The following is a 287769-nucleotide window of genomic DNA, read 5'->3' on the forward strand; positions in this document are numbered from 1 at the left end:
AGTATTTATAGAGAGAATATACAAATGATTACCTAAGAATATAACTGAGAAATCTATTACAAATGACTTTGCTAAAGAAAATGTGTGGAATCATTTTTGGACCATGAGAAATATGTTGGTATCTTTGCCTTTTTTTTTTTTAAATCATTGAATTCATTGAAGCTTTTTAAAATGCAATTATATTTAAGGTAAAATAAAATCAAGCTCTGTGGACATTATGCTTACTGCGTGTTCTTGTCAAGAGTCTCATACGTGGCCTGCTTCGTGTCCCGGGTACTGCGCGCACACAGGCACAATGCGGCTTCTCATTAGGGTGAGATGTATGTGTGTTCAGAAGAGTATGCACCTTATGGCCATGGTTATTTCTTATTGTTCCTGTTAGTAGTATCAGAGAACTTAAGCTGTTAACATCGCTGGTCCTGTCCTAATTTGTAACTGCCGGCACTGTTTGGTCTAACCTCTCTGACATTATTACAGATGGTTTTAGGGTAGCTTTGCCTCTTGCTCACCCCCTTCTGACTGCATTCAGTATGTTACTGGGTGAGGAGTAGCTCAGTGGGAGATAAACCGCGTTGCTGAGATGGGAAAGAGATACCATTAATGTAAGTACGGTCTCGCTCTGTTATGTCCGAAGTTCTTTACACTTCTTGGCCAGATTATTATGATCTCTGAATGCGTAATAATCTGGCCACTCAGTGTGTGTGTGTGTGTGTGTGTGTGTGTGTGTATTAGAGGCCCGGTGCATGAATTCGTGCATGGGTGAGGTCTGGCCAGCCTGGCCAGAGGGAGGGGACATGGGCGGTTGGCCGGCCTGCCTGCTGGTCGAACTCCTGGTCAAGGGGACAATTTGCATATTAGCCTTTTATTATATAGGATATACACTGAGTGGCCAGATTATTATGCGTTCAGAGATCATAATAATCTGGCCACTCAGTGTGTGTCTCCAAATGAAACAGCGATCCACCAGCTGAGCCCAGGAAGCAAAGGGTGTGAGGACCTACGCATTCAGGGACTTCTCCCGGTGTGTGACTCAAACACAGAGACAAGTAGTTCCAAAATGGGACTATTTGTGAACATGGGACTTTTGTAACCCACTCCCTCCCATACTTTCTGGGTTGGTATGATGCACATATTCTTAAATGATAGTACGATCTTATAATCCAGGATTTTCACAGGCATGTGAGTTGTTTCCTTCACACTCCATCCTGATACTTCATGGACTCACTGATTCCATGCCGTATATTTTCTTCCAAGCTTAACTTAAAGGACAAGTGAATTCAACTTTTTACAAGTAGGGATTTAAACATCTGAATGACAACTCATCGCATTTCTTTTGTAACTGGAAGATCTCTTAATTACATGTATGATACAACACACTTCTCTCTTATTTTCCCTATTTGCTGCATCAAGGAAAATTCAAAAGCAGCTTCTGTTATGACCTAAAATTACCCAGAGGAATTATGTCGCCTCCCCAACCACCACCACTGAGGACAAACAAGCAGCCTTGGAAAACATATGTCCACACCTCACATGGTGGAAGTCTTAGGGATAAATAATGGGAAATTATCTAGAAAATTAAAGTATTATTCATTTGAATAATTCAAGGATAAATTAAGATTTTGAATTATAAATCCATTTTCCTTCACAAAGAGGCCAAGTTCTGTTTTCCTAGGAGTTTTCCTGTGAGTATGTGCAGAGAGCAAGAAACACGGACACTCCCTTGACATTTTCTCTTCATACTGCCTTCGTGTTTTGTTTGGGGCTTTCTGTTTTGCTTTGTTAGTGAGTTTTCCTCACAGCGTTAGGTGCAGGCTGCTCAGCTGACGCCGGCTTAAAATGCTGGGTTTGGGATCACTGTGAACAGGCCTGTGCCAGGCGGTTCCTGTAACTCAGGCGCGGGGGGGGGGGGGGGGGGGGGACACTCCGGTGTTCCCTGTACAGGTGGACTGTTCGGTGATGTGACATCGGTCTGTAGACACAGGTGCTGAGTGAGAAGTCGAGCCGCCTGTGACTCCCCCGGAAAGGACTAGAGCATCACTGGCGCGTGTGCAGAGGGGAGCATCACTCAGGGCAGCCAGTCCAGAAGCTGCGCAGCAGCGGGGAGAGGCCGGCAGAGACGGGGAAGGTCCTCAACCCCCAGCATCTCACAGCCTGTGGCTGCACTCAGCTCACGGATTTTCAGTTAGGAGCCACAGGCCATTTTGGAAAATGAACGTTATCAATAAATATTGGTAAATGGTTAGCTTTACCTGAGGAACTCCGAACATTTTTCGGCAGCTCAGAACCTCTCATAGGGTGCTGCAAACATTAACCTCAGGGTTAACTCCTGGCCTGTGGGAGGCCTGCCTTCTCTCTGTTCTCATGTGCATGGCCGTCTTCCCCAGAACTGAGCTCCTGGCTTGGTGTTGCTGGCTTTTTCTCTTGTCTGTTTTGACCTTGATCCTGCCACTTTTGCCAACAGTTTTTGCTGGAGAATAGAATGAGAACAAGCACCCTTGTGCTGCCGTTTTATGAGCTGAGAATCAGCGCTGTTTCCTGTTTCACCGCACACATTGCTCAGTCACATCACACTGTTTTATTGTGAATGTCACGTGTGTCGGGTTCCTGCTCGCGCTGCAGGAACAGTTGTGTCACCAATGGGCAGGCTGGGCGCCCTGGGAACTGCTGAGAGCTCTCCCTTTCCAGGCACAGAAACCCTGTAACACCCTGGGAGAGCGGCGGGGGAGGGGGGGCGGTGAGGGGGGTAGGGGAGCTGGCTGGAGAGTGTGCACACTAGCGGCCGGCTGGTTAGCTCTGCTCATCAACAGAACCAACCTAAAAGCAAGGGCATATTACAGCTCACCTCCCGCGTATAGAGCAAGCGCATCAAACAAAAGAGGTCTGCACCAGGGACATTTAATGATAAAAATGAGAAAAATATGTGTTAAATCCTCCTATAACATTCCTGACTTAATTCAATAGATGATGGATGGATAGATGGATGGATGGGTGGGTGGGTGATAGATGGGTAGGTGGATGGATAATGAATAGAGAGATGATAGGTGTATAGATGGTGATGGATGGATTGATGATGGGTGGATGGATAGAAGATAAGTGATGGATGGATGATGAATGGATGGTGGATGTGTAGATGGATGATGGATGGATGGGTAGGTAGATGATAGATAGATAGACAGAGAGACAGATAGATAGGTAGGTAGATAGATACTGTCTTCCGCATGACACAAGGCGCCCAGGGCCCTTACACCCGTTTCCCCCCAGGCCCTTCCTCTATCAGTTAAGTTTGCATTTGACTGCAAATAACATAAACGCCATCTAAAACCTTAAGTAGAGGCTTATTTCCCGTGTAACCAGGCATAGGTAGTTGCTGGGGATGACTCGGTTGCCCCTCGACGCCACCAGAGGCATTCATGTGCTGGCTTGTCCTCATGCTGCTCCCTCACGACCACAGGGTGGCTGCTGCAGTCCAGACCTGTCATCCACGCTCCGCTCGGAAAGAAAGAGAAGAGCAGAGGGTGTGAGGCCTGAAATCAGCTCTCCATCTCTTTATCAGAAAAGAGAAACTTTGTCAGGATCCCCGCCAGAGGTCCACTCTCTGCCACCCGGGGAGCCAAGCTGCTGAGTGGTTAGGGCGCTGATTCTTGACGAGCAAGGGCTTCGCGGTCAGAGGCCAAAGCTTGAATTCCAGCGCTGACGCTCACAATCGGTGCCTCATGCTCTCGGGATCTTAAACCCAGGGCTTGTGCAACGGGGCTCGGGGCACTGCCTCGCCGGGCTTCCGTGACGGAGCTCCCAGCACAGCAGCCGTCACCGGGAAGCTCCCTCCATCCAGGATGCCTGTCCCTGGCTCTTCCCAGGACAGCTCACTCATGTCTTCAAGACCCGTCCCTCCTGAAGAGGGGCCACCAGCCGTGTACGAGCAGAGCAACCACGGACTTGCCATCCGGCAGCCTTGGGAAAGCTGCAGCGAAGCCAGGCTGAGGTGCCGCACCAGGCTAGGCACAGCTGCTGCTCTCTGCACCAGCAGCTTCCACCGTGACTAGCTGACAGTGAGCGTGGCAGGCGTGGGGGACAGACTCGGGGATCGTGCATCTGGAAATCTGGGGTGAGGCTCCGTGTACAAAAGGGGTAGGGAAAGAGTCTCCGGAGGGTTAGGTTTATTAACAGGGGTGCGGCGTCAAGGGACCCACACACTGAGCTCTGACACCAAGTGAAAGCAGATAGAAGCAGGCAGCTGGCCCATGCTGGCACTGAGCGTGCTGGCCAAGTCCATGCGGGTGGGAATCACACATGTCCCTCCCTCCCGGTTACAATCAGGTCATCACCTTCCAGCTGATTCCAGCTACTCCTCCTCTCACTCAGGTCTGCAAGAGTGTCTTAGCGGGCTTGGTGTCCACAGCAGAGGGGTCCTTGGGTCCCACTGCTAGCGAGTCACAGCTGTACTGTGAGCCCTGCATGTGAGAGGATTACCCTGCAGAGGGTGTCAGCTGAGCACTAGTCCTGCATCCACGGGAGTGCTCCTTACCTCGGCTGTCACCATCACAGAGCCACGGAGCCAGCCCGAAACCGCGGGCCTCGTCCATGTCCAGCAAATGTGTGACAACGGGCCGAGACTGGTGTTACATGTGCAGAAACGTCCTCGGCACTTTTAAAGAAGTTGGAGAAGACAAGGGGTAAGCCAGTTGACCAAAGGACTCTGCTATCTTCTACGTCTCCCCTTCCTGTGTTTCAGTAGTGATTGTTGACAGGGTGCTGCGTGGCTTTTGTACAGTACCTCTCTGTGTTCACCTTGATGATTGAGGATACAGGGCACTGCAGATGGAGGTGAGGAGAACGTGAAAAGAAAGGGGTATGACGGTAAATATGCTGGATGCCTTGCAAATTTGAGAGGATAAATTGAAATTTTACAGCACTAATGAGTTTTTGAAGACTGCTAGCCAGGCTTGTCCAAAGAGTTCTCTCCCTATTTAAGGTTTTCTACATTAGAAACTCAAATTTCAGGAGCTCTTTTGGTCCTGGAATGAGTAAACAGCCAAAGCAGATGGCACGTTTCCACGTATTAAACTTACATTGTATCTTGCTTCCATTGTAACCATGGCAAGTAGAGCACTTGAGCCAAAACTTAGATACTTTGTAACCATCACTAGGCTCAGCTGTCAAAAAAAGAAGTGAATTCCAGGTGTTTGCATTTAACTTTTTGTGTACTGAGGGGTCCTGAAAGTTTTCACATAAGCCTAAAATTAAAATTTGAGGTTAATAACTATATTTTTGAAATTGTCCTTGGTTCAAATAATTTATAGGCCAGCTGTTGTTAGCAACTTGAAGTTAATTCCCGAGCTGAAGTCTTCATGCAGGATTTGAATCTGCACCATCAATGACACTGTTGTGGGCCCAGAGCCACATTCAGGTATTAGAACTCAGAAGGGCCCGGCTGGCATGGTTCAGTGGTTGAGCATTGACCTATGATCCAGGAGTTCACGGTTCGATTCCCAGTCAGGGCACATGCCCGGGTTGCGGCCTCGATCCCCAGTGTGGGGTATGCAGAAGGCAGCTGATCAATGAGTCTCTCTTATTATTGATGATTATCTCTCTCTCCCTCTCCCTTTCTCTCTGAAATATATATACTTTTTTTTTTTTTTTTTTTTTACGAACCCAGAAGGTTTGCTGTTAGGGGCAAACCTTTCACACACTTGAACTGGGAACGTAACCTTGAGTCAGTACAGAGACCAAAGAGTTCCTCTGACCTCACTGTCAATTGGTCTAAATATTATTTGCCTCCATGTATTTACTTTATTTCCCAGGGAAGGATCCCATTCATCAGTGGAGACCCATATTTATTTTGCATTTAAATACTACCATTATGGAACATTACGTATTTGAATGTGAGGAATATGCTACATGTTCTTCAATATAATTTTCTTCCCATGCAGATCATATCAGGTTATGTTTTTGCAATACATATACGTATATATGCATACATATGTATATGTGTATACATGTAAAATATTTTATTTTCATTGCCTAGAAATATTCCTAAATGTAATACAAATAAATCAAAGACCAAGTTGCTCAATATTTAAACTGACAATAACTTGAGGAATAATTATAAATTCTAAGTTGTAGGGTTTTGTTTATTGTTTGTGTGTTTATCTGTTGCCCCTATCAAAAATATAACAGAGGTGTTTTGTTAACCTGTTAGGATTCTTCCAGACCTCAATTTAATCTTTGCCATTGTTTCATATTGACTTCAATGCTGGAATCATTGATTCTGACATTTTTATCTGTCATCGTCCGCATTAGCAGTTTGTACAGATGTCTCCCCTTTTTACCTGAAACTGGTACTCATTCTGTTACCTTTGTGTTAAAAAAAAGACTTAAGGATTTCCACCTGAGCAGTAGTTTTCAATGTGTGAGTTGCAACCATTTATGGGTCATGAAATCAATTCAGTGGCTCTAAACTACCTTTTCTTAATGAAAGAAAATAGACTAGAAAATGTAAGATTGCACAGCACTTTGAAACAGTGAGTCCCGCTTTATATCCATCTATGTGTGTGGACAGAATTTCCATGTGAGGTGGTCAGGTCAAAAGTGTGAAAACCACTGTGGTATAGCCTATATATATAGGCCATATACGTATATAGCCTATACCCGTGGTCGGCAAACTGCGGCTCGCGAGCCACATGCGGCTCTTTGGCCCCTTGAGTGTGGCTCTTCCACAAAATACCACGGCCTGGGCGAGTCTATTTTGAAGAAGTGGCGTTAGAAGAAGTTTAAGTTTAAAAAATTTGGCTCTCAAAAGAAATTTCAATTGTTGTACTGTTGATATTTGGCTCTGTTGACTAATGAGTTTGCCAACCACTGGCCTATACTATAGAGAGACGTCCTTTCCTTTGTTTCTCTTTGTTTTCTTCCTCCCTCCCTCCCTCCCTCCCTCCCTCCCTCCCTCCCTCCCTCCATTCCTTCTTTTCTTCCTTCCTACCTTCCTTCCTTTCTTCCTGCCTTCCTTCTTTCCTCCATCCCTCCATCCCTCCATCCCCGACCCTTCCTTTCTTCCTTCCTCCTTTCTTTGAGTCATTACTTAATAAGGATTAAAGGCTGAGACTACAGGTGGGCTCTGTAGCTTACTGGTGCGATCGTGGGCAGGTGCTCCACCATCATGCTCAGTTTCCTCACCTGGAACACGGGTGTGACCAGCACCTGCTTCATGGCTCCTTGAAAGCTCCAGGAGCTCCTGTGGGGGGGGGGGGGGGGGACGTGCTGCACTGGGGGGTGCCGTGCAGTGAGGTGGGTGCAGTGAGGTAAGCACCATAGAACTGGAATTCAGCTCTTGTGTGAGCTTCTGCTACGATGTTTATGAAGTTGCTTATCTCATTGTTACTACTTTGACCATTTCTACATCCCTTAATTGTACATTATTCTCAACATTTTATGCTTTGGGTTTGGCTTCTAAACAAAGATGTATATCCTTTCATATTAGAATTGTTTATATGTAATTAAGATTGTCTGCAGCTCTGGATACAGGAACCTTATCAGAGATTACAATGAATGATTCCTATTTGAATTGAAACATGTTGAAATAAACCTAGTGAGGTTTTTCAGTGATGGGAACTGTCACCAAATGCGTGCATTACTGGGGTAACGGGGATGGGCTGTATCATTGGTTTTGGATTATGCATATACATGGGGAAAGGTAATAGCTACTTGGTAACAAAATGGTGAAACGCAGCCATTTTTAAGGTGAGACCAATAAGAAATAAGTACTAGGATCTTTTCCTGAGGTCTTGAAAGATTATTTATGAATCATATAGGAAACTAACAAGAAGGTCTAGCTATACCCCAAAAATGGAAGGACAGGATATACCTGTCCACCAGCACTGGTGCAAGATGCAGAAGTAAATGGCAGATTTTAAGAAAGCTGAAATAAAAGAAGATTGTTATTGACAACAGTTCTGTCTTGCAAAAGTGTTTGGACTTTAAGTAGATAGAAACCATCAGAACCTTAATCTGGGGGCTTTAACTAAACTAGATACTGGAAGACTGCACATAATATAAGCGAGGATTCTGTCCTAATAAATTATATCTTTCTAGACATGTAGAGGGAGGTAGCATAACTCAGTGACCAAAGAATTATAAACCCAAAACTCAAAAGGAGCTATAAACTTGATTAATTGCCTTAACTATACAAGCCATAGCCCCGAACTAAACAATTGTCTGAACAAATACACACTTTTTATATTTTCCGAGGATCCAGGAGAAACACTGGCTTTTTGTGAATTATGAAAAGATGTGTGTGCTGATTGCCTTTGCAAATGGAAATCTCTACCCAAGGCTTTCTTTCCTTTGGTGCTGTAAATCTAGCCCAACAGTGAAAAAGTCACCTACGCCATCTAAAAATCTATCTTCGGCAGAATGGGCACAATCAGTCGCTGAGAACAATATATAATGAGCTTTGTAAACATTCACATCCTCTGCATTAGAGAAAAAACCTTTCTAAAGGGTTTTTGTTTGGTTTTTGTTTTAATATATTTTTATTGATTTCAGAGAGGAAGGGAGAGGGAGAGAGAGATAGAAACATCAATGATGAGAGAGAATCATTGATCGGCTGCCTCCTGCACGCCCCCTACTGGGGATTAAGCCTGCAACCTGGGCAATTGCCCTTGACCGGAATTGAACCTGGGACCCTTCAAGTCCGCAGGCCGACGCTCTATCCCCTGAGCCAAACCAGCGAGGGCAGGTGCAATCTGTTTTATATCCAGAAGCTCGTGGGCGTGGTCTCATCGCCCAGCAAAGGTGCATCTTCCTGGGCAGTGGGACTTGCTGCGGAACATGACAGGGCACTGGGGGAGGCGTTCAGACAGGGGGAACACAATGATGGGTATTTAAACCGGGATTTCTAACACTGTCACATGGTTTTTTACATAGAAACTCTGACGTGTGGGGTAGAAAGGTCCAGGGCCTTCCACGTGAACATCTGAATAAGGGCCCAGATTTGCGCCGCCTCTCCAGAGCGTGGGGCCCATGTGATCCTCGGGTCCATTTTCTCCTTTTGATTTTCTGTCATGAAACATAACAGAGACAATAAAACACAACAAAAACCATGCAGTCACCTTCATATTGTGGCGAGATTGGCTAACGCTGATATAATGATGGCATTAAATGTATTTCTCACAATTGCCATTGCCTAATTCACCTTCTCGGAATGACATTGATGGAAAATTCCGTTCAGATGGATGACTTTTTATGCGGAATCAATTTGGCTCCTAAGGAAAAGAAATGAAAGCCGACAGCTGGATGGAGCAGGAGAGCGTTTCCAATAGTGTCACTATTTAGAAAACGTTTCTTTCTACTGCTCTCATTCCTATTATTAAGAAAAATTTCTGCACAGAGATGTGTTCCTTGGTGAGTCGTGGCGACTGTATAAATCATAGGAGAAACCGCCGTGATGCGGCAGACGCATTCACAGTGCGTGTGAGCCGAGCGGCCACCCACCTGGCTGCCCTCCCCCGGGTGGTCTCCGCTCCTGGCACAGGGCCCAGCGCCCACCAGCGCCCTGCTGTCCTGGCCGTTCTCCGTCCTCTGCGCTCCAGCCCCTTACCTGCCACCCGTGGAGGGAACCTGCCGACACCCCACCCACCGGAGCTGCCCTGAGACGTGAAGGCGGGGATCCCAAGCAAAGGTACCGCGGTTTCACCCATCCTGGGTATTTCTTGCTGGAATTGTCACCTAGCACAGTTAGGGTCTTCACGGTCCCCACCAAATGACATGATTAAGTGGTTAATTATCTAGCTGTTTTGGCCAGAAACAAATGTGGATGATTGGGCGTGCACATTTTAACCCAACGTGTGGGTGAGGCCCCGTGAACACCTGCATGCAAGTGCTTGGGAAGGCGGGCCAGACCAGGTCCCCGGCGGTCCCCGGCGGTCCCCGGCATCCCTGTGTCTCCACCCTCCAGGAGGCCGGTGTGCAGTGGGTCTGGTCTCGGGCTCCGGTACAGATTTGCACGTGATTCTTACATAAGATGGGGACAGAGGAGGCCTCTCCTTTACAGAGACACTGAGGGAAGGATCTAAGGCAGCTGGTCAGAGGCTGAAGCCAGACCGCCCTTTGCCGGAGCTCTGGGGACACAGAGTTCAAAGGTGTCCGCCGTCCTGGAGGGACGAGGAATCAGCACAAACTCCTGCAGCGGGAATGCCGGACACTCGGGCTCTGCCGCTTCATGATCCAATCGGAGCTTTTGAATCCCAGCCACCGCTGGATCCTCACTGGGAAATACACACACGCAGGGGCGGCTTTGCTGTGTTGACAGTTCAGTGCTGCGCCGTTCCTCTCCAGCGTTCTTGACCCCCGGACCCACGTTCTGTGTCATCGTTTCTCTGAGAAGGTCCACCTTCCTCAGAACTGCCTGGGTTCGTTTTTGAGCGGAGATTCTGCACACTGACCCCAGATCTAACTACCTGGGATCTTTGCGGGAGGAGGTCAGAATGCCTGAAACTGGAGTGTTTTCTGGGGGTGGGAGGTGGGGGAGGGAGGGGCAGTTCTGGGGTCTCCTCATAGGAGGGCTCCAGCCAGGTCACAGAGCTGGTAAGAAGGCAGAAGGCCCATCACCACGTGCTTTACATAGAAACTCTGTCCCGTATTTACTCGAATCACATGTCAATTTGAGGTGGCCCCAGCCCTTGGTCACTCCCATGGGAGTTCTAGCTCAAGAATTGAGCTGGGGAGTCCTTAAGCCTCCTTAAGAAGTCGACGTTGTGAGGAGGGGAAGACTCCCCCGGAGTCCCCACTTTAATGGCTTTTCCCAGGGCCAGGAGTCTGAGCCCACATGAGTCAGCGGCCGTGGCTGCCCACACCCTACAGGGACGCCCATGCAGGGAGGAACAGGGGACCCACTCAGCTCCAGGTTCCCGAGTCCCTGAGGGAGCAGTAGAATGAGTGCCCAGGGGTCCCCACTGTGCACTCGGTTACTCTGACAGCAGAGTGACGCCCGCCAGGGGACACCCTCGAGGGTGATAAGTAACACATGGCTCGGAGTCATTCCCCCCCACCTGTTTGCAAAGACCTCACGTGCTGCGGGCACTGTGTGGGGCATGGAGACGCACCCATGCCGTCCTATGGTGGTGTTTACGAACCTTTCAGTGGGAGTGGTAAAAAATGAAATGGGTTTGGCTCTTTAGAAGCCACCAGACTACCCCCCAGGTCCAGTGCGTGAACAACGGAGACGTGAGAGCAGAGATGTTGGGAACAAGTGTGGGCAGCCTGGGGAGCTCCCACTGATGTGTCCCAACAGGAGGCTCAGGTCTGAAAGGTCACCTTTTTTAATATATATATATATATATATATATATATATATATATATATATATATTGATTGATTTCAGAAAGGGAGAGGGAGAGAGAGAGAGAAACATCAGTGATGATAGAGAGTCATCGATTGGCTGCCTCCTGCACACCCCACACTGGGGACGAGCCCTCAACCCGGGCATGTGATGTGTCCTTGACTGGAACTGAACCTGGGACCCTTCAGTTCGCAGGCCGATGCTCTATCCACTGAGCTAAACCAGATAAGGCTGAAAGGTCACCTTTTGCACTAAGTTCTCATTGGCCAGCGCCAGGGTTGTGGGTACAGTCACATGACCCAGCCCAGGTCCGGTGTGTTCCCCAAAAGGTTCTGCTAAGGAAGACCAGCTGCCTGTCTCCCTTGGTGCTAGGCTGTTGGCTTCTAGAACTGTCACTATGAGAAATAAAATACGTAGGGCCTCCCGAGCTGCTTTTAATTAAATCGCCAAGCTTCCCATTGGGGGTTATCTGCCAATTATGCTGCTTTCTTTTTTATGTGAAATGAGCATTGTTCAGTGGGAAGCGCCGTGAAATCCAGGACTCCGTACGAGCCTGCCTGGGATGACATGGACGCGTGAATCACTGTAATGCCGGCCACGGGGATTCTGCGCCTGCGACCGCATGGACAGGCCACCAAGCAACAGGGTCCGCTGTCGTCAGGGTGACTAGGCTCTGCAGGACAGAATGCTGTGACGTGGTCACCGTGGCATAGGGAGGCAGAGGCAGCCCTTCCTCACGCAGGACTGCACCCACTGTCAGGAAACGGGAGAGGCTTTGAAAACTAGGGGCACTTCCGTAATTCATCTGATGATAAACCTGGCCTGAACCAAAGCGAAGTTTGTTACAGGACATAACGTGTCGGCGTGCATTCATATGTCTGTGTATGCACCACCCACCCCCCTGTATGGCCTCCGGTGTGACTCTCATGTCACTGCAGACATACGTGACTGACACCCCCAGATGCCATTGGGCGTGTGTAGTGCGTGCTGTGTGCAGGGTTACTTTTCTGAAGTCCAAAGCCCCCTGAATCTCAGAGTGAAGGGTCTCAGTGAATGGGATGGCCCATGTCTGTGGAGGGTCAAGATGCTGTTTCTCTCAAATGGACGCATGGATTCAGGGCAATCCACTCAAACTGAGCAGGCGCTGCATCAGATTCTCATGTGTGCGTGGGAAGGCACACCTGTGCCGACCACCAGGTGCCTGACTCGCCGTGCGAGGGGATGCAGGTTGACACAGGCACAGATTGCATACTTGTGAACAAGTATCATGTTCTGATCAGATCGACATGATCAAGATGGCCAACCCTGGTGTCATTGTCACTTGTTTAAAATCTTTATATTCTAACCTGTGTGCAGGTAACCCAGTAAAAAATAGGATGAACACACAGGACTAATCCCGTGTTTCCCTTGTGGTCCAAAATTTCCATTCTGGCCACAGGTTTGACACAGGTCAACATTTCTGTGTCGGGCAAATCCACCTTCTATGAACATGTGCCCCAGCTCCGGCCTCAGCACTGGATGGTGATGCTGGTCCCCACTTTCCATGCGGCCCCGTCCTCCACCAAGGGCCCCTCCTTCTTTCCTCACTATGTGGTCTCACCAAGGGGAGCTTTATAGTTAGTGTATTTCCTCACAAGCATTTCTGAATTTTAAATTTTATTAATGGTGTAATTAAAAAAGTAAAAATCTGCTCAATGAAATTTCATTAAAATGTTTTTTCTTTCAATGTTTTATAACAGTTCATAATAAATATGTATAGAAAGGGAATTCACCCCAACTCCCATTACCATTGATGGTTTATGCTAACATCTCAGATATGTCCTTGCTGTCATCTGGAGTATGTACAGCACACATACACACACACACACAGGAATGAGCATGGTCTGGTGCTAGACCTGTAGTTTTGTACCTCTAGCTTTGAAAATGTGAGTTTGGCCTGGCTGGTGTGGCTCAATGGTTGAGTGTCAACCCATGAACTAGGTCATGGTTCAATTCCTGGTCAGGGCACATGACCGGCTTTCGGGCTCGATCCCCAATGCAGGAGGCAGCCAATAAATGATTTTCTCTCATCATTGATGTTTCTATCTCTCCCTTTCCTTTCCTCTCTGAAATAAAAAAAAAAAATTTTTTTTAAAGAAAGAGACTGTGGGTTTGCTGCCTGGTCATATAGATGGTAATTGTTTCTGTGGGATCTTTTGAGGCACATATATCAGGGACCAAGATGCTCCCCAAGATCCTGTGGTCACCATGAAGGTCCTGGTTTCTATGGGTTCCATGATGAGGTGACTCTACCATAGAAGTTAAAAATATGCTGGCATGGCTCCCACAGGGCTGGCCAGAAAAGATAAAATAAAATGGAGTGCGTTGGTTTGAGGAGCTTCCTTGAATGTCCTTGTCATGTCCTACTCTTTGAGGGGAAAATACTGTGATTCTAATATTTAATAGGAAACTGAATCTATGTACCAGTACATAGGTACATTTTTTCAACTTTTATAAATATGTTTAATAATAGTTGTTCTGTCCACAGGTGTTTGAGTCGATTCTTGCAGACATAGGCTATAATGTACACGTCTTGTGTTTTAATTATAAGGGAAAACATTCGGAACAGTATGGCCTCTCCCAACACACGCTATTAGTGCACCTTTCCCAGGGCTTGTGGTTTTATTTTGTTTATCCTGACCTTTTCACACCATCATTGTTTTTCTCGTGGACGGAAATAATTGTGAAGATGTGATGGTATGTTTTACATTACACTGGAAGATAATCTGGGTGCCCCTCCATCCCCCTCAATCATCCTGGTTGAGACTGAGAACTGGTGAGCGCCTACCAGAGGCTAATGGACAGGACAAGCTCACCTGGGCAGGGCGGGAACCCGGCTGGGAGCTGCAGCCTCTGTTCTGGCCCACGCCCCCTGTTTAATGGAGCGGTCCTTTATACGTCTCAGTGGACAGAATCAAAGGCTGATGTGGATTTGTTCCAGGCAATTGGTCCCTTTGTTTTTCTTAATTCATGAGTATTAATATTCTTTAATGAGGATTTTTTTATTGTTTATTTTTTTAAGGGAGCTCTGCTTTCCTGCTTTCTGGAGTTCCAAGCATTCGTGAGTTCTAAGTCACGGAATATTCACAGAGTGTACTAGCAACTCTTTATAAAGGCAAGAGGAGGGAAAGGCTTGGTGAGGCCTCTCATCATACAGGGTATGCCTATAATTCTAAGGGTCTGTGAATGTCAACATAGTCCAGTGACTATAACGTCGGTTTGATGTCCTGTCTCACACTCTCTGTCTCTTCTAAGGCAGACCTGATGTGCGGCACAATTCTCAGCTTCAAGCACCTGAGCTAAAGGAAGGAAAGACAAGAGGAGCCACTGGCAACAATGCTGAATCAACATGGAAAGTCCTTGTTATTACCCCTGCACTAAGTACTTGTAGGGTTCTCTGTCTTGACTCTCACATAAATCTTTTGTTTTAATATGTTTTATTGCTTTTTTACAGAGAGGAAGGAAGAGGAATGGAGAGTTAGAAACATCGATGAGAGAGAAACATCAATCAGCTGCCTCCTGCACACTCCCTACTGGGGATGTGCCTGCAACCAAGGTACATGCCCTTGACCGGAATCGAACCTGGGACCCTTGAGTCCACAGGCCGATGCTCTATCCACTGAGCCAAACCAGTTAGGGCCACATAAATCTTTTGAGGCTCATACTATTGTTATTCTCATTCTTTAGCAAGGAAATGGACTCTCAGGGTTGAGAACTTGCTGAAGTACATAGGTAGGTGAGGGAGAGAAGACATTAAAACCCAGATGGCCTGTATTCGCTCCTACAATTTAATGAAGGCATCACTGCACTTTAACAAACTTCGGAAAATAAATTTGTCATACTCTGGTGGGAGTTACGTTTCTACAGTCAAAAATTTTCAGAAGGAAGAGGTATTAATAATAATAAAAAATACACCAAATGTGATAATAACGATGAACTTCTGTCCAGTATGCTTTTGCAAAAACGCGAAATTACTGGAAAAGTTGGAGTTACTGGAGCTTCTTCTAGCAAGGAGGGCAGGGGAGGAAGAAGGACAAGCCTGCAGGGTTTGAAGGGCTTGTCACCAAGCAGAGAACTTTGGACACACCCTGGGCACCACACAGAGACTTTCAAACTGGAAGAGGCCTGCTCAGCTTTGCTCTTTCGAAGACCACCCTGGTCACGGTGCTGACAATACCGACGACCACAGGCTGTAGACAAGCAGGGCGTGGACCATGACCATGACTCTGGACCTGAGCAAGTGCTGGTCCCCAAGACAGCCCACCTGCCACCCGAGGCGAAGCTTCTTGCTCACCCTCTGGGTTCCAGGCTCTGGCTATGTCACTGTGCACAGCCTGACTGTAACGGGAGAGTTGGGTTGCAAAGGGCCTTGAGAAGATTCACAACTAAGAGACAGAAGGCGGGACAGAGCCGCAATGTGTTGTTTGAAACTGTAGCCTGCATTTTCTTATGTTAACATTGTAGAATCAGACAACATCTGGAACAAGTAAACGTTACATTTTCTCGTGAAATATCCAAATGCGACACACCGAACCTTTTAGTTCTGAGACATGAAAGCCAATGAAACATTTTTGCATTTTGACATGAAGGAAATGTTAATGTATCTGTGTATTCTTGTACACAATTAATACTAGCATTTAATGTCTCCCGTAAACTTGCTCAGAGGTAAACAAACAACCCGTCAGAGATTGCAGCAAATACTCGGCTCGCTGACTGGCCGCTGCAGTAAATAATGACATCAGAGGAAACCAGAGCCCGCAGATGGTGGACAGAAGGAAGGTTTGTTCCCATCTTCACCGAGGGATAAATTACACACCAAAGAATTCGCTCATTTAAAGTATACAATTCAGTGGTTTTAATATATTCACAGAGTCGGGCAGCATTACCACAGTCTAATTTTAGAAGATTTTTTTCAACCCCCAAGAAAGCCCTTGCCCATCAGCACCCCCACCCCAGTCTTGGGCCACCACTGTTCTACTTGTCATGTCCACAGAACTGCTAACTCTGGATGTTTCACATAAATGGAAGTGTATAACATGTGGTCTAAGAAAGATTCTTTTTTCATTGAAATTTTAATAGCTATGTACTCATAATGAGAACTTTTTTATACTGTTATTTAAATTGCTATTCCCAAAAAGGAGCAATGGAGAAGAAGCCCCATTAGCCGTATCAAGATGCCTAAACAAAGGTCTGTGAGAAGTTCCTGTGGCTGTGTAGCTAAAGCATCCCAGGTCCCGTGTCAGCATGCTTCAGGCACCTCCCCGACCCTCACTGGCCACCTCCTTTCTGTTGCCCATACATACTTGAGGGGAAAATCAAGAAAATTATTCTGATCAGCTTACAATTTTCATTTGCTGTTAATTTCAATTAGCAGTTTTTATTTTATATATGTTTTGGTGGTCATTTCACTTTTGCTGGCCTACTGAATTCCTCTATATCTACTAATGCAACAATAATCACAGAATATTCAGCATGTTCTCTCTTCTCACAGTAGAAACCAAGATGAGCGATTTCCCATAAAGGTCACTTTATCCACGGCCAATCCCTTTGTCAACCATATGGAGCATCTTTATATTATAGCAACAGTTAACCTCGTTGATAACACATCTCCACCATTACTTACACTGCAATTCTGTCTGTAAGTCCATCAACTCTAGGTCTAGACTCAGTTACATGGGTAATATACTAACTTGTCACTCATCCAACTTGGAACTTTTTTTTTTTTAAGAAGTAATTTATACCCTATCACTGAAAACATCTTGAAGACTGTTGAATCCCAATTATCATGGTACTAAGTAGGCAAATGAAAGGGTAAAAGGATAATAGCATAAATCTGTAATAAACCAGGATCCATAGGGCTGGAATACCAGATGTCCATTACATTTTTTAATCTCCCTATCACCCCGAAGAGCTTAGAAATGTCTAAGAACACTCTACAACGACTGTGTCACACCGGACCCACCCGAGCTCGTTTGTGCCATTGGGACTGGGTCACCTTTCTCCTCGGCTTTCCCACAGTTCCCAGCCCTGTGGCGGCTAACCAAGGAGACACTCTACTTTGAATGTCTCCGTATTCTTGCTCTGTGTCATATCCTGAATAGCTACAGGAGGTCACTGCTACATTTCCCAACGATCATTCTTGGGTGATGGGGGACTTTTTGCTTTTTGATAATTACACAAAGATAATAATAGCCCCACCTTAAAATTGCTTATTTTATATCAGGCACTAAGCTAAATGCTCAAAATAGGTGATCTCATGAACTCTTCATGAGGCTCGGTGGGGTGGGCGCTACTATTCCTATTGAACCAAAGAGGACACTAGACAAGGAAGGTCCACGAGCAGCTTGGGATTCGCGCCAGATTGAGGGTGAGGACTCACGTCTAAGCCCACGCCGTCCACCACTCCATCATTCTGTCTCAACAAACATGTACGATTCTCATGACACAAGGAAATTTTCCTTCTTTTTTTAAATATATTTTATTGATTTCTTACAGGGAGGAAGAGAGAGGGATAGAGAGTTAGAAACATCGATGAGAGAGAAACATCGATCAGCTGCCTCTTGCACACCACCTACTGGGGATGTGCCCACAACCAAGGTACATGCCCTTGACCGGAATCGAACCTGGGACCCTTGAGTCTGCAGGCCGACGCTCTATCCACTGAGCCAAACCGGTTTCAGCGGAAATTTTCCTTCTTAAAAAAAAAAAGAAAAAAACACTGACAAGTGCTTTTTTGGGGGTTTGCCCTCAAATTTTATGCTTCTTTTCCATGGAGAGTGTATACCAGCCACATTTTATAAAGCTAAAATAACATTTAGAAGTAAATTCCTGCCCTTCCAGGCCCTCCTGTCCGCACAGATGCAGAGCCAGGCGGCTGTGTTGGGCCTGTGTCCTCGTCACGGCACCGCCAGCCAGGCAGAGGCTGGGAGCCCTGCAAATGACTGGGCCCCGGAAGCCCTGGCTTTTCTGCTGGAAAACATTCATGGACATGGGTAAGCACATTTCTGTGCCCATTGTTTAAAGATGTCCAATCCTTTTGGTCTCAACTTAAACGGAGATTTTTCACAATATAAAACTTCCATGGAATTAATGGCCTTCAGCAAAACAAGTACAAGTAATTTACCTGATAAAAGAATGTCAACAGCAACTACAAAATAATTCGTGCGATACAAATTGTACACATCCTTCCCAGGAAGAAAGGGACTGCTGTGCATGAGTGGATGGGGGCAGGGTCAAGGACAAGCACTTGTGTTTAATGTGTGGCTCCCAGAATATCTCTCTGTCCTAGCAAAAGGTAGATGCAAATTACACCTAATAAAGTTGTTATGAATAATTGCTACTGCTCAGCTCCTGCATATCTGATGAGTTTGGGTGAGAGAAAAGGCAGTTAGGAACACAAGACACCTACAAATTCTGAGTCAGCTCGGGCAATCTCCACTCAAGCCAGTGATTGTTTTCAGAGTAGTGACATTGTTTATGAGCTCGGAGGTGCAGTCGACTCTGAGATCGAGCTGGGAAGGACAAGCCATGCAGCCTTCAGCACGCCTGCAAGGTCCTCAGAGCACACCTCACACATGAGTGTAGCACAGACAGCGATGAGTGCTTTCACAGGATAACGGCTGGGAAGTATAGGAGACCTTAGGTTTATGAAGGGGAAAATAAGTTGTCTAAAGTATGGTGGGTACAGTAGCTCATAATTGAGGATCATTCATTCTGACAGTATTTGTTGAGAGCTCAACTTGTGTCCACACAACTGAGACCCTGGCAGTTCATTGCTCATGACCAAGATCAGGCGGCAAGCAGGAAACGGAGGGAGGAAAGGGCCAGGAACAGCCTAGGAGACACGACCAGGTGAGGAAGCCTTGTTTTAGGAGAGGGTGCCAGTTTGTGTGTTGAAACCACTGGCCCGATGTCCAGCTGAAAGCTGGCTCCCAGATGCTGTTACAAAGTTGTTGAATGACTTTGAATTGTTACAATTTTAGTTTTTGAGTGAGGAGGATCTGCCCTATAATGTCAGCTGCTGCAATGAGTCTGAGTAGGGGAAAGAATGAGTACAGTTCATTTAGCAGTTAGGAGATCACTGAGTGACACCAGTGTCCATGGAGTGGCCTGTATTCAAGCCACATAAAAAGTGTCTCATTATCAAAATGACAATCAGAAAGTGGGAGCAACAATTTACAAAAATTATTTTACTGAGTAATTTTTAAATTAAAAAAAAGTGGTATATTAAGATCTTTGAACACACTGCTTCAAACACATAGCCATAATAGGTATATAAATTATACAAATAGAAAATTTAAAACAGGCATAGCTGGGTTTAAAAACAACAAAGCTACCGGACCAGAAACAGAAAGGTGAGAGTGACTTCAGTCTGTCGATTCCCAGGTCTGGAGTAGACCATGGAAGTGGGAGTTGGGCTCACTCCAGGGGCTTGGGTTGGTTGGGCTGTCATACTTGGGGTAGGGTAAACCAACCAACCAACCAACCAACCAACCAACCAACCAACCAACCAACAAAACCCTGTAGATGCAGCTGTTTAGAGCTGCAGATACTACTGACAGTCTTTGGTTGATTGAAGGGGGCAAGCAAGCATTCCAAACAATCGTGTTAGGGGTAGCAGCTGTTGTGTGGCCAGCTGCTTCCTAGAACAAGTGGCGGTTGCTAGGGGCTTTTAGAGTGAGTGTCCTCAGGAGACATGACTGCATGACAAGCAGTGTCTCAAAACAGGCCACACTTCTTTCCAAGTCCCCATGGGACAATAGGAAAATGACCAGCCACTGGGGGTGCAATGGCAGGAAGACTCATGAGCACTATTGGACCTGTGGCATTTTGGATCTCAGAATATAAAACCTATTCTCCGAACATATAGTTTAGAAATCTGACCACATATCTGGCCAGGAAGAAAACCTCAAATTAAAAATATATATATATATATATATATATATATATATATATATATATATATATATATATATATATTGAGTTCAGACCAAATTCCAGAGCTATAAATCAATAACATTTTTCTAAATTAACATCATGGTAGCAAAATTTGGAACTCTGAAGACTAGCCCCCTCTTTGGAGGCAATTTAGGGGAGTAATGCAATCTTAAATAAAATCTAGAGAAATTTTTTAAGTACAGGAGAAACATGAACATATTTACATGTAGAAGACTGAGGAAGTAGGAATTAAAACTACCTGAAATTGAAAGTATGGTGAAGCAAGGACTACATAGGAATTAGCCTTGGAGATTGCTTCACGGTCTGAGGTGGGGGTTAGGAGGATCCAGGTGCCCAGGAAGGAAGGACTCGGTCCCTGAGAGGAAAGTGTGAGCTATCCGACACCATTATAAAAAATGAAATAAATGCATGTGTGCAGCAGCTTTGCAGGACTACACGGATCACAGCGCACACTCGGGGCGAGGTCAAGACTTTCTTGGGCAGTTGCGGGGGGGCGGGGGGGGGGGGGCCCAGAACAGCTAGGGGCGCAGAAGGGCGGCTGTCTTCGCCCAGCAAGCGGGAGGGGTCAGCATCCTGAAGCTCTGCAGGTTGCTGTGGGCTTCTTCAAACTCGGTTTTTTCACCTACACAAACTCTGACTGTAGAACCCAGCATGGATGCCAGTACAAAAGCGCGAAGCTAGGCGCCTGCGGTTCGGCCTCTACCTCCAGCAGACGGGTCGCCCAGGTGAGCGGGAGCCCCGCGTGGGGCCTTCCACCGGCTTTCAGGGGTCTTGGGAGCAGGAGCCCACGGCCCAGTGGGACCAGACGGGACTCCACAGCGACCCAGGCAAGCCGAACCGGGGCACCTGCACAGCCCCCCTATATCGCCTCCACTGACACTCTCGCAACGTGGTGACGTAATTTGCCTGATAAGTAGGGGGCGGAGCCTCAAAACGCCGCCGCCAACCACTAGCGCTCTGGCCGCGTGGTGTCGTCATCAGTCCCCGACGTGCGGTGACGCCATCGGGCCCGGACTTGCCGGCGGCTGGAAGGGCCTGCGGGCCGCGCCTCAGCCGGCTTGGAACTGAATGCTTAGGCCGGGAAAGGCGGCGAACTGAGGGGGAGCGGGAAGGGGCGGGGAGGTGGTGGCCGGAACATGGCGGACCAGATCCCTCTGTACCCGGTGCGCAGCGCGGCCGCGGCGGCCGTGGCCAACCGCAAACGCGCGGCCTACTACAGCGCCGTGGGGCCCGGGCCGGGGGCCGAGCGGCCCAGCAGGTAACGACGGCCCGTTCCTCTTTCCGCCCTGGAGCCCCTCCCTCCCGCCCGCCCGCCCTGCTCCGGTGGGTCTGCCCTGGTGGGCCCGCCGCTGGCCTCGCAGTGTGACTAGGTCGTGGTACGCCCTCACCGGGAGGGCGCCCCCCGCTCCGCAAGCGCTCAGGGGCGTCCGGGCCAGGCGGGCCCCCAGCTCTGACCCCCGGCGGTGCCCCGGCCACCAGGTCCAAAGGGAGAGGTGACTGCGCCCGACCCGGGGGTGCTGGTGCTGCTCTCTCGTGCGACGCGCACGAGAGGCCCGAAAGCTGGTCACGCAGGCTGTTAGTGTCCGAAATTCACAAATTGTGACGACGACCGAAACCACTTTTACTGACGGAGAGTCACCTATTTTCACAAATGTGGAGAGCAAGTGAAGACGTTTCACTCTACGAAGTACACTGCTGAACATGCATTTACAAAGTACTTCCTGTCGACAACCGTGTTTGCTTTTAGGAATGAGAAACTGACCCAGAAGGGTTAAGCTGTTTAATGGGGCCACAGTTAGTTAGAATTAAAACGTACAGACCTTTGATTTAAAATGGAAGTCTCATACCCTAGTTGGTTTTAACTCATATTTATTCCTCACCCAAAGAGAAGAATACTACATTTAACAGATGATACAGTAGTTAGAAACAGAAACTTATCAAAAGGGGAAAATACTGCCTTTTGTAGTTACTAAAATTGTATTCCCTAGGAATTATAGAAGCAATTGGCCTTTAAAACACAGACGGAAAAACTACAGATTTCAATAACCATTTGCTTTAGGATTCGATTTTAGAATATGTTTTTGTTTAGGAGAAGGGTATTACAGTGTTATACAGTTTCATCAAATCTTTGTTCATTTACTTACTAACTGATCTCAGACACCTTATTTTAAAATGAGCCCTGATTTCCTCAGAGGTAAATGGGGAATGATATTTTTTTCATGGTATTATAGAGGATTATGGAAGAACCTAGAAAGGTGCCCTGTTTAGTGTTGGACCAAAAGTACCATTTCTCCCTCCTCTGTTATCTATACAAGTGAGTGCGTTAGTGATAATCCAAGTGGTTGGTTTTTGGAGATCATTATCTAGAAATATGCTACCTGTTTCACTATAAGTTACCACAACAGTTTGGGTCTGTCAGTCTTTGCTTCCTATTTTTGAGGCTCTATCATTTGGTGTGTACACATTTAGGACCCTTTTGTCTTCTAGGAGGGTTTCTTTTATTGTGCAAAGTTCCCCTTTGTCTCTGGTAATTTTCTAGATACTAATTTATCCACTCCTGCTTCTTATGGATTGATGTTTTCATGGTGTTAGCTTTCAGCCTGCCTACATTGTTGAATTTGAAGTGAATTTATGGTTGAATTGTGTTTTTCCATTATTGCATCCATCATTCTCTGTCTTTAGATTGGTGTATTTAGATCATTTAAGGTTATTATCTGTACATTAGAGTGTAAATGTGCCATTTTATTATGTTTTCTGTTCTATGCTTTTTAAATTTGTTTTTCTGATTCTCGTTCCTCTGTTTCTCTTCTTGCCTTCCTTTGGGTTACTTGAACTTCTTTTGTTATCTCGACAGTGTTTTTGAGTGTAGGTCTTTGAATACTTTTTATAGTGTTTGCTCTAAGCATTGCAATATACATGTTCCTTATCACTGTGGTGGATTAGTATCAGTATTTTCCTGAATGGAGTGAAGTGTGGAAACCTGACTTTCATTCTGGTCCCTTTCCCCACCTTCTTCCCCCCAACACCTTAAAATTATGTCCTGAGTGCCCGGCCGGCCTGGCTCAGTGGTTGATTGTTGACCTATGAACCAGGAGGTCACTGTTCAATTCCCTGCAGGGGCACACGCCCAGGTTGTGGGCTTAATCCCCAGTAGGGGGCGTGCAGGAGACAGCCGATCAATGAATCTCTCTCATCATTGATATTTCTATCTCTCTTTCCCTCTCCCCTCCTCTCTCTGAAATCAATAAAAATCTTTTAAAAGTATGTCCTGATTATCAGATGGTGTAACCCTTATTGTTTAAATCACCAAATGTGACTTTAAGTCCATTGTATGTACCCATACTTTTGCTCTTTCTGTTATCCTTCCTTCCTGATGTTTCAGGATTCTCTTTTTATTTCCTTTCCATGGGGAGAACTTCCTATAGCCAATCTTTAAATTTCTTTTATTTCATTCCAGAAGGATAGTTTTATTGGATATAGAATTCCTGGTTGACAATTCTTAGCTCTTAAAAAACTTGTTTCACTTTCTCCCATCCTTCATGGTTCTGATTAGAAGTCTGCTGTCATTCAAATTGGTGTTCTCCTGTAGGTAATGTGTCCTCTCTTTCTTTGGTGCTTTCAAGCTTTTTCTTTGTCTTTAGTTTTCAGAAATTTAATTACGATATATCTCGGTGTGGATTTCTTTAGGTTGATGTTGTTTGGCAGTCCTTAAGCTTCTTGAACCTGTTGGTTTTTTGTTTCACCAAATTTAGGGAGTTTTTAGCCATCATTTCTTCAAGTATTCCTTCATTTCCACTGTTAATCCTCTCCTTTCAGAATTCCAGTGCTATAAAAGTTGGATCTTTTGTTAGTGTTTCATAATTCCCTTAGGCTTTTTCCCCCAGTCTCTTTTCTCTGTATTGTTCAGATTGTGTAAATTCTGTTTATTTGTTCTCAAGTTCCTTAATTCATTCCCTGTCATCTTCACTCTACTGTTGATTCCACCCAGTGATGTTTACTTTTTAGTATTGTATTTTTCAGTTTTATAATTTCTGTTTGTTTCAAAAGAATCTGTAATTGATTGTTAAAGCACTTCTATGTTTTCAACTTAAAATGCTTGTAACAGAATTTCATTGTCTAAGTTAATCTTATTTTTTGGCATCAGTTGATTGTCTTTTCTGATTCACATTGTGAGTGTTTTGGTTCTTGGTATGACTGATGGTTTTCAATTGTATCCTGGATATTTTGTCAATAATGTTAGGAGAATGTGGGTCCTATTTATATCTTTTCTAATGGGATTCCTTTGTAGTCAAAGAACATATTTCATGTGATTTCACTTATAAATATGGTGCAGTTTGTTTTGTGACCCAGGATATGGTCTAAATTGATAAGAATTCAAAAGCCCTTGGAAAGAAAGTGCTTTATGTTGTTGTTTGGTGAAATATTCTGAAATATTGATTAGGTCCTGTTAGTTAATGGCGTTGAGTTCTTCTGTCTTACTGGTTTACTGTCTGGTTGCTTTATCAGTTGTTTAGAGTGGGATGTTGAGGTCTCTTAATTGTAATTGTGAATTTGTCTATTTCTCCTTTTAGTTTATCAGTTTTTGCTTCACTTGTTTTGCAGGTCTATCATTTGGTACATACATATTTGGGATTGCTTTGTGTTCTTGATGGACTGACAAGTTTGTCATCACATAATTTCCCTGTCTGCCTCTAGTAATTATTTTGCTCTGAAGTTTATATTTTCTGACATTGTTATAACCATTCCTGCTTTTTTTTTTTTATTAATGTTTGCCTGGCATATAATTTTCTACCTTTTTACTCATAATCTACTTATCTTAAAAGTGAGTTTTTTGTAGTTGTGGTATGGTTGGTTTATATTTTTTATCCCTCTCCCTTTCTCTAAAAATCAATAAAAAAACATATTAAAAAGGAGATCATTTTCTATTAGGTATGTGAGGCATTAGTTTCTCTTTTGCATTATGATGGCATGAGTTAAATGTAAGGTATTTGTTAATTTGATTTTTTTTATTCCAGTCTTTTTTATGGTGCCTGTGTCATTCAAATTATCTTGCATGTGTGACTGATAATCAAATTATCTTGCATGTGTGACACTGGACATGATTTTGTTTGCCAGTGTCTGTTGCACCTTTCCTTGCTTCCCTTTGTAGTGTGGCTCTTGGCCCTGCCTAGAGGTATTTGCAGTGTTATAATAGTTAAACTTTAGTATTTAAAAGAGATTCATGCTGAGAACAGATGTCTGGTTATCTCTAAAATATTTCTTGGTAGAGAAAACACATTTTTAAGTGCTAGTTTTCTTATTCTGAGGGTCTACACACAATTTTCTTGATAATTTTTATAACTATGATGAGGATCTAAAAATATCTTATTAGTTGTAAAGGTGAAACTTTTCTTCTGCTCTGATGGTATACCATTGAAAAGCTTTTCTAAAGTACTGAATGATTTTTAAGACAGTGTTCATCAAAGTGCCCAGGCCCAGGATTCCTCAAAATTAGAGACATATCCTAAGATTTATAAAATTTCCTTTAAGGTGGGTCTTTAGTTCACTCAAGTTTATGACATTGTTTAGGCCTGCCAGAATAGAAATGTTTCACTTTTTTCTACTACTGACAGTGTGCTCACATGGATAGAGTTGGTAATTGGGAACATCAGAGTTTTAGGCAACTGTCTTGTGCTAACTGGCCCAAGTGTCTTAAAATTTCTGGATTGGCATAACATTAGATATTGCACCATTAACTCTAGTTTAGAGGTTTGCCTCAATGAAATTGGTATTTAAGTTTCTTACAGAATATTTTTGAAGAGGAGGCAATAGCTCCAAGGTTACTGTGTACACAATTCACATGGCAACCCCTCTCAGCTTGAGGGGCTGACTGACTTGTTCTTGTTGATTTCTCTACTAAGGTCAAGCCCTGTTTTTCAGGCAGTTCCTTCCTTTCTTTACCTACTCTTCAACTGTTTAGCTTCTCTGCTGCTATGGGAGGGAGAGTTCCAGTTTCTCTGGTAGTTCATATGGTTTTGCTACTTATTCATGACTCATCAGTGACATAATTGAACTTGGAAGCCATATTTGATAAAGAAAACAAACTCATTTCTTTATAGCACTTTTGTTTTTTACTTTACTAACATGCAGGCAAATGGGGAATTGTTTATTTTTCTTAAAGAAAACTTAAGCATTAGACATATTTTAAATGTATCTTCCCTTATATATCAGTTTACTTCTCAGAAATGTTTCTCGTCAAAATGGAAACAAAGTTGTTAGATATTTAAGATAAAAATGTGACTTTAAGCTAGTTATTATATTGACCTACTTACACTTAGATACATGTGAATTATACGCCTCCCAGTACTTCAGTGTTTTGTTAACAATTCTTAAATTTTTTAAAACCTTTGCCAGCAGTTAGGATAGCTGTCTTCATTTCTTATATAGCAGTACTCTTGGGTTTGGTATCATTCATTCTGTCGTCTTTGTTCACATTGTTTTTGTCTTAAAATGTTTCCAGAATTATACTTAATTGCTGGAAAGGTTGATTTTTCTTGAGTGACAAACCAATTAAGTGTGTATGACACCAGGCAACAAAGACACTTAAGATTCTCTGCTTAGCCTGTCTATGAAAAAATACATTATTCACATCTTATTGTTTTTAAATACTGAAGTAAAATCTTCGATACAATAGGAAAATTGCTTTGGGAATGGGATAAAGTGCTGGTCAGTTGAAAGGCTCTGTTTCTGAAGTCCAGGTTACTAACCGCGATGTTGCTCATACTCAGCATCTTTCAGACACACTGGGCTGCTTTTCAGCATGGAGGTGAATAAGATTGTGACTTTCCCTAATGCAACACAGTAATCGGAAGAAGTTAATGAAAAAGACTAAAAGTCTCATATATATATATATATATACTAGAAGCCCAGTGCATGATTTAATCATGCATGTGTAAGCTGTCTGTCCGCTGGTCGGCAGCTCTGAAGTCCCTGGGCCCCTAGGGCGAGGCGGGGCGGGGGTGTGGTCCTCCTGCGGCCGGAGCCCAGGCAGGGGTCTTGCCTTCGCCTCCCGCCCAGGAAGGCTGGGGCCGCCGCCACGTGCTCCTGCGGCCCAACTGCCGCCAGACTCCTCCCCGGGGAGCCGCGCCGCCCGCCCACCGCCCGCCGCCTGCAAACCTCCAAAACGCCGGCTCGGCTCGGCTCGCTGCCCCAGAGGCCTGTCTGTGCCGCAGCACAGCCATGGCGCAGACGCTGAGCTCGCGTCGCCGCTGGCAACGCGAGCTCAGCGTCCTGCCGGCCCAATCACCACCCCAGCCACCCCGAGTCCCGCCCCCTGTGTCACCCGCTGGCCCAATCATGGGCGTAGCGGAGTGATGGTAATTTAAATATTACCTTTTTATTGTGTAAGATATATATATATTACCAGAGGCCTGGTGCACAAATTCATGCACAGGTGGGGTCCCTCTGGGTGGCCTGCAGGGATCGGGCCAAAACCCTCAGTCCAACACCGCCTGCAGCTCCTACCTGCCGCTTCCACTCATCCTAGCCCCACTGTGCCTGCTGTGGGCTCGCGCCCAATCAGTCCCGATCGGGAGAGGCTCGTGCTGCCACAGCAGTGCTTGCCAGCCATGAGCCCTGCGTCTGGCACCCTCCCAAGAGGAGTGGCCTGTGGGATCGGGCTGAAACCGACTCTCTGACATCCCTCAAGGGGTCCCGGATTGCAAGAGAGTGCAGGCCAGGCTAAGGGACTCCACCGGTGCACGATTGGGCCAAGGAGGGATCGCAGGAGGGCTCCAGGGCGTGTCCGGCCCATCTTGCTCAGTCCCAATTGGCCAGGCTCCAGCAGCAAGCTAACCTACCAGTCGGAGCATCTGCCCCCTGCTGGTCAGTGCACATCATAGTGACTGGTCGACCAGTTGACTGTCTGCCCCCTGGTGGTCAGTGCACATCATAGCGAGTGGTTGAGCAGCCTTAGCATATTGCATTTTGATTGGTTGTTTGGTTGTTCTGCCGTTTGGTCTATTTGCATATTGCCCTTTTATTATAGAAAGCTTAAGGAATGCCAAACAACAGCGTGTGACTCAACACGGTTAGCAGTAGAATAAAGGAATCAAAAAAAGCAAGCGAGTGCAAAGGGTTAAGTGGTGTTTTGAACTTTATATTTTGTACAAATATTCATTTCCTCATTGAGTGTTTTTAAAGAAGTCATGTTATACAGAGAATAAGAAAAAAGGAATTTTTAAAAGGAAACATTAATTCTGTTTTAGGCCTGTACACAGATCATATAACTTTTTGCCTAAATTATCTAAAATGACTACTACTGTGGTCAAGCCATTCTGTAATGGGATTGGTAGTAACTGGAGTTATTTGTGGAGAATTGTGTGGAGAGACCAGAATGGGGTTCATTTTGATTGGTGCATTGAGGTGTTCAAAGGAGGAGTGCAAATAAGTGACTGCAATGTTTCCTAACAAACTTGTTTTCAGCAAAAGGTCTTCTACTTTATTGTTTTTAGTGATAATATGGTATCAAGTCTAATCATCAATATTAGTTTTCCCATGCTTTTTTGGGTATACTTTTAAACAGCACAACTTGGAGATGATCATCTTTGTAGATGAATCTTATATACATTTAAAGTTTTTATGGGATAGTCAGAATTGATGGTTAAAGTTTATTTACATTACTAAAAAAAGAAAGGTTTTTTATGCATCCTCACAAATTCTTCTCTGGTCTGTTCTTATCTTTAACCAGGTACCAGCTGGAAGATGAGTCTGCCCATTTGGATGAAATGCCACTAATGATGTCTGAAGAAGGCTTTGAGAATGACGAGAGTGATTACCACACTTTGCCACGGGCCAGGGCCATGCGGAGAAGACGAGGGCTGGGGTGGTTCGTCTGTGGCGGGTGGAAGTTCCTCTGCACCAGGTGTGTGGCCCCTGGCACCTAATTTTCTGTGCACCAAGCTGCATTGTTACTTTACACATAAGCTTAGCTTTTACCATTCTTATTTATTTTTAAGCTAGAGGCCTGGTGCATGGATTTGTGCACTGGTGCGGGGCATGGCCTGCAGGGATCGGCCCGCTGTGGGAGCACTGCTCATCCTGGTCAGCCGAGCAGTGCTTCCATTGTGGGAGTGCACTGACCACCAGGAGGCAGCTCCTGCATTGAGCGTCTGCCCCCTGGTGGTCAGTGAGCATCATAGTGACTGGTTGACCAGTCGTTCTGGTTGTTCTGCCGTTTGGTCACTGGGCTCTTATGTATATAGATATGTTTTTATTGATTTCAGAGAGAGAAAGGGAGATGGAGAGAGGGATAGAAATATCAATGATGAGAAAGAATCATTGATCAGCTGCCTACTGCATGCCCCACACTGGGAATTGAGCCCACTGCCAGGGTATGTGCCCTGACTAGAAATTGAACCACAGCCTCCTAGTTCATGCGTCAACACTCAACCACTGAGCCATACTGGCCATACTTATTTTTTTATCAAATTAAGGAAGTTGCTCTCTAAATGGTGTCATGGAGAGTATTAGTACATTAGTCAGAACCAAGCAGTAATGATCTGAAAGACATGGAAAGCCAAGTTCACTTTTTTCTTGTGAGATTATTATTTTTTTTTTAGCAATTAAAAAATTGTTTTCAATTACAGTTTACATTCAATATTATTATGTATTAGTTTCAAGTGTACAGCATAGTGGTTAGAAAATGATGTACTTTACAGATGTTTTAATCTTTAAAAGAGAAGAAAATTTGTGATTTTGTAATTAATACGTAGTACAATTAGTTCTATTCCTATATTGACATTTACAAACTGTGTTCCTTTCTCTTCTAGCTGTAATTGTACTCCCATTCCAAAAGATAGACATGGATCTATAAAATGCAATTTAATTACATGGTAGCTATGCATATTACTTGACTTAAATGCTTTGACTTGAAATAAGGGTTTTCTGTTCATTTAAACCAGAAAGAAATTAAGATAAGAACTTCTATATTTTAAACAAGTCCACTGGTGGCTGAGGGAAACCGATGTTGTGTGTGACCTGTATGAAATCTGTTCACCTTTGACTGTAGAGTTTGGTATGTGAAAGTACCTTGTATGTCTTTGCCACTTTGCCACTGACTGTACTGCGCACCCCTGGGACAGGCAGGGCAGGATCTCAGAGACCATGCTGTCATGACTTGGGTGGAATGTTTCAGATAAGTTACAGCTTTTACTCTCTTTCTGCTGTTCAAGGTTTGCAGTCAGTGCCTTTATTATGATCATTAACTTACATCTCTTTGCCCATAAAAGGGATGTAAATAATTGTAGAAACATCTTGTTCATCCTCCTCCTCCTCATTATCCTGTTAGATGTGTTCAAACAAATGTTTTTATATCTAATTTGATTTCTGGGTCACTCATGAAGTGGTATTCAAACTGTATTCTGTGGAATCCCAAGGACTGAGGAATCCCTCAGGGATCAGAACCAGGAGGTGTGGCTGAGCAGGGTTTAGGTTCCTCACCAGCTTCTAGTTAAAATAGGCCCTATCTTCATCTTTCCTATATGTTGTATGCTTTTCAGGTGAAGAGGAAATTTCATGGCTAAACAGTGTTTTAGAAATTGCTGACTTGTGATACTAATCTATATATATAAAGAGGTAATGTGCAAATTTGTCCAGGATGCCTTTACAGTCACGACTGGCTCCAAGCCTTAACAGTCACAACCGGTGCAGCTCAGAGCACGCCCCCAGCCCAGCAGACACACACAGGGTTGGGGGCCTGCTCCCCGCGGCTGCGGCCAAGCCCAGCGGACACACACAGGGGGGCCTCTGCGCGTGAGCTGCAGAGGAAACACCTTTTCTGAACACTCATTGGCTAAGCTCCCTGTACGCCGCCACTTGCAGTGTTCTTGGTAACTTGGGTAATAAGAATCCAAGAAGGTAATCTAGGGTTTTTCCACCTCCTGGAGGAAAAAACGAAGGTCCGCTGCTGGAGGGGCTAAGAAATGTCAGAACCTGCCCTAGCTGGTTTGGCTCAGTGGATAGAGCCTTGGCTTGCCGACCGCAGGGTCTGGGTTCAATTCTGATCAAGGGCATGTACCTAGGTTGCAGGCTCCTCCCTGGCCGGGGCCCAGGTCAGGGCTCATGCAGGAGGCAACCAATCGAAGTATCCCTCTCACATTGATGTTTCTCTCTGTCTTTTCTTCTCCCACGCTCTCTAAAAATCAATGGAAACATATCCTCAGGTAAGGATAAAAAAAAAGAAAGAAATGTCACATCCTATGAAAGACACATCTTGAAAATGCCTAAAGAAAGTTGTCATTTTTTCATGGTGAAGGGACTGGAGTCCTTGTTGATGTAAACACCTTGGTGGCTGTGGCCGCTGGCAGTGGAAGCAGCAGGGGGGTCATGGGGGTGGCGCCTTCCCCTGATCAGCCCGGTCACCTCCCGCAGAGGGAGGCCTAAGCCGTCAGTAGGACATCCCCTGAGGTCTCCCAGACTGTGAGAGGGGGCAGGCTGGGCTGAGGGACACCCCCACCCCAGTCCACGAATTTTGTGCACCGGGCCTCTAGTTTAATAAGTTTCTATGGCTTAAAAAAAAGCCCAAAACATTTTCTAAGTTAAATAGCCAGTATTCCAGGAATGTTCTTTGTGGATACATACTCATTTCTAGGGTTAATCTCTCTAACAGATGTAGAACTGGGCAGATTTTTTTGTTTAGTTGTTCTGTGTCAATTGTGATGTTTGGTGCTTTTCAAGTGGTTTATCTATTTTCAAATTTGTATTTAAATTCCTCTGATCTAGTTAATTCATGAGGCTCTGCAGGGATGTCACCTTTTTTATTCCTGATATTAGTAATTTGTCTTTCTCCCTTTTTTCCATTAATCTTGATAAGAGATTGTCAGTTTTATTCTTTTCAAAGAACCAAATTTTTTGTGTTGTCTTTGCTTTTGAAATTTTATCTTGAAATAAATTCAAAGTAAAGTCAGTGCTGCTTTTTGTACTCACATACTCCCCACACACAATCCCCAACCCTTACCCTTAATTGGAACATGGGCTCATTTGAGTGAGGAGGTGATGGGCCCAGATGAGGACTAACAAAATGGGGAAATTGGTCATGCTTTGGTAGAGATCATCAATAATTAACAAAAGAAAATCACTAACCATGCATTTGTATTGAACCCAGCATAATTTTATTACTGTTTGTCCATCAGCAGAGACCCTGAGCACTCACAGAGCTGGCTGTCAAGAGGTGGGGGTGGGTGGGGCAGTGTTGGGCAGGTTGCAGTGGTACTTCCCATACTGCTTAATAGTTGCCAAGAATTACAGACTTTTAATGTTTTCGGTCTTCACAGCGCTGAGTACACTTAAAGTTATTTTTGTTTTTTTATAGGATTTGTTTTTACCAAATGGAACATATCCAAATTTTGGATTTTGTTGGTGCCACATTTCTTTTTTTAAGGCAAATATTAAGAGCATATTTGAAAATGTAAATTTTAGCAGCAGAAAAACTCATGTACTAGTCTTAATCTTAATAGATTTGATCATGCGGAAGAGCTAACTGCACCATCTTAGCAGGTGTTAGTCTAAATCAGCGGTTGCCAACCAGTGGTCTGCGGACCACCGGTGGTCCGTGAGGTCTAAAAGGTTGGCGACTGCTGATCTAAATGGCACGATGACCAGAGATGTTGTCACACTCTTCATGTTCAGTAGGCATCTGTTGTACTGAGAAACTGTTAAGAAATTAAAAACTGCATCTTACAGAACAAATTGTACATTTAGCAACTTAGATAGGTCTTATTTTCTTTATTATAAATTTTCAGTTTTCAATATTTGCTGCTTCTTAATATCCTAAATACCAGGCATGATGAAATTTGATGTTACTAATATTATTAGGTGATGGATCAAAGAGTAGAAGATACATGAAATTATTTAGTTTAATTGTAGGAGGGAATATGGGTGAACATTGCAATAAGGTAGATAGCAAATAATTAATGAGTTGTAAATATTTCAGGTAGATTGCAACTAATATTAATGAGTCGTAAGTATTTCAGTGTATCTCTGTAGATTCTGCAGGTAGTAAAACTTACTTTAGAATTCTTCAGGGAATGAGTAGGCTTATTATTTGGCAAAAATTCCAACTCTGCCACATTGAAATACTTTTTATGTTGTCTGTCTTCAGAAACTCTGACTGTCCTTCCTGTGCAAAATTGTGAAGCACACACGGACATGTGTGGTTCAGGAGAATATGGGGGCTTTCTCACGAGATTTCCATTCCACTCTTATCAAAAATCACTTCATCCCTAAGAAAGTGGAGTCCTGAATGGCGTTTTCATGTGAAGGGAGGGGATATCAAGTGCTGGGATTATTCCTAGTTCTAAATGGCCTCCACATGCTCTATTAATCTGCCACACATTTGGGGTGCAGAAGCATAGGCATGGGAAAATGTGGATCTTTTAAGAAGACCTGAGTACTGTGTTGCTTTTGGATTGGTAACCAAAGGGATCTGCTGGATATAGTAATTGCCTAATTATTTCTTTTTTAAGGAGGCTCTCAATTTTGGGAGTTATTATGGCTAGTTAAAATTTTAGAAACAGGATATATATATATATATATATATATATATATATATATACACACACACACACACATTCATATATATATGCTTTATTTAATATTTGAGTGCCACTTTGATGATGGAGGGAGGCATTTGTGAAAAACTATATTCCTAAAATATTATAAGGAAAAAACATAATTTATGCACTATTGGATTTAAGTTCAATTATATAAGGTGATTTATATATAAATGGGAAAGTGTCTTCTAAATCATTGATAATTTAGAAACTATTTAGCAGCATAAAAATATTATTACGTAAAGTTCCTGGTTATTTTCTTCCAAGGACTTATCTTTTTTCTCCCTCTCATTTATTAGTATTTGGCAACGTATTTTATTCACATTACTTTGCCCCTATTACCCTGTTTCAAAACCGCAAGCCTGTGTATTTAATTTCTTGAAGTAGTGTGGGATTTGATTGTGGCTCCCTGACCATCACTTGATTCTGTCTTTATATAAGGAAATAATTAGAAATAACATTTTTACTTGTTAATAGTTATTAGTAGCAAAGTGTTATGAATAATTGAGTTATATTTTAGAAGTCTAAGAATCTTAGTTTATTCTATATAGGGTTATGGAGGAAAAAATTAATGAACTGTTGAATGTATGTGTTTTTAGCCCTTGGTATTTAATTTAGAGTTTGAGACGTTAGGAGTTAGCAGGGGAGGAGCGTGGGGGGATGGAGGGGGGGGGGGCGCGGTAGGTCAGTTTCCTTTGCTACTGAAGGTGGTTTTACAGAGCTTACTGCCTATAGAAGAATATGTTAACACCAGCACAAACTCTGTAAAATCTGCATTTCCTAACTTTTATATTTTTTCAAACATATATTTTGCTTGTCTTCTATATCATCTTATGTTTGTCTGATTTTTGTACATTAAACAATTAAATTAGGTAATTATGTGTTTCAGAACAAACATTTATATCTAACACATTCCTGGACGAGTTTTGCTGTTTTGAAGTGCTTAGGGAAGCGTGTATCTCGTGTTGTACCTGCCTGCTCAGTAGCTCTCCCTGTGACGATGGGAATAATCTAGACCTGAGATGTCCAGTATGATGGCCACTACCCCAGGTGGCTGTTGAGCACTTGAAATGTGGCTCAGGTGACTGAGGAACTGGACTTTTTATTTTACTTAATTTTATGTCCCATTAAAATGCCACATGTGTTAATGGCTGCTTTCTGGGAAGAGTAGGAATGTATGCTGTTGTTGCAGAGTTGGTGTTTTAAGGTTGGAGACCGTTGACTGTGACACTGGAGGCAGGACAGCGGCAGCAGAGCTGCGGAGTGCTGAGGGTGGCAGCTGTGCCAGGGTTTCCCAGTGTGCAGCTCTCCCCTCGCCAGTGCCTCTGAGACGAGGAAACAAACAGACCAGGATCTCCGTAGTTAAATGTCCAGTGAGTCTTGTTCCCACTTATAAATTGTTCATTTATTTTTGTCATCTGTTGACTGGCTGCTGTTCTGTCTGAGGCTGAGGACAGCAGCCTATGAATGAGCAGAAGCCGCCCAACTGTCATTAGGGGGCAGGGAGAACACAGCTCTGGGGTCAGCTCTGCCACCACTTGGTGCTGGTCTTTGATGAATCGTGTCCCTTTGGCCTCCAGTTTTTTCCTATGTAAGATGTGGGAGTCTGGCATCTATGCAGTGTATGGGCAGCTTGTCTGAGACTCTGATTCAGTCCACAGTTTAAGAAAAAGTCCCGTCATAACCTGGGTAACTCGGATGTGCCACGTGTGTAATGTAACTGTGGGGTTTTGTACACAGAAGCATGCATGTAACTGGGTCCGAGATTGCAGTGTGGAGTTGCTGCTGACGAGCTGGGAAGGAGCCCTCCTGAGCACTTAGCTGTAGGGTCATCACTCAGGAGAGACCTCTAGTGAGCAGCAGGGTGCATGGTGTTGGGAAGGTGGGTGGAGTTAGAACGGTGAGAAATAGTAGTTGGAAGCTTATTTCATTTTATTTGAAGTCTTTTTAAATTTTTGTTTAATTCAAGCATGGATAAGATCAATATTACCAGCATTTTACCACAATGTACTTGACTAGCGCCCTCCCACCCAAAACCAGTAAAGGTGGGAATACTGTTTTGACAACCTTCAATCACTTTACTCATACCCTGATGTATACTGTTGGTGATTTGAACTTACATAGTATGTGTGGAGATGCCATCTGTTGTGATTTATTTTTAAAGTGATAGCAGAAAATGGTAAGAAATTTCTGTCCTTGCAGAGTTGGGTTTTTCCTTACCTGATCCAGTTGAAGCAGGAGGTGGGTGAGAAGCAGGGGTGTTTCCGAGCAAACTCCTTGGCTGGGCCACGAGATAACCAAGATAGCCATGCTCCAATCCCTCTTCTTCAGACTGAAGATTTTCTGAGCACAGTTAAGAACTGGGCAGATAGAAGAGTAGGGAGGTACTGATTTCAGTTTAAACACATGGATGTTCCCTACTATAGGATGCCACCATGGGTGATGATAAACACATCTGTTCTCAGCCTCTGCGATCCTAAAAATGATATGGGTGTGACTGAAGTGACTGAGCTCCGCCACATGTGCCCCGCCACGAAGGCCCTGCAGTGACTTCAGGCTATGCTTACCTCACAATTTGCCAACCTCATTTTATAGCCACACCTTCTAAGGCTGTCATTGTCACACATATTTCACATTAGCTTTCGATCTTCGTTGTCACAAAGTTAAGAATTCCTGTCTTATATACTGGTTTACAGTTCTAATCCTGACTACATCTAAAAGATGAAGTTCTGGAAATTTGAATTAAACTGCACTGTTACTACTGACATTTAAATTCACAATTATTTCATTCATTAAGAGATGAATTTGTTACTTTTCATCATTTTCTGAAGTATTTTTAAAAGGTTATCCACTGGAAACTTTATACTCTCCCTAAAAATAACGGTTGTGTGTCCAGGCAGGGGAAGTGCTCATGCTCCCAGAACCCTGACATTGGAATGAGAACTGATTTAGAATTAAAGTGTTTTTTGCTGAGATGAAGATACCTGCATGAAAATATAGTCAAGCTTTCATTATCATTAAACCATATCAGTAATTTTAAATACTGAATTGAGCCATAGTGTTCATTTTACATTAATGCTAATAGAAAAGTCATCTTTTAAGAGAGGAAAAAATTGATTACATGGAGAGGGGTTCACATAGAACCACTGAGTAGTGTACTGAGTCACCAGTAACAGCGAACCTTTCCTTAGCACTCGAGGTATGGGCCACTTCAGAACGTTAATAGTTTTATTTGGCCAAGAGCGGGTCTAAACATGGAAGATAATTTCCGTGAGGTTCTAGAAGTCACTACACAGTTACACAAGTCTCTCTCAGTATTTTATATCAAACTAGAGGCCCAGTGCATAAAATTCATGCACTCGTTGGGGGGGGGGGGGTCCCTCAGCCCGACCTGCACCCTCTCTCAGTCTGGGAGCCCTCAGAGGATGTCTGACTGATGGCTTAGGCCCGGGAGTGGGCCTAAGCCAGCAGTCAGACATTCTTAGTGCTGCCACAGAGGCAGAAGAGGCTCCCGCCAACGCTGCTGCGCTCACCAGCCGTGAGCCCGGCTCAAAGCTTCTGGCTGAGCTGCACTCCTCCTGTGGGAGCGCACTGATCACCAGGGGGCAGCTCCTGCATTTAGCATCTGCCCCCTGGTGGTCAGTGCGTGTCATAGTGACCGGTCGTTCTGCTGTTCGGTCGATTTGCATATTAGCCTTTTATTATATAGGATGTGAATTAGTCTGACCTATTTTAAGAAAACCCCTACAGATTAGCATTAGATATGCTATCAGTGCCTGGTAAATATGGAAGCAGTCATTATTGGCTGTAAATATGTAGAATAAATTTTAAAAAGCATACACAATATCTTTTGTTTCATGTAGTTGCTGCGATTGGCTGATAAATGTTTGTCAGAGAAAGAGAGAGCTGAGAGCTCGCACTGTGTGGCTTGGACATCCTGAGAAGTGTGAAGAAAAACATCCCAGAAATTCCATCAAAAATCAAAAATACAATGTCTTTACCTTTCTACCTGGGGTAAGACTATTAATTCTTGAAACTGGGTTGCATATCAGAGATTGCTAGCTTCCTTTGTTTTCATTGTTTTTCTTTTAAAAAAATTTTTGTTTTTAATTGTGTCATATCTTTTTGTTTTTCAACTGTGTTCAAATTGTTAAATAATTCATATGCATTTTTAATGGATACATCATAGAGTTCAACTGAAGAAAATTTATAGTTTGATTATTGACTTCAGTTCTAGATAAACATTTAATTGTAGAATTAATCCAGTAAAGCTAAGTAAAATTATCAGAAAATAAGTCATAAATTTTGTTTAGATGGGAATTTGTTTGGAGGGAAAGTGGAATGTAGTGTTTAAAGCCTGCCAAGGAACTTCACAGTTAAAGTAACATGATTCAAGTACATAACTCAGTAACAAAATGCTTATTTATGGCTACTTTCTTCACATTATAAGTTTCACACCTTGTTCTATTGTTATAGCATTAGTTATCTTTAATTAGGTGTTAATCTTAATTTTAAATACTGAACTTTAAATATTTTATTATTTTTATTAAATTACAATACTGAGTTTATGTATGTTTAGAATACTAAATAGTTGAATACTTTTTGTTTTGGTGCATCATTCCCTATTTTAATGACAGATTTATTTAAGTCAAAGGAGGCTGGTACTGATTATATTTTTATATCAAAGTTTTTGACAAGTTCTAGGTATTACCTCTCTTGCTATTTTGCAAGCAGATCACTTGATTAAGTGACATGAGGACTGCTTTGTCTTTCATGTTTTCATTTAAATTATCATGCTGATTTCATGTGGGCATTGATTGCCCCACCACCACCCATCTACCCATCCATTCAGTGGTTGGCAAGAGCTTGATAATGACTGTGATCATTTATTAAAACTCACAAAACTAATGGCTCCAATTAAATGACTGATCTCTGTCAGGACACTAAAAGGCAAAGTATTTTTCAGACAGGTACATATTCTCATCTTTAATGAAGCTACTGTTTTCTCTTTAGGGTTAAGTTATTAAATACTCATAGATTGGCTAAGCATTGTATATATTCTTAAGGGTCACCAGATTCAGTCAGTAGATATACAGGTATTGATTACTTTGGTTTAAAGCCAACAGTGCAGCTTACCTTTTACCAATAAATCCACACAGCCTGCCTGGACGCTGTGTCCCAAAGGTACCTGTTGATGGGTCTGCACAACTATTACTCTATGAATGATTTTTTTCTTAGGTTGTCTCTTAAATTAGTCTTTTCATCTAAAACGTAGTATTTTAGAAACATTTGATAATTGCACAGTAGGAATTCTATTCCATTTTTAGCATGAATGGCAATTTCTGAATTGCTAAAAGGTATAATTTATGCTAACAGATTTTAAAGAAACCACTGAGGAGAAAAAGGGCTTTCTGTCCTGCTGAGATTAATTTATGAAATGATTCCAAACATTTTGAGACAGCAATTGAACATGATTATGAACAAAATGTGTTATCAATGTAGCCGATTTTTCAGTCACGCTCGTCTGTGTGATGATGCAGATAACTCCATTATTCTTTAAATCAACAATAAGTGCTTACCTTATGGCTCTGCTCTGTTAAAATTTCCATACCTTCCAAGGTGCATAACTAATGGTATCCAAGGAGATTTGGATTTGCAAGTTGCAAGTTTGTGATAAGTTTCGTTGTAATTGTAGTGTGATATGGGAATTATTCTCATCTATAAACATGATTTTTGTTCCACTTGATTTTCATTTTAAATATTATTTTGAGAATTTGCAGATAGAAATCTATTAATATACTAGATCTTGTTTATCTTCCTTAAACAAGGAATTTGAATTAAGCAAAAACAAAAAGTTGCAGGATTTGCATTCCTAAAATTTTATTGAATGATGGTATTTATTTTATATTTGAAAGTACTGTTGACAACTCCCGGGGACTGTAAGAATATATAGGTAGCTGTCTCCCTGAAAATTGGCCTGTGATTTTCATAGCTTTCTATTTCATCATTTCTTTATACTTAAGGGATGTAATACTTTCAGGAGATTAGGGGAGTTTGGGGGGAAAGTCACACCTGTGTATGCTTGCTTGTTCACTCAATCTTTGTAAAGTTACCCAGATATCCACATTCATATTTCTTTTTTTTTTTTTTACCACTTCATAAATCTAAGGTTAACAGGACTTTTCCATTCTAATACTTTCTGATTTGTTATCAAGATACACATTTGTATGTGTGTATTTGCTGACTTACTAACATTGGGAAGGCTTTGCTCTCTCATTTGCTTTGTTGTGCATATAAAGAGTCACAGAACAGAAGAGGAGTGGAAAACTGGAAAATTGCACACAGGAATCAAAAGGTTTTTGAGGACACTTTTAACATAGTTGAATGTTCTAAAGGTCTTTTTATCAGTTTGTTTTAAATATAATTTGTGGATAACGTTACTTTTTTTTTTTTTATATATGATTTAGTTATTGGAAAGCTAATGTCAAAATCATTAAATTTACTGTGACCCAAGGAATGTATTTACTGTTTGATGGAAATGTAGTCAGGTATTGTGCTGATTTTAATTATTTAATGAGATATTAAAGATTTTCCTTGAAGAGACTGTTAATTTTTTCTTTTCCTTTTTAGGTTTTGTATGAACAATTCAAGTTTTTCTTGAATCTCTATTTTCTGGTAGTCTCCTGCTCCCAGTTTGTACCAGCATTGAAAATAGGCTATCTCTACACCTACTGGGCTCCTCTGGTAAAAGAAAAGATTTTTGAAATTAAGTTAAATTATTAACTAGAATATAGTTTTAAGAGTTGAAATGGTTAATAGATAAATAGATCAGATTTTCAAAAACCTGATATTGTTGCTAATTATCATTGAACTTTACAGAGTTCTGTTCTTAAGTCCTTCACAGCTGTGTCCTCCGCAGGAGATGTTCCAGAGCTGGTTGTGGAGCAAGGCTTCTACTGGGCCTTGTTTATCTTCCCGGGGACAGCAGGCCTGTCCCCCTGCCTAACTCTCTTTTGTGCTGAGCTATTAGAAATGACATGTGAGGTCTACTCAGTAATTCCTGATGTCCTGACAGATGGGCAGTGTTTACCTTTGTCTGATAATGACAATTCTCAAGTATCTCGATGGAGTCCAGACAATTTCTGGTTGGCAGCTCAGTGCATAAAAATGTTTGAAAGGCAAATAATACTTAACGGATATTCTCATTTCAAACATATACTGTTTTGATAATTTAATGCTATTTGCTGATCGTTTTTCAGCTTATTTAGACAAATGTATAACTTCTTTCTTCCTTTCACCTAGAAAAATGCACTGTTTTTATTTGCTCTCTTTGGGGCAGACGCCCAGTGTCATACTGGCAAGGAAACATGGTGGGGGAGAGTATTCCTTCAGGGAAAGAACAGACCAGGGCTCAGGTTTCCCACCACAGCACTGCTGCCCTCAGAACTGGAATCTGAGCAGAGTGCTCATGGTTATTTGCTCTGGTCTGCGGAGCCCACGCCTCACAGAGAGAATCTGGAAGATGGATGGGTTCTGGTTTATGGGACATGCTGAGCCAAGCCCCACTCTGCTGCTGCCACAGGGACTAGGTGGATGAGAGCAATGAAAGTCACTGTTTAGGTAACATAAATGCAGAATTACAGGATAGATCTTTTCCACTGACTAAATTGGTGAGATTGAAGGCAATGTCAGTGCTGACAGTGAAGACGTTGATCTATATAATTTGGTAATAACACCAGAGGCCTTAAAGATGAATGCAGCATTTTTATTTGAGGGATTTATCCCAAAGAAATAATGATCAGTCACAAAGTCTAAAGAATGTCTGTGATTTTTTAAAAATTTCTTTATTGATTAAGGTATTACATATGTGTCCTTATCCCCTCATTAGCACTCCCCCATGTCTGTGATTATTTTTGATGAAAAAGTTATTTAAAAAGTCATATTCTAACAATGGACTCTTCAACTCTGCTGTGTGCCATGAGTATGTTGGAATACTGTGTTACTGTGTAGCTAACATTAAAGGTACATACATTAGAATAAACGGGAAAGAATGGGTTAATACATGGATAGTATAAATACACAATTTTTTGATCAGCCAATAGTGAATTTGTTTATGTCCAGCACTAGTCTCAGCACTGTTGGTACAATAGATCTTGCTTATCTGCTTCCTGACAGAGCTTAGATCTGGGGAAAACGACACTTTAAATCAATACATAATGCTAGGTAGTAGCCATACAGCTATGAAGAAGAAAATATAAGGGAGAATGATGAGATTATTTTAATAGGGTGGTCAAGGCAGGCCCCTCTGAGGGGGTGATAGGAGAGAGCAGGTGGGCCATGCACAGAACAGGGAAAAGAGAATGCAGGCAGAGGAAACAGCAGTTGTGAAAGGTCTTAGGGCTACAGGATGCTTGTTCCTGTGGGAGGGAGGTTGTGGACTGTTAGAGGGTGTGGACCTGGGACTGTGGTTGGAAAGGAGATAGGGGCAGGCCGGGGGGAGGGGACCCCCCGGGAAGGTCAGCTCCTCCAGGTGCTCAGATTTTATCCTGAGTGAGCAGGGAGCTGTCAGAGTATACGCTGCACGTGCCCAGGAAGAAGAACACTTACACTTACACCACAGTTTTAAAAGCTGGTATTGAAGCCAAGTAGCCAGTAGGAGGAAGTTTTATTCATCCTTTTCTCTACCTTTCTTCCCACTGAAATTAACCGCTATTCTGAACTTGAGATTATTCTTGCTATATATCTCTTTACTTTTAGCACTTACATTTCTATCATTAAACAATATGTAATATTGTTTAGCGTGCTTTAATAATTTTATATATAGTTTATCTTATTCTGTATACCTTTTCGTAACATGTTTTTTAGTTTAACATTGGTTTAGAAAATTGATCCATACCAACACAAATCTAGCTCATTCATTTTTCTTCCTCTAAAGTATGTCAACATATGAGTCTATCATAAGTGTTTGTTCATCCTCCTGGGAAAAGAGGCTTTTAGTTGTTTCTAATTTTCCACAGTTACAGACTTTGCTGTAGTGATCATTCCACTTGTACATTATTCCTGATGCACATTTCAGTCTCATTGAAAAAGTACTGTTTATTTTTTTGAACAAATGAAGTATGTGTCTTCACAGGGATGTCTTCATAAGCTCCTGAGTTCTTGCTCTTTCGTTACCTGTGTATTGTAATTGGTGTCTGTGGTCTGGGGTAGCATGTGGTCTTATATGTGTATGAAAGGTTGTACATCTTTTCTCTTCCTGCTCCAAGCTTCTGTAAGCTTACTCACATAAAAGGAATCAGTTAGCATTTCCATATTTCTCCTAGGCAAGAACCCACCAGAGAAGCATAAAGCATCTTATAGCTGGAGGTTATAAAATCTTATGTCTGACGTCCACTAATTTTACAGGGAGCCAGTTACTTCAGACAATCCCTCTGCTCTCTAACTGATGTTGGGATGTTTCTGAAATACTGGTAATCTAATTAATAATCTTTCTTTTCCAATTACTCCTGGCAGTAATATTTACTAGTTTTTGCTCTGAACTAATTCTATTGTATTTTCCCATACAATAGAAAAATTAACTGAAAGCATTACCTTCAGTGGGGGCATTAAATGAAAGTGACTTCATTATACTATTGAGTCAGAATGAAGATTACCTTTCATATTGTTCAGCTTTCAGAACAATTCTTCTAAACAAAGCTAGTGTAATCAGAGTAACGAAGCATATTATAATACTTCTACCAAAATAATAAGGTGGGTAAGAGTTGCCCATGAAAAGATTTTTAGGTGGAGAAAGTATGGATTGATTTTTAACTGCATCTTCCATATACAGCATAGTATCCTCCTGGTACTTCGTTAGTACCTAATGGCAGCCAGACAGGCTGTGTAGGTGACAGCCCTGCATGAGGACTCTGATTTCCAGTCTGACTTGAAGGTCTTCCTTGTCCACCCTTTCTCACAAGTCTGTGCATTGGAGGAATGGGCGGATCATGTAAAGGAAACAGAATCAACCCCTCACAGTCCCACGTCCAAACACTTGGCAACAAATGGTGCTGAGACAGCTGGACAGCTATATGCAAAAGAATAAAGTTGGACCCCTACTTCATGTCATACACAAAAAGTAATTCAAAATGTATCCTAGAGCTATACGAAAGAGCTAAAACTATAAGACTCCTAGAAGAAAACATAGAGCTATATCTTTGTGTTCTTGTGCACTAAAGCCCAAGTGCCAAATGAAAAAAGTAAGTTGGACTGTATCAAAATTAAAACTTGTATGCATAAGAGAACACCATCAAGAAAGTACAGTGAATGGGAGAAAACATTTATAACATCGTGTTTGTAAATTACATGACTGACAAAGTCTTTGTATCCAGAATAATATAAACACTCTTAAACCTTAACAACGAAAAGACAGATGACTAGTTAAAAAGTGGATGTAGGATCTGAATAAACGTTTCTCTAAAGAAGATGTGCAAGTGACCAATAAGTGCATGAACAGTAGTGCAACTTTTGAAACCAGTTTGGCACTTCATAGAAAATGCTAAACGTACGGTTACCATATCACCCAGAAGAGGCATATCCATAGAGACAGGAAATAGATTAGTGGTTGCCAGGCTGGGAGCAGGGAAGAATGGTGGTGATTGCTATTGGGTTTTTTGGGGGGTGATGAAAATATTCTAAAATTAGATGGTGGAATAACTCTGAATTACTAAAAATGTGAATTGTATACTTTAAAGGAGTTAGTTTTATGGCAGGTGAGGGTCAAACTCTGCTAATCAGTCATTACCTTCAGTGGGGGCTATTCAGATTTGTGCTGCACACTGTGCCCGCCTCCCTCTGTGCAGATGGGGCATGTCCCCAACTGTTTGGCTCTCTCCTCAGTGATTGCAAAAGTGACATTAGAATACTTTTCAAAACAGTGCTTTTTGTAACCACTTGAAATATCCCGGCAAAGACCAGCTGGGATACATGAAGGTGTTTCAGGAGACTACTGACAGTTCTCTGGTGTTGGAGGAGAAGGCAGCATGAAGAGGGTGATGAGGCTAGAGAGCTGTCCATTCTTAAGGTTGTACTTTAGTAAATGGAGCATGAACAATGGGAGCTGTCAAAGGTTTGGGGCAGTGAATTGCTGAGAGGAGGCCAAGAGGAGGATTTGGCCACACATTTGCCAAACTTATATTGTAGAAGACACTTTGGTAATGTGGGGAAGGATGATTTGGAGAGAAATGAGACTGGAGGCGGGAGACTGATGCTGTGGGTGAGACCAGAGGAGGGTCCGAGCCAGGCCCATATGTCTCGGAGGCATGACATGCGCTTGGTGATAAGTGATGGATGAGTGCAGGAGAGGAGTCATGGCATTATTTATAGGTGATGGCTATACCTTGAAGATTCAGACTGTGATGGCTCATGGGTGAGTGGAGCATTGGGCCACGAGGACTGAGGTTGGAGCCCCCCATCAGCATTCAGGGTGACTGCATAAAGAGGGGTGCAGTTCAGTAAATACCAGAAACATAAGTACATAAAAGTTTTACTTAGCATCAGGTTAATCTATTCAGGTTTTTACGTAAAAAATGAAAGCACTGACCGTACCTGTGCTCTCCAATGCCATTGCACGATGTTGGTCTAGGTGAGGAAATTGATCATGATAAGTGCCATACCTGGGAATTGTTTTGTTTTCTGAAATGCTTTTATTCTATCAGAAATAATATTTAAGTGCAGAAATTATAAGAGTTTTCTGTCAGTCTTTGTTAATTTGGTATTTGAATGCTTGAATGTTCCAAATCTAATTTCATAGATTTATTAAAGATTGTTTTTTTTCTTTGGGTTTCTACATATTATGATGTGAATTTTAAAAATTGTCTTAGAGATAGTATGAATTGTAAATCTATTACTATGTATTATATTCCTTTTATAGTATTTTATTGTTACTTTTTTCTGTTTTCATTTATTTTATATTTTAGAAGTAATATACAGTTGACCCCTGAACAACACAGAGGTTAGGTCTCCACATAGTCAAAAATCTGTAACTTTTGACTCCCCCAAACTTAGTTGTCCCTTGACATCCACCAGGGATCTGTTCCATAACCCTCAATAGATATTAAAATGCATGACTGCTCAAGACCCCTCTGTAGAATGGCATAGAACAATGCATGTGGTCGTCAGGCCCTCCCCCTCCCCCTCCCCCACCCTCATCTACACTTCCCAACCACAGATCAGAAACAGTACAGATGTTTACTGAGAAAAATCTGTGCATAAGTGGACCCACATAGGTCACACTCGTGTTGTTCAAGGGTCAACTATAAATCGAGGGGAAAGAAAAACCAAATAGTAAAAAATAATTTTCCTTTACTTTTTTGTTTTGTAGGGATTTGTCTTGGCTGTTACTATCATGAGGGAAGCAATGGATGAATTTCGGCGTTTTCAGCGAGACAAGGAAGTGAATTCACAACTATACAGCAAGCTCACAGTAAGAGGTTAGCGAGACACCTTTAATCCAGGTCACCATTTGTCCGATGTAATCATCATTTTAGAGTGAACATAAATGAAAGAAAACATGTCTTAATTCTGTTATTGAAAATAGTATTATGTGATTGCATATGATATCTAATTTCTTTGAATAGTTAGAGCATTCACAAGTGCCTTGTTTACTTGGGAAATTTGAAAGCCACTTTCAAAGCTGGAACTGGACACATGCTCAGAAAAGACCTGAGAAGGTCTTTTGCCTCTGGCCAATGTCTAGGCTCAGTGCAAGCAGAGGTGCAGCCTAAGGCCAAGTTATAAACAGCCTGGCTAAGTGCTGGAGTCCTCAGCACAGAGCCTATCTGCACAGATACTCCCTCCCTCGCTGCTTCCCTCTCTCTCTTCCTTTCCTCCTTCCTTCCCCTTCCCCCTCTTTATATCTCTTTCTCTCTCTCTTTCCCTCTCCCCCCCACTGTACCCCTCTACCTCCCCCCCTTTTCTTATATGCAAGGAAATCTCAGAAACCACATATGACAGAGAATACACACTTTACAAAAATGAGTTTAGCAAAGTCACTAAACATACAGCTACAGCATTTGACAAGAAACAAAGTGTAGCCCGTTCACAGAAGACATTAAGAAAAATTATTTCCAAGGATTTACTAGATAAGGACTAAATCAGTTGCCTTAAATATGCTCAAGGAGCTAAAGCAAATGAATTGCTAAAAGGTATTAGGAGAATGATGTATTAACAATTACAGAATGTCAATAAAAGTATAGAATGATTGAAAAAGAAGCGAAAGGAAAATTCTGGAGCTGAAAAGTACAATTAATTAAAAGAAAAAAATCACAAGCGAGTTTTAGTAGCAGATTAGAGTAGTCAGAAGAAACTATCAATGAACTTGAACCTGGGTCCTATGAAGTGTCCAGTCTGAGGAGCAGAAGGAAGAATTAGAAAAATAAATAAATCTTAGGAGACTTATGGGATGGCAGCAAGTGTGCTAATGTACACATAATGGGATCTTAGGAGCAGAGGAGAGAGAAAGGGTAGAAAAATATTTGAAGGAATAATGATCATTAACTTCCCAAACTTGATAAAGGACATGAATCTACAGATTCAGAAAGTTTAATGAAACCCTGGAAAGGCAAATGCATGGAGAGCCGCACTGGGACACGTTGTAGTCAGACTAGGTTGAAACCCAATGACCAAGAGGACACAGAGCAGCCACTTGTCACATAAAAGAGGAGGGGTCCCCAGTAAGAAGATGAAAAATCAGCAGGTGGAACATGGCGATATTTTTAAAATAGTAAAAGAAAAAACTGCCCATCAAGAATTCTGTATTGAGTAAAATTATTCAAAAACGAGGGAGAAATTAAGGCATTCTCAGATAAACTTAGAATTGGAAATGGGAACTCAAGAAAATTCACACATGCCCATGTTCACTGCAGCACTATTTACAGTTGCCAAAGGGTGCTAACAAACCACATGTCCATCAGTGGATGAATGGATAAACAAAATTTTGGTGTATTTGTGCACCTGAATGTTATTAAACCAGCACAAATGAGATATGATAGAACATGGTTGAACTTTGAGAATACCTGGCTGTATGAAAGAAACTAGACACAAAAAGTCACACATTGTATGTTTCATTCACAGAAATGTACATGGGGATAGCAAGCAGATCGTGTTTGTCGTGCCTGGGGAGGTAGGGGAGTGGTGTGAAGGTCCCTTCAGTGGTGATGAATGTTTTGGAACCTGATGGAGTTGGTTGTGGGATACTGAATGTACTGAGGGCCACTGAAATATCCATGTTGAAATGGCTGATTTTTTTTATATCAGTTTCACCTAAAAATGGAACATAATGCTGAGAAAGACATACTAATATTATGTCTTTCACACTTCTGAGATGTTTGAAGTAAAAATACGTTAGAAACATTTTTTAGTAGAATTATTTTAAGTACTCTAGGAAATACATCTTTTAAAAAATTGGTCATCGATACTGGTGATCCATGAATTTGACATTTTTCATGCAGTTAATGATAATTTTTGCTATTTTTGACTTTCTTGTATGTGTCAGATAACATTCATAATATGCATTCGCATAACCACCATCCAAGGGAGGTTGGTATTACCTCCAGGTTACAGATGAGAAACCTGAGGCACATGCTGAACGAGCTGCCCTGTTAGGTGCTTGATAGAGCTCAGATTTGAAACTGGACCATTCTGACTCTAAGCCTGGTGTTCTTTCAACTGCAGTGCATTGCTTGGTGGCTGGTTATTTTGATGCAAGTGATTGACAAGTAAAGTCTAGAATGTGAAAAAATACAGAGTTATGCTTATAGGGCATAATTTAACATTTATTTTGTTGTCAAGAATGTTTGCCTCTCAGCTTCTTAATTTCTAATATTTCACAGTTATCTATTCTCTGAATGGCATTGATGATTACTCTCTTGTGTAATTGACTGGTTTGTTGTATCATATTTACAACATTTGAACTTTTTATATTAGGAGTTCTTAAGCACACTCTTGTAGAACTACACTGGGAAAACGTCCTGTAATTTGCTTTTTGTTTTTTAAAGGAAAGCTACTTCTATTTCAAGTCTGTTACTGTCTTAAAGGTGCTTTGTTTGGAAGCAGAGACTACTTTGACTGATAGATGATCTAAATGAATACTGGAATACTTTAGTTAGCCCTTTGTTTTATTGCCCGAGAAGCTGCTTTTCTTGTGTGGGAATTTTCCATGTCTGCCACTGCTCTTTTCCTTCCTTCTCCTTGTTTATGACTGCGTTTATTATTCACTGTCTTCTAATAGACAGCGTCAGAGGCAGAGGCAGGGAGGAGAGCATGAAACAGGTGCTCCTGGGTGTTGGCAGTTTTTGCAAAGTTCCTGATGAAGAGGAGTATAAATTGTGCGGCCATTCTATTTTCACATTCTTGGAATCAATGCAATATTTTTTCCTACTTACAGGGAGAGGTGTATAAATTGAATGCCTTGGTAATTATCCAGTTGGCTAGTTCACAATTCAATTCCACAAATATTTACTAAGTACTCACTATGTCTTAGGCACTGTGATAACCTCATGGGATTCAAACATGAATAAGTCCTGAACTGTGCTTCTTAAAGAGCTCATGCAGTATTCTAGCAGACAGGACAAACTTGGAGGTCTTTGTGTATTTGTATTTATTTTAATCAGCTCCCAAATCTCAGCAGGGTTCAGTCATATCAACCACTATCTGTGTATTTTCCAATGTTATACCTAAAGCTAACATGAATTAATATATTTAGGAATGGAGTTTATTAGAAATGGGATTACTCTGTTCTGTGTTTTGTTTTGTTTTTGTGATGGTTGTTTCCCAGTATACCTTAAGTCTTTCTTTTAATAGGGAAGAAAGTCTGCTGTCTTTGAACCTTATGTAAATTGTGTGTGTGAGAGAATGTGGAAGGACATGTCCATATTTACATGTTTCTTGTGTTCCAGTCTCCTTCCAAAAGAAGCCTTGTTCACGGGGAGTACAAAAAGGGACTGTTCTCTGTTCCTCTATGGTTGCATGGCTTGGAACCCTATCATCAGTACTGTGTTGTTGCTACTTGTAAAACTCTTACTCTGTTCTTTTATAGTTAAAAAATTTATAAAATGTCTCTCTGAAATTTTGTGATCTTTTAGTAAAATTTACTTCATTTGTGAGTTATAATTATCCCTTTAAAAATCAAGAGATTTTTAAATCCCTCTTTAGTGCCTCTTACATATTGTTTATGCATTATACACACTTTCATGGGGGAAATCATAAATGTAACTGATTTTATGAGTTACTATATTTTCTACTTGGCAAGAAGGATTTCGTTTTGTGACAGTCATATCTGAAGATAGTTTTTTTTTAATAGTATACTCAAGTGTCAGCTGAATTTCCCCATCAGAAAGTGCTTAGCAGCTGATGCACTTGGAAGTAATCAGAGTTGATTGCTGCGATCCGTATGCAGAGAAGCAGTGATGACTCTTCGCACGTTATTGATGTGCTGTCATCTCTTGTTCGTCCACTCTTGTGACAGCACAGATGAAATACAGCCCTGGATACTGGGGAGTCATTTGTGGATGTTTTATTTTATGTAGTCAAAGCAGTGCTTTGGTGCACATGCTCAGCTTTTCACATATTCATCTCATATCCTCCCTTTTGTGAAGTAGATTTAAGTCATTTTTCTTGTCTGGGGTCTGAGCAGCATTTGAAAAGAATCGATTCCAGTATTTTTCAAGAATATTTAGCAAACATTATTGTGTTTTTACTATACAGTGATATTTATTGCCTGCTATATATGTCAGGCACAAGCAGACACTTAGGATTTACTATTTCATTTGTTTAGGACCGGATATGTATACTCAGGACTAGGTACATGTATGCAGGAGTAGATGTATATACCCATTACCACATGACCAGTATGTTTTTCCAGCTCACCCTAAGAGGATCTATGAATTAATTTCTTCATGATACTCATACATTGGTTTTTATTACATCATTTGGGGATGAGGGTCTGGAACACCTGAAATATGACTAAAATCACTTGCTGACTAACACAGAGCCTCTTCTCACACATGTAAGGGCTGTGTGTGTATGTCTGGTGGCATCTGGTATTTCCTTTTGGTGACTGGTGTTGCTTTGATCATGCTGTTGGTCATTGGTCTCTCAGCTCCGTGTGCACAACTGCTGTTACCTCAAGGCTAAGAAGAGTAATTGGCACATGTAGGCACTCAGTACGTGCAATATTAAGTAAATGAGGAACTTCCAGGTCAGATATGAAAAGTTGTCATCCTGATAGATATTGTCAGAGAGCTGCCGGTAAGGCTGCAACAGTCTGTGCGGCATGCCCATGTGGGTCAGCCGGCCCGTGCACCCCTCACCTGCTGTCCTGGCCCACTTGAGATAGAATGCTCTTTAACCCACCGGCTTGATTGGTGAAAAAGGTTCTCATTTTGCTTGCTACTTACCTTTTAGCATTTCATTGTTCGTTTTTAATCTTTTATACAAATTTATTAATCTTTTTTCCTATTTCCACTTTTTTGCCTTGTTATAATTTCTTTATAAGAGAAGTTTATGACATGGCAAATATATTTATCTTGTTTGACTAATTTTTAATATCTTTTTTTAGATGTAGGTAAATTTATAATTTTTATGGATGCAAACCTTTTTTATTTTTTTATTTTTTACTTTAACCTTAGATAGTTCTTTTAACCCCAATATAGTGTAGATATTTTTATTTTCTAACAGTGTTGCAATTTTACATTTAAAGTATGTATTACATTGGGACGGGATCTAACTTTTCTTTTTCCCAAATGGTCAGTTAAGTTGTTTTAAAACCAGTTATTAAGTTATTTTCTCAGACCTTTGAGAAATATGTAGATTCATTCGGGCCCTTTCCTCTGCTTTCTGTTCTGCTTTACTGATTCTTCCAGATCTCCATGCCAGTTTTAAGAAATGTTCCTTCATGGAACATTCTAGTAGCTTGGGAAACCTCCCTCCTTACCTCCTTCCTTTACTGGTTATTTTTTTTTTCTTTCATTTTTTTTCTTATTTTCTTTGAGTAACATGAGACACTATAAATGTAAGATTATTGGGACATTTTCTTCCTGCTCCTGTATTCAACCAATGACATGGAACCCTTAACAGGAGCCTGACGCAGTCCTGCTATCTCCATCTATTGATTTTCTCCTTCTCCCACCAGGGCTCATACCAATCTCCACACTCAGGAGTAATTGAGAAGGAAGCCATCACCGTATAGATTATTGAACATAGAGGAAATAGGGACTACGGACAATTTCAAACTAAGGCTGGCTTGTATTCCTCTCGATGCTGGTGTAACCACACAGACTCACATAGGAGGACATTGATGGAAGTGTGCATTTGTAGGCCCATGAGAGAGGGAGACCGCTGCATTGTACATCTTCTGATTTTAGTCCCGAGAGTCTTAGAGCCATTTATATTAACAGTCCTGACCTTTGGTAGATATTTAAGAGACCTGTCTAGCTGCAGAAAATAGAGATTACAAACTTCCCTTAGGCAGATAGTGGTGGGCTTGACCAAGACTTTGAGGGGTGTCTCTATCGTCTAATACCATATAATGTTCATTTGTACCTGTTAGTTGATAAAACAGTTAATGTTGAGGTACTTATTAAATTTTTCAAATTGTATACTTTTCTACCAAATATTTATCTGGTTAATGTAGTGGATTGCTACTGGTACTTATTTCAGTGTTTAGTTCTGCATATCGCTTTAGTTCTGCACATTGGTAGGTAACAGAGTCTGTGTGGGTAGCCTCTGCGGGCAGCTTCTGGACTCTGCTGGTCATTACACGGTGGTGTGGACTGTTTTAGCAAGTGAGACTAGAGGGGAAGTGGTTGGCTAGCACAGCTGATCCAGTGAATAACAGTGTTTTATCTTTAAATGTTTCTTAAAATACTGTAATATATTATTACTAGAGGTCCGGTGCATGAAATTCATGCACGGGAGGGGTGTTCCTCAGCCCAGCCTGCACCCTCTCCAGTCTGGGACATCCCTCTCACAATCCACGACTGTTGGCTCCCAGCTACCCTGCCCTGCAGGCCTGATCCCCCCCAACTGCCCTCTCCTGCTGGCCTGGTCCCCACCCAACTGCCCTCCCCTGCAGGCCTGGTCCCCACCCAACTGCCCTCCCCTGCAGGCCTGGTCCCCCACAACTGCCCTCCCCTGCAGGCCTGGTCCCCCCCAACTGCCCTCCCCTGCTGACCTGGTCTCCCCCAACTGCCCTCCTCTGCTGGCCCGTTCACCTCTAACTGCCCTCCCTGCTTGCCTGATCACCCACAACTGCCCTCCCCTGCTGACCTGGTCCCCCCCGCAACTGCCCTCCCCTGCAGGCCTGGTCCCCCCCAACTGCCCTCCCCTGCAGGCCTGGGTCCCCCCAAACTGCCCTCCCCTGCAGGCCTGGGTGCCCCCCTAACTGCCCTCCCTTGCTGGCCTGGTCTCCCCCAGCTGCCCTCCTCTGCCAGCCTGGTCACCCCCAAATGCCCTCCTCTGCTGGCTTGGTCACCCCTAACTTCCCACAACTGCCCTTCCCTGCTGGCCATCTTGTGGCGGCCATCTTGTGTCCACTTGGGGGCAGCCATCTTTGACCTCATGGGGGCGGCCATCTTGTGTCTTGGTGTGACGGTCAATTTGCATATTACTCTTTTATTAGATAGGATTTCAGTGTTCTTCCTAAAGTTAATTATTTTCTTACAATAGAATAGGAGAAAGAATTGATTCTGTTGAATTTGAGTATTTTAATTTTTTTGTTATTGCTAAAGAATGTTTTTAAAAACTTCTTTAATTGCCCTTGCCAGTGGTTCAGTGGTTAGAGTGCCAATCCTTGGACTAAAGGGTCTCAGGTTTGAATCTTTGTCAAGGGCATGGACCTGGATTGCAAGTTCGATCCCTGTCCCCTGTTGGGGTGCATGTGGGAGGCAGCCAATCGATATGTCTCTCACATCCACGTTTTTTTTTCTCTCTCTCTTGCATGTGGATGTCCCTCCTTCCCTCCCTCCCTCTCTCTTTCTCTCTCTCTCTGTTTTTCTTTCTCTCCTGCATGAGGATACGACTTTGCCCATTTCATTCCCACTTTTATCCCCAGCAAGTCCTGGGGAAGAGGGCCTGAGCTCTGAGTGACGTTAAGCAGAAGCCTGTGCAGCTGCCCAGCTTCAGCAGGGTTGGTCTCAGCCTGAGAGCAGTCTGGGCCTGTGTGTCCCAGGACTAGCATCATGTGACTTGGTCTGTGTACTCATCACTGAACTTATGGAGCCTCAGATGTTCATCTTGTGCATTGTAATTACTGTGAGCATCCTCTCTCTGCCCCTTGCCCTTCTCACTGCGCCTCAGGATTCAGGTTCCTTCCTCATCCACGCCTTTTATTTCCAGACTCCTTACTGAGAATGGCTCACCTCTGAGGGTCTTGTTTCCTCTGCAGTGGCTGTGCTTCTCCATAGCCTTGGGGCCACTTGACCTGGAGGCGGGGTCTCTTCCTGTCTCTACAGCTTATTCTCTTTGGACCTGACTCCAGTTGTTTCAGACACCAGTCCATTGATCTTATACCTTAGCACTTTCTTGCCCCTTTGATGTTCTAGTCCAGTGGTCGGCAAGCTCATTAGTCAACAGAGCAGTAAACCGCGGCTCGCGAGCCGCAGTTTGCCGACCACTGTTCTAGTCAATTAAGTCCAGTTTATCCTTTTTTTTTTAAACGAAGGCTTGTGGTATCCTAAGAACTATTTACCCAACTCAAAGATTTTCTGTTATATTTCTCCTATGTTTCTTCTTATTATTTTTTTTTTCAGTTTTAGGCTTTACGTTATATATATCCATGTTGTGTAAATTTTTATGTCAGTGCAGTGTACAGGTCTGAGTACTTTTCTTGGATGTGGATATCCCTTGTTTCTAGCACCGTTTGGGGAAATAGTAATTCTTTCCCACTGCATTGCCAAGCACTTTTGTCAAAAATAAGTTGTCCTTCAAGTGTGGGTTTTTTTCTCCTTTCACTCCATTGATATATTTGTCTATCTTTATGCTAATTCCATGCTCTTTTGATTACTATTGCTTTATAATAATTCTTGAAATCAGAGATTGTTTGCCCTCCAACATGGTTTTCTAATTCCACAGTTGTTTTGGCTAGTGTATGTTCTTTGGATTTTCATATGACTTAGAATCCATTTTCATGAAAAAGCCTGCTGGGATTTTGATTGGGATTACTTTGAATCTATAGATAAATTGGGGGAGAGTTGATATCTTAATAATATTAAGTCTTCTGACCCATGAATGAGATATATTCCTCCCTTGATTTAGGTCTTTTAAATATTTCTCAGCAATGTTTTGTGTGTTTTTTCAAAGTATAGATCTCTTTTAAATAGCTTATATTATCATGTGAAGGAATAATAAGTTTCTCAGGAATGTAAAATCTTGATTAAGAAGTCAAAAAGGGCTATGTTTTCTATGTTTTAAAATATTTAAAAATTATTTCCTGCATTTATTGCATCTTTTATGTATGCAGCTGTTCATCTCTCTCCTCTTTGTGTCTGTTACAGAGAGGGTGAAAGTAGAAGGAAGGGGAAGAGGAGTGTGTAGTAGGAGTAAAAAGAAAAGTGAAATATAGGTCATGGTTTGGGGTTCTGCTGAGGTCAATGAGGGATATTCACTGCCTGGGGCTTAGCTATAAAAACAGAACAGTGGGAGTACAGACAGGTAGCTTGAAGTGACCGAGGGAAAAATAATTGAAATAGACATTCTTTTGTGGCTATTGTTTTGGCTAATAATAGACATATACTTATCACTTGTAGAGACATCTTATAAGATTTGTTGCATATGTAATTCTAAAGAACATTGCTATTTTATGGTATGAATACAAATAGGCTCCACCCCCAAAAAATAGCTCCAGCCTTATGTGTTTATTATATAATTGAGGAACATGAAAAATATAGCAACATTTACAAAGCTTATTGATATCCTTCAGACAAATCGTTAGGAACTAGTTTATTATTATTGAAACGCAGCTGCTTGAAGAGGTATTTAGGAAATAAGGTTTTATAATAAGTTGAATGTGGTCTAAAAGTCAGGGGAATGGTCAGTAATACTAGGTTTTGATAATGCAATATGAACTTTCCTCTGTTCTATTAGCTTTCAGAATAAACTGAATGTAAAAGAAAAGGACCTTTCTTCATATTAAAACGTAAAAGTTGTTGCTGGTCCTAAAAGGGAAACAGACAGGGCGAAGGAGACTGCCAAGCCAGGGAGGGGAGTGAGAAACAGAGATGGAGGAAGGGATGGAGGCTGGGCCCAGAGACACAGGAAGTGAAAGAACTTGGTGTTTCAAAATGCCTCTATAATGTTTTATCTACTCTATGTGATATGAACATTGTGGTGTAGATGTTATATATTAACTGTTATACATGATTAGCACACACTAGCTATCATGTAGGTATTTTAAGAATTTGCACAATATAGCATGGAGAAAAACCACTTTTCATAATAAATCTGTGGTCCTGACCTGTGTCTGTAAAAGCTTCTGGTGAAGGGTGATATTCTCTCTGATCTTCTCTGTTCCTTCTTTTCTGTTAGTCATGTGCCAGTCAATACCATTCCCGGGTTGTACAATAAGAACTGTACATATCCATCTGACTCAATTTCTGTCACCACATTATTTTATTTAGTGATATTTCTGATCATCCTATCTTGACTCACACCTGAAATAATGGTAGATTGGGTAAGAACCTTCCACATGGAATCCTCTTCCACATTCCCACAAGGTTTTTATTGGGGGTGGTTAAATTGTACTTGGGAGTTAACTAAGAGAAGTTAATTTTTAGTGACTGTGTCTATCTGAAATATTTATTTTGAAAGTATAAGTAGAGATACATTATATAAAGTTATTCCCCCAAAAGTTATTTCTAAAGTATTACTTATCAATTGAAAGTTTAACTCTGGTGTGCTATTGTTTCCTTGAGTTGATTATACTTCTTCTTTTTTTCAAGGTAAAGTGCAAGTTCAGAGTTCAGACATACAAGTTGGAGACCTCATCATAGTGGAAAAGGTTGATGCATTTTCAATATATTTCAGACATGTCTATACCACTTATTAACATTTAGCCTGATTGCAAGTAACTTTCGAATATAAAGAAAATTGAGACATTTATTTTCAATCTTAACATCATTGTGTAAGATTTGCTATACATGAAGAAACATCTAGATTTTTTTGTATAGTCTGTTTTGTTAAAGTACATTTCAGTGTGCATAGATGACGTCATATTTTGTCTAAAATAAGACATGTTAACTGCTTAATGTTACATTATCAGTATTATTTCATGTGACCAAAGAATTTCAGCTTCTAGAACTTACTATTACAGATAGATATACAGGCAGTCCTCGGGTTACGTCGGACTCGATGTATGTCGTTCCATGGTTATGTCACCATCTCCCATTTATTTATAAAAAAAAGTTCCGTCATTTCGACGTATGTACATATGTGCTTTATGTTTTTTATTATTTATTTACCACAAGTAAAGGTCAGGAATTGTTATCTTTCTTTTAAATTTTTTTTACTGTTTCACTTTATTACTGCTGTGTATGTACTCCATGTGAGTGATGTAGGTGCTTATGTAGATGGATTCCGATTTACGGCAAAAATTGCGTTACGTCTCACCGTAGGAACGGCTCTCCGACGTAACCCGAGGACTTACTGTATTACACATAATTATTGGATATTAATTCTTATGGTTAATAAGAATTCTTATGGTTAATAAAACTTAAAGAAGGAAAGGTAAATGGAAGCAAAAGAGGATTAGAAAGAAAAAGTTTAGGTCTGTGTAGGAAGAGACGATTAAAAAAACCCACATTGGTCAGAGGTAGAAATCACTGGGCTGCTGGTGGCCTGGGGTGTAACCCATGGGCTGACCGCATGGTGGTAGTTGTTTCTCATGCACAGTCTTCCCTGAGGAACAGTGACTCAATGGACAGTCTTTATTTTTATTTTATTTTTTTAATTAAGGCTCAAGAACAACTTTTAAAAATATGTTAAGTAAGTTTTTGAAAAGCCTCTTACAGAGTAGTGTGAGCCCTTAGTGCCAGTTGATGTGCAGGCCACATAGGAGCATAGCAGCCTGAGTCATCTGTGCAAGATACTTAGTACAAGAAAGTCGTCCTCCTCAAGACACTGCTACATTAATCTGTACCAAGAATGATCGGGGTGTGTTTGATTTGACAAAACTAGATGAAATTAAACAGACTGATTTGCAACTCATTTACAATAGTATTCATTTATATGGATACTATAAGTCACTAATTTTTTATCCATTCTTAGATTTTCAGGTGGTTCCTATTGTAAAGTGCTACAGTGAACATTCTTGTACATTATATCTTTGCACATTTCTATAAGACAAATGGTAGTCATATAAATTTTGATGCAGTTCTTTAAAACATCAACATTGCCTCACAGTTTTTGTGGTCAGGAATCTGGGTGCAGCTTAGCTAGGTCTTCTGGTTCCAGGTCCCTCTCAAGGCTGCAGTCAAGGATCCATCAGGTGGCTGTCACCTTCAGGGCCCACTGGGCCTGTTGGCAGAACTTGGTGCTGTGTCGGACTTAGAACCTCAGTTCCAGGGACTTTGGTTCGAGGCCTTTCCCATTTCTGGCCAGATGGACCTCTCTACAGGCAGCTCACGGCCAGCTGCCAGGGAGCAGGTGACAGAGGGCTTGAGGGTGCTGGCTGCATGGACTCCTGGCTGTGAGACCTTGTCCCATCGCCTTCAGTTTTCTTTTGATTTTAAGAGTCTGCCTTGTGTTGTGGGGTTGAAAATTGGGGTAGAATCTGTGAATCCTCTCTTATTTTCAGTACCATCCATGATAGGAATGGAGGGAATCACCTTATTCTTGTAAAAATCATCTGTAAAAGCCTATAGCTGGCATCACCCTCAGTGCATGTCAGATGCCTTTCTTCTGAGACTGGGCACAGGGCAGGTGTTTGCTCCTATCACGCTTACTCAGCTCGCATTTGTAGCCACTGAATAAGGCAAGTAAAGGAAACAGAAGGAATTCAGATTGGAAGGGAAGAAGTAAAAGTGCCCCTATTTACTGATGACGTGATTGTGTATGTAGAAAATCCCATGCGATTTCTAAAAAAAAACCTCTCAGAACTAAAGAGTTCAATAAGGTGGCAAATTATAAGATGCACATTCAAATGCCAGTGCCATTTTTATATACTGACAATGAACATGTGGAAACTGAAACTAAAAGTGCAGTGCTCTTAGTCACTTCTGTGAAAACACAATCTTAGCTATGCCGGAGATAACGTGTGTTCAGGAAAGTGATCAAAGGTCTGAGTAAAGAGGTACATTATAGTCTTGGACTGGAACATTCCACAGTTTCTCCAAAATTGATCTGTAAGTTCACGGTAATATACTTCCTATCAAAATCTTAACAAGGTTTTGTTTGTTTGTTTTTTAAACAAAATAAGCTTATTTCTAAAACTAATTTGGCAAGGTCCAGGCCCTAAAGTGGCTAAAATAGTCTTGGCAAGGAGAGTAAAGGGAGAAGAATCACTCTTCCCGAAGTTAAGGCTTCCTACCTAGACACATTAATAGCATGGTGTGGAAGAAGGAGAGAACCAAGATTAATGAAACATTAGAACCCAGAAATGCTCAAGGGTGTTTGACAGAGTGCAAAGCAGCTAAAGTGGAGAAAAGCCAGCCTCCCGGGTGAATGAGGCTGGAGCTGTTTGGGCATCTGTGGGTAAAAAAGAACCTTACTCTAAGTGTCACACTTTATACCAATATTAAGTCAAAATGGATCATGGATTTCAATGTAAACTAGAACTGTAAAAATTTAGAAAAACATAGGAAAAATATTCAGAATCCAGGGCAGGAAAGTAGCTCTTAGACTGGACATCAAAAGCACAATGCAGCAAAGATAAAAACATTGATAAATTGCATCTCATTAAAATGAAAAACTGTGCTTAGTGAAAACACAAGTCAATATGATGAAAAAACAACCTACAAACTAGGAGAAAATATTTGTAAACCACATCTGACAAGGATTTGTACTTAGATTATGTAAAAGCTGTTAAAAGCCAACAGGTAAAAAAAAATCAAATTAGAAAATGAACAAAAATATATAAAGAGAAATTCACCAAAGAAGATATATAGGTAGAAAATAAGTACATGAGAAGATACTCTGTATCATTGATCACCTAGGACTGCAAATTAAAGCAATGAACTATCACTACACATGTAGCAGAATGGATACAATGAAAATGGTGCCAGCACCAAATACTACAATGATGTGAAAAGTGGATTACTTATATATTTCCTGTGGGAATATCAGACATTATAGTTATTCTGGAAAATCATTAAGTCTCTTAAAAAGCTAAATATGCAAATATTATATAACCCAGCAATTGAACTGTTGAACCTTTATCACAGAGAAATGTTAATTTAAGTTGGCACAAAAGCCTATCTATGAATGTTTATACCTTCATCCTACCTAATAATAGACAAATATGCAAATTGACCATACCTCCCCTACGCCCACCAGCCCAAGCCACGCCCACCAGCCAATCAGGGTGAGTATGCAAATAAACCGAACCAAGATGGCTACAGCCACCGAGAGCAAGGTTTCCCAGGCAACAGAGGGAAACAAGCTTTCCGCCTGCCCTTGCCAGGCCTAAGCCTCCACTCAAGCTACAAAGTTTCAATTATAGAAGGTAAACAAATTCAAACAGAATGGCGGCAGCCACGGAGCTGGAGAGACCAGGCCAGGGTTGCCCGCGGTAATGGAGAAAGTAAAGCTTTCCGCACACCCTGGCTGGGCTCAGGCCTCTGCTTAAGGCTACAAAGTTTCAATTATAGAAGGTGAATTAACTCAAACAGAAATGGCTGCCGGTGGAGCATGCAGGAGGCTTGGCTCCGCTCCGGGCTACGAAGTTTCAATTGTAGAAGGTAAATAAATTCCAGATACCAGTGCCTCTGCTTGAGTCGCCAGGGGGTGTGGCTGGCCTGCAAACCACCACAGGCCCCTTGCTCAGGCTGCCCCACACCCCAAAGGAACCCCACCCTGATCAGGGACACCCTTCAGGGCAAACCAGCTGGCCCCCACTCCTGCACCAGGCCTCTATCCTATCTAATAAAAGAGTAATATGCAGATTGACCACCACTCCAACACACAATATGTCTGCCCCCATGTGGTCAAAGATCCTGCCCCCATGTGGACACAAGATGGCCACCACAAGATGGCCAGCAGGGGAGGGCAGTTTGGAAGCACCCGGCCTGCAAGGGAGGGAAGTTGGAGGCGATCAACCCTGCAGGGGAGGGCAGTTAGGGGTGACCGGGCTGGCAGAGGAGGGAAATTGGGGGCAAACAGGCTGGCAGGGGAGCAATTAGGCATCAATCAGGCTGGCAGCGGAGTGGTTAGGGGGTGATCAGGCTGGCAGGCAGAAGCGGTTAGGGGCAATCAGGAAGGCAGGCAGGCAAGCAGTTGGGAGCCAGCAGTCCTGGATTGTGAGAGGGATAACCAACTGCCCATTTAGGCCCGATCCCACTGGGATCGGGCCTAAATGGGCAGTCGGACATCCCTCGAGGGGTCCCAGATTGGAGAGGGTATAGGCTGGGCTGAGGGACACCCCCCCCCCTCCGTGCACGAATTTCGTACACCGGGCCTCTAGTTATTCATAATAGCCAAAAACCTAAAACAGTCCCCATATCCCGACTGGGGGTGATCAGAGAAACTGTTGTCCATCGGATCATCCTGCATCGCGTGAAGGAGGCAGAGGTCCTGCTCTCATGGTGCTCATAGTCTTGAGGGGAGGGAAAGATAAAAAGTACCTAATAAGCATTTGGAGTTATCAAGTTTATTTATGAGTGACTCATGGAAAATGAAACATGATAAGGGAATAAAGAGTAATGGTTTGGAAATGCAATTAAATAAAGAATTTCATTAACAGTAACATAAAAAATAAAATACTTATAAATAAAATAAAATTATTTTTCAAGAATAAACAAAAGAAGTACAAAACATATTTGAAAGCTATAAAAAATTGTGGAAGCATATTAATAGATCTAAGCACATGGAAAGACATCCCATGTTTGTGGATTAGAAGTATTAATATTGTTAAAATGGCAACACTCCCTAAGTTGACCTATAAGTTCAGGGCTATCCCTTTCAACTTTCCAGCTGACTTCTTTGCAGAAAATGACAAGCTGATTCTTAAATTTATATGGAAATGCAAAGTTCCCAGACTAGCCAATATAATTTTTAAAAATTGAACAAAATTGGAGTAGTAGCACTTTTTCATTTCAAAACCTTATACAAAGTTATGGTAATCAAGACAGTGAGGGCCTGGCAGAAATTCAGAGTTGAGAGTCCAGAAATAAAGCTGTAAATTTATGGTTAATTGATTTTTGACAAGGGTGCCTAAAAATATTCAATGGGATTGGGGTGTGATTGGGTGGGTGCTTTTTTTTTTTGGCCCAGTACAATTAATGAGATTCTTCCATTTTGCTGTGTGTAGCTGTAATTCATTTGCTTTGTTGTTACATTGTATGCCTTTTGACCATTCTGCTGTTGATGACTATTTCAGTTTTGTCTATTGGGTCTTTGGTTTCTGTGGTGCCTTGCCTGGGCTCACCTGTGCTGCTGCATTTGTGCCTGGGCTGGAATTGTTGGATGTTGGGGTATGCGTATGTTCCACTTTAGTAGATACTGCAAATGGTTTGCAAAGTGATGTTTCAAATTATACTGGAATCAGCAATGTGTAAGACTTCCCATTGCTCTACATGTTTGCCAACACTTGGCATCATCAGTCTTTTTAATTTAGCATTTCCAATATGTATCTAGCAGTTGTGGTTTTAATGTGCATTTCTTGGAAGACTAATAAAGTTGGACACCTTCTTGTGTGATTTTGGATGTCTTTCTTATTTGGAAAGAGCCTGTTAACATCTTTTGCCATTTTCCTTCTCTCTTTCTCTCTCTCTCTATTTTTTTAAATAAATCTTTATTGTTGAAAGTATTACATATCTCTCCTTCCCGCCCCCCCCCCCCATTGCCCTCTCTTCCTCCCTCCAACCCCCCAAGCCTTCACCACCCACTGTCTGTGTCCTTGGGTTATGCATATACTCATATGAGTTTCTTGATTAGAGGGAAGAGATCAACCAATCAGCCATTTTCCTTCTGAGTTAGCCCTTCTTTTCTCATCCCTTTATGGTCTTTATGTATTCTGGATGTGAGTCCTTTATGTTGCAAATATCCTTTCCTTCCTGGTGTGCTTTGTTGAAAAAAAAAAATCCTTAATTTTAATGAAGTCTACTTCATTAATCTTTGGATTTATAGGTGTGTGGTTTTGTAAAAAAAATTTTGGTGTTGGGGAAGGAGTCTTCTTCCCTTCCAAAGCATTGTGAAAATATCCTTTATATTATTGTTTAGGAGTCTTATTGTTTGGACTTTGACATTGAGAAATATAATACATTTGGAATTGATTTGTGTTTTGATTGAAGTAGAGATCAGGCATTCTCCCCCCTCCCTGTGGGTATCTAATTTTCTCAACACTATTTCTTGAAAAGACCATCATGTCCTAATAGGTCTGCAGTTTTATCTTCCTCCTAAATCTGGAGTCTTTCCATGTTTGGGATTCCTTCTGGAGCCTGCACTTTACATTGGTGTAATTATCTCTCTGTTAAATGCTACCTTGCCCTCATGATTCTACTTTAATATTTTCGTTTTGCTGTATTGTAAACTCAACTCTCTATGTTTCTGACATTTGTCTTGGTTGTTCTTTTTGCATTTCTTGTAAATATTAGCAATACCTTGTTAATTCCCACCAAAAACCATGGCAAGATGTTGGTTTGGGTTTGTGTTGAATATATAGGTCAATTTATGAACACTTGACATCTTTGCAATACTATACATTCTAGTTTTGAAACCTGATACATTGTATTATTTTAGGTTTTATTTAATTTTAGTAATATTTAATAGGTTTTTTATAGAGCTTGCCAATCTTTTATTAGTTTATTTTTATTAGTGTTTTCTTATTACTGAAATGGGAATATTTGAAAAATACTTATTTTCTTGCTGTTTGTTACTGATATATATGAATATATGTATGTAGGTGTATATACATATATTTGTTTTCTGTGTCATTAATTTTTATTCCTATATTTGTTTACATCCTTGTACTTTCTCTGTGGCTCATTGGCTGTTTTTTTGTTTGTTTTTTCTGCTTTCAAATGGACATTTAGCTCTTTGACCCTGTGTTTTTAACCTCTCTGTTTTATTGTGTGCATTTACATGTATACATTTTCCTCTTCACACTTTCCTGACTTTGGCTGTGTTCCACATGTTTTGATGTGTTGAGATTTTATTACTCTTCAATTAAAAATATTTTCTAATTTCCATTGTGATTTCTTCCTTGACCTAGGAGCTCTTTAGATATTAATAATTGCCCTTCTTTCTTCATGTTAGAAAGAAGTAGCTCTATTCTACAACATATTTTTTTCTGTTTTAACAACTTTTATTTGTTTTTATTGCCTGCTGACTGACAAATAATCCATTTCTTATATCCTGTGTAGGAAAATCTTTATGAGGTCTCAAAAAATATAAATAATTCATGAAATTATGAGAAGTATTCTTACATTTTTTCTTTAGCTTTATTGAGTTATTAGTAATAATGATTAAATTATGATTAATAACTTATAAAAGTTTTTATGTGCCATACAGTATGTTTGAGTTATTTTTCCTTTTCTGCTTTATAAAAGAACACCTCTTCAAATTTGTGGAATTTATTTTTGGTTATTCAGTTTTACATTTATTCATTCATTTAAAACAGTGGTTCTCAACCTTTCTAATGCCGTGACCCTTTAATACAGTTCCTCATGTTGTGGTGACCCCCAACCATAAAATTATTTTTGTTGCTACTTCATAACTGTAATTTTGCTACTGTTAATAAATCATAATGTAAATATCCATGTTTTCCGATGGTCTTAGGTGACCCTGCTAGCGGTTCTCAACCTGTGGGTCGCAACAGTTATGAAGTAGCAACGAAAATAGTTTTATGGTTGGGGGTCACCACAACATGAGGAACTGTATTAAAGGGTCGCAGCATTAGAAAGGTTGAGAACCACTGATTTAAAATTTATTAAGTGTTTTATTTATGATATGCTCTGTTTTGTATGAGGCATTGTAAGAATGTTATCCCCGCTTTCTTGGGTCATTTACTCTAATAGGGAAGATATAATTTTTTTATAAGGTAATAACTTCTGTATTATGAGTTAAGGTACAACAGAGGCCACAGAAATGGCAATATTTAACATTTCTCAGAAATGGAGCAGTTTTTGAGCCATCACTAATACCATTTACATGGTACATTAATGGGGGGAAAAATCTTGAAAGTCCAACTAAAAGATGAATCAAAATATTCACTTTTTAAGTACAAATTTAAATGTGAATTGCTTCAACATAAATTTTAATTTAACCTTTTTCGTTATTTTACTAGCTATTTCTGTTTTGGAATGGAGTTGTGTTAATTTATAAACTGCATATAGATAATTAACATTTTATATTACTCTCTACAGAATCAAAGAATTCCATCCGACATGGTATTTCTTAGGACTTCAGAAAAAGCAGGTATTTTTATTTACATTGTTGATGATTTGATATTTTGGCAGTTTAATTTCCATTTTAAAAGGAAAAATATAACAATTTTTCTTTGAATGATAAATCATTTAATTCATTAATTTCTAAATTATATTTAACTGTTGATATTTAACACAATGATTTTACTGTATAATATGTTTGTTTAAAAAATATAATCCTTTCAGAATCTATATATCAAATGAGTGCTGTCATTCATATCCATATTGGTATCTAAATAATTAGATGATGTTATTGGAAATTTTATTGCTGTTCTTCATTTGCAATTTTATTAATTAATTCAGCAAACATTTACTTACCACTTACTATGTTCCAGGCACTATGTGGTGCTTAGGATATAAAAGAGAGCAAAACCAAATTGCTCCCCTTAGAACTCATGATCTGTGTATTTTTGGCAGTATACACATTGACAGTAGTAATTCTCTGTTTTGTGTAGATACTGTAAGAGTGAAAAGACATGTGGGGGGATGGAGTTGAGTGAGACCAGACCATTTGCCTAGCTGAGTTGAAGTGGGCTTCCCAGAAAAAAAAAAAGATATTTGCATGACTTAACCTTTCAAGTTAGAAGGATGGAAAAGGGGTACTGAGAGGTAATGATATGGAAGCCTCATATGGTCAAGAAAACTGTTATTGGGAATCAGGAAACCTAAAATGTAGTCTGCTTTGGTCAGTTTCTAATTATATGACCTAGCCACGAGGGAAATACATTTTCATCATCTGTAAAGTCATGGGAGGTTTATCAACTAATATCCAAAGTTCTTTCTGCCTTACATCTCTCACTTTGTTGAATAAATGAACAATACTTTTATAGGAAGCTCAGCATATTATTTTTTTTTGTAAGCTCAGCACATGTATTATTCTATGCAGCACAAAAACTCTAGAAAGGACATAGTTACATTTTAGAGTTGCTGATTTTATTTTTTCCATTTACAAACAGCATTTTTTTTAAAGTGTCATTTTAAGTCATGAGAAAGAGGAAAAATTTTTTCTCCTTTTATCAACTGTAGCTATGTTACTCATATTGCAAGGTGAGGCTGTCATTAATAGCTCAGCTACACCTAATAATCAAGCAAACTCTGTACACTTGGCACATTTACTTTATTGTGTGAGATTTAGTGGGAGGTTTTGTTTTCCCAATGGGGTAGAGACTAGAAAGCTACATTTCCAGTCCATTTTCCTTTCCTCTTGGAAATATAGCTGGACTCCTTTTCCTGTCCAGTTAGGTGGGGTCATGTCCTAAGGGTTGGCCTTGCCTTTTACCTCTTGTAGCCACCTGCTCTTCTCCTCCCTGCACGACTGGGCCCACAATAGTGCATGACTAGGATAACCTTAGAAGCTGCCTGTTGAAACGGCAGAGCATTCCTCAGCTTAGGTTCCTGAATGACTGTGGAACAGAGCCCACTCTCCTTCCATTACCAGATGGACTCTGTGCGAGAGAAATATTCTTCAAGTTCCCATGTTCAGGGTTTATCTTGAAAAATAGCTAGTGTTCTCTTAACACCTGCAGTGCTGTAGCAGGCAGGTCACAGCTTTGCCTTTCCCTTCACTTCTTGTTTTTTATAGAGCCTCCAGCTCAGCCATGAGAGATGAGGGCCTCTTAGGCTTTCCGGGCATGCGGGCAGCCTTGCCTGGGAAGATGGCCTTCTAGGCTCCCAGGAATGTGTTAGAGCTTTTCAAAGCCCCTTTCCATCATCTGATTTTCTAACTTTTTAAAAAAGATTTTTGTTCAGCTTGTTACCCCTGTTTTATGACCACCTGAGGCAGCAATGATATTAAGCAGTTGCCACTGATTGTTTTTTCAAACATCCCAGGGAAAACACTGTTTTCAATAAATGACCTCTGCATCAGGTCAGTTCCTGTCAGGTGGTCACAGTTTTCTGGCCATGGGGTTTAGGGAGCCCTGAGTTGGGTTTGGGCCACTCAGTGGCTGCTAGACTATTGGTTTTCTCAGTACTGTGGAGCAATGGGGGTGGGGCAGAGTGTTGGGAACAGGGCAAGTCAAAACACAGCTCACTCTTAGCTAGATTTACTTGTGTTTCTTGAATAAATGCACCTGAGATTGTTGCAATTTTTTAAATTATATTCCAGAGTTCTGAATAAGTTACTTTTAACAGTTTTTGCTAATGTTCTCATATAGTTGTAGAGAAATGGATTTTCAGAGATTTTTTTTACACTGCCATCCCTGCTGACATCACCTATTTATTTATGATTTGTCTTTGTTTCTAAATATATTCATTATAATGAATAACAAAAATATTTCCATTTGGAAGATGCTTTTTAATTAATTGTTCTTTTAATTACTGTGTTGGAATTATATGTAAGATTAAGAATATTATCCTAAATATGGAAATTGTTTTAGATGATCAACTTAAGAGAAGTACATTATATAGATTGTGTTAGAAGATAAAAAATGAAGAAAATTCAGCATTTTATAACTGGAAAATAGAAATGTCCATTTTTCAGAGGAGGAATCTGAGGGAGAACATAAATTCTTCACTAAAGATTATATGACTAATAGCAGTTATGAAAATTCTTCTTAGGCATCTTAATAATCTTTTTACCATGTCATAGTTATGCAGTAGTAAGACAGCAAGACAGAAATAGAAATAGCACATTGGGCAAGTGAGATACTCCACTGTGTTAATTCCAGATTAATAGCATTCTGTCCAAATGGATGATATTTCAAAGATGTCTTCTTTTATTTTTCTTTAATTTTGTGTTATATTTCATGGTATAGGGAGAGTTACTGTGTAGTGTAAGGATACTTAATATTATGGAGGTCAAGGATCTCTTTGAGTATTCTTTTTTTTAAAATTATTGATTTCAGAGAAGAAGGGAGAAGGAGAGAGAGATAGAAACATCAATGATGAGAGAGAATCATTTATCAACTGCCTCCTGCACGCCCCCTACTGGGGATCGAGCTCGCAACCCAGGCATGTGCCCTTGGCCGGAATCGAACCTGTGACCCTTCAGTCCGCAGGCCGACGCTCTATCCACTGAGCCAAGCCAGCTAGGGCTCTTTGAGTATCTTAAGAATTATTTCCTTGTGCCACACAAAAATGTACATAATATACATGTATGCTAATTTTTTATTGTTTTATACATTTTTGGAAGGTTATTAATGGACCTTACTTGTTTTAGCCTATGATTCTATTATATTCCTCAGTTTTATTCTTTCTTTATCTCACATTACAAAAATAATTACTAATTATTCATATGCAAACTTTCAAATGTCAGATATCTGTTTCATGCTAGTTTTCTTTACTTTGTAAAATGGACCAAAAGCTTCCCTGCTGTATAGAATTTGTATAAAACTTGCTTTCAGTAAAGGATTTTTAGCTTTTGGAATTCTGTTTATATGACTCTAAGTAATTGTTTTGAGTGTCTTGATTGCCTAATTTTCAAAAGTACACATATTTAGAATTTTGTGTGTGTGTACTATCACTGCTAATATTATTTTATTACTTTTCAGTTTTTGTTCAGAAAAACCTGATAATACATTGTCTGTTATAATAGAAATCTTTAAGCCCAAGCCAACATGAAAGTCCTAAATCTATGCAGCTCTTCGAGCCTGGACAATAGCCATGGGGCGTTTGTCAATACAGCTCCACAAGTCTCTTCGTGGCATCATATTGACTGTGTATTAATACAGGGTATTCTATTGGGCCGTCAGCTGATTGTTTAGAATGTAAATGAAGCTGTTGATGGATCTGGTGACTGATGGCTTAAATTCCAATTAATCAATTGCTTCATCCGTTTCTTAATTCAGATCAAATATCTCCTGAATGCACACAGTTCTTTTAGTGGTATTAAGAGAAATTAATGCTTGAGAACTAATTTTCATCAATCTCTTATAAATGCCAATATCTTTTTCACTTGTCTCCTAAGTGATGACATTATAGTTTAAGTGCTGGGGACATATTACAATAGCTCAGCTGTCACTTGTTGTGGGGTGAGGGGCAGGTAAATGACACTGTACTCATCCATGTTCTCTCAGTGGTGCTATTCATCTTGCCACCAGCTTAAAAATTTCATGCAGAGTCATTAAGTCATATAAATGATTTAGAAATTAAGTTTGATGGCAAACGATCTGCTATTATATATGCAAAGTCAATGTCTATTTTTCTTTTGTTGGGCACATACTGTAGCCCATTTCTTTCAGAGCTATTGGATTCATGAATTGTTGCAGGTAGTCTGCTGATATTACAGGGTGACTTGTACAGAATATTACATATTTGTACTGCTTCTCACTGAGTCGCAGCAGTTCCTTTGTCACCACCTGGTGTGGCTCTCCTATGTGACACATATACTGGTAGATCTCAATTTTATTGTCATCAGACCTGTCCTTTCCTGTCAACTCTTGTCAATTATACAAAATAAAATCAAGCATTCATAATAAGACTGCAATAGGATATAAGCAGACTAATTTAATAATTGATTTTTGCTGAGCCTTAACTGGCATCAGTTGAAGCTTATGCTTGCTGTTAAAAAAATTAGTAGATACAGTTCATGTAAGACAAGTCCAGTTGGCCATACTTATGCAGCTCCTTCTCTCTTTAAATCATATCAGTTACTTCAGCATTAGTAATGTTTACTGTAACTGAAAATAAATGTCAATTTCCTGTAAAATTGTAAAATAGCACATAGTTATTTAACATGAAGCAAAGAAAGGCAACTGTATTGTTTCCAGTGTTTCATAAGTTATAGCAATCTAGTTAGAAAAGTTTTCACCTTTAGAAACACAGAATGTTTAAAATTTAAGAAACTCTACAGAGTCTCACCTTTTCTTATTTTATGTATTAGAAAAAAAACCTGGAGCAGAACTCTGGCACTGACATTTCAAAGTATCAGTCAGACTCTGGAATCCAGTCCCTTTCACTTTACTTTTATGTTTTATATCAGATCACACACACAGGCTATGAGATAATCATGCAAATATTCAGATGATGGTTTTGTAGATACTAGTATATCTTCAGTTGATAAACTGGGCAATTGGAAAATCAATCCTGTTGTACCTGAGAAAGGTAAGCTGTTCTCTGTGACTCTCTGGGATTCATGCTGGCAATGGTGATGCCCCTGGCATAGGGTGGTTAAAGGGTAAAAATTAATGGTGCAGGGACCTCTAGGGGCACACTTTTGGCACTGAATTGCTGGTGGTCGTGATTAGCAGAAAGAACATTGGCTGGCGTCTAGTATTTTTGCCGCATGAGAGAGCAGAGAATGCCCATGGTGTGCAGGGGCCCTTTCTTCTGCAGTTCAAGTGAACACAAAGCTGGTATGTTTGGGGTTGGCACAGTTCCATGTTAGTTTTAGAATGTGTGTTAAGGTGTAGTGAACTAAGCTATGTGAAGATATGTTCTTATTTCTCTACCTTAAATAGTTCCCCAAATTCGAGAAATAACATCACATGATTGTCATCTGTGTATGTCATTCTGTGCATACAAATTGTGCTATTCTGTCTTAGGGTGGGTTCTGAGAAATGGTGTGATAGCATGGTCAAAGGGTAAATGGATTGTTGAAATTTAATATTTTTTCATGTTTAAACTTTGATAGAGTTATCGGTATGACAGTAGGTCTGGCCAGAGTTTTGGCATTTTAACTGTGCCTTTATGATGAGGAATGTGTGTTTTCTGATGGTACCTCAGACATTTTATTATCAAAGTCAAATCACACATTCTTGGATATTTTTGAGTATTATTGTTTAGTTATCAGAACATGAATCAAAGGTAGAAATGATCAGTGTGGTCTTTCTAAAATAAAGTGCAATTAATCTTAAACCTTAATAAGCCAAGAATATCAAATAGGAGATAAGGATCAAATAGTTAATCACCTGTATCTTTTCAGCAAACTCCTTTTGTGAATCAAATAAAGAATTTCTAGGTATATTGTTTTTGATCTGACTGTGTTGTGGAATTTTAGTTTTTAAAGTATCTGTAACTCAGAAATTTTTCTTTTCTAATTCCAAGGTTCATGTTTTATTCGAACGGATCAACTAGATGGCGAAACTGACTGGAAGCTGAGAGTGGCCGTAAGCTGCACACAGAGGCTGCCAGCTCTGGGGGTGAGTACCACTGCAGTACCCCATCATTTATGTTTAGTAAATTTCTGTTTGTACCAACTAATGTATCGAATGCATCAATAATTTTAAAAAATAATATTTACTACTAATGAAGGATCATTGAAAACTAAGCCAAAATAATTTCTGTGTATCTTAGCACATAACCTGTCGAGGTATAGTTTTGAATGTTCCTACTGACTTGACACTGAGGTTGTTTTTCTTTCTCACCTTTTTTGTTTTTATTTTTATACCCTCTCTGTCCAGTAATCTTTGAAATGGAGAGCTTTGGTGAGGTTTCAGTGGGTCCATTGAAATAAAATCACAGTTTTGGTGCCCTGGCTAGTGCGGCTCAGTTGGTTGGAGCATCATCCATTATACCGAAAGGTGGCTGGTTAGATTCCTGCATAGGGCACATACCTCGGTTTCGGGTTTGGTCCCTGGTGTGTGTGTGTGTGTGTGTGTGTGTGTGTGTGTGTGTGTGTGTGTGTGTGTCTTCCCCCCCCCCCCCCTTCTTTCTAAAAAAAATCAATTAAAAACACAGTTGTGGCCATTTGGTGCTTACTTTGTGTTATTTGTAGTATTTATCTGATTGAGAGAAGTTTCATTTTATATGATTTGCTGATATTCAATGGACAATGAAGAAAGATTGAGAATCTCTGAGGTAGGAGTGGGAAACCTTTTTTCTGCCAAGGGCTGTTTGGATATTTATAACATCATTCTCGGGCCATAGAAAATTATCAACTTAAAAGTTAGCCTGCTATATTTGGTCAAACATTTAATGAACTCACCCCTAATGCCTTGGTGGAGCCAGACAAAATGATTTCACAGGCCTTATGTCCCCCTCCCCTGCTCTAAAGGGAGAGAATTGGATACCATAGATTTGGTCCCTTTCCTTAGGTTTGTTGGCTTTGGATGGAAAAACCTACTTGTGCCGCATCCAGTTAACAGTTCATCACCATGTGCAGCATGAACCTTCTTCATTCCCCTATGTCCTGGACTGTTATGTTCACACTAGAGGCCCGGTGCACGAAATTCGTGCACGGAGGGGGGTTGTCTCTCAGCCCAGCCTGTACCCTCGCCAATATGGGACCCCTCAAGGGATGTCCGACTGCCCGTTTAGGCCCGATCCCCTCTCACAATCCAGGACTCCTGGCTCCCAACTGCTTGCCTGCCTGCCTTCCTGATTGCCCCTAACTGCTTCTTCCTGCCAGCCTGATCACCCCCTAACCACTCTGCTGCCAGCCTGTTTGCCCCCAACTTCCCTCCTCTGCCGGCCTGGTCACCCCTAACTGCCCTCTCCTGCAGGGTTGATCACCTCCAACTGCCCTCCCTTGTAGGCTTGGTCCCTCTCAACTGCCCTCCCTTGCAGGCCGGGTGCCTCCCAACTGCCCTCTCCTGCTGGCCATCTTGTGGTGGCCATCTTGTGTCCACATGGGGGCAGGATCTTTGACCACATGGGGGCAGCTATATTGTGTGTTGCAGTGATGATCAATCTGCAGATTACTCTTTTATTAGATAGGATATAGGCCTGGTACAGGGGTGGGGGCCAGCTGGTTTGCCCTGAAGGGTGTCCCGGATCAGGTGGGGGTTCCCTTGGGGTGTGGGGCGGCCTGAGCGAGGGGCCTGTGGTGGTTTGCAGGCCGGCCACGCCCCCTGGCAACCCAAGCAGAGGCCCTGGTATCTGGAATTTATTTTCCTTCTAAAATTGAAACTTTGTAGCCTGGAGCGGAGCCAAGCCTGGGGTTCCCTCCGAGGCCCGCAGCCATTTGTGTTGGGGTTATAATTGAAACTTCGTTGCCTTAAGCGGGTGGGCCTGGCCAGGGTGTGCAGAAAGCTTTGCTTCCCCTGTTGCCGGCGGCAACCCTGGCCTGCTCTCTCAAGCTCCATTCTGCCGCCATTTGTTTGAATTTGTTTACCTTCTATAATTGAAACTTTGTAGCTTGAGTGGAGGCTTAGGCCTGGCCAGGGCAGGCAGAAAGCTTGGCTTCCTCTGTTACCTAGGAAACCTTGCTCTCTGTGGCTGTAGCCATCTTGGGTTAATTTGCATACTTGCTCTGATTGGATGGTGGGTGTGGCTTGTGGGTGTGTCGGAGGTATGGTCAATTTGCATATTTGTCTATTATTAGATAGGCTGTTTAAGACTCAGGAATAGTTTATTCTGTGGGTGTTTTCAGTTGCCTATATGTTAGGTGGTCCCTCCATTGAAATTCATTTGATCATGCTCAGTGTCCTTTTTATATATTGCAGTATTTGATTTGCTGATATTTTATGAAGGATTTTTTTTTATGCCTATGTTCATGAGGGATATTTGTCTGTGTTGCATTTGTTGTAATGTTTTTGCTTTGATATCTAGGGGTACGCTGGCCTCATTAAATGAGTTAGGAAGTCTTTTTGCCTCCAGTATTTTTTTGAAGTACTTGTATAAGAGTATTGTTATTTCTTTTTAAAATATTGAACAAATTCACCATTGAAACTCTTTGGGCTCGGAGCGTACTTTGTGGGAAAGTATTTAATTGTGGATTAACTTTCTGAATTAGATAATAGAGTTCATCAAATTTTCTGTTCATTGGAAATTTGTATTTTTTAATTAATTTATTTGTTTCATATAAGTTGCCAAATTTAATGGCATAAAATTCGTAATATTTGATAATTGTTTTTAGTAGTTGTTGGTCTCAAGACCTCGTTCATTCTCAATATTGGTAATTCACATCTCTTTTTTCTTGGTCAATCTAGCCAGAAGTTCATCAATTTTATTTTTTATTTTTTAATATGTTTTATTGATTTTAGAGAGGAAGGAAGAGGGAGAGAGAGATAGAAACATCAATGATGAGAATCATTGATTGGCTGCCTCCTGCACGCCCCCTACTGGGGATCAAGCCCGCAACCCAGGCATGTGCCCTGGGCCGGAATCGAACCTGGGACCCTTCAATCTGCAGGCTGACACTCTCTCCATTGAGCCAAACCAGCTAGGACGAAGTTCATCAATTTTAGCGATCATTTCAAAGAACTTGCTTTTGGTTTGATTGATTATTGTCTGTTTATTTTCAGTGTTACTGATTTCTGTTAACTTTATTTTCTTCATTCTACTTAGTTTGTGTTTAATTTTCTTACTTAACTTTTTAAAGAATTTTAGACTCTTGATTTTATACCTTTGTCTTTTCTGGCAGAAACATTTAGAGCTATAGATCTCCTAAGTATTACCTAGCCTGTGTCACACAGATTTTTATAGACTGCACTTTCATTATCATTTAGTTTTAAATGTTTCTAATTTCTTTATGATTTCTTCTTTCACCCCTCATTTACTTGAAAGGATATTGTTTATTTTCCAAATATTAGGGGATTTTCTTAATGTCTGATAATTTATTTGTTATTTAATTCTATTGTGTTCACAGAATGTATTCAGTTCTATCTCAGTCCTTTTATATGTATTGACTTGTGATTTTGTCCCACAGTTGGTCTCTGGGCCAGTGTTCCATGTGTGCTTAAAAATTTTTCCCATGTGCCATCACCTTACTACTTAAGTATCTAGCTTACAGTTCTCATACTATTTGCTAAAATGAATTGGTTCTTGTCATTAGACATTCTTGCAGCCTGCTGATTTTCTATAGAATTGAGCCAGTTGGGGTGGTGCTATTTTGCTCAGTTGCAGAGTATTTCCTCTTTGTGTCCTATCTTCTTTTTTCTAGCAAGCATCCTCAAGTAATCTTGCCAGGGTTAAAGGGGAAAGAAAGATCATGAATCCTTAAATGACTGGAAGAATTTCAATTGGCTGTCATTCTTGGACAGCAGCCCCACTTCCAAGAATTCTAGAGTCACTGGAGTGGATACTTGGAAAGAGTTGTACTAAATAATAATTTGTAGTAGATTTAAGAGTGGTAGAAGAGAAAGTGCAGGGTTAAAACACTGTATTAGAAAAAAATTTTGTTTGAAAGAAAGCCAAACATAAGCTAAGCAAACAAAAGCATGTAGGGTGTGGTTGCATTATTAAGAATTCTAGGGAAGTGGGGCGGTGGTGATGGAGGCTGGGAACGGGGCAGAGAGGCCTGCAGAGGGGAGATAGAACTGTCCCACAGCTTGGGTGATGGAGGCTGGGAGCAGGGCAGGGAGGCCTGACCAGGGGGATAGAAATGACCCATAGTTTGATGGTGATGATGTCATAGGCATATATATATATATATGTGTGTGTGTGTGTTAAAATGCATAAAGTTGTACACTTCAAACATGCACAATTTATTGCATGTAAATTATATCTTAAGAAAGTAGTTAAACTTACACTGTTATTATCTGTATTTTTTAGTATTCTCATGATGACAGGAACTGACATTTTATCAGATTCAGTATTATAAAGATTTTTTCATTTTTGTTACTGACAAAAACGTATAAATTTCAAAATATTTACTATAGTATGCAAGTCATGTGCTAATTAAAAATTTTTATGGTTGATATACTTTGATAGGGACTGGCATTGAGCATTTGGATTGAGCAACTGTGTAGTAAATGAAAAAGTTTTAAGATATTACTGCAAAACCAAAAAGCATTATATTTTAAAAAAGGAAATTTAACGGAATTTCTGACTCATCAATCAAATTAAATGTGTAGCTTTATATAATTTGGTAGATTATGTATAGAAACTTTATTCATAGAAAAGAAAGCTGTAATTTTATTATGGATACAGACAAGGCAATTTGGTCTTTCATTTAATAGCTTACACTGCCCATAACTGTCACTCATTTTGACTTTTCTGTTTCTAATGTAATGGATTTCGGGAATATTTGGTGTTCTTCGCTATTTGTCACATCATCAGTTGAGCATGTGTCCATCGTGACACAAGGAATAAGTGAACCTACAGATCTTAGAGCTTTTCTTAATGAACTGAGGACACCATCAAGAATAACCTCTCTAATTTAGTTGCATTCCCAGAGCACCTAATGTGATCAGAGAATTAAAATTTTGACAAGCCCTTTAATACAGCTGTGCTGCAGTTCCTGCAGTGCTGGCTCCGTGTCTTGGTACTACACAGGCGCCTGTCTAGGAGGTACACATTCCAGGCACCCTAGACATTCGGGAAATATGTTTCTAGCTTTTGTGATCCCCAGGCAAATTTATTAACAACAATGAGGTCATAGTAATTTTCAATAAATCATGACTTGCTGATTTATTTCAAAGGATCCATATAGCAGTAAACAATACCATTTACATTTAATGAGTTTTATTGAACGAAAGGCAATTTTATTTGTAATGAACCACATGTTATGATTAAGGATGTATTTTAATGACCTTTAAGTAATGCGAACAAATGTTGCCCTTGACCTAATAGCAGAGGCTTTCCTACATGATTGAAAACTTCAGAATGGTTTTTAAATTATCATGAAAAGCTTCGAATGGCATTCTCATTATTGTGCCATCATTCAGTCATTTGATGTCTAATATACTAGATGAAATGCATTCCCCTAAATGTTCATGCACATGTCGAAGTGAGGATGGTTGCTAGCTTGTTCTTTATTTCCATGTCTCCAAAGGTAATCTGTTATATGAACGTTTTATTTTTTTGAAAATTACTATGACAGTATAATACTTAACTGATGAATGATTCTCAAACTGGCCTTATCCTAGGAATCATTGGCTGCTTGTTAAACATTCTAGTCATGTTTTCATAAGTCTAAAATTACTATACAATGTATTTCTTCTTGTGTAAACTAGCTTGACTTAATTAGCTTGAAAATAAATTTTTATTAGTTAATATATATAGTCTCTGCTGCAGTCGCAGACCCACAGTGTTGAGCTGCTGTACTCCCCCTTCAGCTGGTGTAGCATCTCTGCTCCAAGGTCTCCTGGAGGGTGTGTGAGGAGCTTTCCCAGAGAGTGTGTACCGTAAGTCAGGGACGGGGATGCGTTAGCTTTCTGCCTGTTGGCGGTTCTCTGCGGCAGGGTTGCTGTGTATTGAACTTGATAGTGACAACAGTGTTTTCCATGGAGAATCATTTTGGTAACATTCTGTGAGTAATTTTTGGAGGTTAGTCATGGTCCTCTTTCCTCCTCTGATTTTATGTATTCAATCCCGTTGTGCTCTGAGGTGTGGTTTCTGTTTCCTATATTGATCCACCTCAAGTCAAGAGAGAAGTTTTTCTCCTTCACCAACATCCCAGAGGTCAGTGGTCCCAGGCTGAGGAGACAGCTCTGTCATCCTCCTTTTGTGACTTTCCACTGTCCCAAATGTCTGCTCCCAGCCGGCTCAGCCAGCAGGAGGGGAAGTGCGTGGGAGAGCACTCTAATCCCAGGCACTTGGCACTTCTCATCACATCTCATCACTAGAATGAGCCACTTGGTGAGAACTAGCTGTGTGTGTTCTTTATAGGGGCCATGCACCCATCTGAAGCTCGAAGCTCTGCCTTTAAAGGCCATGGCAGAGTGGTGGACAGTGATCTTCATCTCACTGTCCCTCATTTGCCATCACACTTCTCACTGGGTGAGGCATTGAGACTCCAGTCGTTAGGGTCCTCAGAACAGATGCTCCCATTAGAATCTTGTCAGGATTACCATCTGTACTATAATCAGTTACTTCACAGTTGTTCTCAGGAACTCTAAGCAACTTGAAAATGTGTATATCCCTCTCTCACCTAGATTAAAGGAGGAAATGAAATGCAAACAGCAAAATAGTACATGGCTCCTGAAGAGACCATATCATTTTTAGGCCATTGCCTGTTTTCTGCAAGTGGTGACATACAGCCAGCAGCCAGGCTCCTGCTCATAGAGCAGCCCTGACGGGAGGCTGTGCACACAGCAGGGAGCCCTCCATGTTCTGCCTCCCTGGCCACAGGGACCCTGAATACATGTTTAGAAGTAGCAGGAATGGAAAGGCCACGTGCATTGCAAAACCATTCCAGGAGTAGGAGAGCATCATGCAAATCTCTGGTGTGTTCTGAGAAATCTCAGAGGACACTGCAGTCTGAAAGAAGCCACGAAGAAGGATCAAGTGGAGATGAGACCTCATTGAAGGACATGATCGTGGAAATAAGAACACGGCATGGGGCTGGAGAAGAATTGTTCTGCAGCTCCCAGAACAGAGGCCGGAGTGTGGTTTTGATCGCTGTTCCCAGTGGACACACTGAGTCCTGTCAGCAGCAGGTGGTGAGGATGCATATGAAGTGCTGCCTGCGAGGGGAAGGGTGTCCCTTGGCACCTCGGCTTGCCCAGAAGAAAAGCAGGTGTTCGGGTAAACATGTTGCTGGAATAAACAGTTTAGGCCCAGTGAGTCTTTCTTCTCTGGGAATGCTGGGAACCCTCTTGAAATCCACATTTCCAGACACTGGCCAAGGCATCTTTACAGGGCATGTATATTGTTATTCTAGGTCCTTGCCCAGCTGGGTGGGACCAGCCTGCCCTATTGGTCTCAGGTGTGTCCTGTATGGGTCCTGGATGCAGCCATTTGAAATGGCACCCATTCACCCTAAAGTCCACCTGAGAAAACCCAGCTGTCCATTTGAATTTCAATCTCTAAACCCGGGAGAAGCTCCCTCAGGCAGCAGGAGGGGAGAGCATGTGGACAGTTCTGCCAGACTAGGGATGAGCTCCTTCCTGTGCCCTGCCAGTATTCTCTGGCAGCGTCATTGGGTATCAGGCAGCAATCCTAACTCCCTATCTTTTCAGTCATCCCCTCCATTTACCTTGGGAGTGGCCCAGAACAGATCTTTCCCTCTCTGGGACAGCAGCACTCAGTAATAAAGCTGCCTTACTAAGGCCTGTGAAAAGAAGGAAAGTGAGAGAAGCAGGTTAGGCTCATGATCAACTGCTTCGAGCTGCAGTTGATCTAGAGTGCCAGCCACAGGTGACAGCAGTGACACCTTGGAAGATGGGCCTCCCACTTGCAGCTGTGAGCAGGGGTCACATGTTGGGGCAACAGTGGCTCAATTTCAGATGGCCCCATCAGGGCCCAAGCCCTTGGTTATGGTCAGCTCAGAGGGCCCAGCCAGCATCCAGTTTTCACGGTTTATGTCCCTCCCAGGGGTTCAAATTCTGCACTAGTCCCAGGTCCCAGGTATCTCCATAAGGCCATTCCTACACTCAGTTTGGCATTGCTCGGGTCATGGTCAAAACACTCCTGGCAGACAGTGAGAGTTCAGTACTGGCATCTGGGGTCTGTGAGTCCAGGGTTCCGAGTGATGAGACTTCCAGGCTGTACCCTGAGAGCTCTGGCTCAGATATGGCATCAGCCTCACACCAAGGAGAGTCCCAGAGCTGTTTAGACGGGAGCACAGTCTGTGTCCAGCACACTGGAGTGTTGAGGGCATGGCACTGGTGCCACTCAGGGCAGACCAGAATGCTGCCCCCTCCCCCCTCCCTTGGCCCCCGTTCAGGAATCAGAGCTCAGCTGGAGAGCTGCAGAGTTGTCTGTCCCCCAAGCAGCTTTGACCTGGTTGTGCAGCTTGAGTGGTTAGTTTTCTTTTCATTAATCTTTTTAATAGTCACTAGATTGTTCTGTCAAACCTGTAGTCCTATTACAGAATTTTCCTGTAATTTAAGTCTCTTTTTTATTCTCCTGAACTTTTTCAGTTATCTTCAGGTTACCTTACATCTGCTGATAACTCTCACAGTACTAATAAAAGGGAAAAGGAATCCCGGTCCTCCTGAGAGGACACAGAGGACCTGCAGATAGGAGCAAGCCGAGGCCAGGGCACTATCTGTCCTGTGCAGCCCATAGGCAGCAGCGCCAACAGGAGCATGAGACAAGGACAGATTTGAACTCCTTACTCTTCACATTTATGGACCAATGTCAACATCCCAGTCAAATTCAGCCCTTCAGTAAAAGACCAATATTTTTAAACTTCTGTATTGAACTTGTCCAGTTTTCTGTAGCCAATTAGAAATATTTAAAAAAGCAACACTAAAATATCAATAATTAAAAGACTGTTGAAACTTTATCTTAAGAAAAGCACAAGTACAAGTAATCTCTATTAGTGGCTGTAATTTACGCATTATTGTTGGGGTCCACGTGATCAGTTTGAAAAATGCACCAGTGTGTTTGGGTCATCACAGACTTATTTGGTCACTCTCCACCCACACTATCACTTGCCTGCCCCTGTCTGAATTCAGGTGTGCTTCACATCTGCATGCTTGGAGCTTTGCCTTACAGGCGGTCAGAATCCCATGTGGGGTATGAATTTGTCCAAATCCAGACAGATGAGGATCTTTCCATGTTGTAAATTCCTGGTGATCTGGTAAAAATCATTGTGCATCATTAAAAAACTGAAATTTATTTTAGATACATTGCTAACGGTAATATAACTCCTGTTGTTTTAATAAAATTAACCAAACTTTCTTTACCTTACCAGCATCTCCCAAGTGCTTTGGACACACACCTGTCATCAGGTAGCAGTGATTTGTTAGAATCAAGAGAACTGCCAAGCCTCCCTTGAGCTTAGAAATTGTTTCTTTTAGTTATCTTCCATCCTAATTCATAATGTTGGCACAAAAAAATATAAGAAAATCATCCATCACTTTTGGTAAATAATATAGAAAAATAATAATTGGTAGCTGAAAATTTTAAAGAAACTTTGTTTAATTTTAATGTTACTAATTTAGATACTCTGTATTCCAGGACCTGTTTTCCATCAGTGCTTATGTCCATGCTCAGAAGCCACAGCTGGATATTCACAGCTTTGAAGGCACATTTACCAGGGTGAGTTAAATCTTCCGTTAAATCAAATATACTCATTGTGTATGTAAGTTAAATATAACAAACCTTTATTTAAAAGAGTTTTATCAGGCAGATTCTGCCCTGTAGTTGTTCAAATGGGGAGAAATTCCTGGTGCTTCCTGCTCCGCCATACCAGAATCCTGTCTCAATTCCTTTTTTCCATCTTATTTTGCAGTGCCTTTTCACTGCTGGTCAACTGGATCCAGCTGTGGACTTCTTTTTAATGCTGTAGATATCTGAAGTGTGAGTAATGCAAATATTGGTAATTTAGTATTGTTTTCCTTTTCTTTTCCTGAACAGGAAGACAGTGATCCACCCATTCATGAGAGTCTCAGCATAGAAAATACATTGTGGGCAAGCACAGTTGTTGCATCAGGTAAGAAATAAGCTCCATTTTTATAGTTAATTCTCACATAATAGGTGGTGCTTTGTGTTTTTGAGTGGCTCCAAACAAGTGTTTCTCAAGATGCCTGGCATAACATGGAAACTTTACTAAACATACACTCCAGTTCAGTGAGTGTCAGACAGGCCTGAGAGTCTGCATCTCAGACAAGCGCAGGGCCACGGCTGACAGTGATTGTGATAAATACAGAAAATGAGAGGAAACATTTGGAAATTTTTATAGCAACTGATGAAGTAATTTAATGTTAGAAAAATTGTGGCGTATATTTTCTTGTTTTTATAATTGTTTCTTTTGTTACTTTATTGTTGTGGTATTTTACAGAACTAGTCCTCACAACATATTAATAATTTAAAAATAAAACCTGGCCCTTTATCATTCATTGTTTGTGGGGCCCCTGCTCTAGAAATAGGTTACTCTGTCTAGGGATAAGGTAGCTGGAGAAGCTGCTCCATGAGGACAGCCCCAGAGGGACAGCCCCGAGCTCTGGGACAGGGACAAACCAGCTTCTGGCTGAGCATACAGGGGAAGTGAGGACAGCAAAGAACCCACTGCAGCATGGGGTACATCATCCACAACAGGGATGGGAGTTGCTGCTTCTCAAACCTTCTGTCTCATGGGCAAGTGTAGAGGATGGGAGGTAGGTGGAGAAAATGGGCAGAAAGTGTTGCTCTGATGTCTTCCCCAAACGTGCACGGTTGCCAGAGCCCAGATCTGGTGCAGGTCCCATCTGACACTCTGTGTCCCTGCCTCATCTCTTTGTGTAGCTTTTCTCAGGCTGATTTATTGGTTTCATTGGGGCATGTGGGTATATCTGGCAGGTGTGTAGTGGTCACTGGTTCACTGTCACCACTGTGTCTCCACTGCTGCTTGGTGCTTCTTCCCCCCCCCCCCCTCACCCTTCCCCCCCAACACACAGGGATGCTCAAGCAGCTTGTACGTGAGGTTTTGTTGAGACTGGCTCCAGGAAAGCATCTGTAAATTGTAGCCAATCCCCAAGGCTGCCATAGGGGCCTCAGTTTTCTTACTGTGTGTAGCAGGTTCTGGGTATATGATTGGGTACAAGAAAGACTTTGGTTGCTTGATCTTTCTCTCAGTCTGTATGTCTGTTTGTTTTTCCCCTACATCTTGTCTTTCTTATATGCAATCTTTCCTTAAGTCTGACAAATGTATTATATCTTGTTGCCCCCTCACGTCTCATTTTTAAATTAACAGGTAACCCCTTCCCCATCTTTCTTTGATTTGCCATGTATACAGGTTTACTCATTCTTTTAGGCTATAAATATATACCTTTTGTCAAAGAGAATGGAGGATATTTCAAATATGCTGTTCTGACTAGTAATTTTAGTAATTAAAATGCATGGGAGACTCAGTAAAAATGCATTATTCTGACTCCAGCAAGTACTCATTTTTAGTAAGAATTAAATGAGATAATACATGAGTCTTTACCAAACTTTAATAGATTAAGTACATAAAATTGCACGAGGAATTCTGTCAAATTCTTATATAAAATTCTTGTGTATGTTATATTTAACATGCAAATACTGATTTTAGTCTTTGTCTGTCTGAATGCAGTGTTTCTTGTTGGTCTTGTCATTTCGCAGACTTCATCTGGGACACTTTAAAGTGTAGTGCCAGCCTGGAGTCAACATCACTAGTCACCTACCTACACATTAGGGCAGTGGTTGCTAGCTTGATTAACTTTCAAGCCTTTTCTGAGACTTGTTTTTTATAAATTAATGTTTTTTATAAATTAATTAGAAAGAAATTAATTTTGTAATTTTCCTTGTTCTGTTTTTATGCTTACTTTACATTAGTGACACTTATATTTTCATTAAGTTAAACTTAATTGGCAAATTAGGAAAGTTTTAAAGTATTATATCATTGTGAATTTAATATTTTTCTATATATATGCTAACAGACAGAATATCTAAGAAGTTTATTGAATAATAATATATAAAGATAGCATTTGTGCGGTTTGGAGTTCACTCTGCTTTTAAGAACACAGCTTCCCCAGTGACACACCTTTTTAAAAGGTGTGTGTGGGAGGGTGTTTATTCTAAAACAGAAAAATAGGTGTCTCCTCTACAGATTTCACTACTTAGCAGTACTCTAGTGCTCTCTTCCTGAATGCCCTGTGGAGGAGGCAGTTTGTCCTGTGACTTGTGGAACATGAGCTGTCATTGTGCTTTATGTCCAGGAGATCCTGTGATCGCACTTACTCAGAGGGTCCTGCCTAATGACTCACTAAATACCACACCTTCACTTAATGTGACATCAGAGCTTAATTATAGTAAATTCTACAATGGTTGTTGACTGTCTTTCTTACTTTAATCATATTTCTTACCTTCAAATTTTTCAAAGTTAGGATTTTAAATTATGCACAGCTGCAGTTCTAGAAACAGACATCCATGGTTTCAACTTGACATTTCAGAGATGCCTGCCTCTGTACATCTTTTGCAGTCTATAGGTTGTTCTGGGGTACTTTATGATTCTTTTGTCTTAAATTTGATGGAACACAAATTTATCATTTTTTCTTGACATACAATTAGAAAACCAAACTTTCAGGAGATGAATAAAAGAGACTAATAATATCTAAATTGAATATCAAATATTTTTATAATATTTCTCTTATTGTTTTAATTGTATATGTGCCAAGATATCAGCAGAGGCTCTTATATTAGGGCTTTAATCTTTACAGTGAAATATACTCCTAGACTCTTGTTCACAGAAACTGGTTCAGTTGGTACCATCGTGGTTTTAAAAGGTCACATGATGACTTTGACCAGTTAAGAATGTGGCCTCTCTTCATTTAACTTCAGTGTTAGAGTTACCATCTTAGTAGGCAATAATGAATGAACAATGTCACTCTGTTTTCAAAGAATATTAGTACATATTCTAATGTAATCTGTAGGTAAATTTGTGTTGCTTAAGAAATCATTTGAATTTTTCAAAGTTTATTTTAAAAGTTAAGATTAGGTTTTCTTGAACAAATCCAATCAAATGTGCTGTTGGATACATTTATATAAAATTAAATGGTGTAATAATATTTCCAATCAAATGATTTAATTAGAAAATATTATCTCTGTGCTTACCATTTAAAGTATCTCTGTAAGGACCACTTTCGTGTTTTTGCAGGTACTGTAATAGGTGTTGTCATTTATACTGGAAAAGAGACTCGAAGTGTAATGAACACATCCAATCCAAAAAATAAGGTAGGCTAGATTAAGGAGCAACTGCTTTAATGAACTTGCTTTTTCCTTTCAGTAAGAAAGTACATGTAGTTCTGAATAGCCCATTCATTTTAGCTTAATACGTAACGTAAAATTACTTTCCAAAAGGTTGGTGATTTAGGATAAGAATTCTCTGTATTTATGTAACAACATGCGCATACAGAAGAATTTCCAAAAGTATATTTTCTTGGTTAATCAGTTTTATATGTCTCTTAAATTTTCATTACTGGATATATAATTTACCCATAATTTGACAGTTAATTGTGGGTCTCTTAATGTCTCTTCAATCTATTTACTTTACAATTGGCACTCTTTATTTTTATGTTAATGATTCGTTTTAAAATAAAGGAATCTGCATTATTTTTAGAGTACTTAATTTCATAGTGTTATATTTTTAAACTAGTTTTATGTAAATTATTGCCATTTTAGAAGAGATATATTAAAAACTAGATTTTAGTTTTAAAAACTGCTTGATTCTATTTCTAAACTAATTATATTCCTAAAATTGTTATTTATCCACTCAACATGTATGCATGGTAAATCATCCAAAGTTATATAGATGACCTTTCTTAAGTTTATGACCTCCGGTAAGAACTCGAACCCTGGCTTATAGTCTGGGCATTGCCACTAACCAGCTCTTTGACTCTGGACATGTGGCTTAATTCTGTGTCTTACTACTCAATAAAGGTTACCTATCATTATTATCTTCCTGTGAAATGAAATGTGAAGTGTTAACGAATGCCATAGATTTTGAACCCAACCCTCAATGTCAGTCAAGAAGTCTTTACTAAGTGGTTATGCGCAGTTCTGGGTTCCCCGCATCCCTCCGCCGACCCGACCCTGGAAAGCCCCGTCCGCTGACCCTCTGCACTCACTCCTCCACACTCTCTTCCTCTCCCACACCCTTTTAAAAAAGACCCTTCTAGATTTCCCTGGTGTTAGCAGTATGTACCTTATAATAGGAAGGCACCTTTGGAGTTTCCCACATTGGATTTAAATTGTCACTTTGCCTCTTGACAGCCTCACACGTAAAGCAAATGTGCTCTTCCAGTGGCAGGCCCCTTCCTGGTGCTCAGTCCATGTTCCGTGCCCTCCCCAACGGAAGTCGTGGGGGCAGTGACAGCTAAGGCAAGGCAGAGTGCTGCCCATGCATGCACGCACACTCACAAACATGGGCACACATGTGCACAGGCATGCACGGTGCTGAGCACTTATTTGCACTAGGTCACTAGTCTGCACCACACCCTCCGCCAAGCGCTGTGCTTCGGTCGCAGAGCAGGGAGATCGTAGAGCAGGAGGCTGGGGCTTGTCAGCCCATGTTCGTTTCTCCTTGAAGGCACTATGCACAGAGCTCCAACTACATATGGAAGCATTTGTGTAAATTAAGGAATAATCTTAGGAGAGAAATAAAGTCTCTAAATTTGCATATGCCATTAAATCTTTCTAAGTGTTAAATGTCAGATTTAAAAGGAAAATTTCAGGAAAAGGTTACAGGCTACAATGGACAGCAAGTAACAGATGTAATTTATCCAGGGAAGTATTGACATATGCTGGGTGAAAAGAGTGTGTGATATGTAAGTCCCTAAGTAGAGAAGGGAAGACAGATTATTATTCACTGTTCGTACGACATTATCGTCTGCAGTCTGCAGCTCACTGTTCTGACATAGCTTAGTAACCAACAAACTTTTGGACTTCAAAGAGCACTAGTAGGAATAAAAAGTAAACATTTAATAGGGAAATCAAATCATTTACCCAGGTTTCACTGGACTTCTTCAGGGAAGCAAAACTGTTCCTAACCTCAATTCTGAGAGCTATGTGCATGGAGTGTAGCTGGGGACCTTAACTGATGTGATCAGATAAGATTTTGTGGTGGAGTCCGTTGGCAGCCATCATTTGGGGTGAGAATACCGATTTATGAGAGTCATGTCTCTGTCCAGCTATTCCACGGGCTGCCCTGAAACCATAGTAGCTACTACAACACAGGTTTCTTCTCCTCACTGCACACGTCTGACAAGTTGGCAGTTGCTCTGCTTATCATGGCCTCTCAGTGCCTTTGGAAACTCATTTCTATGACCACTAGGTCAGAGGAAGTGGCTGAGTCCATACTGACCTCACGGCTTCTGCCAAGGAGCCATGCAGGTCCCCTTTCCTCAGCCAGAGCAATTCAGTGGCCTTGTGTAAGTTGAAGGACTCAGGGTAGTACGGCTCTACCTTTCGTGCAGAATTGAGAGCTGACTACCCACTGCGTGCTCATGGTTAGAGTCTCTAGTAAAAAAAGAGGGACCTCATAGAACCCCCCATGCCAGGAGTTAGGGTGGTGAGCAGGAGAGCAGCCAAGAAGGACAGTGGGAGAAGAAGGCATTTCCAGAGGCCAGCACACTGGTGCTGTGGAGGCAAGGGGGACAGAGTCAGTGAAGAGAGGGCCATGGGAGGTGCAGGTAGGAAACATCGCAGAAGTGACAGTCATTGCCATAGATCTGTTGGTGTGCAATTCAGATGGACAGGTGGGAGCGCTCTTTCAAGGTCAGCGGTGTCAGGCAGGGTGTGTGTGGGGGCGGTGGGAGAGTGTATCAGAGCACTGGCACCAGAGAGGGAAGACTGAACAGGCTTGGGGCGGGGAGTGGGTAGCCCCGGCACTGGAGACCCAGTGGAGGAAAAAAACTGTACCACGCGAATAGGGTTTTATTTATTGATTTTGTTTGTTTCCGGTGAGAAAATCAATATTACAAAACTATGAATGCTTTCAATAAAAGAAGAGAGGGTCTTAGTTTTTAAAGAACTAAAAATATTCTACAGAAGAATAAGTCTTGTGGGCATTCAGGAGGAGTAACTTAAATATGTAAACATAAGGTTACTTAAAAGGAAGTTACATATTGTTATATAGAGAGTAGCTGCCATATAAACATGGCTTCTTTGATTTATATAAAATATTTACAATCATCAGTCAGTCAGTCCCTCCCTCCCTCCTCCTTTCTCACACTCTGTTTCATTTATTTGCTATTTTCATTATTAGTGTGTATAAGAGGAACATGAAAATTTGGGAAATTGCCTGAAGTTCCTAGGATAAAAAACACTGCAGTAAAAACAGTGCTGATTTAAGGGGGAAAAAGTTAATGCACAGGATTTGAGGTAATGAACTTGATGCAGAACATGGTAAGGGTTTGAGGCCCCTTCTGATACACAGAGGACCATAGCCTCACAGTTGAGGCTTGTGAATTTCTGAGCAATCTATGGACCCAACTAGTGCAGGGATTTTCGGTTTGTAGCAGAGCTGGTAGCAGGTGTGTGGTTTCCTGAGGCTGATTTTCAAGAGCCCCAAAGTGGAAGCAAAGTAGTGGCTAGTCTAAAGTGGCAGGTGGTTGGGTAGACATGTCAGGGGATTAGAGGTAGCATGCATGCCTGCAGATCAGTGGAATCAGTGACATCAGAAGGCCCTATGGTTAGGATAGTAGACATCATAGCACTTCCAGCACCCACTCTCCCAAGGCTGTGACCAGGAATGCTGTCTCTGTCTGGGAATGCCACCAGCCTTTCTTGCTCATGGGGGCATGTGTGTGTGCAACTCCCCACTGGCATGGGGACTTCTTGAGGATGAGCATTTGTACTTTTTAAACTGTTCTCCCAGATGGATGTTGGGTTTTTAACCAGTATTGTCGGTTGTTTCATAAAACATTTTAAAACTTAACATTCTACTTGACTGATGTCCCAAGCCTTATTTTGGCTAATTCTCTTTTTTGTCTTCATTTCGTTCTCCTCTAGCTTCCTTTTAAAAGAAGGATGATTCTTCATATACCTAAAACCTAGCGTTAACAGATATCATACTACTTTATTCTAAGTGTGCATTTTAAAAAAATAGAAATGAAGATTCTTCCTCTAGGTGCTGCCTTAATCATCTTACTTTGTAAGACCTAGCCCTCACTGCCTCATCTCATGCCCTAGGTGAGTGGTCGGCAAACTCATTATTCAACAGAGCGGCAAACCGTGGCTGCGGCTCGCGAGCCGCAGTTTGCTGACCACTTCCCTAGGTGAGTGGCTCTGGGCTGCTGACATCAGCTTCACATCAACCTACACAGCCCAGCTGAGTCAGTGATTGGGTGTGGGGGTTCTGACGCCACTGTCCCCTTAGGTCATGGCAACTAAGATGCACAAAGAATTCATACATGGGTTCATTAAGCTATAACCAATTTTAGTGACTCTGACACATGACCACTTGAATTAGCCTTGGGATTGGTCTTTGAAATTGGATCTTGAAATCTAACTTGATGATTTTATATAATGAGAACATAGCTTTATACTTATTGCTTAAGTTTATTAAAATACTTCTTTTAAGTGCAGCATGTTTTATCCAGACGTGGGGATTAAGAATAAATCCTACAGTGTTGTTAGATGGAGGAACACTCTGCAGTAAAAAAGAAGTTCTTAGAGCTCCTTTTCAGGGTGAGAATGTTTTCCCTCCTCTGTCACCAATACAGACAGAAAGCAGGGAGATGAGTCCATACAAGCTTGACGATTTTATTTGAAAACTTTGAACAAATCAAAAGTCTTTATTACTAAGCAATTACTTTTATGATAATATTTGGTGAACGTTTAAATTATAAGGAGTGCAACTTGATGGACTGCTTTATAAAACTGAGCTTGAGATATATTTAATAAGATGACACTTGATTACATTTAAGAGGAAAAAATTTCTTACAGAAGGTTAAGAAAAATCAATTGTGACAGGTTGCCATTTTCACGCCATTCATAAGAATAAGTTGCTCCTAGCAAGAGCGTCAGGATGAAATGATAATACAAATTGCTTCAAGTGGCTATTGTCATCCCTTGGGCATATTGATTTGTGTTCCTAATAAAAAGATGCTTTCAGACGTCTCACTGACAGACAGGTGATATGTGCCATTATGGGAATTAAAGCACTATGCTCCTTGAATTGTTGCAGAGGCGTTTCAGATAATAGAGCAAAATAGAATCAGCTATGGTGGACTTTGCAAGTTAAATTATCAAGGCTGTTTTGGAGAATAGCTTCTTATTTTTAAAAGGACAATTAATATTTTAAAGTTCTGTTGATTTATATTAAAATATTACAATGGGATAACTTATTTTTCTCTTTCCTTGTGGTTGCATGCAGGCACAGCACCCTTAATTTTTTTAATAGTTGCCTTCTTGAATAATAAAATAGTTTCTGATTTACATACTGGTTTAAAAATGTGATCATGTACTTCCTCAAAGAACTGTATGTTGTAGAATGTAGTATTGCAGGCAGTCCACGTAGGTAAAAGGGCTTTTGGAATGCTTGCTTTGGTTACTGTTATTAATATAACAAATCCTAGTGTTTCAAGCCTCACCAAGAGAAGACTAACTAGACGGAGAAGCAGACCTGAACTCAGGTGACTCAGGAGCATGTGACAGGACAGGGTGGCTCTGGGTGATGACACACCCAGCTCACAGCACTCGCATAGCCGCATCTGTGTGCCACCGCTGCTCACAGTTCAGAGTTGTGTTTATCAGCATTGTGAACAGAAGTAAACTCATCATTTCAGGAAAGCAGTAAAGAGAAAAAATATGCTAAGTGTTGCGAAGGCAGTCCTGACATCGGGAACATAATGCTTGTCAGAGGGAGCAGCCAGTATCCAAACTGGAAAATGGAGTCAGTCCCTGAAGGCCTCTTAAGTATGAATTTTATCACAAAGCAGGGGTTCTACATAGGAAACACAAGCATATTTATTATTATTTCAAGTCGGTACCTTGTATTTCACTAAAAAGTTTATATAAATTTCTGAATAAGGGCTTACTAATCATTTCTTGTGTAGTAAATAAGAACTATTTGGTAGCATTTCATCAACTCTGTTCAGTACAGCTAAATTCTCTATAATCAAAATTCTTAACAGCAAAGTATAATTTATTCATGAAGCAAATAAGCATTTCAATAATGGTTTTTGTTTTTTTAAATCCTATGTTCTTTACCCTGAGGCCATAAAAATTGTTAGAAATTTGTGGAACTTGTGATAACTTATTTATCATGACATCTTAATCTTAATTTATAAGCTCACAAAACTGAGTTCATTGAGACACTTTTTTTTCCTGGATGAGGAGAACGTGCTGGTAGCATTTTGTTTTAAGGATGAAAGACCAGATAGATAAGTACAGTGAGATGCTGATGTGGGATGGAGGAAGCTGGTAGCACCCAGTCACCTGTGTTAACTGGCTCTTTTACTCCCTTAAAACTTCTAAATTTCTAAACAAGCAAGCATGCAACACAATGTTATAGAACTGTAATATACAGTCCTTTTTGGTTTATTTTTACCTTTTGAAACAAGATCTAGTCGGTTACAAAAATTTATGCTTCCAAACAGTTAAAGAAGAGGAATTACTTATATTAAAAGTTTATAAATGTATAAGGTTTCACCCTAGCACTTTTAAGGATTTAAAATGATGTTTTATACAGACCCATAAAAATGTTCATAGAACATTGAGAATGCAGTCACTGCCTAAGTGGCCAGTCACTTTTTCATAGTGGTTTCTTTGGCAGGAACTAGGATCTTAAAAACAGGTGCATTTAAAATATCCATTTGCATAAACATTTGCTACACAAGTGGCCAGCACCCCTGGGTGCTGTTTCCTGGAGCACCTGGCTCCGGTGGTCCTCACCGGCCACACTGCAGGGTGTCGGGGCTGGTCGCTTCACTTCTCTTCTACACAGAGTGTTCACCTACACCCTCGCTGGTGACCAGCTTCCTTGTCCCATAGGATTCAGCAAACACGATGACCAGCATCCACACGTGTCCCCAGCTCTCTCAGGCCTTGCTTGGCTGTCTCTTCCATTGAGACCCTTTTTCTGACCTGGTTTTCCACAGTCAGGATGGTTACTTGTTTGCAATTCCACCGTCATGGTCAGGGCTTCTCCCGTCTGTCACAGCACTGACCATTACGTCTCTCAGATCCACCTACCTCCTCTGTCCACAGCCTCCATCTGGCTGACATTCCCACACAGGCAGCACCAACAGCTGCTCTCCCCCAGCTCCCTCTGTCCCGCATTCTCTGCATCATCCCCTGTGCCACGTTTACAAAACAGTGCATAGGTTACTTCAGGGATTCCTTCCGCTCTCATGGCAAACACCGAAAGACCAAGCCTCTGCTGTCACCTGCTCCAGGTGTGCATCCTGGGTCGCACACCCCTTACTCCATGCTTCGCCCCACAGGCTTGCCTCTGCTTCTCGGCACCGGGCTTCATGATCCCATTTGGTCAACCCTCTTGTGGCAGCCCCAGCACACCTTGTGCTCTTCCTGAACACTGAAGGGAGGTGTAACTAGATAATTGGTGGTCTGTCTCTTCCTCTAAAATGTAAGCTTTTTACCATAAAGATTATCCATCTCAGTGTTATCTGAGTAAACCCAGGATAACTGCTCGTTTATCTGTCTGCCTCTCCTGCAAGCTTTTAAACTCTCTGGAGGCAGGAGCTATGCCTTATTCATCCCTGTGTCCCAGCTCCTCAGACACAGGAGATGTTGGACAGTTTAAATTGGGAACTAACAGAGGGTATAAGTGATCCTTATTCACATATAAACTATGTGTAGTTCTTTGTCAAGGAGATGGTTATGTCTGTAATAAAAATTGAATGAGAGATGTTGTCCTGGATACTATGGGTGCTCTGGTGTCTAGTGGTGTAGAACATGGGGTGGGGACACGGCAAGGAGCACATTGATTGAGCACTTGCTGCTCTACATGCTACAGGCACTTCCTGCATTGTCACGTGTGTGACTTGAGGTTTTCTGTTTGTTCACAGGGTTATTATGTTGATTGATGCTCGTATTGGCCCTTCTTTGGCCTGTGGGAGTCCCTTCAACCTGGAAGTTGTGTCCCATTGTTGTAAATCCATCATTTAAAAATATTTTTTTCTATCTCTGTCACAACAAGATGTTCTAGACTCATCTTGTATTCTTTGCCCCAGCCCTGGGATCAACCCTGTGTTCCTTTAATCAGCAGAGCATGGTATTTAGAAGTCAGGATCTGGGAGCTGGGTGTGCTCATTGATGTTCAGGTATGTTCCCAAGCCACACAGTGGACAGACTGAGGGAATAGATGGATGGGTGGTTGGATGCATGGATGAATAGGTAGATGGGTAGGTGGATGGATGGATGGGTGGGTGGGTGGATGGATGGATGGATGGATGGATGGATGGATGGATGGATGGATGGATGGAAGAATGAATGGAAGGAATGGATGGGTGTGTGAGAGGGTGGGTGGATGGATGGGTAGATGGACAGACAGACAGAGGGGTCGGTGAGTTGAAGGAATGGATGGATGGATGGGTGGGTGATTGGTTGGATGGATATGCATACACATCTTTTAGGTCTATATTTATTTTTATATTTATGTGTATTGGACACCATGAGTTCAGACACACTTCCACTTACAATTCACATCCATGGCATTTCTTCTAGTCTTGTAGTCTTTCCGTGTTGTTGTAATTCTCTTCCCTGACAGTGAGAAACATGGTTACCATTACCCTTATTGTCTTTACTCGACCGATCCCTGCACGTACCAGCCTGCACCTCCTTCCTCCTGAGCTCCAGCACCTGGGCCAGACCACCCTGGCCTGTTTTCTTCCTCACTGGACTTGGCTCCACTGTCCCCCTTTCCCCACCTAGGCTGTGCCCTCTTTGATGCCTGGACCACTCTGCTCAGGCACATATGTGTATACTGTGTTTAGACAGAAAGATGTGGACACATTCAACAAATAATTCTCTCGTGATTTTATTTTTATTTCACTTCTTGAGGGCTAAAGCCATGTGTTTGTTCATTTTGTAGATTTCATCCAAAGCTTATAGTGTTAAGGCAAACATTAGGAGTGCAGTAAATGCTGATTTAGTGAACCAGATGAGTCAGTCATTGAGAGACCAATGAAAGACACATTAACTATGTAAATCAGCACCCTGAAAGAGCCTTGAGATGAGTATTTGTCTTTAATTGATTTAGGAGAAAGTATGACCAAAAGAGCTCCGAATCTCCTTGAGTGCAGAGCATAACATTCTACCTGCAAGCAGTGTGTTTCATTTTTTCCACATCTGTGGTCTCAGACGACTGTGTCAGCATAGCAGGTGTGCTTGCCAAGGGACCCTTGTCTTTCCAGAAAGCTCTGGACAGATGGAAGTGCCTAGGGTTCATTCCACATGGGGACACCATCTCCCTCCAGTGACCCTGTGTCTCCGCCCTCTCAGTCTGCCTCATAATCACAGTGAACCTGCCTGAGTGTCAGTGCCTGTCGCCTCCTCTGCTGCTCAGGGAGCAGAAGTAAACACTGTCACCAAAGAGATTATAATCAACAGGGGCGTTCCTCACAGACATACTGTCGTCTTTCTATTCCCTTACGTTTGCACATACCAAATCCATAATAAGTAATGATTTATCTTAGGTTTGACTTGCTCTGCTGGCAATAAAGATAGTGTTGTTGTTTTTTAATGTTCCAAATTAAGTGACTTCAGAGCTAATGAACAGATTTAGGAAACTAGGCCCAGAACTCAAATCATGTCTTCTAAGCTGCACAGCTAGACTTCAGTGAATGCTGTTGTTGGCACTGATGTGAAATCAAAAGTGTTCTTCTTCACTGCGGTAATGTTGATCACTGACGCTGTTACCTGAAGCATGGAATTGCCCAGCTGCATTGTGGACACTCCCTCCATCACCAAATACATACATAAAAATCAGAGCTAGAAAAAGACAAATGTAACATTTCCACATAAAGTTCATTAACCTGTGGAAATGAGCACCTTCTCTACGCAACAATTTAGAGAAGGATTTATTTTGTTTGGGTTGGGTATTTAGTCATTCAAGCAACAATTTTCTTAAGTTAAAGTCAATAATTTGTTTTTTTATTACAATTACAAAAATTGTTTCATAGCCTTAAGATACAGACATGGTCTGAAACACATAATATAGAGAACAGAATTTTCATAATGGATCAATTTAATACGTTTTTAATTCCAAACAATATAAAGAAAAATGACTGTTCCCAAGGTTTAATTTCACTCTCAGATGATGCATTTGCCCTCGCTCTGGATAAATGTGACGGCATTGCAGCGGCCTCAGTTCAGGAGGGTGGGGGTGCAGTCAGCTGGTTAGCAGTCAGCTCAGGCTGCTGTGGAATATATTCCAGATTTAAGAAGAAAATCAAATGCAGACTTTCCTCACAGTTTTTTTAATTATTAATAAATCCTTATTTGAGATATACTCTGAAACTACGGCTTTTGGGGTAAAGAATCCTAACAATTTTAAAAATAATTTATGGTTGCTAATTTAACTAAAAAAATAAATGGGTTCTTGGACATTTTGAAGTATCCATGTTATTTGCACTAGTTCATTTAATACACATTGAATGGTTTTAAGGCTGTATAATGTGCAGGGTTGTAGACACAGGTTGTTTCCCAGTGAACACTGAGGGTACATTGGCTCGTGATCACACACGATTTTTTTAAAGTGAGACATGCGTTGCTCAGGGAAGACATTCTGTGTCTAAGTTTTAAGAGTAAATAAAGCAGTTTAATTATTTTTCCCCTTAAAATGAGCATAAGTAGTTCATGAAGTATAGAGTGTGCATTTTGTAATTTTGTTAATGCTACAGTAGTAGATTTTCAGGATCCAGTGGGGTGTTTGTTGGCCATCCTTTTGTCACCTCTGCTCTTGGCCCTGCCTGCTTCTCTTCACTGTCTGTCTAACGTCCTGGTTAATCTGGTTGTTAATGCAGGTTGAGTTATTAATGCAGAGTGGTTTTTCTGTTTCTAACTTTTGATATCAGCTTCCACATAGTTACGTTTCATACTGATGGACTGAGTATAAGTTCATCCTTCGCTTCTCCGGAGAAGAACCTGGGTGCTGAAGTGATAGATACTCTTTCACCCATTTGATGAACATGGATTTCCTGCATGTGGTTCAGCACAATGAAGACACAGATGATGGCGGGAGAAGAGGAGTACAGAGGGTAGTGAAGGGCTGGTGGGGAAAAGGTTGAGATGGTTGGTCTTGAACCCAGTGGGTGAGGGAGAGTGCCAGGCAAGAGCAGGGCAGATTTTGATTAGACTTGGGGTAGGGCTGGGTTAAAGGGTCAGCAAGAGTCTTCCAGGATCCATAAATGAAAGGAACAACCTCTGGGTTTAGCATATCCCAGTAATTTAGAAATTTAGAGGGTGAAATTCAACCTTTGCTTTGTTCTCAGTCCCCCTCCCAGAAGACAACAGAAACAGTGAGGGGTGTGCTGCATGCAGACAACTACTGCCAGACCTTTTTCTTTGTGTCACTTGTCTGCCACTGTGCAGGTGTTTTTCTGGGTACTTGACATCTCCCAGTGGAACGGCTCATGGGATCTCCTACCTGCTACATCACTGGTCTCTTCTATGGACTTGAGCAGCTCGGGTGACGTCCTCAGCTGACACAGATGAAAATGTGTAGGATTTCCTCAGTTTAACATCTATAAACATTTTTTATCATAGGTTATCGTGTATATTATTTAATCGGCTTCTCATTTCTGAAGTCTCAGAAATGCCCTTTATTGAGTAGCTTTTAAGACTTCTTATCCAATTTTATATGTACTCAGTTTTCCTCTAGAATAATCTTCCTCCTCATATCATGTTGCTAACACTGTATGTGGAGCCACAGAGCAGTATGAGCCATGCTCCTATTCAACTAGGGAGCTTTTGGTCAGTTCTTGAATTTTGCTTAAGAACAAGAATAATACCTTTTTTTTTTTTTTAATGTTTTGCTTACTTTGCACACTTACACAAAGTGCACAGCACAGCCAGTCATCACAAAGTGAGCACAACTCGGGGTCTTGCCTGGTCAGAACACAGCTTTCCCAGCTCCCCACAACCCTCCCTGACCACCCACCTGCAGGGAGCCACTGTCTCCATAGCGGACCAGGAAGTTCACACAAATACACTTATGTAATACGTATTCTTTAGCATTTGGCTTGTTTTGTGCAGTAGTCTGCATGTGTGACGTTGTTCTCGTTGCGAGTCATGGTACTTTGTTCATTTTCATGTCTGTGCACTGTTCCATCGAGTGGATCAACCTCACTTGTGTGAGGCAGTCACTCTACAGTGGACAGGTCTCTGGGTCCTTGCCAGCTTCTTGCTGTTACGGGTTGTCTGCTCTGTATAATGTCAAACAGGCACGCACTTCCATCACCTGTGTACCCAGCAGGGGAATGCTGGGTCATGTGATACGTTTATAGCCATTTATATCATCCCAGTGTTCACTCTTCCCAGTGGTATAAGAGAATTCAACTTCCTCTGTGACCTTGTCCACACTGGTGGTGTTGGTTGTTTGAAAAGCATTAACATCTGAGTGGTGCTACTGTTTTCACCTCCTGACCACCGCTGGGGTCAGGTTTCCTTCCCATGTCATTGGCTGCCTGGGCCTTGGTCTGAGCACTGCCTGCCTGTATCTGTTGCCCATTTTCCTACTGGACCATGAGTCCTTTTCTTACTGTTCTGTAGGAGTCTTTGCAGATCCTAACATGAGCACTTTTTGGTACATGAGTATTACTTCCCACACTCTGTTGCTGGCTTCTTACTGTCTTCATGTGTCTTGGTGAATAGCAGTTCTTAGGTCTAATATAATTCAGTTTATCTTTTCTTTTTCTGATTTGAGAAATATTTCTATCCCCTAGGTCATGGCGATACTCTCTTATCTTATAGAAGTTTTATTATTTACCTTTCCCAGTAGCTCTCTATGAAAATATGTAGGATTTCCTCAATTGAACATCTATAAACATTTCTTATTATAATCATAGATGGGTTTTGTGTTTGATGTGAAGTTGGGACAGTTTCCAGTTTTCCCTCTGTGGATACCCAGTAGCCCATAGCAGCGTTGAAAGCCCATCCTTGCCCTGCAGGATGGCTTCATCCATGAGTCTTGTCCACACACAGGTGTGCATCTAAACCTTCGTCTTCAATTGTCTGGAAAGCCCTTTCTGTGCTAATAATATGTACTTATCAGAGGAGCTGGATTGGGGTTGCATCTGCAGCTGGATGCGTTTCCCAAGGGCTTTGCTCAGACTTGAATGTAGGTAAGAACAAAAAGTAAAGGTAGAAACCAGATCGGAGGAGAAGTACCTATGTTTTTATCACACCAGTGACAAGAATGATAGCAAGAGGCATTTAAATGAGCAGTTACTGTGTGTCAGTGGTGAGCGTAGCTCAGGAAGGTCTAGGTGGCTTGTGAGCCCACCCTGAGTCGTCAACACAGGGCCAGAGGGAAAGGGAAATGGGAAATGCATCCCACAGTCTAGTTGTGGGAACGAAAATAGATATTGTCCAGGACACATTAGTGGGGCTGCGTGGGCCAGGAGGTCAGGCTGCAGCGGGAGGCAGAAGCTAGGAGGGCAGGCCTTGGGGTGGCAACATGACACACAGGTCCAGTAATAGAAGTCATACAGATGCACTTTGTAAAGTATGAAGGCATTGGGGTTGATGTTGCTAGGTCATAGGGGGTCAGGAATGAATCAGTTATAACAATTTAAACCAAAAATGAAGCCGTTTTATGTGAGTTATTAGTGAAAGAGAATTTGTTATACTTTTATTTCTGTTTGTCTGAAGCATTTTCCTGGCAGATGAACAACATTTATCCAGGGGTAGAACCTGTTGAGTGTATTTTGCCATAAGACAGTTCCCTAATTACTAGGATTTTAGCTCTTTTAGTTTAGGGCAACCTTTGTGCCATTCTGTGGCATGCTCCTTTTCTCAGCCAGCATGTGTAATTACATTTGGAATAAGTGCCCTCCAAGTGCTTTAACAGCGTTTTGATATTAGTGTTGTGACCCAGCAGTTGTCTTCTGGTGGCTGAATAATTAATTTGTGTCTAAGAGCTTTTGAGTGTGATAGCTGCCTAACACAGGGTTTCCTTGTGGAAGGTTTGCTAGCTTCCAATGACCCTTAGCTGCCATCTGGTGCAGATTCAGTGCTTCTGTCATCTGCTGCTAATTGCTGTCACCTGCATATCCAGTCTCTCCTCAGTGAGACGACATGAGCAGCTCGCATGCTGCCTTGTGAGTGGGTCCTCGTGCCTGCATGTGTGTACCCCAGAAAAGGAAACGGTTGCTGAGGGCTTCTCAGTAGAAGCATTTTAAGTTTATTTGTGTTTTAATAAACATGGTATGAAAGATGGTGACTGTTTGTGAAGGTTAATAATTCACTAAATCCAAGTATTTTGTCTGCTCTATGATTTGTTTTAATGGTTCCAGCACTCAGTGGCCCATTTAGGCTGGAAGGTCGTCTCTGCACGATGTTACAGACGATTTCGTAAGCAGATCAGCTTTAGTCGGGCACTAGCCTATAGCACCATATTAATGTATTTTACTTGTAATTTAGAGAACAAGAAGAATACCCTGATTTGAGGCTAAACTGTCCCCTGTGGCACTGGCACAGCTGATAATCGCGAACTAGAAAGATGTGTATATCAAATAGTTTACAAAATGAAGCCAGCTGTGTTTCCCTACATACTGTGGCTTCCTGACATGCATCATTAAACCTTATTAGCTACTTCCTTTTACAAAGATTCTTGTAGTCTTGAACATTGCATATTAACATTTTCTGCCCCTCCAACTGGAAATGATTTGCTTTATTGCAGAGTGTCAACTTGCTCTAGTTTCTGATGCGTTCTAATTGGTACTTCAGAGTATAATCATCGGGAGATACCACGCCACGCATTTCTTTATTTGGAAATTAATATAGACCTTTTCACTTTATCTGTCAATCTGTGCAACTTTTTAAGCAAATCCCAACTCTTGGGATTGCTTACAAGCCATTAAGTATGAAATGGTTCATAAAATGACTTTGAAGACATAAAGTAACACAAAAATTTTAGATGGTTTAAAATAGTGTTACACTTTGCCATGATACCAGTAATAAACCTCTTAATAGATAGTTTTAATAATAAAAAGCAAGATGAAAAGTTTATTCAACCCTATTGCACTTATCATTTAAATTTTTCAGGAAAGTTGCTAAATTTCAGTTTTGTTTGAAAACAAAAGCATGCAAACCATGAGAACCATGGATTTTAAACACTAACATTGATTCAAAGTTTCCTTTATCCTCTTTTCTGCCATTCTGCTCGCTGCCTTAAATGTTTAAATGTTTATTGCAATTACCTTTGGTCAGCAGCTGGTTGTGCTAACACATGGGTGGGACAGCAAAATGGACAGGACCGTGTCACTTTGTTCAAGATAACAGTAATTCTGAGGTGTTCTAAACCCTGGTCAGCATTTGTGGATGTCCACATGCTTCTAATATAATCAGAAATAGATAATGTACATTTCATTACAAGGGAATTTCACGACTTCAGTGACTAGTGACTGAGATGTGGATTCTGGTGAATATCTTAGTAATAGATCTTGTCAAGTCAGCTAATGACTCTTGATTTAAAAACACTATCGAGTGGTTTTATGTAGTGATAGGTGCCAGATATTGGGAGATTGGGGTGAAGACCTTAAATGGTCCATAAATTCCCACATATTTACTCAATAAGGCATGAAATGCTGAAAGAGATGGTGACACATTACTGCATACCAGCATAGCCTTTGTGACACGTAGAGGGTGGGGGTAGGGGCGGCTTCTGGGTCCAGTGCAGTTTGGGGGGTGAGGGAGCTACCTGCAGGAAATAGGGATGTGAGAACATGCGTAACTAAACCCACCATACTAGGGCATTTATGCGTTGTGGAATTTTCCTGCTAATTGTCACCACCCCATCCCACCCCAAGATACCATGACTTAGAATTAGCGGCTTCATGATGCTATGTTTAATATTTGACTCAAGTAGTCCTTAATAAAACCAGGCTTTCTGGCATCTATTACATAAAAACAATGTTAGCTACTCCTGAGTAAATTCCATAAACCATTAAATAAATACCTTATATTTGTTGGTATGCCAAAGTTATAATTTAGATGGTGGCATTTTGAAATTAATCACCGAACAGATTTCTGACTATTATAGAAATTCATCTGTATCATGACCTCTTACGAAAAGAATCTAAGGCTGGAAATTAAAGTTACATTGTAAATTAATTATGTTTACTAATAAAAACTTAGCCATTCATTCATTCCCTTTTCCAAAATTTTATGAGGGAATTAACTAAGCAGGTGGAAAGGTGGTACCCTTGTTCCATGCAATTTCCCTGTTAAAAACAGCAGTTTCTGTGCCATGTCCCAGGAGGCTCTGGGCAGAGGGCCAGGCTGGCGCCTGGCTGCTCCAACCGTGTCCTCTGCCTCTCCTGTGGTGGCGATGGCCACACACTCGCTTTTTGTAGGAAAGAGTGTTCCTCTTCCATGTCCCACCCTCTCCCATCATCTGTGCTGCAACTGTTCTAAGTCACGCACAAGACTAATTCCTTCAGAACCTCACTTTCTAGATAGCAAAAAATAGGGGATACTTTTTTAGCTCTTTGAAAAGAGTCAGAGGATTCCCTGGAGTCCCTCTGCCCCAGAATTCCAGGATGGATGGCATTCAAAGCCCTGGCTGTGTAGTTAGTAATTTCCTTAACAAGTATTAACAGACCCCAAATTTTAGTAGTAGTATTACTAATGTATTTAAAAATACAAGATTGTTTTCCATTCGATAATATATTTTGTTTTCATTAAATGAATATTTTAGGAGTATATTTTAAGGGTGTTTCTAAAACACTCACACACAATATTTAAAATAAGAGACTTGCTACATTCAGGAGAAAATAGAGAGGCACATACCTCCCAGAAGAAAAGTGTGCTCGCTAGTGCAGTCTCTGCTGTGTGGACACTGAAACAACTAGGAAATGAGAGGTGACACGGCCCGTCCGCCAGCGATTGCACAGGAAGTATGGTCTTCCCTTTCTTACTGTGTCTGTTAAAAATGTTAAGACTCCTAATAAAAGCCTTTCTTTAAAAATATCAGTACCACTTAAAGGAATTATTAGGAAAAGCTATTTTTCATGTCCTGTGGCTATGAGAGTCCCCAGAGTCTGGAGCAGCACGAAGCAGTCTGATCTCTGGCTGCACTGGGGCAGAGGCGTGCTGCCGTCCACGTACCATAGCAAGGGCATTTTACGTAGTAAGGACTCAAGATCTGTTCAAATAAATATAAAGTTCCCAAAATAAATTGCTTATGTAATTGGATTAAATTGAAATCCAAATGTCTGGCTTCAAATTTCACTTATATGAATGATGTTGAATGTTGAGGTTTCTGGTGTCAGTGGATAGCTTAGATTAGTGAAGTAATTATTTTAAATTAGTGGGTGGTCTTGGCAAAACCATTTAAAATGGATAGCTTCCTACATTGTTGTTAAGACAATAAGGTAGATATTAGTATATGCAAGATCTTAAAACTTTAAGAGAAGCTATTGTTACAGTTTTATCAACTTCAAAAGTCTTCAGAGAGCCTTAGCACTATGTAACTGTGCTGACTGCCTACAGTATTTTGGATGTCAAATCTTTAAATATGCTTCCTTATATCCACCATACATAATCCACCATATTAAAGGCTAAAAGTTCTGTCTTGAATTCTGCATGACAAAATAGATATTTAGGGTTACTCCTTTAAAAACAAACAAACAAAACATGTGTTAACCATACTGAATTGGTGGAATTAGATCTAAGTTCTGCTTTCACCAAAAGCACATTTTCAGAATTCAGAAAAAAGAAGCATCAAACTTGAGCACCCTCTGCTGGCTAAGCCGCAGCATACTAACCCTTTGCCTTGGCTCTCCCTCCCACCCAAGAAATGTTACTGTAATAACGGCAACAAAATACCAACAAGAAACACGACAGTTAGTAGTGTACACAAATTGTATTCACTGTGGTGTTGGAATTATAATGATTTGTATGGTTTGGTCTCCTTTATATCCCTGATTTTCAAGTAAGTTGTGTACTTTCGTAAAATAAGATCAAGTGTACTATACATTAGAAAATCATGGGATTTTCTTAATAGTAAGTGCTGGGTTTTAATGTAATTTGTGTACATAGAGTACAAATTAAATTTCCAAATAGTTTCCAAACTTTTTTTTATATCTGTGCATACTTATTTTTGTTTTGTTTAGACACATTTAAATATGGCTTTGATGTGTCACAGTTGAGAATATTTGAAATAATAATAATTACTAAAAAATTGCCTTAAATTGGATGACTTTTTATATATTGGTTGTACTTTAATAAAGGTTCTAACATGACAGAGGATCTGTCAGACAGTAACTGGCATGACAGATTGCCCTTCATGGACATAAAAAGTAAGCCTGCGTTTGTAAAAGCAGATCTGAGATGTGTGTATGTGTGTAGACATATTTTCATAGAAATGTCTATTTTATGGCATTTTTGACAATTATGGGAAGTATTTTGTTGAGTGGATATGTGTCATAGGAAATGCGAAGGTCAGTATTGAAATTTCTCAAATGATCTAGAACAGTGTTTTGAGAAGATAGCCTCATTCTGCATTCATGAAGCCCCCTTCAAACTTAGCAAGTAGTATGTTTGGATTTGGGGAGTAACTTCACCCTTTGACATCATGTTTATTGTAGACCAGCTGACCAAGTGGTCTGACAATAGTTATTGTCCTAAATAAGGTTGGAGTTGATCAGCTCCACATTTGTGTCAAGTAGGCCAGGACTTTACTTTGAGTTTCCTGTCTCCTCTTTAAGTTTCTCACATTGATATGGAAAGTAGTTTTACTTCCTGTTGAGTAGCTAAGCCTTGCAGTAATACCTTTTGTTTATATAAAAATATAACAACTCCATTTTTTAAAAATGTTAATTAAATGTTTAAGGAAAAACATTTTAAGTAATAACTATGTAGTAAGCAAGGGAAAAACCATAAATGTTGAATGTAGAATAGTCTGGCAAAATTTGTTGGTAATTAAAAATGTAGGATAAGAAATATTCTTTCAAAATAGACTTTAAAATGTTTATTGTGTAAATATAGATTTCTGTTTTAAAAAATTAAGGTGATATATTGTAACGTTAAGAATTGTCATACTGATATTTACTTAGGGAGCTTTTAAAGCACAGATTATTGAGCCAATAGACTAGAATGGCTCAAAGAAATGCTTCTTATTTCGCAGATCACTGAGGCGGTAAACGGTAATAGCTCAGACACATCTACAGTGTGGACCGGCCTGCAGGTGCCACAGCACTTGACACTTAGTATTTCATATCCAAAAAGAAAGAAATAAGTAAACTCCAGAAGTAAAAAAAGAATACTTTTCATTTAAACTGCAAAATGGAAAAAATGATTACTACAAGATTTAGTGTATGAGTTTCTGTTGTTTGGCAGTTGAAGTACAAAAGAAGGTCTGCAAATTATTTTCTTGTTGTTTCTTAAGATTCTACTAAAAGTGGAAAATATAGGGCTGATTTGCTTCAAAGGTATTTGAAAGGGGTGTGCTTTTTATTAGGAATTTTAGTTAGGTCGTAGTGTAGCCCTATGTCACTCTTGGAATCACAGTCCAAATTCTGCACAACAGGAGCCAATGGGCTGGCTGAGAATCGCTCACCTGCTGAAAGATTGCAGCCTTAGCAACGGTGTTATTTTCCCCAGTCATCTTTCATTATAAAGCTGTCCTTCTATCTGTGTGCGGTCGTCTTGAGTGAGTTAACTATGAGACTGGAGGCTTTTCTATTTTTCAAATTATATTGCATTTACAGGAATAATATAAGACAAAGTAATATTTACCTTTCTACAAGAGTTGCACTTGGCTTTTTGACATTTTGCATCTTATTTTTTGCTATTCTAAAATATTTCCATGTAACAAATAAGTGTGAGTTTTAAGAGAATGGTAAAAGTATGTGATATTCACATGTTAATGTGTGTGATATTAATACCATATGATCAGCAGCTAGTGGTATGTATGCCTTTGTTCTTAGATAGGAGTTTGGGGAAGTTTTTATCACATGAGACTTGGTTCTGGTTTGGTATGCATATTGATTTCTTAGGGATTGGTAGCAGGATGAGGTTCAACGCCAAGATGGATTGGAGTAGTGCTGTGTCATAGAGATAAGGTGGTTTCTCATTCGTCCACACGTGCATTAAAAAACGGGCTGATCTTTACTTGATTAAGCAGGAGAATACCGTATTTATCCTTTATTGTTGGTATAAACCATTATTTTCCTGAGCACCATTAGCTGTTTAAAACTTGGTACATAAATTAAAGAGGAGCTAAGTGGATTTGTGATCGCTGCCATTAGCGGCATTTTAGATTATACAGGCAATTATTGTGTTCATTATCCTAGAACAGCCCCTTCGCAGAACCATTGTGGTCTCTTAGACATTATGCACAAATTTTCCCTTAGAGATTAAAATTTCCAGTAGCGTATTTAATTTTGTTATCACAGTTGTTTCAAATAAAACAAATATTATGACAAGTAGAAGAAAATTTGCTTTACTAATATAGGAAGTTATAATAAATATTGAAAATTACTTTCCAGTGAACTTACTTTACCTTTTCTTACACAGTCATAATTACTTCAAGAGTTATTAATGTATTTCATGGGTGAAAAGTCTTTACAGTCATAGCAAAAGGTATCTGGTGTGTTCCATGTCCCAGGAAATTTTTTACAGTCACATGAAAACCCACATCATCACCTTTTTTACAGAATCTATAACTTTATGTTAACTAGTTTATATTGAATAGTTTCTAAGAGTCCAGGTTGCATTTTAGAGTTGAAGAAACTTTTAAAGGTGTTTAGAGGAGTATAAAAAATTAACTATTAATTGAAAATGGACTTTAAAAAAAATGAGTTGAAACGTATCTTTTCTTCTCACCATTGTTAGAATTGGCAAGAAAAGCCAAGCACACGCAATATGCTGTAGCTTGGTTGCAGTTATTTGCCAGGAAGAATCACCACAGTTCAGAACAGCCTGCCAGTGGGAAGCGGGGTTTTGCTCTGCGGAACTTACTGCTTCCCTTCAAGGTGGCTGGTGGAAGAGGACACACTGGCGCCCCGTCACTGAGAAAGGTGTTCACTCTGGAGTTTCTGCATGTCGGCTTGCAGTGGCCCGCTTTCAGACTCATCCTGTGTGTGCGCTTTCAGAGGAAACTGGCCCATTCCTGACTGTTTTGTCCCTGCTTTTCCAGTCTTCTTGAAAGTGTGAGGTAGTGCGTATACATTTTGCAAGACAGAGATTCTTTATTTTATTACAAAAAAGACCAACTCTGGAAGGCCAGATTAAATCATTCCTTTCACTTTTTAATGGGATTTGGATGAATAGAGTAAAATATGCACTTTGCATTCATTGATAGCATCTTTAGGTTGAGGTAATTGAGTCTTTTTTCCCTGACTGAATGAATAATGACTTCATCTGACCCTCAGCAAGCCTGAGACTTAGGCCGCCTTTGTCACAGCTAAAGGAGCTGGGCTTTGAAACATGCTCTACTTCCCTGGCTTAATTTTTCTTCATTTTAATCCCAAACCCTATTTTTCTCAATAATTCAAGCATAAACTATGTAGTAGTTGAAGCAGCGGAAATTGCAAGGTATTTGTCCTCGTTGTGCTGCTTTTTAAATGGAGCTGATAAATCAGGCAGGTCCTCAGCTGCCTGGTTCTCAAGGGAAGCACAGCCATGGCAGCCCTGCGGGAAGCCCCAGCCCAGAGCCTGCAGGTCCCTCCAGCCACTGGTCCCAGGGAGAAGGCAGGCCTGGTGGCTCTGTAGCTGCGCCTGGAGGTGCTGAGCAGGTGACCCAAGGAGCAGTGTGCTTTTCTGCAGGACACTGGACACTTGGAAACTGATGGGAGAATGGCCTCATCTCCTGTCACACGCAGATGCCGTAGATACTCCATATAGAACTGGCAGCTAGGTTTTCTTCCGCCTCCTGAATTAGCAGTCTGTATATTAAGTGACCAGATGAGACCACATTTCACAGGCCTTGGGCTTTTTTCCTGCTTCTGGAGCAGTTGGGGCCTGCAGCAGGATGGGGCCTTGCAGGGGCGGGGCCTGCATACTCCAAACCCACCTTGCAGAGGTTCCAGCTGCACCCAGCCCTCCCTGCAGACCCTGCAGTGGAAGAAGAACCTATACTGTGGACAAACGTCATTCATATCCGGGTCCCAGTTGTCATTTTCATTGTTTCTACCCCTTTTTAAAAGGCCATGGAGTGCTAACCAACAGCAGTGCTGGCTGTGAGCTATAAGAAGTGAATCTATAAGCTTGGTTAGAGAAGAAAGCTTTCTATTTTGTAATTCTCTTTTATAGTATTTATTACAGGTGTTCATCTTATTTTTCCTACTAGATTGGCTGTTTCTTGTGGGTAAAATCTTAACAGTTTACTCATTTTTCATGACCTTAGAGTTTAGCAAAAAAATATAGTAGACATTTCCATTTATTTTTGTAATGAATTTTCTTCACAGCTACACTTAATGGATTTTCTGACAAAGTTTTGTGTTTTCTCTCTAACTACAGGTTTAATGTTCTCATGAGAGTTTGTGGCAAATATTAATTCAAAACAGATATAAACTAAATACATAAAATGTAGGAAAAGCTAGCTTTTTATTGGCCACAGTTGTGGATTTCAAAAAGTGCTACAAAATAAAACAAGTTAACAATTAGCCCATTGAGAATTACAGTATTTAATTTATTTTATAAAAGTTTTGGCAATCATGTTTTCTTTTTTAATTATTCTCTTTCAAAATTTGTACCAGATTCAAGAGAAACAGCCTGGTACGAATTCAGTTTCTGTTCAAGTCATACATGGTCTGAGAGAGCACAGAGCCGTGCCAGAAGCCCCCATGCTGGGCTTCTCCAGGTAGTACATACGTAGCACCAGTTTAGAGACAAGGAAAATGGGGCTTCAAGAATGTAAGCACATTTCCCAAGATCACACAATTAGTAAGCAGAGATTCAAATCCAAGTTTTTAATAATAACAACAATGAGAGTATAATAACATGTATGTAGGCTTACCCTCTAACCAGGAGCTGTTCATGGTCTCGTGTAAACCCAAGTCCTGATAGGAAGACACTGTGATAACCCCATTTTACAGCTTGCCCAAGGTTAGCCAGCCAGGTGGCAGAGCCAGCATTGGAGTCAGCCTCTACTAGGCGTCCTGAGGAATCCCTTCTCCCTCTGCCTGGTTCTCAAGCCTTTCTCAAACGCCCAGTACTATAGGCCAATGCAAAGGAAAATTTATGGATATCAGGAGTGTCATGTATTAAGATGTGTAATGTTAGGAGCATTATGTTTATGTCTTAATTCCATGTTTTTCTTTCAGGTTGGTTTGTTGGACCTTGAGCTCAATCAGCTGACCAAAGCGCTGTTTTTGGCGTTGGTTGCTCTCTCGGTTGTTATGGTAACCTTACAAGGCTTTGTAGGCCCATGGTACCGCAATCTTTTTCGGTTCCTCCTCCTCTTTTCCTACATCATTCCCATCAGGTAGGTTGAAGAATTAAGGTAAAACAAATGTCTAGTTTCATTGAATATGAGTTTATTAACATCTGTCTCTCATTGTGAAAGAAATTGCTCACACAAAGCTCAGGAACTCTGGTGAATCCTGAAGAATTCTGTAGGAAGTCATACGGGGAGGGGGCAAAGTCAGTTTTGTTAGAATAGTCTAGAAATCTGATATTTTATCTTATATAAATGTATTGATAATATAATCTTCAACAATTGGGTGATATAAACATAAAACATAAATCTGAATCCAACAAAATAGTATTTGCTTATTGCTGGTAGACTTTTTATTTCCAGTGCTCTTCGGTCCAGTGCAGTCATTGACATTTTAAAGTTATCTATATTTCAGAGACCATTTAATATACCTGTCAAGTTAGATAAAATACTGAGTAAGGCAGTCTTCTAATATGAACAATTTTTCAAGATGATAACCCATCTAACTCGAGATTGGGATATAAATAGTTAATATTAGATGTCTTTAATTTAAAGACTAATATTTATAACAAATGTAGATAAGTCCATTTAAAAATATTTCCACAAAGAATATTTTTAATAGATATCCTAAATATATATGATTGAAAATTTCATATGAATGAGCAATTAAGCCCTAATAAATCATGCATAAAGTATGAACCCAGAATAGCTGTCTTCTGTATCAAAGAGTGAACTAAAATGTGTACCAGTATTAGGCACAACATACAAGGATTTGGAGAGAAAGGCATATCTTTATTTATAGACTGGTATCTCTAAAAGTTTGTCTACAGGAATGTCTCTTTCATTGACTTATATCATAGCAGTAGAGCTGTAGTTTGTCCCTGGGGCTCTGTACACAGAGCTGTTAACCCCCCCCCCCACACACACACACACACACACACTTACACTCTCCTCCAACTGGCAGCATCTCCTGCACTCATCCCTGGAGCAAACTGCTTTTCTTGGGAATTCCCAGGTGTTTTTTATTCTTTCATTAATCTTGTTTCTCTTCATTGATGCTGCTTGTATCTGTTTTGCAATGTTATGTGATGTCTGTCACTTCTGTCTGAAGCAGAAGGCCCAGGGAAAACTCTGTCCTGCTCTTGTCTGCGCCTCTCCCTTCACTGGTAGAAGCCATTGGAAGAAATGTTTTATTTCTATGGGCTGTCTCCAATTTTTTTCTTCAGTAAAATAATAAAGAGACTTGGCACTTTCTCCTTTATCAAATTAACAGGGAAAAAATGATTCGAGTTTTGAAAATACATAAGCATTTTAAAACTAAAACTAATTTTTATTGTTTTTTATATTTTGAGTATATATATTTATAGTAAAAAATTAGACAATACCTAATACTAGGAGAAGGAAATAAGTACTATCTCACTAACTGTTGCTAAATTCTGTAAAAGCTTACAGATGTGTATATGCACAGTCTTATAGTTATGAGGGTGCAGGTTACACACATAGACACACCAGCACTCACACACACACCCTTTCTTTAGTCTCTGCATCCTCTTTGGAAGTCTGCTTACGAAATGGGGACGGTACCAGGCTTCTGTAAGTCTGTCTTGTTCTAGTGTTTCAGTGTGCAGTTTAATATTTAACACGTTCAGTCGAGCTTAGAGAGACTTACTAGACAGAATTGTAGTTGCACCTCTGTTTGGCTCCGAAACATCTTTCAGGTACTTTAACCTGAAACTTCTGTCCTTCAGTCTGAAGGCACAGCTGGACAGACTCGGCAGAAGGGATTAAAGCCGGGAAGTGTGGACAGTGTAGCACACTCCTTTAGGGAGTGAAGGTTTACATTTGATTCAACCAAGGTTATTTTCCTTTGCAAAATTTCCATAAACTATGACTCATAATACCTTTTAGTCTTTGCTAAATATGCTTTCAATTTAATAAAGGATCAATTTTTAATTTTTTTTGTTTTGCAAAGTGCATGGTTCTGGAAAGTGGTTTTTGTTTTTGTTTTTGTTTTTGTTTTCCTCTACTGACCTAACACTCCTAAAAGGTTTTTCCAATTTAAGAAAGTGAGACTGTTTTATAGACATTCTTCTTTGGAGAATAAAATATGTTTGAGTCACCTGATATAATTTACTTTGTCTTTCAATGGAAATATTACAAGATCTGACTCTTTACTTTCAGAATTAAAATGCATATACATTCCCTGGATTGTGTATCACTCACAAACAGCAGACCAGCCATCCCATTTCTTTACAGGACATTTAGTTCCATTGGGTCAGGGACGTGCAGTTCCTCACCTCGTTGGTTATCACCCCTTTGCCTGCATGCGCTGGCGTGCATTAACGTCCTAGTTGAGAGCACTGTCTCATGGGGCAGAGCGCTTCCCTCTCACATGCGGCCCCAGGGCAATGGGCGCAGTGGGGACTGTCCATGCGGCATCTCTGTCTGATGGTATCAGCGCCTCAGGAGGCAGGGTTCTCCCCTCTTTAACACAGTCGGGCGCGCCAGCAGGATGCCCACATGCTCATTTTGCCAACCAGCCCACCGCCTAAAGGACTACCTATCACGTGCTCTGCTCAGAGCTGTGCTCATCCACATACTGAGTGGATTATCAAAAATGTCAGATGACACACGTACAAAACTTGCTTCAGAATTTAACTTCACTGAAGTTTTTTGTTGTTGTTTTCTGAACAGGTTTTATTACACAGACTGAGCTCAGTCCTTGGCTGCTGCCTTCCTCCTGGCTGCAAGGACATTGCTCAGCTCCTCTCTCTTCCTTTTGGCGCCGATGTGTATCCCCACCCTTTTCTTGATGAATTTCAGGGCCCTCTTGTCCTTAGAGACCTTGAGCAGCTCCATGGCTCGCCGCTCATACGGGCAAAGCCACACACCTCTCCGATCATGTCCCACACGAACTTGGTGTGCTTGGTGAGGCGCCCGCGGCAGTGGCTGTGCCTTGGCTTGCACACGTTCTTGGTCACCTTGTGGCCCTTGTTGAGGCCCATGGCCATGGGGTAGCGCAGAGCCATGGCTGCTGCTCCTCAATGGCTGCCCTCCCTGAAGTTTTATTGCAAGAAAATTCTTAGGAGCTTATTATCAGCTTACAGTTCATTGGTATTTTAAAATGTGTATTAACCTACTCGACACCTTTAGTCCTCATTTTCCAGGTTGAATGCTTGCAGAAGAGTGTTTTCAACCTTACGTAGACCTAGGGATAATACTTAGGTATTGATGGTCCGGGAAATATGTGGCCTGTAGAGATTGCTAAAGACACTGATATTAGAAGTTTCGTTGTTTGAAAAGTGTGCCCGGGAGAGGAGGCTGAGGATGTGCTTGACAGCCTTTGCCGAAGAGATTAGGCATGTGACTCGTCTCAGCAGAGGCCAGGACTGGATGGAATTATCCAGGAGAAATCTATAGAGGAGCCTCTCTTGTCTGACAGTTGGACCCTGGGCACACACAGGAGACTCAGAAAGGTTTTGAGATTGTCCTAAGGGCAGAAACACCGCCAGCGTAGACTGAAAGGAACGGGGACAAGACATGATGAGAGAAGCCTGTCGGACTCCCCAAATCTGCAGGCTCAAAATGAACTGCTAGAGCTACCTGGCTGCAAATGTGTGCTGACTGCAGGAAAAAGGAGGAGCGACTGAGGCCAGTGCCTCACGGGTCATGCACAGGGCTGTGGCACTATGTAGTTATTTATATGCTCTGCATGTTAGTTCTCCTTCAGTGTGTTTCTCTGATACTCTTTCTTGATCTGTGACTTGAAGTTTTATTCACCCAGTGGTGAAATTACAAAAAGAAGTCATCCATTTCACAGTCACATATATGAATGTTTCTGTGGGTAGTAGTCACTCTGTATTGTTTAAGGAATCCTCTAGTCCAGGTGTGAGCCTCCTCCTGCGTTAACTCCTAAACGCTAACCGGTCTTGTCTCTGATCCCAGCAAGGTGTTTTTTTAATGGTGTGAAGTAGATTTTCACATTATTTTTTTCCGTACCAATTGTCTTAGCACCTCTTACAGAAAAGACTTGTTCCCTCTGTCATGTACCAGGTATTCATTTATGCGCAGGTCTATGTGGGTCCCTACCCTCTTCCTTTGGCCTGCTTGTAGATTCCTAATCAGATAACAGACTGCCTTGTTTACACACTGTGATAGTAAGTTACTAATTGATAGGACAGCCCTTCCTCCTTGTGTTCTTTAAGATTTTCTTTGCTCTCCCTGGCCATTTGCATTAATATTAAATCTGCCAAATCATGAATTGGCATATTAATATAAGAAGTTTTGTTAAAACTATTCTTAGATATTTGATATTTTTTAAATGCTATTATAAATACTAGTTTTAAACTATTTTGTATGTATTGGTTGCTGGTTATAGACGAATAAAATTGATTTTTATAAAATGATTAAATCCATCAATTTTTGTAAACTATCGATTAATTATTAATCTGAGTCTATTGGATTTTCTGTATAGATAATCACATCATCAGTAAATAATGACAGCTTTGTTTCTTTGGATTCCTTGCACCATTTATTTCTTTTCCTTGTCTCTATAGCAGAGATTTCCAGTATAACATTAAGTAGAAATAATTCCAGTATAACATTAAGTACAAATAAATAGCAAAGGACATTCTTCCTTTGTTTCCAATGAGAAAGGTAGAACTTTTTACATTTTATCATTAAACATGCTATACGTTTTCATAGAAACCCTTTCATATGTTAAGGAAGTATTTTCTTATTTTGCTTAAATTTGTTTTTAAATCATGAGTATAATTTTAAGACTATTTTCATCTTTAAATTTTTATTTTTTATTAATATGATAAACTTATTGACTTTCTAATGACATACCTACTTGTATTTTGGGGGAGAAAATGCAACTTGATCATGGTACAATACTCTGTCTTATATTATTAGATTCTGTCTACTTGTGCTTTTTGTGAAATTCTTGCATTGTTTACATGAGTGAGGTTGACTTATACCTTTCCTTCTCATGACATTCCTTTGTGTTTAGTGTCAAGATTTTGCCAGTCTCATAAAATACACTGATGAGTCTTCTCTTACTTTCTCTTCGCTAACATATTTTATTTAGAATTATAAGTATTTATTCTTTGAACATTTATACATTGGGAGGCCATGTGAGCCTGAGCTTTTTGATGTGGAAAGATGTTTGACAGAGTTGATTTCTTTAATAGTTTAAATATATTTTTTAAATAGTTGACTTTAAAGAGTTACAAAACTTGATTTCAAGGTTTTTTTTATTTCTTTTCGAGTCAGTTTTACTAAGTTATGGCTTTCAAGAAACATGTCAACTGTACCTAAGTATTCTAATTTATTCACAAAAGCTCATAGAGGATATTTTTCTTTCCTGATACTTAGTTATCTTTCCTTTTTTCTTTCAGTCTTCCAATAGCTTTGTCAGCTTTAGTAGTTTTAGAAAAACCTTCCCTATGCTATCTGATTTTTTTTATTTTATTGGTATTACCATACTTTATTTCTTTCCTCCTACCTTCTTTGGTTTTTATTATCCTTACTTCTTATGATAGACAAGTAGCCCATTTGCAGGAAGAATCCTGCAAGCGGCTGCTGCTGCCGTTGGGGCTGCTGCGCCTGCACCTGCGCGCTGCTGCCACCCGCCCCACCCCGCCCCGCCCCGCCCCGCCCGGGCTTTCCCTCTGGCAGCCACCTTGCTTTCCGTTTTTCCTCCCTCTTCTAAGTTGTCTTCAGTCTTCACTCCTCCCTCCCTCAGCGTATGCAAATTAACCCTCATCTTTGTTGGGTAATTTGCATACTCGCCCTGATTGGCTGGTGGGTGTGGCTTTGGCTGGTGGGCGTGGCTTGGGCGTAGCAAAGGTGCGGTCAATTTGCATATTATTATTTTATTAGGTAGGATGCTTAATTCACTAGTTTTCAGCACTTTTTCTTTTTTGAATACATGCAGTAGAAGCTATGAATTTCTTTCTATAGGAGTACTGCTTTGGCTGCATCCCACAAGTTTTCATATTTTGACAGAATAACTTTTAATTTTCATGGTGATTTCTTCTTTGATCCATGGTTATCACAAAGTTATTTCTTCTTTTACTAGGTGTACCAGTTAATAATGTGGAATTTTTTTCAATAGGTGGAGTTACACATATGTTGATACATATGCGATTTAATATGTATGCCATTTTGTTGTATTGACAGCAAGCTTCTAAACTTCATATGTCAAATTTGCTGAAGGTGTTAACATCATAGATATTTTTACGTTTAAAAATGTCAAATTTCGTGCCAAAAAAAAGAGCATTTGCAGGAAATTTTAATTCATTTATTTTGAGGAAAAAGTTATCATATACTTCGGGAAGCTTATGGTGAACATGCTCCGTCAGTGCATGGGAGCGGCAGTGGCAGTAGCAGGGCTGCCGGCAGACAGGGGACCAGGGGCCGTGGCAGGAGGGGCCAGGCGGGGGCGCGGAGGATGGGCCGAGACCCGCCCCTGTGCCCACCGCAGCCTTGTGGCCCACAGTTCCTTTCAAGGTGCACGAGTTCATGCACTGGGCCCCTAGTTGTTAATAATGCTCATGGCATCCTCTTTTTATTGATGATTTTCTTCCCAATATCAGAGTGCTGTTTCTCCAGACACTACCTCTTTGATCAAATGGATCAGGCAGTTGTAACAGCTTTTAAGGCCTACTCCCTGAAGATGACTTTTGCCCAGGTTTTTGCTGCAATTGAGGAAGACACTGAGAAGTCATTGATGCAATTCTAGAAGGAACTCAACATCTGTGACTCCATCAGAAATCTTGCTCAGTATTGGTATAATGCCACCAAGGAATGTAGATTCTTGTTATAAAACAAGACCCATTTCAAATATTCCCAGTGGGACACTCCCTGGCACCCTGCCTGCCCAAGGCACTTAAAACAGCCCATCTTTTTCTTTCCCATCCAATGTCACAGACCACGCTGGAGGACAGCATGAGTAACTACTTCACTGTCACCTGTAGGCATGTCCTGGGGTGTAGAAAGGTTTGCTGACTTAAAAGACAATAAGTTCACCTATTGCAAAGTCTAAAATTCAATGTTACTTATTTCATGTAAAGTTAAAAATAATGTGTATAAATAAATAAATTTATATGGAAATCATGAGCATGTTAGTATTCACAGGTCTGGGTCACACTAACCATGTGATGATTTTATTTGGCAGTTTGCGTGTGAACTTGGACATGGGCAAAGCAGCATATGGGTGGATGATGATGAGGGATGAGAACATTCCTGGCACAGTTGTTCGGACCAGCACCATCCCAGAGGAACTGGGCCGCCTCGTGTACCTGCTGACGGATAAGACAGGTACCACTTGTGTGTGTGTGTGTGTGTGTGCACCTCAAGTAGACCTGGTGTGTATATGTCCACATGGGTTTATGGTGTCTGTATGTATTGAGTCATATTTAGAGTTTCTCAGACTCTGCTCTTGAAAACTGACACACAACTATACACAGTATCATCAGAATTAGCAAAATATTAAATTCTCAGAGATTGAAATGACATTTCTATATTTTTAATTTTTTACAGCCTTACAGATTTTTTGGTCTTATTTTAACTGCTTTTATTACACTTCTCTAGTGGCTTTTTAAGAGCAAAAATTGCTTGTTTATTATAGAATAACACATGAGCTAGTAGAAGAAAATAACAATAAGATGGATAAATTTGGTGTTTTAACAATGACCTTTTCCTAAAGAGCATTACCACAAACAATTTATCTCACCTTGAGGTTTCATGCCCAAAATTCTATTTGTTTTTATTTTGTTTCTTTTATTCATCAAAGAATTCATCAATCCATAACATATTAGAGAAAAAACAAATTGAATGCAGCAGTATAATAAAAACCAGATCTAAAGGTTCAGTCCCTCCTTGATTTATTGGTTTATGATTTCCAAATAATTATTAGTGAACTAGAAATAAAATAATATTTGTATAAATGGTAAAGAAAATATGTCTCAAATAAAATTTAGCATTTTAAATAAAATATTAGAAAAGTTCTCACTATAATCAGGAAGAAGAAAGAGAAATCTGCTAACAACACTGCTGTTTAATAATTATTATTCTAGCCATTGCAGCAAGACAAGAAGTAGAAATAAAGTAAACAACAAAAAGAAAAAACAAATGTTTGCAGACTAACGATTAACCAAGCAAATCACTGGTGGAAACAAGCGATCAGTAGAGTGAGTGGCGGGTTCCAGATAAAAGTAGCACAGTAGCCCTTTACGGGTAGAATAGACTGGAGAATAGCACCCTTCCCACTAGCCTAAGTCCACGCAGAGCATGCACGCTGGAACCTGATAGCCTAAGTCCACATCGAGCACACATGCTGGGATGTGAGGATGGCAGAGGGCACATTTGTAGAACATCCAGCCATCACAGAGAAATGGAAAAGAAGACAAACACATCCCAAATGTGAAATCCTCTTTACAGAGATGGCAGCCTCACAACCAAGTCATACATTTGATCACTGCAGTGCTGTTAGATCCCGTGTTGGACTGTTTGGGTTTCCTTTGGGCCTGTCTTTGATGGATGTTGAGTACTGGCCAGGCAGGCGATGCTCAGGAATCAAGAGTAACTCAGAAATAACAGCATGAGGGGCTCGGGTTCAAGCAGGTCAGCAGAGGAAGAACCTTCAGAGTTTCCCTTACTAGCTGTGTTGAGCTGACAGGAAGAAGTTTAAAGAATGATCCTGTAACAACATAGAAAGCAAGTAAAATGGCATCAGAGGATCCAGAAATGGAGTTGTTGCTGGAAATTGAGAGAGCAGCCAGAGAAAAGCACATCTGAACTTGGAATTACTCTGACGCATAAGAAGGGGAATACTGAACGTAGAGACAACAGGTGCACAGGGCAAGGCATTCACAGAAGAAACCACCCTGCTTACCAACCAATCAGCCTGGACTTCATTGACAAATATAACCAGAAACCAAGAATCACCTACAGAAATCAAAGTGCCAACATGAACAAGTGAGCCGTTCCCAAAGAAAAATTCAGTGGCTTTTACAAAGAAATCTAAAAGAACCATCAGGGAAATGTTTAGAATTATAAGAAAGCTTAGTTACACATATAAACCCAATGTCAAAGTTAAACTACATTTCTGTGTATCCACAACAATTGGGACACTTAATGTAAACATGCCGATTAGAATGGCAAGTAAACATATAAAGCAGTCTATATATATAAAGAGCCAGGTTCGTAACATTCAAAACAACCGAAGGCTCGACCAAACACCAGTCTGCGCGCACAGCAGGCGAGCAGGCTGAACTGCTGACCTTTCGGAGAGAGAGAGGGGCAGGGCTGATCAGCAGCAATAGATTTCTGTTCATTGGAAAGTCACAGCCAGATTCCAGAAAGTCCTCTGTGCCCCTGAAACAGGCGCATTTCTGGTGTTTACTCATGTGCCTGTGCTTTCCAGGAACTTAAGTAATAGGCTCTATTTCTATTCCTCACTTTGGTCATGTAAAATATTCAGGTCTTAGGGTCACCGTAATGGCCTCCATCACCCTGCAGCAGCAGGCCTGACAGGGGGTAGTTGTCAGGTGGAACTCTTGGTGTCAGGGAGGGTGGGAAGCAATTTGCAGACATCTTCCAAGGAGCCTGAGCTCTGGCTGGAATGAAGAGCTCTGAGGAGCCCCACGTTGCTACATAACTATGAGATGGGGCTTCACAGGACTGCAAATTGGGTTTGTGCTTCATCAAGAAGCTTTTTGACAAGAGGTCTCCCTAAGTGCCACTGTCCTTGGCCGGAGCAGAGTGGAAGAGGCAGGGAGATGCAGCACCCCAATAATCGAATTACAGTTTCCTTGTGGACAAGAAAGCAGAGTGGTATAATTAGGTTTGATTGGAGTGCACGTTTCCGGTAAGATCTGAAATTAATGATGTTGCTATAGTGACACATCTGTGGCCACCAGTGCGTGAGACATAAAGTAATTCATTCGGCAGGAGTTGGCATCTGTGAGCTGCCAGGATGTGGAGCATATTGACACTGACCAGAGATACAGCCGCTACGTGATGAACAGTGCTGCCGCTGGAGCTGCACCTTGTCAATCTGCTGGACCTTCCTCTCCAGTGCCTTTGGTGGTGCCACTGGTTTAGAACAAAGCTGCAGAGGAGTCGTAGGTTTTAAAACGTGTGGACTCAGCCTGTTAAAGCCACACACCAATTTGTTTGTTAGGGAGTTTTTATCTTCGTGTAGAACAAAGCCATTACTGAAAACATTCACTAAAACAACAGGTTTCTTAGGACTCACAAATTAACTTAAATCCATTACCCAAAATGCCATGTTGCTTGGACTTGAATGACACACACGTTTCCCAGTGCAGAGCCATCTGTGCTGAGCCATGCTGCTATCACAGTGTGCAGAGTGCCTGCGAGCCACACTCTCATGCGGGGTGAGCAGTGTTCTGTCCGGAGATGGTGACAGGGTCTTCATTTGGGGCATTTGTAAGCAGTCCTGCTGGCACAGTCACTACAGTGTGGGTTTGGGTGTGAGTTCATATCTTGGGGCGTTTGGACACTCCGCAGTTGAACAAATCCTACAGTGCTGGGGATGTGATCTTGAGAAAGCCCATGGACAGCAAGCACTATAGGTGACTCCACATTAAATGGTGTCCGATAGTTTTAAAGAATCGATGCATACTCTTCAGTTTGGTAAATTAGAAGTTTTGTTTATCCTTTCCTTGTAAGGTCTAAGCTTTGTGTTTTAATATAGTCATCAACCCCATTGCTGCACTAGAACTTTCACAGGAAGTGATGTGCAGGCTGGAAGCTGCCAGTCCTGTGAGCTGTGGGCGGGTTGTCTCTTGTTTCCTATGGCAACCACCTCTCCCTCCTCTGCTGCAGTGGGTCCTAGTTTTAGTCTGAGGCCAAATCACCACCAGGGAATATTTGATCAGAAAGCTCTGCATCTGCTTCTCTGACAGTGTTCCTCTGCTAGTTGTGTCACATCTGTCACCACCCCGAGAATGACGCCTGCAGGACTTATTCCTTAGAAGTTAATTTCCTCTTTGCCTGTTTTGCTCATTGTAGTCCAAAAGAACTGCTTTATTAAAGAGCTATAGCCTTTTTTTTTTTTTTTTACAGGAATCACAAACAAACCTTTTGTTAAAAGACACTTCCTGTCCATGGAGCCAGTATCCTGACCAGAGGTCACTGGATGCTCTGACCTGGTGGCTCTCAGCCTCTGCCTGGCTGAGTTAGTCCCACCCCTTTGCCAAGTTTCAGATTCGGGACATACTGACTTCTGCTATATTAAGACAATAAAAATTGTAGGAACTGTCAGGAAGATAAGATCTGGAAAATAAGTTTCATTACTGATTTTTTAGTAACTGGTGTTGTCTCCCCACATTGACTGCTATACCTGAAGGCACAGAAGTACAACCCCAGCACGGACCGTACTGCTCAGAGTCCTGCAGTCAGCTGTGGGAGCAAAACTTCCTTGAAATTTTAAAAAGCATTTTCAGGATTCACCTTAAAATGTGAGAAGTCACATATGCTACTCACTTAAGGCATGTCTGCATAAATATTTCAGTATCATTAACCCAACAAGATGTGAACTTATTTATTCAAATGCCAAAATAATAGACAAATATTTCATTGTTCATTTGATGAGAAATGCTGATTATCTCAGTTTTAAATGGCTTAAAACATGATTTAGTAGCAAGTTAGAATTTTAGAAAGTGCAGCAGTTGTTGCACAATGTTTGAATCAAATGATAGATCTTCAGGATGTATCTATAGCTCTCTCAATATTTGGCATAACCACTGGACAACCTTCACCACAATCTAAGTTTAGAATGTTTTCATCACTCTACAAAGCCTCCTTGTATACACCAGCCTCCATCCATTCTTCCCCATTCCCACCCCGCCCTAGGCAACTCCTAATCTTACTGCCTCAATAAATTTGCCAATTGGATTTTTTAAATGACTGGCTTCTTTCACTCAGCATAACTGACACATTGTAGCATGTGTCAGTGCTTCATTCCTTTTTATTGCTTGAGTACTATTCCATTGTATGGACATGCCACATTTTATTTGCCATTTATTAGTTGATAGACATTAGCATTGTTCTGGTTTTTGCCTATTGAATAATGCTGCTATGAATATTTAAGGTTCTCACCGCGGCAGTCAGGCAAGACCATGTGTGACATGACCTTTATATAGAAAATCCTAATCTTCTAAAAATTCTATTAGAACCAATAAACAAGTTAAGGAAGGTTTCAAGATTTGAGATCAATATACCAAATGAAATGTATTTCTATACACTAGCAATAAACTGTCCAAAAATAGAATTGAATAAACAATTCCATTTACAATAGCATCAAAAATAAGTCAGGGTACCGGTGCATAGGATCTCATAGTGTTAAGATGCAACAGTATTCTCCAGATTGATCTACAGCTTTGAAATGAGCGCAGAGAAGCCCAGGGGAGACAGCACCAGAGCCATCCAAGCAGGACTGATGTGTACCTCACAGGGGGTCAGAACTTCAAAACCAGATGGGCCCAAGTTACGTGCATATATTAGTGTATTTTTATATTAACTGATTCGTAAAAAGTGTTGAGGGTCTCCTTCCAGAGCCCTAAGATATATAGCACTGTGAATTTATTGCCTCTTAATAAAAACTCACCAGCTGTCTGAAGTGTGGTGGTATCTCTGCCCACCTCTCTCATGATATTGCTTCACTGCATCTGCTTGTGTATCTTTTTGGTAGGAAGCTGAAATCACGAGCTCTCAGAAAGTTGACCTGCTTGTGCACCCCTCTTAGCCTGCCTTCCCCACTGCCTCACGCTCACATTAGTGCCTGGCCCCAACCGACTGGCAGTCCCAAGGAGTGACCACTGACTGCATGGACACTGTCCTCGCCTGCCAAGGAACCAGTGAGCACACCAGCAGCTCACAGCTACAGAATAAATGCCTTCCTTCCCATTCCTTTCCTTTCTCTTCCTTCAGGGCTTAGATACACCTGCTTCTGTTCAATTAAAAATACTTAATTTTTCAAAATAGGGTTGTTGTTTTTAACTGATAGACACATTAATTTGGGGCTAGTTGTCTTGCTCGGGTAGGGCTCTGTCATGTGATTACATAGCTGTGACTCAGTGTTGCAGTTTTGTGCTTGTCGTTTTCAGAACAGGCATAAATGGCGTTTGTGTCAAGAAACAGGCAGAGGGGAGATTTTCTTCACAGAACTAGGCCCCTTCACATCATTAAAGTTACTAAAAGTTATTCTTGACATGCTGGGAAGAACACTTCTTGTCCTCACTAGTAAGATGAAAAGAGCGGCAAAAGACATTTCAGGAGACTGTCATAGAACAGAGATTGTGGCAGCAGAGGTGTGGCAGAGGGAGGGATCACCACGATCTCAATGAGCCACCTGTATGCTCTCATTTTCTGTTGCTCCTTGTATCATAGGAACCCTCACTCAGAATGAAATGGTATTTAAGCGGCTGCATCTGGGCACTGTGTCCTACGGGACAGACACGATGGATGAGATCCAGAGCCATGTCAGGAGCTCCTACACACAGGTACGACTTCCGGTGAGCCGTCAGTTGCTGGTCTGCACACTAGCAAACTCCTTCCGTTAATCTTAAAAGCATTGCATTAGTTCCGTCATCTCTAGCTTATAAATCAAGCAAAAGATTTGGACTAATTTTAAATAGGCATTTCTATACTGTAGAAGCAGGGCATAATAGCCTTAAATCACTCATGTTAAATTTTCTTAGTGAACTATTTATAAAATTATTCTGTGAAGATGGTATTTCAAAAATACTAAGTAGAATGCTTCATCAGATGTTTCATAACAATTCTTCTGGTTTTCTTCATAATTAATAAGACTTTTTCTTATATTCTTTTGTTTTTTTACCTTTTCAGTAAACCGAAGTAGAAAGTACAGTGTTAGAAGCCTGTGTATCTGTTATTCATGTCAGCAGGTGCAACAAACTGCGGGCCTGTTCACTCTGCTTCACCCAGTGCTTTTCAAGTGAAACTCCCATATCCCATGATTTCACCTATAATATTTAGTCTGTCTCTAATAGATAAGGGCTCTTTTTTTTATGACATACCCTAAATCTCGATTTTTCACTGGGCCCCAGAGGAGTTGTGTAAGGTGGCAAGCACAGGGACTGTTTGCTTTCACTGAGGGGTGCAGCCTGGCGGTTAGGGTGTTTGCCTGTCCCATAGGCAGTGGACTAACTCCAGTGAGTGTGGCCTGGAGTCCTGACATTCGAGGCTTTTGACGTTGGACACAGCTGGGCGAGTGCGTGAGTGCACGTCATGGTGAGATCTGTGGAGGGGTTGGAGACAGACCATTTCCCAGTGTTCAGTTTTTAGGCTCTGCGGTCTGCATAGCTCTGTTCCCAAGTTGTGTGTTTCCTTCCTTTGGTTTTCCTTCTACCTGTCCTATAACCTGAAATCACTGATTCCGAGTGCTCAAACCTAGCAGCCAAGGGAATCGAAGATGCTCCCATCTAGGCTGCTGTCTGTGTCACCAGTCATCACTCACTTCCTTGGGCTTTTCCTCTGCCTCTTTGTAGATTGGTTGTAGAATCTAGTCACCCACATAATAGTGAGCCAAGGTGTGTCAGGGTCACCAGGGCAGCCAAGGCTCAGTGCACCGAGGCCCTGCCCCTCGGGGCTCCCACGGGGCCACAGCAGGTGACTTGGCAGACTCTCATGTTTGCATCATTCCTTTGCAGTCTGCATAGACGGGACCGAATGTACTTGCACTTTTCCCGCTCAGACAAAGCTCAGGTGTTGTTGGCACTGTCGTCAGATCCATGAAAACTTCTCTGTCTTCTGCAGTATTCTCCAGTCAGCATATACTTTACTTTTGAGATGCTGTCAAATGGAAACAATCTTATATGTGTACACATTTATCATGTATGTACACTTTATCATGTCTGTACATGTTTATCATATATGTACACATCATGTAAGCATATTTATCGTGTGTACATATTTATTATATGATGTGTACATATTTATCATGTGTGTACATATTTGTTATATGTAATATTTATACACTCATACAAACACACACACATGCACAAATACTCAAAGCCAAGCACTTTATTAATTTAGCTATCACTCATTTCAGTCGGAGTACTTTGTAATCCAGAATATAGGTGTATCCAAAAAATGTATACATACTTTGAATGATTATAAAGTCAGTTTTTATTAACATACAGTTCATTTTCAAAATGTAAAATAATCTACAGAAATGAATAATTTCTTTTGTCAGTGCCTGTTTTTAAACTGATGACCATTCTGGTCCAGACACTGCTGGTAACACGAAGCTGTGGAATCACAAACATCAAGAATCATTTTGTTCGGTATTTGTATATCCTCAACTCATCAACTGTTGCCAGTTTTGTACTGTAAACTTCGTCTTTTATGTGTCCCCATTATAAAGTCTAGTGGGATAAATTTTTTTTGTTTAAAGCTTAGTCTGGCTTCACCCATTATTTCAAATTAGTTAAGCCTGAAAAGGAGTGAACATTGAATTATATTAGCTGTTAAAGTGTACAAAAAACGTATATACACTTTGAATAATTATAAAGGCAATGTTTATATTTCAACTGTGTTTCAGACTTCCAGTAGCATTTTAGGATGAATTTCCTTTGTTCAAAGCTTAGTCTGGCTGAAGAGAGAAACATCAATTGAACTATCAGCTGTTAAAGTGTATATACGTGTTTTTGGGACACCCTGTATTTATTAGTAGAAGAAAAATCTAAAAGTCTTTTCCCCTCTCCTAGAAACCTGTGTCGGGATTGAAATGGTACCAGGTGACATCTGTTCTTTTCAAAATTAATTTATATTATCCATGAACTAGAGGCCCAATGTACAAAATTCGTGCAAGGAGCTCGGCCCTCGCAGCTGTGGCTTCATCCAGAAGGTCGTTTGGAAGGTCATTCGGCTGTCCGGTCTAATTAGCATATTATGCTTTCATTATTATAGATATGATTATAATAGCTGCAAATAAGTGATTTTACTAGATAAAAATAAAAGAAGGAAAGATGAGTCATTATATAAAAATAGCAAATATTTAATATTTTCCCCATTTAAGAGGACTTCCATTTTTTTTATTTATTTTTTTTTACTAAAAGCTATCTGTTGATGACCTGGTTAGACAGTCCTCTTTATGTGAAATTTACTTTACTCCTTATGTTCTTTATTATTAAGATGACAGTAGCCTACTAGGTCCACTGTAATGTACACAAATCTTTTATAACCTGGTTATATTTCCCCATTGGAAGCACTGGTGATAGAGGGCATATCTTTAATGGGATTTGTGCGAAATTAAATTATACAGCCATCAGTGAGCATAGCCTAATGCAGAAGGTGGGCGTCAGCGAGTTTCTGCTATAACAGCAGCATGTGAGCAGAACGCAGATGTGGGGTCTGAAGCTCGCTGACAGGGGTGCCAGCTGAGCAGAGAAGTTAAACCCTTCATTAGACAGCACTGTAATTTGATGGGCAGAGTAGTCACGGTTCAGTGGCTCTGCACGCCCGGTCCAAAAGCGGCAGGCTCGGTGCTAAGGAGGATCGTCACAAGTGACTCTGAAGTTACTGAAGAAATGTTTGACAGTCCTGTGGGGTCAGGGGGCGTGTCCCTCCCCCGAGTAGGAGGTGAATAATAAAAGTCATCTGCTTGGCTGATGAGACCCTTGAATGCAGCTGAATGTGATGAGAGCCAAGCAAACATCAGTGCTAACTGGGTCGTTGCTTCAGGAGAACAGGGTTTTGAGATATGATGTGGGGGTCACTCCTCCTCAGAATGCAGCCATCACTGGTTATTATGATCTCCACAACTGGACTCTAACTTTAGAAACTGTTGCAAGCTGGATTGATTTATGGTATTCAGCAAATGTTTATACCATTTTAAGTAGAGCATTTATAAACAAAAATGAAAGAGGATGTATTATATACCATTCTATTTTGTTCTCAAACTTACTCTGCTTTCAGAAATAGTAAATAAGCAGGAATTATAAAAGACTCAGCAAGTTAATGCCACAGTTAGATTGAATCTAGTAAAAGGAAACTGTCAGATGGTAAACATTATAGCAAATATTTTAGGGTACTTGACAACTGGGGATTACCACAGCACTTGCCGCAGTCAGATAAAAACCTTATCCTACCAGCACGTATGATGTAGGAGATCATCAGCAGGAAATCAAATCAAGCTCCTTTTTTTACCCTAACTAATTAGTTTGTAAGATGTTCATAATCCCAGTGTCAGCTATGCTTCGTCTTCAACTTTGTGACTTCCAAGTTGTGTGTTTCCACAGCTGCATTCTCAAGCTAGTGGAAACAATACCAGTTCAACTCCACCAAGAAAAGCCCAGTCTTCAGGTCCCAAAGTTAGAAAGAGTGTGAGCAGCCGAGTTCATGAAGCAGTGACGGCCATTGCGCTGTGCCACAACGTGACGCCGGTTTACGAGTCTCGAGCCGGCGTGACCGGGGAGACTGAGTACGCAGAGGTGGACCAAGACTTCAGCGATGAGAACCGCACCTACCAGGCCTCCAGCCCAGATGAGGTCAGTCGGTCTTTTACAGAATCTCGTTTCACCGTGTTATTCCTCAGAGTACAAAGCGGTGTCGGCCGGTGTGTTTCACTGGGACTCAAAAGCATGAGCATGAGTTCTTTTAGGAGTGAACATGGGAGCTTTAGGATAGTGTTAATGCGACAGGCTGGGAAACCTGGGTGAGTGAGGACTTTCTGCGTGTGCACTTGATCCTACTATGTCCACACACCTCAGAGTACTAAGAGCTAGTCAACAGGGCAGCAGGAGGGAAGTCAGTTGTCTGAGTGCATGAACTGATTGGAGTCTTGACAGGCTGCGTTACTCAGTTTCTTCTCATCTCCAAATGCATCATCAGGTTCGCATATTAAATTTCCGGTTATGTTTGCCAGAATTTTAAAATTTTTTAAATCTACAGAAAACAGAAATGATAAAACATTAAATATGGTAATCAGTAATTTCCAACTTTATATTATTCTTTGATTTTTAGTTTGATAAAAATGTATTATTGCCCTAGCCAGTTTGGCTCAGTGGATTCAGGAGAAAACAGTGTTTTATGTCCAGCATCAGCCTGCAGACCAAAGGGTCCGGGTTCAATTCCAGTCAAGGGCCTTTACCTCGGTTGCAGGCTCCACCCCGGCCCGGGGCCTGGTCAGGACTCGTGCAGGAAGCAACCAATCGATGTGTTTCTCTCACATCAATGTTTCTCTCTTCCACTCTCCTTAAAAATCAGTGGAAAAATATCCTCAGGTGAGGATGAACAACAACAACAAAATCTATTATTTAACTAATTTGCCCAGTTCCCATACAGTCTTAGTATATTTTATATATAGTTTTCTTATATACTCTTTCCACTCTGGGTTCTTCAGAACTCTGTAAAGTAATCAAGCCAGCCATGGAAGATACTTAAATATACTTTATTACACATCTACCTTATTACCTGCCAAAAATAAGTACAAATTTTGTTGAAAATACATAGGATTTTTCATCTTTAGGTTTCTATAACACTTTTTGAATCTTAAGTTAGGAATTCACAATGAGAGGGATTTCCTTGATTCAAAGATTACTAGAACTAAGTAGAAACTGCTAATCTTATATTTCAATGTGTACTTGTTTAAAATTTCTTCCTACTTTGGGAATTGGACAATGATTAAAAAGTAACAGAATATTCTATAACCATTAGGAAATCCTTAACACGAATTTTAGTCTGAAAATGAAAAGGTTAGATATCATCATAATTTTAAAGGGCTCTATAGATGCAGTATTTGTGGGTCCCTGAAGCCTGAGGACGGTCATCTAAGGTCTCAGTACTGAGCTGAGTAAACTTGGCTACACTAGGCTGATGGAGGATGGCCCTGGGTCCAGTCACCGGTGCTGCTTCAGAAACATTTTTATTGAATCAAGTGCTGAGGATCGTGCACCCCAGAGCTCGACTCAAGAGCAGGGCCCCAGTGATGTTTTCTGTCCAACCTCAGCTGGACCTGTCACAATGTACCTGCCTAACAAGCACCGATGTCGTCAGAAGACCACAGTGCTTTATGTTCCTGTCAGCTCTGTACCTCACAATCCCCATGCGTTTATGGCTCTGTGTCATCTCGGCCTTTAGAGAGAACGCACTTCATTAAGTAGAATGACCTCAGTGTTGATTCTACACAATAGAAGAGTCTCATTTTCATTTCCCCAAAATGGAAAGGATATTTCCCTCACACATATGCATAAATAAGTCTTCGCAATACTAATAATGGAGTTCTGGGTGGATTCATCATAAATCATTAAGGTTCTGTGAGGCATAGTCATGAAGTATGTGTAGTAATGAAGTGTGTGTTGTTCTGGTATTTTTAGTGATACTTTCAGATATGGCAAGTGGTGGGGTGTTCTCTTGGGTCACAGTGTGGGCCTGCTTACACCTGGTTGTTGTTTCTTATGGTGAGTGATCAATAGTTCATTTTCTCTGGGAAGAGGAAGTTCCTTGCCTGTCACTTTGTGTCCACAGCTTCCGCATAGCAAACTCCAGCTTAGCAGACATGAAAAGTTCCCTGGGAATTCCTGAACAGTTAAAGCCAGCCCTCTTCAGGGCTGTATCAGCCCTCTTCAGGGCTGTATCTGCTAGGTGCTGAATGCTGACACTGAGCTAGTGTCAGGAACAGGCCTCAGTGGACATGGCCAGCAGGCAGAGGGGCGCTAGCTCAGGTGATCGGGGCACAGGATGACACAAACCTTGACAACCTCTACCCTCTTTTGGCCCAGGAAGGTGATTGGGCGTGATTCTTGTGGCTGCGGACCCTGTACACCCGCTATTTGGTAGTAACACTCTTCCCCCGGGCCACACCCTTTATCACAGGTAGTTTCTACATTCAGATATCATTTCAGGGGTAGATAAATCTTTACTGGGTGGTTAGTGAAGAATCAGCTAAGATTTAGTACAAACCTAAAAACAGAAGAACGTTATGTCATTAACAGCATTGCTTTTGAATTTACTGGTAGCGAAATAAGTTCTAATGTATGCAGCGTACTTCAGTTTAATCCATGTTATTGCTGTGCCTGTCGAAGCAGAGGACTGATTGTGCACTTTCGTCAGCATGTCTGTGGGGAGCAGGTCCCTGTCAGTGACATCAACCCTCCTGTGACCCTCAGGAGCAGAAGAGAATGCCGGCTCCTTGGCCAGCCATGAGTATTGATTGGCAGTCTTTCCAGGCAATCAGATTGCAGTTTACATTCATAATTCTGTTATTATAACAATCATGGTAATAGCACAGATTATGATTGATAAAGTGTGTGGTAAAAACTACCCTGGAGTATTGCTGGCAGCTATGCCTGTGTAATTGTCAAGATGATAAAGGACATTCTCCCATGCTGTTAAAGAGTGATAGCACAGCTCATACAACTTAACAAAAGGAAGATAAACAACCCAATTAAAAAATGGGCAAAGGACCTCAATAGACACTTCTCCAAAATGGACATACAGAAGGCCAAAAGGCATGAAAAAGTACTCAAAGTCACTGATCTTCCGAGAGATGCAAATCAAAAAGACAATGAGGTACCACCTCACACCTGTAAGAATGGCTGTCATCAACAAATCAAAAAATGACAAGTGTTGGCGAGGATGTGGAGAAAAGGGAACTCTCATGCACTGCTGATAGGAATGCAGACTGGTGCAGCCTCTGTGGAAAACAGTTTGGAGTTTCCTCAAAAAATTAAAAATGGAACTGCCATCTGATCCAATGATCCCACTTCTAGGAATGTATCCCAAGAAGCTAGAAATACCAACCAGAAAGAATAGATGCACCCCTGTGTTCATAGCAGCACAATTTACCATAGCTAAGATTTGGAAACAGCCTGTGCCCATCAGCAGATGAGTGGATTAAAAAACTATGGTACATCTACACAGTGGAATACTATGCAGCTGTAAAAAAGAAAGAACTCTTACCATTTGCAACAGAATGGATAGACTATTATACTAAGCAAAATAAGCCAGTCAGAGAAAGATAAATATCACATGATCTCACTCATATGTAGAATCTAATGACCAACATAAACGAATGAACAAAAATAGACCCAGAGACATAGAAACATTGACCAGACTGTCAAACCTCAGAGGGACGGCAGGGGAGGGTGGAGGGGGGCAAGAGATCAACCAATGAACTCATATGCGTATATGCATAACCCAAGGACACGACAGTGGGTGGTGAAGGCTTGGGGTGGGGGCGCGAGAGGTGAGTGAGGGGGGGGAAAGGGACATATGTAATAGTTTCAACAATAAAGATTTATTTTAAAAAACAAAAATGCACACACAATAAAAGAATGACAGCACAGAAACTTTTTAATATGAAATTGTAGCTCCCACCCCATGTTCTGTTTCCTCTCATTTCACAACTAACTCTTGGAACTACCTTCCATACTGGTTACTAAGTACGAAGACACATGAATGTGTAAATAAACTTCCTGAGTGTGTTACTCAATACCTATGGATGAGACTTAACTCAGGCTCCCACTTACATACATTTTTACATCACATTTTAATTATTTTTACTTTTGTATTGTCAATAATCATATCGTTCGATATTTCTGAAAGCTCTTGTGAAACAGTCATTTCAAATAGATTAAACCTTTATGCTCTTAAGTTATCTTTACATTTCAGGGAAAAATATCTCAGGATTATGTCCTATTATAATGTCAACCAGAACCTTTCACATGAACATGGCAGCACACAAGTACTGGATAAACCACTCTCTGCATGTTTCATTCAAATACTGACAAAAATCCCTGAAGAGAGAAAATCAAGCAACAGCATTGAAAACTCTCTTAAACAGAACCCAGACCTAAGCACTGAGGAAATCTCCCCAACTCTCTAGGACTCGATGTTGGGGGGAGGGCACATTCTTGGGAGGCCCACGCCATCACTAACAGCATCCAAAGGGAACAGGAAAAGACACACATCCACCTCTGCCCCTTCCTCCTGACCATGAGGGCCGCACAGTTGGGAAATTCAAAAAGCAGCAGAGTATTAACTGCTCTTGAGATAAATTTTAAGCCAAAGCCCGCTCTTGTTAGAAGCCACCACACAGAGTATGCAGTCTGACCCAATATAGAAAAGGATGACCTCAGAGAAGCCATGGTCAGGAGAAGCCAAGATGAAAACAGTCACTGAACAGCTCCAGCTCAGGCACCACCTCCCTGACTGCCAGCAGCACAGCGGTGACAGGAGATAGAAACTCCATCTCAGCAGCTGACATATTAGGGAGTGCCTTGAAAGATAAGCCAGAGATTAAGTGCGTCAGAAAGAAGAAATGAAATATACAAACTTGGCATCCACGTAAAAACATTAGAAGAGCCATAGCCAATTTGGTTCAGTGGATAGAGCATTGGCCTGCGGACTGAAGGGTCTCGGGTTTGATTCTGGTCAAGGGCACGTACCTTGTACCTTGGTTGCAGGCTCGATCCGATGGTCCTGGTTGGGGCTCGTATGGGAGGCAACCAATTGATATCACACATCTATGTTTCTCTCTCTGTCTCTCCCCTTCCCACTCTCCACTGAGCTGAACCAGCTAGAGCAAGAACAGCTCTTGTCTTCAGACCACCACAGACACAGATGGTCAAGGCAAATGGCAGGAAAGGCTCCAGGTCAGAACCTTTCCCAACAGCGTAACTCCCAGCGCTGACCTCTGGGCTGTGCTCAGAGACTGGACCCCCGGCCCCGGGTCTACAAAGATGCCCTCTCTGCAGCACAGGGGTGACGGTGGATGCTGCCCCGCCCACGGGCAGGACAGCAAGACTGATGTTAGAGTGCTGCTCAGGGCGAATGATCACAACCCAATACAGTCAAGGCTCATTAGCTGGCAATCTAATGTGTAATGTTTTGCTGTCCTAGATTTATGTCAGCCAACTATGATTTTATTCATTAAAATGAAATGTGTATTTTAAATGATAAATTGGGACTGAGGTGAAATGGGCACACTGCACAGGAAGCAGCGACAGGTGGTGGGACAGGGAGGGACTCGCAGGGAGGGGAAGGCCGTGGTGGAGGACAGACTAGTGGTGGAAGGGCCTCCCCATCCTCCTCTCTGCTGGAGATGTGGCAGCAGGACACGAGGCTCTAAGTCAGTGGTCGGCAAACTCATTAGTCAACAGAGTGGCAAACCGCGGCTCTAAGGCATCGCCTGTGCCGGGAAGCGACTTCGCTCTGCACACCTAGGATGGGACCTGCTGTGTGCCCTCCTGGGCAGTGGGAAATGGCACCTCAGTCTCTTCTGTTTCTGGGGTTTCGGTGAGGAACCGGGTGAGAAGGTTGTTTTGAGTGTCCACTCCCTTATGCCTTTTAAAAAAAATCTATTTTTATTGATTTCAGAGAGGAAAGGAGATAGAAGGATACAAAAACATCAGTGATGAGAGAGAATCATTGATCGGCTGTCTCCTGCATGCCCCACATTGGGAATTGAGCCCAAAACTCAGGCATGTGCCCTGACTGGGAATCGAACCATGACCTCTTGGCTCACAGGTCGACGTTCAACCACTGAGCTACGCTAGCCAGACTTATCTCTTATTTTAGAAAAAGGTCAGATAAACAGAGAGAGTTGGATGGTTTGCTCTCTCGTAGGCTCCTGGAATCAGAAAGAACCTTGGAAAGCCAATAGTGAGTGCCTGCCCACCACTGAGCCCTCCAGCCCACTGTGTGTGCCCACTAAACACTGGCTCTGGACAGCTAGTAAACCAGAGCACACTCAGTTGTGGCCTTTGTTTCAGAAAGTAAGATTGAGGGCTCTGTCATCCAGCTATTGTTGGCCTGAGGACTATTATTAAAAGTAAACACTGACACAGCCACAAAGATACACAAGTTCTCAGTGAGCTGTGTAAATTGGTCACCTTTTGGCCAAGCTTTCTGACCGCCAGCCTCTTGCTTCTCTTCCCGGGAAGCCAGTAGCCTCACCTATCGCTGGTCTCCCCCAGGTGGCTCTGGTGCAGTGGACGGAGAGCATCGGCCTCACCCTGGTCAACAGAGACCTCACGTCCATGCAATTGAGGACACCCGGCGGCCAGATCCTGACCTACTGCGTCCTGCAGATGTTCCCCTTCACGTCGGAGGGCAAGCGCATGGGCATCATCGTCAGGGTAGGCGTGCTCGCCCCACAATAATTGACACTACGAAGGGGGGGGTGACTTCAGATAGCTCTCCTGAGACAACTGAGGCAGAGCTAGTGAAAGGTCATTTCCTCGTTCTGTTTTGTTTTCAACAGCAGGAGCATGCCGAAGACTTTAAAGTAAGAATGACTTATGACCATAAAGTTGCTGAAATACACCCCCATTAAATTTTTAACAAATGCCAAAACTATATATTAGAAGTTGGCTATACAAGGAAGCTTATTCAATCAAACCGTGAAAAGTAGAGAGAATTCATATTTACCTCGCAGTCCAAGGCATATGTCCAATAAGTAATTTTATTCTGAGCACCGCACAGTGACTCGAGATCTGCAGCTGTGTTCTTGATCTTGGTGCCCAAGCATCGGGGCAATGTAGCCTGTGTAGAAAGAGGTTCGAGCAGTGCAGCACCGGGCAGCTGCATGGAGACACTGTTCTGAGCCTGTGAGAGCCGCTGTCATTTGAGGAGCAGCATGGTCTGAAAATACCCATTTATTCTCCTTCCTTGCAGGATGAGTCCACGGCAGAAATCACCTTCTACATGAAAGGTGCTGATGCTGTCATGTCCACCATCGTCCAGTATAATGACTGGCTAGAGGAGGAGGTAACTGGCGCTCTGTCATGGGAACGTGTTCACAGATTAGCAAGCAGACAGAAAACCAGTGTCCTGTCCCAGCTGGTAGACCTGGGATCTGGGAATGAATTGAGACGCCAGGTTTCAAACCCAACACAATATTTTCCAGGATAATGTTTCCCACTGGATTACCTCGGGTGATACCAGCTCAGTTCCACGAGGTTGTTTAGTGATGAGCAGCTTCCTCTCTTTGTGCACAACTTCTGTGCTGGGTTTTGCGTGAAGGTATGTCATGCACACAAGTAGATCCTGTGAAGAGTATTTTGTTTGGATTAGTGAAAAAGTAGAAAATTCTGAAATAACGATGTACATATAGCCAATTTAATATACTCATTTTTTAACCTAAATTATTTGCAAGGAGATTTAATTAGAATTTAAATCTAGTTCTAATTTGTACATAGGATCCACTTTAAAAATAGAAAGTAAGATACAAACATAACCAATGCTCTACTGCATCAAATTCTCCCTAAACAAATATAACTTGTTTTAGCCTCATGAGGTTATAGTATTTGTTGTTTACACTTATGTATTAATAAGAAGCTGAATTTGAAAGTAAAACTAAAGCCCTGCAGTTATAAACACCAGCCTTTTAACGCGTGCACATTGCTATTGTGCTAATATCTCCCCACCATGGACAGGAGACCGTCTGTCAGCGAGGGCCACACCCTCCGCAGAGGTATTGGCAATATGAATCAATAGCTCCTCGGGCACTGGGATTTAATCAGGAACATGAATAAATTAAACTCCCTGAAGACCTAGTAAAATGCCATAAAAATTACTTTTGGTCATAATGATGTGCAATTAATTATAAAATACTTGTTTAATGTATTTAGCTTTATGAGGTCAAATCAATAAATGTCCTGCACCAGACACATAATGTCAGATTGTCTTTCACAAAGATAACTTTATTAACAATCCTTTGTACATTTATTTCCTCAACATTGCAGTTCTTCCTTTAGTTGAATCTTTGACCTCTGCCCATGTCTTGGTAGTGATGCTGCCGTAGTCTGAAGACCTTTCATGGGGGAGACCAGCAGGCTCTCAGAGCCCTGTGGGCTAGTTGGGCTCCTCTGTCTCAGACAAGCCCCCAGGTTGGATTCTTGACTATAAACGTGTTCTGCAAATATTAAAAAACAACAAAACAAAAAAACTATCAACACTTTTCACTCGTCATGTGACAGAAGGGGCCGATGTTACCAACCCTGTGGCATGAGTCTGCATAAACTTCAGAACCAGGTCCTGGATGTAGCAGCTGACAGTGGCCGCCTTCCCTCGAAGGCAGGCTTGCCGTTCATCCCCAGACCTGATGTTAGGAATGAACAGGAGTTAAGAGTTGGGGAACAGGGGAGTATGAGGGTACAGTGAAGAGCATACTGCCATCCCCTGGGGTCCGTGTCCCCAGCCGGGACCTTCCGTCAGCTCTTCCTGCCTTGTCTGCAGCTGTGTGTCTGATTGTGAGCATCAGACTAGTCTACCCAGTGAACTGACAAGGAGCTTCAGCAAACCCGAATGGCTCAGGCTTTGTATGTGCCTCCAGATTTTAGCATCAAATGTAGTAAATGAGCTTTGCTGGAGATGAACCTCCTGTAGAGGGAGGTGACGTTATCTAGAAATATTAGCTTTGCCCTGAAGGGACAGTAGGCAATGACAGGGCCTCTGCACAAAGCTAGCGGGGTGAGCGAGCTTGGGAAGTAGTGTCTGCATGGTTTATCAGCGAGCCTGCGTGCTTGTCCCTGGGCGATGCGGAATTTCCACTCATGTCTCTAATTCTAATGCACAGAAGGTCAGACACTCAAAGTCACAGTCCCCTCGGTGGCTGGGATGCAGAGCCAGCCTCCCTGTGGGAGCTGCAAAGAGGGCACCTTCCTCTCCCCTTCATGCTGTACAGATGCTAACAGTAATCAGTCCTAACAGTGCATGCCCATCACTAGTGTTTGACTTTCTTTCATTAAAGTAGCGGGTTTATTTGCTTAAACACATCATCACATGTATGTGATGTATTTGGCGATGTATTTGCTTAAACACATCATCACATTGTCAACTTTACATTGTAAATGTACATTGAGACACTGTTTTGATTAGTTGTTCTTTAGCTGTGACTAATGTCCCCTGGTATTTGCTCAAAGTGTTTTGAAAAGACCCTGCTCCTGGCACTGCCTTTGCCAGCCCCTTGCCCAAAAGTCCAGCACAGTGGGGGCACCAGCGGACCCGGGAGCAATCACCATGGTGCCTGTAAACCACAAATGCCCAAAACAGGCTGAACAGCTGGAGTTTTTAGCTTTCAAAATATTGTCAAAGATTGAAAGTTGAAAGGCAGTCAGTGAGGAGGGGAAGGGCCTTCGGCAGCAGGTAGCAGGTTGTCCAGGAGCCGAGTGGCCTGGATAAGCCTGTTGTTACTCTTGGCGTCTCAACAGGTGAGCTTCAAACAGGTTGTTCAGAATGGAATAGCTTATTCACATCGTGGCTTAAACTTTATTTTTCATAAAAACACGGTACTCTGCAGTACTTCTCACTCTCACCACACTGCTCCGTGGGGTCTTCCTATTTCCAGGCCTGCCCTCTTCCCCCGGCCTCAAGCATCAATCTCCCTATGTCACCCGTGCCAGCACGGGGTAGCACGGAGAGCAGTATGGTTTCAGGGCTTGTGGTGCCATTCTGACAAGTCTGGTTTGAGGTGGGAAAGCATGTGTTTGTCATCTGGGAGCTGCACTGTGACGCCAGCCCCACTGTGTGCATGCACTGCTTGTTCTCAGAGGTCGGGAAGAGCATCATGGGGTGGGGGATGGTGTGGCAGCAGTCCCTGAGGGCACAGCTGCTAAGTACCGTACCCACCTGTCTGGGTAAGGAGGTAGACTGGAACTGTCTGACCTGCCGCTCCAGCTCCAGCCCCACTGGCACAGGACACAGGAACTGGGAGCAGAGAGGGTGATGACAGCACAGTAGCCTGCCTCTTCCTTTCCAGTGTGGAAACATGGCCCGCGAAGGTCTGCGCACCCTCGTGGTCGCGAAGAGGGCGCTCACGGAGGAGCAGTACCAGGACTTTGAGGTGAGCAGATCGTCTCTCTCCACCCTCACAGACATTCATCCCTCATGGGCTCTGGTGCTCCTGTGAAAATGAGTTTATACTGCTCATGGGACATTGTGAGGTCGTGTGGCCACAGCTGGGAGCATCAGGACTTAGTCCCCCACCCTGTCATGGCCCCACCCTCTTCTGCAGTAGAAGTGAGGATTTCTTTAGTGTTGCAAGTTTCCATGTATTCAGCAAGTCCTAAATGCTAATAAATATAAATAGCACAGCCCGTCTCTGTCCTCAGAGCCGCTACATGCAGGCGAAGCTGAGTGTGCATGACCGGGCGCTGAAGGTGGCTGCGGTGGTGGAGAGCCTGGAGCGGGAGATGCAGCTGCTGTGCCTGACGGGGGTGGAGGACCGGCTGCAGGCTGACGTGCGGCCGACCCTGGAGATGCTGCGCAACGCGGGAATCAAGGTACGGCACCTGGAGCAGAGCACCGTTTCCCTGCAACTGTGTGACCTCTGTGCTGCCTTCTCTTCCTGGCCATTGTGCCCTCTCTGTGCACACACGACATTAGCTCCTCCTGGGGTGAGGCTTAGTTTCCAGGAAGGTGCTTTCTCACCTTGCGCTCCTGTGAAGCAGAGGCTCAGTTACAGAATGGTGGGCACCTCGGGGTGGGGCCTCCACTGCGTGAAAGAAAGGAGCCCGGCTGCTTTTAGAAGAGAGGCTGTTGGGTAGCTGGACGATGAGACAGTGGAGGGGTCGGAGGCGCACTGCACCCACTCCGGTTGGACTTGGTGCATGGAGCAGGTTGGTGGTGTGCAGAGAGCAGTGTCAGTGAGCCCTGCACTGGGACCGACGCCCTAGCGGGTCAGGCGGGAGTTCAGTCACCAGAGCCACTCAGATTCAGACATGCAAATGATCTGGATCTGACTGTCGGGGGAAGAGATGTGATTGTGACAGGTAGATGCCCTGCTTGTTTTTCTGTTTCTTATCTGTCCATGCTAGATTATCCACAGGTTAGTTAGTCAGTGCTCCGTGTAAAGATTTAGGTACTTACGTCAACTCCTCACTAAACTCAATAAGACTTTCTGGGGTTCTCTTTTTTTCTTACATTTCCAGTTGAAGGAAACCCCCTCACTGATGTGGGGACCTGATTTCAGCCATCCCTTGAAACCCAAGGTGCTGCTCCAGCCAGTCAGCTCGCCCAAGCTACTCGTGGGCCCTTGGCGTGGCCTCTCTTGTCCTCTGTGATTCTCATTCCCAACTTTGTCATCACAGCATGTCAGGGTCTTGGGTCCAGACTCAGTAAAGTGAACACAAACATGTGAGATAAAAAGCACAAATCCTCAGACACTGAAAAGAGCCAAAATGCGTGGCACCCAAAGAATCCAGAGCACATAACACTTTTCTGTGTCCTGCTTCCAAAAATGCATGTTTACATATGACACATGAGACACCTGAACAGTCCAGATGATGAGAGGTCACTGGAAGTTTTTGCTGTAAAAACTGTATAGAGAGACTACTTGGTAATACAGTTAATGTCCTGGTTTTCTCTCTTTTTATCCTATGGATATTTATATACATAATATGTGCATGTGTGTGAGATTTAAAGTAAAAGTAGTATGATTTAACATGTGTTTTTTAAAATATATTTTTATTGATTTCAGAGAGGAAGAGAGAGGGAGATAGAAACATCAGTGATGAGAGAGAATCACTGATCAGCTGCCTCTTGCACACCCCACACTGGGGAATCGAGCCTGCAACCTGGGTATGTTCCCTGACCAGGTTCTTAGGTTGATGCTCACCCACTGAGCCATACCAGCTGGGCTAACATGTTTTATTTCCTAGAACTTTCAGCTTAACTGCACTTATTTGCCCTTTCGAACCTCATTTCCAGCTGAATACCAGCCAGCTGGAACAGGGTCTTCAGGATCCTCCTAGTTCTTGGCCAATGACTATGTGGTGCCTCAGGCCTGTTTGTGTGGCGTGTGAGGTTGTGTGAATGCTGCCTTTTGACATGTACTGTGTCCTCATCAGCCTCAGCCATATGATTCCTAAACCCTGTCATTCGTGTGCCTCCAGATCTCAGCTCTGAGCCTAAAATCACTTTGCTGCCAGTTGTTTTAGTGAAGCAAGTCAAAAAGACTGTTGTGGAAAACATGACATTTTTCCCATTGTTAGGTGCGCAGCTCACTGGCACTAAGTGCATTCACTGTGTTGTGCAGCCACCACAGCACTCCAGAACTTCATCTTGTGAATCTGACACTCTCCCCTCAAAACCAAGCTCCCATTCCCTGCCCCCAGCCCCTGGCACCCCTTATCTGCTTCCTGTCCCTGCGAATCTGACCACTCCAGGGACCGCATACCAGTGGAATCAGACAGCATTTGCTCTTTGTGGCTGGCTCATTTCACTCAGCACAGCATCCTCAGGGTTCATCCACGTCGCCTTGTGGATGTGCCACATCTTGCTCACCCATTCATCCTCGATGGACACTTGGGTTGCCTCCACATTCAGATATTGTGAATAGTGATGCTGTGAACATGGGATGCAAATATCCTGCAACGAGAGACACTTTAAAGAGACGAAGTGTAATGATGAAGTTCACCAGGGTAAACTGTTTCCTAGATATGGATGCTAACAGGCGATAAACTTGAGACAGCCACGTGCATCGCCAAGAGCTCACACTTGGTGTCGAGAGCACAAGACATTCACGTCTTCAGACCCGTAAGTCTGTGTCGAAATCACTTTAAACTTTAAATGTTGTATCTCATAATTAAAACCTGTTGATTCTGTGGTAATGTATATGCTGTTACTTATTATTTATTGAATATCAGTTTTAAAAGAGAAATACTGCAATTTTCTTACTCAATTTACGAAAACATTAAGATAGATTTCTATTAGTACATTAACTGTGATCAAAAGCTGCTTTTTGATAGAAACAAGTTCTTAGTTTAAAAGTACTTTTCTGTTGTTCTATTAGAATTATTTATACAACTAAATATCTGCTTTAAGTTAGACATGCTGTTCAATCTGTGGCGGTGTATATTGATACAAATTACATCTTCCTTAGTTACACGTGTCACAGCGGTGCAGAGCTGCCTCTGTGGGACAAACGCTACTACAGAGTTGGGATGTGTCTAATCTGCCCCTTACCCTGAGCAAATGCTCTTCCTTAATTAGCTCAAAGAAAGTTAATAGAGATGAGCTAAATTTATGTGTTCACTGTATGTATTAGTTATTTTTAATTTAATCAAACAAAAAATAAAAGTTTCTTGGGTCTTGATTGATGGTGGGTGAACAGACACTGTGTGTCTGCGTCTGTTTTAAATGCAGCACTTGTACCTACAGAAATAGTTATTTGAATATCATTTACATGTAAATGTAGTTTATTTCAAAACATCAGAATCGCAAATTAGGCCCTGCAGTCGACTATTTGCAATTAAATTATTAATGATTCTGGTAAAACGTCAGATCAATTTTTGTTGACTTTTCTGTGTTATAGCACCACAAATTAAAATTTCCACAATAAAACCTACCTATTTAAAGATGAGTCTGAGATTAATTTGTACTGCATGAAACTTTTAATTTATTTCAGTCCTGTAATATATCATTTCTTTTATGCCCCATAAAATCTCCACAGAAAGAATATCAAAAAACCAGTGTGTTGGTTTCTGAAATGTCTTCCTTCTAAAATTAATGACATTTGAACATTATGACTTGATTTTAATCTTTTAAATCATTTCATCTTTCATGTATTTGTTGACATGAACTAATAGAATAAGTTGAAAGCTGTGACACAGACAAGAGAAGCGACTTCAGGAAAGCATTTGCACCAGTGGCGTATTAGGAAAAGAGGCGTCTTTCAATCAGACCTTGACCTTGGGTCACCTGTGTGGAGCTCAGCTCCCTGGGCTCCTCTGTTGCTGCACTGGAGTATCATTGTATGGACGTACCACAGAATTAATCAGTGGTTACCATGGCATCCTGTGGGACTGTAGTGACAGAAGGCAAGGCAGTCGTTAGCTCCTAGGTGCCTGTTACCCATTTCTGGACAAGCCAGCTTCTTCTGTCCACTGTGTTTTATTGTAACTGCAATGCTTTTTCTGCACTTTACCACGTGTCAGAAAACAATCAGTGTGAGGTGAGGAGGTGTGTGTTCCCAGCACTGCAGAGAGGTTTGAAAGCGCTGCTCCTTACAGGACTCCATGTGGCAGGCACTTTGGGTTTTAGATCATGTGTCTAACGACGTCACTGTGGCTTGTAAATAAGCGCTTGTCGGTGCCTCTGGTTTCAACAACTGTACTCTGGGTGCCCTCTCCCCTTTCTGCAGGTAGCCAGTCGAGGAGAGGCCCATTTGGAGCTGAATGCCTTTCGAAGGAAGCATGACTGTGCGCTGGTCATATCTGGGGACTCCCTGGAGGTAAGGCTGGTCCCTAGCCCAGCACATGGCCATCTGTCTGCCCGCCTGTCCGTATCTCTGGCCCAGCATGTGTCCGCTTTTCCTGCTAGCGGACTAAAGGCTTTCTGAGTCAGATATGTACCTCAGGCTGCTTTTGCGCTGCTCTGTGACTTAAGTAGTCCCGTTGTAGCCTGGTGGATGTGTTTGTGAGCAGGTAGAGCCTGAAGAAGTGCTGTGCAGTGCCTGTGGCTCCTCACCCGCCGGGAAGTGGGGAAGACCCTGCACGCTTGGATTGGCCGCCGTAGCTGCAGGTCGGTATGACCGGGTCTGTGTTCCAGGTGTGCCTGCGGTACTATGAGCACGAACTTGTGGAGCTGGCCTGCCAGTGCCCAGCTGTAGTGTGCTGCCGCTGCTCGCCCACCCAGAAGGCTCACATCGTGAAACTCCTGCAGCAGCACACGCGCAAGCGCACCTGCGCCATTGGTGAGCCCCTGCCCTCCCCTCCCCACACCGTACCGGGGGCCACACCCCCCACAGTCCCTGTAGAGTAACTTAAGAGAAACTGGTATCTTAATATTGACAGGCAAAGTTCTGTTCGATCTCCAATACTAGTTTGCTTTAATATCTATTGTGGGACATTCTAACACAGCTTCTGCTGGTAAAAGAGGAAAACAGGGCTATGGATAGGTTTGTTTATTTCATCTCGTGTTGGTGCTCCCCAGGTGACGGTGGAAACGACGTGAGCATGATCCAGGCCGCAGACTGTGGGATTGGGATTGAGGGGAAGGTACGCTTGTCCTGTCACAGCAGCGTCTCGAGCATGCCTTCAGTCAGCACCTGTTTGCGGGCCTGCTCTGTGCCAGGCTCCCAGGCACACATATGGGCAAGGCCAGTCAGTCACTCTATGATCACCTTGATGAAATGCAGGTAGAAAGCAAGCAGGTCAGTGCCAGTACCCTCCAGGGTTCCCACTTTCCTCACGTGACCTCCGGGCCCTCCCCATAGATGTCACCACATCCTCCAGCAAACCTTCTTGGCTGCCGTGGGACCTGCAGCTTCTCTCTCGGGCTTGACACATGGTCATTTTCAATGTCCGTGTCTCCTGGCCAACTGTGTGCTGTGGTTTGGGGTTTGTCTTTTATGCTCACATAACGACACCCCAGAAACAAAGGAGGTTGCAGTCCAACTTTTCCCTGGCTGTCCGCTCCTGTGCTGTGACAGCTGTGTGTTGGCAGAGTATTTGAAGGGCTTCCCTCACTTACACTCAGAGGCTTTGTGAGATGGCAGGTGGGTGGCATTTAAATGCGAGAGAACTGAGGCTTAGACAGTCATCCTGAAGGTTCCCGAGATCCCTGGGCCCGTCTCCTGGGCAGCACTGCCATGTTCCACCTGTGCTGAATTTCTGTGATTCTGACAGACGCCAAAGGAATGGTCCTGGCTTCCTGGCCAGCGCCCTTTTCCCGTCATCAGCTCCCAGTGGTGTGCACTGCCTGCCCCTCCCAGGAGCCGTCCCTGCAGCCCTGTCACCTGCCCCAGAGGCCACCCCTCACAGCGGGGCAGGGGGTCTCAGTGCTCTTAGTGGAGCTCTGCACATGCGCCCCAGAGCACAGACTTGCCGTGCGGTTTGTGAGGCACCTTTACATTGCAGGAGGGGAAGGCAGCCTCGCTGGCAGCTGACTTCTCCATCACGCAATTCAAGCACATTGGCCGGCTGCTCATGGTGCACGGGCGGAGCAGCTACAAGAGGTCTGCGGCACTCGGCCAGTTCGTCATGCACAGGGGCCTCATCATCTCCACCATGCAGGTGCGTGGGCGCCACGGGTGGCATGGAGAGGTAGGGAGTGTCGGGAGGGCCTGTGACTAACTACTGTCCTGTCCTCTCTCCAAGGCTGTGTTCTCCTCTGTCTGCTACTTCGCATCCGTCCCCCTGTACCAGGGGTTCCTCATGGTGGGGTAAGTGGTAGGAAGGAGAAGCCCACACAGCAGGTGTCTGAGTGGCCATGCACAGTCAGTGTTTACATGTTGTTGCTGAAGTAGGAGCCAGGCTCTGCTTGCATGAATGTGGGGACAACACCCACTTGCTGTCCCTCTTGCAATTTTACCATTAAATTAGAATTTCTGTTTTCACGGCAGAGCCATAATATATGTCAGGAATATGTCAGATCCAAGATGTTTGAAAGCATTCTGTGTGTCATTAAGAGGGGGAGCAATAGCCCATCACCGTCCCAGGACCAAGGGTCCTTCCATAGCCTCTTCTCTCGCTCTCTCCCAACACCCTCCTCCCTGGCCACCGCAGACCCCGCCACTCACGGGCCAGGGCTTTCCCACAGCAGCGGCAGTGAGCACACGGGCTCCCACCTGTTCTGAAGCCATCCCCTCCCTGCAGCATCCCCACGTCATGGGTGACAGCAGAGACCCAGCGAGCCCAGAATGCCTCAAGGCCACAGGGCTGGTAGGAGGCACAGCCAGGACAGCTCAGACAGGTGACACACGCTGCCCTCCCGGCCACTTGTCCTGCAGCGGTCAGCACGGAGCAAACACACGGTCAGTACATTTCCTCCGGCCGCAGGCAACACAGATCTCCCATGCCTGTCCCTATTGTCTCAGAAAGAGGACAGAGGGCAGGGCCAAAAAAGGACTCGAGGAAATAATGACCAGAAACTTCCCAAATTTCACAAAAGACAAACCTATAGATTCAAGAAGGTAAGCAAACACCAAGCGGCCTCAATCCAAAGAAATCCACCAAGTCACATCATCAAACTGATGAAAACTAAAGGCAAACACCTTATAGCAGGCAGAGAGAAGACGCCTCTGGGCAGAGAAGTTCAGCGACAGCGGTGTCCTGGCAGGAGACACCTGGAGCTGCGTGCAGTGAAGGCAGCTCTGGGACTGCGGGACATGGATGCTGCCACATGCCAAGGAGCTTATAACTGCCTCGCAGGACTCCACAGCCCCGGACAGTCCCACTCAACTCAACCCACCAACGTGAACAGCAGTTCTCCCACAGCAGGTGCAGAGCTGCTCAGCGGCAGTGCCCGTGGGGAAGCAGACTTAAAGCACAGTGAGACACCACTAACCAGCTGAGCGGCTGGGACCATTGTGGTAGTGCCAGCCACAGAGAGAATGTGGAGAAACCATCCTCCCACACTGCTGGTGGGAACGTGAAATGGACAGGCACACTGGCACACTGCAACAGGGTCTTACAAAAACTCCACACCACGAATCCAAAATAAATGAAAACCTATTTTAAAAAAAAAAAATCTGTGCTAAATGTTTATGGCAGTTCTAGTTGTAATAACCAGAAACTGGAATGACCAGGATGTACCTCAGTAAACGGTCGGGTCACGGAGACTGCTAAGTCCACAACCATGGACAATCAAAAGGAGGGAATGTTGGTGCAGCAGCCCTACATCTCTGCAGGGAATCAGGCCGAGTGCAAGTGCCGCCCACAGGCTACCTGCTGTGTGACGCGTGTGTGCACCTTGAAGTGAACAGATTAGTGGTGGCCAGGGGCTGAGGGGCCTGGGTGCAGAATGCCCGTGTCTGCACTGTGTCCCTGTCCCTATTCTGGCTGAGAGCTAGGCTGCAGCTTGGGAGGTGCTGCCACTGGGGCAGCTGGTTAAAGGGCACAGGCTCTCTATGTTACATCTGATCCCTGCACTCGGGTGCACAACGACCTCAGAATGTTTAATGAGGAAGGAAAACTGGGTCCTGCCACCTGTGCGTGTGTGGCTTGTAGACTGTGGTGCTGGGCGGTGGGTGGGATGAGCATTGAGTTTCAGTGCCACCTTGTGTTTGTTCTGTTTAGTTTTTAACCTTCGGCCTCTGATTGCAGAGGGTGTTCCTAGTCGTGTGGAACGTTCCTCGTGCTGACCTCACTCTCCTCTGGGCTCTCAGGTACGCGACCATCTACACCATGTTTCCAGTGTTCTCACTGGTGCTGGACCAGGATGTGAAACCGGACATGGCCATGCTGTACCCAGAGCTCTACAAGGACCTCACCAAGGTACGGGCCAGGCCAGCACCTCCCGAGCCTTGCAGACACTCCAGGTGTTCCACAAGAACACTTACCAGGAGAAAAGGTACCCCTCGTGAGGCAGTTTCCCAGCAGGTTTAAATCTATTCTCTGTTCTTCCAGACATTTTTTATTTCTCCTAGTTGGTTTTGGTATTTTTCTTTTGAGCTAACCTTCAAAACAGGGAAACATAACCAGCAAAAAAACAGCGCTTTCTCAGACATTGGTGATACGCTCTGATGTCACAGCAAAGTCCTAATCTAAGGACGCTCTCACCCTTGGGCTCGTAGGAGCTCCTTTCCCAGCTGTGGTTCCACTTGGCACCCTCGCACCCATCTGTCAGGCACAGGCAGCATTCTAGCAGTTAGGACCCCAGGAGTCACCTGCGCCGGGCCTGTCTGCAGGGGGGCTGCAGGATCACACCTATGTGAGACATGCTTCTGTCCCCAAGACCCATGTGCCGGGGTTGCCATGATGCTGCCACGCAAAAGTCCAGCCCCTGAAACTATGCAAAAGATTCACTCATTTACCTAAAATTGTACTGTTAAGGTTAAAATAATCCTGGAAGCCGTTTTTAGCTTATCATGTTTTTTTGTGGACGCATCTTTTTATAGCACAAAAAACACACTCTGCATCCAAATATAAATCATGGTGACTTTGGAATCTTCTAGAAGGCTTGCTTTTCCTGAATCAACACTGAGAGCAAAGTCCACTAACCCTCAAATAAATTTAGGTTTACAGTTCATAATCTGTTTCTAAGGCGACAGCGGCATATGGGGCAGCAAAGAAGAAACCTCACTGAGCACAAACCAGTTCCCTGCAGCCCCGGATCCCTATCCAGTCAGAGTGGTGCTGAGCTTGACTTCATGGAGTTGCTGTGAGGATCTGGTGTACAAAACCCCATATTACTCTTATAGTCAGGACAGAAATAGAGCTAGCTCACCAGTATAGTATACAATAAGATAAAATAGCAAGCATTGTGGTTATGATGATAATATTGTGAATATTACAACTAGAAGAAAAAGGTTTTAGATTAATCTTCTGAAATGGTGAAATCATTACCATTCAGTGAAGTAGAATAGGATAAGAGATTCAAAACCCACAGGAAGCTATTGCAAATAATTGTGATTTTAGTAGATTACTTCCCTGTTTCCAAGCCTGCAGAGACACTTACTTACATACTGCTCACAGAAATACAGGGAAATGAGCTTTTATGTAGAATATAAATTAGGTGAGCTACCCAGAAAATAAGACAGTTGAGTCTCAGCAGAGTTGAGGTCACTGCAGGTCAGCCCAGGCCAGCTGCCCAACGGTTAGTGTAGGATTCTCAGCAGCTCGGTCTGCACCTGGTGGTCACTGGCGGTGAGGCAGCAGGCACATTGGCCTCCTGTGTTTAGGGCTTAGACTGTGCCCACCAGCAGCATCCCTCAATGGCTATGGGAGTCACTCCAGCGGCAGAAAGTGTTCCCAGGGTCACCGGCCCCTTAGCTGAGCAGCTGACTCCTCTCAACCGTAAAGTCCATGCCATTGGCTGATGCGTTAAACATGTGGGGACGGTGGGAAACCTTGTTCAAATCTGACTAAGTTGGATCTAAGGTGCTAGCTTCCCATTCCGTCATGCTGACCAGCGATTTAGAATATTTCAGTACCCTAAAGTCAGGACACTGAATCTTTTTATAACAGCTTAGTCACTTCTTTCCTCCAGGCTCCTTTTCTGTAAGATCCAAAACCTATGCTGCTTGTCCTTATAGTATGTATGTCTTTAAAAATCTCATACACATCACGTCCTTTGAAAACAAAGTAGAAAGTAGCATTAACGTGCTCACCACTTGACTTGGTGAGAACCAAGCTGCTTCTCCTCTTGGCGCTGGAGAGAGTTTGTGACGCTGGACGCTCAGCCAAGTCGGTCTGAATGCTGTGCTGTCGGTGCTGGCAGGGACTGGGCAACATGCATCTGTGAGTCTGCCTGTGGCAGGTGTGGTGAGGGTGCTGTGCAGGGCTGGTGAAGGCATGTGAGACGTGGCTCCTGGCCCAGCAGCCCACGTGCAGCTGGAGGGAAACGTGAGTGCAGGCCAGGGAAACGGTAGCTGCACAGCGGCACATGGAATAGGCAGGCAGGGTGTTCATACTGTCCAGGGACTGATCTGTCTAGTAAGCTGTGAGCAGAAATCCGGGTCACAGAGAATGTGAAACACCTTCAGAGGTCATCAGGCATGCAGAGGGCACATCCCGGGCAAAGTGGAGGAAAGCACTGTGCTTTGAAATAAGCATCTGTGCTTATACCTCTTTGTAAACAGTCTCTGATCTGGGTGAGCGGCCCAGGCATCTCAGGTCTGGCTTACTGTCCGACGAGATGCCCAGAGCTGCTGTGCACCCCGTGCCGCCTCCGGGGCTTTGCACGGGGAAGCAGGGTCTGCTCCATCAGTATTCAAATCGATTAATTAAACAAAGATGTGACTGCTCCTTCTTGCCAACACCACAGCATCTTCGTTCCTACAGAAAACGATGTGATCGTGACCGTAATACCTAGGTGTCCCTCAGTGCAGTCACTGCTGAGGCGCTGGGTGCTGCAGGACAGGGCGTGTGCTCATTGCTCTCCTGCCTGCAGGTGGCTCTGTGGTCCTGAGGGCCGGGACCTCTTGTGAAAAGCCCTGCGCCTGGGCCCAGGGTCAGGACTAAGATATGTCAGTGCCAGAGCACTGCCTCAGCGGAGCCAGAAGTGTCTCAGACATCAGCTGTGAATTCAGTTCCCAGCTCATGGTTTTCCGTTTATGATAAATTAAACTGCTAACCAGAGAGACATCTGGGTGTAGTTGTGCTAATTGTCAAGTTACCAAGTAGGTGACGCCGTACTGTCCTTGGTAAAAGTCTGAACCGTCAGACATTGGACAGCGAGGACTGCTTCACTACCTCTATTTTCTGTTGAACAGTCTCAACATGGTTTAACTTTTGAAATGTATATTTGCACCTGTGTAGTTTTTAAAATAATAGTGATAAGGCAGGGAAAGGACATTAAAGGCATGGACATTAGAAGGAAAAAATAAAAATATCTGTGCTATCACCATAGCAGTCTGGGTAGAAAATTTCAAGTGATCCACACAAAACCTTTTAGACGAGGAGGTTTGGGAAGGTGCAGGACCCAAGGAAAAGGTATCTTAACCACTTAAACCTATGGTTAGCAATGAACAAACAACACTGTTTATCATATCGTAAGATGTGAAATACTCTGGTATAACTAGCAAAATACGTGTAGGATATACACTGAGTGGCCAGATTATTATGATCTCTGAACGCATAATAATCTGGCCACTCAGTGTATATCCTATATAATAAAAGGCTAATATGCAAATTGTCCCCTCGACCAGGAGTTCGACCAGCAGGCAGGCCAGCCAACCCCCCATGTCCCCTCCCCCTGGCCAGCCTGGCCGGACCCCACCCTTGCACGAATTCATCGAATTCATGCACCGGGTCTCTAATATTTATATGTGTGTTTGTGTGTGTGTGTGTGTGTGTGTGTGTGTGTGTGTATACACTGAGTGGCCAGATTATTTTGATCTCTGAACGCATAATAATCTGGCCACTCAGCTCACACACACACACACACACACACACACACACACACACACACTCTGAGTGGCCAGATTATTATGCGTTCAGAGATCATCATAATCTGGCCACTCAGTGTATATGCTGAAAACTCTAAACCACTGAGGAAGAAATTTGAAGAAGGTGTAAATGAATGTTCACAGACTGGAAGACATGATGTTGAAGGATCTTGACCAGCAGATTCTAAGATTTATATGGACACTTAAGGGAACAGAACCACCAAACGGTTTTGGAAAAGAACAAGATTAGAAGACTTTCTGTGAAACAGCAGTCACAGCACAGGACAGACAGAGAGAGTGGCCTGGAATCGGAAGCCAGAAATACAGCCAAATGCAATGGTCGGTCTTTGACAAACATGAAAGGAAACACAGGAGGAAGGGTCATCTTGCCAGCAGCCGATGTGCTCACAACTGGGCACCCACAGGCGGGAGCGGACCCTTCACCCGCACCCACGCCTGCCATGGAAATGCCCTCAGGATGGATGAGGACCTGACTGTGAAAGGTGAGACTAAACCGTGCAAAAGAAAACATGCTCGACCATGATCAGGCAGAGCTTTAGACCAGGCGTCCTCAAACTACGGCCCGCGGGCCACATGCGGGTGTTTTTGCCGTTTTGTTTTTTTACTTCAAAATAAGATATGTGCAGTGTGCATAGGAATTTGTTCATAGTTTTTTTTAAACTAGAGTCCAGCCCTCCAACAGTCTGAGGGACAGTGAACTGGCCCCCTGTTTAAAAAGTTTGAGGACCCCTGCTTTAGACAGAGGGTCAGAGCATGACTCCTAAAGGAAGAAATGGGCGAATTGGACTTGATCATCATCATCAAACACTGCTGTTCTGTGCATGGCCTGTTCAGGGAGTGAAAAGACAAACACAGACGGCAGGGAGTGTCTGCAGATGGCACCTCTGACGGAGGACTTGTACCAGGATATACAGAGAACCTCCAAACTAAAAAAGAACAGAATTCATTTTCTCAGTGGACAGGAGACCGGGGCTGACACCACACTGCCGACGATGATGTACAGGCGCAAGTAGGCTCACAAAAATGATCAATGCCATTTCATAGGGAATTAAAATTAAAACCAGAGACGTGACCACAAAGTCTGAGAAGGGCAAAACCCTGGAACACCAGCACCACCACGTGCTTGGATGGGCACCAGCAGGGGCCCCTCTCACTGCTGGGGGATGCCAGCGGCCCAGCCCCTCGGGAACAGGGCTTGGCCGTGTCTTACAAAGAGAAGCGTGCACTTACCATCAACCCAGCAGCCCCAAGAGGAAGAACGTGCGTGTTCACACAGAACCCTGTGCACAGAGCTTGATGGCACCTTTGTCTTAATTGCCCAGCCTGGGAACGACCAGGTGCCCTTCACCCAGTGATGGTGCGCACACGGGACAGTGAGAGGGTGAGGGGAGCCGTCTCAACAGCACAGCTGAAGCTGAAGTGCGCTTGTCCACACACAAGGCAGGCTCAAAAGTGTGTGATCCCAGCATGTGACCCTCTGGGGTGGGGAGCAGGTCAGTGGCTGCCCCAGGTTCAGGGTGGGAGGGTGGCTGACAGGGCATTGGGCAAGAGAGCTATCGGCTCAGCTCGGGGGCCCATGGTGACTATGTTGGTCGGAACCCACAGATGCATGGGACACAGACTGACAAATGCGTCTCACCCTAGGAGAGACGAGTCACCTCCATGCTGGCGGGAGGGGGGGGGGCGGGGAAGGACCATGCAGAGCTCCCTGGGAAAGTGTCTGACCGAGTCTGCGGCAAGGCTGGAGGCCGGGAGCTCACAGGAGCCCTGGGCTGCAGCTGGTGAGTTTCTCGCAGGAAAACTAGTCCGAACACATGGGTAGCATGTGCTGGCTGATGAGAGGCGAGGCCGAAGCTGAAGGAAGGGACGGAAGGGCTCACTGTGCCGGGCGAGGAGGAACAGGGCGTGCACGTGTGTGGTGTGCGGGGGGGGGGGGGGGGGGGGGGGCATCCTCACCCATGTCCAGGAAGTGAGGGTGTGCTCGGACTACTGGGTAGTGACAGCAGGAACCAACCTGAGAGCTCCCAGTGAGCAACAGGAGCTGCACGCGGCCCTCGGGGAGCAGGAGCTGGGACTTTGAGAAACCGAGCCCCAGACCAGAAACAAAAGCCACAGTGAGCGAAGCTCAGGAACTGCCTCTGCCTCGCCCTCGTCTTTGTCCTCACACACCAGCTGGCAGGCATGTCAGAGCCGCTGGTTCCCGGGGTTTCTGCCCCAGCCCTGCACACACACAACCACCGTCCCTCAGTAGGTGCTTCCAGTCGGTTCCGACAGCACTGCCCCAGCTTAATTGCCTGGACAGACCTTCTGTCCCAGACGGCTCCGAGAGGCCGCACCCATTCCCCCTGAGTGCACAGATGGGAGCTCCGACACAGCAGGGTGGGGGGCCGTGTCTGAGTGGGCCTGGGCCTGCAGGAGTCACCAGGCTGAGCCGCGTGAGATGCGGTGGTTAACTCGCTCTCTGCCTTTTCCTCAGGGCCGGTCCTTGTCCTTTAAGACATTCCTCGTCTGGGTGTTAATCAGCATTTACCAAGGTAAGAGCCGCTGCTCCTGCAGTGATGCCTGTCTCCTGTCAGTCCTCTCCCGTCCCAGTCCCACCCGCAACCACATTCCTGTCCATCTAGTGATCGCCCCTCCGCAGCTGTCTGCCAGGCCCTTCACTGTGCAGCGTTTTTTTAACTGATGATTGCCACCTAAAAACTTAACCTGTTTTTAATGAAATGTAAATCCAGAAACACTTTAACACGCACTTATCACAGTGGTTCTTTCCAGGAGAGACAGCGGGACGTGGAGAATCTGAGTCGAGTCGTCACAGGTTGCTGGCCGCCCTATGTAGTTCCAGACAAATGAGAGGCGGTTGAAAGTGAGATTACTGGAGACCAGACTTACCGCGTCGAGGTGCAGGCTGGCCTACACTACCTGGAGTGGAGGCCTGCCTTCTCCAGGCACTTCATTCATAATGCAGAGTTTAAGAGAATAGCCGTGGGAGGTTGGGACGTTCGTAGCCCACGTCTCTATTATAAACGCCAACCAGCTCTTCATGGCCTTTTTCTAGCTCCTCACACAGTAACAGGGTCTCCGGTCCACACAGAAAGTCTGTCACGGAAAAGCCACACTCTCGTCGTCCTTGTGTCTTCCAGGCGGCATTCTCATGTACGGGGCGCTGGTGCTTTTTGAGTCGGAGTTTGTCCACGTCGTGGCCATCTCGTTCACGGCCCTCATCCTCACTGAGCTGCTGATGGTGGCTCTGACTATCCGCACGTGGCACTGGCTGATGGTCGTGGCCGAGTTCCTCAGCCTCGGCTGCTACGTGGCCTCTCTGGCTTTTCTAAATGAGTATTTTGGTAAGTTGCCTTGGAATTGTTTTTGGATAATTGTTTTTTATTTTTTAACATTTTTTTATTATTACTTCTTTTTTTTTTTTTTAATTTCTTTATTGATTAAGGTGTCACATATTTGTCCTCATCCCCCCATTCCCATCCCACACCCCTCCCCTTGGATGCCCCAACCCTCTGTTGAACTTAAGCATTGGTTAGGCTCATATGCATGCACACAAGACCTTTGGTTGATCTCTCCCCCCTCCCCCCACCCTCCCCTATCCTCCCTCTGAGGCCCGATAGTCCGATCGATGCCTCCTTGTTTCTGGTTCTGTTCTTGTTCATCAGTCTATGTTGTTCATCATTTCCCCTAGATGAGCGAAATCATGTGTCACTATAGATATACTTATAAGAATTGAATGTGCGACGAGCAATAATAGTTATGCTGACAGGCAAATGAATCAGTCTGTAGTGAGTTTCTTTCTGGACCAACAGTTCTTTTGAGACCCAATATCAATGTCCACCGGTTCCCTATGAGTACATGTCGGCACTGACCCCTCAGCTCTGGATGGTGGACAAATGGTGGTAATGCAGGTCCGACTCCCTCTGGTTTGGTCTCGGCTGGACCCAGGGGCACTGCTTCACCCGGATCCAGGGGCCCACGGCCTCACCTGGACCCGGGGCCAGGCTCACCCGGATCCAGGGGCCCGCGGCCTCGCCCGGTCCCGGGGCCCAGGGCTCACCCGGATCCAGGGGCCCGCGGCCTCGCCCGGACCCGGGGCCCAGGGCTCACCCGGCTCCAGGGGCCCGCGGCCTCGCCCGGACCCGGGGCCCAGGGCTCACCCGGCTCCAGGGGCCCGCGGCCTCGCCCGGACCCGGGGCCCAGGGCTCACCCGGCTCCAGGGGCCCGCGGCCTCGCCCGGACCCGGGGCCCAGGGCTCACCCGGCTCCAGGGGCCCGCGGCCTCGCCCGGACCCGGGGCCCAGGGCTCACCCGGCTCCAGGGGCCCGCGGCCTCGCCCGGACCCGGGGCCCAGGGCTCACCCGGCTCCAGGGGCCCGCGGCCTCGCCCGGACCCGGGGCCCAGGGCTCACCCGGCTCCAGGGGCCCGCGGCCTCGCCCGGACCCGGGGCCCAGGGCTCACCCGGCTCCAGGGGCCCGCGGCCTCGCCCGGACCCGGGGCCCAGGGCTCACCCGGCTCCAGGGGCCCGCGGCCTCGCCCGGACCCGGGGCCCAGGGCTCACCCGGCTCCAGGGGCCCGCGGCCTCGCCCGGACCCGGGGCCCAGGGCTCACCCGGCTCCAGGGGCCCGCGGCCTCGCCCGGACCCGGGGCCCAGGGCTCACCCGGCTCCAGGGGCCCGCGGCCTCGCCCGGACCCGGGGCCCAGGGCTCACCCGGCTCCAGGGGCGCGCGGCCTCGCCCGGACCCGGGGCCCAGGGCTCACCCGGCTCCAGGGGCGCACGGCCTCGCCCGGACCCAGGATTCAGCCTCACCCGGACCCAGGGGCGCACGGTCTCGCCCAGACCCAGGATTTAGCCTCACCCGGACCCTGGGGCGCATGGCCTCGCCCGGACCCAGGGGCCCGCGGCCTCGCCCGGTCCCGGGGCCCAGGGCTCACCCGGATCCAGGGGCCCGCGGCCTCGCCCGGACCCGGGGCCCAGGGCTCACCCGGCTCCAGGGGCCCGCGGCCTCGCCCGGACCCGGGGCCCAGGGCTCACCCGGCTCCAGGGGCCCGCGGCCTCGCCCGGACCCGGGGCCCAGGGCTCACCCGGCTCCAGGGGCCCGCGGCCTCGCCCGGACCCGGGGCCCAGGGCTCACCCGGCTCCAGGGGCCCGCGGCCTCGCCCGGACCCGGGGCCCAGGGCTCACCCGGCTCCAGGGGCGCGCGGCCTCGCCCGGACCCGGGGCCCAGGGCTCACCCGGCTCCAGGGGCGCACGGCCTCGCCCGGACCCAGGATTCAGCCTCACCCGGACCCAGGGGCGCACGGTCTCGCCCAGACCCAGGATTTAGCCTCACCCGGACCCAGGGGCGCATGGCCTCGCCCGGACCCAGGGGCCCGCGGCCTCGCCCGGTCCCGGGGCCCAGGGCTCACCCGGATCCAGGGGCCCGCGGCCTCGCCCGGACCCGGGGCCCAGGGCTCACCCGGCTCCAGGGGCCCGCGGCCTCGCCCGGACCCGGGGCCCAGGGCTCACCCGGCTCCAGGGGCCCGCGGCCTCGCCCGGACCCGGGGCCCAGGGCTCACCCGGCTCCAGGGGCCCGCGGCCTCGCCCGGACCCGGGGCCCAGGGCTCACCCGGCTCCAGGGGCCCGCGGCCTCGCCCGGACCCGGGGCCCAGGGCTCACCCGGCTCCAGGGGCCCGCGGCCTCGCCCGGACCCGGGGCCCAGGGCTCACCCGGCTCCAGGGGCGCACGGCCTCGCCCGGACCCAGGATTCAGCCTCACCCGGACCCAGGGGCGCACGGTCTCGCCCAGACCCAGGATTTAGCCTCACCCGGACCCAGGGGCGCATGGCCTCGCCCGTACCCAGGGGCCCGCGGCCTCGCCCGGTCCCGGGGCCCAGGGCTCACCCGGATCCAGGGGCCCGCGGCCTCGCCCGGACCCGGGGCCCAGGGCTCACCCGGCTCCAGGGGCGCATGGCCTCGCCCGGACCCAGGGGCACGTGGCCTCACCCGGACCCGGGGCCCAGCCTCACCCTGACCCAGTTCCCAGCCTCACCCAGACCCAGGGGCACGCGGCTTCACCCGGATCCAGGACCCAGCGGGGTTTCGTCTTCTTGATCCCATTTCCTGTTGGTCAATTCCATCTCAGTAATTCCTTCGGCCATTTTCTCAGAGCTCCAGGGCAGCCGCCGCAGAACTCGTTGGGCGGCGGGCTCGGCGTAGCTCCAGTGTGCCCGGTGCACGGCAGCGGGCTGGTCCGGTGTTGCTGCGTCAGCCCTTGGGTCTGCAGCGGTGGCCAGTCACCGAGCGTGCGCACCTGGCCGCTTCCGGGGCGTTGAGATTCTTGAAGGACTCGGAGGTCAGCAAGCGCGGAGTCTCCCACCCCATGACTCCCAGGGGCTTGTCTGTCCGTGCTCGGCAGCGAGTGGGGCCTTCCCCTCAGCCGGAGACCGCTGGGGGAACTGCGCCGAGCACGTTCCAGGCCGCCACTGTGTCATCTGAGCCGTAGTTCTTAAAGTGTGATCTTTGGGTCGCCGGCATCAGCATCATCCCTAGTACCCCTCTCTTTTATTCTAGTTGTAGAGCGTCTGCTCAGTCAGCCCTCCGGTGGTTCTGGATGGTGTCTGCTCCGCTCTCCCGTCGTAGACTCAAAATTGTTGTGGTAGGCAGCAATCAGGCTTCCGCCCTATGCCTCCATCTTGGTCTTCCTTTGTATAGTTAAGTCTTGATTGTTGTTGGTGTCGCTGGGAGGATTTGTCCTCCAGGCCGATTGGCTGTGCGGATCCTCTGTGACTATAAAGGAAGAGTTGCTGTGTAGGAGACAGATTTATGGGCCGGGGCTTGGTGCAGCAAGGCTTTGGCGCTCACTGAGTCTGCCTCTAGAATGTGTCCTTTATGTGAGTGGTTGAAATCTGGTGTCATCTCATACCGACCACTAGATGCCCTCGTTTCTGGGTCTCCAATGGTGTGTAGGTCAGCTACTACCTGAGACCACTCAGCAGGACTTACGGCAAAAACTGCAGTTTCCTCCTCCTGTCTGAGCATCCCTAGAGCAGTCCGACTAGAACCGCAGTTTATCTGGTCAAGCTGCCGCAGGGCAGGCCACCCATATGCAAAAGCCGTTGCTTGGAGCCCAGGTGTGCCTGTAAGACGTGCGGGGCGGAGCTGCAAAATGAGCTGGGCGGGTCCCAGGGCGGGGCGAGTCTCAGGGCGGGGCGGGGCCTCAGGGCGCCACCAGACCATGGCGAGGCGAACCGCTCTGGCTGCAAGTCCGCTCCTTCTGCCCTCCACGCTTCCAAGCCCCCTCGCTCCGCACTCCAATGCAGCAAACACTGATTGCTGGGCGCGCCTCCGCAAGGAAGTCACTCCCACTCTCCGATCCGAAGGCCGAGAGTCGCGCCTCTCCCCGCAGGCGTCTGGGGCGCTAATCTCCCCTAGGTTTGGAACAAAAGCCACAAGTCCCTTCCCCCGACCCACGCGCCTCCGCACCTCAGCTCCTCCAGAGTTTGCTCTTTCCTCTTCTCTCTTAGCTGTAAATCCACCATTCAGCCTGCTCTCCTGTGGTTCTGGGTGGCAGACGCTCTGTGCGCGCAAAGTTCCTTTGTTTAACCTTGAAGTTGTTGTGCGCGAAATTCCCTTGCTCGACTCTGCTGCCCTCCCGGTTCTCCTCTCCCAAAATGGCCAGAGGACCCGAGTGTAAGACAGGAAGTCCTAAGAATCCTCCAAGTCGGTGTTGGCGGTCTCCGGGGCCCGAGGATCTCAGTGGGGAGCTCGGTCGGGTCGGTGACGCGGGTGGGCCCGTCTCGCAGAAAGATGGTCTCTTCCTTCACCGAGAGCCGCTGCGCCGAGTCCGCGGCTGCCGCCACAGCAGTTGCCGTGGCGCCCACGAGCCCATGGCCCCGGCTGCGGTGCTGGCTGAGAGGAGCCGCCGCCCGGTCTGGGGAGACGCGAGCAGGAGTCGCCGCGCTTGCCAGTCCATCTTTTAGTTTTTTTTTCGGAACTGCCATGCGAGGCAACAGATCAGCCGTTCACCTCCGCCGCCATCTTTTTTCCGCTCCTATTACTTCTTCATACATTATCTAAATTGGAGTTCACAGTAAAACCCACATCAGAAAGCTTCAAACAAGCTTATTTGGGGAAAGATTAAACTCCTTATAATAATTTATAAAATCAAGGTATTCACCATCTTGGCTTTTAGAGAGAGAGTGACCGTGACATGGAGACCCCTTTACACCAGGACTCTGTGGTTTGGCAGCTCCCACCGTCCTGCCGTACACACAGGACACCGTGTCCATGGCCTCAGCCCCACCAGCAGGCCAGCTGCCAGCACAGTGGTGTAAGCCCCTTGCCGGCACTGTGGCGTGGCGTCGCGTCACTGGCGCCGTTTCCCTGGGCACACTCGGTGGTCCCCCTCGCCCTCCCAGCTCTGCCATCCCCAGCCAGGGGCCGTGATGCTTCACGAGAGCTGACATGAGACCCTGGATGAGTGTCAGGCGGTGGCTGTCCCCATGCTCTTCGGCCAGACTCGCCCTCATCTTCACACTCTCAGGTGACCTCTGATGCTTCTCCTTGGAGCTCAGTGTCCCAGGAATGACTGCCCATCACAGGCACAGGCCTGGTGGCAGCTGGCACATGACAGTCCTCCACCCTGCCCGAGACAGCAGCACCACCGCCATCCGCCCTCGCCTGACCCTGGTCGAACCCTGCCTGTCAGTCACCCTTCTCCCAGTTCCAGGCCTTTCCAGCCGAGTCTGAGAGAGATTTCCCTGTGCGGCCCCAACTGGTGGATGTGTCTGACAGGACTTGTGAGTCTCTTTAAGGTTTAATCAGGCAAAGAGAAGAGAAGGAGCGTGGTCCATGCTACAGGTGGCCATTCGTCCTCAGCGTCGGGCAGTGGGGTGGTGACTGCTCCCACTGCAGTAGAATGCAGGGCAGGGCTGCTCAGGGACAGCGGGGCCACGCCAGACCCGGCTTTCCGGCAGGGTTTCAGGAAGGGGAAACGTGCCCGCCCCGATGGAATGTCACCGAGCACCACGGTGCAGGGATGCATCAGGAGGTCTCGTCCCACCTCTGACAACACACGGGGTTTCTGCCCCTTGGAGAAGCGAACACTAAATGTCTGGTTTTTCATGTGCCTCTTCCCATAAGAAAGTCAGACAGCCCCGCCATTAGGCTGCAGCTCTGTCACGGCCCCAGTGCAGGCCACCGCTGGGCTTCCCTGGCCGAGGCCGAGGGACAGGAAGGACAGGCGAGCAGTGACAGCACCGCCTGCTGTGGCCCTGCACCTGCAGCCCAGCGGCTGTCCCTGGAGGAGAAGGTGGGCCTGGGCATCTGTCACGTCACAGGTCCCTCCTGCTGCCGGCGTTCCTCTGGGACCAGCACTCAGGTGCCGAGTGGCTGCCACCTTCCGGCCTTGGGTGGCGCAGGTCACTAATAATGTGCTCCCGTGGCTCCCGCTGAGAGAGTTCATTCTCCCTGGTGCGCAGGCAAAGCAGTGCTTTATAAAGAAGCCCGCAGTCCGCGAGGCCCCTCTGAGGTCTGGAGTGACTCGGGTGCGCTGCAGGTGTGCGGCCTGTGTGCCATGGCCTGCGGCCTCCCTGACCGCCTCTCACACTCGCCTGTGTTTCTCCCTGCAGACCTTGCCTTTATCACAACCATGACCTTCCTGTGGAAGGTGTCGGCCATCACCGTGGTCAGCTGCCTCCCGCTCTACGTCCTCAAGTATTTGAAGCGCAAGCTCTCCCCGCCCAGCTACTCCAAGCTGACCTCCTAGCACAAGCGCCTGTGGCACCCCGGGCTCCATGGGTGCAGGTGCGGTGGCTACTGGGACAGGAGGACGAGCACGGAGCCCAAGGAGCTCCGCCCTCGCGGGGCGGCTGCAGGAGGCGCCTCCCATGCAAGGCGGCACCCCGTTCCTTCCTTTTCACATCGGACTGGCTTCCGCTTCTGTGGCAAATGAGCTCTAATTATTTCACTGTTACTGTAAAGCATTCATCTTACTCTGGTTTCTGAGAATTAAAACGAAAGCTTATTTAATACTTAGCAGTTTACAAACATTCAAGCGCTTTCTTTGATGTTACAGCACAAAGTCATTCCTACTGAACTAGAATAAAGCGCAGGCGCTGAAACGCGGTGTGTATGTCCTGCAGCTCCTCGGGACGATGTGTGTGTCGCCCTTGGCCCCTCCCTGTGGGGTGGCCCATTCACATGCTCACCTTCCGGCCCAACGCTTGGTGCTCCAGTGACGCGAGGAGATGGCACCTCACACTCAGCGGAGTGAACTGAGGTGGTGTTTCTGCACCTCGTCCCGTGGCAGCTGTGGGACCTGTTGCTAAAGTTCTGTCCTCACTCGTGGGACATCACACTTGACCGTAAAGCCATGTCTGCGCTGGGCGCCCTGTCCTTGGCTGCTCAGGTTGCAAACGTACACACTCACCTGACCCAGAGCAGGAAGGCCTGTCCCCAAGTGTCACCCCACCTCCGAGCGCCAGGCCTGCTTCTGCTGTTAAACAGCATTTTCATTGGATAAGGAGTTACCCCTCCCCCTGCTAGGAAGCGTGGGGCCTGGGGGTTCCTGGCTGGTGGGTCAGGCTACCTGACTTTCCTAAGCTGAGGCTGCAGGCCTTGAACCAGGCATTTTGGGTCTGTTTGTGCCCTTCATGTCCCAGACCTGGGGAGGGTGGTGCTGGGCCGGCGGAGGTGTGAGCCCGCCAGGGGTTTGCCCATCGTCTGTAGTGTCCTTGGCCCCGCCCGGAGCTACAGTCTGATCCACGAAGCTGGCCAACCACCACCTGGCACTGGGCCTCAGCCACAAGCTTGCCTGCGACCTCGGGGAGCCATTCCCAGCACCGCCACAAGGTGTCGCTATTCACTGGTCTCAGCCCAGCAGCAGCTGGTTTGCCTCTGCATTAACGTTCCCAGAGGTCCCTCCCAGTCTGGACTGACCTGGACCTCATGCGTCCCCTGCCCCCAGCTGAGAGCAGCAAGCAGGCGATTTTAGCACTGGAACCCGGGCTTCATGGGTACCTGGCAGACTGAGGAAGGTGGCCTAGGTGGCCACTCCTTTCAATACACCACACCCTCTGGCCACCAACTCGATTGTGACAAACAGGAATAGGAGCTGAGAAGTGGGAAGGGACACACTGAGCCCTGGGTTCCTGTTGGACCCGACGGAGCAGACAGGTCGGCCGGCTTCAGGAAACCAAGATTGTCTAAGTCCAAATCAGAGTTTTCATCTGGGCAGTGAAGACAGTGTCCACCTGGGGAGCTGCTGTGGGGCCCCAGGGAGCTGGCAGGTGGCGGTCATGCCCGAGAGCAGGGTGTCCTCGTGGAGATGTGTGTGCAATGGGCCAGGTGACAGGGCCGTCAGGTCTGCGGGGCACCTGGGTCATTCATACTTCTAAGCCCTGGAAGCCTCGTCAGCCCCAGAAGTTCTGATGAGTGGCTGACCCAGCCCGTAGGACTTGAAGGTTATTTCTGCATTTGGGGGCCTGGAACTTGCATTTCAATGGTTTGCTTGTGTCCCCGGATCTTCGGGCTGCTGGGAGCTCCACAGAGAAGGGACCATCCTGCTCCCCGCCCCCCTCACCCCGCCCCCCTCACACACACACACACACACACACACACACACACACACACACACTGGGAGTCCACTGTGCGCCTTGTGCAGATGCTGAGCTTACGGGTCAGCATGGCAGCTGTCCTGGGGAGGGAGCCGGGTGAGACGGAGTGCCAGGAATCGGGTCAGGGAACGGCTTCTGTGAGCAGGTGCGAGGGAAGCTGAGGATACAGAGGGACCAGACAGCTTCTGCACAGACCCGGCGGTGGCCTGGGAGCACCAGGGCAGGCAGGGGAGGCCGGCTCACAGGCTGTGCTGCCCACGCGCCTGAGAGGTCACAGAGGAGGAAACCGCATGGGGACCACCCTCCAGAAGTGACCAGCAGGAGGAACAACCCAAAGTCAAGGGAGCCCAGGCGTGTGTGGGAGGGTCTGGCATGTGTTCACGGCTGGTGGTGGGTGCTCACCTGTGAGGCCAGGTGAGTGGCTTTGGGGAACAGAGCCACAGAGGAGAGACAGTGAGAGAGAGGAGAGATGAGGAGAGAGAGACAGAGATTGGGAGAGAGCGCTGCAGGGCAGAGAGCAGCTGCTTTGGGGGTTCTGTGGAATTTACACGGATCAGTGGTGGTCTCCAGTGTGTCAGCGTGTTCAGATCATTGGATTTTGGAGCAATTGTGATGGAGGGCAGAGGGACAAGGGTGTGAGTTAGGGACCGAGACTAGTTTGAGGGGTGAGGAGGTGAGGACATGGCCCAGAGCCCCTGACCTCAGTGGCACTCAGTCATCTATGGAGTGGACTGGATGGCTGGATGGACAGACGGAGGAGCAGGCGGGTGGATGGATGACAGGGGCGGGGGGTGGGATGGGCTGGCCTTGTACCACATCAGGGTGGTGGTCTCCTGACACTTGATAAACAGTGAGGGCGGACATTAGAGGCACAGGGATGTTAGAAGTGACTTTCCCCAGAGCCCAGAGTGTGACCGGAGGCTCTCAGCTCCTTGGAATTTTACCCAAATCTGAGGTGCACAGGCGCCTGGAGTTTGGCCATGTCCCGGACTGTGGTGAGGAACGCGTCGGGGATGAGGATGGGGAAAGGAGCGGGGGGGGGGGGACATGCGGGGAGAAAAGGGTGTGGGCCTGTGGGGATGTGAGAACAGGCCTGGAGCATCATGGATCCTGGGACCTTGGTCTCAGGTGGAAAGGGTCCTTCAGTGACTCCACCTCGGCCTCACAGTAAAGGTCACTGGGGTCAGAGAGTCAGCAGAAGCTCCTCGATTTTCCAGCAGAGTTTGGGGGTCCCTGTGCCCCCACACAACTCGGATCTTGGGGTGCCAGAGAAGATGCTGGCACCCATCTGGGCAGGTCCACCATGAGTGGACTTTCCTGCCTGTCCCCCTCCCAGCCTGGTGTCCTGAAGTGACTGTGGGCTTTGGGGGAAGGTGCACAGACAGCACAGAACTCCAGGGCCGAGGTCCTAGTCCTGTGGCCCTGGGAAGCCACATGGTGCCCCCACCAGGAGGACTGGCAACTCCCGATTCCCACGGATCTGCTCCTACCCCAGGATCCCAGGAACCTGGCCTTCAGGTCTACGGTGTCCTCTCATGTCCCTCCATCTGGCATGGGGGGCGTGGGGATGACACTGAGAAGGGCCCAGGGCATATGTCCTGAGAACCCAGTGCCCTGCTGGGAGGGTTGAGCCCCCAGTGCTGTAGCTGAAGGAACAGGAAGCCCCTGGGTGCCGCTGGGTGTAATTCCCCAAAATTCCAGCAGGTGGCATTGGAAGCTAAGAAATGTGCACTGGTCGCCTGTGGTCCAGACCGGTTTGGGGCCTAAGGTGTTCAGAGCCTGGTCTCTCCCTGAGCTGGAACAACCAGGCCCAGAGCCCAATGGACCCGGTCACCCACCACCACCACCACCACCCTCGAAGGAGCCCCACCTTCCTCAGGTGTGGACAGCCACAGGGTCTATCTGCCTGAATGGGAACCATGGTCCGTGGTCATGACAAAAGCCATGCTGAGTTCTCAGGTCTCCAGGGAAACCTGCTCCCATGGGTGCTGCCACCTCCTGCTGGCTCCTGCCTGCAGCCCCTTCCTAGGGGACACCTCCTAGAAGGCCAAAAGGTTCTGGGGGGCATTGGAGAGGACACTGAGCGGAGCCACGGGGACCCCGGATAGCTGAGGCCTCAGATCCATTTTCCAAAGTCCTGAAAACTCATTACTAATTCCAGAACTTTCTAAGTCTCATCACCATGCGGCTTGAGAACCAGAGAACCAGAAAGTCCTAGCATTTCCAACTGGCCCGTTGTCAGGGCCCTGGGCAGAGACACACCCCATGGGCACCCTGTCTTTGGTACTAAACCTCACCCACCCTGAAGACAAAATGCTCACACTCTTGTGCCAGAGCTGGGGCTTAGCATCTGTCCTGCTCGTTAACAGAGGGGGGAGCGCTAACATCAGCTGGACCAGAGCCACGAGATGCTCTTCGAGTCCATCCTTATCCCTACATGGAGGACACAGACCAGGAGCCCCCATCCCCTCGGCCAGGAGGCCCCATCCCCTCGGCCAGGAGCCCCCATCCCCTCGGCCAGGAGCCCCCATCCCCTCGGCCAGGAGCCCCCATCCCCTCGGCCAGGAGCTCCCATCCCCTCGGCCAGGAGCCCCCATCCCCTCGGCCAGGAGCCCCCATCCCCTCGGCCAGAAGCCCCCATCCCCTCGGCCAGGAGCGCCTTCGGGGAGGTAGTCACGGCCCATGTCTGTGTCCTGCACGCAGCACCGTGACCAGGGCAAACTCCGTGCATGCTCAGTGGACGCTCTCGCAACACCCTCATGTGTGACAAAACGGGGAGAAAACGGAACATCAGCGAGATGACAGTGGGTGAGCTGAGCGGGCCGCCGTTGTCCTGGTCCCCTCTGATGACCTGGCTGGTTTATGGAGACCCAGGGTCTCAGGATGAAGGCGAAAGCAGGATGGGAGGACAGGGCTGTGAATTTAGGAGGCAAAAGCATGGGCTCGATGCTGATGAGACGGGGAGCTGAGGCGCGGTGGACCAGCCAGAAAGTGCCGGCCCAGGAGCTGTGGGTGAGCCTGGGAGGAGAGAAACCGCTTGGACTCAGCGTCAGGAGGAGTGCGAGGTCCTCGAGGTGAGAGGGTCCCTCGGGGCAGCCAGCATTGAAAACCCTCCCCGGAGGCCGCCTGGCAGCCTCGGCTGGACCAGTCTGCTCCCCAGACCACTCCCACCCTCACCCACTTGTCTGCAGGGCCCTCCCTTGGACCCCAACCCCGACCACAGGCCATGGTGGGCTCCAGGACACCCCTCAGCTCTGACACCCAACACATGGGCTCTGCAGGATGTGTGTCCTCAGCCCGGGTAGGGTCCCCTGAGTCCTTGGAGGAAGCTGGGAGTGGCAGTGATGGGGGAGAAGGTACATGGGCCAGTGGATGTCCAGCTGGTTAGCCATTTCAGCAATGATGTCCCACTCAGCACAGCCCCCTGCTGCCCTGTGACCCCCCCTCCCCAGGCCTTCCCCACGGCCTGTCCCAGCCCCGCCGGCCTGACCAGCTGTCAACTCGGAGGACACCTCTGCCCAACCTGTGAGGGCAGCACATGGGGTCAGTGGATCCCTCAGAAGCAGGGACGGGCCTGCTGTGGGCCCAGTGACGGGACAGCGAGGTCCATGATTTCCTAGCTGCGCCGAGCCTTGGAGCATCGCAGGTGGGGATGTACCCTGGGCCATGGCGGCCTCAGTGGGACCTGGTTCTCTCCGTCTGTGCTGCCTCGGGCGTGGGAAGTGCCACCCAGGGAGTGGCCTCCAGCCCCCAAAGCCCTGCCCCACTGTGTCCTGGGCCCCTGGTGCGAGGCCGCTGCTCCAGTCTCACCCAGAGCCCATGTCCTCCGGAAGGGAGCATTCCTGAGACCCTGCCCCAGGGCCGCTGAGACAAGGCCACCTGCCAGCCCGGCAGAAGCCGCCATGGGGAACAGCACGCGGGCCCTCAGAGAACGGAGTGACCGCCTGACCCAGCAGCCCACCGGGGTCGTCTCCCGGAGGGCTGGAGGCAGCATTATTCAGTGGCCAAATGTGGAAACTCCCCAAATGCCCGTGCACGGATGAGGGGATGAGAGCACGTGGTGTGGACAAGCAATGGGGTTACTCACCCTAAAAGGAAGGGAGTTCGGGCAAGGGCTCCAAGGTGGACGGACCCAGAGGACATCCTACCCAGGGACACTGGCCCGTCACAATGGCCAATGCTGTGCGATTCCATTGTGGGAGGTCCCCGGAGTGGTCAGTCCCAAACAGCAGGCTGCGGTGCCAGGGGCTGGGGCGGAGAACAGTTCACTTTGGGAAGATGGGAGAGTTCTGTGGGTGGCCGGCGGTGAGGGCTGCACCACTGTGTGAGTGTGCCGATGCCCCTGAGCTGCGCACTCAGGAGTGGCTAAGACGGCACGATCCCTGCAAGGGACTCTGGCTGTCTGAGAACCAAGCCCAGGTGCAGGAGAGCCGTGCCAACCAGCGCCCACCACCCGGCACCGCTGCCCACCCACCACCCGAAGCTCCCGAGGCCGCTCGTCCAGGGCCATGGCCCCGAGCTCTTTGGTGTGGGCTTTCCAACAGCATCGTCGCTGAGGGTTCACGTTCATTACACTTTGGCGAGATGCCACTTCCTGTTTCTAAGTAGAAAAAAGGCTCAGTGGCTTGTAAACGGTGGCTGTCGGGGGACATCAAACGCTTCTGACACAGCCTCCTGATGATTTACTTGTAATGAATCAGAAGCACATGGACTAAATTCCCCTTGAAATTCACTCGGGTTTAAAATGAATGGAAAAAGTGCCTGGCAAAACTTGTTTAGAGCTTTATTGAACCAAACACACGTTTAAAACAGTTTGGGGAGCCATGGAACCTAGTCCCGGGCAACTCCATCCCGTCCCCGGGTCAGCCTCCCTGAGCACTGCAACCCGGGCACTAACGGACCCGGCTCAGATGGAGAAAGGCAGCCAGAAGCACCGGGTAATTTAAGGAAAAGGCTACAATATTGCCATTAGAAACAGTAGCTGCTTTTACGTTGCAAGAGGAAAGAGATGTGAATTCACAGGTGCAAGCCCCACATCTCACTAGAAGGAAAAGTAACATTTTTCCATGGGGAGGTGTTGAGGAGCAGATGCCCCGGGCTTAGAAAGTGGCCCCTGAGCCTCCACCACCCTCCCCCCTCTCTCCCTCTGCCTTCCCCCCGCCACCTTGCCCTGGACATGGAGACTGCCCCAGAGGCCCTCGCGTCCTGCAAGTGTGGAACAGAGGAGGCAGAGGCCCACCGAGCAGATGCCGGGCTTCCTGGGGACTTGCCTGCAGTAGCCGAAGGCTGACCGGGAAGGGCCCAGGGAGCTGGGCCTCAAGGGATCAGGGCAGGCGATGCATCTCCAAACCTGTGCGGTAGCTGATGCGGCCAGACCCGCCCGAACCACATGACCACTCAGCCTACTTGTGCGCCAAGTAAATGTGAGCAGCCTGGCCAGGCCCCGGGGGCAGGCACACCCTGGGGGCAGGTTTACGCAGCTTCAACGCCTTCCTCCCCTCCCTCTTCACAGAATTGTGTATTTTCCATCTGCCTGCGAAGCCCATCTCTCCCGTCCTCACAGATCAACAGGGGCCCTTTGGCCAGGTCCCTGAGCTGTGGCTCTTGGATGATCCGCGACCCCCATAGTTGTGACAGAATCCCAACTCCAACCAGACCAAGCAAACAAGGGGAGCCATCTCTCACCGGGGGGGGGGAACTCCGGAGGGCGTTCAGGTCCCATGGGAGCAGATGCTCAACTAGCTCATGGACCTGCCTCTGGACCCGCTCTCCTCCACAAGCTCCCACCCCCGCAGCAGGGGAGCGCCTCTGCCCAGCAGCTGCAGGCTCTCCCCGGTGTGGGGAGTGGGGGCGGCCCCCGGCCCCCCATGGAGCGGGGTCCTTAGACAAAGGCTGAGATGGGACGCAGTGGTGCCCACACGCTGGCCTGGAAGTAAGAGCCCAGTCCAGTGCAGAGGTGCCATGCCGGCTGCCAGCCCGGCTTCCCCAGGATGTCCTGGGTGGGGGTCACTGCCGGGCGGCCCGCACCGAGACAACAGCGTGTGGTAAGGGTCCTGGAAGGAAATGAAACCACTTGGCATCTGTGCTGGTTCCCTGGGGCCCCCATTAACAAGTGACCCCAAACTGGGAGCTCAAAGCAGCAGAAATGCATTCTCTCATGGTTCCAGGGGCCAGAAGCCCAAGATCAAGGCGTCCGCAGGGCTGCGCCCCCTCTGGAAGCTGCGGGGGGAGGAGGGGTCCTTCCTGCCTCTTCCGGCTGCTGGGGAGCACTGGAGGTGGTGGTGAAGGAAACTGGGTGGAGCGTCCTGGGTCCAGTGAAGATGCGGCCTAGGCTGAGGGGAGAACTGGGAGCAGGACCGGGGCATGCGCCCCTCTGGGCAGAACAAGCGTCAGACGCGGCCGCAGACACCATCCGGCCGCTTTTGGGAGCTTACCTGCCGGGCATTGTTGAGAACAGCAGGACAGTCATAGGAGGGGGGCTGTTAGCTGGGTGTGGTCAAGTCAAGAGAGTCCTACCAAACCTCGGTCATCCCGGGGTGACCGTGGGCACCCAAGCTGCGCCCCCCCCCCCCCCCCCAGGAGCAATGGCAGGGTCTGAACACTGTGGGAGGGGAGAGCTTCACTCAGATCACCCAGCCACTCGCTACGCAAACAAACAATCAAACAGCCACCACCCAGACTGGGAGGGGCGGGGTACCAGTACCAAACGCTGCCCCAATATATTGTCTAAAATAGCCAGTTTTGAACAAAGAAATTGCGATGCAGGCAAAAAACGCAAGAATGCATGACCCATACACACTTAAAAAGCAAAACAAAACAAACAGGTAACCACAGCTGCCTGCGAGCGGGACCCGGTGTTGGATTTAACAAAAAAGTAATTAAAAACATTCGCTGTGAATGTGTTGATAGAACTAGAGAAAAGCTTGATTAAAGACGTAAAGGATAGAGGATGATGGTGTCACATCACACAGGTGCGATCCGTAAAGAGACAGAAACGGTAAAAAGGACCAAATGGAAATTCCGGAGTCAGAAGGTGCCACCGAAGCACCAGCTCAGGTGTGCACGGGCAGAGGACGGACTGCGTGAACCTGAGCAGGTCCGTGGAGATGCTGGAAGCTGAGAGCGGAGAGAAACAAGAGCGAAGGAAAACAAGGATGGCCCGGCCCGTGTGTCTCAGTGGTTGAGGGTTGACCTATGAACCAGCAGGTCATGGTTCGATTCCCAGTCAGGGCACATGCCGGGTTGTGGGCTCAATCCCCAGTAGGGGGCGTGCAGGCAGCAGCCCATCAATGATTCTCTCATCATTGATGCTTCTAGCTCTCTCTCCTCCCTTCCTCTCTGAAGTCAATAAAAATATATATATATTTTAAAAAGAGAACGAAGATGGCCTCAGAAAAATGTGGGCCAACCTATGCATAGTTCGGCCACCAGAAGGACAGGAGAGAGAAAGGGGGAGAAAAACATTCAAAGAAATAATGGCTGAAAATATCACAAATTTATGGAAAAACCATAACCTACACATCCAGTGAATGACCAATGCAGAGACCCACTCACTGACTACATCTCAGTAAAAATGCCAAAATTCGAAGACAAGGAGATATCTCAAAAGCAGCAAGAGTAAAATGATGTGTCACTTACAAGGGAACCCCATAATAGCAACAGTGACTTCCCAGCAGAGGCAATGCAGGCCTGAAGGCTGTGAGCACCCCGGAATCCTACACTTAGCAAAACTATCTTTCAAAAATGAAGATGAAATGTAGATGTTCCCAGATCAACACAAACTGATAATTTGCTGCTCGCAGACACACCTTACAATAAACACTAAAGGAATTTCTTCAGGTTGTAAGCAAGTGACCCCAGACAGAAATGGAATCCACATGAGGACTGTTCCAGTAAAGGGAATTGTATGATCTTATACAGGACAGATGGATAGTCTTCCTTCTTCTCATAACTGATGGAAAAAGCAACTGTATAGAATAATGTGCATCTAATGTGATGCTGGGACTATAAGTAACAGAAATGTAAGAGGCTGCAATGTATCTGCCAATCACAACACAAAAGAAGTGGGTGGAGCAGAGCTGTTTTGGTTAAGGAAGCAGCTGCAGGTGGTAAAGTAATAATTGCTACCATGTATTGTGGGGTTTGTAGCATCACTACTTGTAATATGTCCAACACAGAAGGGAGAGAGGGGGTGGGCCTCTGTAGGGTTAACATGTATATGTGTCACTAGCATTAAGCTGCTTGTGATGTGTTTTTGTTGTTGTTGTTAATTCTCACCTGAGGATATTTTTTCCATTGCTTTTCAGAGAGTGGAAGGGAGGGATGTAGGAAGAGGGAGAGGGAGAGAGAAAAACAACAACACATCGATGTGAGAGAGACCAAACCTGAAACCCAGGAACCTGCCCTTGACCAGGAATCGAACCCATGACCCTTTGGTGTTCGAGCCAATACACTAACCACTGAGGACAACGGCAAGCTGCCTGTGATGTTAATGTGTGTGGTAAACCCTAGGACAACCAATAAGAAAATAACTTATAATAAAAAATCATTAAGTAATTAAAATGCTCCATTTAGAAAAATACCACTCAACATAAGAGAAAGCAATGAAGAAGGAATAGAGGAACAAAAAAAGACACGAGAAAAACAGAAAACAAAACAGGTAAAAGGGCAGGTGTGAATCCAAGTAACAATATTGATATGAATTAAACAAGTCAATCAAAGACAGAGATTGGCAAATTGAACAATAAAACACAATCCAACTTTACGCTGGCTATAGGAGACACACTGGATTCAAAGGTGGAAAAAGACAATTATGCAAAGCAGATTTTAACACAAAAGTTTTATTAAAGATAAAGAGGGATATTTCATGAATTTCATGATAATTAAAGGCCAATCTATCAGTAAGACAACAGCAAGTATAAACACATGTGCCCCTAACAACAGAGTTCCAAAATATAGGGTGTCCCACAAAATGTATACACACAATGTAGATTCTATTACATTTTGAAAATTAGATGTATTTTAATAAACACTGCTTTTATAATTATTCAGTGTGTATACATTTTGGGGGCACCCTGTGTATAAAGCAAAACCAGAAGGAATAAAGGGAAAAACTGATTGTGCTACAGAAATACCCCACCAGAGACTTCACTACCCCACTTTCTTTTGTTGTTGTTGTTGTTGTTGTTGTTGTTGTTGTTGTTAATCTTCATCCAAGATTATTTTTTCCATTGATTTTTAGAGAGAGTGGAAGGGAAGGTGGAGGGGAGAGAGAGAGAAACATTGATGTGAGAGAGACACAGCAACTAGTTGCCTCCCTCATCAGCCTGACCAGGGCTGGGGAATGAACCTGGAACCCAGGGACATGCTCTTAACCGGGAATCAAACCTGTGACCCTTTGGGGCTCATGCTGAGGCTTTTAACCACTGAGCCACTGGCCAGGGCAATCGCACACTTTCCATAATGGATGTAACAACCAGACTGGCAATCAACGGAAACCAGAAGACTTGAACAACACCTGAGACCAACTAGACATTCCAGACATCTGTAGAACACTCAACCAACAGCAGAATACAGATTCCTCTCAAGTGCACATGGAACCCTGCCAGACAGACCACACACAGGGCGGGGCAGAAGCAGGTGTACAGCCGTTCACATGGAAAACACTAAAATAATTAATAAATAACAATACAAGAATAAACCGTTTCGCATACTCACAACTGTGCACCTCCTTTTGCCCCATCCTGTACTAGGTTAGGAAACACGCAAGCTGTCTCAGGCAGGGACTGGGGGCTAGGGAGGTGGGAGGAGACTTAACAGACAGGCCATAAGGATGCGGGGAAGAGGGTGGGAGGTGGGTGAGAAGAAGGCTCTGGTGATTGACTAAACGGAGGTATGGGGAGATGATGCCTGTCGGGAGGGTGAGGGGTAACAGTGATGGGCGAGGTCTCCCAGTGAGGAGGTCCCTGAGTGGCTGCTCCAAGTGTGGAGGGTGAGGAACCAGGTGCAATGCTGAGCAGTTTGAGGGGTTTCCTGATGCCCTGGGCATGTGCCCCAGGGCGGGAAGTTGACTGATGGATGATTGATTGGTTGGTTGATTGACTGACTGAGGTTTCAGATCTGGTGGTCAGGCTGAGGCTAGGCAGGGAGGCAATGAAGAAGGCCTTTGGGTGGGGGTTGCACGGATGAGATAGTGCACAAGTAAAAGCACAGTGTTGGCTATCTGAACCCCAAATTTGCAGATCTCTAAGGGCACCCCAAACTTAAAAGGAAAGTCTGAATGTGCTGACACAGAAGTATAAGAAAAGGGAACCCTTTCTTTCTCAACTCCAGCCATAGCTGTAAAATTTACTTACTTTGGCTTTAAAAAAAAAATCCCAGCAGTTTACTTAAAAGTAATTGACCTCTCCAGGATTCTGATTTCTTACTTCCACACTCTACACTCTGGCTCAGTGCCAGGCCCTCACGCCTGCTTCCGGGCACCTCTGCCCGCCGCTGCGCTCCTTCCCGCCGGGTAAAGGGTGCAGTCAGGTAGCACCCACCCTGTAGGGGAGAGGAGTCAGCGCAGTGTTCCTAAACGGAAAAGTGTTAAAGCGGCCACCACCGCGGCTCAGATGTGGACCGAGCTAGAGCAAGCAGCCACGTTTAACCCGCAGGTGTTTGCGTGATGTTCCTGAGCAACAAGTGGTACCTGGGTGCGCGCGACTGAGCTACAGGAGGAAAGGGTGGGCCTGGCCAGGCACCTGAGCAGAAGCCCTCCCCCCCCTCCCGGAGAGGGTGGGCAGCCCCAGGCCAGGTGCGCCGAGGTCCCGCGGGGCTCCCAGGGCAGGAGGCCAGAGCTTTCTCAGGTCCTCCTGACCCGGCTGGACCGCCCACATCGCCGAAGCCCGCGTCTCCATAGCAGTTGTGCTTAAACACAAACCCCAACCAACGTGACTGCCCGGGTCCCTAGAAAATCCCGGACAGGGTGGAACATCCCGAGAGCGCGCCAGGAGAACGGGCTTGGCGTCCGAGGGGACTTTGAAAATGGTAAGCTTCTCGGTGTATTTGCCCCAATAATCCACAGAAACAGCAGTAATCTAAAAATAGTCTTGTTTTCTGCCCTAAGCTCCTTTTAACTTCGTTAGTCATCACCCATTCTTAAAATAAAATCCGTGTAACGTCTCTCCTGGTAGCGGCTATAAACACACCTCAAGAGGAAGCGGGAGGCCCGGCCGGCGGGAGGGGCGCGCAGGGGCCGCGGCCGCAGCACGGAGCTCGGGGGCCGCGCGGTGGCCGCAGGACCCGCCGCGGACCCGGGGGCGCGCTGGCCGCAGAGCTGTGCCGCCGCCTCCGGAACTCCCGACGCCTTGGCGCGCGGCCACCGTGGTCCCGGCAACGGCATTAAACAGAGGGAAACAGACGGGGATTCCGTCACCGGGCGGGGGAATAAGGAGGGCATTGAGAGCAGACAGGAAAGAGCTTTTCTGGATGGAGTGAAAATTATTTATCGAGGGGGAGGGGAGGACCAGCCACCTTGGCCAACGGCCCCGGCTCCGGCTCTTCCCCGTCCAAGGGCGCACCCGCCCATGTGGGTCCCGCGGGCTCTGGGCCGGGGAGCGGGGGCGCCCACGCGTGTGAAAGTGCGGGAGGGGCAGAGGTGGGGGTCAGAGATGACTTTAATACGACATTCGGGACCTCCCTTCGCTTCCTCCGCAACAACTCAGCCTCCTCCTCCGGCGCAGGGGGGGGGGGGGGGGGGGCGGGCGGAGATCAGTGGACGGAAACTCTCCAGGCAAAATCCTTGGCGGGGGTGGGGGGGGGGGCGAACGGGAAACGGAAACTCTCCAGGCAAAATCCTGCACCCAAGTCTGGGTACACCAGTGCAAAAAGATCTTGTGAAGGGAGGTGGCGCGGGGGGGGGGGGGGGGGGGGGGGGCGCGAGGACGGCGCGGTCCTGGCGCCCCCTGGCGGCCTCCCCCGCCGGATTCGAGCTTCTCACAGCATCCAGCATCCTCGCCCAGTCCCCCACACCCTGAGTCCTCGCGGGGGGTTCCCCCAGCCTCGGTGTCCTCGCGGGGGCCCCCCCTCTCCCTGCGCCCGGGCACCAGTTAACAGCGTGAGAGCACGTGTACAGGTAGTGACTCCTGGAAAGTGTGACGCCCACACACACACCCCAGGGATGAGGGGTTCACTGGGAGACCTGGCACGGAGAGATTGCGGTTCTGTCCAGTGGACGTCGCTGGGCAGTTTGCTATCACTTACTGTCCCGCCCGATTAGCTGTCTAGACCCCCCTTTCCCTGGGTTCCCCATTTCCGTGGGTCCTGGGCCTGGATTCATCTGGGGGACCCATCGGCACCCCGCGGGCCTCCTGGATCCCCGCAGCAGACACGTCTCTTGCTTTTGGGTTTATTTTAAACCACATAAGGGTGGCGTGCCATAGATTTATGGGTTTTGTACACCAGACGTTTTTACCGCCCTAACACTCCAGTCCCTTCCATCCGCGGCCAACGAGAAAATATGGTCCCGCTTGGCAGCCGAGCTGCGCAGAGGCCGAGAATTTGAAAGAGGAAAGTGTTACTTGAACGGCGGCGTCGGCGCTCCGGGGCCCAGAGCAGCCCTGCTGGCCGATCCCGAGCCGAGGGCCGGGCCCGGGGGCCCGGAGCCGGGGGAGGGGCCCCGCGGCCCCCCTGCCCACCCCAGCTCCTGCAACCGGAGATGGGATGGCTCGGGCATTTGCACAGGGAAACGACAGTAAGTCGAGGTCCTGGGACTGCCGTGCAATCTGTTAGTGATTTGGCGGGGTGGGAATTTCCTTTCTCGGGCCTGCCAGTGGGAGCGCTTTTCCAAATTTCCACCGCGGGGAAGCCTGCGATTTTACATAATGACTTCAGCATGCCGCGCTCTGGCGCCCCTCGGCCCTGCTACCCCGCCGCCCCGCTCCAGGGCAGGGAGCGACTCCCTCGGCCCCCGCTGGACCCGGCCAAGGCTGGTCCGTGCACAGTCCCCCCCCCCCCCCCCCCGCCCCACGCGAGCCCCTGCCCGCCTCACTTGCGTCCAAAGCCGAAAGAGGGGCAGCCCGGTACGGGGAGGGGCCCCGCGCTCAGCACTGGTCCCCCGGGCCCGCGCCGGCTCGGGCGGGCGGGGCGTGATGTCATGGCAGGGAGGGGGCGAGGGAGCACCGGGCGGCGGGAGGCGGGGGAGGTGTTTTCCAGCTTTAAAAAGGCAGGAGGCAGAGCCCGGCCCTGCGTCAGAGCGAGACTTTGAGACTCCGGACTCGCAGGCACAGTCGCTGCGAGGGATCCGGCTGCCAAGCGTGGGGACCGGGCACGGGCGCACCCCTCCTAGCCCTGCCACTGCCACGCCGCTTGGGTCCCGGGCCGCAGCCGCTCCGCCACACGCCCCTGGATGACATTTCTCCGGGGCGCGCGACGCTGAGCCCAGGCAGCGCGCGTCCGCCGGGGAGTCAGCTTCCCGGGAGCCCGACCCCGGCGGTGCCCGCTCCTCCTCCTGTTCCGCGCCGCCGCGGCCGCGTGGATGCCAAGCACCAGTTTTCCAGTCCCTTCCAAGTTTCCACTCGGCTCTCCGGCTGCCGGCTGCGGGAGAGGAGAAACTTTGGGGCCCGCGCCGCCCGCCGGCGGCACCATGAAGTCGGCGGAGGAAGGTAAGCCCGTGAGGCTGCCGCCCCCCACACGGCCCCCCGGCCCTGGCCCTGACGCCCCCAGCCCTGCGCCCACCGCCCCCGCGCCTGTGCCGCCGGCGCGAGCCCCCGGGGTCCGACTCGGGGAGGGGCCCGCTGGCCCGGCCGGCATCTGCGCGCGCGGAGGGGCGCGGGTCCCCGGCGCGCTGGCGGGCGCGCAGCACAGATTGGGAAGCGGTGTCCCCCTGGTGTTTCCCCGGAGGAGCCCTGATTTCGAGCGCGCCTTCTTGCCAATAGGTGTCTCCTCTTCTCCAGCTCTGAGTGCGCGCTTTCGGCCTTTGCTGGTGCAGCCTCGCTTTGAATCCCGGCGGTAGAAACTCGGTTCAAAGCGGGCGGTTTGAGGACGGGGTGAGGTTAGGACCGTCAGATCCACGAAGGGCACTTCGGGATGAAGCGATGTCTAGGGGAGGGCGAAGGATGGTCTGTTTCCCTGCCCTGTGGGGGGAGGCCACCCTCTGGCTTCAAAGACCAGTCAGACGTGAGGTGTGGGGGCCTTGCCCCTCCGCGAGCGCTCTCTCCAAGGTTCATCCTCCAAATCCGCCTCCGCGTTCCTGAGCCGACTCTGAGCCCTCGGGCTGGAGGCCGGATGTAGGATTTGAAAGCGATCAAATGCGCTGTCCGAATGCAGCCCCTGATTCTGGCGGTTTTCAGTCCCGTGGACACCAGAGTTCCAACCGCAGAACACGTTTCAGGACACTTTGAAAGGGGGCCGCCAAGTTTCCAGCTGCTTGTTCACAGTCACAGGATGGCATGTCTGCGCTGTCGCCGCGGCGGACAGTGAACTCGCTACCCTCCGCGGGGCAGGCTCAGTCACAGCCCCCTTTGTCACAACCTTGTAAGAACCATCAGTGAGCAGAGCAGCCGGGACCTCTTGAGGGAGGGGAAGCTCGCTCAGGTGCCTGGAAACCCTGGGGAGAGGGGTGACTAGCACCCCGGGGAGGAACTAGGATGGCAAGCGCACAAGGGAAGCTGGGCGACATCTTTCCAAATGCCTTATCGGTGCCGAAGCGGTTTGTTTAAATTACTTTAAGGAAGCTGGCAAACCTGCCCGTGGGTAATGAGTCCTCATATTTTATAAAGGCGGGCATCCTTCCGCGGAGCGCTAGCAAGCACGCCCTGCTGCTTCCTGCTCCCTCCAGCGAGCGCCAGGCCTCAGAGTGCAGTTTCCGAAGCTGCCAGCCGCGGGCGGGTTCCCTCTGGCAGAGGGCTCAAGACCACAGGCTCGGGGCAGGCTCCGCGCCACAGTGGCCTGGGGTCTCACATGGCTTTCCACATATTCGGAATCTAGGCAGGAAGACATACCGTATGGTCCTTACCCTTTCACCTCAACTTAGAAATTGTCAAAATGCAAACATCAGGAAATGTTTACGGGACCAGCCTTGCTACTAAAAAAAGTTTTTAAAAATTCTTGAGGTTTTGATTGAAACCCTTGGACACTTATTTCAAAGTTTCCCCAAAGTCCAGGTTGTCTTTTTACTTGAACAGTCAGGGGTCCGTCCTGCAGCCAAGAACCTTTTCACTCTGACAAGAGGAAAAACCATCCCTGGGGGCGGCGCCGAGTTTTCCTGTTTCCCACTGAACAAGATGCATTTCAGAGGGCCAGGTGCAGCGTGCCCTTTGACTAAACAAATAATGGCGTCTCTTATAAGGACAAAATTAGGCTAACCAGAATGTCTGATCTAATCCTTCATAAAGACAGGCCCTCCATCTGCGGCAGGTCGCCCTGCAGGGCTGGGGGGGACGACCTGTCCCCACGCAGGCCCTCCGAGGGAGGCATGGGGTGCCATCTCAGAGTCCTAGGCTGCCGGCCTCCCCCAGTCTGACGAGCATCTGGGCTGCGGCTCATTAGGCGCTGTTGCTTCTGATGTCCCCGAGCTTGTTTTCCCTGAGCAGAATGCAGAGAAATGCAGGCCTGTAGGTAGCCACCCACCCACCCATTCCGAGGTTGCTTCACACTGCCTGCCCCCGGGCTCCCAGAACAGAACAAAGCACCCCTGTTCTCCTGCTCCCGCCACTTAACTTCCCGGCCATGTTTCCTAATCCAGATTAGAAGGGCGCTGGCGCCCCACTGTATCACACTCAGGGCTGGCGTGCACCAGGGAACACCCGCAGCCTCCGAGGAAGCGCCAAGCTAAACATTGCCATCAATCAGGAGTGTCTGCTGGGTTGGCAAATAGCTCTGACCACTTTTAAGACGGGAGTCCTGGGGGGCTGGTAAGGGGAGCATGCTTTTAAAAGGGCCACCCCAGCTAGTCACCTTGGTTGGGGATCTGGAACTAAGTAGGGGCCAGCTCAGCCTTGGGAAGAGCAGCCCTGAGTCCCGAATCCCGCAGGGCCCAGGGACCAGGTGGGCCCGGCCGCGGAGTGCCCACCCACCTCTCCAGGACAGTGAAGCAAAAGGTTTTCATCTAAGCAGATGAGGAGGGCTATTATTTGTGTGTCGATTTTTCGCAGAGGTGAGAAGGTGGCTGAAGTTGAAAAAAAAACAAAAAACACGAAGAGAGAGAAAATGAGATGTTGTGGCTTCTCAACAGAAAACAGAACTTCCATTTGCCTGAAGGTCAGCAAAAAAAGCAAACTAAAACAAAACAACCCTCCAACATACATCTCAAAGTGAGAACTATTATTAGAAACTAAATCAGGCCAAAGTGAACTATAGTTTATCACTGGAGAAAACCAGCCCTTGGCAAAGGGTCACGGGAGAGCAGCTCTGGGGTGCAGGCGGGGGTCACGTGACTAGCGGGGGTCCCTGCTTCTGGAAAAACCCATGCCCCCGGGGCAGAGGGCCTGTGGGGCAGAAAGGAGGGCGGGTTAGCAGCAGGACTGCCATGGCGGATCTGGTACCACTGCCCTCTCCCCCTTGGGACTGGAATGCCCAGTGTGCGCTTCTCGGCACCGTGGCCTTCACTGCCCCCTCTTCCCGCTGCAGATGCTGGCTTGAGGGGGTGCCCGGACCCCGGGGACAGTTAGCACACACCGCTGGGAGAAAGACAGAGGGCGGGTGCGCTGCGCTGGGCCCCCCTGGGGTTCACACCCGGCCCTCCTCCGCTCAGCCCTGCGGGGCTCGGGGCTCGGAGCTGCCAGGCGCTGGCTGGGAGGCCATTGCCCACGCACAGGAGTGTGCGGTGCGTTTCAGGAGGCTGGGGACTGGAAGAGGGAGGTGTGACGGAAAAGAAGGGTTGCCTGAGGGGCACGGGCCTGGGGGTCAGACACCGGAGGCAAGACAGGCCCAGGAGCCAGGACATGAACGCGGTGTGGCGGCAGCCGAACCGGGGCCCCCTGTCCCCCCTGCACTTTCCTGAGCCGCGTGGCTGGCGGTGGCGCGTGGGGTCCAGCCGGGATGTCGGGGCCTTGGCGGGAAGCGCCGCCTCCTTCCTCCCCGAGAGGACGGGCAGCGCGCAAGCTTTAAAAAAAAACACACAAAGTTGCAGACAAAGTCCGTGGGCCTGGCCAGTGTCGCCACCGCTCTGGGGAGCGGGCGCTGCTCTTTGCGCCACTTGGGGTCACGGAGGAGTCGGCGGGACGTGGGGGGTCCCGGACAGGCCCGCTCCCCCCGCGCACGTGGGCCCTCGGGCCCTCGGGACCCTCTGGGGTCTCGCCCGCGGCTGGGGCGCTAGGGCGGGACACGAGTAGCGGGCGCGCGCGAGGCTCCCGGAGTTTATTTAAAACTCGGGACGCCGCCGCCGAGCTGTTTGTGTGAACCCGGAAACGCGGGGGAGGGGCCGGAGCGCGGGCGGGGGAGGGGCGGCCGGAGTCACGTTACCGGGACCGGCTGGGCGCAGGGCGCAGGGCGCAGGGCGCAGCCGAGCGGGGCGGCGACCACAGGTGCCCGCGGCCGGCCGGGGACCGACCCGACCCGGCCCGCACCCCAGCCCCAAACCCGATTCTGGCCGCAAACCCGACCCCGACTTCCCTGGGTCCCGGCCCCGGTCCCTGGACCCTGGCCCTGGACCTCGGCCCCGACCCTGGACCTCGGACCCTGGCAGTGACCCCTGATCCCGGACCCTGACTCCGATCCTGGACCCCGACCTCCGGCCCCGGCCCTGGCCCTGACCCTGAACTCCAGACCCTGGACTCTGACTCCCACTCCGGACGGGCCTTCCCGACATGACGGGTCTGGAGGAGGACCAGGAGTTCGACTTTGATTTCCTTTTCGAGTTTAACCAGAGCGACGAGGGCGCCGGGGTCGCCCCAGGTGGGTCCGCGCGGGTTGGAGGTGCAGGGCCCAAGGTGCAGGGGATAACGGGGTGCAGGGTCTGGGTGTACAGGGCAGGGGTTGTGGGTCTGGGGTGCATTGTCCAGGGTGCTGGGGTACAGGGATGGAGTGCAGACCGGGGAGTGCAAGGGTTGGATGTAGAGGGTCCAGGGGTGCAGATCCTTGTGATGCAGGGGTCGGGGGTGGGGTTCTTGGGGTACGGGAGTCAGCAGGCAGGGCGAGGTCTGGAAGAGCCAGGCTGGGGACACAGTCTGGGGCCAGAGCAGCCCCTCCCAGTCTCTCTGCTCCTGTGTCCCTTGGTCCCGGACCCCAACCCCTGCCCAGGTCAGGGCAGCATCATAGTGCCCGCACTCCCGTGTCGGGTGCCCGGCCCCTGTGGAGCAGGAGGAAAACAGGTCAAGTTTAATGGAGAGTGGCGGCTGGGCCGAGGGAAACCCTGTGAAGCCGCTTGGTGCCACCGCTCAGGTGTCAGGGAGCCTCGGGCCCCTGCCTGTGGGTCCCTTGTGCTGGTCTCTGGAGCCTTCCTGTGGAGGGGCCGCTGGCTCCAGGCGGCCGCTGCACCACTCGGGCCAGGGCACAGGAGCGTCCAAGGCCCAACTTGGACAGTGCCTGGGGACAGGTGGTGAGTGGTCACTGCCAGAGGGCAGGGGGGCCGTGGAGCCCCCCATCTGTTGGGCTCCTAGCCCCTCCCAGAAGGAAGTTAAAGTGGAAGTAGCCCAGCCCTGGAGGGGGGGTGGGTTCCTTTTCTTTCTTTCATTTTCTCTTGTCTGTCTAAATAAAGGGACCCGCTGCCCCCCAGAATGGGAGCTCTTGAATAAGAGCTGCTGAGAAATCCCAGCCTGTCTGCCAGGCCGTGGCTTGGGGAAAGCCAGGAGCCCCTTCTGAACCCTCTTCTTCTGTGGCGACTTCAGGGTCTGCTCTCTGTCAGTGCCCACATGGCGGTGAGACGATGAGGCTGCACACAGCACACTTGGCACTGTTGCCATTTCTGCAACAATTGTATAATATTTTCCATATCGTTCACCGCTCTTCTTTTAAAGACTGTAACACCCTGGTCGTTTTAAAAAAAATAAATGTTCTGACCAGGCCGGGGCTGCCTGATCTTCCTTACCCCGCGCTCTCTAGCCGCCTCCCCGTGTCTTCCTTGGCTGTGGGTTTTCAGGCCTCGGAGGCATGGGCGCCCAGGCAGACCCGGTGGGAGAGATCTGAGGCCTGGACTCCCCCCTGGGTCTGGCTGCCTGGGGCTCGTGTGCAACTCTCTGTGGGAAGACCCTCTCCCTGAGAGTTCAACCACTTTCCCGTTCATTTAGCAAAGATGGCAAATGACAGGTGCCAGTATGGACCGCACTCCTGGCCTCTTTATGCTGTGAAAGGCCAGAATGTCACATAGTTGGGATCACACAATATGTAGCTTCTTGAGAGCAGTTCCTTGCACTTAGCAATATGCATGGAAGGTTCCTCCGGGTCTTTTCATGGCTCGACAGCTCATTTCTCTTTGGTGGTGAATAATATTCCCCTGTCCGGATGGACCCCAGCTCCTTCACCCATCACTCTCTGAAGGATGTTTTGGTTCCTTCCAAGTTTGGGCAATTATGAATAAAGTCTTTTCTTCTTGTTCTGATTAGCTGTATGTTATATTTGTTAATCATTAAATTATTACATTATTATATTAAATTGTTACATTCAATTCTCCAGCTCTGAATGGGTGATAGCAATGCCTTCACATGATCTCCGGGCTGGGCCTGGATATAAATAAATGAATGAGTGACTAATACCGAGACCAATGGTAAGCTTGGGAACACAGCTTTATTAACACATGCTGAGCACAGAAGCAGGCACCTCATCAGAAGGACAGGTCAGCCCTGGCCACAGGCAGCCCAGCCGCTTGCCTGGATCACGATTCCTTCTGACTTGAGAGCGGAACCCTCGGTGTCCTGTCCTCCAGGGAGCAGGGATGGGTTAGCCCTCGTCCCCCCATCACTTAGGCCACCTCACGCTCTTATTGGCTGTGTGGCACTGATGGGCTTCTGTCTTCCCTGTTCCTTCAAAGGAAGGACTGGGTCTTGGGGTTCTTTATTCCCAGAGGGCCTAGCAGGTGCAAATAGACCGTCAGCAACCATTTCTTGGGAGAAAGAAAAGAGAATTTTAAAAATAACGTGCTCTGGGCGGGGTAGGTGAGCTCTTTGCACCCATCTGTCTTCCTGCCCATTGGCCCCAACTCCCTCCTGGGGGCAGAAGGCTGGCAGAGGGTCTCCTGCTCGCCTCTGGGTCTTAGGAAAGAGCTGCTTGCTGTCAGTTGGAAGGCGGGTGTGGCCCAGCTTGCCGCCAGGGCTCCTGTTTGCTTCGTTATTTTGGCCGGCCCACCACGGCCAATACTGTCACCCTGGCAACTCCGGAGGAACTTGGCCAGGCCTCTGGGTCTGGCTGGAGTCTCCCCAGCAGCCGGGCCACCTCCAGCTCAGTGCAGCCAGTCTGCGCCCCTCCGCGTGCTTGGTGGGCGGCATTTCGTGGCTCCCGTGAGGAAGGGATGTCTCTGGAGACATTTTTATCCTCAAGCCCATTCTCAGCAGTGGTGAGGGTGCCGTGAAGCGCCGGAGCCCTGCTCACGTGCAGGTCAGCCCTGCCACAGACACCGGTGGGATCCCGCCCTGGGAACTCCGTCCCCCAGCAGGAAGGCCCTGGAAGCAGGGGGCGTGCGAGGTGGGGCGGGGCCTTCACCGTTTCAGGACAAGCCCCTGTATCTTGCGTGCGAGCGGCCCCCGCTGCCTTCAGAGACAGTTGTTTGTATGGAGGGCACTTTAATTGTGTGTTATGTTCGTCAAAGGCAGACCACAGCTAGTAAGGAGCAACGTGCTGGTTTTAGCTCCGTGAAAGCAGAATGAGAGGGAAGGACCTAAGGCGCTCCAGGCCGAGGGCCCTCAGAAGGGCCAGCAGGGCTCGCTCACGGGACATTCTGGGGGGGGGGGGGGGGGTGCCTGCCGCTGCGCGAGGCGTTCTGGTGGCCTTTGTGGAACCTTCTCTGGGCAACTTGCTGGGCCAGTGGTGCCCTTGGAAGCTGTCTGTCTGTCATCTGCGGGGCCCGCCCAGTCCCTGCCCTTAGGTAGTGCTTCGCGCTGCTGCTCAGTAAACAGGCTTCAACGCTGGTCTGGGCATTGAGCATGTTTTGGTTTTATTTTGTTTTGTTTCCATTACCTGCGAAATTATAATCTTGCTGCATGGGTACCAGCCCCACTGCCCAATGGACGGGGGTCCGGCCAGGCGTTTGGGAGGACGGAGCCTGGCAGTCACTCATGTCAGTTCTATTTCTAGCCTCATGTTCTGTGGCTCAACCCCAGCAAACACGACAGAAAAGTAAAAGTCAGTGTGTCTCTCAGAGTTTGCAAAAGACCGCAGGATGCACAGGGGCCAGAGCGGAGATTCCTGTTGGAAACGTCTGCTCAGTGGACACGTGGCCCCGCGTGTGCCGAACATCAGCGCAGTGGGTGCTGCCCCCCCCCCCCCGGGTCCCGCTGTCACAGCTGCGGAAGGGCAGCCCCCACAGGGTGGTCGTGGGTGCCCGCATGACGCCAGGCGCTGTTGGCCTTAACAGAAAGCACGTGGATAAAACTTTGGGGTGGTGGTTTAGAAAGAACAAAATAGCAGGGTTCTGAAGTAAATTACTTCTCCGAATGAGACGAGATCATTCTGACAACTCTGGCTTTCTAAATTTGCTGAGCGTTGAATTTGCAGTGGGCGCTGGACCAGCCTAGGAGCCAAACAAACCCCTGCCAGCCGCCAGGCCCCGCCTGCTCACACCGTGTCCATCATCCGGCCCCAGAGCGCCCGGTACGGTGCTCTGCCAGGAGGGTGTCGGCGCCAGAGAAGGAGGAGAGTGAGGGGCGGGCAGTTCCTGCCTTCCCAGGATGAGCCACGGTTTTATTACTTTTATGATAGTAAACTACTTTGAATAAGCTCCCCGTGTTTGCTTAAGCTCCTGCTGCGGCTTTGTACTCACCTGCACTGTAATTTAATGAACCCTCCTCGGCAGGGGGCCAGGGCCGGAGAGCGCCAGCAGAAAATGACTCCAATGGGTGCTGAGCTCCCCGGGGGCTCCTGACACGACATGAATCGGCCTGAACATCGCAGGACTGTTAAGAAAGTTACTGGAAATACTTTCATTCCATGTAAATGGGGTCCCTTGGAATAATTAAATAATTCAGACTTGAACGCAGTTTCGTTCGTAATAAAACCAAATGAAGTGGAGCGGGAAGGGAGGGAGGCCTGGCCCCGGCAGGCCGGGACTCTACCTCCTTGTGGTTTTGTTCTAAAGAGAGAACTTCGTCATCCGCTCCGTGGAGTGTTCATGACGAGGTTCACCCTTTCAGGGCCTTCATTTCAAAATTTGTCTAATTACGGAGAACTCATGCTTAGGTGAGTCTTTTCTTGTTTTTTAAATAAAGGCTTTGTGTTTTTTCTCCTCCTCATCGGCAGACTTAGGTTTATCTAAATGAAGGCTGCTTCCTGGAATATTCCGGTTGTCAGTGGACCCCATGCTCACACAGAACTGCCCCTCACTCTGCCCCCCCCCCCACCTGCCAGTTTATCCCCAGCCTTCCAAGGGGCTAAGGCCTGTGTGCAGCTGTTGGGGAGCCCCCAGACTTGCTCTGCTAATGGCTAGAATTTTTTTTTAATTCTCAGAATTACCTTCCTGCCAACAAATGGTTCAACTGTGGGATTGGCTATATCTCTTTGTTTTAATTTTTTAAAATATATTTTTATTGATTTCAGAGAGGAAGGGAGAGGGAGAGGGAGGGAGAGAGAGAGAGAAACATCAATGATGAGAGAAATCATTGGTCAGCTGCACGCCCTACACTGGGGATCAAACCCATAACCCGGGCATGTGCCCTGCCCTGACTGGGAATCGAACTATGACCTCATGGCTCATAGGTCAATGCTCAACCACTGAGCCACACTGGCTGGGCTGGCTATATCTCTTAAAATATGTTATAGATATGCATACTATTTTTTTTAGCTGGGCAGGAAGTGTAGGGATCGGTCCAAAACCTCCTCCAAGGCCCAGGAGGGGCTGGTGCCAGGCCCCCTGGAAAGGACACCCAGGGCTCCTTAGGGGCAGGACCCAGCAGTGCTGGGAGGCAACTTCATATCTACAGCCACACGTCATATTTCCACGTGCCTCGTGCTGCGTCTCTGGAGATGGCGATTTCTCTTTGACGTGAACGTTCATTTTCTATGGACGTTCGAGCATCTGCTGCTTCGCAGATACAAAGGCTGTAACCAAACAGTGGACCCAGCGTGGGTGTGAGTGTGGGGCCCGTTCTCATGGGCAGCCCTGACTGGAGGGGATGCTTCCTTCCGTGTGTGTGTGTGTGTGTGTGTGTGTGTGTGTGGCGGGGGGGGGGGTTGCTTGTTTCTGTCACAGGGACGTTGCCACCTCAAGGACAAAACGTCGGGAAAGCTCTGGTCCCCAGGGAGCAAAGTCTGACCGGTGCAGGCGGGCTGTGCGGATTGTAGCTGCTGCCTGGTCCCTGCAGCCTGGGGGCTCGTGGGGTGGGGGGGGCTCCCAGGGACATTTCATCTGCCCCCAAAGCAGGAGGGGTGCAGAGGCCACAGGAAGTGACCCCCGGCTCTGTCTCATTGTGCCAGGAAAGTGCGTGTCCGGACTAGGAAAAGGCCAGCAAGTTCCCTGTGGGTGACCAGCCAGTGCAGGGGTGCTGGGCTGCAGAGGGGTCTGCAGGGGGCTGGTGGGACATCGGGGCACCCCCACTCCTGAAGGAGGAGCCTGGAAGGGTGTACTGCCAGCACGCTCCGGGCGGTTTAGCACCCGCTTGGGACCAAGACGCAGTCGTCTGGTCCGTAGTGAAGAATGCCAGAGCGAAGGCAGGCAAGCCTCTCTCTGACCTACTCTTAATGTTGGGACAAGTCAAACAGAATAGAGCTGTTTGTTGGAGTCTAATTACTAAACGTCCTGCCCTGTAGGTATACAATTCCGTTTCACACTTGCTTTGCTAATATCCTACGTACTGATCATTTAACAATAATAACCGTAATCACACAGTGACAGGATGGGGCTTCGCTCTTGGTCGGACTGGCTGATGTCGACTTTACCTCCAGTCGCATGGATTTGTCGACAGACACCTGCCGGCCGCGGGGACGCTGATGTCCTTTTATTGAACTGGCAGATCTGGGGGGACACTGGGGCGTGTTGGGCCGCCACGGAGAGGACGCGGGATGGGAACGTGTGGACGTGTCTATGAACACAGGAGAGTGCGCGCTAAGTTGCACGTGGCTGTAAAGCAGCATTATTTACCAAGGCCGTCTTTAGACTCCCTTTGGAAGGAATACAGGTAGCATGTCGTCTCCCGGTGACTGAAGGAGTAAGATTTCCTTCTGTGGGGCTTGCCTGCCCTGGCCTGGTCCCTCTGGACAGCGCCCAGGCCTGGCCTCTTCCTGTCCAGCTCAGGCGCTCTCTGTGGTGTTTGTCATGGCTCCGGGGGGGGGGGGGGGGGAAGGCCTCTGGGTCCCTGCCTGGCGCCTGCACACGGGATGCAGGGACATCCCCACTGAGAGGTCACCATGACCCCGGTGCCTGGGGCCTCGGCAGCTGCAGCCCCCTGCCACCTCCTCCTGAGGAACCTCCGCCAGGAAGTGCCTTTCCAGGGTTATTAGCTTCTTGTTGGCGTTTTATAAATACCATAACCAAGTTTTAACATCTGATTTCGGTTTCTGTGTTGCAAGTGTCAGTGACCAGCCCTGGCTGGTGTGACTCAGTGGTTAGAGCATCGGCCCGTGCACCGAAGGGTCAAGGGTTCCATTCCCGGTCAAGGGCTCGTACCTGAGTTGCAGATTTGATCCGTGTCCCGGTCAGGGCACGTGCGGGAGGCAACCAATCGATGTGTATCTCACATTGATGTTTCTCTCTCTCCCTCTCCTTCCCTCCCACTCCCGCTAAAAATCAATGGGGGAAAAAATATCCTCCACTGAGGATTTACAAACAGCAAAAAGTGGTAGGGAGCATGTGAGGGTGCTGTGTGTGCCGGGGTCACTACATGTTGGTGGCATGGGCGTGGCCGTCCAGGACTGGCAGCAGAGCTGGGCACTGGCATTGGAGTCAGGCCTCCCCGGTCCTCTCGCCCTGTGGACATGAGGCTCATCCTTTTTTCATGTGACTGTCCCCGGTGTCCCGCTGGTGCCTGGGAACACACGGGGCACCGGCTGGCGAGGACCAGCATGTTCAGGACATTGCACTGTGGACGTGTAGCTGCAGGGCCTGACAGGCACACCCCGAGCATGAGGCATCCCTGCTGCTCCAGCCTCTAACTTTCTCAACCGTAGCTTTGTTTTCTCTTCCTTGTCACGCCTCTGTGTCCCCCGGGGGCTCTTTGGAACCTGGCACCCGTTTTGAGCATCTGGAACACTGTTGCTCTCTCTCCAAAGGGCTGCTCGCAACACAGGGTTGAAGCGGCTGTGGGTTCTCCCCAGGCTGCCTGGAGGGGCCGGGCCTGCAGTCTTGGGAGCAGCCAGTGTTTTTACCAGGGGGATTTAGCACCATCGAAGCAAGAGCCTCTCGATGGCAAGGATTATAAGACTGGATTATCGAGGGCGGTGGATGGCTGCTTTTGGAAACGAGTGGGTACAGCCTGTTAGGTGTCTGCACCCATTCCTGTTAGCAAGGGCCCTGGGTGTGGAGCAGCACCCTGAAATCCAGCATGCTGGTGTCTGACACAGCACAGCCATCAAATAAGACGTCTTCGGTGGGTCACCGCGGCGGGAGCCAGGATAGAATTTCCTTGTGGGTGTTTCCATTATTTAGCGACCTGGATATCCGCTCTACCGCACACAATAATACAGAACAAAGACATTACAACAAGTCTTTTCAAACTGGAAATCCAGAGTGGCTTTTCTGGTAAAAATTACTAATTACACTAGTAATGATTTTTTAAAATATCTTGTTGAGGTTATAATTAGCATATAATGATTCTTAAATCCAGCTGTGTGCCAATATTATCTGCTTTGTTTTTATTAAAGGAGGGATTTTCTAGGTCATGAGCCACCATCACAGCTTATATGAGAGAAACCCCAGAATCTGCTTCCATCCAACTCTTGGGGTGTTTTCTTTGTAGCTGGTGATTAGAGCAGCTCAACAGTGACTAGTCTGTTAAAACCTCTTTACATCCACAGGTCCCTCTATCTAAACCCACTACTCAACCCACCCACCTATCCATCATCTATCCATCCAGTCATCCACCCATGCATTCAACATCTATCCATCCACTTATCAACCCATCCATCCATCCATCCATCCACCCACCCATCCATTATCTATCCATCCAGTCATCCATCCACACATTCATCATCTATCCATCCACTTATCCACCCATCCATCCATCCATCCATCATTCATCCATCCACCCACCCACCTCTCCATTCACCCACCCACTCACCCATTCATCTACCTGTCCATCCACCTATACGTCCATCCATACATCTATTCATCCATCCATACATCTGTTCATCCATCCATTCACCCTCCCATCTATCCCTTCATCCATCCATCTATCCATCCATCCAGTTATCCACCCCCCTGTTCACTATATCAATTCTTCAATTCATCTATCCATCCACCCACTCACCTACCTACCCATCTGTTATTCAACTATCCATCCACCCACCCATCTGTCAAACGAATTGAGCACCTTTTATGTGCCAGGCACAGTCCTAGGCTCTGAAGACAGTGAACCACAGTAGATTGAGGCAGGCAAAGGCTCCAGCCTTCAGGGAACTTAGTTTTCTGCTGGTGAAAGAGATGAGGCACAAGATGATGATGAGTACTAAGGAGAGGAAACCAACTGGGGAAGGGCTCATTCAGAATTCTGACAGAGCTGTTGGGGAGGCAACTTTTGAGCAAAGAGCAGGAAAAAGCAGGGAGGCCATTGGTGCTGCTCTGGGAGGAAGGATGTTGGGCCGAGGGCAGCCGAGTGAGGGGCTGTGTGCTGGAGTGGAGACGGGGGAGGCCGGGAAGGGTCCCAGGAACCGCATTGCCTGGACAGGTTCCCCCGGGGAGGCCATCGGAGCAGCGTGAGCACCGCACTGCTGGGGGTGAGGCCTGGAGCTGTGCGGAGATGTGGGACCCGATTCTGAGGCTCACGGGGCTGTGGGTTTGCATGTTTGATGACTGGCCCCCTCATGTCATCTTTCCCTTTTCACTTTTCCTTCCAGAGCATTACAGCTATGTGTCCTCCACTATCAGTCCGGGCCTGCCCCTGCCCACGGCGCACCCCTCACTGCCAGTGCAGTGCCACGACATGCAGACGTCAGCCCCCGGCCTCTCAGCCATGGCGGCCGCGAGCCACCCCGCGGGGTACGGAGCCGCTGTGGACGGCGGGCCCTCGGGCTACTTTCTGTCTTCCGGCCACGTCAGGCCCAATGGAGCCCCGGCCCTGGAGAGCCCCCGCATTGAGATAACGTCCTACCTGGGGCTGCACCACAACAACAACCAGTTTTTCCACGACGTGGAGGTGGAGGATGTGCTTCCCAACTCCAAACGCCCCCCTTCCACCGCCACCCTGAACCTGCCCAACCTGGAGGCCTACCGGGACCCCTCCTGCCTGAGCCCGGCCAGCAGCCTGTCCTCGCGCAGCTGCAACTCCGAGGCCTCGTCCTACGAGTCCAACTACTCGTACCCGTACGCGTCCCCCCAGACGTCCCCTTGGCAGTCCCCCTGCGTGTCCCCCAAGACCACAGACCCCGAGGAGGGCTTTCCCCGAGGCCTGGGGGCCTGCAGCCTGCTGGGCTCCCCGAGACACTCACCTTCCACCTCGCCCCGCACGAGTGTCACAGAGGAGAGCTGGCTGGGGGCACGCACCTCCAGGCCCTCGTCCCCGAGCAACAAGAGGAAGTACGGCCTCAATGGCCGGCAGCTGTCCTGCTCCCCGCACCACTCCCCCACGCCGTCCCCGCACAGCTCGCCGCGGGTCAGCGTCACGGACGACACGTGGCTGGGCAACACCACGCAGTACACCAGCTCGGCTATCGTCGCCGCCATCAACGCCCTGAGCACCGACAGCAGCCTGGACCTGGGCGACGGCGTCCCCATCAAGGCCCGCAAGACCGCCCTGGACCACTCTCCCTCGGTGGCGCTCAAGGTGGAGCCAGCGGGCGAGGACCTGGGCACCACGCCCCCCGCGTCTGACTTCCCGCCGGAAGAGTTCCCCCCGTTCCAGCACATCCGGAAGGGCACCTTCTGCGACCAGTACCTGTCGGTGCCACAGCACCCGTACCCGTGGGCCCGGCCCAGGTCCCCCACGTCCTACGCCAGGTGAGCGGGTGGGGTGGGCCCAAGGCTGGAGGCGAGCGTGCAGGTGCCACAGGGCTCGAGCTCCTGCACCTCCGAACCAGAATCGCCTCCCCAGCACCGGGGTTTGCTGCCGCTTTGGGGAGTCTCGTCTTTAGCAGCATCACCCATCTCAGCCCTCCATGTCACGTGGCTCTCTCCCTGGTGTCTCAGTGTCCAAATTGACGTCTTTTTATAAGGACACAGTCATAGTGGCTGCAGCCCAGCCTCCAGATCTCACTCACCCCCTGACAGGCCCACCTGCAAATAAATTCACATTCTAGGGAGTGGGGTTAGGGCTCCTGCATACAGAGTCTGGGGCACACGGAGTTTACAAACACATGCGCTTGGCATTTGTTTTGCGAAACCAAACGATCCCGGTCCTGTTTGTTTTCGCCTCCCACTCACCCACTTCCCGTCTCCACCTTATTGCTGTCAGCGCGGGGTGCAGATGGGCCTCAGCGCAGCACTCCCGAGCGAGCAAGCTAGTGGCAGCCGCTCCCTGCCGTGCCCACGTGCCCACGCTGTTTGGAGAACAACACAGCCGCCTCCTCCCCAGAGACGCACCAGTCCCTGCAGGCTGGTGACGGGGAGCTCAAGCATGTTCCCAGCCTCCCGTCTTGGGTTGTTGATTTTTCTCTTGAACGGCGTGTGGGGCCGCTGGGGCTCAGCTGGGTCCGCTCACTCAGCCCGGCGTCTTTATTTTTAACTGAACAGCTTTCCCAGCAGGTGGGCCGCTAACGACCCTGGGCGCGTGCAGCCCCGGCAGCATTGTGACGGGGCGTGAGGCGTCCGCCCGTGCCTCCCATGCATGGCGCCGTGTGACAGGGGCGGCGGCCGCCTCAGGAGGAAGCCCCTGTGACCTCCAGGAAGAGGCCCTGCGTGGGGTTTCGAGGGGTGAGCTCAGTGTTTGGCTGGAGGGATTCTGGAAGCGAGATGGGCGCAGGGCCCTGGCTTCCCGCAGGGCGCCCGGGGCGAGGAGGGTGAGCAGGAGGGCTGGGCGCTGCGGGACCCTCCCGAGGAGACCTGACAGGTTGTCAAGCAGCCGGTGCTGATGGTTAGGAGTCAGGATTCAGAGAGAAAGCAAACACGAGCACTGACTTTCCTTGACGTGCGTTAGGGCGCGTCCCTGCTTTTATCCCCACGTCTGCTTCCAATGTATAAAGTTCAAAAGGCTGGTATTTTCAAAGGTATCGTCGAACAGACGTATCTCAGAACCTGGGATTAATGAATGGACATGGGAACTTAAAACCCATTTGGAGGCGTTTTTTTTTATAAATTTGAGGCTGGTTATGCCTGATGCGCTACTTTATGGCTTTTATGTGAAGAAGAATGAGAATGTTCAGAAGCTAACCGCCTCCAGTCCGGAGCCGCCCACGTGTCCCAGTGTATGACCTTCTGCGTGTTCCTGGACCACGAAGGTCATAGGCAGTGCCATGGGCTCCACTCCAATCTGGACATCCAAGGCAGAGTGCCGTCGGCAACAGATGGCAGTAACCGTGCGCAGGAAGATGACCGTAGCGAGGGGGTGTTAAGAAGTTGTAAGAACCCAGGGAAACCCTGCGTGCTAGTTGTCAGGGGGGCTGGGACCAAATACCAGACTGGCTCCCTCGAGACCTCCCTCCTGGGCGTGTGGACACTCGTCAACAGCCTGTCTCTCCTTTGTCCTCCTTCTCTGTCTGTCTCTGTGTCCGAATTTCTCCCACCGAGGAGGACGTAGACACTTGGGCCCGCCCAAGGACCTCACTTTGTAACTTGATCCCCTGTAAAGGCCCCGAGTCCACACCGAGGTCCCGGGGCGCGGACTCCATGACCTGTGAATTTGGGGTGAGGCGGCCTCTCCCTTCTAGGTGCACTGGCGTGTTCCCGGCGGGTGGCCGTCTGCACGACCAGCCCGTGTTTATTTAATTCGCGGTCGGAAAGCAGGTGCCCTTCGTCCCTGTCATGCCTTGGCCGCCGGACCGCTCTTTATCTCTTGGTTGCAGAGCGGAGTCCGGTGTGCCGCCCCTGACATTCCTGTGCGCTCACAAAGCCCGAGGCAGGCACGAGCCGCCCCTACGGGGTGAGGCTAACCTTTCCCACCGTTGGGGCCCCATAGCCAATATGTTTCCTGGTCCCGGCCGTCTGTTTCCCTGCGACCTGTCCCCTGGTGCTTGGGGGCAGCGAGGCCCTGTGGAAGCCAGAGGGGAGGGCGGCCAGACTTCCTTCCCGAGAAAGTGCAGCCAGCGCCAGACGTCAGCAGGTCAGCCACGCAGCGGACACTGCTGCCATGATGGTGCGGTCTGGGCGGGGAACCTGCCACCTCCAGCCCCCGCCCTCCGTTCAGGGCCTCTGTACCCGGTTACTCGTGTCCCCCCAGGAAAAGGGGCATCAGTGCCGGTGAGCCTGAGGGCGCTGTGGCATCGTTTCCCTGCTGGGTGGGCAGAGCGTCTGGCAGGCCCATGGGGTCAAGACGATGCTGACTTCTTGCTTCAGTCGGATTTGATAGAATTTCATAGTTCTAGAGTTCAGACTTGCTTAGAGTTCAGTGGAATGACGCTTCTGTTCTTCGAGCTCAGGCAATGCACGGAAATTACCGCTGACTCGCGAGTTCCCCATAAAAAATCAGAGTTTTAGTGTCCAGGTCAGGCCCCGAGCCTCTTGGGAAGGCGAGGGGATTCTTCCCGCCCCACTTCTTTCTGCGGTGATGGCGCTGCTGCTGATGGCGGCGTCCCCGGGCCCACCTTGTTACAAGACGAGGCTGCCCGTGGGCGCGAGAGGCTGCCCGGTGCAGGGGCCCCGAGGGTGCAGGGGCCAGGGCGGCGGGCGCGTCTGGGGCCTGTGACTGCATTTGATGTTTTCTAGGTGGTATTTGCAGACGTGCCTTTAGCCGGTTTCCTATTAACCTAAAGGGGCTGAGCATCTGCCACGGGCGCTGGATGGCGTCCGAGCCCAGGGGTCGTCTCCGTGCATGAGAACGTTTAGTTTCTTTCTGATCCAGGTCATGGAAAGTTCCAACTTCGGGGGTTTAATGTCTGTAGCGCCGGGACCCCCCTCTGAATCTGCCGGGAGCGAGGCAGAGTCACGTGAGGATGTAGACATAACGCTGGTTTTGGAAGGCGGAGCGTGTTCCGTGCGTCTTGTCTGATGAGGTTCCTGGGCGAGCAGCTGGCGTTTTGACTTTCATGCTCACAAAACACGAAGGGCTGCGATGAGCTTGACGCACAGTGTTTACTCAGAGCCGAAGGGTTCGGTGGCCTGGGGACTACGTCCAAGTCCATGGATTTTAGATGTTGTGCCTTTTAGGTTTTGGGCTGTGATATGTATGATTTAAGAAATATTCGTAACTTTTGTGCTAGGCAAAAGTGTTGGCTTCCAAGCTCTGATAAAACTGCTGAAGCCTGCTGCATTTATACGTTATCTGACTATTTTCAGATTTATCCCTTTAGAAGCATATGTTCTAAAGTCAGGGTGAGATTAAATAAACCCGTAGGCGAGTCACCACTCCAGCTGGCAGGTCCTTCCACAGAGGTCTCCGCTCCGGCCGGGCCGTGTGCCTCGGTGGTCCGTGTCAGGCCAGCCCACCCCACCCCGGGCAGCAGGATGTCGCTTCTGGGTTTTTTTTCCTTTCCTGACCCAGCGGAAGGGGCACGGCACCTGCACGCCATGAGAGGAAGCTCCCTGACGGTCTTTGGGGGGGGGGGGGGGGGGGCCCGCGGGGACACAGTTGGAGTCGGCACAGCTCCGAGTGCCGACAGGACGGAGCTCAGAGTCCGGGCCCCTTGCTCAGGCCCCTGGTTCGCCCGCGCTAAAGCCTGTGGTCACCTGGCTCAGAGCTGCCCCTCACTGGGTCCCTGCAACCAGAGACCCGGCTAGGTGTCCATCTCCCAGGAGCATCCTCTGGGGCAGGTGGGACCCCAGAGACGGAAGTCCCCACGAGGCCCAGAGACTCAGCCCAGCCACAGCACTTTCTAGAGGGTGAACTTGGTGTTGGACGAGCAGGAACCGGGGGCTGTGTGCTGTTGTTGGGGGCATGGGAGACGATGGTGTCCACTTGTGCACGAGCACGTGTGAGGTTGGGGGGAACGGAGCTAAGCCACGTCCCTCTGAGCCAGCTCGGTAGCGTTCAGGCAGCTCACAGCTTTCTTCCTAGCAGCTGTGAGCGGGTCCAAACACCTTCGCTCTGGGTTCCCTGCTGAGGGGATTCTGTGAGTGTCAATTATTAGGAGAAAGAGGGACCGCGGCACTTCTGTGTCCTGGACAGGATACAGTAATTCGGATCTTTGTGGCTTTACACTCAGATGTTTAAGTCGAGCTGTTGAGATCTGAAATGCTGCCTAGTATCAGAGAATAATCCAAATGCCAGACGAGTTACAGCCGTGCGACTGGCCAGTACCTGGTCTGCCCTGCTCGTGTCCCTGAGTGCGTGCCGGGCGGAGGCTGCGCTTGGGTCTCACGTGCCCGACCTGGGCGCCTCTGGTGCCCAGTGTCGACATTTCCCCCCCTGCCCAGAGGTGGGAAGGATGTGTCCAGTGAGGACGTGTGTCACTGACCGCAGGCAAAGCAGAGCAGGTTCTGCGCCGACCTTTCCCTCCGAGCAGAGTGGTGGGGAGGGCCCTTCACCGTGGAGCCTGCAGAGAGCCCCGTGGCCGACGTGCGCCCGCGCCCTGGGGAAACCAGATAGCGCCCTGCCTGGGAGATTAAAATTTAATCGGGAGACGGCGGTTGTCTCCCGTTAAAACTAGACCTTCCGTGTAATTAATGGGACTTGTTTGCCGGTGTTCTTGGGTTCCTGAGCCAAAGTGGTTTTGTTGTTGTTGTTGTTGTTTGCTAATCCTCACCATAGGATATTTTTTGGCTGATTTTGAGGGAGTGGAAGGGGGGGGGGGAGGGGAGAGAGAGAAACATTGATATGTCACATCTATTGGTTGCCTCCCACACCCACCCTGACTGGGGCCGGGGTCAAACCTGCACCCCAGGGACATGCCCGTGACTGGGAATAGAACCCGTGACCCTTGTTGGGCAGGCCGACGCTCCGACCACGGAGCCGCGCCAGCCAGGGCCGAAGTGCTTTTCTATGTCACAGTGCGGTTGCTGTTTTATCAGTGCATCTAAAATGCCGCTGGAAGCTGGGCTGACCCAGGTACAAGGTGGCTTTCAGTAAAGAAAGCGATGAGATTTCCTGTCGAGTCCAGGCTGCTCTGTGCTCTGATATGACCTACATGTGGGGTATGGGGTGTGGGATGTGGGGTGTGGGGCGGACCCACGTCCGTGGTGAGGACACCATGCAGAGAACAGGGAAGGGCCGAAACGGCTATGTCGGCCGAGCACCACGAGGATGCAGCTGTCGGGCGTCTCTAAGCCGTGGCACCTACAAGCTTGTTTCTGTAGACACAGCCCCGCCGGCCCGTGAGGAGCAGGCTGTGGTCTGTGCAGAGGGAGACGGTCACACACTCAGGGTCAGAGGCGGTGGCCAGGCAGCATCCCGGGGTTTCGTGTGTGTGGCTGCTTTACCTTTCCGGAGGCATTGTTGAAGGCCTGTGCGGGGACAGCTCGGTTCTCTTCTGGGTGCCCAGGGCCTGCAGACCTCACCATAGGATCTCCAGAATCGGAGGTTGCATCTCAGGCCCTGGGTGGCACGCGGGGTGGTCGTGCCCTGGGAGGCCCTGCGCAGCGTGGAAATGCCTGGCGTCCGCCCGAAAGTCGCTTTCCACGGGTGAGTAGGAGGTGTGGGGTGGGCACCTGTGCCGATGCCCTGTTTCCCTGGAGCTCAGGGCTCTGCCTGTCGGAACGTGTGGTCCGGGGTCAGAGGACACCAGCGAGGAGGGGCCAGCGTGAGTCAGAGCTCTCCTGTCGCAGGGCAGGAGCCCAGCAGGTGAGCAGTCAGTGTCCCCAGGTTCTGCCTCTGGGAGCCTCCCACCCCCAGGTGTAGGGAACGTCCCAGGTTATTAGAGGCATCGCTTTCGGTGGGAAGAGCCTGCCTTTGTGGGTCAGGGGGTGGCTGAGCTGGGTGGTTCGGGTGCAGCTCTGCCCACAGCTGCCTCTGGGGACCCAGAGACCCTGCCTCAGTGGCCCCAGAACTGTGCTGATCCCCGTTTTTAAACGAGAGAGAGAGAGAGAGAGAGAGAGAGAGAGAGAGAGAGAGAGAGAGAACAGACTAAACAAGAGGCAGCGAGGAGCCTCCGGCTGCCGCCCTGAGGAAACGGCGAAGGTTCGGCCCGGCTCCCTCCGGCGCTGACTCCCCTGCGGTGGATTTGCGCCCTGCCAAGTCCAGAGTGTGTGGCTTCGGCGCCGTTAGCCGTGTCGGCGCCATGAAAAGGCTCTCCGGTTTCCTCAGTGGCAGGACGTGTGGGCTTCACCTCTTAGAAAACTGAGAACGGAGAGGTTTTACCCAAACGGCTGAAACTGCCTCCCCGCTGGGTTCCTACCACGGAAGGAAAACCTCTCACCCACAGGGGTGATCTGAGACTCTCACTGAGCTCAGCGGGTGGGGCGACTGACGTGAACGTGAGTCTCAGACCTGGGGGTGCAGCCGTGTACAAGTGGGTGCCCCTCGCTGAGACCGGCAGGGCTGTGAGGGGCACGGGGCGGCTGGCTCTGGAAACAGTGTATTGTGTGGGGTTATCCAGGGAGCCTTCTCCACTGGAGAGCTCTTAGGAGTGTGGGTCAGCGAAGAGACAGCCGGGTTCTGAAGCCCTCTGAGCGGAGGTGGTGGAGATGGAGGACCGAGTCTGGCAGGGGCCGCTCGGCGTGTCCTTCTCTCGCGCCTGGGGCCGTTCACTCTCTCTTACGAAGGATGTTGAGCTCGTGGTCATTACAGACACATGGCAACTAGCTCCGGGTCGGCCGGTCTCAGCACCCCTCCGCGCCCCCCCCACCTAGTGTGCCCTGACGTCTTTTGACCTTTTCTCTAAACGTTCAGTGTGAGATAAAAGACGGGACTCGTTTTTAGAATTATGGTCCCGTAGCTATCATATTAGATACCAACAGTAACTTAAAAGTAACCCCTTAGGGCCATCGAGCGAGCCGTGGGCTCCGGCCCGGCCTCCCTTCCTCACCGCCGCTGAGGCACACGGTACCTTGACGCTTTGCTCCCCGAGTTCAGCTGGGATGAAGCCTGGCGCTTCCCCGGGTTCTTCGGGTTGCCACGCGCCGCCTGGCTACTCGTCTGTCCCGTGTTCCGTGTGTTTTTCTCAAATTGGTGCGGGATCTGGGGGATTGCTGGGATTCTGGCTTCGTGTTTGGCCACTTGGTGAGTGCCCTCGGGCGGCGGGCGGGCCTGTGTCTCTCTCCCTGGCCACTGAGGAAATGGCCTGAAGGTGGTTTTCAATTTTAAATCGAGAGGCTCGGTTTGAAGGTCTGGCTTGTGCCTGCTCTGCCCCCTCAGTCCTGGGATCTCAAGGGGGTGGGGAGTGGGGCTCTGCCAGTCCAGGGGCCCGAGAGGAGTGGGACGGCTCATGAGCCTGAAGCACCATCGTCAGCAGTGAATTGTCCCCAGGCCACCGGGTTCTGAGTTCTGGGGTACACCTGCCGGTCTCAGTATTGGTTCCCATGGGTGGGGGTGCGTCTGAGCTTCCAGGTCCCCCGTGCGGGTGGGGAGGCAGGACCGTCGCAGGGAACGGGGATGCTGAGCTGCATCTGTGGAGACCGTGGACGTCGGCGAAGGGTCTGCACAGAGAAGGGTGTCCTGTGAGCCCCGGGGGCTCCACGAGCGGAGCAGGGCCTCACGCGGGTGCTGCTGCGTACCTGGCTGTTCATGAAACCCTCCCGCTGCTGACAGACCAGCTCCCCGAGCGGGTGGGCAGCCGGGGCTGGATAGGAAGAAGCCCTTCCTGTGGGTCCCCACGGCCGACTTCTCAGATGCAGCGGAGGGGGTGGGCAGCCGGGCAGCCGGGTGGGAAAGCGTGGCCCCTGGTAGTAGATACAGACGGAGGAAAACCCTGAGTGCCTCTCCCATTTTGGATCACCGTGTGTAGGTGGTCTTGCTGCTACTGTGAACAGTGTTTAAAAGAATCCTTCACACGTTTTCTATGTGAAGGAAACGCAAAAGCTCAATAAAAAATGAAAGGCTTTTCTCATGGGAAACGGCGGTCACAGCAGCCCCGAGAGCAGGGTGATTCAAACCGGGAGCGCCCGCATCTTTTCCACCTGGGGAGGCCGCGCCCACGCACAGCAGACTCCGGGCAGCTATGACTCGCTTCCCTGTGTTATCACCGGAGGCGTCCCCAGCGAGGGGGCAGGGCTGGCGCATCACTGGCAGAGACCGGGGAGCCAGCGGGGCCCCCCTTCACCTGGCTCCTGCCCGTGACCCCAAGGGTGTCAGTGACAGTGACAGGCACTCCGCACGGACGGGCGGACTCGAGCCGGGGCAGCTGGCCAGCCCTCCGGGAGGTGGGGATGATGTTAGTAGAACCTGCTCTGATTCTCACGCACAGGCCCGACGATCAGCATTTAAAAACGTTTTGTTTTGCAAGAATCCCAGATTCACAGAAAATGGCAGAGATCCGTGTCCCCTTCCGCCAGCATCCCTGCAACCAATGTGTGTGTGTGTGTGTGTGTGTGTGTGTGTGTGTGTGGTGCCGCGGAGGAGACCAGGGTACGGAGGACAGGCTGTGTCCCAGCTTTTCTTAGAACCTTATCCATCTCCCAGCAGCTGAGCGAGGTGGTGTCACTGTCACCCACATTTTACAAGGGAGGAACCTGAGCAAGAAGTCAGGAGACAGATGTAATTCCCCGGAAGCCGCCCGGCTGGTCCGGAGCAGGCTTTCTCTGGAAGAGCAGCCGCGAGGGCTCTGCAGGGTCGGCCTTCGCGGCCTCGGACCTGCCCCTGGGCCCTGCGCCAGGCCAGGCCCGGCTGGCGCCTTTGGGGAGGAAGGTGTTCGAGACTTTGCAGGTCCAAGGCGGCGTTAGCCAGCCCTGCGCCCAAGACCGTTCCCGATCGGTCCTCCGCGTGCGTGACGCGTGTTGTGGTTTTGAATTTGCTCCTCACACGATGCTCACAACACCACGTCCCACTGTTTATGAAATCATTAGCTTTTACCTTACAGGTAACCACAGCGGCCCGGCGTGGTGAGCACCGTGTGCCGCAGGCGACCCTGTAGGACAGTCACCATCCCTCCGGAGTGGTCTTCGCAGACCCCAGAGGGCAGGCTGTGGGGATGGGCTGGGCCTGGAGCTAGGGGCCTGGGGCCACGCTGCCTTTAATAAAACGCAGGGTAAGAAATCAGGACGTGTGGAATCTGGAGATTTTCAGCAGTGCTCCTGCTGGTGGCATGGAAATATTTACCTTCATTGTTCTTATTTATTTATTTATTATTATTATTTTTTTTAATCCTCACCCCAGGATATTTTTTCCTTTGATTTTTAGAGTGTGTGGGGAAAAGGGGAGAGAGGGGAGGGGGGAGGGGGAAGAGAAACATGGATGTGAGAGCCGGGGATTGAACTTGCAACCCAGGCACGTGCCCTTGACCAGGAATCAAGCCCAAGACTTTTCGATGGGCAGGCCGATGCTCCAACCAGTGAGCAACACCAGCCAGGGCACGTGTGACTTCTAAAAAATTGAATGAAGCGGAAGGCGACTTGGAAGCACAGACATGTCTGTTGAGCCAGCAAAGCCCGAGGCTGGGGCTGACGTTCCTGACGGCAGAGCTGGGGCGGGGCTGCGAGGAGGGAAGAGGGATGGCCGCGAGTCACCGCAGCGCCCAGCCGCCGGCTGGCACGTTTCGCCCGAATCAGAGAGACACTCGCACTTTATGTGGAGCTGCCACGTTCATGCTGAGCATTTCCAGGCAAAAGCAATCATTTTAATCGTCCACGATACAGTATCTGTTTTGTGAACCATTCTAACTTTAAATTGTGCACACAGCGTGTGGCTAACTTTCAGCGAGACAAGAGCACGTTCTTCACACAGATTCATTCTGGAACATCCAAGTGCGAAGCAGTCTCTCTAGAAGACACGTTGCCCTTCACCCACGAGTGAGGAGTTAACTTCCTCCTCCGTTCCTCCCGCCCCCTCACCATCTCTCTCTCTCTCTCTCTTTTTTTTTTTTTTAATTTTCTGGGAATCAGATGGACCTAACTTTTTATTTCTTTTTTTTTCTATTTATAGTAAAAGATAGTAGTCTTGTTACCTAGGTCAGCAGTTTATACACAGTAATGCAACATAGAAACTCTAGACGGAGGTGCTGTCTTCGGGTCTCGGTGGCCCTGACCTCTGCCCAGTGTCTGTCTGGGAGTTGGGGGGAGGCACGCACTGTAAACAGTCACGACTGCGTCCCCTCCCCGGGCCCCTCGGAGGCCTTCGTCCCTCGTGTGGAAGCCTGGTGCTCGGGTGGCTCCTGGCCGTGTTGTGGGACACGGAGCAGGTGATGCAGGAAGTCACCTGGGAAATGCCCACCGGGGAGCTCTCCCTCGGCTGCTGTTTAGTGTCACTCAGAGGTGAGCCTGGTTTCGATGGTGGTGGCGCCCGTGACTGGCATTTCTCTCATTCTCCCGCTCACGCGTATCTCTCCCACTTTTGTTGGCCAAGTTCCAGGGTGGAATGTCTCCAGAGGTGACTGAGGTGGTGCTGAGGGAGAAACAGCCTGAGCAGGCGTCCCTCTGTGGGTGGGAAGATGTCCCGTTAGCCTGGAGCCGAGCTCCTAGGGAGGTTCCGCCGTTCAGCGGGCCTGACGCGCGGGAGTAAAGGGCTGTGAGGTCCTCCACGGGAGATGTTCCCATCTTATCCGGGAGCCTCATCGCGAAGACCCGCCAGGCCCTGGCCACGTGCCCCAGTCGAATGAGCTGCCTGTGTCAGGACGTGACCTCGCTGACGGGGCGAGGGGGCGCCGTGTGCGCGCGGGTCTAACGCTGTGCTGTTCTCTTCCAGCCCGTCTCTCCCTGCCCTCGACTGGCAGCTGCCGTCGCACTCGGGGCCCTACGAGCTGAGGATCGAGGTGCAGCCCAAGTCCCACCACAGAGCCCACTACGAGACGGAGGGCAGCCGGGGGGCCGTGAAGGCGTCGGCAGGGGGACACCCCAGCGTGCAGGTACCGGCGTGCTCACCTGGGTTTCTCGGGTCCATAGGCAACTTTGTGGCGACCGCTAGCATCTCTTCCTTGTCTCTCTTTAAAAATAAGCTGTCCCCTCCCAACTGGTCTCGCAAAATGCTTTGTGTCTGGTGAAGGCCTGGTTTCCCCCGTCCCTTAGAGGCTGAGGGACACCATGCAGCTCCTTTTGCTGCCGCTGGTGGGTCAGCTGCAGTCATGGTGGGGCAGGGGCTCTGCGGCAGGCCGGTGCCACCCCCTCACAGCCCTTTGGAGGAAATAGGGTTTAGGGTTAGAGCTGGTGTCCGGGGAGCACCTTGGTCACCGTGACAGGGACAGGGGTCATCTGCCGCCCTAACCTTGTCCCCCTGCTTCCCCCGGGGAGCGGGTCTGAAGGCCCCGGCGGGGGGGGCTGTGGGCAGGCATCAGCATTTCCCTGGATCACACGTCACCTAAGAAGCTGTAATCCCCGCCCCTCCCCGTCCTCCTCCCCCGGACTCTTGGTGTGACCATCACGTTGGGGGTGGGCGGGCCTCGCCCCAGAGCTCCAGGCCATGCGGCGATGACAAGAACGTTTCCCCGAGTCTGTGCCCACCACTGCCGCGCCCGGCCCCGCTATCGGGGATGATGCCAGCGGGCGCCCGTGTTAGGCTTTATTCCACTGAAATAAATAAGAGCTTGGGAGGGAGGAGGGCACGCAGGCCAACGCGTCGGCCAGCACGACAATCAGCGCCATCAGGCAGGCGCTGGGGCGGCACTCAGCCCCGCGGGGACGGTAGGTGGCCGTGCACTTGGCACCGGTTAATACCTGCCTGGTTAGCTGCTCGACTCGGCGCAGCCGGTGACATTTTAAATTGCCGCCTCCTGGGGGAGAAAGGTCAGACACGCCTGCGTCCAGCCGAGCTCCACGGCTGCAGGCATTTAACTCCCTTTCTGGCCACAGTTTCCATGGACGATCGTGGTTGTGGCTGAATGGGAGAGACGTTCCGGCCGCGAGAAACAAGGAGAAAGCAGCGAGAACTGAAAGCCCTCCCGCTGCCTGTGAATGCCGGCGAGGGGGGACGCGGGGGACGCGGGCGATGTGGGTGCGGCCGTGGTGCTGTCCCTCACCGGTGGCTGAGGACTGTCCCAGGGGAGGGTGCGCAGAAAGTCGGTGTCCACCTTCACCCCTTAAGTGGCCTGGGCCATCAGTGTGAGAGCTCGGAGCACTGACACCTTTTGGGGGAATTATAAAAATTTAAAATAGCCTCAGGAATTAGTTCAAATTAAAGGACGGCCAAGTGGGAGGGCCTGGCTCTGTGTTTAAACAGAAGGGACAGCCCCACCCCCCATCGGCGCCCGAGCACAAGGGTCAGGGCGTCTGCAGCATCTCGTCGTGAGGAGCTGGTCATTGAGGATTTTCGGCCCCCTCGGTGGTGCCAGTGTGCGTTTGCGTCTGTGCAGGTGTGAGGCAAGCGTGAAAAAGAAGGGATTTGCGGGGGGCTCTTTCACGGTTGGTGGACCACAAGTCAGATAAAAACTGAGTTTGCACACAGTTATAGAACAAATGGAGATAAGGCCCGCCTCGTGGTGTGATGGCTCGGTGCCCACAGCCCTGCCCGGCACGGGCACCGTGTTGCATGTCCCCCGACACCAGGACCCACACCCGCACCCTCGCCTCCTTCAGAAATGGCAGAGATCGCAGGGCCTTAGCCCGACGTGACCGGTCGCTGTTCTGATCAAACCGTTGTCACCACGGATCGAGGGAGAGCCACCCAGCGAACCCAGGAGCTCCCGCCGGATAAACGCGCTGTCCCGGGAGCCTCCGGCTGTCAGACCTTCCACGTCGCCGAGAGCTTGTCCGGGAAGTGAGCCCACGATCTTCTGCAGGAGGGGACGCCGAGCGAGGACACGGCCGCTTCTCCAGCCTCAGTGACGGGGGAGCTGTCCCACAGCCCCTCTGCTCTGCATCTGCGACAGACGGGTGAGGGGACACAGGCCACGTGGCTCACCCAGCATCGCCCAGTGGGGTGGGGTCGAGGAGTGTGCAGGACGCTTTCCACACTCAGGACTCTTCCTGGACTCTCCAGTCACCGACAGCACTAGGAGGCACCTTGGGGAGCCCGAGGGCTGCTCACTCTGCACCCGCCCACCCATGACCACGGCACGCGGCACGGCTCTGTGGAGACAGCAGTGGCTCTGGGGAGGGGCAGTTCCGCCACCTTCTCGGGGACAGGAAAGCAGAGGGGTCGTTGCCTGGGTGGACGGCAGGAAGATGCCTCTCCAGGGAGACGGGCAGGCTGGGCCTCTCCCGGTGTTTTTACTAATAAAGCAGAATTGACATCCCCGAGGAGCCTGGGTCTGGTGCCACACCTTCTTCAGACGAGAACACGGAGGCTCCGGGAGGCTGACGGGGTCACCGAGCCCCTGCCGTTCATCTCTTCTCTGTCCTGTTTGCCTGAAGCCCCGCCTCCTGTCATCCTGCAGCCTCCGTCCAGGCCTCCTTCGTCCCTCTGCTCTGCCGTCTGCACGTGTCCCCGTCCCCAGAACGCCACTCACGTGAGCGCGTGGTGGGTGAGCATCCAGAGAGCCCGTCTGGGGTGTCCTGTGTCCCTGCTTCTGTCGGGGCTCGAGGAGCCACCCGGGGAGGCCGCTGCTCTCTGACCCAGGGGTCAAAGGGTGAAGCTCTGTTTACCAAGTCACCAAAATAACTTTCCCGATAGCATCTAGCCCATCACGCAGGAGGCCGGTGTGTGAATAATTAATCCGTCATGGAAACGTGAAACACAGCGAAGGCTTTGTCGATTCCTGAACAGCATTTTAGGTTTGCTGGTCAGTTATGAGTGACCACGTAACCCCTGTCCGGCTGAGGAAGAAACCGGATCCAGAGCTGGGGGCCAGGTGAGCCCTGCTGGACTCGGGCCCCACCCTGGCCAAGGGGATCCCCCCAGCCTCAGGCTTGGGCTCAGACAGGGTGGCTGTGCCCTGCATGGTTCCAAGGGACTCCCTTTAATTAGGGCGCCTGGCGTGTAGGCTTAGTGTTGCCCCTGTAGACCAAGGCAGATATCTTTCTGTCGTACTGACACTTGATAGCTGAAACCACAGAATGAACACAATTGCTTCTTGTCTGATGGTTCAAGTCAGCATCTCTTATCGTTTTCATTTTATAAAGTTCCCCCTTTCCCCTCCCAGGCCCTCCCTCCCGCCCCGGGCTCGTAGGGGCGGCTGAGTGCTCAACACTGTAAGACTCAGGCCCTGGGGGGCTCGAATCCTGGGACAACTGTGACTCCCTGTTATCCACTGTCCACAGCACGTGTATTTACCCACAGCTTCGTTCCACTTTCCATCCATTTGTCCACAGCCGAGGCAGGACTGTTAACCTGGGAAGCCAGGGGTTCACAAAGCCAGGGACGTCGATATCACTGAAGTAAACCACTATTTCATGGCAAACCCTAGGTCCACCTTGGAGCCAAGCTGCAGGTCTGCTCAGGGCCCGGCATGGGGGCCGAAGGCCAGGCTGTGGCTTTAAAATGAAGGTCTGAACCCAACCAGACACCCGTGCCCACCCCCCACCCCCACCACAGCCACATGCTGCTGACCTGCCTGGGGCGCGGATTAATTTTTCATGGGTCGGCCTCAGCCGCTGGGCATCTGCCCTCTACTCTTTCACAGCGTCCAGGCAGGTGGTCAGCTCCTTCCAGGCTACGTCCCCGCGAGCCCGAGGATTGCGCCCTCGTGTGCGGCCTCCGTTGTTGCTGTCCGGCGCTGGTGAGGACTTGGCGTGTTCTTTCCTCCCTCCTGCAAAGCCGAGTGGCTGTGAGTGGCGAGGTGGAGGCCGGTGACAATAATGAGTGGGGCGAGGGCCGGTGGGCCGTGACCTTCACCCAGAGCCCCGGCGTCCACCTTTGCTGCATTCAAAGGCTGTTGTGTGTGTGAGGGAGGGGCCCCGGGTGGGGGGACATCACCTCCTGAGCTGCTGTTACATAACTGTCCCTGAGCCGCTGTGGGCTGCGGCGCCCGAGTGCCGTCGGCCTGGGCCCGGGTCCGGGTCGCTGGGCACACTGTCCCAGCAGCTGGCCACGGCCTCACCTCTCGCCGAGAACACAGGGCCCCCGTCCGGATACAGCACTTTGCTCTGTGTCAGCATCGAGACGGGCACACAGTCGCCCCTTGACCGGCCACTCAGTGGCTGTCCCTCACAGCACTCGGTGCCAGGGGAGGGGCAGCTGACGGCAGGCTGGTGTCTGGCCTGTGGGCATTGGGCATCTGGCCGGCATTGCCCACGTACCAGTGCGGGAGCCCCCGTGAGGTCTCCGGGGCCCGGCCCTGCCCTGACTCAGGGATGGCAAGCACAGGCCGGGCATGGCTTCCAGAAGGCTCCCCTCTGTCCCCCTGCTCACCAGGGTGGCAGCCAGCCCTCCTCCTGGGGCAGTTGATTTACAGTCTCGCCCTCCGACGACTCCAGGGGCACAGCTGTCATGACCTCTGACCCCACGAGCTTTGCCTCTCAGGGCTCCTGGGGCCTCCGCCCCTGCCAGGTCTGACCCTCCCGCCCCGCATGGCCGTGGCATTCAGGCCCGCGTGTGAGCCGGGCAGCCGCGGCATCGGGGGAGTGGCCTTGTGAGGAGGCACCACCTGGCCTCACTCTGCCACAGGCCCCTGTGTGTCCGAGCATCTCGTCTGGTTCACTTGCCCCAGGGCCATCCCGCCTGCTGGAGACCTATGGCTTCTTGTTCTTTTGTTTTTGTGTCTAGAAATTTCCATATGCCTCAGGGAAAGCTCTGGAAAGTGGGGTCTGAGGAAACACCAGGCATCGGAATGAACCCGGCGCTGCCCGCCGACAGCCCAGGAACAGGAATTAGATGCCCTGGGCCCTGGTGGCGACAGTGTGGCTGGGGCCTGAGCCACAGAGCCAGGCCGGACATTTCCTCTCAAAATCCCATCACGACCTTCCATGTGGAAGCCACGTCCCATCCTGGGACACCGGGGTGGAGGAGGAGGGACTGGAGTGAGACGGGACACCCTGAGACGTGGATTCCGGGGCATCCCAGCAGGCAGAAGAGAGGCCACCGCAGGGGGGACGGTGCCTCCCCTGCATGGAGGGCGTGGCCACGCGCCTGGGTGTCCTCACACGTCACGACCCGTGCCCCCTGTGGAATGAGAAGTGCAGGCAGTTTTGAGTGCATGGTTGGCGAGGAGAGGCCTTGGAAGTGTCACTCACTGTGGAACGGAGCTGCGTGCGGGGGGGGGGGGGGGGGGGGGGGGAGGAGTCGGAGCCAGGCAGGCGTGTGCTTTGGAAGACAGCCAGGGTGGCCCAGCTGCGGACAGAGGCCCGCGTGCCACGTCTCTGGCATTTCGGCTTTTCAAATATTTACGCAGTTAAACTCCCTGAATATGGTCCTCACTTATTTTCTGCCTTTTCAGAAAGGTAGAAAAATGTCACACACAAAACCCAGGAAACTCTAGGAACGAACTCTTTTTCCTGCAAGAAACATCGTGCGGCCTCTTGGAGCCTTTTTGTTGCCGGAACCCAGTCTGTGACTTGTGTGCAGTTTAAAAACTGTGGCTGGAAGGCTTTCGTGTCCTGGCGATTTACACCATTTCATTTTACGGCACAAACCTGGTTTTGTCTGAGAGAACACGCGTGGTCTGACTCAGTACTAAAGCAACGTCATCCACAGGGACCGCTCTCAGAAGTAAGGTGACACTTTGTGGTGTAAACTCAGTGTGGACATTGGGTCATTGCACACATGTGCATACGTACACACATGCAACACACACGTTTGCACATGCATACACACGTACATGGTGCACACCTATACACATGCACAACACGGTGGGAGCTGGGAAGAGTGGCCCGCCGAGACACGAGTCACTGAGACCAGCTCTGCAGGTGAGTCCTGGCTGGAGCTGCAGATGCACAGCCAGCTGTTCCCGCCGTCCCACGGGGAGTTCCGCGTCCTCCCGTCACTCGCTGTCACCGTAGGACGGTTCCCCTGGGCTGACTGGGCCCAGAGCCAGTGCCTGCATCCTCATCCCTGCACATCTGCGCACCCTGGTGCCCAGGCACATGCACATACGCGTGTACACACATCACACCTGCACACACACCAACCAGCCTTGTGAGGAAGTGGGTATCAAGGGCCCTTCATCTGGCGGCTTTAACCTGCAGGTCATCATGAACCGGGAGGCTGCGGCCCCTGCAACTCACTTTGACAAATGCAGAGCTCACATCCTGCCATTAAGGTTCTGCCTGCGCCACGTTTAGCAGGTGCCTGGGGAGGCGTGGCCCAGAGGGTGGGGTACGGTGCCTGGCCTCACGCGTGTTCTCGCACAGTTTGGGGGCTTTTCCTGTGACTTTTGGCTCCATTTTGTTGCCACTGTTTTATTCCTTTTTTCTAGTTTTCCTCTTTCCTTAACAAGGAGGCAAGGAATCGGTGTCTTTACAACTGTCAGCTGTGCTTTGACGATCACATGTCACAACAGCAGGCCCCTCCCCCCACGGACACCGGCCCCAGATGGGTTCATGGCCACCCCCGTCGCTCACGGTCCCGGAATGGGTGCTAGAAACTGTGATTTCCCTCTCCATTATCTGGCAGAGACATGGTGGGATGTAGGAACGCTGCTCACGGAGGAGGAGCCCCTCTGAGCCTCACTCCCCACGACCTGTCCCTCGCCACCGCCTTCGCCGCGAGGCCCGGCCTCCTGTGCAGTTGGCAGCGAGGATCTGGGGACTGCAAGTGTAATTAATGTGACGATGCTCATACAACAAACAGCCTCTGAGTTAATCCATAGCAGGAACATTTGGGTAAAAAGAAGTGAAACCCTTTTCTGAACTGGATTGTCCCTCCCTGCATAGTTCCTTTTGGCATCAGGTGAAGACACAAATGTTACATCTGGGTTAAATGCGTAATTTCCCTTTGCTCCTGGGTCAACGCTCAATCACTGAGCCACACTGGCTGGGCCATAATTTCCCTTTGAACAGACTTTTCATGAAGATTTCCTTGCTTAGCTTTTGAGTAAACCAACTAAGAATGGCTAATTGAAAAGGAACCAATTCCCCTCAACTAGTTCTTTGTTCACATGATACGGCCTTCCTCTGTATGTGTGTATGTGCACGTGTGTGCGTGTGTGTGTTTGTGTATGTGTGCATGTGTGTGAATGTGTTGGGGGGCGTGGGCTTGGGAGCACCGCTTGAATTTCAATATTGAATAAACTTGACCTCAATCTCTCCCCTCACCTGTCATCTCCCGAGTAAGTGCTGAGCTAAGCACAGGAGCTAAAAACAAACATTTTTATGTGTAGAAAACTCGGTAGCTCTTACACCTTGAAATGGAATAATGCATTTTGTTTAGCATAGAGAGGTCATTGTTATGACAGGTAATTTTATAAATATTATCCTGACAGATACTATAATGTGCCAGAGGCTGAAAACCATGCAGTGCAACGTGTGAAGTATTTAAATTACTTTTCTTAAAATGAACTTCATGTTTTAAATAATAGATGTTTACCTTCCAGGTTAAACCCTATATATTCCCATTTTCACTGAAATAGCATGTTTTTAAAAGGCTAGTTATACCCACAATCCATTGCATTCCACATACCATCTGATCATCTCCACAGTGGGAGTCCCTGGGGGGTTTTAAATTGTCATTTTCAAAACTCCTGACCCTAGCCCGGCCGTGTCAGGCCAGCGGGACTGCCTCCTGGCTCTGTGGAGCTCGCCTGAGCCGCACGAGACAAGGTTTAGGCCAAAGACTCATTTTCTTGCATTAAGTTTACCAAATAGTACACAGAATGGCAAAATTTGTCTCTTAATCAATCTCTGATTTAAATGTAATATTTTCTGATTATAAAATGTAGGCTTGGGTCCAGTGTGGAGTTAGGTTTCTTAGTAAGTTCACTAACCTGGCAAAGACTGGAGTCACACTCCCAGAAGGAGGCGGGAAGGCGTGGCCCAGACAGTGGGCTCAGTCTCCTGTACTGACTGCCCACAGTTCCCGTGCAGCTCCTGTCTGCACCTGGGGGAAGGTCTTCAGTCCACAGGGGACACACATCGTTTCTGCAGGTTAAGAGCCACCTGAGGTGAGTGCCAGGTGCTGGCGGGTTCCCTGTGGGACCGGGGAGGTCTGCCTTGGTGTTCACCTGCATGCGGCCAGGAGGAGAGCACGCGGACGGAACAGGTGAGGGAGAGACCACCCCACGCCCCATGCTGAGCACAGCTCTCTGTTCCTGCCAGCCTCTCCGGTTCCATGTGGAAACTCAGGTGTGTCAGCTGCAGGTGGGAGACGCGCTCCATGTGTGTGCACAGGCCTTGCACACTGTCCTTAGTCCAAACGTGTCAGAGACGTGAGGGTCAGGATGACACTCGGTTATTTCAATATGAAAGGACCACTTTGAGGTCGATCACGTCGGCAGTGCTCAGGACTGAGGCACAGGCAGACAGACAGAGATAAGACTAGAATACACACCCTGCAACCGGGAGTGCAGTCTCCCCACCACACACAGGGCTCCCGAGCGGCTGGGGCTGCTGAGTGTGCATGTGAACGTGTGTGTGTGTGTTGTAGAGCCTGTATGTGCACATGCGTGTCTGAATGTGAATGCCTGTAAGTGTGTGCATGATGAGTGTGCATGAGTGGACTGTCCCCTGTGGTTCAGACTGGGGACCTGTCTGCACTCACCCTCTGTGCACCATCCTCGTCTGGCCCCGTCACCTCTCCCCGGGGGCGTTCAGAGCCTCCTGCTCCATTGGCCACAGCAGGGGACAGGTGTGGTCTGTCAGCATTGATGGGCGGCTTCAGAGTGCTCGCCAGGACAGCATAGACCAGGCCCTGAGCGAGCCCGTACTGGGTGTCTCGGAGCCGCTGGGGAGTTACTGGAAGCTGCAAATGCATGCATCTCAGGGGCTGCAAATTGGTCTGTGCGTGTGACAGCCTGTGGATGGTGTCACGGGGGCGAAACTGAAAGAACTACTGCTGTTTCCACTGGTCCCGCTGAAGGGGGCCGCCTGAGACAGGGAGAAGGATCGTGTCCCGTTGGGCGCTTGATTCTACCAAGCAAACGGCTTAGTCTTAGCGTCGCCCAACTTTCTGATGGCGCCGCCCAGCTGCATGGGGTCCTCACAGCTGTCACTGGCCAAGCGGACACAGGGTGTCCTCGCAGGCTGTGGCGCACATGGAAGGCAGGTGGGTCTGAGGAACAGGCAGCCGCCACCCGAGGGACCCGTGTGCTGGGAGGGACCCGTGTTCTGGGAGGGACTGTGTGCTGGGAGGGACCGTGTGCTGGGAGGGACCGTGTGCTGGGAGGAACTGGGGCTCCTTCCCACCTGCCTGTCCTGCAGAGAAGACAGCACAGCTGTGAGCATCGTCACTGTCCTCATCCTGCATGCTGTTCACAGCGGTGGTTGTGGCTGCACATGTGCATGTGTGTGCACACGTGTGAGTCGGTACGTGTGTGCCTGTGTGTGCTTGAACATAGGCAGCAGTGTTGAAAGCCTGCATGTCCCCAGCTGCCCCAGGACCTGGGGGTAAGGAGGCCTTTCCAGGCTCCTGGTTTCATTGTCACAGAGAAGCAAGGGGCCGAGGGGGAGAGACTAACCCCGAGCACCTGTCACCGTTTTCCTTTTGAATTCGACTCTGCTTATGAAAGTTTAATTGCTTCTGAGCGGCCTGTGCGCGGGGGCTGAGCGGGGTTTTCTTCTCTCGCCAGCTCCACGGCTACCTGGAGAGCGAGCCCCTCACGCTGCAGCTGTTCATCGGGACGGCGGACGACCGTCTGCTGCGGCCACACGCCTTCTACCAGGTCCACCGCATCACGGGGAAGACCGTGTCCACCACCAGCCACGAGGCCGTCCTCTCCAACACCAAAGTCCTGGAAATCCCACTTCTGCCAGAAAACAACATGAGAGCCATGTAAGCACTGCCCGCCACACGGTCTGGGTGCTCGGGGGCGCGGCTGGTGTGTGCTCGGCGTTCGTAGCCCCCACATCCCACAGCTCAGTAGACCAGTTCGTGAATAAACTTCACAAAGATTAATGACGATTTTTGTCTTTCTGGGGTTTCAGCCAGTTAAACAGCCCTGCAGCTGTGAGTAACCCCCCTCCCCCAGTGCCTGCCTTCAGCTCCCAGACAGGACCCAAATTGGAGGGACAGTTAACCTGCAAACATTGAACAATTACAGAGAACACCGTGTCTGGGCCATAGTCTGTGGGCCACAGTCTCTTGGAGTCCTTGATGTGTAGTCAGCTCTGACTCGCTAGTTTAGAGTTGAGGCTTACACGCCTCATATCTGAATGGGGCCTGTACTCATGGTTTCATGAATCCTCTAATTGAGTGACTGCCGGGGGCTATGCATATCACTCCTGAGCTGTGGACGCCACAGAGAAAGAGACCACAGTCATCCCACGGGATTTACATCCTGCTGGGCCCCAGGGTGGTGTATCAGAGCTTGGTGGCCTCTGGAGGTCAGGATAGTGTCCCTGAGGCAGAAAGCTGGGTATGCAGGGAGACAGCATGTGCAAAGGCCCTGGGGCAGCAGAGTTTGGGGTGTTGATGGGGACAGTGTGGGAGGTAGAGCAGGCCAGGCCACAATGTGTAGGACTTTGAGTGGAATTTTGGTAAGTTTTGTAATGAAACCGTTCAAGTTGAAAACAGAGGGAAAGTTTTCTCTTCTTGTGGATTTTTCCCAGATGTGCCCACACCTCTGAGTTCATTCTCAGCCCCTGGGTTTAGTTCAAGAGCTGGAATCAGTTTCCCACAGACCAGGCGGTCGGGTGGTCGGAGAGCCCATGGGTCCTCAGCAGCAGCAGCTGTGACTTCGGTGAGAGCCGTCCAGGTGCAGGGACACACCTGGAGCCACCGCTGGTCCCCACTCCGCACCAGTGGGCCAGGGCACCGCCGGCTGAGTGTCTGAGCGTCTGCCTCCTCCAGCTTCCTGAGAGGAAAAGTATCCGTTTCCACCCGACAGTCTGTACACAGACTGTTGTGCTGGAGTCTAGTGCTCCGTGAAGCTGAACAAAATCATATAAAGCTGTAGGAAATTCGGGATCTTGAGCTGAGCGATGGGGCTGCTGCCAGAACCTTAAATAAATGAGCTTGGCTCCGAGACGGAGCGGCAGGTCCTGACTCTGGGTTCCCAGGGCCGTGTCCTGCTCGGGTGCCTCCAGGCCACGCACTGGCCGACGCTGTGGGCCTGCCCGTGTCTGTGCGGGTGGACGACGGGGGACCACGGCGATAGGGACTTGGCTGTCTGCACGGCCCCCCTCCCATGCCGGGGTAGACGGCAGGGTGTGTCCTGTCCCCAGTGTGTGTCTGTCCTGCCGGGTGGGCTCGGGCGGGTGGAGCAGCGAGGACGGGCGTCCTGCCCGTGGGGTGGGGACCGGCAGGCAGTGGACTCTTGTTTTGGGCAGCATTGACTGTGCCGGGATCCTGAAGCTCCGGAACTCGGACATCGAGCTGCGCAAGGGGGAGACGGACATCGGCAGGAAGAACACGCGTGTGAGGCTGGTGTTCCGGGTGCACATCCCGCAGCCCAGCGGCCGCACGCTGTCGCTGCAGGTGGCCTCCAACCCCATCGAGTGCTGTGAGTATCCCGTCATGCCGACAGCGCATCCTCACCTTTTGTACGGCCCTGAGCGGTGGGTTCCATCCGCTAACACGTTTTCCTGGGCAGTCTTGGCACGCCCCTCCGTCTGACAGTCCCACCCCGTGTGGTGACGGCAGGCACGGGTTAGCAGCGTCGGCGCAGGGCCTGGACCGGTCCCAGCACTGACAGGGGAGCTGGGGGGAGGGGGGTAAAAGTGAAAGGAAGTTTGTCTTGAAACACAGACCCCTGCTGTGGTCGAATTTGTGTTAGCCCCTCCCACGGGATGTTGGGAAGCTGAGTGAAACCCAGCGTCCCCTGGTGGTCCTGCTTCCGAGTGGTCTGGGGTCCTTCCTCTTGCGATGGTTTTACTAGTTTTTGTTAGCAAATTGGGTGCCCTACATCCCCACAGCCTTCTCTCTGCCCAGGAGCGGGACCCCAGGCTGGGTCTATTGAGGTGCTCCCCAGGAAACCCGGGGGGCCTGCCCACCCACCAACCATGTCAGAACCACTCCTGCTTCCCTCATCTCGGAATGACCCGACCCAGCCCCAGGTGTGGGCTCTCAGGAAACTCACCAGTCCTCACGCTCACCTGCCCCCCCATTTCAGCGGAGGGCCTTGGTTTGGTTCCTTCATTGCCCACGCTAATGTCAGGCCAACGCAGGGATGGGGCTCCTCTCGCACCCCGGCCCCTGCCCTGTGACGGTGGCCCTGCCCAGCCATCCCCTGCCTCCCTGCTCCTGCTGGTCCCTGCACGTTGTCTCGCAGACGCCTGCCCCATGCCCTGGCTTTTCTGCCATGTGGCCGCCTCTGAGATAGGGGGACCCCCGGGCTGTGTGAGACCCCGGGCGCATGGCACACCCTCAAACACTCTGCCGGCCTGCCTCTGGGGACAGCACCGGTGGGGGGAGGGATGGCTGCACGTTGTCCCGTGATGGCTCACGCCGTTCGCACAGTCCACGGAGGGGCTGTCTGAAGGCAGCGGTTCCCAAAGGCCTGGCCGTCTGGGGGGCGCTGGGGAGGGCAGGCCGGCGGCGCCTCACTCACTGTCTCCTGACCCCGCAGCCCAGCGGTCGGCCCAGGAGCTGCCTCTGGTGGAGAAGCAGAGCGTGGCCAGCTGTCCTGTCCTCGGCGGGAAGAGGATGGTCCTGTCCGGCCACAACTTCCTGCAGGACTCCAAAGTCATCTTCGTGGAGAAAGCACCAGGTATCTCCCTTAGAAACAGACCACCGAGTGTGTCCGGGTGGGCGCTGGGGGGATGGGGTCCTGGAGGCGGAGACCTCTGCGTGTGGGTCCGTGTGTACAGGCGTGGGCCGTAACCACCGGGGCTGCGTCCAGCCATGAGCGTTCGTGCCAGTGGAGGGTTTACTTCTGGAGTCGCCGAGGGCCCATCCTCACGCAGTTGGTGTCCGAGGGGCTGCAGTGGGGCCGCCGCGTGAGGGGCGTGCTCTCCCCTGGGCCGCATGGTGGCCCGCTGCCTGGACTGGGCAGGTGCCTCCCACATGGACCAGGTCTTTCTCAGAATCACAGACTCTCAGAGGCAGGTGACCCGGCGCAGAGCAGCCGCAGTCACCGGTGGGACCCGCACTGAGGCCCACAAACCTTCCCAGCCCCCATCACCCTCCAGCTCCCCCATCCGTGCTGGTGGCCCCCAAGATGCCAACACAGAGCTGCTGCTCTCTTCGTGACTGGTGGCCTCCAGGCCCCAGCTGTTCTCTGTGAACCATGCAGACCTCATTATCAGGAGATCTGTACACGTCATCTGTGTGGGCGAGTGTAGACTCCACCTGTGCTGGCAAATGTAGACTCTGTGGGTGAGTGTAGACCTCTGTGTGGGCGAGTGTAAACCTCTGTGTAGGTGAGTGTAGACCTCTGTGTGGGTGTGTATAGACCTCTGTATGGGTGAGTGTAGATCTCTGTGTGGGCGAGTGTAGACCTCTGTGTGGGTGAGTGTAGACCTCCGTGGGTGAGTGTAGACCTCTGTGTGGGCGAGAATAGACCTCTGTGGGCGAGTGTAGACCTCTGTGGACAAGTGTAGACCTCTGTGGGTGAGTGTAGACCTCTGTGGGTGAGTATAGACCTCTGTGGGTGAGTATAGACCTCTGTGGGCGAGTGTAGACCTCTGTGGGCGAGTGTAGACCTCTGTGTGGGTGAGTGTAGACCTCTGTGTGGGTGAGTGTAGATCTCTGTGTGGGTGAGTGTAGACCTCTGTGTGGGTGAGTGTAGACCTCTGTGTAGACCTCTGGGCAAATGGGGACCTCTGTGGGCGAGTGTAGACTTCACCTATGCTGGCGAGTGTAGACCTCTGTGCCGGTGTTTGAAGAGGGAGCTGTGGACAGAGGCTGCTGTGGGTGAGAGTGAGAGTTCCTTTCCTCTGGATAGATGTGGGGGTGGCCCCACTCCTGCCCCATGGATGCTCTACTCAAATCTGTGGAGAAGCCGCTGGGCGCTCACAAGGTTAAGGTACGAGAGTGAGAGTTCGCGGAGGTTGTGGTTGGAGCCAGCCTGTCCGCAGAGCAGCCCCCACCCTGCAGTGGGGGGAGGGGAGACTGCAGGTGGCCAGGCTGGTGGCCTGTTTCATCTTTTTCAAATTTCCTAATTGGAATTTTCCTGAGAGTGCCAGGGCCGGACTCATGCAAACCACTGAAAACCACGAACATTCAGCCTCCATAATGGGTCTTGATTTTGTACAGTTTGCAAGCAAATTAAGTGCTTCAATCAGAATGGGCTTAAAAGTCTTCCCCGTTTAGTGTAGTCTGCCTATGTAATCATGCACATAATTGGAAAACATGTCTTGAATTATGGAGAAAAACCAACTAAGTGTGATGACAAGGAGAGGAATTTGAGTTTCTGGAACACCCTTCTTTGGAAGACGTTAATCTTGAAATAATTTAACCTTTTGAGCTTTAAACGCGTGTGTGTGTGTGTGTGTGTGTGTGTGCGCGCGCGCGCGCGCACCGAGGCAGGAACGCGGGGGCTCTGTCGTCGCGCTGAGACTGTGATCAGAACTTGCACAAAGGGGAGGTTGGAGCAGTTTTTCTCCGTTTCCTTGACCGAGTCCCTTGCCTCCAGGGTGGGAATGGGTGTGACTCCTGGAGGCGCTCAGCCTGCCGTGGGCACCCGGGACCCCTGCTGCAGGCAGCTCCCCAGGCCACACTGTGGGCTCGGTCATGGCGTCTTCGCTTCGGGGCCTCACAGGTGTGGGGAGCTTAGTTCAGGAATGCCCAGGCGTCCTCACCCAGGCCCCCCAGGGGCTTCCCTGGCTGGGTGCCGGCTCGGGTTGGGGTGGTGGGGGCGTCTTCACCCCTCCATCTCCTGCAGCAGCTGGGGCGCCTGGTGCAGAAGGCGAGACACAAACAAGTGGGCGGTGACTAGGTGTGACATAAACATCCTGCACCTGTGACAGCGAAATGCAAACATGGCCCTCACACCTCTGACACGCCGGTAATTTCACGTTTGGGTTTAAGTAAGGCTGTTGGTGTGTGCACACAGGCATGTGCACGTTGCGTGTTTGCAGAAGGGAGTGCATTCCACACGTTTTCTTCCTGGCAAAGGGCGCTCGCCCCCTCCTCCTGCCTTCCCCACGAAGAGAAACCACTACGTCAATGTAGATAAAAACACAGCCTCTGGTTTTCCAGGGAGGTCACCTGACCTGTTTGAGCTGTCTTTAAACGCTGCCGGGTGGCACCCAGGCCGAGTGTGAGCGGGAGAGCGTGGCTGTGGACGCCCCTGTCGTTGCGTTGAAACCTCACAGAAAGGCTCCTGCAGCTGCAGCAGGCGTGGCTCTCGTGGGCGTCAACCCATCCAGGGCTGCTCTCCCCACCCTCCCCCCCTTGGGCATGGCCTCCCAGAATCCGCAGGAATCCCATAGGCGCACAGCTACTCAGCTTTCTACGTGTTTCAGGGAGCGGTTCCTTCTGCCCTCCAGGGCTGGCCGAGCCCGTGTTGCTCCGAGGAAGGGGTGCCTGTCCAGGTGACAGCAGGGACCCCGACAGAGGACCGCGATGCTGATCGGCATTGGGAACCAGGCCCCTCCAGTGGAGTTGGCCAGGCCCTGGGTCAGCGAGGGGCCACGGAGCCTGGAGAGAAGCGTCACGAAGGGGTGGATGGCAGCCGCATGGCTGCTGGCCTTTTACTGAGTCACACAAAGGCCCAAGGGGCAGGGCTCCCGCGTCTGGGACCTCTGGGGTTTGGCCTTTACCAGGGGGTCCCGGCAGGCCCTGCCCGGCAGCCCATGGAGTGACCGGCTGCTGGTGGCACGTTTACAGCCCTTGGAACATAAGGAACTAAAGTGACTTTGTTGTTAGTTCTCACCAGCGGGTATTTTCCCCATTGATTTTAGGGAAAGTGGAGGGAAGGCAGATGAGGAGAGAGTAAGAGTGGTTGCCTCTTGCACTCACCCCAACGGGCCTGGGGATCGAACCTGCAGCCCAGGTACGTGCCCTTGACCAGGAATTGAACCCGAGACCCTTCAGTCCTCAGGCCGGCGCTCTAACCCCTGGACCAAACTGGCCTGGGCGTGGAACTGATCTTAAATGAGTGTGGTGCTCACCAAAGCCAGGGGTGAATGAGACGCTTTTGCAGTTTTGTCTCACGGCTCAGGCATCGAGAGAGCATCCTCACCTCACCATGGAGAACAGTTATGAGAGGCAAGCGAGGCCCTGTCATCGGGACGCCTGGGCCTGAAGGGCCAGTTCAGGAGTAGTGTGTGCAGGGTGTGTGTGAGTGTGAGAAGGTATTTGTGTCAAGGTGCGTAAGAGTGAGCGTATTTGGTGACTGGGAGCGGGTGTGTGAGTGAGTGGATGTATGTGGGGGTGTGTGAGCTGGTGTGTGTGAGGGTGTTTGCGTGTGAGCGGCTATTTGTTTCAGGGTATGTGGACGTGAACAGGTGTGTCAGGGTGTTGAGTGTGAGTGTGGTCTCAGGGGCTGCAGCCCACAGCCTGGCTGTGCTGTGTGGGCGGTGAGTGACACCTGGCGGCCTGGGTGCCCAGAGCTCTCTCCGTGGCGCATTCGCAGCTGGGCCAGAGCCCACGCGGGTCGTGTTTCGCTCGCCCTGGTCATCCAGCTGGCTCTCCGTGACGATGCAGCACAGCCCCAGCCAGCGGCCTGCACCTCCTCCCCTGGTCTAGTCCCAGGGCCGTGGCCGTGAGGAGCCCCGGTGTGTGTCCCGGCCACAGGGTTGGAGGCCCCGTGCTCTCGGCGTCTGGAAGTTCCCCAGATGGGACACCGCAGGCGTGTGGTGCGGCGCACACACCCGGAAGTCATGACTTGGCGTGGAGGAAGAGACCTCTCCTTCCAGACTTTCCTGGCGCTGACATGGGAAAGAGGACGGCGACGTCCGTGCACCCGACAGCTGTCGTCACTGTGCTCACCCACGTCAGCCCTCCAGGCGCTGACCTCCACCGTGCCCGCTCCTGCAACCCGGGTGAGCGCACGGGGCCCAGGCCTGCCGATGGGCGGGCAGCAGGACTTTCCTGGACTGTCCTGGGAGTCACACTGGTGTCCAGTGAGTGGAAGAGCAGCAGTGAGCCAGGCCACCCTGTGTCCTAAGGAGGCCTTTTCCTATGTTTTTGGCCTCAGAATGGAAAGATGACCCGACAGTCTAAATCGTACAACATTCTGAGCAGCCTAGGGAGGAAATGAGCGGCCAGGCGCCCTGCCCTGGGAGGCGTGGTGGATGGGTAGGCAGCGTCGGCGGGCCGTGTCCGCCGGTCCCAGACCCCTGCTCCCCAGCCCGCCGTGCTCAGGTTCAGGGAGGTCCCAGGAAGTGTCCTCCCCCAAAGCGAGGGCTGTGGCTTCAGCCCAACCCAGGGGCCCTCACTCCCTGCAGGGCTGTCCTGTGGGTCCCAGGCTGACCTCTGAGGTCAGCCTTTGAGGGACCTGGGAGGGGAGTGGGCGGTGCAGCTGCTGGTGCGGGGGCCTGAAGCGGCGGGGGCCAAACATGGCGGGGATCTCCCTTTTCCGCGTCCCGCGCGGAAAGAGAGATGAATGAACCGGTTCTAAGTGGAGGCGGCCAGGGATTGAGAAATAATAGAAATAAAGAAAACAAGACGCAGAAATAGATTCATGAAGCTGGGGCTGGGTGGGACGCCATCTTTCCTCTCTGATGGAGAGGCAGCATGACGACGACCCTGAGCCACCCAGCAGGTTTATTTTATATCCCAGAAATCCAGGAAGTAACACCAAAACTTAGGATCAAAGAAGCTTATTTGCATTCTTAACTAGGCCCCAGCATTACTAGATTTACATATCTAGACCCGCCCCTGCTGACACCTGGGCTGCTATGAAGTCAGAACTGATTAACATGTCCAGCCTCATTGGGGAAGCAAGTTCCCAGGGCGTGACTTGGCCTACTCCCTGAGTTCAGCTGATGATAATTAAGGAAATGCCCAGGTGCCTTCCAGGCGGCCCTCTACATCTCACCCTTTCTTTTGTTTTTAAGCTACTATAATAAAAGTAAAATTTAAACATTAAGAATAAAGCTCTAATATTAACACAATTGCAAACAATGCCAATGCAAAACTAAACTACATACATGTTATCATTTTCAAAACTTGAATGTCAAGAGCAAATCTCTGGCTATTAAATAATAACAAAACAATGCCAATGCAAAACAACAATAAGACAAATCAGAACTATGGACAGGTTAACATTTTTTGCTACTAAATGAAAGAAAGTCTCTCTTGCTGCTGGTGTATATTTACTCAGAGTCCTTGGACTTGGCTGCACAAGAATTTGCAGAAGACTGGCAGCTAACAGATGCTAGCATGAGCAGGAACATGGTTGAAGAAGTAGCTTCAACTTCTTGCTTTTCCACAATCTGCTGCACTTCAGTTGTTAACTTCTTCAGCTGACTCCATGTTGGCACCTCAGTCCCTTGTGTAGCTTTCAGTTTTCTTCTTCTACCTCTTTGCTGTCATCAGGGCAGTACTTAGTCCTTTTGAGTGAAGGGACACAGGAGCTTCTCTGGGTCCATTGTAGTGATGGACATAAGACTGTGGCACCCAAATTGGCTGCATTGTTCTTTCTGGAAAGATATAAAAAACAAACTCTTCCCCACATTATTACTGAATCTGATAAAACTTTTGTCTGGTTTATGCTTCCTTCCACCTAGCTGACTCAGTGGAGGCTATTATACAGGAGGCCTGATGCCTTTCACCTGCTGTACAATACTTTGCATTACAATTAAAAAATTTTTTTTAAAGTATAAAAAGCATGACTGAGCCTTTTAGAGGTGACACAGAACACCTGTCTCCCCCTTTTTGTTTTAATAAATGATTTTAAGAGTACGATTGGCTCTTTCCACAATTGAGTGACATTCATTATGTCAATTTGATTAGGTTTAAGTCCTCGGGGATTTACCACTAAAGTTGGCACAGAGAGGTGGATAACAGACTGAGGACATTGTTTCCAGTAAAACATGTAAATTGTCCTTGTCTAATAACATTTTAAAGGCTGAAAATTAAATGAAAAGTTTCCTCTGAATTAGTGTGCCCTATAGTAGCTGTTTCGATAATTTTGGCCATACTTACCACATAAGCACTATTACTATAGGTTGATGGGTTCTGTAGCAAAATCTGTTAAGGCACAAATAAGAGCTTGTATTTCTACTGAAATATAAAAAGTTTGAAGGATCTTTGTTCCCCTGCTGCAGTAGATCTAGCCTTTCCAGAACTGGATCCATCTGTAAAAATGGTTAATGCCTGAGGTATAATATTTCTTTTAATGTGGCAGTTAATACCATTCCCTGAGTTAGAAATAAGGCAAGACCCCAAGTCAGGGGTCCTGGTAAAAACACAAAACATCAAACATTGACTTCTATGCAGAAGGGTGTGCACACATGGTCTGTAAGCGTGCACACTGACCTTCCTTGCCCTTGGTCAATCTGCAGCAATGCACAGGTGCTGACTGCTAGCATGGCAAGGCATCTTCACTATTTTTATTTCTGGACTATTTCTCCTCTGTTTTCGGGGGCCACTGCTTATTCTGTGGCTGCAGTAGTCCTATCAGGTCCTCTCTGGGATCCGTTGTTGCAGGAATCCATATGGGGTTTGGAGTTTCCTAAAAATATAAACATATTCTCGACCAAAGGTTAATAAAGAACTCTTTTCTATAAATTAGACTTGGGATCCTTTTAATCCTTGCCCAAACAATTTTCCTTTGATTTATTTTGACACCATATGAGTTTTTCATGGGTGTCTTGCTCTTTGCATTACAAATAAAAATTAATTTTCAAAGTAAAAAATTTCTAGATGTAATTTACTTTCAGGATATTTTTCCTTACAGAATATTACTCCACTATCCCCCCTTATTTTTATTTAATTATTAGGAGGCTTTTGGAAAATTTTTATAATGAAGTCTTGATAACTTTAAATTTTAATTTTTTGCACAAAAATATGACGGCTTTAGGTTCATTGCATGTTAAGTTATTTTACTATGAAATGAACTATCAATAGAAATTTTGGTTAATACTTTAGGAACAGCTTTTGTACAATTACATTTTTTTGAATATTCATTTATTTCATTTAGCTAATTTAAATTAATTTGAAAACTTGACTATTTTACTGTCAAATTTAATACTGTAATAACAATCTTAGTTTACTCTGTAAATATTAATGGAAAGGATTATTTTGCATCCTTGAGAAAGCCCTGAGCATTCCTGGTGCTAGGCTAGATTTAGACATAGGGCAGCTGCCATTGGCCAACTCTCTGTTGCCTGGGTCTCTTTCAGATCTGAGCTGGGCCAAGTCTCTGTTCGCTGCCTGGGTCCCGATCTGAGCTGGGCATGGGAAGCGCGAAGCAGCCATGGGGCAGGAGACCTCCCTCAGAAGGGGCGAGTGTTCAAGCCCCTGCAATGTTGGGGGGGTGAGGTTCTGTGCCCCACCTCTGTTGACCCCCAAGTTCTCTCCTGATGGCCCCTCTGCGACTGTGCCTGTCTTAGGTTGTTCCTCCCTTGAGGAATCTTACCCGTCTTTGACTAACCAGCCATCCTCCGGGGCCAAGCAGGGTGATGTGAGGTTCAGTTCTGTCTCCTTGGTAGCCTATGCCCCCATGGCCTCCATTCCATGCCCAGCACCTGCTTTGGGATCCCCAGGTTTCTTTTCCAAGGAGGGCCCAGCTCACGCAATTGGGCGAGAGAAAGATCCATGGTACCAGCCACCACGAGGCTTCAACCTCAGCATGAACTGAACTCAGGCAACAGCTGTGGGCAATTGGATTGTGAGAAGAGGGTCCCTCTTGGCAAAAAGAGCAAGAAGGGCCAATATAGAATGCTCAAATGCTTTCCTAGGGGGCCTTCCACACAGTGGAAGGAATTAAATTCTTTCATGTCTTTTTTAAATTGCTGCCAAACATTCAAAGAATTAGTTTGTAAGTTTGGGATAATTGTACAATATGCTGTTGTAAAATATCAAAAATTATAATGAAATTGTAGAATATCATGTAAGAATATTCTTTGTTCTAGGCCATGGCAATTCAATCTCAAACTGGCTATCAATTTATTTTTGTATAGAAAAGGTTTTAACCAGTTAAAGTCTCCTAATAATTTCTAAAAGTCATTTAATCTTTTAAGACAATTCTTTCTTATCTACACCTTCTGAGGTCTAATGCATTGGTTATCAATTACAGTCTCTATGATGTTTGAAGGAAACCTCTCTTTATTTTCTTCCAAAATAATTTTCAGGCTATAAAGTCTTTCATTTAAGAATCATTGTCTTTCTTTTTATAATAAGCAATCTGTATGGTTACAGCTTAAAAGACAAGCCTCAGTTGACTAGCTAGCTATATTACAAACACTCTTACAGTAAGGGTGACTACTAATTTACTTTCAGATTTAACATTTTAATAACAATCTTAGTTTACACTGTAAATATTAGTGAAAGAGAATTCAAAATTTTAAAATTTTCTCCCTTTTATTAAATTTATAATTATATTTTTAAAGTATCTTCTTAGGCTTATTTGCATATACAGAGGGATCATGGGAAGCCTTCAGTAACTTTCTTAGAAGACTTATTTAAATTGCTTACAAAGACATTGGCTTATTTAAAGGAAAGGGGTTGGCCTTTGTTATTTCAAGATGGCGGGCAGTATCCACGTGGCCAGAGGGGCAGGCAAGATGGCGGCTCTCACAAGTGGCAAATGTTGCCCCTCCTCTAGCTTAATTAAAAATGCAGGCTACCATGTAAGGCAGTAAATGGTGGTTTCTAATCTGTTTTTAAATTTTGCTTGAATTCGGTTATTTATAAAAGCATTGGCTTCACATGTAACTTAATTTATATGAGACCTTGATTATATTTTAAAATCTAATTTATAGGGTAACTTAAGTAGGTATCTTTATTTAAAAAGCAAAGAAACTTATTCAGTAAACATTTGATACTTTATTGGTCTGATGTAAAAGCATAAACAGTGTCCCACCTCCAGCCCATACAAAAATGCAGGCTGCTTGAGGCTTTTTGTCTTTCTATGAAATTCTACTGCTGTTGAAAATTTTGGCTATATTTAAGAAACATATTGTTTTTGCCTTTCTTACAGGTGAAAACTTTCATAACATTTAATATACATGTATATAAGTAAAATATATTAATTAATTTTTATTTGATAAAGCTTTCCATGAGATTTCAAGTATCAATCGGTTTAATTAAAATATTTCTTTTAAGGGAGGATAGACTTTTGAAATACATTTCAAGGGCCCAATGAAATGCCCAAAAGCCGCTCTCAAAACCTTGAAATATACCTGGAAAGATCAAATATATAATATATATTTATATATATGATTTAAAGATTATATACTTAAATTATCTTAAAGAATATTAATTAAATTTAAATTGTATCACAGAATTCTCTTTTTTAAAAAAAACACATTTTTATATTTTAGGTATTATACCACATTTATATAATTTCTCTCAATTCAATTTGCACTCAACTTTCAGAGCTTGCAAGTCAAATATTAGCAGTTCTTTGATTAACAACTCTTTTATATTCTTAATAATAAATTTCTAAAACACAAGACATAATCAAATAGATTCAATGCTGTCTTCTAAATCTTTCATGAGGCAAATTTAGATTAATAATTTAGCGTTTTTTTCATTTCAAAATATCTAGATATTTAATAAACTTTTATTATTTATATAATTAAGCAAACTTTTAAGTTTTTAAGCGCCAAAGCCAAACCTATTTAAAGATGGCGAAACAGGTTTGGTCTATTCAAATGTAAATGACATTCTTAAAAATGGCTATTGGCGGGAACTTGCCTACCTGAATGCTGGGGGAAGGGCGACTACGCCTTCCAGCATTAACAAAGGGCATAGCCAGTCTTTATCTGGGCTACTTTATTTTTATATGTTTTTCATCAATTTTTGAGTTTCAAATCCAATTCCAATTATTTTAAGGCATTTACTTTGGATAAATTTTGTCTTGAAGACCTTAAGGTTAAATTTTTAACACTTTTCATTAGCATTTTAAAAACTACTCTTTATTATGGAAATGCCAATCTGCTGCTGGAACTAGCCTGTTTTTTCCTTTTGGTCAAATCCGCCATTTTTCTTAGGAAAAAAGGTTCTGGGTTTTTCATTTTTGTAGCCTTTTCATGATGAGAAAAGAGACTTAAACTTTCAGAGCTTCAATTTTTCAGGTAGCAAATCAAATACTTAGCATTTCTCAAATCAATAATACTTTTACATTTTTAAGGATACATTTCAAATAAAATATAAGGCATATTCAATTAATAGATTAACTTATAACATCTAGACTTCATACTAGGCATACTCAGATCAACATTTCATTATTTTAAATTTCAATACATTTAGATCATTTGAACTTAAAAGTTTTAAATTTCCAGCCAATAGGCTTGGCACAGCCACTAAATTTTTAAAGATTTTTTTCTGCTGAGGAAGTCAAGAAACAAACTCAGCCATTCATATGTAAAGTTGACTATTTACTTGCTGGTTGCCTGCCTCTGGCGGGAAACTTCAAAAGAGCTACCTTAGATCACCTTGGGGAACTACCCAGTATTTCTTTCCCAGGTTCATCTCCGCCATTTTTAAGGCCAAAACAGTCTCGGGTTTTTATCCTGTACACAGCAAAAGGTCAAGTTCAGCTCAAAACTATGCGCACTCGTTTTTAAACTGGCCCTTTCCCTTTACATGTGCACAGAAATCCCGGATACATTTATGAATTTGTAAAAGCTTTAAGTCATTAGCTGGAAAATAAATAAAGATGGCGAAGATGAGGCCTTTCAAAGTGGCTTTCTTGGGGAGTGACGTCCATATTGGATCGCCACGTGTCTCCCTTCCCCACCTCCTTGTTTCTTAGGGGGAAGATTCAGTAATGGTCTGGCATCTACTGTTTTTATTTATTTTTTTTTTCAATTTTTATTTTTATTTATTTATTTATTTTTAAGGAAAGAAAAAGATTGGCAGTTGCTGAGAAATTCCTTTAATCCTTTTCTACTTTGTTACAAGAAGTTTTAGCCTCCAACAGGTGTGCTCTTAACTACACACTGGCAGGAAGAGCGGGTGGAGGCGGCGGCTGTAAGGCCAGGGCCACATCCCGTTTAGACATTCTTAAACTCGCCTGTGCTGAATCAAGCATGCAACTGCTTTCTGACCTTTTCCCACATTTTAACAACAAAAATTAAGAAAGAAATCAAGAATTTGACTATGCTTAACAGAAAATCTTTGAGATCTGAGCATAGTTAAAGCATTTTTACCCACGTTTTACACCCGGCTATTTCAATTCAGTTCAATACACTCCCCAATACCTTACATTTCTTAAATCTGTGGCGCACGCAATTCTTGGGAGCGATCCCTTGCCTCTTACCTCTTGTTGCCTCTTTCACGGCCCACGTTGGTCGCCATTATGCGGGGGCCTGAAGCGGCGGGGGCCAAACATGGCGGGGATCTCCCTTTTCCGCGTCCCGCGCGGAAAGAGAGATGAATGAACCGGTTCTAAGTGGAGGCGGCCAGGGATTGAGAAATAATAGAAATAAAGAAAACAAGACGCAGAAATAGATTCATGAAGCTGGGGCTGGGTGGGACGCCATCTTTCCTCTCTGATGGAGAGGCAGCATGACGACGACCCTGAGCCACCCAGCAGGTTTATTTTATATCCCAGAAATCCAGGAAGTAACACCAAAACTTAGGATCAAAGAAGCTTATTTGCATTCTTAACTAGGCCCCAGCATTACTAGATTTACATATCTAGACCCGCCCCTGCTGACACCTGGGCTGCTATGAAGTCAGAACTGATTAACATGTCCAGCCTCATTGGGGAAGCAAGTTCCCAGGGCGTGACTTGGCCTACTCCCTGAGTTCAGCTGATGATAATTAAGGAAATGCCCAGGTGCCTTCCAGGCGGCCCTCTACATGCTGGTCCAGGAGGCGGGGCTCCGCTTGGCCTCTGTGCCCTCCGGACCCTTCATGGCCCCGGGATAAGCCTGTCCCCCGGGCACAGTGACTGATGGTGGAGGGGCAGGGTGTGGGCAGGAGGGCGTCTCCACAGGCACCCACGGGGCTCCGAGAGCCAGACACAGGCCTCGCAGCCTTCCTCATGGGCGTTGTCACCGCAGCCTCTCAGGGCGGATGGCTGGTCCTTCCCTCTGACTTGCCCCAAACCACAGGCCTCTTCCTCCAGGGTCTGCCCAAGGCAACTTCCACATGGTGGAGAGTCGTCATTCCAGGTGCTGCTTCTGTGCGCCCGGCGGGCCCTGGCTCCTGGTGGGGAGGGCGTGGGAGAGGGCACGGCTGGGTGCCCGGCCTCGACGCCCGCTTCTCCCTCGGCTTCCACGACACAGCAGCGCCGCCGTGGTTGTGTGGGAGACGTACTTTATGTCAGATGTGACTGTCTCACGGGCCACACAGCTGCCCTGCCTACGTCCACTGGTTTTGGTAAATCAGAGCCATTCCACCGTCACGCACCCCAGAATGTTTTCATCACGGGGCATGCTCCAGCCTCGTCCCTGCGGGAGCCCATGTGAGGACTGCTCCCGTGGAGGTGGACGTGCCCATGTGTGGCCAGCCGCACGCGGTTTGTCCACGTCGGTGGGGCTTCGGGGTGCGTCCACGTTTTGTCTCTTGAGCCCAGTGCTGCATGAGCACCGGTGCCCGGGTTCCGCATGGACGAGGGTGTTCCTTGGGCACAGTCCCACGACTGCAGCTGGAAATTGCACGTGGGACCCTCTAGGGACTGCCAGGCTGGGTCCCCCCGCACGTGGGTCATTTCCTCTCCACTCCCATCTCTGTGCCGAGCAGGCTGGTCCCCGTGGCTCTGTGGACGCTGTCAAGTGAGGCCTGGGAGGGTCCCGAGGACGGAGGCGGCGAGGGGACGGACCTGGATGCACACCCTCAGCCGTTCTGGCCTGAGTCCCTGGGACCAGCGTCCCACTGCCCCGCCCTGGCCTGCCCTCCGTCAGGCCCTGCACAAGCCTCTCGGCATCTTTCCGTGGGGAGGTGACCGGCGGTGTACCCGTCACACGCCTTCCCTGACAGCCAGCAGCCCGATGCCAGCACAGGTCTCACTCTGTCGGTGCCTCCCCAGGCGTCCCGTGCGCAGGCCGACACGGTGTGTCGCACAGGTACCGTGAGTAAGCGTGCAGCCCGCTCCTGCGGCCGACTGATGACCAGGAGGAGATGACGTGTGTGTGGCCGAGGGCCTGAGCAGCCTGGGTCCCCGGGAGTGGGGAGTGGGGAGTGGGGAGTGGGTGTCCTCGCCCTTGAACCAAGGACTCTTTGACCCAGGCCCTTCGTTATTCCCGCACTGCTTCTGCCCACCGGCTGCCTGAGGCTCACAGGTCCGGGGCCGATCCGAGACTCAGAACCCTCCCGCCCCCAGAAGAAGGCCAGGCGAGTGTCCCAGGACAGCTTGTGGAGGCTCGGGGGGCCCTCGTGAGGACCCATGCAGCCGGGGCCAGCCAGGCGGAGGCGCAACAGCCACAGGCCGCCCGGGAGCCTCCTGGCGGGTGTGGCAGGGAAGCCTTTCGGATGACTCACGCTGCAGGGAATTCCCTAATGACTGGGAATATTTTTACTTCTGGGCTTGTGCACAGTTTCCTACTGAGAGCCCAGCGAGCTCCTGATAAGCTGAACACAAAGGCCCATTCAGGCCGATTTCCCTTCCCAGTAAAGCTGACGTTGAGCACAACACCCAGGCCTGGCAGGCTCTGCAGGAGGCGGCCTGGGCTGGGCTATGGAAGTGGGAGCCACGGTGCTGACCGCTCCTAAGAGTTCTCCATCGGCCGTCTTTCACGCCTCGGTCCTGCCTCCCCTGAACAATGGCCGTGTGTGAGCAGATGCTGTTTAAAAGGCATCAGCGCCTTTAGGGTCTCTGAGTGGACCAGTCGTGCCAGTGCCCGCCCTGGGGCTGTGGATTAACCACAGACAGGAAGACCTGGGGAAGCAGGGCCAGAGCCCGGCGCTTTGTCACGCCCTGGGGGGGGGGGGGGGGGGCGGGCACAGGGGGCCCCGGCTTTGAAAGGTGCATGCACTTTGGGGGTTCCCAGACCAACTCGGACATCTAGATGTGTGTGTTTGTGCTGGTGCCAGTCTGTGACTTTTCAGAAGCTGCGGTGGGGCGGGCCCAGCCGGCGAGCGGGCGTAGGCGCAGGGCCCCGGGCTGAGAGCTGCTTTGTCAGGCTCCTGATGCTTCGAGTGCGGGCAGCCTTCCTTCAGGTTCTGCCATTTCTTCCTGGGGGGATGGGCACTGACCCCCGGGGCCGAGGTCGGCATCTGGCCAGTGGGTGGGCCCGGCGTCCCCAGAGGCTGGTGTGGCCCAACGGGTCGTGACTCACGCTTCCTCCCCGCCTCCACCTCCACCCGCACGGCAGTCCGTGTGAGGGGGGAAAAGGAGCTTGTCTAATTTACTTACAATTTAGGATTTGTGACACACGTTTCTTCTTTGAAAACAGCGCGTAGGTAGAAACTAATGCTTGTAGGATCACTGACTTTATAAACAATAACAAGGAAAGAGGCCCGTGTGTGTGGGGGTGGGGGGGTGGGGGGGCGGTGTTGACACCTTTCAACTCAGAATTCTTACAGAGCCAGTCCCTACGCTGTGTGTCTGCAGACAGGGGCTTGCAAGCACCAGGGTCCGGTTTGTGGAGGGTCCCAGTTAGTGGGGGCCCGACCTGCCCCCCTGGGGCCCCGGCCCAGGAACAAAGCCCTTCCACAGGCCCCTTTGGGAGACGTGTTATGTCTTAAACATGCAAACAGCCACGGGGTGAGGATGAAAGTCCCGTGGGCTTTGCGTGTCTGTGTCCTGACCTGGCAAGCAGTCGTCAGGGAAAGGACTTCCTCATGTACCCCGTGGACCTGGCTCCCCGAAGGCACGGGGCCCTGCAGGCTCGGGCGCTGTGCCCCGGGGCCGAGCCGGCGGGAGAGGGGACAGGGCACTCACGGGGGTCACCGCGCTTTTCCTGGGCTCGAGCTCCCTTGGATATGGGCGTGTGGAAACCCTTCCCTGACTGATGGGGTGACACCGGGCAGAGGGCCGTTTCTGGGGGAGTCCCCCACCCCACAGCCAGGCTGCGCCCTGCAGAGCCAGGTCTTCGGGCTCCGCCGGGTTCCCTGCGCCTGAGTTTGGGTGTGAGTCTCCCAGCGTCTCCCCCCGGGCCTGGCGTCCATCCACTGTCCCCACAGGCGGGTGACTTTCTGTTCTTGCCGGTTAGCGGCCAGCACGGCCGAGCCGGGCGGGTGGGTCCTCTACTCGGCGGCTGCTGTCCCCGGGCCATCTGCCTGGACCGCGGTGTGTGTTTTCGGGGGATGCGCTCAGTCAGGCACCCAGTAACGGACTTCCCGTGCCCTTTCTTCTAGACGGCCACCACATCTGGGAAATGGAGGCGAAAACCGACCGAGACCTGTGCAAGCCAGTAAGTATTGCTCAGACGTGCCCACGCGGCGCCAGGCGTGTCAGGGGGCTCCCCACGCGGGGGCGGGGTTCCTGCCGAGGCACGGGGCCTCTTGTTTGTTAAAGTGGAAGGACCAATAGAAATGGCAGCGAGGCAGTGCGAGAGCAGTGGGTGCACAGCCCTCCCTGGGCCAGGGCTCCTGGGAGGCAGCGAGACAAGGGGCAGGGCAGCCACGGAGACGGACCCAAGGGGCTGGAGGCCTCACGGCGCTTGTGTGCCAGCTCCTGCCACACGGCCAGGACAGGGTGAGCGTCATGCCCGGACACGGGGCTTTTCTGTGGCCTCTGCTGTCGTTGCCACCAGGGCCCCACACAGACCACCGCCCCGAGCCTCTGAGGGCGCTGGACCTGTGTGGGCACGCGGGTGGCCAGGATCCGCCAGCATCCTTGGCAGTGACTTCTTACCCGTCCTCGTCAGAGAACGCTCACCGCTTACCAGACTCTTGTTTTGAACGTGAAAGGGGTGGAGCTGTGCCTCTTGGGCGGGCCGGTTCCCTTTGCCGGTTCCCTTTGCCGGTTCCCTTTGCCGGTTCCCTTTGCCGGTTCCCTTTGCCGGTTAGCCAGTGGATGGAGGCCTGGGAACACCTGCCCCGTGGTGTTGGGGCCGCTGAGCTGGGTCTGGGGCCTGCAGGTGGCCACGTACACGTGCCCACACCCACACTCAGCCTTTCACGGCTTTTTGGGTACCTGAGAAATAGTTGCTGTTTCTTTGATTGGTTATTCCTGGAGAACGCCTTTTGTCTGAAGTTACGGCGCTCTCCGGGTCTCTCTTGGTTACTGTTAGCCCGGTGTGTGTCCTGGGTCTCTCTCCCTGTGACCTGACTTCGTGTTGGAAGGGGCTTCCTCCCCTAGACAGCAGGAGCTGGGCCTTCCTCCCCAGGTGGCGTCTCATCACGCGGTGTGTTTGGACCGTGGTGTTGAAAGCGATGATGGTTAGTAGCTCCCATGCGTGTGTGTTTCCCACTGAGTCCTGGAAAAGCTGCAGGAAGTAGGCTGACGTGAGATGCCGTGGCTAGCGAGGGATTTGTGGAGGATATTCACAGCTCTTCCATCTCCGCAGCACATCCCGCTGATGGCGATGTGAACGGTCCTTCCGGAGGTGCAGGGGATGGGGAATACTGTTCAGGTCAAGTACTTAATTCGGGGGGCTCCTTGTGGGTCCTGCACGGTTGAGCCGGGTGAGCAGGGCACCTGGGTCATGGGGTTGGCTGAAGCGAGCTGGGTAGCTGCTCCCTGCCCTGAGGCGGGGCCTCGTGGCTGCCCCAGGGGTGGCTCCGGGTGATGCTGGGTGGCTGCTCACAGTGGCTCTGCCAGGACAAAACATCTTCCGCCCGGGGTGTGGCTTCCTTGTCCACGCTCCACGCCCCGGGGCGGACCTGTGTTAGAAGTGTGCTGATGGAGGTGGGGGGACTCACACGGGCCTCACGGGGCTCCTGCTGGCTCTCTCTCCTGAGGAGCCCAAGGACGTGCTGCAGCCCCGAGCAGTTCGGCTTCCAGACCAGACTCCTGGCCCGCAGGCCTGTGGGCTGCTGTCAGCGCAGGGCTTGTTGTGAACAGACACCTGGTGGCTGGAGACACAGCCCCTTCTGCCTTGCAGGGCACGCCTCCCTGCCTCCCTGTGTCTCCTCCAACCCTGTCACCCACAGGGCGGCCTCACTCCTGCTCCCGCCCGCTCCCCTCCCCCCAGGTCGGTCTCCCCCTGATGCCCGCTGGCTGTGGTGCCACCCCCAAGCCATCTTGTTCTATCAGAATAATTCCTGCTAAGTTTGCATATTCAGATTTTCTGCCACCGAGTTTTCTTTTTTATGTTGAATAGTTGCATTTTTAAAGGAAGCGTGACAGTTAGTTGTGTGTTTTAAAAGAAACGCACATGTGGATACGGATACACCTTTTCACAATTCCATCCTTATCTCTTAAATGAGGTTCACCTTCACATTTTTCCTAATTATAAAGAGACTGTCACATTCATGGTGGTCATTGGTGTGACTGCATGTGTATTGTCTACACCTTCACACACCCATATGCATGTACATCATAGTGTATGCATTTTTAAACAAAGCGGGATTGTGCTGTGTATATAGCTTATATGCTTCGGTGAGCGGTTTAGACAGTGGGTGTTCTTAAAGCGAGCCCCCTGACCTAGCGAGTGCCACTTGTTAGCCTTATTTCTGCCCCTGCACTGGCTTCCTTACTGTCCCCTGCTGGGCATTTCAGCCCCGTGTTCCGGGGAGGATAGCGTTTGTCACAGACTTTGTCTGTTTAGAGGGTGGGACGCGTATCAGCCTGTGCCCACATCAGCGCCCGGCCCTTCCGTCACTTAGAATTACAAACCCCGACCCCACGGAATCCAATGTGCCCCGCCTGGCACGTCACGGGCTCCCGTGGCCACAGCCGTCCCTGCTTCCTCGCACCTCTCTCAGTTCCAACCTCAGCCCAAGGAAGAGCTCCTTTTTTCCTGTCTCTTCTCGGAATCTCCTCTGTGGAGATGAGACTTGTTTACTGTCGGCTCCATGATGCCAGCCACGTGCCAGGCCCGTCATTACCACGGTGCCTCCTTCCAGCCGAGTCCTCAGCAAACGACCCGAGAGGTAGCGACTTGATCTGTATCTGACTGGTACACACGGGAAACTGAGACTCAGGCGTGTCCGCGCTGCGGCTGAACCCAGACCTGGGGGACCTGGGGGACCTGGAGCCAGGCTGCCTCCCCTGGGCTGCAGGTGCACAACTCATTCCCATCGTCACCCCCTTTGCCTCTCTGGCTTCGGGGTCACGTTTTGGTGAAGGGACGGCAGGCTGAGGCAGAAGGAGACGGTGTGCTTGTTGCTTCTTCTGAATGACACGAAGTTGTTAAAACAACAGAAGCATGTGGCCCAGAGCCAGCGTGGTCTCGGGACCCCCCCCCCCCACCCCGGCCCTGCCATCCGTGTGCCCTCAGCAGCCGGCTTTGGTGCCTCAGTTTCTCTACCTGTAAAAGGAAAAGGCTTGGCCTGAAGTTCTCTTCAGTTTTCTGTTTTAGCATTCTTAAGATTTCATTGCTAACATGATTCAATCAATTTTGCTATTAATCTGGGGAACAAGCTACAATTACTTTAACACAAAAAAAATTACACAATGGATTTTTCTTGTACATTTTTCCTGCTTGTTAACTGAAATCATATAACAAAAAAACAACGGTGGAACTTTTTGGATGTGAAATGTTCCCCTACCCGGCCCCCCAAAATCCAGTGCAGCTCCCCCTCCTCCTGCGGAGCATGTGGCGCGTGGACCACGTATTGCTGACCTGCTTACAGCCACACAGGGACGGCCCAGGGACACGCAGGTGGCCGGGATGCGGGTGTACCAACCCCGCCATCTCTCTCCCCCAGGGCCCCGCTGCCTCCGTGCACCTTGCTTTTATAGCGGTACTTGAAAGAGCATGATGCTACACGGTTGCTGGGTTTTATTTTAATACATAGGAAGGCAACAGCAGCCACATGAGCCGCCCTGTGGTTCCATCTCGGGCTCCACCTCCTGACTCTGCCAGGCGCCCAGCTCTCCATCTTCTTCAGTTTGAGGGCGTCTGGGCGTTCGTGAGGGGCTTTGGGCCGTTGTCCTCACAGACCCTGTCCGCAGACACACATCTCCAGGAAGCACCTGCCCTGGGTCTCCATTGCCAGCTACCTGGACAGGTGCCCCTGGCTCCATCCGGGAGTCAGCGCCAGGTCACTGACCCTTCGCGGTAGGGCGGGCGGAAGCGTTCGGGGTCAGCGGCCGGCGGCCGTGTGGCTGGGCCCCTCTCAGCATCTGCACTGGTCCCTCTCCTGCGCCAGGTCGGTGGCATCGTAGGTGAAGCCCCCAGTCTGCGTCCCCTGCACACGCCGCCTCAGACCACCTCTCAGCTCTGGGTGTGGAGGACATCAAGGACCCTCTTCCCTGCTAGCCCACGTGGGACCAGCAGGCTGGCCTGCACACGCGTGTGCCCGCCCACGCACAGGCTCTCGGCGGGTGGCTTCTTCCGGCAGCCCCACCGGGGGAGCTGTTCTCCACGCGGATGAGCCCTCTCCGTGCAGAGCCTCTGCGTGGGAGAGGTGCTAACTGCCCCTCCTGTCTGCCCTCTCGCACTAGAACTCGCTGGTGGTCGAGATACCGCCGTTTCGCAACCAGAGAATCACCAGCCCCGTCCCAGTCAGCTTCTACGTCTGCAACGGGAAGAGGAAGCGAAGCCAGTACCAGCCCTTCACCTACCTGCCTGCCAATGGTAACGCTATCTTTCTAACCTTACGTGCTGCGGACGGACCGGGGGGGTGCTTTTTCTAAAAGACGCAGAAACGATGAGCTGCTGTCGCTGCCAAACAGCACGGTCACACTGTACCTTTAAGCTGTGTTACTATCCTGTGAGCAAGACCATGTTGCCAATTCTTTAAAAAAAAAAAAAAGATAGCGAACCTTCCGGTGTATTTTCCTTTATTACTGTTGGGGGTCGGGGGGAGGGCGCGTATTGGGGTAATGGCTGATCATTTTGCCGGCTGTTTGCAAGTATGTAACAGCTGGGGCGGGAGAGGGGGGGAGAAAGTGCGGCTCTCCTGCACTCAGAGCTGAGAGGGCTCCTGTGCGTTTAAATTCTATAGCTGTGTAAGGTGGGGAGCAAACAGCTATAATTATTTTGCAGGTGCCTTTAGAAATAAACCCTTGCTATTAAGCCTAAAGGCTGCTGCCTGATGTGGTCATTAAGTAACATTGATGTTTTTGCACGCCTGCTAAAACCCACATGACTTTGTTCCTTGAGTAATTGCAACGTCCTGTGACCATGAGGCTTTGTACCTTTTACTCGGCCACAGAGTATTCTCTCGTCCAGATTGTCCGTCCGCACGTGTGGAGGATGGCTTCTTGTCACTTTCTGAACCATCAGCTCACTGGTCCGTTTTTTAGGGTCCGTGATCAGAGAAAAGAGCATCGTTTGTGTTTCACCCCCTGCACTAGTAGAACGTGAGGGTGTGTGCGCAGAGCCCACGCCCCGCCCGGTGGCCCCTCACCCCGGCAGCCAGGGCCTGTGTTCACAGGATGGCACGTGCTGTCCTGGGTTTGTGTGTCGTGGAAGCCCAGCTATGCAAACAACCTTTTAATGCTGTCGCCTTTGTTCTAAAAACACAAGCGTGAAGAGGGAAATTATACTCCAAAAACTGATTGCAAGAGCAGCCATGTCGTTATCTTAGTATCGTAAAAGGGAGACTTTCTAAAAGGTTTCTGTTCTCTCTAAATGTAAAATGCCATTTACAATAGACCAGGTCATGCGGAGCTCTCGAACATCGGTGTTGATACCAAACAGTTGGAATGAACTGTCCTTGAGGCAAATACGAGCCATGCTTTTGAAGGTGTGAAAAATCAGATCTTGCTGTAAAAGTGCCATTTCATGAGTGCGTGCACAGAGCAGTGGTATGGCTGTCAGCAGGTCCTGGAGCCGGTTCCCGGAGAGGGTTTGTCCCGAGCGTGTGGCTGCTGGGCTTTGTGATCTGTGTTGCACATAGGTCATGAATCCTGTCCGTTCTGGAATAAGGTACAATAGCGCTGAAAAAGAAAACATTTAGTCTCTTTTTTTTTAATGTAATGATTATGTTCTAATTAAACTTCCAGCATGATTGACCAGATATTGAATGTTTTAAAGAAAAACTAGGCCTTATAAAGAAAAATTTCTTTGTAAAGCAGTTTAGAAAATAGCTCTACAGTCCCTGCTCCAAGTTCACAAGTGCCGAAGGTTACACACGACCCGAGTCAGAGGGGAAGGAGCCTGTGTGTGACATGCACACCCTCTTCCAGGTTGGGGACAGAGGCCTCCAAGGACACATAACTGGGACCCCAGGGTGATACCGGCTGTCCATGTGCCATCCAGGGTCACCCACCTGCACAGCCATTCAGTGCTTCAGTCTCACTCCCACAGAGCTCAAAGCTGCCCTCTGCCCCAACAGCTATGACCCCACCCTCTATGTCTGCCCCAGGTCCTCCATCACCACACTCTACATCTGCCCCAGGTCCTCCATCACCACACTCTACATCTACCCCAGGTCCTCCATCACCACACTCTACATCTACCCCAGGTCCTCCATCACCACGCTCTACATCTACCCCAGGTCCTCCATCACCACTCTCTACATCTACCCCAGGTCCTCCATCACCACTCTCTACATCTGCCCCAGGTCCTCCATCACCACACTCTACATCTACCCCAGGTCCTCCATCACCACACTCTACATCTGCCCAGGTCCTCCATCACCACACTCTACATCTGCCCAGGTCCTCCATCACCACGCTCTACATCTACACCAGGTCCTCCATCACCACACTCTACATCTGCCCAGGTCCTCCATCACCACACTCTACATCTGCCCAGGTCCTCCATCACCACACTCTCCATCTACCCCAGGTCCTCCATCACCACACTCTACATCTGCCCAGGTCCTCCATCACCACACTCTACATCTACCCCAGGTCCTCCATCACCACACTCTCCATCTACCCCAGGTCCTCCATCACCACACTCTACATCCACCCCAGGTCCTCCATCACCACACTCTACATCTACCCCAGGTCCTCCTCACCACACTCTACATCTGCCCAGGTCCTCCATCACCACGCTCTCCATCTACCCCAGGTCCTCCATCACCACACTCTACATCTGCCCAGGTCCTCCATCACCACACTCTACATCTACCCCAGGTCCTCCTCACCACACTCTACATCTGCCCAGGTCCTCCATCACCACGCTCTCCATCTACCCCAGGTCCTCCATCACCACACTCTACATCTGCCCAGGTCCTCCATCACCACACTCTACATCTACCCCAGGTCCTCCATCACCACACTCTACATCTGCCCAGGTCCTCCATCACCACACTCTACATCTACCCCAGGTCCTCCATCACCATGCTCTACATCTGCCCAGGTCCTCCATCACCACACTCTACATCTACCCCAGGTCCTCCATCACCACGCTCTCCATCTGCCCAGGTCCTCCATCACCACACTCTACATCTACCCCAGGTCCTCCATCACCACACTCTACATCTACCCCAGGTCCTCCATCACCACGCTCTACATCTACCCCAGGTCCTCCATCACCACACTCTACATCTGCCCAGGTCCTCCATCACCACACTCTACATCTACCCCAGGTCCTCCATTACCACACTCTACATCTGCCCAGGTCCTCCATCACCACGCTCTCCATCTACCCCAGGTCCTCCATCACCATGCTCTACATCTGCCCAGGTCCTCCATCACCACGCTCTCCATCTACCCCAGGTCCTCCATCACCACGCTCTCCATCTACCCCAGGTCCTCCATCACCACACTCTCTACATCTGCCCAGGTCCTCCATCACCACACTCTACATCTACCCCAGGTCCTCCATCACCACGCTCTACATCCACCCCAGGTCCTCCATCACCACGCTCTACATCCACCCCAGGTCCTCCATCACCACGCTCTACATCCACCCCAGGTCCTCCATCACCACACTCTACATCTACCACAGGTCCTCCTCACCACACTCTACATCTGCCCAGGTCCTCCATCACCACGCTCTACATCTACCCCAGGTCCTCCATCACCATGCTCTACATCTGCCCAGGTCCTCCATCACCACACTCTCCATCTACCCCAGGTCCTCCATCACCATGCTCTCCATCTACCCCAGGTCCTCCATCACCATGCTCTACATCTGCCCAGGTCCTCCATCACCACGCTCTCCATCTACCCCAGGTCCTCCATCACCACGCTCTCCATCTACCCCAGGTCCTCCATCACCACACTCTACATCTGCCCAGGTCCTCCATCACCACACTCTACATCTACCCCAGGTCCTCCATCACCATGCTCTACATCTGCCCAGGTCCTCCATCACCACACTCTACATCTACCCCAGGTCCTCCATCACCACGCTCTCCATCTGCCCAGGTCCTCCATCACCATGCTCTCCATCTACCCCAGGTCCTCCATCACCACGCTCTACATCTACCCCAGGTCCTCCATCACCACGCTCTACATCTACCCCAGGTCCTCCATCACCACGCTCTAGGTCTGCCCCAGGTCCTCCATCACCACGCTCTACATCTACCCCAGGTCCTCCATCACCACGCTCTCCATCTACCCCAGGTCCTCCATCACCACGCTCTACATCTACCCCAGGTCCTCCATCACCACGCTCTAGGTCTGCCCCAGGTCCTCCATTACCACGCTCTACATCTGCCCTAGGTCCTCCAGGACCACTCTCTGTGTCTGCCCCGGGTCCTCCAGCACCTTCATCACCATGCTTTCAACGACATCTTACCTGGACCCCTCTCCCTCTAGCTGGTGCCCCAGCTTCACCTACAGAGCCCTGGTCCATCCCATTAGCAGGGACCATCAGGCTCCCTAAGGCCTGGACTTCCCAAGCCTTTCTGGTGGTGTGAGCCCTATTTTCATCAGGCCCTCATCTCCTTTCGCCACTTGTCTCTGAAATTTACTCCTTATCTACGAAACTGCAGGTGCCCACGCTGCCCTGAGAGCGCCCCAGCCTTCCCTGCCTTCCTGGGCTGGGTCCACCAAGCCCTGTGGGGTTGTGACCGCTCAACACGCCCCTAGCCTGTGAGCTCCCCGAGAGCAGGGACCTCCACCTGCATCTGACTCCGTGCCTGACTTGTGGGCTGTCCTTATGTGGTGCTTAAGATAAATAAATGAACGAATGATATACTAGAGCTCAAGCAGCAGTTTTGTTTTGGTGTTTTCCTCGCCGTGCATTGCCGCCTCCTTAGCTTTGGAACTGAGTGTACTCACCGCACTGAGCAGGTGGGAGTGGGCACGGGACCAGGTGCTGGCCTTGCGCCTTGCCCCCCAGAGGTCACTTAGAGCGTCTCCACCAGCACCCCCGTCACTGAGACCGGATTGCCACCCTGAGTTCCAAAGACACCCTGCCCTGTTGGGCTCTGTGTGTGTGTGTGGGGGGGGGGGGGGGTAGGGTGTGGCATTCATCAAGAGAGGGTCACCTGACGTTAAGGTGCTTTGGTCTGTGTCCCTCTTTTAGACCTCAGTGGTGAGGCTGTAAGTCCTTCTCCAGGCTTGGGGGCCTTGTCCACCTGACCACGGCAGACACGGCCTCAGGTTGCCGTTTTGCTGATGGAGACAGGCAGATTCCCTTCAAGCTCATGACATGTGCTGTTGAAACATACAAGACAATGGACATAAACCCATTTAAGTCCCGCCCCTGAAATTCATTTTCATGTGCAAATGTGTAAGGTCAAACCTCATCTTAGGTTTTCCTTTGAGATTGGGTGGAAGTAAGGGGATCGGGTGGCTTTCTTGCTGTTGGCGCAGACAGGGACCTGGGGAAGGCACTGCTCTCACACTGAGCCCCCAGGGCAGGCCGGCGCCTCCTCCCTGCAGGACCCCAGGCGTTTCAGGTGTGGAAATGAAGGGTGACAGCGTTGGTGGCTGGGCAGAGGCAGAGACCTGAGAAGGGCCCACACCTGTCTCACCCTCTTGTCGCCTTCCCCACCTCCTGTCTCAGCTCTGATGTTGCCTTCAATGACAGCAGATAAACCTCCCGCCCGCAGCTCCCAGGGGTGATGCCCACTTCCACCCCCACCCTGTCACGAGCCGAGTGCAGAGGCCTCGGTCGGGTGGGTCGTCTGGCTGCTTGTCTGCGTGGGCCCAGGCCGGTCGGCTCCCTGACCCTCTCTGGGGCTGAGTGTTTAGTGGGGAAAAGCTTCCAGGTAAAGGCAGGGCCGTGAACAGACACACAGCTCCTAGGAGACCCCTGCACTCACCCCCGGCCGCCCTGGGGGCAGCACGCAGGGCGGAACAGAACACTTGGTGGGATTCTAGAAAAGGTGTGTGCGCTCACACACACAGCGGGAGCTTCCTCAGGGTTCTTGCTTGTCGTTGCTTTTATTTAACAACACGAATACCGCCTCTGAAAGGAAGCTGCCCGGCCGTCCAGTCGTGCCCTATGGCTGAGGGCCCGGCACCGCCACAGGACAGACATGCTGCCAGGAGGCCCCACGGTTCCGAGTTGTTCCACAGCGTCAGAGGCAGGTCCCGGGGCCTATGTGGGGGTGAAGGTCCACACCCGCTGTTTCCCTGGTTGGGACCGGCAGGACGGGCGGGAGCTCACAGGATAAAAAGAATTCCAAGTTGGGACCTCAGAATTTCATCAAATGAGAAAAATAAATCATGATGCATTTTTGGGGTCCTGGGGAGTTTACCTTTTCGTGTGAGAGGTCTTCAGTTGGTTTCCCAAAAATGCCTGTGATAGGTCATAGGTCGGGGCCGTGCGGGTGAGGGGCCTGGAGCTTCCCTTTGCCGGGTCCCGGTGGCCAGGACTCCCCGGCTGGGGACCCGCTTGTCCTTCACAGACGGTCCCGGTCGGAGGCCACGTGGTGATGACGATGCAGCTTTTTGTCCCCAACAGAACCTCTCGGGACTGTGGGAGAAACCACTTCAACCCCTGCCTGGGAGCGACCGCCGACCAGGGACAGGGGTGCCCAGGATGGCCCTGCCTGGGGGGTGGGGGTTTGGAGCTGGAGACGGACCTCCACCAAGAGGGGGGCCCTCAGCCGTCCTGCTCGTCGCTAGAGGGACCCCGGTTAAGTCGGTCATCCTCCTCTGAGGATGCCCTGATTGAAAACACATCTCCACCTCAGGAGAGGGAGAGGGGAGTAGATTCTGCTCTTGTTTGCATTACTCAGTCCAGACATCGGAGTAGAGTGAGAAGGGGGGAGTGGGGGCGGGAACTGAGCCAGGTGCCACACGGATTGCCCCACAGCGGTCAGAGCAGGGCCTGAGTGGCAGGCAGGCCTCTGCAGATTCCAGAGTTGTGGCTGACCATGTGAGGGCCCAACTCCAGCCCCCAGGGCCCTCCTCGGTCCGGTGCCCGCCGGCCCGCCCCGGCTCTCAGGGCGGCTGGAGCGTGTAGGTGGACCTGGACCTACACAGTGAGCTCAACCACACAGTGAGCTCCAGGTCCACCTTTTCCACCAAACGTTTTGGCTCATTTCCCCCCAAGTTCATTGCATTAAAGTTTAACCCCAAAGTATTTACCATTGTGTACGTGGTATACATCCCAACAGTGACTTCAGGTGGCCACTGGCTTCTGTGAGAGGTGTGCTGGCTGGACCTGAGCCCTGGGCCTCTCATCTCCTGCCAGAGCCCCTGCCCCTCACCCCGGGGCCCTGCCCGGGCCTCAACTCATAAATGTGCCTCGTTTTATAGGCAAAGAAATGAGCCCCTGGGAGCTTGCTTGAGCCGTTGGCCCCAGACACACAGGGGACACACACTCCTCCTAGCTTGCACAGCTGGCCCGCCGTGGGGTGTGCAGTGTCTGACCCCACGGCCAGTCCTCTCCAGGCCTGCGGGACACTGCATGGACCTTCTGCTGGGGACTGTTCTCATCTCTGTCTGACAGCAGCGGGAGGTGCAAGGCGGGGCTCAGCCAGGGTCCACGCTGGCTCCCAGGCCAGTGCCTCATTACAGAACACCTGCGGGCTTTCAGATAAAGCAGATCGTGTGGACATTTCTGACCCACGCTGTGCATCCTGGGAACTTCCTCCTAAAGGCAGATGAAGCTGAGGGGGGACAGGTGGGTGGCCGGAGGGTATGGCAAGGAGAAGACGCCATCCCAGTAGCCGCTCCCTGCAGGGCCCCGAGACCCAGGACACTCAGCAAGCAGGCCGCTGTGGTCTGCAGCATAGCTGGTCCCATAGGCATTCTGGAACCTTCCTCCCGTGGGAGTGAGTTGGCATTGGGAGCAGGGCCAGCCCCCGGCTGTGTGCACCGGCTTTGACGTCACCTCTCATTAAAGGCTCACAGAACCAAGTGGCTGTTCTTATTAAATTCCCGTTTTTACTGGCTCTCATGCTATTCCAGCCAGAAAAGGAGGGACCAGTGTCCTAATCTCTCTTTCCACATTTTAAACCTGGTGGAATAGAGGAGCCCAGGTGATGCCCTGGGAGGGGTGTGTCCCCGGTGGCTGAGGCCCTGGCACCGCCCCAGGACAGACATGCTGCCAGGAGGCCCCACAGTTCTGAGAGTTGTCAGATGGGGGTCCACAGGGCCTGACCTGGGGGTGAAGGTCCACACCCGCTGTTTCCCCGGTTGGGACCGGCAGGACAGGGGCGGGAGCTCACAGGATAAAAAGGAGTGAGGACAAGGCCAGGTCTGGGGGTGGCTGTGTTGCTCAGCGTGTGATGGGGATCTGGGCCGGGGTGGGAAGCCGTCCACCCGTGGCTCAGGAAGCCTGTCTTTCCACGCAGGTGCCCTCTGACCCGGCGTTCCAGATCACAGGCCGAGCATTGGAAGTGGGACTAGAGAGCCCTGGAGAGATCCAAGCGGGGACAAGCCGTGGGACAGGCATTGGGATCTGAACCAGAGGGAGGCCTGTTCCCAGGAAGCCTGTCCCATGACACCTCCACGAGGGGGGTCTCGTCACGGCTGTAGGACACTTCCCTCCCACTGGCTTTGGGGGCCCCCAGTGAGGCTCCCTGGGCCTCAGACCAGAGGCTAGGCCCTTGGCACGCAGCTGCTTGGAGGCAACTGCATAGCGTGAATCCTGTTCCTTCCCACTCAGTTCTGGCAATTACTGGGTGAAATTCGATCAATGTATTTTTTTTTATTTGTGTGGTCTATTTTGACTGTAATCTGCCATCAGCCTAACTGGGTGACAGGTCCCCACATCAGCAAACCTGGAAATAATTGGCTGATGCCCACCTGTGGCCATGAAGCGGCACCAGCCAGGGATGCGCTGACCACCTGGGAGCCGGGGTGTCTGGGGGTCCACCCCTGACGTCCAGTGGTCACTCCGGCTCTGGACCTGGAGAGTGGCCCTCCTGGCCCCAGGGGCTGGCAATTCACGTGGTTCCCATCTGCTTCCTCTCTCCTTCTCTGAAATAAGTCACGCCCTGAAGTTATCACTCTGGTGTGTAGTACGTTGATGGTAAAACTCGGCTCGAATGTTTGCAACAAACAGGAGATAGCCTGCTCTTTGTTTTCTGGGGTTTAGAACAAAACCTGTCTGCCCAGGTGTAGAAGGGACCTCCCTGGTAGAGACACTCAGGCTGAGACGGTTGAGGTCACAGAGACGTGCCCACACAGTGAGGAGGGACAGGTCAGAGGGTAAACCCCAGCCTGCATCCAGCCCTTCCACAGTCCGGCGGTTAGCGTGCATCCTGTCCCTCGGTCCCGTTACTGCCTGGTGAGCAGATGTTACTGTAGATGAATAAGGGAGTCTGTTGGGATCAGGCCGCCATCACACAATGCCACAGGCTGGGCTGCACACACCACCGCCCACAGTCCTGGAGGCCGGGGTCAGAGGTCAGGTGCCGGCAGGGTGGGGACCAGTGAACACCGCCTTCCAGGCTGCCGACACCACCTCTTCCCTGTGTGGCCACACATTGTGGACAGAGCGAGATCTCTCTTCCTGTTAAGACCACAGCCCCCTCGGACCAGGGCCACCCCCCGCTTAGGACCCGTTTAACCTCAATTACCTCCTAAAGGCCCATCTCCAAATACAGTAACACTGAGCGTTAGGGCCTCAACCCATGGATTTGGGGACACAGTTCAATCCGAACCCCAGAACTGGGCTGTGCTCCCCACCAACTGCTGGCCCCACAGCCAGAGGCAGCCGTTGGAAGCAGGAGGGGACCCAGCAGTAACCCCAGGTGTGGAGTTGGTGCCTGTGGCTTTGTTCCTGACGGTGCCCTGTGTCCCTCACCAACTTGTAGGTAGACGTTATCTGTGTTATAGCGGGGAAACTGAGGCCACGGGAGTCTCGTGATTATCCCCTAGCCAGTGGTCGGCAAACTCATTAGTCAACAGAGCCAAATATCAACAGGACAACGATTGAAATTTCTTTTGAGAGCCAAATTTTTTAAACTTAAATTTCTTCTAACGCCACTTCTTCAAAATAGACTCACCCAGGCCGTGGTATTTTGTGGAAGAGCCACACTCAAGGGGCCAAAGAGCCGCATGTGGCTCGCGAGCTGCAGTTTGCTGACCACGGGTCTAGGCTGATAGCTAGTGGGTGACAGCAGGACTTCCCACTCCAACCCAGGCTCGCCCCGTGGGACGCTCAGGGCAAGGAACCGGGCAGCGCTGTGACTGTGGTCCCCCCTCCGAGTGAGGTGTGGACACTGTGTGTCCTTCCCAGGTCCATGTGCAGGAGAAGCACGTGAGGCTGCTCATTAGGAAGGAGTGTATCAGATAAAAGTACACAAATAAAAGTGTCTGCCCTTTATCAGGAAGCGTCTCCTGCCTTCATTTGCTTCCCCTTTCACCAGGGGTGGGGCTGTACTGGGGTCAGAGGCTGCACTGGGGTCAGAGGTTGCACGGGGGTCAGGCTGCACTGGTGACAGGACTGCACTGGGGCTGGAGGCTGCACTGGGGTCAGAGGCTGCACTGGGGTCAGAGGTTGCACGGGGGTCAGGCTGCACTGGTGACAGGACTGCACTGGGGCTGGAGGCTGCACTGGGGTCAGAGGCTGCACTGGGGTCAGAGGTTGCACGGGGGTCAGGCTGCACTGGTGACAGGACTGCACTGGGACTGGAGGCTTCCCTGGGGCTGGAGGCTGCACTGGGGAAGGGGCTGCACGTGTCAGTATAATTTGAACTCCGGGAATTCACACAGTGGGTTGCATTCCGTATCTATTTAAAGTTCCATCATAGTTTCTGAATAACACAGTTGGATTCGGGATTCACTCAGTGGGCTGGGTCCCCAAACATTTCCATTACAAGGGGAGAGAACACCTGTCTTTAGGCCCCTCGGGGTCTTGGCCACCACTGGTTAGAGAGGATGGGCCCAAACCCAGACTCAGGAGGGAATTACTGGCGTTGCCCTTGAGTGAGGGATGGGGCTGCTCAGAGAACTGGCAGGACACCGGCTTCCGGTGCTTGGTTCTGGCTGAGCCGCAGATGGGCAGGTGTGACAGGCTGCATCCCCGCACTGCTCCGCGTGTCCACCTGTAGCCGAGGGAAGGCGGTCCGGGCTCTCAGCGTCTGTCAGCGAAAGTGATAAAGTGTGCTCTGCGTGAGGACCCACAGGCCCTGACTGTCTGGACCCCCTGCCGGGCAGAACATCATGTTGCCCCCCACACTCCAGGGAGTGGACCCGACACCTGTCTTTTCATCCAAGTGGAAGCCGGGGGGTCGAGGCCACTAGGCGACCAAATTTGATTTTGCACCTGCATCTTGTCACTGCCCAGGGCCGAGTCACTGTCAGCTCAGCCCACTGGCCGCCTTCGTTCTGTTCATCGACTAAAGCATCCAGGCCAGGCCGGTGTTGCTCAGTGGTTGAGCATCAACCCAGGAACCAAGAGGTTGTTGGTTCAACTCCCAGTCAGGGCACATGCCCCATTGCAGACTTGATCCCAGGAGGGATCATGCAGGGGGCAGCTGATCGAGGATGTTTCTCTCTCGTGGATGATGTTTCTATCTCTCTATCCCTCTCCCTTCCTCTCTCTCTAAAATTCAATAAAAACATATTTTAAAAGAAAATGAAAAACAAACAAAACAAAAAACAGCCAGTGGTGGTCATTTACAGATGCACCCCTGAGTGACAGGCAGGGTAGAGATTAGCTGTTCACCCAACATCCTGGGCCCGCTGCTCTCTGGGGCGAATTCTGAGAGGTTTCAGATGGGTGTGTGGATGGGGTGACGGTGGCTGAGCCTCGAAGGGGAGGGGCACATTGTCTTCTGATGGTCTGTGTGCGATATGGCGGCAGGCCCATCGGGGGGCATGAGGACCGGGCCCGGAGCCTGTGCGCGTGGCACCCACCCTGGGAAGGTGGGGGGCCTAGGTGGCAGGTGGGGCTGCAGGAAGCATACTCCCCTCCCCTTCTGCCCCCCCCCCCCCGCCTCAGAAGGCACCTCCCACCACCATTGCTCTGTGAGGAAAGGAGCTCAGTGGCCAGACTTGGATTTCTCTGAGCGAGGCCAGGAATGTTCTGGAATGCTGTTTGGCCCACACACCGCCTTCGGGGGGGGGGGGGGGGGCATCCTAGGACAGAGCCTCGCCCACTCTCGTTGTCTCCAAAATTGTCGTGTGCATGTATGTGGCAGGGGCGAGAAGTCCCTGCAGCCTGGCTCCTGGAGACAGAGTCTCAAGGCTGTGAGGGATGCCCCGGGGCGGGGGTGGGCCTGATGCCACCACTCCTGGGCCCGGAAACTCGGAGCCCGTCAGTGAGGCGCTGGCGGCAGACACAGCGGCCTCGGCGCCCGGCACAGAGCAGAGTGCAGCTCCGGGGGAGGTGGGCCTCAGGGTCAGACCGCATGCGCCGTCTCCGCAGCGGGCACTTGCTGGGCCGCGCTGAGGGGAGCCCAGCGGCCCTGAGGACCAGCGCTGAGCCCTGCCACGTAGGCTGTCTGTAGCCAGGGTGGATTATAGGTGCCCCTCGGTCACCTCGGTGTCTCTGGCATGGCCTCCCGCTACCAGCCCTCCCGCCGGACGAGTAAGGGTGGTGGACGCAGGGAGGCCGGCAGACGTGGCGTCACAGGGAGCCTCCGTGCTGGGAGGAAACTGCTTCCGGGTGGACGAGACCCGCCCGCCAGCAGCGAGACCGGCGCCACTGCTGGGGCCTCTGCGCGGACGCGTCCTCCTCCCTCACTAACGGGAAACAGGAGGCATCTCCGAGGTGGCTCTGGTTTGCAGGGAGGTGTTCATTTCCTTTGAAAACCACACGAGAAACACAATTAGGCGCAAGCAGAGTCGCAGTGTGTTCTGCCTTTAAGCTTCCCTGGACACCACAGGAGCATGGGCTGCGGCTTCGTCCCTGGAGGGTCGTGTTTACATTTCCCGAGTTATCACGCGCCCGCGGGCTGGCAGGGCATCCGCGCCTGTCTGTCTCAGCCTGCGGCCAGGCGGTGTGTCCCGGAGCCCCTTCCTGGTGCTGAATCATCAGGGTGTCTCTGTCCTGGGGTTGTGCGGAGTCCCCGGAGCAGGCAGGGCGGGGATCGCCTCCGTTACCTGAACACGAGTTTATTCCCCAAGGGGGTCTGTCTCGTGGCCTCGTGTTGGGCCTCTGGAGCGGGCCTTGGGGTAAACGGGGAGCACGGTGCCAGCGGGGAGCAGACCACCTCGTGGGTGTAGAGTGGCAGCAGCTGCAGACACAGGGAGGGGTGTCTGAGGGGAGAGGGCCTGGTCCCCGGGAGTCCCCGGAAGGCTGGGTGGGCGGGTCCAGCCTGATGAATTCAGCCCTGTGTCCACGCTCCATCCTTCTGAAGCCATTGGGGGTGTCCAGCTCCCTCTGTCCACCCCCCAGGCCCCTGCTCGGCTGGGGACTCCCAGAGGCCCCCAACAGGTATCTGTGGATTTTCCCGGAAGGAGCCCTGGGAGCAGGCAGATGGAGTCAGTGCTGGTGCCACGGGAGCTTGAACAGGTCGTCAGTGACACTGTGGCTGCCGAGCAGGCACGGCAGCCTGCTCCCGCCCATTGAAGGTGCCCGCTCGGCCGCGGACCAGCCCCTTGGCAGCACGGCGAGGAGGTCATGCTGCTGGCGTTCCCGGGGCCACTCCTTTGGGCTGCACCTTCAGTGAGGTGCGGAGCAGACGGGTAAGAGGTTTAATGAGCTCAGGGGACGCATCATGAGAGACACGGGCCCTCGTGCCTGGCTGATTCCGGGGCCGGGCAGTCCCGCAAGGCCCTTCGTTTAAGTGCCAGGCATCTATGAACTCTGGAAGTTACCAAACCCGTGCGGACTTTTACCGTTGCTGCTCTGGACGCCCGGTTGCACGCAGGTGCCTTTGGAACGGGAGACGCTGGTCCCGCCGGGGGCGCATTTGCTCGCGGGGCGTGTTTAGCAGCCATGGACCTGCCTCCTTGCCCATTTCTGGGTTCACAACCTTCTGGGAACAGGAGGGAGTTTCCTGGTTGGGCCAGTGCCTAGACCTGCACTTGGACCACAGAGCGGGCCACAGGGACTGTCCGCGGGTAACGCTGGCCGGCACGGGCCTGGGGGGACCAGCCGCTCGGGCAGGCCGTCTGCCTGGAGCTCAGCCCCTCAAGGTGGAGGAGCGGAGGCCGCCTTCGCACGCTCGACTCTCCAGTGGGAAGCCAGGGGCTGCAGCTGTTCTCTATTAACTGTGAGAACGTCATCGCGGTCCTGGCAGCTCGGGTCTAGCTCGTCCCCTGCCTGTCTGTGGACACGGGCACGTGGCGGGGAGCCTGCGTCAGGCGGCCGGAGGGAGCAGCGGCAGGAGGCCCCAGCTGGGGTGCTCGCCGGCAGGACCCCGTCACTGGGGGCCGATTAGGAAGTTAACGGAGACCCTGGGAGGGGGTGCCTTCCCAGGTGCCACCTGACCAAGCCACACGTGCTCTTCCGCACACACTCAGGGCCACGGGCCACAGACACGGCCTCGTCATGGGGTGGCGGCTCTTCCGGACACACGCGCCCGCCCTCGGGAGCCACCTGCCTCCCAGGACTCCCAACTGCTGGCCGGCCCAGGGCTGCGGTGTGTCACTGATGTGCTCAACACGGAATTAACATTTACCCCTGAGGACGGCCAGCTCTTCTTGTCCCTTCTGCAGCCACTGACAGGCTCCTCGGGACAACGGTCACCCAGGACTCCAGCCCTTCGTCCTGGGCCCTGACCAGCAGTGCTCTCCTGAAACAAAGGGAAGCCCTCCCCACCACCGGCGGGGCTGTGGAGCGACATGGGCCGGACCGGGCGCTGTGCGCAATACCTGTGGCTGCTGACAGCCCGCCAGTGCCCCCTCAGGCACCCGTGCGGAGTCTGCCCGCGCTCCGTTCATCCGCCGGGCTCGCCTGCCCCCCAGCACTTGCCAGGTCAGCCGTACTGGACCCAACGTGCCCCAGGCTGCCGGCGCGCCCAGGCCCCAGGGGGGAGGCAGCGTGGCCTCCTCGCACGCAGCCTGAAGGCCTCGCAGCTCTCAGCCACACGCGGCTTTACGGGCGGGCACTGAGCAGCACCTGCGAGTCACCAACCGCGGCTGTGGCGATGCTGGGCGGAGGCCTCGTAACTGCTGTGACCCTGTGTTTCCTCCCTGCCTTCCACTCACACTCCACACCGCCCAGGTCCACAGACTGTAATCCACGCACCCTGGTCTGTGTGCAGCAGGACACCTTCTTAACGGCGGATGCGTAATGTGAGTCCAGCTGGGACACGCTGTGAACTCCCGGAGCTGAAAGCCTAGGCGTGGACGTTCATTCGCAGGGGATCACTCGCCGGGAACCGTCCTCACCCTTTAGTCTGAGTGCCGCCTTCACGTGAGAGACAAGGAGCCCAGCAAGCGGACGCCTGTCCCAGGGCACGCCTGTCCCAGGGCACGCCAGGCAGCTCCCACCCAATGTCCTCACGCAGCGGCTGGGGGACCCACGGGCACCTGCTGGGAATGTGTGCAATCGCTGTCACTCAGAACAACCCCGGCCACCGAGATGTCTCCGGAAATGGGCATAAATGAAGCCGACGAGAAAACGGGACACAGGAGGCGAGCGCGGGGGCAGTGGCCCGGGCTGGAGACGGAGCCGAGCCCAGGCAGCACACGGCACCCGTGCGCCTGCTCCCGACACCCCCTGCAGGACCCGGGCCTGCGGGACCCTCTCCTCTTCCGTGTGCCTTCAGCTGCATCCCAGCCCGTTCTCGGCCTCGGCCGCTTCCTAGTGAGGGGACGGGACACTCGAAGCAGCTCAGAGCCTCCCCCGCGGGCCAGGGCGGCGGTCACGGCTTGTTCTGCAGGAGCGGAAGCCGAGGGGCGGGAAGGAGAGGCGGTCTTTCCGTTCCTGGCGCTGACGGCTCCTCTCCTGACGCAGCCGTCGGGTGTGTGCGCCGCACGCTTGTCCTCACGCTCACCGCCCGGGCAGACACTTATCAGACGGCGGTGGTAGCGCACAGATGCAGCCGTGCGTCCAAGTTCACATTCTCGCTTTGATTGCTACAAATCCGTGGGCCCTCGGGTCCAGGGCTTCTACTGCCGTTTGCAAATGGGTTTTTATAGCACATTAGTGCTGAGGGAGACTCCAAGGAAAATAGTTTCTCGGTATTAGAAGCAGCTGTGGCTTTCGGAGCCGATGACTCACGCCCTCCTTTTTAATTGGGTGGGAGAACCGGGCGGGAGACACAGGGCTCAGTCACGACACTGTTTGTCTTCAGAGGGTGTCCTGGCCGCAGCCCGCCCCACGCACCCCCTCTGCAGCCGTGTTTATTTAACGTTTTTTTCTTCTCACAGTTCCAACCATAAAAACAGAGCCCACCGATGACTACGAGCCGGCCCTGACCTGCGGACCAATGAGCCAGGGCCTGAGCCCGCTCCCGAAGCCCTGCTACAGCCAACAGCTGGCCCTGCCGCCCGACCCGGGGTCCTGCCTCGTGGCCGGCTTCCCGCCCTGCCTCCAGAGGAGCACCATGATGTCCCCGCCGCCCAGCACCAGCCCGAAGCTGCACGACCTGTCCTCCGCCCCCTACAGCAAGGGCATGGCCAGCCCAGGCCACGGCCCCCTCGGACTTCAGCGGCCAGCCGCGGGGGCCCTCGCCGGCCCCGAGATGCCGAGGCCCGTGGGTGTGCACCCCAGCTCCCCACAGCAGCCGCCCCCTGCCCTGCTGCAGCCACAGGTGAGTCCACAACTGAGCAGCAGCCGTCCCCCGGGTGGCCAGCCAGCACTCTGTCCCCACAGCCCCTCGACTGCACTGCCATCCGGTACCCAAGAGCCGACCTGTTTGCAGTCCTGCAGCCCAACCCGCCCACCCGGGATGGGCCACCAGCAGCACCAACTGCCGAAGGTTCCGGAAAAAGAGCCTGCAGCCGCCCGGCCTCTGCCGTTGCCCGAGGTGCGTGAGGACAGTAATCAGGGTCTGGCCCCCACTCCCGTATCGGTCAAGCGAGAGCCTCAGGAGTTGGACCAGCTGTACCTGGATGACGGTAAGTGCCCGCGGCCGCAGGTGGGCGCCTGGCTTTGCACCGTGTGAGTGCGCGAAGGAGGGGTGCGCGAACTCGCTGCTTGGCGGAGGAGTGCACCCCGGCTCCTGAACCCCAGCACGGCACGCGGCTCTCCCTGCAGACGTGTCGCTGAGCGTGGCCGGCAGGACGATGGTGTGAACATCTCGGTGCCACGGTCTTCCTGTAAAATAGTAACAAGATGCTGAGGAGGTTCTCAGCGTATTTAGTACAAAGAGCCGCTGTTTCCTTGGGGACCAGCTGGGGCTGCGCTGAGGGACAGCAGGCCGTCTGACTTGCACCTTGATCGCTATGATCAGTGGTCGGCAAACTGCGGCGCGCGAGTCACATGCGGCTCGCGAGCCGCGGTTTGCCGCTCTGTTGACTAATGAGTTTGCCGACCACTGTGTAAGGCATTACCCTTACCCAGAAGTTTTGACTTCAGGTTAAAGACATTAGTACATTATTAAAATGTTTTTTAAGTGTTTTTCCCTAAGGCAGCGGTCGGCAAACTCATTAGTCAACAGAGCGGCAAACCGCGGCTCGCGAGCCGCAGTTGGCCGACCACTGACCATGATCTGCTCACTACGTGTCGGTCCGCTAGCACTTTCTTGGGCTGTGAGCACAAACGATCCACACAAGTGTAAGCTGTTTCCCGGACCTGGGCACGGACGGTCGAGGTGTAGGCTAGTGGGGAGCAGTCAAGGGCACACACCTCTCCTCTCGGGGTGCTGCCCTGGCCTCCGTCCCTCCTGGGCGAGGGCAGATGCCTGGCAAGCCCCTCCAGCCTGTGTCCCATGACCCTGGCACCTCATGGGCAGCCGCAGCCTTTCCCAGGAGGTGTGCTCATGACGGGGCAATGTTTCACCTTCAGTGGACTCACAGGGGCTGGTTCTGCCCTTTGAGAAGGTGCCAGCATGGGAGGTGCTGGCGTGTGAGGGGTGCCCGGGCCATGGCCCTGGGCCAGTCTCTGGGCCCCTCTGGACTTGGTTCACTTGATGTCAGGAGCCAGACTTGGTTGAGAGGTAAAAGCTGAGTATGACAGTCACCCTGAATCCCTCAGTCCAGAGGACGGCCGTTGTCACACAGGCCCAGCTCCCATGGTGCAGCCTCTGCTGATTGCCCTGCTCCTGTCAGCCTGGTGGGGTGCGGGCATGGAGCTCCGGGTGCCCAAAGACCGCACCCTCCCATACCTCTGGGCTCTGACGCCCACCTGGCGCCTCCAATGGGCTCCTGCTCCCCCCGGTCACACTCCCAGCTGACACCAGGCTCCAGTCCTGGAGGTCCTGCCTCAAAACATCTTTCAAACGCCTGTGCTGTCCGCATCACATCAGAGTCCCCACGCTGCTCACCCACGTGGTCAGGATGCTTTCTCGCAGGTCGTCTGCTCTTCATTTTCCCCAGATACTCTGCTTGCTTTCCCTGCGATCATGGTCATCTGTAGAACAGTGTAGGAGTCGCTCCCTGTCCTCAGCCTCCTGCCCAGGCCACACACACACTGCCCCTCAGCCATGCATGAGCCGCCCCTGGTCTGCCCACTTGTCTCCAGGTCACACACGTGTTCCTGGCCCCTCTGAGGTCCCGTGGCCCAGCCCAGTGCAGCTTCGCGCACGTAGGTTCTGTCTGCTCCGTTTGAGGCCACATTTGGGGACCTTATTCCCCTAAGTCTCCGTAGTCCCAGGCCAGTTATAAACAAAGCTTTTCAGTATAGCCCAGGACAGCAAAGCAATGTTCGTTTTGGGGTCAGGATTGGGACCGTGGTTAAGACAGCTGTGCCAGAGGCCTCCCTAGAAAGCAGTAAATGATGTCTATGAATATGCACCTTTTTCATGCACCCCCTCACCCCCACCCCATACGTGACATTTCATTGCTGATTCTCAGTCAGAACCACACGGGGAAAGCCTGGAGCCCCTGCAGAGTACCTGCTGGCCTTGGGCCCCTTACAGACACTCTGATCTGCCCCCCACAGGAGAGCGAATTCCCCTTAGCCCGTCAGAGCAGGTGGTGGGTGTCCACGGCTGACCAGCCTCTGCCATGGAACAGCCGTTCCCGGAGGTTGAGGGTTCTGGGGTGCAGCCTCCCACGTGTTAGGCTTCCCTCAATGAGGCTCTCAGGCCCGAGGGGCTGGAATTGGTCCAAGCACGCAAGCATGATGACCCTGCCCTGTCCTGGCAGTGGGAGCCACACCTTGTCTGTCCCCGTCAGAAAGCAGAGCCAATGCCTCTTGCTGTCTGAGTGGCTGAAATCTCCCCGGCCTGTAGGTATTTGGAATATAGCTGGTCCCGGCTCTCCCAGGAAATCTTGGGGCACTTACTGCTGTGCAGCCGCCATGAGGAGAAAGCACCTGTCTCACCAGAGGTTGGGCAAACCGCCTGCCGAGAAGTCAGGGCTCGTGGGAGGATCTTTGTCTATTTATTTTTACTACTATTATTATTATTAATCCTCTCCCTAGGATATTTTCCCATTGATTTTTAGAGAGTAGAAGGGAGACGAGTGACAGAGAGAAAAATGTCGATGTGAGAGAGACACATCAATTGGTTGCCTCCGGCATGCAGCCCAACCAGGGCCAGGATCAAGCCTGCAACCGAGGTACGTGCCCTTGACCAAAATCAAACCCGGGACCCTTCAGCCTGCAAGCCAACACTCCATCAGCTGAGCCAGACTGACAGGGTATCATGGGAGGACCTTGAGGCCAGGTTTTTGTGCCAAGCGTGTCTCCTCGGAACCTGAAACCCGCCCTCTGGTTAGAGCAGGGATGTCCATGCAGGTCAGACCTGGGACGGCATGACATGAAATCGAGGCCACACCATGATCAAGGAACCTGAGCTTCCAGCCTCCCACCCCAAATTCTGAGGGCGTTTGGGGTGGGTTTGCACTGTGGTTCCTTGATGTGGTGGTTGGAGAGAGTGGCCGTGGGTGTGGGCAGAACTACGTTGCTTTCGTAAGGCTTGCGTGGCGCGTCGGCTCCGTGATCTGATGCTTTGCTGGCCCCCCTGTGAGGTTCTGTGTAACTGAGGTAAAATGAATTTGTCCAACGGGGACAATGTCCACATTCCTGCTTGTTCTGGGTGGAGGAAGGTTCCGGAGAGCTCCAGGACACCCTGTGTGCTCAGTGTGTTGGGAGCAACGCCTCGCCTGGGAGAGGGGCCAGGGCTGACCCTGGGCAGGGAGGGGAGGGTGGGCAGGGCTGACCCCGGGCAGGGAGGGGAGGGAGGCCAGGGCTGACCCCGGGCAGGGAGGGGAGGGAGGCCAGGGCTGACCCCGGGCAGGGTGGGCAGCAGGTGTGCCTTTGCCAGGAGGGCACCTGAACCACGTCCCCAGGCCAGCGTGTCACCTGCCCCGCGAACTTCACGGTATCTCCAGAACAGATTGCTCAGCCTTTTGGAGTTGCAACACCTTATTGTGGTTTGACCTCTTCACCCAGTTATATTCCGTCATTCTTCCCAGAAAACTCGGCTCCAAGGGAATCCCAGCTTATTTTAGGATGTCTTTGTTTGGGGTTGTTTCTACTCTCAGGTTTTGTTTCAAAGGTGCTCGGCCCATAAATATATTTCAATTACAGTTTATTCTTTGGTTTAACAATATTCCTAGGACTTTGGCTCTCGGTTTAGATTTCCCGATCACGGTGGAACCACAAGAGTACATTTTTTAAGAGGTTGGTTTTACGGACCTCATGTTATTTGAAATGTAGATTTCTAAAATGTGTCATAAAAGCTGCATGTGAGCCGTGTCTCTGACGGGATTTCTGTGGATTGCCGCTGTCGAGAGCAACACAGGGAGACCACCCCCCTCCGGGAAAGGGGTGTCCTCGATTTACTCACAGGGAGCATGCGGTTCACCCCCACGCACCCGCACCTGCATCATTGCTTGTGTGCCCCACTTCCATTCATTTGCTGGAAGCATATCCTAAACATTTCTGAAGCACACAGTGTACTCCAGCATTTATGTGAAGGGGACCTGCGCCCCTGCTTGGCTGAAACGGAGCCCCTCTTTAGAGCTTTACAACTGGAGCGATGGCTCCCAAGGCGTTGGCTTGTCTGCCGCCAAAGCCCCCTGTTGTCACCTCGACCTCCCTGCCGCCTCCACCACAATCCACAATTGGCCCTTTCAGCTCCTCCAGGAGCTCTAGGGTTTCCAGAAGTCTCGATGTCATTAAAGCAGCAAGCAGGTGGACCAGGCGGCCAGGATCGTGTCTGCCCCGAGTCTGGGCCGCGAGCCCCTCCACCCCTCCTTTCCTGAGCTTAAGCTGCTCTGGGAGACAACAAAAGGCTTTCCTCATGGAAAGTTTTACTAACCTGGCCCGGCGCCCGGGTCTGAGGCCTTCCCCGTTCCCGACGATGATTGAAAGAGTCTGTATTACGGTGAGCAGGCACGCGGCATCGTTAATACTGTGCACGTTAATATTGTGGACGTACTGCCACACGACGCAGAGGGGACTGAGCTCAGCTGTGCAGGTAGTTCATTAGGGTCCGGCCTGAATGATGTGGATGTCTGCGTGGCGGTCGCCTGGCATAAAAACGGGACCGCGTGCCACACAGAGATGGGGACTGCCGTGGGTCACCGTGGGAGCCCAGCAGCTTTACACGTAGCTCTCTTGAGACCCTGTGAGGGGAGCTCATCCAGGTCCCAGCCCGGAGCTGCAGGCCGTGGAGCGGGACCTCGAGCTGCTCCCTTCCCGGTGCCACGCCAGCCTCTCCATGCTCCGTGTGTGCCTCTCTGGGACGTCAGAGTCTCCACACAGAGATGTGGAGCCGAGCTCCCAGGGGCTCTGTGCCTTCAAGGGGCTCAGACATTGGCTTAAATATCTTAGTGTTTTCCTAGATCCGTGGTCGGCAAACCGCGGCTCACGAGCCACATGCGGCTCTTTGGCCCCTTGAGCGTGGCTCTTCCACAAAAATACCACGTGCGGGCGCGCACGTACAGTGCGATTGAAACTTCGTGGCCCATGTGCAGAAGTCGGTTTTCGGCCTTGGCGAGTCTATTTTGAAGAAGTGGCGTTAGAACACTCAAGGGGCCAAAGAGCCGCATGTGGCTCGCGAGCCGCGGTTTGCCGACCACTGGCCTAGATCAGTGGTCGGCAAACTCAGTGGTCGTCAACAGAGCCAAATATCAACAGTACAATGATTGAAATTTCTTTTGAGAGCCAAATTTTTTAAACTTCTTCTAACGCCACTTCTTCAAAATAGACTCGCCCAGGCCGTGGCATTTTGTGGAAGAGCCACACTCAAGGGGCCAAAGAGCCGCATGTGGCTTGCGAGCCTCAGTTTGCCGACCACGGGCCTAGATAAACCCGACCATCACCTGCAACCACCAGTGGCTGGCGCTTGGTGTGAGGACTGTCTTGCTAACCTGGGGGAGGCTGCGACAAGCATGGGCTCTGCTGTATCTTGGAAGGGGTGTGTGTTCGTGTTGGAAACCCGTTGCCGTGGACTCCCGGGCAGCAGCAGGTGGGGACCTGCCCCTTGGTGAGGAAGGAATGGAAAGGCAGGCCCGGCTCTGCGTGTCCGCTGAGTCAGGTTGTCCATAAATAGGGCTGTGACGGCAGCGTGTCTTCTGTTCCGTCCTAGGTGGGGGTGAGGAGCTCCGGCGTCTGCAAGGTCCTGGGCACTTTTCTCAGCCGCCTGGCACACACGTTAACTATAAGCACAGAATGCTGTGAGTGACACGCCTTTCTCACAAGCCTCGCTCTGCAGCCCAATGATCTATGTGCGTGGAAGGGAATTTGGTGGGTTTGCTTTCAGCGAATCAACCTTCTTCGTTCTCTTTTAATGAGAGGTCTTAGCCCGTTCCCTTCTTTAAATGGAGAATTGTTTGAGGTTATTAATTTGAGGGAAAGAAACGGGGTGGAGCAGAAAGAGACAAAAAGGAGGAGCCAGGGGTCTCGTGGAGCCTGGGCAGGCAGCACCATTCAGAGCTGTTTGGTGCCGAAAACACTTGACCCCAAGAAGCAAGAGGGAGCGGGAGCTGATGGTCAGGTAGGACTGCGGCGGGCAAGGCGGGCCCGCTCGTGACTGGTTGTCCTTTGTCACAGGCGAGCTCCGAGCAGTAACGAGGTGTCTGTGTGAGCACTGCACGGTCGTGTTGCCGGGGTTTTGCTCCTGCAGAGAGGTGGGCGCCGTCCCAGAAGCACTCGGGTAGCTTTGTCTTCGTTTCAGACCAGTGTGCGGCGTTGGCCCGGGCTCTGCATGTTCCTTCTCTGATGCTCGTACTTAAGAACAAGTGCTCTGCACAGACACTCAGATCTGTGAGCCGGCCAGTAGCATACCACGGTGCTGTGTCACCGGAGCGTGAAGCCACAAAGCAGGGCATTTAGAAGCACAATAGCCACATTCACAAAGCCCAGCTGTTGATAGACCGTCAGGGCTTGGCGTCTCTTCGGGGAGCGTGGTGACCAGGGCAGTGCCGGGCTCTGTCTACATCTGTCGGACAACTGTGTTTTCGCAAGTGGGGCCAGGGCCCTGTAACGTGAGCCAGGCACTTGGCTCTGTGCCCTGCAGCTCCAGGCGGAGAGCCAGCTACACACGGACACTTCCAAGTGATCTTCCTGATACAAAAGTGTGGCCTCACATACGGATTCCCGAGGAACAATGGCCACAGGCTCACAGATGTCCGTCAAGTCCAGGCGGAGAAGAACACAGACATTTGCAGTACTAATTGTCTTCCCGTCAGCGCTGAGAGAGTCATTCCCAATCCTCGGTGACACGGCATTGCCAACTCACAGAAAACCCAAACAGCAATTAATAGTAGTCAGTACTGGATGCGTGGCCTTCGGTACTTCCCCAAGTGACTTTTATATATATTCTCTCCGTTTTCATACCCGACCTTACAACAATCCTCTGGGCAAAGATGCCCATGACAAGCCCACCTGGCAGAGAAGGAAACTGAGGTGTTGGCAGAAATGCCATTAGACTTGCTCCGCAGAAGCACAGTTAATGAGTGACAGACCCAAGGACACTCCCTCGATCTGCCAGCTCTGATTTGAACAGTCTGGCTGCTCTGCCAAGGTTTAGCTATATTGCTGAATATTTCCCCCCACTAGAGGTGTGATCAGCAAAGATTCCTGGTCAGAAGTCTAGCTTCCAAGTGTGAGTGGGCCTTTGTGAGCTGAAGAGGGGTGTGGTGTCTATTTTTCTTCATTAGAGAACTTCTGGTTATTAACTGAGGCGCATTTGGTAACTCAAGAAGGCCTGGAAGACAGATGGGACTTCCAAAGTGATGGAGAGAGGACCTTGGTGAATCCCTCCCCCCAAGAGCAATAAAAATACTGACAAAACTCTCAAGTCAATAATTTCAGAGTCTGGAAATTACGAAACAGGCAGGACAAGTGAGAAACATTTATTCACGCAGAACTGGGCCTTGGTGAGAAGAGGACGGCCTGTAATGTTTTAACCTGGGCTGTTGCCGTCCCCCCGCCCCCCAGCTCCATGGGGCATGGCATGAAAAGCAAGCACTTCACAGACAGTGCCAGAGATTGGCCTCTTTGGGGGTCCCATTAAGAACCCCATCCCCACAGTGCAGTCAGTATTTTGACTGGTCATGAGCTTCCTGGAAAAGCTGCATTCCTCGGGCATCATCAGAAACAATGGATGCTGGCTCTGGCTGGGTTGCTCAATGGTTGGAGCATCATCCTGTGCACCAAAGGGTTATAGGTTCAATTCCTGGTCAGGGCACATACTGAGGTTGCAAGTTCCATCCCCAGTCAGGGCACGTCCCGGAGGCAACTGATCTATGTTTCTCGGTCACATCAATGTTCCTCCTTCTCTCCCTTCCTGTCTCTAAAATCAATGAATGTGTCCTTGTGTGAGCATAAAAAAAAAATTATAGATGCTGGAATTACGCTCATTGGAGCTGCCCAACACTGTGGTCTTAATTGGACCAAACAGGGACTAAACCTAACTAGATGACCACGGTGGGGCAGGGCGGGGGGGGGTTGAAAAACCCTGACATATTCCTGGGGACCTAGAAGACTGCACATGTGCACACAGATGTGCGCACAATCAGGGAAGACCTGGGGAAAGAGAGGGCTCCAGTCATTCACCTCTGGCTGACCTTGAGACCCTGCATAAGCACAAGTGAAAGCTAAGGCTGACTTGTGAATTCCCTGCAACACACAGATCTCCTTGACAAATGCCCTAATGGCATAGGGCATTCAAAGAAACCTGATAACTCACTGACCATTAAACTACTAAACTGAGGGTGATCCCTAGAAGCCTAGTTTAAACATAAAAGCAAGATTTTTTTTTTTTAAAAGGAGGACAGAGAACTTAATGGCCACACAGTTAGTTCAGAAAAGTCACTAATCAAGGAAACAGCAACAGGGAGAGAAAAAGAGTCCACGATAACAACACATCATGGGGGAAGGGCTGATTCTGCTACAATATATTATCTATAATGTCCAGTTTCAACCAAAAAATTATGAGAAACACAAAAATATCTCTTATATGTGGGGGGGGGGGGTGTGGGACCAACCCACAGGCAACAGAAAGTGTCCCGAGAGGGCTGTAGTGTTGAACTTGGTAGCCAGGGCTTCAGATCTGCTACTATATATATGTTCAAAGAACCGAAGGAATCAATGTTTAAAGAATTTGAAAGTGAGTATGACAACTCTCACTAAAGAGGGAATTTCAGTAATGATATAGAAATTCTATTCAGAAAAGAGCTAAGTAGAAATACTAGTGTGTAAAAATACAATAACTGAAATTAAAAATTCATTAGATTGGAGCCCACAGAGTAAAAGAACCAACGAACTTGAAGGAAGGTCAATGGATTGTGCAGCCTAAGGAATAGAAAGAAAAGTGAACATGGGGACATCATAAAGCATACAAGCATATGCATAATGGGAATCCAGAAAGAAAAGAGAAAGAATGGGGTAAACAAAATATTTAAAGAAATAATAGCCAAAATCTTTTCAATTAGATGAAAAACATTATTCTATACATCCAAAAAGGTTAACAAATTTTAAGTAGGATAAAGTCAGAAATTCACACCTAGACACATCATAACCGAACTGTCAAACATCAAAGAAAATGAGACTGTCCTGAAGGCAGCAAGAGAAAAACAAGACACCAGGTACATAGATGCCTCAATAAGACTAACAGCTGACTCCTCCTGAGCAATCATGGAGGCCATAAGGCAGTGGGATGTAGTATTCAAAGGACTGAAAGAAAAAGGCTATTGACCAATAAGTCCGTATCTAGCAAAAGTGGCTTTAGGATAGGAGGCATGAAGCTATTCCCAGAAAAGCAAAGATGCAAAGAATTTGTTGCCAGCAGATCTGACCTACAAGAAGAACTAAAGGGTGTCCTTCAGGCAGATGGTAGCTCAGATCGACACAAAGAAATAAAAAGCACTGCTGAAAAGAATTGCGTAGGTAAATTAAAAAAGACAGCATAAGCATATTTTTAAACTTTTTTCTTCTAATTAAATTTTTAAAAATACATAAGACAATGATTACAAAATGTTCTGATGGGCTAACAATATGTAAGTACGTTGTTTGACAATAACAGCACAAAGGAGGGCATGGGGAAGGAAGCTATATCAGAACAAAGTTTCTATATATTATTAGAAATAAGTAAGTATTAATCTAAAATTGTTTTACATTCAATTGCATATTGTAATTCCTAGAGGAACCACGAAGAAAATAACTTTAAAATATATAGTAAACAAAACAAGATCAAAAAAGGCATTTAAATGATATGGAAAAATATATTTAACATGAAAGAAGGTGGTAATGAAAGATCATAGGAACAAAGCCACTACAAACAAAAAAAAGAAAAACCACAAGATGTGGAAAACAAGTCGTAAAATGGTAAATGTAAATCCTACGGTCCAATCACATAAAATGTAAAAAGACTAAACACTCCAATAAAAAGGTGGAGCTTGTGAGACTAGACTGGGAAAACCCCCACAGGATCCAACTATATGCTGTCTACAAAAGACATGTTTTAGATTGAAAGCACAAATAGGTGAAAGTACAAGGGTGGATAAGATATGTCATGCCAATAGTGACCAAAAGAGATCTGGAATAGCTATTCTAACATCAGACAAAATAGTAAGGACCAAAAAATATAACTGGAGACAAGGAGGCTATTTATAATGAGTAAAACATAAGTTGAGTAGAAAGATATAACAATCCTATCTAATAAAAGAGTAATATGCAAATTGACCATACCTCTGCTACACCCACCAGCCAATCAGGAGTGAGTATGCAAATTAACCCAACCAAGATGGCTGCAGCCACGTTGCTGCAGCAATTGGGTTTCCCCGGCAATGGAGGAAGCCAAGCTTCCCTGCTGCCCTGGCCAGCCCAGACCTACACTCAAGGCTACAAAGTTTCCATTATAGAAGATAAATAAACCCCAGATACCAGGGCCTCTGCTTGGGTTGCTGGGGGGTGTGGCCGGCCTGAAAACCACCACAGGCCCCTCGCCCAGGCCGCCCCACGCCCCAAGGAAACCCCCACCCTGATCCAAGACACCCTTCAGGGCAAACCAGCTGGCCCCACCCGTGCACCAGGCCTCTATCCTATCTAATAAAAGAGTAATATGCAAATTGACCATCACTCCAACACACAAGATGGCTGCCCCCATGTGGTCAAAGATGGCTGCCCCAATGTGGACACAAGATGGCCACTACAAGATGGCCAGCAGGGGAGGGCAGTTGGGAGGGACCAGGTCTGCAAGGGAGGGCAGTTGTGGGCAATCAGGCCAGCAGGGGAGGGCAGTTAGGGGTGACCAGGCCGGCAGACGAGGGAAGTTGGGGGTGACCGGGCCTGCAGGGGAGAGCAGTTGAGGGGGACCAGGCCTGCAGGGAAGGGCAGTTAGGGGTGACCAGGCCTGCAGGGGAGGGCAGTTAGGGGCAATCAGGCTGTCAGGGGAGTGGTTAGGGGGTGATCAGGCTGGCAGGCAGAAGTGGTTACCTGGATCAAGCCTAAACGGGCGATCGGACATCCCTTGAGGGGTCCCAGATTGGAGAGGGTGCAGGCTGGGCTGAGGGACACACACACACCTCCCCCACCCCCTGCACAAATTTCGTGCACCGGGCCTCTAGTTATGAATATATTTGCACCTAACAACAGAGACCCATAATACATGGAACAAAAACTGGCAGAATTGAAGGGATAAATTGGAAGACAATTTAAAAATAATAGCTGGAGATTTTAATATTCAACCTTAATAATGGATAGAACAACTAGTCAGAAAATCAGCAAGGAAATAAAACAACTGAACAGTCCTGTCACCAGCTTGACTTAAATAACGTCTGCAGAACACTCCACAGAGTGCATGCGTGAGGACCGTTCTCCAGGACAGACTTCCTGCTTGGCCATAAACCAAGCCTGGATAACTTTTCAAGATTAATTTTGATCACATGGGAATTATTACTAGTAATCTATAGCATCAACACAGTCCCTGCCAAAATTCTAGCAAATTTTTTTCTCAGAAACTGATGAAATGATCCTAAAATTTATATGAAATTTCGAAGATCCAGAATAGCCAGAGCAATTTCTAAAACAAAGAACAAAGTTGGAAGGGTCACACTTCTAGATTTCAAACCTCACTACAAAGCTGCAATGATCAAGACAGTGTGATAATGATATGATACCGTACAAGACATGTAAATCAATGCAACAATAGAGAGCCCAGGAATAAACCCTTATATTTTTGGTAAACTGATTTTTAACAGAAGTGCCAAGCCATTGAAGTGGGGCAAAGGATAGCCTTTTAAATAAATAGTGCTGCGACAAGTGGATAAATACATGCAAAAAAATGAACTTAAACAACTAGGAATTGATCATGGAATTAAATATAAGAACTAAAACAATAAAACTTAGGAGATAATAGATGAGAAAGCCCATGGATTAGGCAAAGATCTTTTTAGATATAATACCAGAAACACAATCCATAAAAGAAAAAAAATTTGGTAAGTTCAACCTCATCAAAATTAAAAATGTTGTGCTTCAAAAGATACCATCAAGAAAATGAAAATACACCCTAGCTGGTTTGGCTCAGTGGATAGAACGTCGGCCTGTGGACTGAGGGTCCCGGGTTCAATTCCAGTCAAGGACACTTGCCCAGGTTGCAGGCTCAATCCCCCGTAGGGGGCGTGCAGGAGGAAGCTGGTCGATGATTCTCTCTCATCACCGATATTTCTCTCTCTCCCTATCCCTTCCTCAATAAAAATATTTTTTTAAAAAATAAAATGAAAATACAAGCAATAGAATATATTTGCAAAACACATATCTGATAAAGGGCCTGTATCCAGAATATACAAAGAATGTTCTATCTCAACAGTAAGACAAACAGCTTAGTCAAAACCTGGGTACAAGACTGAAATAGGCTTTTCTCCAGAGATGATACAGGAGTGTCTCCTAAGTGCATGAAGAGATATTCGACACCGTTAGTCACAGGGATGCAAAAGACGCCAGTGCAAATGAGATAGCATTGCTCACCCACTGTAGTGGCTGTAATAATAAGGGAGACAATAGCCAATTTGGGAGAGGATGTGGAGAAATCGGAACTCTCACTCATTAGTTGTCACTTTGGCAATGTCTTTAAAAGTCGAACAAAAATTTACCATAGGACCCATCAATTCCACTGTTAGGTGTCTACCCACGAGAAACGAGCGTGCGCACGCACAAAGACTTGCACACAAATGTCCTCAGAGGTATTATTCACAGTAGCCCAGCCTTTGAAACAACCTAAACATCCAGCAACTGGTGAATAGCTAGGAAAAGGGAGATATATTCATACTGTGGAATATTATTCAGCCACAAGAAGGAATGAAGTACTAATTCATGCTAGGACATGGGTGAACCCTGAAACCATGATGCTGAGTCAAAAGGGCCAAACACAAGAGACCCCACAGTATATGGTTCCATTTGTATAAAAATGTCCAGAAAAGGCAGAGGCAGAGACACGGGGACGTTTCCAAGGATGGGTCCGGGTCTGCTTCTCTCGTACAGCTCAAGGAACTTCTCTTGCAAGGAGTGCTTGAGGTTAAGCATCGTTTTGTAATGTGCTTAATGAGCCTGTAAAATGCTCTGTGCCAAAGGAGACCGTGCGTGCAAAGCTCGGGCCCGTGTGTGTCAACGTAGTTTTCGGTTTGTGTGGGGAGCACATGTGGTCCCAGGACTCCTTTCTTTAAGGAGTGTTGGGAGAAAATTCTAACTCTATGTTCAACGGGTCCTCTCAGCCCTGTACACCATGCTGCTGGTAGAATTTCTCTTAGGGAATAAAATACGTGTGCCTCTCGGTTACATACTGTTTAGTACCATTAAGGGCTATCTTTAAAGCATGGACCGAGGTGATGGGAACAGCTCCACCAGTTGCCCCAGCAGGATGGACGCCGTCCCGTCCTCTGACGTGGGCGATGGAGGGACTCTGTCCTGTTAATGTAGGTTGGGCACGCGGAATTTTGAGTCCCTTTACCTTTTCAGTTTGAATGTGAAGCTGGGTTCTTCCTTCCTTCCAGATTATAATTTAAAGAACAAAGAAAGCCTTTGAAACATCCGCCCTTATCACGCCCAGGGACCTCAGCTAATCACTGCCTGATACTTGGGACAATAGGCCAGTCAGCCAGGCCCCTCCCTCCGAGCACAGTGATGGCTCCCAGGGCCCAGAGACTGGTTTTCTTTTGTCCCAAAACGGGGGCAGACAGTGCAGGATGCGGTCATCTCCGTGGGCCAGGGGTGGGTGTTATCGGCCCCCAGCCCATCCTCCCTCCCGCCCTGGGGTGAAGGCATGCCCGGCCAGGCCCTATCAGGCCCTCACAGCTGCTGTTATTTCAGATACGGCAGGAAGTGGGCCCTGGAAGACAGTGGGAGCTCCGAGCCCTCAGTAACATCTAGAAATGTCTGTGATTTACCCGAGGCCCTGGCTGCAGTCCAGCCGCTACAGGAGGGAAAGGAAAATGTACAGCAGAGACGCTGTCTGGCTTCGCAGACAAGGGGGGAGCTTTGCCCATCGCCTTGGGGCCCTGGCCGGCCAAGTGCTCCAGGTGGCGAGGCCGGCAGCTCCCTCTGCCCTGGGGGGGCGGGACCCACACATGGGCGCACCCCTTAGTCTCCTTCTTTGACCGTCTCCTCCACGCTCTCTGCCATAAAAGGGGCAGGTCTGCAGTTTCGTCCTGTGGGTCCCTGCAGATGATTTTAACAGGGTTGAGCTTTGCCCCAGCAGAAGCCAGATTGGAAAACCCATGGCTGACGTTCGTGAGGTCACGTTTGAGGTCAGAGCAATTCTGTGCAGACGGGTCCTCTTAGACTCAGTGGGGTCCAGGCGGCTCTGAGCCGCCTGAAAGGCACGCACGCTGCGTTGCCCTGTCCCCGGGCGAGCGTCTGCCACCTCTGCCTGCTCCTGAGCACACGCTCTGGGATCGGTGCTTAGCAAGGGGCCCAGACACGACGGTGGCGGCTCCAGTCAGCGATCTCGCTCGCATCTGCGAGTGTTTAGTGCGAGAAATTACATTTTAGGACATTTCCTCTTCATTACGGCCCAGGCGAGATTGGTCAGGGAGGGAAGTGTACCGAGGTCACGTGCCGGGGCTGCCGCGGTCCCGGGAGGGGAGAGCCGTGCTGTTTGCTGCTTTTGGCGCAGCTCCTGCTTTCACGGCGTCAAACTCAGAGTCGCCTTTATGTGCACTTTCCTTTTTTTTCCACAGTAGCTGTTGCCAGCACGCTGTAAACTACCGTATATCACTCAGATTTAAGAACCTAAACTTTAAAACAAATTAAACTCTTGTTGACATTGTAATAAAAATCAGAATGGAACCGAGCAGCTCAGCAGAAGCGAACTTCAATTATTTCTGTGGATTTAAGATTGTTTTCTGGGATCTCCAGACTCCCAGCACAGCAGAGTTATTTCCTCCTGGCAGATGGCTGGAGAGAAGAGGTGATGGATGGATGGATGGATGGATGGATGGATGGATGTGGCCGCCGCTGGCCAGCCGGAGGGGGCCGTCCCTCCGTCACCTGAGCAGTTGCTCTGGCCTCAGCAGGAGCGTCTGCGGCGCACTTAAAAAGGCAGCTGCGCGACAGCTATGCGTGTTGTGGGGCAGGAGCCATGTGTCGGTATTTTATGCATTTTAATTTAAGAAAGGAACTCAGCCCGAGCTGGTTTGGCTCAGTGGATAGAGTGTTGGCCTGTGGACTGAAGGGTCCCGGGTTCCATTCTGGTCAAGGGCTCATGCCCAGGTTGTGGGCTTGATCCCCAGAACGAGGCGTGCAGGAGGCAGCTGATCAATGGTTCTCTCTCATCGTTGATGTTTCTGTTTCTCTCCCTCTTCTTTCCTCTCTCTGAGGTCAATAAAAGTATATTTTTTTAAGAAAAGAAAGAAAGAGAGAGAGAGAGAGAGAGAGAGAGAGAGAGAGAGAGAGAGAGGAGAGAGAGAGAAAGGAAGAAAGGAAGAAAGAAAAGAAAGCTCAAAACTGTCAATGTCTGTGTGTTAACTAGGTGTTGGTACTGGATTACAGAGCATTTCAAGCATAGGTCTGACTGTCCTTCAAACTCATCCGAGCACCCCTCCCCACCCCTTATCTTCATCACCACACAAATCGTGAACCATGATGTTTGATGCCCTGTTCACAATCTCTCTCACTCCCGAAGATGGAAACGGTGGTTTCCACTGGATCCAATGCCAGCTTTCCACCCTGCGTGCAGTTTCCTGCCGTGATAATGTAGAATAAAGCATTGCAGAGAAGCCGGCAGATGGAAAGTGGGTGATTGATGGATTGGAGAGCGCTCTCCGGAGGCGGCAGGCTCCTGGGAGCTGAGTTTTGACCTGGGCTTCCGAGGGAGCCTTTCCCCAGCATCACCAGGCCCTCGCCCGCGGCTTCCTCCTCTGCACAGCTTCCTGTTTCTCTCTGATTTCAGGGCCAGGTTGGCAACAGGTTTCATGGCCTCTGGCTCACAAAAATGCTGATGTCCACGTGCACCCTTGTTGACCAGAGCTCCCCTGCGTCGTCCCCCTTGCTAAGTCTTCAAAGCCCCAGGCCACCTGAGGGGGCGAGAGTGGCAAAGACGTGGGGGCGGGCAGGGGGAGGAGGCCTGCAGAGGAGCCGGTGTGAGCAGATGGCCCCGCTCACTCGCCATGCCCCATGCACTTCCTACATGGCAGGAAGGTGAGCAGAAGAGGACTTAAATCATGATTCCTTCAGTTCCCTCAGCGCCACTTGCTGGTCAGAGGAACCCGTGGGTGCACACAGTCACTCACTAGCCCGCCCACCAAGGTCTTCACACTCAGGCGCACATGGGATTTCTGAAGTATTGATCACATTGATTAGGTCAGTGGTCTCCACTTGTCCAGCTGAATTCCAGGGCGTTTGGTAAAATGTGTACTTCTGCTCTTGAGCAAGGGAGCAGATTTTAAATGTCCCATAGCTTGTGGAGAGTGAAGGTGCAGAACATTGAACCCCTCCCCCGTCACCACCCCAGCTTCTGAACTGTGCTTGTGGTCCCCTCCACGTCATCTGGGTCTTTGTGACTTGTTGTTATGGAATCAGGCTGCAGACAGGCCCCGAGGCTCAGTGAGATGCCAGCAGCTTCAGTCCAGGGGCAGCAATGGTCTCACTGGTCTACAGTGAACAAGTATCTCCAAATAGTTTGTTTTCTACCTAGTCGGTGTTTTATCTGAGGACATATTTTTTTTATATATTTTTATTGATTTCAGAGAGAAAGGGAGAGAGATAGAAACATCAATGATGAGAGAGAATCTCCTGCACGCCCCCTACTGGGGGGGGGGGGAATCTAGCCCACAACCCAGGCATGTGCCCTTGGCCAGAATCGAACCTGGGACCCTTCAGTCTGCAGGCCAACACTCTATCCACTGAGCCAAACCGACCAGGGCGTGAGGACATATTTTAAGGCTTCTTCAGAAATGAAATTTAGACCAAGAGAGAAAGAATTAAAATTAAATTTTCCAAACAGACAGCTCATAGAAAAGAAAAGAAAAGCAAACAGCACGCAGATTTCCACAGCAGTAACTGCGCCCTGAGCGGGACACTTCCCGGGTGCTGCTCAGAAACGCATGGAGGGATCCTTCAGCTCTCCACGGCGCGTGTGGAGCAGCCAGTGTCTGCGGGCTCTGCAGTTAGTCCTGGCCCAGCGGGGCCCTGAGGACAAGAGCAGGGCACATGCCCGAACCCTCGAAACCCCAGTGGGAGGACAGCGCGGTGCCACCAGACGGTGCCAGCGAGGAGCCAGGGAATCGCAGGGGCGATGGTTACAGTGAACCTGAGGGGCTCCAGGTGGCATCAGGAGGGACTTGGAGCGGAATCCAGTCCAGGGCCAAGGCGGACGGGTCATCTGCTCGGGTGTCTCTGCTCACACGGGAACTGCACTTAGTGTGACTCCACGGAAGGGTCCCACCGCTGTCAAGTTTGGGCGTGGTTGGTGGAAAGAATTTCCCCCAGAAAGTGGGAAGGTGTCCCCGGCCGCACCGTGGTCCCCAGTTCACGGCCCCACGCCTCCTGTCTGTGTTCAGGAAGGAAACGCAGGTGACTTCTTCACCTACCTGTTCTTTCCAGTGTCCTTAGTAATGCTGTCCCACTACCTGGCTGAGGGGATCTTGGGGGGTTCTGTCGGGCTGCTGGTCTTAGTGATTAGCGGGGGCACATCCTCAGAGAGTCATTCCAGAGAGTCAGAGCGCGTGCGTGCAGGTCCCGCTGATTCAATTTAGGAGAACGAAAGCCCAGTAATGTGCAATTACAAGGACTTAATGGCCCTTTGTACTGACTGCAACGTCCATGGCACCTAATACGCTTTGATGAATTGCTCATTACATACAGTGTTGGAATAGCTTCTGTAAAGATTAATAATTGGATAATCAATACCAAAATTCAATCTCGGGTGCTTGTTCCCACTCCAGGGTCAATATGTCCTAAAGATTATGGGACCTGTCTCATTTGCCTGTGCTTTTCTGACTTGGCCTCTCTCTCCTACCTTTGGTTTTCCACATCGGGAGTTTTTAAGGGTAACTGACCCGCGAGGTCACTGCGCACTGTTCTTCGTGCCTTCTGTGATTTTTCTGTTCAGACCTTTACAGCATGGAAACACCGGCTCCGTGGTGGTCAGTTTTGTCTACATTCACAGGAACAGCTTTTACCCTTGGAGTGGGCTCAGCCTGGGGGCAGGGGGTGGACAAGACATTAAGAATCGTGCGGTGAGAGCGGACTCAGCAGCCACCTCTGAGTGGACGGGGCACCAGGTGGCCTTCCTCAGGTGGCTGGGAGAGGCCGAGAGCGGGTTGTGGGCACCCTGGGGCACGGACATCACAGCCGGGCTCCAGGAAGAGGTGTCGGGGTGCACCTGGATGCCACTGGGGTGGAGTGGACAGAGGGGCACGAGGCGATGGGTCTCCCCAGGGGGCCCACTGGGCCCTTAGGACAGATTTTCGTCTTGGCAGCGCTCGTTCTGGCCGTGGGCAGGGAAGTGCCGAGGGAACCCCGCTGAGAGCTGGCGGCCGAGTGGGCTGTGGAAGGGGTGGCCCTGAGGACAAGTGGGTGGACGTGTTCGTATTCCGGACCCACGTGGGGACAGGCAGGATGCGGGCCGGGTGTGGGTGGTGAGAGGCAAAGGCGGCCTCGGGCAGTGGGGGAGCGACGATGGGGAGCTGTGCGTGGAGCTCCGCAGAGGTCTGGGTGGGACCCTTGCTGGAGACTCAGTGGCTGAGCCTGAGTCCCTGGGAGGAAGGCGCACCGTGGGGTGTGCAGAGGACAGACACTCGGGGCCTCCGCTAATTCCTCTCTGGCCGGCCTGAGCGATGGGGCTGCCGGCTGGGAAATGGCTCGGAGAGGACGTGGAGCTGAGGACAGCACACGTGAGATGCCAGCACCTAAGTACGGCCCAAGATTCCGAGGTGATAGGTGGGACTTTGTGTTGAAATTGAACTACAGGAGTGCTGTGAGTTAGAAAGAAAGAAAGACTTGCCCTAGCCCATTTGGCTCAGTGGATAGAGCGTCAGCCCTCGGACTGACGGTCCCGGTTTGATTCCTGTCAAGGCCATGTACCTTGGTCAGGGTGTGTGCGGGAGGCAACCAATCGATGTGTCTCTTTCACATCTATGTTCCCCTGTCTCTCCCCATCCCTTCTGCTCTCTAAAACTCAATGGAAAAATACCCTTGGGTGAGGATTAACAACAAAAGAAAATAAAGACTTGATGCTGCTAACCCAGTGCTCTCTGCCCCCGGGCTTCTCCCACCAGCAGCAAACCAGACAAAGAACCAAAGCACAACCTGCTCTGCAGGCATCACACCCAGACCCTGACCTTTGGGGTACCCCCATCTTCTCACAGCCTACCCACTGGTGGCCAAGGGCAGCGGCTACAGCCCAGTAGATCAGAGGGGGCTTGCGTTGCCCTGGCTGGTCCACCAGTGGCAGAGGGACAGCTTGCAGGACTAGAACCCTGCCCTGTGTCCTCTGCTGTCACTCAGGTGAGGCCGCTGTTCTCTCCCTCTGGGCGGTGGCTGCAGCCATTCCTCGAGCTACAGGATAGTGGGCGATGGCGGGAGACGGCAGGTGATGGTGGGCAGTGGTGGGGTGATGGCAGGCAGTGGTGGGGTGATGGCGAGCAGTGGTGGGTAATGGTGGGGCAATGGCTTGGAGATGGCTGGTGATGGCGGGAGATGGCAGCCAATGACAGGGCAGTGTAGTGCGAATGTTGGCGATGGCGGGCAGACTATAGGAGCCGTATTCCTCACTACTCACCAGCTTCTCCACCAAGGGGAGACAGCAGTGGCTGTGGCTGAGACCCCTGTGCGGCAAGGACCCACCAGGATGCAGCTGCTGACCCGCGCTGACATCACACACCTGTGTGGGTGCAGGCTTGTGGAGGGGCCGCCCCATCGCAGATCTCAGTTCTCACACGTTGTCTTTCTGCTTCAGCGTGATTTCTGTGCCTGTGAAAGGGAGGTGGCCTTGCAGGGATTCAGTCTAAGAAGTGTGGAGTGGCATCCATAACTTTAAAGAGCACTTTAAAAGCTCTTGCAAATTCTAACAATGAAAATGAAAACATCTGCTTGTCATCTTAATTCCCTTCTCAACACTCAAAGCCCTGGGCTGCCGTGCAGAGGCCCGCTGGCTCAGAGCAGCTGAGCGGAGCTGCCACCCCATCTCGGCCGTCCTGTGCCACAGGCTGCAGGTGAGGATGGGCTCCAGGCGACTATCTCCAGGTGGCTCTGGGGTTGGGGTGCTGGTCCCCAAGCCTGAGTCCTGTGGAATGAATCAGAGCTGCATGTTGGCCCTGAGCTCTGGGCTGGGTGACCTCCTGCACCCCAGTGAGGATCCAGCTCTTCAAAGCTGTTCTCTGCATCCCTCCCCGCTTTTCCATTCAGCACCACGGCCACGTGGCCTCATCCGTCACTCCCAAGCCTGTGTGCTATTCGACACTGCATTCCTCGGAATGTTTTGGCTGTCCTCAAACCTCAAGCGGAATGTCACTTGTAGCGTTATGTTTTCAGTTTGTAAGAAACTAGCACAGAATTTCTTCTTAAAGATTTGAATGAGGTTAGGGTATTTGAAGGTGAGCAGCACTAGGGACGTAAATGAAGGGTGGAATTCTCCCAAGGCACCAAATGGCCTCTGTGCATTTCCTGGTTGCCCCAGCTAACCCCTGTGTCTCAGACATCCGTGTGGGGGAGGATCAAATCTTGGGCTCTTCTTCAAATGTTTTGGTTCAGTGGGTCTGGTGGGGCCTGAGAATCTGCATCCGTTCCAGCTCCAGGTGACTCGGCCGGTCCCCAGTGTCACGAGGAGCAGGGGCCGGCCCGGTGCGCTCGTGGTATGGTGTGGTGTGGGGCCAGGGCCAGGATGCCCCTCGTAGCAGCTAGACCCTGGTGTCCTCCGCCTCCCTGGGTGCCCAGAGAGCGGGTCAGACGTGGGAGGCTGACCAGCCAATCACCATCTTCGCTTGGGTTCCGGTTTCTCTCTGAAGATAGTGTTGGCTTTTAATGATGAAAATTCCAAACATCCACAAGGGTAGAATGAACAGTGTGATGGGTCTGCACACCCCTCACCCAGATTCGTCACCGGGGCAGGCATGATCAGACACCCTCACTCCATCACGTCCTTCCGTTGTGGCTGCCGAGAGAATAAAAGTCAGCTCCCGGGGCTCACACCTTTCCACCCCTCTGTCCCTCACACACTTACCACTTACATCGTTTAAGTGGCCATTTCCTTCCAGGGTCGCAATGCGGTGGACCGCACCTAACACAATTACTAATAATTCTTTGGTAAGGTGAGGATTTGGTTCAAAGTCCCATTTCATGACAAGAAGGTGGGTTTCATTTCCCATGAACCCCGGAACTGTCGCTTCCTTACTGCGCAGCGTCTTCTGACCCAAACCCGACAGCTGGTGAGCGGTTCCGGGGCGCCCAGCCGACGGCCTGGTGGGTGCCAAGAGCTGAATGGCCATGTTGGCCTCTCACACCCAGACTCAGAGCAGCAGCATTTGGCCTTGGCCAGCTCGTCCGTTGCCCCACAAAGACGGAAGCCACACTTTGTTCTTGCCTTTCACTCTGAGTCCCCTGATCTCACAGCAAACCTACCCTAACCCGCAGCAGTCTCTCTCTCTCTCTCTCTCTCTCTCTCTCTCTCTCTCTCTCTCTCTCTCTCTCTGGGCCCATTTGTTTGTTTTTTTTTAATTAAAGGGAGCTTTTACAATTTTTATTTTTTCAATTCTGTTAACTCTGTTTGAATAGAAATTTCGCAATTTGGGAGAATATATTTCTAGTAACATAAAGAAAGCCCTGGAAAAATGCTTGTTGGCAGTTTAAAGATCCCAGGGAGTGATTGCGGCGTGGGTTTGGCATAGATAAAATAATGGGCAGGTGATGTGGCCAGCACACGCCCTGCCGTACGGCGGAGGGAGGCGAGGAGGACGAGCCTGTGGAAACGCCCGGTCACGTGGCTGCCGGTCCCCACGGGTGCTGGAGTTTCCACACGGGGCGTTTGCATTATTTGGAGAATTCAGGCTAAATAAGGAAGCAGCACCGAAGGTAGGAAAATTATTCTGTTTTAATGGCTGGCAGTCCCGTGTAACAACAGTGTTGATCAGCCAGCCCCACATCCAGCTGGGAGGGTCATGTTTTATTAAAACTGTGACTTGTTGTCACTCAGTCCCACCGCTGTCCCATTCTCTCCTTCCAAAAATAGCAGGCCCCGTGGCAGTGGTTGATTAGGATTAAAAAGATAAAAATAAGTGAAGGCTGAAATGGGTCCAGGACACCCGAAGTAACCCGAGAACTTACTTTTTAATGAAACTTGAGAAACTGTATTATTTTCCACTGCTTCACAAAGCATCTTTGAAAAAAAAAAAAAGCAGAAAGTAGAAAACGAGTTTAGTGATGTTGCAACTCTGCATTTTCAGAATTACAGTGGTTGTGATACACTCGTGGCCAAATCGCCCTGTTTCTAACCCACAGGCAGAGGCAGCGCCTGGCTCAGGAGGTGCCAGGGCGGCCGCCGACCGGGCCCGGTGAGGCCGTGGTGGACGCAGCAGGCCCCCAGGCGCCTGCTGACCCAGCGCCACCTGGGCAGGAGCAGGTATTTGTGGCAGACGTCCTAAGAGGTTGCCTCTTCTGAAGAAATCAGAACCCACATGAGAGAGACCACTGCGCTCTCCTGAGCGCCCCCACCCAGGTGCTCTCCGGGCGCAGAGGCACTGTCGCCGTGGAACAAAAGCGTGTTCCCCGCTTCCTATTTTCTCATCTCTAAGTTGTGGCCGCAGTCCCGGTGTTTTCATGTCCTCAGCTCACACCTCCTCTCATTCCTTAAGTAAAAACCAGTGGAAGCCATGAGGGCTGGGCATTCAGCAGTCCCCCGAAACCGTAGGCGCGGGGAGCGCAGCTCTGACGCCCCTGTGGGTAAAGGTACAGCCGCCGTGAACAGCTGCGTGCTTCGTAGGATTTGACTCGCCATCCCAGAACCAGCCGATATGGTAAAGGTTTAGGACAACAGGCGATTCAGAGACTTCCCAAAAGGGACTTCTGTAAGGACAGGCTTGGCCTGAGATATTTCTGGTTTCCTTGGGTCCACCTAAGTGGTTATGCTCTGAGGTTACAATACTAACTTTAGCGAAAGGTGTATTTTCTGGGAAAGTTAGGAAATACTTTTTAAAATTATCTCCTACTTATAGGAATGGGAAAGAACGTCCTTCCTGTTTGGCTTTGCTCCTCAGAAAGCTATTTTGGCTTCCCCGGGGCGTTTCTGACTCGTCCCCTGTAAAGATTGTGCATTTTTCTGCCCCTCAGAGGAATATGGAGTAAGAAGTGAGAACTGCTTTTGTGCTGTGCACTTATTTATGATCCGTGTTTGACTTGAAAGAGTCCATGGGACATAATGCAACGTGGGAAGTAATCCTGTGTGGACCCCATAGTGGAATCACGAAGACTTTTTGTTTCCCATTTTGCTTTTGTTTAAAAGGACAATAATGGCTTTGAAGAAATAGTTCTTTTCATGGAAGAGCAACATTTTAGCATGTTACAAAACCAGGAACAGAAAAATGACAGTGTCCCCTGCTGGGCTGGCTAATTTGCTAAGTGGCAGTAGATGAATACTGTTAATTTTTTGAAATTCTTAGTACAATTGGTTTCCTTACTGGAACTAACATAACTATTGAAAAAGAGGAAAGTGCTTTAAAAAGTTTTTTGTAATTAAGCTAATATGTACCTATATTAACAAATACGGGTTTGTTTAACTGATAAAAGTACTATTTGCTAAGCATAGTTCTTCTCCATCTTACCCTTTTGTAAAAAACAAGGATGAAATGATGGCTTGGGTTAACATTGAGGAGCCAGATTTCTTATTCTCTAAGCCCACATCCAGTTCCTAGGGAACTAGAATCAATATCTGTGTGAACACCCACCTAAAAATTTCTAGTGCCTACCTCCCTGGCTCTCCCTTCCCCAGAGTCCACAACTCTGGAGGGGACACAGCACCGTGGGGCCGGGTGTGGGGCCATGGTTTTGCCTCGTCAATTCCGTATGAGAGAGGCGAAAAGACACAGCTAATGTTTGCATTAACCTAAAAGCCTACACAGGCATTTGTCCTGATGATAAAAGGGATACACACGCATTGTAAGAAACGTGGAAACTAAATGCGTAGCAGGATAAGCCCCGTCTTGTTCACCTTTTGTGTCTTTGTGAGAACATGTGCGCCTTGTGGTTGAGCTCAGACTTTGCATTAACTCCAGACCACTGTGACTTTCACTCACATGCCCGATAATTTTCTTCTTTTTCTGACCATCAGTAAACTGAACGTTTACCAGAACATTCTAGTGCGTGCACACGTCTTTTCTTTATAAAAGCAGGTGACCTGAGCTTTGGATGGAGCATTTTAGCAATTATGCCATTTTTTTTAAAAAACTGGCCGGAGGCCGAGGAAGCCACCAGCTGGCAGCCCCACCCTCTCTGCTGACGTTGGTGGAATCCTGACGGCACCACATCCACCAACAGAAGCCTGATTCCACTCCTGATTCTGTCACCTGCTGTGCGAGGACTAGCTCATCTCCTGCCCTCTCTGGTCCTGTTTCCCTAATAAGAATGCTCCCCACCGCCCAGAGAGCTGGGAAAGAGGCCATGAGGTTCATGCGTTTTATATTCCCCAGCACACGGAACTCTAGTCTCCATTTCGATGACTGAAAATCCCCGACTCATAAAGCAGAAAGAGACCTTGGCCGAGCCTCCTGTTTCCACAGGTGGGGCCCTCAGGCCCCAGCCCCTCCAGGAGCCACATCACTCGGGGCTTCAGAGGCGAAATGAGAACAGGAGCTGGTCTTCCATCCGCCCCTTCTCCTGACAGCGAGGGCTCAGCGTGCAGAGGCCTCGGGCAGGCCTTCTAACGGACGGACGCAGGCCCCCTCCCGCACTGGCCGCTGGCTCATGCGCCGCTGAGTGGTGGTTGGAAAGCTGTGCCATGAATGCAGGGAGAGTGTGGGTCTGAGGAAAGGGGGGTTTTCAGGGGTTGGGGTGTCAGCGTCGGTTGGTTGCCATTCGAGAAAGTGTCCCGTGGCCCAGGCACCGCTGGACAGCGGGACGTCGGGCCATCTGTAAAGACAAACACGCCTACATATGCTCTGCAGTTTCCGTCACGTTTTTGGGGTTGCTTTTCCTCCGCGGCGTATTTCTGTTTGAACTCTGGTCACATAACGTCCTGCGTTTCCTGGGATCTACGGGCCACGCTAGCTGCCAGGACGTGGGTTTCCTCCGTGGCCGTTCTTCCCTCCTGCAGGTTCAAGTGACACTGTGATCCCTTCACTCAAAGCCCCTCCCCACAGAAGCATGACTGTCACCTCTTCACTGAGAGTAGGGAGCAGGACGTGGGTGATAAAGCTCGGGACTGAGGAACCCTGTCCGGACTGCAGTCGGGCCTGGGGCCCCGTGTCCCCGCCGGGAGGAGGCCCTCACAGTGGTGGTGGGCGGCTGCCACTCGCTTGCCGACTCCCAAGAACGAGTCACAACAGGTGGAGCACACCCATGTGGCGGAACATCTGCTCTGTCCTGGTCAGGCCTCCACCCGCCTTTTTGATGTGAAACAGTGTGAGTTAGGGGCCTAGCGGCTGGGGTTTCTGAAAGGCTTGGTGCGTGTTGGCAATCTCTGAGCACCGAGGCCTTCACGGGGCGCTCGGTTCACCTTCCGTTTGTTTTAGAGCAAAGAAAATGCTGGCCATCGTGTGTGCTCTTACAGCGCAGCGGAACGTAGGTGACCAGACGGGTCCCACGTGGTTCCTTTGGTCGCGTCCCTTTTCCTTTTTAACAACAACAACAACAAATGTTTAAAGCACATAAAAGCTGGTACAGGAGAAATGACTGAAAAAAAAAACCTGTTTTTAGCTCCAGTAGAACCACCCACGTGCGCACGTGTGTGTGTGTGTGTGTGTGTGTGTGTGTGTGTGTGTGTGTGTGCGCGCGCGCGCGCGCGTGTGTGGTGCTGGTGGTGGGTGTAGATGTTTTGCTTTTCTTGAGAGAAGCTGCCTCAGAAAAGGGGGTAATAGCTGTGCCCTCTCCTTCCTCCCCTTGGGAACCCCATGGCTGTGCTCTGAACGGGTGAAACCAGCGAGGACCAGACGAAGGGGACGGTGGTGGAATTAGGAAGGGAGGGACGGCAGGCACAGGCGCCAACCGCAGGCCTGTGTCCGCACCCTCCCAGCATCAGCTCTTGGGGACCACGGCTCCTGGTCCCTTCATGACCTTCTTAGTCAGTATTAGAAAGCAACTTGCATCCACCCATCGATTTGCAGTGCAGCTAGCGAGTGCCGTCTGGAAGCTCTCAGAACCAAGGGCTGAGGTGGTGCGAGGCAGCAGCCACGCTCCGGTCACCAGGTCCTGGTCTCAGCACCCTTGCCTCTCAGCTGAGTGTGCCGTGGTCTCTCCAGGTACAAAGTTCGCAGGCACTATAGCTGTCTTTCCTTCCTTGTAGGATGCTGCAAATATCCAGATCAGTGTCTGTGCAAGTGCTGAGAAGCCAGAGGGCTGGGGTGAATAAGTGCTTTGCTCCGTCCTTAAGATGAGATTTCAGATCCTTCGTTGCTTTCAGAAACCATGAATTCAGAAACTTTGCCTAAAACCCAGGCATTGAGAAGGGCAAATACATTAAACAATATTCAAACTCCGACAAAGCCTTCCCTATTTGCGCTGCTGTCAGTCGTCATACAAAACCCATGTGTGATCCTGAGAGGTGGGCCTTGGCTATTGCACTGCAACATGAGGCTTTATGTCAACCTTTTCAAAATCGTGATCCAAAAGAAGAAACTCGTTATATGGAAGTACATTTTACTGTAAAAAGGGCACTTCACCTTCATTTGTACAACTACTGGTGAAGAACCGAGCGATTGTCTTCTTAGGAAGAATCTGGGTAATATTTACAGATAATGTAAGTACAGGTAAAAGCTGTACATTTTAGCTTTTGTATTTTTTAAAAAAATACTGATTTCCCTTTCACTCAATTTCAGATATGTATACAGAGGTGGATTTGGGGGTGTAGGACACACACATACACACACACATCCTGCGTACACATCCCAGATTAGAACAAGAGTTCAAACTGCCACATAAGTTTTAGAAAAAAGCAATAGTTTCCACCTTAGGAGCATTTTAGAGAAAAATTAAATATAAGGGAAAAAACCCTTCTTATTAAATCAAATTGTGGTGTAACAGCTCACCACATCCTGTTGAGGGACATCTGACGTGAAGCAAGGCAAAGGTTCCGCTTTCAGGTCTCTGACGAGCTGTGAGGGTCACATGGTACCTGCAGTTCAAAATACTTCTATAAAGAAAAACCTTGGTGTAGGTGGAAAAGCTGAATAAGAAATGGAAACTATCAGCAGAAAGAAGACATTGTGGGGAAGCGTGGGTGTCACCGACCCGACCATATCAAAGAGAGAAAGCCACTCCCAAAATAGCCCGCGCAGAGCCCAGGGTGGCTGTGGACTGATACGGACTCGGAGCCATGACCTCATGGAAGAGAAATAGGAAGTTGCGGCCAGGAGAGGAGCGGGGCAAGAGGGTCCCAGGTTTTCATCCTCGGCCCGGTCATCAAAGAAATCCTTAACCTTCGTCAGCCCTTCTGTGATGGGTTCTTCGTCCATCTGTGAAACGGGAACCCTCGTGGCTTTCCTGACTCAGTTACAACACAGGCTGTAGCTGTGGAAGAGAGGGTAGCTTTATGCTTGTTGGTCCTCAGTTGTGTAGACAGTTGTGTGGGACTTTGGCCACTCTGTATTTCATGGTTTATCCATCCTCAGCTGTGTCGAACATGGTGGGGGGCGTCATCCACTCCGCAGTGTATGGTTGTCCATCATGGCTTGCTGCCTGATGCACTCAGTCCCATGGAGTGCTTAGGGGAGATTCAGAGGATGTTGACGCATGTGTGATGGTTCTTGAGTGAGTCCCAAGATGTCTGAAACATTGTGATCTTGATCCCGACTTGACATTGCTGGGCTTGGAAAAGCAGGGTCTGATGACCCAGCACTTCTGGCGTCATGTTGTTGGAAGGGAGGCAGGGCCAGTTGCTCATCAGAAACCAGTGGACCACGATGATAGTCGAGAGCTTTGCTCACTGGGTGGGCCCTTCCAGCCTCCTCATTCTCCTGACGCCCCCAATAGGGTCAGAGAGCAGGGCCAGCACCAAAGTAGCCACATGGGAATCGGGGCCTTGGATGGCTCAGGACATGCTGAATGGTTTCCACACTCACACCCACTTCAGGAGCTCCCGCCAGGTTCAGGTGCAACCGTGGGCAGTAGGGGAAGCCCACTTCTGAAGTTTCTTCCCCTTTTATCTTGTCAAACAGGTGTTATTTTCCTGTGGTCTGTGTCACCTTGAGGAACCAGATTGTAGTTGCTTTGCTTATTGCCTCCCTCCTCTTCTCCATCATTATTTCCCCTGGACCTCCTCCTCTTCTCCATCATTACTTCCCTCAGACTTCCCTCCTCTTCTCCATCATTATTTCCCTCAGACCTTCCTCTTCTCCATGATTATTTCCCCTGGACCCCCCCCCCCTCTTCTCCATCATTATTTCCCTCAGACCTTCCTCTTCTCCATGATTATTTCCCTCAGACTTCCCTCCTCTTCTCCATCATTATTTCCCCTGGTACCCCCCCCTTCTCCATCATTATTTCCCCTGATCACCCCCCTCCTCTTCTCCATCATTATTTCCCTCAGACCTTCCTCTTCTCCATGATTATTTCCCCTGGACCTCCCTCCTTTTCTCCATCATTATTTCCCCTGGTCCCGCCCCCCTCCTCTTCTCCATCATTATTTCCCTCAGACCTTCCTCTTCTCCATGATTATTTCCCTCAGACTTCCCTCCTCTTCTCCATGATTATTTCCCCTGGACCTCCCTCCTCTTCTCCATCATTATTTCCCCTGGTACCCCCCCCTTCTCCATCATTATTTCCCCTGATCACCCCCCTCCTCCTCTCCATCATTATTTCCCCTGGACTTCCCTCCTCCTCTCCATCATTATTTCCCTCAGTCCTTCCTCTTCTCCATCACTATTTCCCCTGGACCTGCTTCCTCTTCTCCATCATTATTTCCCCTGGACTTCCCTCCTCTCCATCATTATTTCCCCTGGACCTCCCTCCTCTCCATCATTATTTCCCTCAGACCTTTTCAACCGCAGAATCACCGATCTTACTAGATCAGATTTGTGGTCTGGGACTTTTGTTATCCCTGGTAATGGGGTGGGAAATAAAACCCTTCTCTTGCTATAGGGTAACTGAAGGGGCCATCGCTTCTTCAGTTGGGACCCTTTTCTCTGCCTGGTGGGTCGTGGCTGGTCAGCGCCCTGGATTAAGGCACCCTCTGCCATCCATTTCCACCTTCCCTGTGCTCCTGCCGCCCAGCGGAGTAATGCTGACCTAGGAGCCCAGACCTCGCCATGTTGGCCCCAAACCTGTTGCTGTCCCCTTTGCCTCAGGTCTGTTTTAGGAATAAATGAGATTATGACCCTGAAAGCAACTGTGAACAGTCCGGTGCTGCAGAAATAGGCGTGGTGCCGCAGTGTCGTGTTGTGGTAACTGGTCTCTGTCACCTCACCGGGGACTCGCTTTCTTTCTAAGTATGTTCCACACTCTCTCTTGGTGCGAGACACCCTCACTGCAGTAAGCCTTCTGCTTACCCAGACACACCCTGTAGACACTCAACAGTTGTGATTTTTCTTGGTCAAAATGTTCTTTGATGTGGCAGTGTCCTGCCAAATAACAAATGGACACGTGTCCTACAGAAGAAGGAGCGTAACAAGTGAAATGGGAGAGAACGGGACATCACCTGTGCGTCCCGGGCCCCTGTCTGTGCTTCAGCAAGCATCTCAGCCCAGAGGTCACTGGGGGCAGATGCCTGGGAGGATGAGGAGCAAGCTGCCTGGGCCTGACGGACATGGCAGAGCTGCCCTCCCTTCTCCACGGTGCCCAGGGCCGTGGTGGAAAAGCCACCTGCAGCTAAGGAGCCGCCTCATGCACGCTCTCAGCAAGTGTCGTCCTGATATCTGCTCTGAGCCCTGGGCGTCGCTGTTGCCTCAGCAGCAGCTGTGACGAGCCCTAGGAGAGGGTGAGTCCCTCCCCACGTGTCCCAGCCACTGGTTCGCCATCTTCAGAGGAGCTGCTGCATGTCACGTCCCTGTCTCAGGCTGGGCCCCGGTGTGTCGTCTGCGGGCAGCCGGCTGGAGCCCCTCACCCGGGCCACAGGTGGGCTTGGGCAGAGAGTGGACACCATGGCCCTGGGTCCCAGCCAGGCCATACCTTTGGGAAGAGCCAGGGTTTGAAGTTTGCTGTTCGGGTTCCTGCCAGTGAGTTCTGTTATCAGGTCCCATGACACAATTCCTGGTTCCCCCAACTGTGTTTTATTATTGTTATTCTTAAAAATAGTTGGGGGAGGGGTGGATGTTGAAAGGGAATGTAGGGAAGGGAGTGGGGGAGATGAAATGTGCACCAACTAATTGCTCAGGAAGCCACCCTCGGATAGGCCGGGGCCTTTGCAGAAACACATGGAGTTTATCTGGGCAACAGAGGGAAGCCTGGCAGTTCCGTGACGTGAGCGCGTGTTCCCCACCTCCCAGTTCTGTCAGGAAAGTGACCGTGGTGACACCTCCCTGGTGACATTTCCCTATCGGGGTGCCCATCGGCAGTGGAGGGAGGGGTGTTGTGCAGCTCCCTCTCGATGGCCTTTGCTCATTTCCTCTCTGGCTGCCAAAAATCACAGGCTGATAGCGGCCGTGGACAAGGAACCAGAGATGAAGGATGAGACCCCACAGCGGGGACTCCTGCTGCCTGTGCCGGCCCCCTTCCAACTTGATGGCGAGGCTGAGGGGTGGTCATCGAGCGTGGACTTCCAGAGGTGCTTCCACGTGGGTGCCAATTGTTGGTGCTGCGGACCCACGGACACCTCAGCGGTGCTTTCCTGCTGGGAGAAGGTGCACACGGGACCTGGGGAGCCCCCGGTGCACCGTGAGCGGTAACGGCACCGCCACCCGCGCCTGAGTCACGGCAGCCAGGTCCCGGGCGGCCGCACTGCTGGCGCAGGACACTTCGCGGACATGGCAGGAGGCTGGAAGGGAGCCAGTTCCTTTTTCACAGGCTGCACTTACCGTCCTGGGAGCGTGGCTGGTGGAATTGCTGGTTATTTACATACGGTTCCATGCAGAGGGGCGTTCTCCTAATGCGTCCTCTTGTTTCTGTTTTCTTACAGTAAATGAAATAATAAGGAACGACCTCTCCAGCACCAGCACCCATTCGTAGTTGGCTACATCGGAACTCACTCAGGAGCCACATGGTGTCGATGGGTGACGGTGGAGGTTCAGCATCCAGACTTCTGAATAAATGAACTGAACACACCTGGTACCACACAGAACTTCCAACTTACTGAAGATGTGTTACACGTACAAAGAAGTAGCTCTTTAACCGGAAGGAAGGAAGGAAGGAAGGAAGGAAGGAAGGAAGGAAGGAAGGAAGGAAGGAAGGAAGGAAGGAAGGAAGGGCCGGCCACTCCATCTGCTGAAGGAAAAGTCATCTCAAGAAGAAAGTAAAGGGGTGGGGGTGGGGTGAGTGTAGGAAACAGACTGTGTGACGGCACCCCCATGGGAATGACCCCACGTGGCAGCCTGACCCCAATGCATCCTCGGGTGCCCCTGGATTTCAGTACTGGAAGTGCCTTATTTAATCCAACCACAGCATCAGGGCATCATAGACTTAAGCATTAAACTTGCTACCAGGAGAGTATTTATTGGAGCAAAGCTATAAAAACATTTCATCAAGAGGCTTTATCAAACTTTGCAAAAAGTAAGAGAATACTGGCAAGCTAGGCATTTGTGAGGAAAACCTAACACTCGTTTCCTACTTTATTTCAACTTTTCCTGGGCGGCTGTACTGTATAATTTTGTTGCCTTATTCAGTGCGTTTTAGGGATCTTCCAGTGTTTCATCTCAGCTCTTTCATAATATCCTTCCCTCCCCTGTGATACTAAAACCATAGGATTGTTCATTGTAGCATGCTAGCATTTTGTTTCTAATCTGGCTTTGAACATAGCACAAGTAGGTTGAATAGCACAAGATAGGTTACTGGACAAGAAAAGGAATCTGTCACAGGACAGGTCTTGCATTTGCATGTATGTACATAGATAGGCACGTATTTATGTATAAATAATAAATAACAGGTGGTCTTCGGTCTTCGCCCAGCAAGGGCTTCTGCGCCAGCAATAACCAGTATCCAAACCTGGCTCTTCAGCTCCTCCCCCTGGGCCCGTCACCCCCGACAGGCCTGCGTTTTTCTCGATAACCGAGCACTTTAGAAGCCGGGGGAGGTGCGCTCAGAACACCCTGGGTTACCACATGGCGAAATTGGAAAGTAACTGTAAATAACATTATGAAGGGAGTGTAATATATTTGTTCAGCTATAAGATTATTATTTCACAGAAGCCTTATAACTCAGCTTCCTGTAAGAAAACGATTACCAAAAACAACGTTTTAATATGCAGCGATTGTAGTAGGTTTCAGACTAGTTACTGTTAACAGATAGGGTAGTGTAAGCTTTACGACTGCATTTTGTACCATTAACAGCTTCTTACACATTACTCCTAGCCACAATTTATTGTTTCACATAACCAAAAAGAAGCATGGTTTAATTAAAACATGTTTTAACCTGCTACTTGTGCCTTAGGAAGTTATGCCCCCTCCTGGAACCTGCCTGAACTGCAGCCGCGGGTGCAGGGTGTAGGTCGTCATTGAACCTAACGTGACGGTGGAGACTCTCCCGCCGAAAAAAGTTATTTTTAAAATGTTCTTCTGTATGATGATGTCTTACTTTTTTAACTCAACGAAAGAAACGAAAAATCTGAAAGCCATATCTGTCGCATTTGCACATATGGGTGAGGAACTGAAGATACATGGCTACGTGTACATACATACGGTCCTGCCCCCCGCAGGCATCGCTCCTGCCTGTGACCCCAGAACCCACCTCGCGTGTGGCATCGTAGACTTGCATGAGACATTTCTGATGGATGTCATGTGGAAAGGGAATGTTTGATATTTGTGTCCGCTATCTCTGTAGTTAGGAAATAGACCCAATAAAGCAATACTTTCTCGCTGGACACTCCGGGCCGAGAGTGAGTCATTCCCGAGTGGAAATTCTGCCTCGCCGGGAAGCATGTTGGCTGCTGCAGGGACTTGTACCTGTGAGAGGCGCTTTGTGTCGTGAAGCTGCGCTGATACGATCGCTGAGCCTGGAGGTGCATCTTGCCGACAGCTCCTCTCTCTTCCTTCTGTGTTTAAAGGGAGCCTTGCGGCCGTGGGCGGACGGTGGAGCCAGCTGCTGCGAGCACGGCATCCAGGCCGTGTGGGAGAGGGAGCGTTCGCTCCTGCCAAATATCTGTGCTCAGAGAAGTAGCCTGGGTGAGGCTTTGGCCACACACATACCCGCGTGCCATTTGACCATTGTTTCAGCAAGAGATGTGTGCGTAAACTCGTCTCCTTCCCCTCGCTCCTGAAGCTACCCCTCCCCCCCCCCCCAAACCTCCCTGTCAGCTCTGGCAGGAAGCTAGCCTCTGTCGTTCATAAGTCAAGTGTGAAACCTGGAGCTTCCAGGAGTTGCCTTTTTAAATGGCCAGAAACAATACTTTCTTCTAGGACATTTCTAACGCAAGCATTCCTGTCTCCTTTGCTAAGAGGGTTACAGATGGAGACCAGCACCGGGGGACCCTCGTCCCCAAACGCAGCATCCATCCCACCAGGTGTCCACGCTGTGCTTGAAGGAAGCCACACAACCCACAGGGAGATCCACGGGGGTGAAGGGGACCCAGAGGAGGGTCTGGTGGCCATTGGGGGAGAAAGAGGACCCGGCTCTTCCGGAACAGGAAGTGCCCTTGAGACCCAGCGGTGTCCCCAGTCGGGGCCTGGCACAGACTTGGAATGCTGGGCCCATAGGGCATCCAAGAGCCCCGGGTACAGAGGAGATTGGGGCCCCCACACCCCTCCTGAGAGCAGGCTGTCGGGGTTCGGAGAATGAGGCTTGTCACTGAAGAAGACACTGGAGCCTGTTAGTTCCAAAGCAAGTTTTATAAACTGGTTTCCCCCTTATTGCCAGCAAAACGGTTTTATATTCCAGAAATAAAGATATAAATCTTAAAACGATGGAGGTTTCTCCGAGGTTGGTTTTGAGTAATAAGGAAATACACCTAGGCGCTCATTTCCAGCAGCAAGAGGATAGGTTTTGCCCACACGCTGTAGACCAAATGAAGACTGTGTTTGTCTGGGATGCTGAGACAGATGTCAGCTTAGCCAAAGCTGGCCCACCCTCTGGAGTGTTGGGGTCACTTGCCTCTCGTGGTGTCCTCAGGGATGGAGACCATGCAGGAACCCGAACACAGGCACCTCCCCCAGAGCTGGAGCCACGTGCCCAGGAAGCTGGTGAAGCTACCCCCGCTTCACCCTCACACCCCTCAGCCCCGTAACTCCAGCTCTTCCCGGGTCTGAGACTATGGGGCATGAAAAACATCCTGACAAACACCAAATGCAGCCTAAGCAAACGTCTGGGCGTTTGAGCACCCTCTCCGTCCCAAGGGTGTCTCCTCCTCTGAGCAGCCGAAGTCCCCAGCTGGCTGGACAACTTTCCACAGCCCCCACCCCCACTTCAGGGAGGAACCTACCAAAACCAGCTGCTTCTGCTAACCCTCTGATACTGCCTTCTGTGTCCCAACCAGTGAAGTCACAGGAGGGTGTCTGTGCACCTCTAACTAAACATTTCTTTAGAAACGTGTTCCGTTTGGTCGGTGTGTTTGGAGAAGACACAGCAGGAAGAAAGACGGGAGAGGCTGAAGCTGAGATGAGGGGCCTCTGTGGGAGGAGTCCTTGCTCGGTGGTGGTGGTGGTTGTTTTAATTAAGGTAAAGCCCTGGCTGGTGTTCTCAGTGGTTAGAGCGTCAGCCGGTGCGATGAAGGGTCATATTTCGATTTCCGGTCAAGGGCGCTGACCCAGGTTGCAGGTTCCATCTCCAGTCGGGGCACATCTTGGAGGCAACCAATCGATGTGTCTCTCTCATACTGATGTTCCTTTCTGTCCCTCCCCCACTCCCTTCCACTCTCTCTGAAAATCAGTGGGGAAAATATCCTCAGGTGAGGATTAACAACAAAAACATTAAGGTAAAATTCGCATAAGATGAAATTAACCATTTCAAAGTGGACAATTCAGTGGTATTTAGTGCATTCACAATGTTGTATAACCTCCAACTCTACCTAGTTCCAAAATATTTACATCCCTCAGAAGGAAACCCTGTACCTCTCGCTCCCCAGGTCCCTGGGGACCAGTGTTAACTGTGTCTCTGTGGATTTGCGCATTCTGGGAGCTTTGTATTCGTGGAATCATGCACGTGCAGCCTTTGCGACCGGCTCCTTTCACTGAGCCTTGTGGTTTCAAGGTTCGTCCCCATCATAGCATTTATCAGAGCTTTGTGCCTTCTTGTGGCTGAATGCCTTTCCACTGTACATTAACCCACAGTTTGTCTATTCATCGTCCAGGGACATGGGGGGTGGGGTGTCCCCTGTTTGGCTGGTGTGAGCAGTGCTGCTGCGAGCATTCGTTACAAATCTTTATTCGAGTCCCTGTGTTCAATTCTTTAGGCACATCCCAAGGGGGGAGTTGCTGGGGAATACGGTAATTGTGTGTGTTACTTTTTGAAGAACTGTTTTTCCTTGCTCAGTGCTTAAATTATGCATCCCTAAGACAGACACTGGATCGCTAACCTAATTTGGAATCACATATGTGAAGCACGTCATATTTATAATTCTTTATGCCAAAATAATTAACTTAGCTATCAGATGACTAAATGCTCCTTTGCACCCAAGCAGAAAGCAGCCCTCGCTCACGCCTGCCCTGCTCCTGCCGGGCCCGCCTGCCCTGGGCTCTGCCAGGACGGGGGGCCTCGGCTCCCAGGGTCTGACTCATTCAGCTGGTGCCAACGGAGCCCAGGTTACACCGTTTTATTTTATTTGCACGGACAGATTAAAATAGCGGAGCAGAGAGCCTCGGCGAAGACCGTCCCTGCTGTGAGAAGTGGGCACAGCGAGACGTTAGGTGACGGAGCCACGGCGGGGCTTGCACAGTCTCCACTCGGGGTGCAGCTCAGCCCCAACATTTCTGCACAGAAAGCCGAGAAGAGCGCTGTGTGATCTTCAGACAGCGGTCGTTTCCCACTTGTCTGTGGCCAAGTGTCACAGCTTCCATGCAGCTTCCTGTATGGAGTGGAACCGTCTGAGCACTGCTGGACCCCGTAGCCACTCCTCTTCTTTCCAAAAAGGAGGAGAAGAAGTACTAATGAGACTCCATTTGGGGGGAAAGTGTAAGTCCCATCTGGAAAGAGGGGACGGGGCGATCTGAGCCACGTCCTCCGTCCCGTCTGAGGTTTCTGCTGCGCCCTGGCCTGACCGGGGCGGGGGACCGTCCCCATGGCTTGTTCCCCGGCTGCTCTTCCCTCCAGTGTCCGCCACTGTCCACAGTTGTCTCCAGATTTGGTCCTGAGGGCCTGTGGCTCACACACGTCCGTCCTCTCTCCCGCCGCCACTCCGTTCCTGTCAAACACCTTCCTTCTCCGCCTGTTCCCGCTTTCAGGAGTGAATCGTCTTGTGAGAGGTTTTAATGATGCACATTATAAATATCCCACATTTCCCGGGTCCTGCTCCCCAGCACCAGCCAGCCCTGTGCGGGTCGGGATTTCCTTCGACATCTTGACCAGTGCCAGTCTGGTGGTGGGGAGTTATTTCAGTTTTTGTGTGTTTGAAAGCCTTTATTTTATCTGTGGGTGTTTTTTTTACTTTTTATTTAAAAGCTAGTAGCCCTGCGCATGAATCTGTGCACCAGTAGCTCGCTGCCGCCCTCCAGTGGCTCTCCGCCTGCTGCCCCACCCTCCTATAGCTCCCCCGCCCGCCCCCCATCCTCCCTCATAGCTTGCTGCCCTGCCCCCTCCTGTAGCTCTCTGCCGCCCCGCTTGTAGCTCGCTGCCCCACCTTCCTGCCGATCCATTTGCATTTTACATCTTTATTATATAGGATAATTACAGATTCACAAGAAGTTACCAAAATATGCACATGAAGGTTCCACTTAACCTTCACATTTCCCCAAAAACAAAAAAAATGGACATGGGTACAATTTACAGGCATTACTCAGGTTTCATGAGTTTTACATGCACATATGTGTGTCTATTCAGTTTCATCACATGCAGATGCCCGTCACTACCACCAGAATCGAGACAGAAATGCTCCAGCACACCGCTCTGGACACACCGCACCCTTCCGCCCCAACACGTAGCCACCACAGCTACAGTGTTATCTTATGAATGGAAAGGCGCAGCCTGTGGCCAGGCGGGCTTTATCTACACAGCGTGTTTCTCCTGAGAGTCCCCACGTTGTCGAGTGCACCGTGGCTATTCCTGGTCATTGCTCAGTCATGCCCCATAGTAAGCATGGACCCCAGTTCCTTTACCTCTCCACCCACTAAAGGGCATCTGGGGTCCCCCAGTCTCTTGTCTGCTGTGAATAAAGCTGCCGTGAACACTGTATATATAACTTTTCCTTTTAGGTTTTGATGGACCTAAGTTTCCGTTTTTCCAGAATAAAGGCCCCTGATAGGTAACAGTGCTGGGCATTCTCATGTGCTTGTGCATCGGTGTATCCTCTTTGGTGAAAGGTCTCTTCCTGGTTTGTGCTCATTTTCCAATGGAATTGTTTTGTCTTTTTTTTTTTTCTGTCATGTTTCGAGAGTTCTGTATATATTCTTGAAGTCCTCTGTCAGATGGGTGGTTTGCAAGCATCTCCTCCCAATCTGTAGCTTTTCGGCCTCCTAAGGGGATCTTTAGGAAAGAAAAACTTTAATTTTGAAGAAGCCACATTTGTCGGTTTTCCCTTTCATAGCGTGTGCCCTGGAGGTCAGGCCTAGGAACTTTTTTACCCAGCCCTCATCCTGAAGAGTTCCTTCTGTGTGTGTTCCTAAATGTTTTTTGGGTTTGTGTTTTACATTAAGCCACAATCCATTTTGAATAAATTGATCGTCTAAGGCCGTGGTCGGCAAACGGCGCCTCGCGAGCCACGTGCGGCTCTTGGGCCCCTTGAGTGTGGCTCTTCCACAAAATACCACGGCCTGGGCGGGTCTATTTTGAAGAAGTGGCGTTAGAAGAAGTTTAAGTTTAAAAAATTAGGCTCTCAAAAGAAATTTCAATCGTTGTACTGTTGATATTTGGCTCTGTTGACTAATGAGTTTGCCGACCACTGGTCTAAGGTGTGAAGCTTGGGTCTGGCTTCTCTTCCCCCTCGTGTGTCCAAGGCTCCTCTCCACGTCTCTGCTTCTAACGTATTGGTGGGGTCTCCGTCTGGGTCTCCATTCTAATCGTGGGTCTTTGTGTCCGTCCCTCTGCCAGCCCACGCTGCCACATGGCTGGATCTGAAGTCCTGAAATCGTCTCTACTGGCTCTTCTCGGTGTGTGCATCTTTTCCAAAATTGTGTAGCTGTTCTAGGCCTTGTCTTTCCGTATAAATTTTAGAATAAACTTGTCTATGTCTATAGGAAGCCTTGCTGGGCTGTTGATAGGAATTCTGTTGAGCCTATAGATCAATTTGGGGAGTTGCAACATGTTTTTTATGTTGAATCTTCCAATCCACAAATACGGTATGTCTTTCAGGTCTTTTTAAATTCTTTTTTATCCTTATTAAGATCTTTTCTATTTCTTTCATCTGCATTTTTTTATTTTCAGCTTTACTAGGTTTACACCTTTGTACTTAATTCTCTTTGCATCAATTATGAATGATATTATGTTTTAATCTACTTTCCCATGTGTTCATTGTTGGTATATAGCCATGTGACCCTTTATGCCATGACCTTGCTGATTTCACTTGTTAGTTCTAGTTTTTTGGTAGATTCTTTGGGACTTTTCTATGTAGACAATAATGGCATCTGCAAATAGGGACGTTTTTATTTCTTCCTTTCCACTACATATGCCTTTCATTTATTTTTCTTGCTTTATTGCATTGGTGAGAACGTCGTTGCTATGTTGAATAAGAGTGGTGAGAGTGGGAATCCTTATCTTGTTCCAATCTTAGGGAGAAAACACTCAATCTGTCCCCATTCAAGTGTGATGTGAGCTATTGGATTCTGTGGCTGTTCTTCACCACGCTGAGGAAGTCCTGTCCTCTGTTCCTACTTTGCTGAGAGGTTTTACCATATACAGGTGAGAGATTTTGTCCATGTTTTTCCCATGAGTTGATATGATGTGATTTTTCTTCTTCAGCCCATTGATATGCCGTTTTACATTCACTTTCATTTCTGAAAGATATTTTTATGGCTATAGAATTCTCAGTTCATCTCCCCCCCCCCCCCCCCCTTTGGGTACTTTGAAGATGTTCCACCGTCTTCCAGTTTGCATTGCCTTTGATAAGAATCCTGCTGTCACCCTTACCACGTTCTTAGCATAGATAATGTGTGCTTTTTCCGACTGCTTTTATGAGCTTTCTCTTTATCACTTGTTGTAAGCAATTTGATT

At 48.7% G+C, this 287769-nt stretch overlaps 2 protein-coding genes and 1 pseudogene across 7 annotated transcripts; 2 read left to right on the forward strand and 1 right to left on the reverse strand.

The window, feature by feature from the left end:
- The first annotated feature begins 21348 nt into the window (after nucleotides 1-21348).
- Nucleotides 21349-158217, forward strand: ATP9B (ATPase phospholipid transporting 9B (putative)). Of its 2 annotated transcripts, XM_079783667.1 has the most exons (29): nucleotides 21349-21590; nucleotides 29061-29234; nucleotides 37785-37935; nucleotides 40552-40665; nucleotides 46283-46391; nucleotides 56895-56953; nucleotides 65472-65523; nucleotides 71517-71611; nucleotides 81204-81284; nucleotides 81603-81678; nucleotides 84841-84917; nucleotides 108143-108303; nucleotides 115436-115578; nucleotides 121678-121790; nucleotides 125553-125801; nucleotides 132231-132392; nucleotides 132931-133023; nucleotides 136016-136099; nucleotides 136368-136538; nucleotides 138694-138792; nucleotides 140399-140488; nucleotides 140806-140950; nucleotides 141190-141254; nucleotides 142116-142271; nucleotides 142356-142420; nucleotides 144365-144473; nucleotides 150585-150642; nucleotides 151249-151452; nucleotides 157719-158217. In XM_079783667.1, the coding sequence occupies exons 1-29, from the start codon at nucleotides 21469-21471 to the stop codon at nucleotides 157853-157855; spliced, it is 3414 nt and encodes a 1137-aa protein (XP_079639793.1). In that variant the 5' UTR covers nucleotides 21349-21468; the 3' UTR covers nucleotides 157856-158217. The 2 variants fall into 2 exon arrangements, with proteins under 2 accessions (XP_079639793.1, XP_079639794.1); XM_079783668.1 differs by lacking the exon at nucleotides 157719-158217 and having other exon boundaries at nucleotides 144365-144549; nucleotides 151249-151387.
- LOC307106811 (large ribosomal subunit protein eL36-like) lies at nucleotides 110155-111418 on the reverse strand (annotated as a pseudogene). Its single transcript has one exon. The product of its transcript is annotated as a large ribosomal subunit protein eL36-like (transcript).
- A 14727-nt stretch (nucleotides 158218-172944) lies between the features above and the next one.
- On the forward strand, nucleotides 172945-281779 carry NFATC1 (nuclear factor of activated T cells 1). 4 transcript variants are annotated; one of them, XM_079783671.1, is made up of 11 exons: nucleotides 172945-173347; nucleotides 186816-187914; nucleotides 198776-198935; nucleotides 208620-208822; nucleotides 210319-210491; nucleotides 211557-211697; nucleotides 227294-227349; nucleotides 231492-231624; nucleotides 247569-247951; nucleotides 248063-248258; nucleotides 279443-281778. In XM_079783671.1, exons 1-11 carry the CDS (start codon nucleotides 173221-173223, stop codon nucleotides 279490-279492), a joined length of 2721 nt encoding a protein of 906 aa, XP_079639797.1. In that variant the 5' UTR covers nucleotides 172945-173220; the 3' UTR covers nucleotides 279493-281778. The 4 variants fall into 4 exon arrangements, with proteins under 4 accessions (XP_079639797.1, XP_079639795.1, XP_079639798.1 ...); XM_079783669.1 differs by having other exon boundaries at nucleotides 247569-248258; nucleotides 279443-281779; XM_079783672.1 differs by lacking the exon at nucleotides 248063-248258 and having other exon boundaries at nucleotides 279443-281777.
- The last annotated feature ends 5990 nt before the right edge of the window (nucleotides 281780-287769 follow it).

The sequence above is a fragment of the Cnephaeus nilssonii genome (assembly GCF_951640355.1).
Source record: "Cnephaeus nilssonii genome assembly, chromosome: 11".
Lineage (NCBI taxonomy): Eukaryota > Metazoa > Chordata > Mammalia > Chiroptera > Vespertilionidae > Cnephaeus > Cnephaeus nilssonii.

What these genes read in the sequence shown, in the direction of transcription:
- ATP9B (XM_079783667.1), top strand. Translation starts at nt 21,469, where the DNA reads ATGGCGGACCAGATCCCTCTGTACCCGGTGCGCAGCGCGGCCGCGGCG. An exon ending in CAGCAAGCTCACAGTAAGAG is followed by an intron (nt 46,392 to 56,894) that starts GTTAGCGAGACA and finishes CTTTTTTTCAAG; the next exon opens with GTAAAGTGCAAGTTCAGAGT. An exon ending in TCAGGAGCTCCTACACACAG is followed by an intron (nt 121,791 to 125,552) that starts GTACGACTTCCG and finishes GTGTTTCCACAG; the next exon opens with CTGCATTCTCAAGCTAGTGG.
- NFATC1 (XM_079783669.1), top strand. Translation starts at nt 173,221, where the DNA reads ATGCCAAGCACCAGTTTTCCAGTCCCTTCCAAGTTTCCACTCGGCTCT. An exon ending in TCCCCCACGTCCTACGCCAG is followed by an intron (nt 187,915 to 198,775) that starts GTGAGCGGGTGG and finishes GTTCTCTTCCAG; the next exon opens with CCCGTCTCTCCCTGCCCTCG. An exon ending in GAAAACAACATGAGAGCCAT is followed by an intron (nt 208,823 to 210,318) that starts GTAAGCACTGCC and finishes TGTTTTGGGCAG; the next exon opens with CATTGACTGTGCCGGGATCC.